The 243,793-nt window shown below is 39.8% G+C and overlaps 6 protein-coding genes, 1 long non-coding RNA gene and 1 other non-coding gene across 36 annotated transcripts in view; 5 read left to right on the forward strand and 3 right to left on the reverse strand.

The window, feature by feature from the left end:
- MECOM (MDS1 and EVI1 complex locus) overlaps positions 1-90,813 on the reverse strand; it is a 587,526-nt gene extending 496,713 nt beyond the window's left edge. For 4 of the 8 annotated variants that reach the window (XM_072960649.1, XM_072960595.1, XM_072960579.1 and 1 more), the window contains exon 1: positions 30,670-30,955. In XM_072960649.1, the coding sequence (XP_072816750.1) occupies positions 30,670-30,706 (37 nt within the window). In that variant the 5' untranslated portion in view covers positions 30,707-30,955. Of the gene's footprint in view, positions 1-30,669; positions 31,038-89,514; positions 89,668-90,255 lie in introns of those variants that run through there. The other 4 variants (XM_072960650.1, XM_072960604.1, XM_072960586.1 and 1 more) reach the window with 2 other exon arrangements.
- Positions 90,814-91,453: 640 nt separating this feature from the next.
- ACTRT3 (actin related protein T3) lies at positions 91,454-95,846 on the reverse strand. 2 transcript variants are annotated; one of them, XM_072960688.1, is made up of 3 exons: positions 95,406-95,846; positions 93,921-94,853; positions 91,454-91,576 (listed from the first exon to the last, which is right to left on the reverse strand). In XM_072960688.1, exons 1-2 carry the CDS (start codon positions 95,603-95,605, stop codon positions 93,935-93,937), a joined length of 1,119 nt encoding a protein of 372 aa, XP_072816789.1. In that variant the 5' UTR covers positions 95,606-95,846; the 3' UTR covers positions 91,454-91,576; positions 93,921-93,934. The 2 variants fall into 2 exon arrangements, with proteins under 2 accessions (XP_072816789.1, XP_006200891.1); XM_006200829.3 differs by lacking the exon at positions 91,454-91,576 and having other exon boundaries at positions 93,832-94,853; positions 95,406-95,845.
- Positions 95,847-96,984: 1,138 nt separating this feature from the next.
- On the forward strand, positions 96,985-97,057 carry TRNAV-AAC (transfer RNA valine (anticodon AAC)). The gene has a single exon. It is a non-coding gene; the product is annotated as a tRNA-Val (tRNA).
- Positions 97,058-98,499: 1,442 nt separating this feature from the next.
- MYNN (myoneurin) lies at positions 98,500-111,633 on the forward strand. 3 transcript variants are annotated; one of them, XM_006200827.4, is made up of 8 exons: positions 98,501-98,720; positions 99,567-99,863; positions 103,579-104,369; positions 105,188-105,347; positions 107,216-107,394; positions 108,289-108,372; positions 109,412-109,498; positions 111,273-111,633. In XM_006200827.4, the coding sequence occupies exons 1-8, from the start codon at positions 98,524-98,526 to the stop codon at positions 111,533-111,535; spliced, it is 2,058 nt and encodes a 685-aa protein (XP_006200889.2). In that variant the 5' UTR covers positions 98,501-98,523; the 3' UTR covers positions 111,536-111,633. The 3 variants fall into 3 exon arrangements, with proteins under 3 accessions (XP_015091936.1, XP_006200889.2, XP_072816753.1); XM_072960652.1 differs by lacking the exon at positions 98,501-98,720 and adding an exon at positions 99,370-99,471; XM_015236450.3 differs by lacking the exon at positions 108,289-108,372 and having other exon boundaries at positions 98,500-98,720.
- An 8,271-nt stretch (positions 111,634-119,904) lies between these two features.
- On the reverse strand, positions 119,905-137,848 carry LRRC34 (leucine rich repeat containing 34). 12 transcript variants are annotated; one of them, XM_072960685.1, is made up of 12 exons: positions 137,672-137,761; positions 134,750-134,798; positions 133,986-134,100; positions 133,380-133,501; positions 133,217-133,281; positions 132,200-132,283; positions 128,502-128,630; positions 126,045-126,140; positions 122,900-123,054; positions 122,321-122,476; positions 121,569-121,695; positions 119,905-120,255 (listed from the first exon to the last, which is right to left on the reverse strand). In XM_072960685.1, exons 3-12 carry the CDS (start codon positions 134,057-134,059, stop codon positions 120,052-120,054), a joined length of 1,212 nt encoding a protein of 403 aa, XP_072816786.1. In that variant the 5' UTR covers positions 134,060-134,100; positions 134,750-134,798; positions 137,672-137,761; the 3' UTR covers positions 119,905-120,051. The 12 variants fall into 12 exon arrangements, with proteins under 12 accessions (XP_072816786.1, XP_072816783.1, XP_072816757.1 ...); XM_072960682.1 differs by having other exon boundaries at positions 133,986-134,106; XM_072960656.1 differs by lacking the exon at positions 137,672-137,761 and adding an exon at positions 137,350-137,369 and having other exon boundaries at positions 133,434-133,498; positions 133,986-134,106.
- A 357-nt stretch (positions 137,849-138,205) lies between these two features.
- Positions 138,206-155,921, forward strand: LRRIQ4 (leucine rich repeats and IQ motif containing 4). Of its 2 annotated transcripts, none has more exons than XM_072961524.1 (6): positions 138,206-139,118; positions 144,008-145,061; positions 148,864-149,037; positions 150,268-150,406; positions 151,437-151,633; positions 155,746-155,921. In XM_072961524.1, exons 2-6 carry the CDS (start codon positions 144,039-144,041, stop codon positions 155,896-155,898), a joined length of 1,686 nt encoding a protein of 561 aa, XP_072817625.1. In that variant the 5' UTR covers positions 138,206-139,118; positions 144,008-144,038; the 3' UTR covers positions 155,899-155,921. The 2 variants fall into 2 exon arrangements, with proteins under 2 accessions (XP_072817625.1, XP_006200887.1); XM_006200825.2 differs by having other exon boundaries at positions 138,206-138,363.
- A 5,955-nt stretch (positions 155,922-161,876) lies between these two features.
- LOC140696462 (uncharacterized) lies at positions 161,877-173,058 on the forward strand. The gene is made up of 3 exons (XR_012072860.1): positions 161,877-162,155; positions 162,861-162,992; positions 172,111-173,058. It is a non-coding gene; the product is annotated as an uncharacterized lncRNA (long non-coding RNA).
- A 10,622-nt stretch (positions 173,059-183,680) lies between these two features.
- Positions 183,681-238,411, forward strand: SAMD7 (sterile alpha motif domain containing 7). 7 transcript variants are annotated; one of them, XM_072960690.1, is made up of 13 exons: positions 183,681-183,845; positions 198,314-198,438; positions 202,833-202,930; positions 206,237-206,333; positions 207,259-207,384; positions 211,137-211,242; positions 213,275-213,401; positions 214,645-214,769; positions 217,402-217,480; positions 218,558-219,186; positions 220,174-220,295; positions 225,668-225,778; positions 237,653-238,411. In XM_072960690.1, the coding sequence occupies exons 5-13, from the start codon at positions 207,373-207,375 to the stop codon at positions 238,058-238,060; spliced, it is 1,719 nt and encodes a 572-aa protein (XP_072816791.1). In that variant the 5' UTR covers positions 183,681-183,845; positions 198,314-198,438; positions 202,833-202,930; positions 206,237-206,333; positions 207,259-207,372; the 3' UTR covers positions 238,061-238,411. The 7 variants fall into 7 exon arrangements, 6 of the variants coding, with proteins under 6 accessions (XP_072816791.1, XP_072816796.1, XP_006200886.3 ...); XM_072960695.1 differs by lacking the exon at positions 198,314-198,438; XR_012072437.1 differs by lacking the exons at positions 198,314-198,438; positions 202,833-202,930; positions 206,237-206,333; positions 207,259-207,384; positions 237,653-238,411 and adding exons at positions 228,077-228,158; positions 228,774-228,856.
- Positions 238,412-243,793: the final 5,382 nt, after the last annotated feature.

Raw genomic sequence — 243,793 nt, forward strand, 5'->3', positions numbered from 1 at the left:
TGACAGTCATTCAGTCATTTAGTTCAATGACACTATCCTCCATGTAAAATGGTCCATTCTCTCACCAGCCAGCCAGCATCCACACTCAGGCAATACTTCTGAGAACAAATATATGTATAACTCCATTTCACAGATTTCCCTCCAAGTCCAAAGAGGGAAAGGCAGTTGGCCAAGATCACATGCAAGGGGTGACAGATTTAAAACTCCAAACCCTCCAAGCTTAAGCTTTTGAGTCAGACAGTGGAGTTGGCTAGTCACAGCTCTCATATGCAAACACCAGAAAAGCTGTTGTATATGCCAATATCACCATTAAATTTGATGTCCCTCAAATGCTGTCTGGAATTCATGGCAACCTATCTCAGCTCAACTCAAAGCTCTTTATTTTTGTTTGGTTTGGTTTTCTGAGGCCCTATTTGAACAAAGGCTGTAAATCAGAAGAAAAAAGCTCATATGTGCTTTCTGAACATTTTGTAGGATGCTTGTCTGTCCGATGTTCTGTATTTCTTGGCCCTAGAGTCTTGAACACTAGGTTCATTGTATTACACAAGGGTGTCAACAAATGCTATGCACTAAAGGAGAAAAGCGATGGACCTATATCATCTGCTTTCTCTCCCATGTAGCCTCCTAATCAATCTTTCCCTGTGATAACCTAGGGCTGAGAATACATTTAAAGCAATACAGAATTCTGTGAACATTACCCATTCTGCAAAGGCATTTTTTTTTAAATCACAAAACAGGAAGTTCCAAGCCATTGAAACTCACCAGTATATTTGCTTGAAAGTCTTCTGGAACAACAAAACAGTACATGCCTATCCAGGCAAGCAGACTATTATAAAAGCAGATGTTTTGCTCACTTCCACCTCCGAGAAACACATTGTCAATTTAGTTAACATCCTCTGGTCGTTTGAACAGCCTTCTCAGGAAGTCAGCAATGATATAACTCAAGCACAATATGATCCTTATGTTCCCATTTATCTCGTACTTGTACATCTGAGCAGAAGATAGATGTGCGTGTGTGTTAAATGAATTAGAAAGAAGAAAAATGCCAGGAGTTGGGCTACTCACACTCTCACAAAAATGTCAACCCACAGGAGTGGGATTCAAGGAACAAAAGGTGCTTAGAGAATGGGGGCATCAGCATACATGGATTACATTCTTTACCAAGGGTTCGGCACTGCCTGCTCCCAACAGCAAGCACAGAATAAATCACCTACACACTCACCCTGTGTAGATCAACCACTGGAAAGACAGCCCCAAAGTATCTCAACAGCCCGTGTCGGAGGCCTTCATCTGCGTTTTCCAGTGATCTGGTCTCACTTTATCTGGGCCAAGTGCCCATGGTTCAGGTCAGCAGACTCAGGAAGAGAGGTTAAGATTGGTGGTCAAGATGGAGGGACAAAAGGAAAATGAAGAGACAGAGTAAGCCAAGAGGAGGGTAAACAGAGAGGAAATACGGTAAGATGGGAAAAAGAAAAGAAAGGAAGGTGGTAAACAGTTGTGACTCGGCAAAAACAAGTTGAGAAAAGATGTGGCCAGGTGCCCACACAGCAGTCCTGCAGCTAGTTGGAGAACCCGCACACAGGATGGGATCATTTAGCCTGCCCGCCAGCACCGCCAGCCACAAGGACAGGGACAGAAGGTGTAAGATGGCAGAGACACTTGGCATTCCTGCAGAAGAGGAATCAGCCCTGCATGAGCTAGCTTTGGCCCTCCCAAAACAAACAGGCTTCAGTCATTAAGCCAAATATTCCCAAGTCTCCACAACATACACACACAGACACACAAACAGACAGACAGACACACACACACACACACATACCTTTGCTGTCAACAAGATAAAACAAGTTTATTAGTCAGGGTTAATAGGTCAGGTTTAATTGCTTCTTTACAGAGTTTTTGAAGCCATTCTCCACTATGCTTTTTCAAGCTAATATATTCATAAAAGAGCATAGCAAATAAGTTTATCAAAGTCACTACTAAGCCCCCACTTCCAGTTTTACTAACCTGGACTTTTGTTTAAATAGCTAAACTCTCCAACTTGAGGATGTTAACCAAGCCTGGCTGGTAGGGGTAAAGGAGGGCAAACAGTGGAGGGTAGAAGGGACCTGGTCCAGGACACCTTCTCTCTCCAAGATATCAATGCCACCCAAGTAGCACCAGATCTACAAGGCAGCCAAGCAGCCGTGGGGTTTCAACAAAGGGCCAAAGGGTCTCCCTTTTAAAATGTCTGCTTGGGGCCTTGCAAACCCAGAATTTAACCTTATGCTACTGGGGTAATATTCATTTGGGAGTACTTAAGCTTAAATTACTCTTAAATCACTCCTCTGCGTTAGACACACCCAACTCTTGGCAGTGAACCAGAGTCAGGATGCACCGCCCAGGACCCACTGTTCGAACCTGAAACTTGAAAGGCCTCAAAATCCAAAAAGCAAACACAGCTTCCTAATCACTTTTTTAACTCATCTGCTTCCTCTATCTCCAGCACATTGTTTTCCTGTTGAGTGGTTCCAAATAGAAGTTAGAAGTGAACTGCTAGTCCAGGATGGGCTGAATGGAGGACCACAGTGTTCTCTGGGCTACAGCAGGCACTGAGGGGGACACAGAAGGAGCAGAGCCAGGAGATCAGCCCATGAGGGCTCAGAGGACATTGCCCCAGGGGTGGGTAGGAGCATCACACTGGAGCTGGGCTCTGCCTTTTATGAATGGGGTGACTTTGGGAAAGTCACTTAATCACTGTGCCTGTTTTCACTTCTATAAAATGAGGATAATAGCCATACCTAACTAATAGGGCTACTGTGAGAATTAAATGAGTCAATATATGTGAGAACTTAGAAGAGTGCCTATTAGCTGACAGTGTTATTTTTACTATTTTTATTATTTTCTTTTTGCCATAATTAGTCCCAGTTTATAAACCATGGATTACTCCCTCTTGCATACGAGAGTAAATACACACCTCCTGATGTGGCAGCCAATGTTTGAACCATCTGCCCCCAACTTCCTTTTACAGCCTCATCTTCCTCTGCTACCTGCCGTGCACCATATGTTTAAAACCAAAAAGGTGCTTTATCATCGCCTGTACACAGCTCACAAATCCTTGACTCAGCTCGTATAGTTTTCTCTTCATCATCCCCCTCCACATTTCTAACTATCCAAAGTCATCATTCAAGACCATTCTCAAATGCTACACATTTTTTTGTGACAATGAGTGTGTATATGTCCATGAATGACTGAAAAATTGTGCTGAACACTGGAATTTGACACAACACTGTAAAATGATTATGAATCAATAAAAAATGTTAAAAAAAATGCTACACATTTTTTTAGCTTTAATGTCCAGATATTCACTGACTATGTAAAACTCTATTATCTCTGTTAGTTCTGTAGATATGACGTGACCGCCATGCCCTTTATAATCTGTTTCACCCTCTTCTTCATATACTTCACTTGTCAATGGCCTCCTTCAAAAGTAGCAACCAACACTGTGTGCAATTCTCTGATACACTGTGACTAATCTAGATCATTATCATAATTAATTTATTCCTTTATTGCACCCTAATATAATACCAGCTTCTTAGAAGCCAGTTGATATTCCCTGATATACAGCTTCTGTTCAACTAAATATTCTTCACTTGAATCTGCTACCAAGTCTTCCCATAATTATGCCATTCATTTTTTTAACCTAAATGAACAATTGTACATTTGTGTCTACTGAGTGGCACCTTGTAGGCTGTAGGGCAGAGTTCCATTTTGACAAAATAATTTTGAACACACTTTGTTTATCGTTTGCATTGGCTATACCTCCCAGTGAAGTCATCTGAAAAGCATTCTCTCTGTGTCATGGATACAAACATGAAATAATATAGGAACAAGGACAGATTATTGCAGCCATCAACTAAAGAGTCTCCCCAGCTTGACAGATCCACAGACCTTGAGATATGATTATTTTATCAGCTGTCTAACTCACCCAGCCCACTTTCATGACCTTATTCTCAACAACAATGAAACTTTATAAAGTGTTTTTTTGAAACCAGCCAATGTCTATCTCAATTCCCTAGCAAGAACCTTTTTTTAAGAGTTAGGGGTTATTCTGTTGTGACAAATATCTGTTGACTCCCAGAAATTACTACTCTTTTCTAATGCTCCAAAACAATACCTGGATATATTTTTCATGGACTATAAAAATAAAATAGGAGGCCAATAGGAAAGGCTTACAATTCAGCGATAGGAAGAAGCAGCCCAGAAACCCCAACCAGTCTAGGATATTTATTCCACTGAATCTAAGCATCAGATGAACTTCTGAATACAACGCACCACTCCTTAGCAGTTTATAACTGCCAAGTGGGAGAGTACACCTCCTAGAACCTTTAGACTTTCAAAGGTTCTTAATCCTACCTCTAGCTGGCCTCTCAGATTGTATCAGGTAAGCCATGCTGCAGACTTGGAAGAGTCAAGATCTCCTGGGCTCAATCTCTTGATATTTTAGAGACTCTTTGGTCACAATAATTCCAGATTCCTCCCTTAAGACTTCTATCCACTGAGAAAGGCATTTCCTCATTCCTACCAAGATCTGTAGCAAACCTGGAGAATCTCTGAATAGAGCAAACTGTTTTGTATGACCAGACCTGGCCTAACACTCCAGGCTGTGATCTGTTCATTTCCAAATAGACTTTGGTAACTAGTCTCCCAAAATGCTCTCCGACAAACCATGAGGCCTAGTATTCATGCCCTTGTTTAGTCTCCTCCCCTTGAATCTGGGCTAGCCTTGTGACATGTATTGACCAAGAGGAACAGCAGGCATGACTTGAATGCTAGGTCATAAAAAGCCTTATGTCTTGGGATGCTCCTCCAACAGTTCAGCCACTGTGCTGTGAGAAGGCCAAGCCACATGGAGAAACCATATGCAAACACTCCACACAAGAGCCACAACTAAGCATTGACAGCAAGGAGCAGCAGCCATTTAACTGAGACATCTTTAATGTACAGTTCAGTAGCCTTCTAACAACTGCAGCCCCAGCCAACATCTGACCACAACCACAAAAGACACCAAATGAGAACCACCTAGCTGAACTAAATCAATACCCAGAACTTCAAAAAATAATAATTAACTTGCTTTAAGACACTAAATTTGGGGCTGATTTGTTACACAGCAATAGAATCAGGGCCAACATGGAGTCTGTGGATGCCAGAATCTATTCAAGGTCTGGAAATGCCAAAGATGACCTTGGGTCCCAAGGACTCACAACCAAGTTGCCTTGGACCTTAGATACTGGAGAGCTATGACTGACTCCAAACTCTGAAAAAAAGATCAACTAGAAGACTTGAACTCTCTGACATTGTGTCCTAGAGACTATTGGAGATTATCACACAACAGCAAAATCTTACTTAACTTCAAATAAACTTGACTTGAATTTCAATAAATCACAAGTTCATTATATATGATCTTCAAATTTTACAAGTTTGAAATAAATTCTTTCTTTAACTTTTAGGATCTTAATTGGATTGGAAAAGCTACTCTTCAAATTAAAAAAAATCTATAGATGTTTACAATCATGGCCTCATAAAATACTTAAAATGCCATTCATTCAAAATGATTCTAAACACAGTGCAAGGTACTGGGTATGCAATTGGGGTCAAAGGAGACAGCCTTTGCTCCCATGGCACATGCCATCCAGTATGAAAGACAGACTCTAAACAAGTAAATGAATGGTTACAATTTCCCCGTGGAGTACAGTAGTAAAGAAACAATGGCAGGGTAGAGGAAATTCTGATCAAGGAAGTTCTCTCTGGAGAAGAAATATTTACCCTGACACCTGAAGGATAAGAAAAGAACTATATTGAAGGATAGTTAAAACTCTTATATAACAGATAATTACAGTGAGCTGTATTTCTTTCCTTGTCTGCCTACACATCCAGAGCACTTAAAAGTCTTCTGCAGGCACTTGGACTCATCTCTGGAATGTCTTAAAGCCTCCTGCCATCTGAGCACTCACCATCTCTAACTCTTCTGCTTTGTCTTAATCCGCAAGACTCCCCTCGTGTGGACTTCATAGTTTAGTTCTCACTTCACACAAAGCCTCTTTCTGTGACTCTCGTGCACACATTCTCTTTGCTTCATCCCCAGCAGGCCTCCTGCCCATAACTGACAGTGTCCATCCCCTGAAATCATGTACCATAACCCCAAGAAAAAGCACCATGCCTCAAACCCCACCTGAGCCTTGGCCCTCACCTGCTCCTCAAGAGGAAGGAACCTGACATCTTACAGTAATTCATTTATTTACTAGTTTAAAATACTCTCTGAAGTTATTTTTAAGTGATATGTGGTCTTTTGATCACATCAGTTAGTTCAGTAGGCAGTGGAGGGCTTACACATCTGCTTCAGCACAAATCAGTGCCTCACTGACATCAATACCAGATTCCCTGCTGTGGCTGACATGGTTAGTTGCTTCCCCAACACTCACTCCATTCCTCTCCCTTTGTGCCACATGGGTGGGATTAACATCTGTGGCAGAGTTAGCTGGCTGACCACCAAAGACTCATGCTCCCTTCCACACTGTGGAGTGCATGCTAGGAAGCAGAGGCCAGGCCAAGGACCACCTTTCACACCAATCTTGACCTATGAGGAGCCATGTGACTAGTTCTCCCCAATGGAATGTGAGCAAAAGTGATGTGTGTCACTTCTGGGACAAAGTAGTTAAGAAGCAGCAACTCTAGGAACTCTGCACTCAGGATGGAAGAACACTAAGATACCAAGATCTCTGAATAACTTCTTGGAGGTGAACCAGTCATTTAGGATTAAGAACATTCACACTGGTCTATAACATGACTGAGGAATAAATGTTCATTGTACGAAGCCAGAGAGAATCTGGAATGTGTCTGCTCTAGCAGCTAGCTTTTCTATATTAACATAACATCCTTCCAAGCTCCAGGGATGGGCTCTGATTTGGTTCAGGGATGGGCATGCATCCCAGCTCTGAGTCAATCAGTGCATAGTGTTCCTCCAGCCCAAGAAGTTTCTTCAGAGGCTGACAATATTGCCTAAGTCAGTCCAATTAAAGAAAAGGTTATGATTTTTTTCAAAGTTTTAGAGAAAAGAAGCCTTTTCTCTCCTCCTGAATATGGATAAGAAAGCAGGTAGTAAAGGATTTTGCAACAGTCTACAGATGAAACCAGCATACAGAGGCAAGAAGAACAAATTGAAAAAAGTGGAGCCAGATAGCTAATCAAACGATGCTGGAAGCATAATCTACATACAGATTTTAAAGCTTCACAAACGAATAAATTCTTTTCATTTTTAAACCATTTTAAATTTGTTTTTCTTTATTAACAATTAGTATATTTCAGGCATAGTTGATTATACATAAAACTCCTATAGTCAACATAGGAAAAAGAAATAAATGAAAACCAATTACATTATTAAATATAATTCAGAGTTCACCAAAATACATAAAGGATATATACATATAGTACATATAGGATATGTAATTGGTACTCCAATAAAATATTAATCAAAATTCACAAGTATTTATACCTGCATCAGTCAAAATAGCTTAGTTATGCTGCTGTAAGAAATAACCCCCCAAATCTCAATGGTTTACAACAAAATTTATTTCTTGTTAATGTTATGCTTTGTGCTTTATTCTGGGTCAACTATGCCTCAGCTCCACCTTTCCTCCAGGCTCAAATCTGCTAAAATAGACTCTGCATACAATATTCCTGCTGTCATAATAGACGGAAAAGAAAAAACATAGTAAGCTAAGTGCTGAATCTTAAAAACTTCTATCTGTTCACATGTATTGGTCAGAGCAAGCCTGGGGGTCAGTAGAAGTATAATTCTACCCCAGAAAGAGGCAGTGAATATTTAGTTTGAATAATATTCAAATATTTTATTCAAATATTTTTAATTCAAAAACTTATTGAAATATTTTATTTGAACAATAGAAGTCTGCCACTGTACCTAAAGTTGATAAACCATACATTTACCCATTAAAGGAAAAAAGACCCTAAAGAATGGTAATTCATTGGCGCACAGGTCAGAATCTGTCAAAAAGTTCATCTAAGATTGAAAGAAACTGGGCTATCAATAAATAATTATTGAAAAGTCTTCAAAACATTGTCTTTTACTACTCTAAAATTTTAAAGATTGCTACTGAGGACAGAACAAAAAAATAATAATCAATGCCTTAATAGAATTTGAGGAGAAACCTATCTATAAGAGTGTGTCCATTTCTCTGCACTATTCTAATATTTGATTTTATTCTTGGGGCCTCTCATCTGTACAGGTTGGTCATGATAGTAGAGGCCTTACAGAGGGCGTAGGACTGAAGAGGAGGATTCCACTGAAGATTTCAAAGTGCCAGGAGAGTACAAACACGGTCTCATGAGACAACACAACACCCCTATGAGGCAGGTAGTCTCATCTCTGTCTTAGAGAAGTGAAGTCATTGTCCAAGGCTGCAGGGCTACTATAAAACCCCCCAAACCTACATTTCTCTTAAGTCAAGGTTTGCTAAAGCAGAGACAAGATCTAACCTCACCAAAATTATAAGAAGGGGGTTCCAAGCTTACATCATTCTTCCTGGACTAAAGCAAGCCCTCAGGAAGTGATCAGACAACTCTGGGGGAAGAAAACTCAAGCATTCACCTACAGATGCCATGAAGCTTTTGACTCAACACCTGAAGACCTAGCCGTGACATTCCAGGTCCCACCAGGAGGGAGAAGCTACACTGGGCAAGCAGAAGTCTTCCCATGTAGGAGCCTTGCCCCCAGCAATGCTAAAGGCCACCCTAAGATGGGAGTTGAGAAAGAGGGAAGAGGGGAAGAAAATGGGAAGAAACTTATTCAGTGATCAAGAAAGCCCCACTTGGTATAAACTCCAGACCAGAGCAAGCTTAAGGAGTCAAGAGGCCAGTTGCTGAAGTCTAAGGAGGTAGGCTGGAGTCACAGTAATGACAAGAAGCAGGAAAGCACTTAGAGTTATCTCAGTGCATGGCCGGCTGAGAGAAAATTAATCAGTGTACTGACTGCTCTCTATTTGCATAGGGCACAGATCTGGGTGAGTCAGCACTTCTGTGTGACTTTAACCCCATGAAGCCAACTCCTCACTGATAAGGCTGTACCTTCTGTGCTCCTGGGCAGTGGGGAGACTTGCCACTGTTCACCGAAGGTTTCACTGCCTGTCTGTGGCCAGCCTTTCATTTCCCCTGCAAGTTATTTTATGTGATATATCTGTAGCCTGCAATTATGGGGCATTATCATAAGCATTGATTCAGAGGAACCTGAGGACCATATTGGCTAATTCAATACCAATGTGTACGCCATTTTTTTAGCTAACATAGTACTTTCCAATGTATTATCTCATTTGAAACTCCTGCCGATTATGCAAAATAGGTGAGAAAACTAAGATTGGGAGGCTGTTAACAATTTGTCCAAAGTCTCAAAGCAAGTGACAGAGACAGAATTTGAATTTGAATCTTCTGACAGTATGACATGGCACTGAGGTAAGAAATTCAGAAATAAGAGAGGATAGTTGTGGGAACTGGAAAGGGGAATGCACTGAAATGAAGAAGGTCCACATGACAGCTGTAAAACTATTTCAAGGGGAAATGAAGATAGATTAGAATTAAGCTCTCTTTTAATTATACATTTACCAGTGATCCGTCATTGGGAAAGAACTAATACATAGAGTATCAATTTTCAGTAAATATAAATGGCAAATAAGGCATTTAATGAATTGCAAATGACAGTGTTTCTAAGAGTAGTTATCAATCACGAGTAAGGGCCTTCCCATTTATTAATCATATATTTCATTTCAGCAAAGAATCTAACAGAGGATGGCTTAAAAGAGAGTCCAGGGATGGTGCAGATGGTGACTGAGAAGGCAGGCACGAAAAATAAAACTTGTGCTTTATCCATTTCAAATGTGAAGGAAGGACAAGGAAGGTGGGAAATATTCACGAGTGGGATTTAAAAATTGTCAGGTAACTGACAAAATGTTGAGTAAACTGCAAATTCATCAATTGGAAGGTGTGTTCTTGGGACAACTAAGAGCAAAGAAAGTGAAAAGGAAAGACTTGGCTGGAGGTAAGTAGCAGTTCAGAGAAGACAAAGAGAAAAGGATGGAGGAGTGCAAGGGTCACCATGGTTGTGGAGAGGACCAGCGCCTCCACATTGACAAACTGCCCCAGAGAGGGAGCCCATCAGTTCACGCAGTCTCAGTTGTTTTCCCCACCAGAGTTGTGTCCAAAACAAAGGACGAAAGAAAAAGTACTCTCACACTCCCTTCCTCTACCTCATCCTGCCGACATATCCCAAAAGTCAGCAAGTGTCTTCGGTCAACTGACTGATTTTAACATCATTATAAAGTCTTACTTTTTATTATATTATTTAATTATTTTATTTTGGTGAGGGGGGAGGTAGTTAGGTTTATTTACTTTTAGAGGAGGTACTGGGGATTGAACCTAGGACCTCGGGCATGCTACGTATGTGCTCTACCACTTAAGTTATACCCTTCGCCCATAAGGCCTTAATAGTTTGCTCTGGGAGTGCTGGTAAACCACCATGCAAAGGATTTAGGGCAGTGTGAAATTATCAGGGAGCCACAAACCTAATAGCATCTCTCAAAGCTATTCCAGAAGGCGTGGTGCAGGAAACTGGAAAAGAGAGTCAAAGCTGGAAGGGAGAGTCAGGAATAGCTACAAATGGTTACTGTAATTGGCCAATCAAATTTTGCCTTTCTTCTAATTGTTAAATCACCCCATTATTTTACCCACTTACATCCCAGGGTGGAAATATCTGCAACCAGCTCTGAAACAAACCAAATTGCCACTTTTCTCAGGAAATCGAAATATTCAAATTCTCATTCAAATCACATTGCATATTTATGAAGCCAGGGTCTAATTAAATTACCTCAGTCATCAATCTGCTTTTACTAAACTTTCTTTTCACAGAACTACTCACAGAGACGTGTGAATCCCCAAATATGAATGTTTAAATACTGAACTCTTAGCACAGTGTTTTCTAAACAAATCCTCTTAGGAGCACATCCGGTTTGCTCTGCCTTGCACATCCTCTCCCTCCTACACCCCTCTGTTTTTCTTCCACATCCTTGCTGCTGCCATCCGGTCTCCCACCTCACGACTCCCATAATCCGAATGGCAGAAAAGTGTGAATGAGCAAAAACCAATTTTGTTATTACTACCATTTCCTTCTGCTTACTCTCAAAACAGAAGCTGCCAAAGGGAGAAATAGGTCACATATAAAATTATTAAAAGAATCCTTCATACGAAATCATTCCCCAAATGGAAGCTTCCTTCCACCACGACAGCCCCGGCCTGGCGCTGCGCCTTCATCTCCAGGGGGATCTCCTATTTTATCTCCTATGGCATTTAAGTAGATCTACAGCAGAAGCAATATTTACTAGGGTGAGAATGAAATGAGTAATTTCTGCATAATGAAAAAGACGGTCCTTCACTAAAGATGCTCCACTCCCATAAAATAAGTCACAAAGCTTCCTCTGATAGCAATGGGTCTGTGCAGTCTGGTAGCTGAGCAATCGCTTCCCTGTTCCACCCTTCTCATATGGGTGGCCTGGAAAAAGTTACCCTCATCTTCCTTATTTCAAGCCTCAGCTGCAGAAAAGAATCATTCTATTTTCTCTCATTGACCATATATTTTTCTGCAAAACCCCCTTTTGCACTGCAGCTTATAATGCTCTTAAAATACACAGATTATCTCAAATATGTGTGCTTCTATAGCCCCACTCCTGAGGCTAGAAAATTATACTCTCAGGTTCCCGGCATTTTATATTTTATATTCATCTTACACTGGCATTATAATCAAAATAAACATTCAAAAGCTCTTATGAAAATATGGCTTTATTCTCTTTTTCAAATGACTGAACCACCTTATCCCTTTACACCTGGTTCGAAGAAAATTCTGAAAATCAGAAAATGTGAGGGCTCGTTTTGAAAGAAAAAACAAAGGGGGCAATTAGATTCATCATCATCAAAATAAGCGGCAGAATCCAAATGAAATTCCTCAGAGGATTTGGGAAACATGGTTAATAAGTTTGAAATACACAACTTAAACTAAAACTGAAAGAGGGTCCCTCAAGTATCCAAAGATCTACACAAAAACACATCTTATAAATACACACTTATGCCTTGTTGCTGGCTTAATCCTGTTTTTCAGTAAAGCCATTCTCCTTCTACAAGTGCACACAAACATCTATGTTTCTTAACATGGTCTGTTTTGGTGTCCATCCCACTGAGCTCAGCGAAACCTCCAAAACCATTGGACACATTGAGCCAATGTGCACTCAGGTGCAACTGAACATACCTGGACCATCCAACAACATCCACACGTTTATTTAATATATCTTCCTGTATATGGAAGTGAGTGACTGATAGCATTGATTAAAACCAGCCAGGCATCCAGTCATCTGTCGATGGACATTTAGGTTGTTTCCATGAATTCTACTCAGCCATAAAAAATAATAAAATAATGCCATTTGCAGCAACATGGATGGACTAGAGATCATCATTCTAAGTGAAGTAAGCCAGTAAGAGAAAAATACCATATGATATCACTTATATGTGGAATCTAAAAAAAAAAAAAGACAAACAAACATATTTAGAAAACAGAAACAGACTCACAGACATAGAAAACAAATTTATGGTTACCAGTGGGGGGAATGGGGTGAGACAGGATAAATTGGAAGTTTGAGATTTGTAGATACTAACTCATATACATAAAATAGATAAACAACAAGTTCATACTGTAAAGCACAGGAAACTATGTTCAGTATCTTGTAGTAAGGTATGGTGAAGAAGAATATGAAAATAAATATATGTATGCTCATGTATGACTGAAGCATTATGCTGTACACCATAAATTGACACAACATTGTAAACTGATTATACTCCAATAAAAAAATTTTTTTTAAATCAGCCAGGCATAAGGGTCACTGGCCTTCAACATCCAAATTCTTAAAATATAGCGCAATACCTACCTGAAAGCATACTCTGCTTTTTTAACATTTCTGAGTAGAGACATCTATTTTTTCACAATTCTTGTTTCTGTTTTCCCTCCCAGCCTACTCTGGAAATGGATTCCAGCACTCTCTTTGCATGGGAAGGTTGGTAGAAGCATTTGTGTCTGAGATTCTAGAAAACCAAAAGACCAAAGAGACTAGCAATCTGGAAATGCTCTCTCACAAAGCAGCTGCTGATTCTGTCTCTGTTCAGGTTGTTTCTTTCTGTTGTTGTTTTTTAAACTGAAAAACATTATTGTCTCCTCAGAAATGGCTACCAGATCAAAATGGTCAAAAAGATATCAGTGCTCCTGGACTCTCAAAAGATCATCCATTCTGTGAGGAAGTCTCGCTAACAATGGCCATTCACAACTAGAAAGCTCTCATGTGTTACTGCTACAAAGGCCAGAAACTACAGGCAGAAAGCAAGTTCATGGAGCTAAATGCTAAGAGAATATTCCCAGATTTCAATTCTGTACCTGTGAAAACTGAAAGGAAGCCATATATTAAGATGTACGCAGACCTGGCATCACCCCCAAAGGTAGCATTTGGAGCCACCCTACTATCGCTGCTATCTCCCTAATTCTTTAATCAAAATGACCTCCTTCTTCCCAGTTTCTTATATCCAGGACTCACTGCTCCCCACTGCCTAAGCCCCACCCCCAGAGATTCTGATGTAATTGGTTTGGGGTGGATCCCAGACACTGGTATATTTAAGCTCTCCAAGTAATTCTATGTGGCCATATTTGAATCATTGTATCATTTCTTAACTCGTCCACTGCCCTCTCCCCCAACATAGAAAGCAAACCAAAAAAAAAAAAAAATAGGGCTAGAACTGAGATCTTATTAGCCTTCTTTTTATTTAAATCCCACAGATTATTCAATGATGCAACTAGCCAAATACCTCATTGCAAGGTCCAAGTGATCTGGATATTAAAACAAAGCTGAGGATGGGTGAATAGGACTTAGTTTCAGATGCTGTACACAAAGGAAAAACTCATAAAGTTGTGGCTTGCTTTTCTTGCCTTAAAAATATGCTGCTGACCTTGGGCAAATTTACAGCAACAGTGCATTGTTCAGAAAATGGGAACCTGAATCCAGCACCATCACTGGTAAGTTGTGACGTGTAATTAGCTTGTGATTTCAGGCAATGAAGTAATGAAATCTCTCCTGATTCATCCATTCAACAAAGATTTGTAGAGTTCTCTAAAGAAAACTAAAAACAGAAAGTGATGTAAAACCATACTGCAGACAACTCTGGGAAGAAAGTATAAGACAAAGAGACAACCAGCCCTTGTCACAGAGAAGATTACTCATATAAACTGTGGCAAAATTTCTGTTTACTAGGAGTTGTATGAAATCACTTCTTTAAATTAAGGTGTCCTCTATCCAAAATCTTATTACTGTTTATGAGCTCTGGAATGCTCAAGCACTGTAATGTTCCACTTTTATTTCCGGATGAAAAAAATTAGGCAGTGGAGTCTTCAGATTAAGTTCTCAGGCTTTGGTATAAAGCAAATCCAGGCTGGACCTAGCTCTGCACTTGAGAGGACTAGGGTGAATAACTCACATGTCCCCAGTGCCCTCATCTCAGAACCAAGAGAACAGTAACCTCTACCTCACAGAGGTGTGAGAATTAACCTCACAACCCATGAATGCTCAATAATCTTCACTAGTATTATTACTAATTGTTGTCGTAAATTATATCTATTTTACAGATGAAGAAACTGAGGCACAGAGAGGCTAAATAGTTTGTCCATGGCCACACAGCTTGGTAACAGTAGAGCCAAAATGTCAGCCTAAATAATGTGGCTCCAGAGTCTACCTTAAGATAATCCCTCCCTAGCATTTTTAATGTTCTATAATTTTTAGAATTTTTAATAGCACATTAAATTTACACAGCTTATTACAGCTTATAAAAGTTTACCCATATGTCAACTTATTTAAACATTACTTGTCTGGAGGAAGCCAAAGCAGAGGAAGTTATTGTTCCTATCTAATACTTGAGGACATTGAGCCCTGACCAAGGACACTGGGTTGATGAGTAGCAAAGTTGGGATTCAAACTATGTCCTGACTCCCTGGCCAGCATCACTCACCAGAAATGACCATGGTACCCAAAATATTCGGAACTATCCAGATGATCACACCTAAAAAGAAAATAAGAACTTATCTTCGAAGTAGATAGAGCTTAAAATGATGCAGAAAGCATTTTTCTCTTAGGAAGATTATTCCTAATGTCAAGTCTACATAATGAGATGTTATGATATCATCCAGGCAAATCACACAGAAGACATAGAAGGAAATAAATGGTCATGTTCCACACACCCTGGAAGCAGTCTACAAGTCCTGGCCAATGCCACAGATTCACTTGGAAAGTTTCCTAAGGTGCAGCTCATTGTATTAGGTATCAGAATATTTTCTTTTCTTGAGAGTAAAACCTTGGTGACTAAGAGATTACTATCACTCAAGGACAGGAGAAGAGATCCAATACACAGATCATGAGCTCTTTGAAAGCCCTGGATGCATAATGCTTTTTACCTTGACATTTCCCATCCTCTTCAGATTCACCCACCCAGTATTTTTAGGTTAAAGAAACAAAGATATGATGCTTCTTCACGAGTCAAACATCTATGCTGGTGTTTTAATGTCACAGCACTATCAACAGGATGCTGAAATCACTAGCATCTTACGCATTCAGGCAAATGGGAAGTTTGCTCAGGATTTCAAACTGTGTCCAGCACTAAGGATGTTGGATGCACTGACTTCCCTGCCAAGCCTAGCGGCTAGAACATTAGCTAGGACACATACACACAGCACAGCAAGCTATTTAGCAAAGAGAATTGGAAAAGAGAATCGTACTTTTTATTCTTATTTCTGTTTTACAAACAAGAAAATCACACGCCAACCTGAGAGATGAGCCAGTTCTCTGTGCTCCTGTCAGTCTTTCTGTAGCACTATCTTCTACTGGATTAAAAACTGAGCCTAAAAGCAAGATGCACAGTTTGAAACCATGCAGACTTCAATCTGGGCATCAGATCTTCACTCTCAGACAGAGCTACAAGTGGAAAGGATTTGGAAGAAACTCTTGGAGAGCCTCCAAAAAGAACTTCGTCTTGAACTGTGATTGGAAGGGTCGCTCTAGCTGCACAAGGGATGAAATACACTAAAACCAGTGAGTGTGGGAACTGTATTTTGAGCAGGTGCAGACACAAGACTGTGGAACATATACCTCAGTCACACTCTGTATCTTACCCCATTACTGAAATCAGTGTTTCCCTAACCACAGACACGTGATGGGTGGACCTTTCGGGAAACATTTAATTGCCCGTCCAGTATACAAATGTCCTCCATGCTAAGCATTTGAAGGCTCTGAAGATAAATTTAGAAGTATGTCTTAAAATGCATTATACACATGCAAAATTTTAACCCTCAAATTTGAAACATGTATTTTTTTTTTCTGAGCTTAGAGGAATATTGGTTAAAGAATTTTTTTCCAGGACAGATGTGAAACAGGGCATGCCATCAGTCATACTGTCCAGATCATCATGACTCAACAAAAGTAAGGCTTTTCCCCCTGAGATTGCACTTAGCCCACGATACTGAAAACATGTGTTCATGGGTCCCGCTGCTCCCAATAGTCTGTAATTCCTCAGGGGCAGGAAACTGATTTTATTTCTCCTTGTATGTGCCCAACACAGTGCTAGGCTCAGGCTGTTAAATAGGTATTCAATAAATATTTATTTAACTGGACTGAATTATGTGTCCAGAAACCTAATTTGCTCTCTGATGCTTCTACTAACCTAGTGTTCAGAAATCAAACTCAAAATTCCCACTTCCTCCATCTATAAAGGAAGATACACAAAAACCTGTGTGCTGGCCCCAAGGCTGTGGAACAGGCACACGTGGTATCTGTAAGTGCATTAGACAAGATGAAATCCATTACAGCACTTTTACACCTGGTCTGCTTCTGCTCTAGAGAACAAGGCAGGTCGAATATGCCTGTCATTCTCTAAGGGACAATGTGCTGCACCTCAAACACTTAATAAACATCTCCTCACATTGCCCTCTGTCAGAGTTAGCTCCTCAGGGAGGTCTTCTCTGACTACCCTTCTAAAATAAGTCCATTGGGTGCTCTCTAGTAAGTTACCCTACTTTGTCTTCTTCATACCAAAGTCAACATCTGGAAGTATATGACCATACACATCTATTTCCCTCAGAATGGGAGCTCCCCGTGGGCAGGGGCCTAGCCTCTGTGTGTGTGTGTGTGTGTGTGTGCGTGTGTGTGTGTGTGTACTGCCACCTTCCCTTCACCTAGAATTACAGGTGCTTGATAAACTGTTGTTGACTGGATGGGTAAGTGATAGCCACCAACAGCAAGTATTTATAAGGACCTGGTTTTGTTTTCAAGTATCTTGAACAAAAACCGTAGCATTAATGCGTAACTAATTCAGTGAGGCAAGCAATGACCCCTGCATCTGACAGGTATGAAGAGAAATGAAATATGCTATTATTTTCAGGTGGAAGGCCCCCAAGTGCTAGGAATGGCACTGCAGCTTATTGGCTGTGTGGCTTCACAATGTTAACAAAATATGTGGAGAAGAGTCAGGTATAGGATTCAGTATTCCAGGCTCATGAAACCACACTGTAGTCACTGATAACCAGCAACAGGCATACAGTGATCTTTGTCTCGGTTAATAAACCACTGTCAGGGGTATATGTATGTCTATCAAATGCTGACGTCCAACGTTTTCTAGAAAGTGAATGTTTCCAGGATTTTGTTCATCATGCCTTATATATACTAGGCACTCAATAACAATTTATTAACTCGATTTGATTGAGCTCATTTAAAATATGCTTTGAAAACGTTAACAAGAGTAACGTCCCATGGAACCACTTTTATGCATCCATGAAAAAAAATTTGAATTTGGAACAAATACTTTAAGGCATCAAAATTGCAAAGTAAATTATTTCTTAAAAAGATTTAGATGACTAAATTTTGATTCCTTTAATGGTGTCTTTTCAAATCCAATCTAAAATATCTAGTGTGTTTTTAATCTAATACAGTCCAATAAGTTTTAATAAGCAAAGTTGTTTCCGCTAGAACCCAAACCCAGCTATTCCATTTGTGTAACCTTCTGTGTAAAGGAATGGGCTGAAATAATTTTTTCTGAATTTTTTATATTTAATCAACAACATCATTGCCAAAGAAAACCACTTTTCAGAAGTCTCTCTATCCTGGTTTATAACTTATAATCAAAAACTGGAATTTTGCATCTGATGGGCTTTCGTGTGTAACATTATACTGTCATATTTTTGATGCTATAGTTAAAAGTAAGAGATAGTTTCCATTATAAAAGTTTTCCCATAGCCTGGTTACCCAGTGAAAAACATTTTCCTATAAAAATGGTCTTTCCAATTCATAGGTTAGAAATTATTGTGGGTAATTTTTTTAAAGAACATCAAAAACTTCTGATTGGCTGCATTTATTTAGTCACATCAGTTAGCTTAAGCTGTAGATACAGTATACGAGCGTGTGATAACATATGCGCAAACAAAGAAATCACAATTTAAAGACAAAAACAAAAACTGGAGATTTGAAACCCTGACAACTTAACTTATCCTTATCCAGTTAGGGGTATATGGATTCATTTCAGCTACAGCCTGTTCTGAGCTGCTGGAGAAAATGGAAATAGGGCATAAATATGAGTTCCAGAATAATCCAGGAGGCTTGAAATATCACTGATATATCACAGAAGATCTTACAAAGATGGACCTTAGCTCTGGGCTTCGACCCTTGGACCTCCAGGGGGTAAAGATGCTTGGAAATTTGATCTGTCCTGACAGGGTTAGCCAGCCCTCCATGACCTTCCCAAAGCCCCACTGTGTCCACGGCTCCAAAGCTAGCATACTTCACCCTGAACTGTGAGCTTCCTTTAATTGTACATTTCACTTTCATTTTCCCTTAGAGTCCTGGTTTGGGGAACTTCTCTGTCCTGTTCTGAAAACTGGAAACTACCCAAATGTCATCCATAGGGTACTGGTTCAGTAAAAATGTGTCTCATCCAAACGATGGGAGCTCTGCTGCCTTCAAAAGAATGGGTTACATTGATACATACTGATGGGGGAAGGGTCTGAGGCATATTATTAAGTTTTAAAAAAGGAAAAAGCAAGTTGCTGTAAAAAGTTATAAATTTATACGTGTGTGTGTGTGTGTGCTAATAGATGCATGGAGGGAAAAACTGCAGGACTTTACACTGAACAACGAATAGTAGTCATCTGTAGGCAGTGTGTGACGAAAGAGGGTGGACTATAAAAAAACTTTCATTTTCTATATGATAATTCTTGCAGTTTTTAAATTATTAGAAAAAGTATGAATTTTGCAGTCAGAAAAAATACTTCTAAGATAGTGAAAAAATATTTATAAAGACTTTAAGACATTATATGACAGACACACTAGGCTGCAGCAAGTCTGGTTGACATGAGTGAACCTTGGCTGGAATTTAGAAGTCCATGAACCACTGAAATCATATGAAAACTTGTATGCATATTTGCGTTTTCTGGAGAGAGATTTCATACCTTTTATCAGATTCTTGCAGGTGTCTGAGACCCAAAACAAGGTCACAAACTGTGACCTTACCAGGAACCACGATAGTTGCTCCATCCCTCCATTTTTATAATCATTTTATCATGAAACATTTTATTACTACTTAATTTCCTAGTTCCTGCCCAAGGTGAAGTCTATAATCAGCACCAAAGTATAAAACTGTGGTTCTTAGTCTCTGCCCTCATTTAAAGGCACTCCCAATGCCTCAAAAGCAGTTTCTAAGAGCAGGGGAAAAAGTCATACCAGGCTGGTCTTGGGAGAAGAAAACTTCTAACAGGAATTGAAACCCTGCAATCATTCAAGGCTTAAGGACAGTTGTCCAAGGCACAAATATCCCTGATTTCTCCACAGAAATGAGAGATTTGTGGGATGGTGGGTGAGGGAGTAGGGTGTGGGGATTCACGAGGAGAAAGAAGACATGGTTGTATTTGAATTAAGATAGCCCCATTGGGTAGGTGGGATTAAGTGGATCAGTTAAACAAGATTTAACGTACATCATCATTTTGTCAGCCTTAAATTGAAAGAGACTTCAATTATAATTATACATTAAAATATATAGCAAAATTCTTGTTTCTATGCTCTATATTACTACTGTCTAAATTGGGGTTTGAATTTATGTAAAAAATTGGCTTCTGATGACCTTTGTGAAGCTGACTACCCCCCAAATCCCTAGGATTTACATGATTCCACAAACTGTTTCACAATCTCTACCCTGAGTCCACTGACAGTCTCTGGAATCACGTCCAGTACCGAGTTTCCATAAACCTTAAGATCAAGTGTAGATCAATAACAATGTGCAATTTAAGTGAGAAGCCATGGGTTATACCTGCACTGGCAAAATGAGGAGCATTATTGGTGAAAATTAGGAATAATACTCTACTTTTCAAATGTGCTTTCCAGGTGGTTTATCACTGTCAAAATAGGCCAATTGTGGATTTAGTATGCAATTAAAGTGTCAGATATTCCAGAGTTCTAGCGCTGACATTACCTGACTGCACAGGTTTTACAGGCAAAGAAATTGAAGGGGTTCACATAACCCACCAAAGCCCATCGCTAACCACCATCACCTAATTGTACTGATATCTGCCACATGCAAAGCACAGAAGAACCACACACTGTACAAAACAGAAATGGACTGTTCAGGAGTTTTACAGTTTAGCTAGAAAAATAAGATATACTTAGTAAAAACAAGGAATTTATCATAAAATACCCAAATGATGGTAGGTAAAAATAATTCCATACTATCAGAATGAAAAGACATAGATAAATCATTTCTCCCTCCAGAAGTGATAAGGATGAACCTCACAAAAAGGGCAGGGTTTAAACTAAATCTTAAAGAATGAGTTAGATGTTGATGGTCAAAGTATGGGTAGGTTTATAGACTGCAGCAACATCATGGCCAAAGGTGGGAAGATGGAAACACAAGGCTAGGCTGACAAGAGAGTAAGGGAAGCAGACTGATTAAACTAGTCAGGTCTAATGGACTAACTAGGACAGAGAGACAAATTAGCCTGAAAATTGTATAAACTAACAATGAGCATGGGTTGAGCTCTTACTGTATTTAAGGTGCTTTAAATGCATTAATTCATCAAATCCTCACATGAGCTAAGTATCTTTAGTCTATAATTAAGGAAACTGTGGCACAGAGAGATTACACAGCTTGCCTTCATTTCACCCAGCTAGTAAATAGTGGAGTCAGGTTTCAAACCCAGGCCAATCTAACTCAGAACCTGGGCTCAGAATCACCATCTGACTCAAGAGTGGGAGGCCCTCAAAGGCCAGGCCAAAGAATCTGGGCTTCAGTGTCAGGTGTAAAAACTGAGAGCGAGGTATCTCCATAACCCACAGATAATGCTTATAAGCACAATTTATCTGATGATTTTTCCAACAATGTTAACTGAAAGTAACAAGTATTTATTGACCAGTCCCTGGACTCTAGTACTGATTTAGATATTATAAAGTTCTTAGCTCAGACTTTATTGGGAGAATCTGTTATATCAGTATTCCATCACCATACTTTGCCCTTTTAGTCTCCAGGACTTAATTTTATGTGTTATTCACCTACCACTTCTGCTAGAAATACAAATCATGACAATAAACAGAATAATGTATGTTTATTTTCAAGTGTTTCCTGAACATAAATAACCTTCCTGCAAGGACAGCCCCATGTTGTCAAATAATACATCCATCCCTTAAAAACTAATTTCTTCATCTTAGATTCATGTCTTAAAAATCAGTTGGGTTCTTCAGTTACAGAACATGACATCTGGACCCTCCTAGGGAGCAGAGGTGAACTTTTTCTCTGTTATACCCACAGAAGCCAAATGACTTCTTCTCCTACTGTGGAAAACTACAGAAGACTGTCTCTCAATGTTTTACTGCCCAACCCCCAGCCCACAAATCAAAGAATTGGGCTGAGTGAGAAATAAGGAAGAATGGTGGCCAGTGGCCATGAGATGGGGAGTGAGTGTTTCAGTTTATTTTCTTAAGCCAATTAATGATGAAGCAGCATGGAGGGAAAGAAAGACACAACAGGGCCGTGAAAGACTTTTTTCCAGATAAATGGCCAGATATCAGATTCTGTAATAAGTACTTCCACCTATCAAAACACACACACACACACACACACACACACATTAACTTTGGGGGGGAGAAGGAAGATATAGATCTTAAAAATACAAGGTAATATTCAGGAAGCCTTGTGGATATCATAAAATGTTGGAACTTTGAAAGACTTTTGGAAATCATTTAGTCCAGACATTGCAGAACCTTGGTCCGTGAACTATACAGGACAGACAGAGGTGTTTGCTTGGGCCTGCAGAATGTTGTTTGTTGTTGTTTAAACTGAGTCAACATTTTCAAGTAGAGAAAATTCACAGAACAATCCAGATATGCAGCTTCTCTGAAAAACTGGAAGACCTAGCAGCCCTGGGCCCCCTTTCCCAAATAGCAGCAGTTAGCTTTAGAAAAGGCTTCAATTCCTGGCTTGTCACAGTCCCAACTGCTGCCTCCTGTTCTGGAGCACAAAGGCTGGGTGTCAAAATTTTAAATAAAAATAAGAGTGCTTAGTGCTTATACCACCTTGCCTCACGCATTTGTTGTATTGTACCTGCCAATTCCTCTAGGCATTTGAGTTTACAAGCACTGCTCTAGTCCAATCCCCACCTTCAGAGAAGAGCAACTCAGCTAGAGTAGTAAAGTGACTTACAAAACTCATTCCCTTAAAAGCAAACTTTTCACACATGAGGGATCATGACCATCAGAGCACCTGCACAACTAAATTTAGGCTGTGTGCATACAGTGCCAACACCTGTGTAGCAATGCTGACATCTCAATCACTTTATTCACACCGTGCCCCTCCCCTCCCCCAAAAAGGGCAAAGGAAGATTCTCGAGTTTCCAAAATAAACGTACTGCCTAGTTTGGTTTGGTGTAGACAGTTTTGATGTGCCCCAATTTTAGATATGACTTCCATATATCCTGAGGGCATGATTTATGAGGAGACATACAAAATGCTTACTACAAACATTCAAATACTTCAAAAAATCAGACTGGATAAAAACAGAACAGGGAAGAGGAGATGATATATAAAAAATTCCTCTTCAGAAAATGTAAGTGATTTATCAGAAGCCAGATTCAAACTCTGATGAGTACATTTGTAATTATCATGAGCAGAAAACATGGCTTGTTCCTGCTCACCAATATTTGTTTCATAAGCATGCACGTCACCAAAGCCCATCAAGTGCTATGTATGAAGACTTTCCTAAGTGTCATAATTTGAACAGCCTTAACATACAAAATTAATTCCTTTAAGCAGGTTCTTGAACAAGGTTAAGAAAGCTTTGGTCCTTCCTGTTATATAGTCAGCAACCCCTAGGCAGGTGTTACTACAGGAATTAATAAAAATCTCTTCTCTAAATAAAATTTCTCCTTTAGAATTGTTTCAAAAGTTAGTAGTCAGGGATCTGGCTAAATATACAAGCCAAAAGCAACATGTTTGCTGATGAATAAGAATAATAACTACAATCAAAATAAGAAGTAATTCAAGAATGAGAGCTTTTGAAGAGTCGGGAATCTAATTAAAAATTCAGTTGCTTTTTTTTTCTATAATGAAACAGTCTTTTAACCACAAAACAGCTTTTATAATAATGCAGAAGAGTATGGTTCCAAGTAAAACATTCCCCCAGTTTTAATCATGGCTATTATTTTTGAAAATGAAAATGGCTGAGGTCATTGTAATCTATTTTAGGGTTTGCATGGGTTGGTGGTATTTTTTTCTTGGCTTTGAGGTCTCCATGTTACCAGCTAAATGTTATAGGTTTTGCTATGGGCCCTTTCAAATACCATTCTTTTTAATAATGTTGTCCTTTATATACATAAATTAGGGTGAATTCCACTTTCTTTCCTAACAAGTCCAGATGGGGGGCCACACTTTCAAAAGAGCCAGAATTTGCCTTTTTTTAAATTAAGTGCGTGCTTCTTAGAAGAAGTATGTTCATATCTGCATAAAAATATTGTGTATGTCCAAATGTTGAGAGATTGGTAAAAATGTAGGATTCATGTGCTCCATTTCAAACCACACTGAAATATGAGGATATGAAGATGACATCTTCCAACTTACAAAGACAGACACAGATAAAGAAAAAAATGCCCAGAAACAAAACTCCATCTGGGCAGAGTCCCATACCTACCCTGACTTATGGACTGGGGAATTCTACGGCTATCCATTTAGGATACATCAGTGAAGCTCTGTCCGATAGGACCCAGAAGGCAAAATGATCAAATATCTAAAGACAGTACAGTTACAGTCAGGGCTTGCTTTAGATGTGATTAATATTGCACTAACTTTCTGAACTTAGCTTGGTTTTTTATCATAATTCACTACCACATCACACAGAACAGCCCAAGATTCCTCTAAATAGCACCTACCCAGCCACACGTGAGAGAAGGCCTTTGCAAAACATACATATTGTGAAGGTCTACCTATTAAAATGCCGTAAGCTCTGTTTGCTTGTTTATTTTTTTTAAATCAACTTGCAAGGCCAATGTAACAAGATGCTGTAGCTTTTATGAAAGAGGTGAAATAATTTTAAACACAGACACACAATGAGTTTATTTATTTAGAAACTTGTTAAATAGAGTCTGGGAATTCAAATATTCAATGTTGACATTGTACAGAACTGGCCAGGAGCCAGAACCCAGTCTCCAGAGGGAACCATTGGACAAGGAATTCAGGCCTTTCTCTCCTCCCACTTGAGCTAAATAGGTAGAGGCCATTAGTTATACCCACAGCAATATCTGAACCGCACTCAAACAAGCGGCCCTCGCCAGGGCACTTCAAAGGAGGGTAAGTGTGTTTAGCTTTTTAGTGCTGAACTAGAGCAATATGTCACACTTTTGAAAGAGTTTTGTAAACAGTTTCTTCCTTATGTAGAAACATCTCTGAAGTTTCTTGTATGGCGTGTAAGCAAAGGTAATTAACAAGGATTACACTTTTTTCATTTACTGGGTGAAAAAAATAATACCCATCTGTGTGCAAACTGGGGATCTAGAAGAAGAAACACATTGCCCCTCTCTTCCTTTCTACCCTCTCTTGTTTTGTTCCATTTGTTTGTCTCCCTTTTTAGCCTCTTCCTCACACTTGTTCTCACTACCCAGCCAATTTCCTTGAGAATTCCCTGGCAAACTCAGAAGGCCAAATGAGTGGGAAGGGGAAAATCTAATTTTAGAAAGAGGACCCTGGCAAATAGATGAAGAGGGAACTAATGATTCATATGGGGCCAACTGGTGGAAAAGAAAAGCAGACCCTACAGATCTTTTTAGAAAGTGCCTTGAGCCACAGCTTCCAGCCCAGGAAGGGTTAACCACCTCTCCAGAAAAAAGTGCCTGACACACTTACAATGTGACTGTCTCCTTTCACCCCACCTCCCCATATCCCCTCTCTCCCCTGCCTCATGGGGCTAGGAAGGGGCTTGGCCTGCCAGGGAGAGTGAATGAGTGAGTGTGTCTGCCCTCTGCACTTGAGTGTCCCTGAACCCCTGACGTATGAGTGAGTGTGAGGGTGTGTGTGTGTGTCTGCATGTGCTGTACACAATCAAAGAAAACCTGGCTCTGAGAGAAGCAGCACGCCAGGCACACAGCACCTCTGAGGTTGAAGAGGGAAGAAGCTTTCTGGGCTAAGCTCCGGAGCCAGGAGCCAAGCAGCTGGAGAGGGGAGGTTTGGGGTCGCTCTGAGTAAGCACTGCCTCCTTCCTCTATAGGGCTTCCCCAGCGCCACCTTCACGCCCCATCAAGGCGGGTTTTGAGATGAAGGGTGGAAGGGTGTACCCAGCTCTTGGGAACAGGGCTTGACCAGGCATTGAGTACCTTGGGAACAGGGTAAGAGCCAGTGGCCAGAAGATGACAAGTCAAGTTTCTCCATTTCAGGGCCCACTTCCAGCAGAGGCAAAACGGAGGTGGTTTGGGGAGAGAAGGGATGGTGCCAGGCGTGTCTAGGACAACAAGTCGGTGCTCTCTTACCCTCCTTTGCCCTCCTTGCCCAGGGAGGATGGAGTTAGAAGTCCCCAGCTGTGGCCTTTCTGCCCCAGGCCACGTCTGCAGCCTCAGATACCCTGGCCCCAACTTGCAGAAATGAAATAAAATAAACTCCCCAACTACAAGACGTTTAAAGAAAAACTGCTTGCAGAGTTACTACCTTCAACTTAAAAAGAAGAAGAAGAAAGCAAAAATAACTTAGAATGACACGGTAATCTCTATTCAATAAGTGTCCTACGTGTTGAATGTCTGCGGAGGAGGCCGCGCCCCGGGTAGTAAGGAGAGGCCCGGCTCAAAAAGTCTGAAAGCCCGGCTACCCCCCACAAAAGACACACTCACGCACGCTTATGCACATGCTGCCAAGCTCACCGTCACCCAAACCTGCAGCTTCTTAGCCCTTACAAATAAAAACCTAAAAATGGATTCTTTTTCTCCAGACGTCCTGCCTCTGCAGCTAATGAACCGTCCCCTTCCACAGCGCTGAAGATGAGTGTGAGGGGCGAATGAAAAGCGTTATTAACCTTCCCCTAAACACAGTTTTTTTTTTCCTTTTTGGCGAAACACATCGAAATGCTGCAGGAAGACTGCGCTCCAAGTGCCAAACGCAATAAAGAAGCCCTAAGCCAGGGTAATGGTCAGGTAATGGCAAATAAACCGCCTTCCTAGAAGGGGCCTCTGCCTCCGTCGGGCAAGCGGGTTTTTTTTCCCCCCTCCTCAAAAGCAGTCTGAAATAAACAAATAAAATGTATGTTTTAAACAAAGCTCTGTGTTTTAACCTGGGTTTTTTTTTAAGGATGAAGGAAAATGCAAGTAGATGGGCATCCGGGGAGTGGAGGCCGGAATCTGAGCTTGCGGTTCCTTTATTATCTTACAGGTTGCGCGGGAGGAAGGGTCCTCATCTACCTTACCTACTTCAGAGACTCTTTTTAAACAGAGATCAAGTGTACAACTAACAAGTGCCCCACTGCCGGGGTCTTGCTAATCGCATCGCCTTCTGGGTCTTTACGAGACTTCTGCGGGGCCGGTAGCTAAGGGGGTTAGTCGCTGCAACTCGTTCACTGCTGTGATTGAAACCCCGCCGGTGTCACTTTAAAGCAGGGGGGGCGGGTGAGGGGGGTTCCTTCGGTGTTTCGGATCCTAGACATGCTGGACAGACCCAACTTCTCTTCTTTCTCATCACCAGGGAAAAATAGTTGCAACTGGCATTTCAGGCATGGCCCAGGTGCTATCCTAGCCGCCTAAGAAAAAGGCTGGGAAGCCTCAAGGCGCTGCCAGAGTCAGCTTGGCTTTTAGTTTTCTTTTCTTAAAAATGGGAATAAAAGCCAAGGGCTTTAGACAGTACAAATGTCAATCTTCTTGCTTTTCCCTTCTTTATTTTTTTAATGAAATGGTTTATTCCTCCCAAATGATTTGCAACGAATTTATCGGTTTTAACTATTGTGTGAAAAAAAACAGGCTCTACAAGTTGGGAAGGAGGTTGTGCATCCATTCTGAGTTTAACTTCAGCGGGTACTTTCAGGGTCTGTAGTCCCTGATCTGAGTTCATGTAATCCTGTACGGCAGCCAAGACCGCGACTGGACTTGGCCATTGAAATTTGCAAAATACAAAAAGAATAACAAGCAATCGAGAAAACAACTGTTTCTAAGTGATTTGATTCCACTGCAATGTTTATTTTTGCAACGAGAAAGGTAGGTTTTATGTTTTGTTTTGTTTTGTTTTGTTTTGTTTTAAGTATGCTGGCCACACTGCCTTTTCCTAACCCAGAAAAAGAAAGAAACCGGTGCAGACACAGCCTCGAAGTTTTCCTTGGATTGCACAGCAGGGGTCACCGACTATCACAGCCTTGCGCTAGGAAACTCACACACTACACGGGGGTAGGAAATAGCGCTTTAAAATACAAAAATCCTTAGTTTTAATATGATTTGCTTTATTACCTCTGTTGTAACTGAAGAACTGCATAAAGCAGCGCTTCTGTCTGAGAAAGGCAGCCGCGATGGCAACAGCTGGAGTAGCGCAAGCGGGAGCCTGAGGCTTAGCAAGAAAAGTTCCTAAGAGTTCGTATCTAGATATCTGAAAGCCGTAGCGGCATTCTTAGAGGCACTAGAAACAAAATAAATGAGTCTCCCAATGGATGAATGACAAGTATCGTCAGATCAGAAACCAAGCTCGGTTTCCGGATGTTGAGTGGGCTGTGCGTGCGGAAATATTTTAATAAGGCAGCGTACAATTTGGCAATTAAAATAGTTGAAAAAGTTGCTCAAGAAAATTCAAAGGGTTTTGTGTTCTGCTTTCACTTCGGCGGATACCAGGCAAAGAGGCGCGCGAAGCGTTCAGCTTTCATTTCACAACTTAGGTAGAGTTGAAATCGGCTCTTCAACCCCCGCTCCATGCCCCCAACCACACACACACACACACACACACACACACACACACACACACGCCTAACCTTCAGTCGAAATTCGAGCCCCCAGGCCTCCAAGCATATGTACATTTATTCCTCCACAAATGAAAATAAAGACATCGGCCTCATTTAAAAAGCAAACAGAAAAAACAGGAGTTCCACTGACGCGCTTTGACACTGTCGCAGCAAAGTGAAATGAACAATATCCGAAAGAGAAAAAGATGGACTGATGAACCAAAGAGCCCTGTATATAGATTGATCCCTGAGATCCGAGCGAAATGAAACATATTTGGAAGTGAAGGAGTGCTTGGGTGAGGACTGGATGAAGCACTGGAAAGGCGCCTACGATGACAGCATCTCGCCGGGCTAGACCGCAGACTCTCATCGCCAAAGAAACGGAGCCCGCCGAGGTGCCGCTGCCTTCCGCGTGGCTGCGGCGGAGACGCCGGAGGCTGGAAGGCATGGGGCGTACTTGGTTTTAAAATGCAGGGGTGGAGGAGACTGGGAATTTCACTGGGGAAAAACATCCCACCCACCCACCCCCCATCTACCCCCCCCATCTCTCCTTTCTCTGGTCCACCAAGCAAAACAATTAGAGTTCAGTTCTTAGCCGAGGGGAGGGCAAACGGCGGCCTGTCCTTTTCCAAGGCTGCTCGAGCCCATGTGCGGACACCTTGCGGAGAAGCACTTTGTAGTGCTCCAGATTGCTCCAGGTCTCGGCACCGCTGGGTCCCTAACTTAGACTCGAGGTAGAAGCTTTTGAACAAACCCAGTCCTGTCGCCTACAGTCCCAGCTGAGGCTCAAGCATTCTCCAACTGTGTAGGCTCGGCGGGCAATGCCCAACGAAGTCGCCCAACATTTCTGAGAAGAGTGGGGGATGGGAGTCCCGCCGCCCCCGCCCGGAACTCAAGCGCCCTTGTCCCGCGTGACCAAGGCGGCTCCACACCGGGCAGGCAGGGGGCGCCGGGGAGGGTTAGTGACCCGAGACCCCGGCTGCGTCCAGAAGCAGCGCGGAAGGCTCCGCCGTACCCTCTGCGCGGCCCAGTGTCCCGACAGCCCGCCCCCTGGGGGTCACTCGGCGCCCAGCCAGCCTGGAGCTCGCGGGCCGGAGCGCGCCCTTTCGGCCCCCTTCTCCTCGGCGGCTGTCGCTGCTGGCTGCGCGCCCTCTACACCCCGTTCTCCAGTCGCTCGAGGGGCCTCTTCTCTCCCCACCTGCCCACGGCTCTGCGGAGCCGATAGCTCGGCTCTACCCGTGTCCCCCCAACACACACACACACACACACACACACACACACACACACACACGCATACACACACACACACTCGAGACTATAGCCTCCACCCTGGTCTCCCCTAGTCCCCACCCCAGTCCTCCCGCCGCGCCGCGCCGCGCCGCGCACACTGGAGAGTACGGCCGAGCACACAGCGCCCACTACCGCAACCGCCGCTCGGCGCAGCCCGCCAGCCCGCGCAACTTCCAGCGGCCGCCTCGCAACTTTTCCCAACTCCACCACTGCTACCCGCCGCTGCCGCCGCCACTGGGCCGCCACTGTGGCTCCCTCCGAGCCTGCCACCCACCCCAAACCCCAGAAACAAACCGTGGCGCGAAAAGGCTCCCTTCCCCAGGCCGCCCCCCATCCCCCGCTCCCCCTCCCACACCCAGGACTAGCTGGTTGGCCAGAGGCAACTCTCCTCCGCCTGGGGGGAAGGGGAGGGGAGGGGGAGACTCTCGCATCTCCTCTCCCCCACCCCCACCCCACCCCACCCCTTCCCGCTCGCTCTCGCGCTCTCTCCTCCCTCCCACCCCGGTCTTTGCTGCCCCCACCCCCACCCCCACCCCGGGGTTGCCACAGCTGGTCCGTGCACCGGGCTTGAGGGCTGCCCCGGCTCCTCTGACGCCCAAACCAGAAGCGAGAGCGCGGGCGGCGGGGCGCGGAGGCTGGGACCGGCAGGTTGCTGGGGCTGCGCTGTGCCTGCCCGCCACCCGGGGCCCTGGCGCGAGAGGCAGCCCCGCGCTCCCTCCCGGAGCGCAGGAGACAGATATGCAAGATGGCAGAGGAGGGGGAAAGCCAATAGAAAAGGGATATTGCACCTACTTGTGGCCAGTTTCCTTGCCCTGCCTTTGGATCTCATGCTGTGCCCAGTCCTGCAGCCGCTGGTGTGTGGTTGGGGTTTTTTTTTCTTGGATCTTTTCCTTCTTTTGCTCTCCCTCTCCCTCCCTCTCCGCTTCTCTCTCTCTCTCTCTCTCTCTCTCTCTCTCTCTCTCTCTCTCTCTCTCTCTCTCACACACACACACACACACACACACACACACACACTTACACACACTCACTCTCTGTCTTTTCCTCTTTCACTCTCTCCCTCCCTCTCTCCCTTTCTCTCAATCCACACTCGCTATCTCTCCAGCATTGTCAGTTTGGACACCTTCGCACATGCGCGCTAGACGCCCCTCCAACATCTCAGCGCCGCCAAAAAAAGTTTGGAGCGATTTATCACTTTGATTTGGAGATCTTGTCAGATGGCAATCGCCGAGGAGGCGGAGAAAGGGAGCCACGGGGAGGGCGGCGGGGGGCGGGGAGCGAGCGCAGGGAGTCTGAGGGGAGCAGACACCTCGCCCAAAAAAAAAAAAAAGGAATGAAAAGACTCGGGCAGAGGATTGATTTCGTCTTGGAATCACCAATAAGCCTGTATCCCTGCTATTACCGTTTTGCCCACCATAAACTGCAGGACATTTTCTATACTGTCCTTGGAGAAAAGCACGAAGTGGGGGGAGGGGAAGACTTTTAAAATCTTTCCCACACTAAAAATCTAGAAGGACTGGACTCTCGGCGAACGATCCAGGAGAAAGTGAGAATCATCCTGAACTTCGGGAAATCTACTGCTGCCGCTGCTACTGCTACTGAAGCTATTGCGGCTTCTGCTTTCAGAGCTGAAAGCAGAATAAATGTTTCTTTTTTTATTTTAGTTATAATGCCAATACTTTCTGCCAACCTTGGAACATATCAGTTGGTCTATTCCCATCAAGTAGTAATGATCATCCTTGATTCCCAGGTCCGGGAAGTCTCAGGCATTTGACATCCACGACCTCCTGTCTTCCCTGAGGTCGGCTGTCACCTTCCGGCCTCCCCCAACCACTGCCCCCATCGCCTCCTGCTGCAGCTTAGCCTGCCTGCCATTTCATTCATTCGCTTAAACCCACGACCTCCCGGGTCATAAGAAGGAGGAGGCGAAGGAGGGATTCCCTCCACACGCACACACACCTCTTAAAAAATACATTGTTGAAATTTCCTTTAATTACAGGATTTACCAATGAAGTGGGCACGCAGAAATGGGGACCTCTTAAAGGAGCTAGCTGTGTTCAAGGTATGAATCAATCCTAGCTATGTATGGATTTTCTCTTGGTACAACCTCCTTGCATTAAACAGTTTTGTCCAATACCTTCTATGAGCTATTTATGTCCCCATTAATATCTGTTGCAAATTCTGCCAGACACCATAAAAGAAAATTACAACCTTTTTGTCTCTGTGCTGCAACAATACATCCTTGATGTTCAACTTAAAGGAAAGAGAAAATAATAGCAGGTCTTGGGCATAAGTTTGGCAAAAAGCAGGGGAGAGGAAGATAATTGAGAATGCCCAGCTGTACCTGTTGTCAAAACTAGGACTGGGGGTGTGAGTGAGCAAATAGCAAGGTTTAACCCCAAAGGGTATTATGTATCAATGGCTCACAAATATCTTTATTCCAGAAAATTGAAATTTGAAAGATTTACCCAGGCAAGAATGCCCATCACTTCTGTTTCTCCAGAGCTGTGTAATTCCAGGGGTATTTGGCTATTAAGATACAAATCCCTGGAGAACCAAGCTACAGGTCCCAAGGGAAACAGATGTGTAATGTTGAAATGTTAGGAAGGGAAGTGGGGAGATGGCAGAGAGCAAAGGAAGGAGTTACACAGAACAAGAGTAAAACAACTTCCAAAAGAGAAAATTCTGGTGCCCACACACATAGAGAATTCTATCATCCCTCTGGACTAAAGAGGCAAATTGGCGGGTGGAGGGTCCAGTCCTTCTACAATTTCTATTGCCCTGTGCATACAGGTAGTGTGCTTATACATTCAGTAGATGCAAAAGCGCCAGGCACTTCAACTTACTGAATGTAGGTTCCCAGGGTCTGTGACTGTGAGTTCCCTGGCTTCTCTCACTTTAAATGAAGGTGTGCCTTCTCTCTGCCCAGTAAAGAATCTCAGAGGAAAAAGAGAAATGGAGGTTGAGAGCTTTCACCAAAGGGAGTAAAATCTCTAGGGAGAGAAACACACTAGACTGACTGGCAAGAAGTTCATGGAAGCTGCTTGTGATCAGTTTAAGGGACTTTCTGGGGACCCTCTCTGAGGACAGAGGACTGAGGGGCAGCACCTAGGATCAAGCCTCTCCTAGCTATCAGAATCTAAATGTTCTTGGCCCCCAGGAGGAGAGGTGGAATCCCCTAAGGACCGAAGAACGCCCTGGACAGGAGGCTCTGTCCAGGATGTTTCATTTCACCTTCTCACTGCCGGGAGGTTAAAAAATAAATAAAAGGAGTTACCATCTTCCCCTCCACTTTTCTACTTAATTCCTTTCATCTCATCCCCAGGGGGTCTATATCCGGATCCCATTGCTGGGAGGAGGTTAAGAGGAGTGCCCGGGAATTTTCTAGGAAGTGAGGGTACCATGGAATCAAAACCAAGATTAAATACAGGACCTGTACGTGAAGCTGCGGTGGTTGTTTCTGCTGAGAAATTATAAACCACGTGGCGGGTCAGTGGTGGGGTGGGGGCTGTGAGGGGAACTGGATGGGATACGGTAGACTAAAGAAAATCAAAGCTGATGTCCCAACTTTAAAGATTTTAGTTGTTTAAGCTTTTCTAGAGGGCATGGGTGAGAACAGTGAGGCGCGGTTGGAGTAGCCTCCCCTTCTGGTTTTTAAAACCCCTGGGGTCGCGGTTGCCTCAGCGAACGGGTCTTTTGCTTGGTCTTTCCAAGAGTTTCGGGACAAGAGCGAATTCACCTATTCTAAGTGAAATAATAAACAAACTCCTCTGTGCCCTCGAGCCAAGGTATTGTGAAAAGAGAAGGCATCCATTCTTTTTGTTGTTGTTTAATAAAAGTATTCAGGAAATCATCACTTTTATTTTCAAACCTGAAAGCTGGGTTTCTTTCCTCTCTCTCTCTCTCTTTCTCTCTCTCTCTCTCTTTTAATCACTTGCTTTCTGCCCTAAGTGAGTGTTAATAAAAGAGCTAACTTGCTAGTTCAAGTGTGTTTAACCTAATGGAGCAAACGCCCAGCAGCAGCGGACCGTGCTCACCGCCTGCAGCGCAGCGGCCCCTGAACGCCAATCCCGCGGGTCCCCACTCCCAAGTGCCTGGACCCCGTCAGTTCCACCTGTCCCAAGTCTCAGCCGTGGGACCCAAGCAGGTGACTTTCTGTTCAGCGGCCCCCGGGGTTCCCGACACCCTGTGACGTCCCGTCTAAGCTGTCGCTGGCCCAAGAGAAAAGAGGCCTCCAACAAGTTGGCTGAGCTGCCCTCGCTACCCGCCCCCGCACTGCCCGCCTTTCGGTCTTCTCCTGAAATTCGTTTCTTTGAGGGGCAGTAGCATGGGTCCCAACGTTTTCTTGCGTTTCCTCCCACAGAGGCGGGCATCCTGGAAGCAATGCCTCCTTAGAAAGTCGATGAGTTTATGGGCTGTTTGGATTTGCTCGTTTTATTACAGTCTCTTTTTTTTTCTTTCGGGTTTTTCCTTTTCTTTTTTTTTTTTTTTTTTAAGCAAAAGCAGAGAGCTCGGGATGGGAGTTGGAAGAAAGATGGGTCATTGACAAGGAGGACAGGACAAGCATACCCCTTCTCCAACTATGTTTAATTAATGCCAGAAACGGCAAGGAACCGATTTTCAATACATCGCATACAACAGGAAATTTTCCTTTCCTCGCATTATAATTGAACCAGCCTCACAGTATCTTTGGAAGAAAGTTTGAATTCTTTAAGGAGGTATTGCTTGGCCTATTGTCTTTGTGCAGTGAACTTTTACATCTTGCTATTCAATCGCAACCTATATTCTCCTGGCTACCAGCAAGATTAATTTAATCATTGTAATGCAATTATTAATACTGTTTACCCAACGCTGGGTTTCAGGTTGGCTGTTAAGAAATTAAACTCTCGCTGGGTGACCAGAGCTAGGCAGGGGTTTCTTCATGTTGAAATGAAACAGTCCTCTTTATTTAGTCTCAGAGCTCTAGCTTTCGGCCACCGGCTCAATTAGCCAAAATGGAAACAATTTTCATTCATTGCAATAACTCACTGTTCTAGAGATCGCTTTCAAAATATACACTTTATTATTATACGCTGACCTCGGTGGCGTGGAGTGGCAATAAAAGAAAGAGGCAGGGAGATCTATCTAGCCCCCTTGGGCTATAATTATTAGAAATTAATTGGGTTCAGGACCCTGGGTAGTCTAGCTAAATTAATAGCTTGTCTAGTGGTTTAAATCCGAATTTTTAGTCCACGGGAGAGAAAGAGAGAGAGTCACAGACGTGAAATGCAGACCCAAGGGACGCCTGAGTTTACTTGCAAGACACTCATCTATTAAACACTGTCCAGAATACATCTGAGTTGGGGAAAGGGGGCCGGAGTAGGAGGGGGAGGGAACCAGAAAAAAGAAAGAAGCGAGATGGGGAGGGCGGCTGCAAGTGAGCTAAAAGGTCTCAAGTTGATTTCATTCGATTTTTCTTGTGTGCATTGTTTTCGGGAGGGGTTGCATTTAGGGGTTAAAATAAAAAATAAAGATTCCGTGTACTCGGAGCTGTCGTGCCGGAGTAAAAGTGAAAAGAGAGCCTTAGGCAAAAGGAAATTACGGCGAGCCCGCGTGACCTTTCAGGGAGGTAATCAATCAAGTGATCAACAGGGATATTTATCATCGCTATATAGGACTACTTCGCCCTGCAAGGGCGGGGGTGGGGAGGAGAGAGGAGGGTGGCGACGCGCGCGCGCGCACGAACAGACATACACACACACAAAAGTTTGAACGAATCCGATAAGTCTGTAGACAGAGCATGTAGGCTTTAAAAAATGTGAAGACTGTCCGGTTAATCTGATATTCTAAGAGAAACACACACTCATATAACCACGCAGAGGGAAACGCGAACATCCCTGTGGCAGTGGCTGCGGGAAGGTGTTAACTTGAAACAGTCCCCTGCGCTTTGCGCTGAAAGGGAAGCTCTCGGTGAAATGCACGCTTCAAGCGCCGGGGAGGAGAGAGAGCGCGGGATTGCGCCGGGCGGGCGAGGCGCGGGGCTAGCTCTGCTTCCACGACCTGCCGGGGAAGGAGCCCCGCCGGCCGTAGGGGGCGCGGGGCGGCGGGGTGCACCTTTCCGCGGCGCGCGGACGCCGGGTCAAGCATCAAGGCAGCCTCCTCTTCCTGCGAAATCGTCTCGCTGCCCCAGCGGCGTGGCGGGCAAGAGGCGCGCTCGGGGCCAGCCGGCTCGGGCGAGCACCCGCTGCGGGGCTTCGGCGGCCACGCATTTTCTGCCCAGTTACGTTCTCTAACCTGTAAAACTCGCCGATTTGTAAATTGCGTTTTCGGTCCCGGATTTCTTAGCAAATCGTTAGATTTTACAATCCTACTCCTATCCTCTGGTCGTTCAGCACCCCCTCACCACCTTCAGAAGTGTATATAAGGGAAGAGGGGGACGAGAGAGGTGGCTTTCAATAATAATGATAATGATATTAAATAGTCGACTTAAAATCTAGGCCCTCGAGGCCCTCGCCCAGCTTAGGGGTTATTTATAATCAACAGTTCTTTCAAGTGAAGGTTTCGCTGATTACTGGCCCTCGAGGCTGGGAACTATTTCCCTATGGGTTTATGAAACACAGGTTGGGGTGATGCGCGCCGCCTCCCAGGTAGCGAGCCGCCGCTCCCGTGGTGTGGGAATGTGGGACCGCTCCAGGGCCGCGCTGGTTGGCACCAGATGCGGAGCTCGCGCTCCCCCGCTGGTCGCTCCCGCCGCCCTCTCCGGGCTGGGAACGGCCTTGTCCCGCACAGCCTTAGTCTGCGGCGCCCCCGCCTGGCTTCCCCGGCTGCGGCAGCTCCCGGTGCGTCCGCTGCGTAGGGCTCCAGCTGTGCACAGTAGCCGCCAGGGCGTAGGGGTGGGAAACAGCTGGAGCGCCCCGGGGAAGCATGAGTTGGGGTGGAAAGAAACCCAACAAGGAGGATTATGAGGCGATCAACTCCTGGAGTTGCTACTGGTTTAGAATCAGGAGGAGTAGCTTCACGGGGCACAAATCTCTGCCCGTGGGAACAGGAGCTCCCTAGAGAAACCAGAGTGCTGGTGTGCGATGCTCGGAGAAGTTTGTACTTTCTTAGGTCCCTTCTACTGAACAAAGAATAATCCAGAAAAGTGCTTCTCAAAGGTAAATGTGCATGTGAGCCCTCTGGGAATCTTGTTGAAAAGCGGATTCTGATTCAGTACGTCTGGAGTGAGACCCAGTCAGTCTGCATTCCTAACACATTCACAGGTGAAGCGGATGGTCCTCCAAGTGTGCCCTGAGAACCAGCAACATCAAGCATTACCTGGACTTTATTAGAAATTCAGACCCTCAGGTCCCAACCTAGATTTACTAAATCAAAATCAGTATTTTAAGAGGTGATTTGCTTGAACACTGAAGCTGGAGACGCTCTGCTCTAGAATGTGCCTGGCCAGGTTTTCTTTCTCCTGTCTTGGATCATGGCACTTCCATGATTGAATCTATTTCAAATCCTGCTTTCTGCCTTAGTCACGGGGGAGGATGTAGTGGTTGAACCTATCCCGTTAAAAGCTACACCTCCTCTGGCCCCCATCTGCACCAGTGAGGCCTTCCTGTATCCGGATCTGATTGACACTCCCCTCCACTTCTCTTCACCCCCTATATTTTGTTGTCAAGTATATGACATGAAATTCTCCCTTTTTAGATTAGAGTTCTTCATTTACAGGTCTTCCCCTTCCTCTCAGCTGTAGGCCTCTTGAAGGAGACCATGCCTGTCTTCTCTAAGCTTTGTTTTCTCACTGCAGCATAGAGTCATTTCTTCCCCCATGGGATTAGTGCATAAAAAATGTTTTTTGGACTGTAAAGCTGAAGCAACTGTTACCCCTTTTTCTCACCTCTCAACCCCCGGTCCCATAGGCTAGCACAATGCATTACATCACTAGGCACTTAGTACATTGCGGTCTCTCTCTGGAAGCTTCTTGAACTCACGCACCTGATATCCTGAACCAAGAACAGAGCCAAATTTAAAGCTCTTTATATAAACTTTTGAGTCCTAGTCTTCTCTTCTATAAATTCTCTAGAGAAAGAGTTCTTAATCTGGGGTAGAAAGAATTCAGGGGATTGTGTGATATCTGCATACTCTCATTTTGTGACTCAGAGAGTTGGTCCTGAAGCCTGGAAATTGTCAGAATTCTAAGCAGTCAATAGCTGATGGTTGAGACCTTCAGGAGTTAAAAGCTATTTTATAGCTTTTTTTATATAATTTTATAGCTTTATTTTATAATTTTATAAAATAAAATTGTAAGCCCTTTTCAGGGTCTGCAAAAAAGACAACCACCACCAAAGATCCTAGAACTCTTTTGGAAGTCATAGCTGCCAGTGTTTGGAAAAGATAGCATATTCAGATTTCACAGCCATTAGTAAATTAGATAAACTCTGGGAGAGCAAGATAGAGTTCAAACACCTTGAGAGTCAAACCTTTGGAAATTCAAATCCCAGTTCTACCTTTTATCAGCTCTGTAACCTTAAGCAAATTACTGAATGTCTCTGGGTTCCCATTTTCTCCTCTGTCTGATTAGAATAATTATGTATATCTTGCAAAATTACTGCAAAGCTTAAAGGTAATGTACACAAAGTGCTTAGTATTTAGTGTTTGCTACATACTAGAAATTTAACAAATGGAGCTATTTCGAGCTCCAAGCTCTAACATTCTGTAATTTGGCGTAATGATAAGGCTTGTATTGTGTGTGTGTGCATGTGTTAGTCAGGGGTCTTGGGCACTGCCCTTCCCACCCATCTGTAATGAGATTTTTTGTTTCCTTTGGTCAGCAGACTGTCCCCTCAAATAGCTGAAGTTCGAGTCCTTTGTTGTCTATAAAACTGGCTGGTGCAACTAGATCTTAACATTGCAGTTTGAATTCCCCCCAATGTGTGTGTGGTTGGATGTTTAGTTATATATTTCTAAGGGATTCTTGTGTACTTATGTGTGGTCTCAATATGAATCAGGGTTATACCCAGCTCATGCCATACAAACAGAATCTTGACCATCTCCCAGACAGCCTAAGGCAACAGGACCTGGACCACATCACGAGGGCTCACTGACAGAAACACTGCTCCTCTCCTGGCCATCTGATTGTCTTCCTGGACAATACATACAAACCCCTTATTTGAAGATGTCTAATCTGTCTTATGTTACTGTATTCTCTCCCTGCGAGATGGAAGCCATACAGACAATTCAAATAGAGTGGTTTTTAATGGGATCAGAAAGTGCTTCCTCTTTTAAAAAATATTTCTGTTTACTTGATCTGTTGTTCACTGTTTTAAAATTTTTATTTTAAATCTAGTGGTTACCCTTACTTTCAATGCATGAAACTATTGATTGAGTCTAGATCCCTGCCAGGAAATAAAAGATCTGTGAAATTTACACACGCAGTACTTTAAAGTTCTTTACTCAAACACATGATTATGGTTGACATGAAAAAATATAGACATCATCAAAGCACATTAATTTACTTAATGTACTTTTAAACTTATAGATATAGCAGATTTTCCACATCTTTTTAAAGCACAAACTATAGGACCCATGCTGAGACAGTTTATAAAGGAGACGGCCTTGTAACAAGATCCTCGGTACTCAGTAACTTAATTCCCTTGACTTGGGTCCAAGGCAGTCCTGGCTACCCTCAAACTCAGCTATAGAGTGAACTCCCATAGCCATGACAGTGTGATACAGGTGTGCCCTGCTTTATGAAAAGCCACATCACAATGTGATTATTCGCTCCATGCTATTTTATTAAATAATGAGTTCCCGTGGGGCATTTAAAATATGATTTGACTTACAAAAATTTGATTTATACTCACTTTTCCCAGAAACATACCTATGGAGGTAAAGCTCTATTTTTTTAAATGATGATGCATGTCCCTTAGCAAATGTTTTATAAGTAGTCCATTTTCAAAGGTTAAGAAAGGAAGCATATCACAGTTCTAAAGCTGGGGAAAAAAAACAATTTCTATATAGAAAATCAGCTATACACAGAAGAAACTGTAAGAACTGATCTGTTGAACTATCTACTTTGAGGGTCCATGTAGATGTACTAGAAGTCTGACATATGATACAATTTGGAATTCAAATTTTTCAAAAAATGCAATGTTCTTGTACTGGGTTTTAATAGAAAAACTTCTAAATCAACTCTATAAACACTCTTGAAAAATAGTTATCAAAACTGGGGAAGAACTTTCTATTGCATAGAGAAACTGAAGAATAATTCTAAAATTGGTCTGGGTAATAAGACTATTACTTCCCATTTGGAAGTAATAGTCTATGGGTAAAAATATTACCATCCATCTCATACGTAGGGTTTCACCTAGCTAATTGGCATTGAACTGGAATTCTGAAATTGGATACATTGAACACACCAGGACATTTGGCACTGTTAAGGACTCTGGGAGACAGCTCTACTTCTGACTGCCATGAAAGCAACAATGCAGAGAAGCCAAGATGGTGAATACTATTTTGATGCCATCTGTTTCTGATGTGTTAATGCTATGTTGTATATTTTCACAACTTTAATGTCCAAAATTTCTACAGACTCAACAATAATTTTGGTTTCTTCATTAGACTAAATGGGCAATCTGGTGCCTTTTGTGCCCACTGGGGGCACATAATGTAGTCATAAAGTGTGGGCTCTTTAGATCCAGGAACCTCCTTTCCTAATCCATCCTACATACTCTGCCTCACTAATCTTCCTAAAGCACAGTTCTGAAAATATCATTCTCCTACTCAGAATCTTCAAGATCCCTTTGTTGTTTTCAAGATAAAGCCCAAATTTTTTGCTTTTCATTCAAAGATATTATAGATAGGGGAAACAGCAAGAGAGATGGGAAAGCATGGGGTATGCACCTGAAGTATTAAGAATCTTATTCTGCCTGAGTTATGGGATTCAAGAAAAGATCTTATAGGTTTGGAAAGATAGGTTGGGCATATGCCATGCAGGGCTTTTAATGAAAGACAAAAGTTAAGGGCTTTGTCTTGAAAATAACTGAAGATCTTGAAGATTCTGATTAAAGGGGTGAGATTATCAAAACTATGCCTTAGGAAAATTAGGCAGGCAATGGTGTAGGAGGGATTACACTTCCTCCTCACATGTTCAGTTTACCTATCTTTTGAGATCCAAGGCAAACATCACCTTCTCCAGTAAACTGTTGCTATGGCTCTGCAAACTCGAAGAAATCTCTTCCCATGACCAACTTCCCATGGCATCTTTTCCCGACATGTTTGTTTTGTCTGTACCTCTATGATCTCTTTTTGATTGTAAATTCCTTGAGAGTATTTGTATTCAAACTTTCTTGTCCTCCAGTGTTAAACACATCTGGCTAAGAACTAGCAGCCCTTTCTAAATGTAAGGATTTTTTTTTAACAATTTTAGAAAATGCTTAGCAATTATTTTTTTTAATACTGCCTCTCCTTCAACCTCTAGGTTGTTCTTTCTTGCTTTCTGATTAGATACTTTTGTACTATCTTCCATATTTCTTTGCCTGTCTGTCATAAATTCTCTTTATCTCTCTGCTTATTTCTGAATAATTTCCTCAAATCTATATTCAAGTTCTTTAATTCTCTCTTTATGTGTGTCTAATCAGCTATTTTACCGGTCATTAATTTTTTCCATCTCAATTATTTTTAAAATTTATGTAATTTATATTGGTTCTCTCAAAAATATGCCCATTGTCTTTTCATACTGCCTTGTTGTCTTCTCATTTTTGATCTCAAGGTTAAGTTTTTAAACACTTTAAGTATATTTCTTTTATCTGACAGTTCTATTATCTGAAGTTTCCAGAGACCTAATCCTGCTGTTTGTTGTATCTACTAACCATTGCTTAGATAAACTGTTTTCCTATATTTTAGAATTTTAGATTCTTAGTTCACCTTCAGCAAGATTCCATCTGTGGGAATCATGTTTAAAATTACTTGACGTCTTACCCTTCCAGAGTATTTTCATATTTGATTATCGAATATCCCAGGGATATCATCCGTCTTAAATTTATTTACCAGCCTGGGGTTTTCCAAAACATGTAGAAAGTGTAATTAGAACCACAGACATAAGTGATAGTGGGCCCATTGGGAAAAATTGTCAGGGGAGACTTTTTTCTTTTTAACCCAGAGGCCAGATGATACAGAATCTTCCTTGTTACGTCTTTGTCTGGTGAGCTGATGATTTTCTAAACCAGCCTTTCACTGGTGGTATTACTCTGTGAGATCCAGCTTCATGCAAGGGTATCAGTTCTAACTCTTCAACTCATATTGGACAGAACTTTATGTCCTGATTCCATGAAGGTTTTGAAACTTAAACCCTGAGTTCTTAAAGCTATTAGCTCCCCATTCCCCAACTACAGACTGCCAGGATTTTTATTCACTCTTATGTTTAGCCTCAAGGATTTCCCTTTCTTTCTTTCAAGAACATTTATTAGTTATTAAGCCAAATACTTCGGTGATTTAGGAAGGGAGGGATTGCAGATTATTTAGTCCATAAAAATACTAGGATGTCTAGACTTGAAAATACTTGCGGTGGTTTGCTGTTAGTGAATTTCAATTTCAATATTTTTCTTGAATTTTTCTATTCAAAAGAAATTTCTAGGTCCCAAAACAAATGCAGAACCAAACATCACTTATAAGTAGAATCCCCAAGGCAGCCTTTTCACATGTTTTTGATCAGTCTAAAATCTCTCATACCAATTCTTTTATTTGGCCATCAAAATCATGTTCAGCCTTCGAATGTCATCTCAGATTCAGCCTTCTCTCTAAAGCTTTTCATAATGATAGTATTAATAATTACAAAACAGTAACAAACATTTCTTAATTGATTACTTTGTGTTAAGCACTACACTGAGTCTTTGCATATGTTACCTTATTTTTCTAAATAACCCTAGGACATTTTAACCTCATTGTACAGGTGAAGAAACTGATGTTCCTAAAATTTAAGTGACTTGTTCAAGGTGACCTAGCTAGTATTAAGCTGAACCATATGAAATTGCTGATACTCAACTCTTTTTTACCCACCAAAAAAAAGCATTTTCACATGGTTCAATCTAAGAAAGGGTAATGGTAGGATTCAAATTCAGGTCTGATTAATGTCTAATCTCATCTGATTCTCACTGGAAAGCACAGCTTCTCTACTATATTAATTACTCATTCCTCTAAGCTACTGCAGCTCTCATACCATCTGTCTTGATTCATTTTCCTCACTTTACCTTCAGTTACAATAACATACGTTCATCTGTCTTCTCCAGTGGATTGTAAACCCCTTAATGGGCTTACTGGGGCAGACTTCTATCCCCAGTAGTTAGCATAGTACTTGTTATATTACAAATCTTCAACACTTTTTATTTAAATAAACTAAACTGGGCTATTCAAGCATTGATCCATATTAATGTGAGTTGATATGCTTCTCAGGTTTTCCTTTTCTTTCATTTCTCTTAGAGGAAATTTTAAAATATGGTCTCAAAATTTTTGACACTCTCCCCAACAAGTGATGGTGTCTATGTCTCCTTTCCATGAATCTAGGCAGGCCTATGACTGCTTCAGCCAATAGAGGAGAGCAGAAGTGATGTTATGTGAGTTCCAAGGCTGTGCCATAACAGCCCATGCAGCATCTGCCTACGTGTCTTGGAACATTTACTCTCCAAATCCTCCCAACTGTGTGCTCTACCACAGGATTCAGTAACCACACTGTGAGAACAATGTTGGTTCGTGGCCAACAGTCCCAGCTGAGACAAGCCTTTGAGTTATCCCAGCCCAGTTGCCAGGAAAGTGAGTGAAGAAGTCCCTGGATGACTCTAGTGCCCAGTTGTTTGGGTCATCTCCAGCCATTTGGGTCTTACCAGCTGAGGTCCCAGATATTGTGAAGCAAAGACAAGCCATCCCTCTCTGTCCTGTCTGAATTCCTAACCCACACACTCTGTGAATAATAATTCAGTTCTAAGCCCTCCGGCAGTTGGGCTGTTTGTTATAAGGGAATTCCTTTCCCCCAATAATAAGTGTCCGGTGGGGTATGGCTGCTTCCACATCTAGGATCAAAAGTGTACTTCAGGGTGGGAGGGTATAGCTCAAGTGGTAGGGCACATGCTTAGCATATACAAGGTCCTGGGTTCAATCCCCACTACCCCCTCTAAAAAAATAAATAAGTAAACCTAATTACTTCCTCCCCCCAAAAAGTAAATTTAAAAAAAAATTTTTTTGAAGTGTACTTCAAGTGTATTTTGGCTTCTGGACATGTTTTGAGCATTTGGCTCTCACCCTGTGTCTTGAGTCTGTCTTAATGACCTTCTGTCCTAGCCCAGGCCTGAACCACACCTGGTTGGCTGAGAACAGTGACCTTTCAACCCATTATTGCCAATCCTCTTTCGAGGGGTTGGACCTTGCCTCTGCCATCCCTCATATTGACTGACAGGTCAATCTAACCTATGGCAGCCAAGCTACTCACCAGAAGCTGAGCCCTGCTCCTGCTTGGAAGCCCTGGTGCCCAGTTTACCCTCTAGTTCAGGACCATTCAAGGACCCATTCCAGTCTAGGCTATCAGCCAAGCTCTGCCTTCATGGACTCAGTAATTTAGACCCTGGCCCCTCCTTAGAAGGGTAGAGCTCTTTCTTCACCCCCAGCCATTTTACCCAATATGTCCCTTCTCCTTACCAGGAGTTCTTAGGGAACAGCAATGGCTAGACCCACCCCGTTAACTGCAATTAATATCACTTAGATCATTTACAGGGACACACATACAGAGACAAGGAGACAGAGTGAACAATGCAAGGCAGTGATCTCTAGGAGGCAATTGGATTTCCAGGCAAGCCCAGAGGCAGAGGCATCCAGAACTCCTGGGGAAGCTGTGCTGGAGTTTCTGGCATCCAGTCCCAAGCATGTTGAGAAGATAGTAGGGATGCCACATGCTTTGCTAGGTTAGTACTGTGCTATGGGAGGGCATTTCTTCTAGTTGTTATGTAAAACATCCAAGCCTTCTTCCCTGGTCCTCCCAGAGATCTATAAACTGTCTTTTCTTTTCTTTTTTTAATTGAAGTGTAATTGACTTATATTAGTTTCAAGTATCCAACATGGTAATTCGATATTTTTATAGAATATACTCTATATACAGTTACTATAAAATACTAACTATATTCCCTGTGCTGTACATTACATCCTTGTAACTTATTTTTTACCTAGTAGTTTGCACCTCTTAACCCCCTTTCCCTATCTTGCCCCTCCTCCACCCTTCCCCTCTGGTAACCAGTAGTTTGTTCTCAGTATCTGTGAGCCTCTTTCTGTTTTGTTATATTTGTTCATTTGTATTATATTTGCTCATTTGTTCATAATTATTATTTGTATTATTTTTCTGTTAATTTTTAGATTCTACATATAAATGAAAACATATGGTATTTGTCTTTCTCTCTGACTTATTTCAGTTAGCATAATACTCTTTAGGTCCATCCATGTAGTTGCAAATGGCAAATTTTCATTCTTTATTATGGCTGAGTAATATCTACAACTTCTTTATCCATTCATCTTTTGATGGACACTAATGTTGTGATTAAAATTCAGAAATCTATTGCATTTCTACACACAATAATGAGCTATCAGAAAGAGAAATCAAGAAAACAATCCCATTTACAATCAAATCAAAAAGAATAAAATACCTAGGAATAAATTTAGCCAAGGAAGTGAAAGCCCTGTACTCTGAAAACTATAAGACATTGATGAAGGAAATTGAAGATGATACAAATAAATGGAAAGATACCCCATGTTCATGGATTGGAAGAATTAATATTGTTAAATTGTTCATACTACCCAAACCAATCTATAGATTTAATTAAGTGTTTCTGCATAAACTAGCCAGAGTGAATTTTTTTTATCTGGAATTAAGAACATTGAATTTACTATCTTTCAACTTTTTGTGATCTTTGAATCATTCAGAAAATCCTAAAGCTGCAGATTGTTTAATTTTTGACAGAAAGTACTATTAATATTGAAGATCTACCAGAAGCCCTACTATTGTATTAGAAAATCAGCAAGAACCATGCAGTAATGTTAAAAACAATGACCAACAAATCAGAAATGATGTATTCATATTTACTCTCACTAAGAGCTTTAACATTAATATTAATAATGTAAAATAATAAAAGTATCATTATTGATGATGAAAGGCTTTAACTGTCAAAACACAAATTTATGATTGACTTTAAAAGTTTCATCTTCATCTCTTCTGACATTTCCATTTGGGGGGAAATGTGTTATAAGGGATATATTTTACAGTAATACACATATGTAATTTTTGAATATTTATTTTGGAAATACATGGCAAAATCTTTTTACTGATTAGTATGCATGACAAAAAAATTTGGAAACCACCGCTGTGAATTCAAAGTATTAATTCTCAAAGAGACCTTAAAAACATCTAATCTAGCAGTTTGTGAAATGTTTTGATGGTAGAAATCTTTCAGCAGAGAAAGCTCCAATACCTAAAAAAGTATTCTTTGTAGGGCCCCCCATCTACTCCTTTCCTGAAGGGTCCAGAAAAGCACTATTTGCAAACCATTGATATGCTAGACCTCTCTCTTTTCACAGATTAGGAAACCAAGGCCCTGAAAGGAAATGTCTTAACCGAGATGACTTTTCTATTTGTTGGCTGAACCTACTTTTCCTGAATCTCTTTTTGCCCAAAGGTCTTTCTACCATGTTATATTACTTCACTGAAATGCTAGATTTGAGGGAGCCTCGTGATTCTTTCTGCTTTGTGTCTTTAATGGTTCTGAGATGTTGAGAGATGCTTGCCAACCTGAGTTGTGAGAGTATCCCAGAAGCTGGAGGGAAGTGTTGGAGAGCCCCTACCCACCACATCGCCCTCACTAGCACTCCCTTGCAAGGCTTATCATATAAAAAACATTTTTAATGAGTTCACTGTGCCTTTTGTTTCTGCTTCTTTTTGCCTGTTGGCTTTAGTCAAAAGAATCTGGACTGGAAGCCCAGCCAAACATTTTTCAAAGGATCCAATCACAGTCATGCTGTCATCAGATAGAAACACAGCATCACCCGAACCTCTGTGTCTCTTGTTCACACATGTGGATTCTAACCAGCAAAGGAATAAGCTATAGTGACTACAAGCAAATATCTCTGAACTTCACTGAGATTGATAACAATGGTAATAAAAATAGTCTTTCCCATGACGAACACTACCAGTAAGTCAACAGTTAAAAAGGGATAGTTTTAAGAGTAACCAACGCATTAGCTCTTGTCAATGAGATTCCTTTTGGCATTAATATATTCTGAGGATTAAGTTAAACCAAATGTTTGTAACAAAGGAAATGTAGTCATGTTAACAGTTAGGATTATCATCCCAGTGAATATTTACTGTAGTTATATTCAAATTTACCCTTTAGTTTACCCCTCTGGAGACTGATCATTTTCATTTCTTTTTGATAAATTCTATTTTAGATTAAAACCAACAGAAAGCATCCTTTAACATTTTAAAAGCCTCACAGTTTATTTTCTTGTAAAATGTTTATACTTTTTTTTTTCATCGAGCTGCTGCTCACCCTACTGCCTTCACAGTTATGGGGGTGAGCAGTGAAAGCCCTTCTTAAGAAAGTTCTGTGAGTTCTTTGGCTACATTTGACTTTACTTGGTGCTCCTAACTTTCAGGCTCACCCATAGCTGAACACTTCATGGCATCTTTCCTGAGTTCTCTTTGATTTCACATCTGTTTTCTGCCACTTGGTTATTTCACGGCCACACAGGTAAGAGGCTCAGTGTTGAGTCTGTAACCTAGGCGGTTACCTCTCTGGTTCCTGTACCTAGAAGGATCCAGTGCAGAAGGGCCCATCCATATGTGGCCTTACATGAAACTAGCCTTCTGCTAGCTCTTGGGGTGACCCTGGCCAACTCCTGGGTGCAAAGTTCAACAAGACAAGGAACCAGGGTTGTGTATCACAAAAACACTTTGCTATTTATAGGACCGTTTCTGAAACTCTTCCGTCATGATATTTTTGTTTAGTATTTTAAAAATTCTTTTAATCTTATTAAGCCGTAAGTGACACCTTGTCATGTTTTTAATCTGTAAATTGGGTAGAAGAGGGTGATTGGGAATTTGCACTTTGGGTGGCTTTGCTATTGTTTTCTTTTATCACTTTTGACCATACACACACAAGGGTGATATTTATTCCTCCACATTGAAAGAGAGAAGAGGCCTCATGAACCATCTCAGAGCACCTGTGACTAGGATGCTTTGAGAGGGTCCTCACAGGGCTGGGCCATGCTGGTAGGATGGTCCTTCACTCTCTCAGGCTGTCTCACCACTGCAAGCTTAGAGAGCCCTGGGGCCCATGTTTGCAACAATGGAAACGTACTCACATTAACAGCTGGGATTATCATCTCAGTTGATATCTACCGTAGTTACATTCAGATTTTCCCTCTTGGACACCAATCAGGGGAGGAGGAAACCCTTGTGCATTCCCAGATCGCTCCCAGGCCACACACAACCAACAGTAGGTCTGTGGCCCCCCTCTACCTGCTAACCACTCAGTCCTCAAGCATGAACTGCTGGTCCATCTTCCTGTAACACGGTGGTTCTTAATCAGAGTTGCACCTAAATCACCTACAAAGCTCTTTTAAAACCCTCATGCTGAAGTTCCAATCCCAAACAATGAAATGAGAACCTTTAGAAGTGGGGCATGAACAACCCTATGTGTTAATAGCTTCCCAGATGACGCCCACTTACTTACACAAGTACCCTCTTCACAATAAGTTTTTGCCCTCATAGAGATATTTGCTCGGTCAATCCAACTGCTTTTTTACCATTCATCACCATGTCCTGGTATCCAGATTCCCATGGTCCATATTATAATCATGGGCCAACACTCGGTCTTCCCCACCCCACCCCCATCATGTTCGCCTGGTGAAGTCCCCTAACACCAGTACACTCACTGCTACAACTACTCCATGTCTGGATTAGACCTCCAGAAGATTCCTAGGGAAAAACTTGTAACCAACCATGTTGGTTGTTTTAACTGTAAGTCCATGATCACAAATCTGAGTTGGGCACACAGCACAGTTCAGAACTATTATGTTTTCAGATTTTCAGTTCCCCCTCGACATCTTCTATTCTCTCCTCCAAATCTCCTATATTCCCTTCCCCTCCCCACCATTCTTGGCTGGTGACATTGCATCATAATTCATTGGGAAAATGCAGGTATCATAGGGAATTCCTCATTTTCCAACCTCCAAATCTACAAAATCACCCACACCCATAGTCACACTCTTTCTACCCTCCCTCTCTTGTCTGTGGATGAAGTGATCGTGCATCCCTCAAAGTTCAACCCTCCAGTTTTGCTCTTGAGCTCTTCTTCTCTTGCCTTTTGAGGTACTTCATTCTTCCCTTTGTAGGAATGCATTGCCAACTTCTTCCCACAGTTTACAAATATGCTGCAGTATCTTCCATCTTAAAACAGAACAAACCTTCCTGAACTCCACATTCATCTTGGCTATCACATCATATCACTGCTTCTCTTCAATTTAAAACTTTAAAAAGGTTGTCTTTGGTGTCTCTCCCCACTTCCTCAATAATCCAGTAAAAACATTATTAACAAATTCAGCTTCACTTTCCAAACAACTTTTCTGAGCTATCTAAGAGGAACCTTAAACTTAATATGTCCACAACTTTTTTCCTAACTCCACAAAATAATCTGGTCCTTCTCCAATCTGCCCATTTCACTAAATGACAACATCCTCCACTCAGTTCAAGCCTTGATTCTTCCCTTTCCCACATACCCTATGTGAAATTCATCAGTGTTTTGTTGGCTGTTCTTCCAAAATATATCCTGAATCCACTCACCTCTCTCCATTTCCTATCACTCCAGTCTAATTGTCATCATTCTTCAATGAGACTTAACCCAACACCCTCCTGACAGTCCTACATCTCCACTCTTACCTAAGAGCATCCAATTTCTACACAACAATGTATTTGTCTTTTAAAAATATAGATGAGATCAGGTCATGATCCATCAGCTTTCCACTTAGAATATATTCTAATTCTTTCCTAAGGCCTGTCTGATCTGACCCTTGCCTACTCATCAAACCTCATTTCAGATCAGCCCCGCTCAGCCACTCCCACTTTGTTCCAGCATAGGGGGCTCCTGTACATTCCCTAGTCACTCTGTACTCCAGAAAAATCTTGAAGTCTTCATGTCTCTGTCTGCCTAAAACATTTACCTCCTAGAACTTCTGTTTTCCAGCTCCTTCTTAGCTTAGCTCAAAAGTCACTTCCTCTCCCTGACCATTCATTCTATAGCAGCCACCATCCAACCCATCACTTTTTACTATGTTACTTAGTTTTCTTTTCTTCATGGCACTTGTTCAACAAATGAAGTGATTTTAGTTGACATCTCAAGGATAGGTAGAGCAATTGTAAAAGATCATCTCTAGGGATTAGTTCAATAAGGAAAAGCCTTTGGGTGAGATAAATTCTGAAGAAGTCTAAAAACAATACCTCATCTTTAAGGGTAGTGCCTGGATTGCACAGGTAAGTATTACTGGCTTTTTCAAATGTCCTTTGAAGAGGTTTGAAATTTGGTGAGTATAGTCACTAATTTAGCTCTAGCTCTAACATCTAGGGCTCTTTGACTAAGTCACATGGCCCAAAGAAATTTGAATTGTATATTCCATGTTCTTCCAGCTCAACAAGAATCCACCAACTCATGGGACTTCTTTCTTCTTTTTTGTGAATGTTTAACCCCTCATCATCTATGACTTGGAGTGATTTTAGTGATGATCTAAGTGTTCTGGTCCTTACTTCTCATAGTGTAAAAGCTCTTCTATGGTTAATTTAAGAAGTGACTATTTTTCCACTGAACTTCCTTTTAATAAAAGGACATTAATTTTGCCTCCTTCTGAGTGATAACACCACTTATGCTTTCAGAAACTAATTGGGAGATGCCCATTTTGAATTCTTTGAAGCTGTTGATGAATGAGAAATGCATGTGTATAATCCTTTACTGTTAATGGGAGTTAAACAACAAATGTCTTATGGAATCAAGTTCTCTTCCCTACTGTAATAAGAGTTGGATATGTTTTTCTTTCTTTTTGACTTCAGAAATTCTGGAATCAGTGTTCAGCCAACAGTAATCACTGCTCATTACAATAATCATCACCAACAGCCTGATCGGTCCCCCGGGGCACAAGTCAGGGTCTAAGGAAATGCATTTTTATCTAGGAGGATGATGAATTTTACCTGAGGCCCAGGGCAGCCTCTCAAGGAGCCAAATTTGATGACTAACACCGGCAGCTGTTAATACATTAAATTTCTAAGTCAAAATTATTGTTTTAAGTGTTTTCTGAGTGAAACCACATTCAAAGGAATCTAAAATTTCAGTCTCATGTTGAAAAGTCTTAAAAGGTCCCATGTACGAAATGGAAACAAGAACAAATGTGGATAAATGGCTAGAAGTTTATTAAGCAAGGAAGGTAAATTCAGCACTAACCCATATTACTGAGAAGTGGAGACCAACCTCTGCTTCTCAGTTTGGGGGTTCCTTTAAAATGGCATGCAATAGAATGGCTCAGGAGGAGGGTATAGGCTGGAGTGAGAGCAAACACCATAAGTGGTTAACAGAATAAAACCATAAAATCTCAGAGTTGAAACAGATTTAAGAGGTTTTTATTGGGGGGTGGTGCTAGTAATTAGGTTTATTTATTTATTTAATAGGGGTACCAGGGATTGAACTCAGGACTCATGCACACTAAGCACATACTCTACCACTGAATACCATTTTTAGCATTAGAGGAAATATTTACTATGTACCAAACATTAGGTATAGTCAGGGTTCAGAAATAAGGGCCTAGGCTCTACCTTTGAGGAGATCGTAGTCTGAGCAGGACTATCAGTTAAGATGCAGGCATATCAGAATGGCATTTAGCTACATCCAAATAAAAAATCCACTTACAGTGGCTTAACTAAACAGTGTAAGATTCTTCCCCAAATTAGAGCCAGAGATTGGCAATTCAGAGTCATCCAGGCTCTAGCTCCAAATATCTTCACCATCACTAACATAGGGCTTGTCTCTCCAGGCTGCCAGGGAGCAGCTTCACCTCGAGCCTTATGCCTCCTGCCAGGAGGAAGGAAGAAGAAGAATGAAGAGGAGGGAAAGAAAGTTTGCCTAAATCAGGAAAACAAAGCCTTTCCCAGAAATCTCAGGTAGACATGTGTTTCTGTCTCCTGGCCAGAATTATGCAGCAAGGCTGCCCTACATTCTGGAAAGATAAGTATTTAAGCTAGGCATATTACCACTCCAAACAGGGATTCTATTGTAAGAAAAAAAGAGAATGAGGGTTAGTGATAAGTAGTGTCTGCCATAGACTAACAAGTATATTGACAATTACACTATCGTGTGATTTGTACAGAACAGGACTTTCTACCCTCTCATAGGGGAGATATGGAGGGCTTCTCTGAGGAACATTTGCACTGAGTCTCAAAGAAAAAAAATGGAATCATTAGAGTAGACAAAAGCAAGACTATTTCAAGAGAGGGACTAAGAGGGTTAAGTGGGCATGGAAAAATGGTTGTTTATCAAAACATTTTCAGTTGCCACTGATGTGAAGGCAACTTGAACCAAAAAATGAAAAGGCAAGGTTTCAGGTACAGCTGGCTCTAGTAGCTCAAATGATGTCATCAAGACTCAATATCTCTCTTTTTCTTCTCTTTGATTCTGCCACAGCCAATAAGCAGCTCCAGGCTTATGTCCTATCCTATCAGCAGCCCCAGAAGTTCCAATAAAGTTGTGTATATGCATTTCACTGGAAGAACATGGGACATGTGTCCATTGCTCTGACCTATCACTGTGGACAGGAAAACAGGACATGCAGATTGGGCAAGGCTGGGTTTCATGTCCACCTCTGGAGCCCTACCCAAACCACTTGAACTAAGAGTGGGAAAGAAGCTTCTCCAAAGAAAAACTGGGAGTAAATAAACCAGGCCAAAGTAGCAAAGGTCTCTTCCAGAGAGAAAATTACTTTACATCATCTTCCAGTGATGTTTAGAAGACATAAGGCACAAGACATAAGAGAACATTTGGCTGATTTTGGTGAGGGGAAGGGAAGATTCTGAAATGACACTGCAATTTAGGCTTGGGTGTCTGGGTATGATGTTGGCACTAAGCAAGCTGGTGACTATACCTGGCAGACCAGGTTGGAGATGTGAGGGGGACTGAGAAGATTACAGGTAATCATCATCATCATAATCATAATAAGTAACTATACTTCCTGGCAAGCCAAGGGAAAGGAAATATCAAGGAGTGGGAAATACAGGTCGAACATTTAGAACAGACCACTGGACTGCAGATACTGATTTTTTAAATCTTCAGGCCCATTTTTGTTTACATGGGCATTTAAAAATATGTTTACTTCAATGGACAAAGGACTCCGGTTTTGAAACTTTCCCAACCATATCCTACCTCAGCTGTTTCTATTACACTTTTAATTCTACAGTGTTCTCTTTCCTCTTCCTCTGAGATAATTAATGTCTTTAAAACACCAAAACAAAGGGTTAAATTAGCCACAGTTTGAAATGAGTAGACATGAGAGCCTGCAGCTATAATGAAAAATAGCATTTAAATTTTTGAACCTACATGAAGCCAATAAGCTGTCTGTAAGTCAAATTTAATTAATGTGCAGCATTTGTCTACTCAAAAAATGTATGAATAAATCTTCAAGGCCAAATTAGCATTTTAAAATATGAGTTGGCCAATACAATATGAGTTAGCATACAAGCAGAACTATTTCCATTTTAAATCAACATAAAGATTTACAAACTTTAAACAACATTTCTCGTATACAAATTTGGTCTTTCAGCTGCAACCATTATAAGAGAGATTTAGTGACCTGGTTTCAAAAGAACAGGAAAGGTTTTTAAAAATATCTTTTAAACCTATGTTAGTATTAATCCCTTAAACTGGAAGTAACCTAATTTTGAATATATAGCTGTGGCTGTATATGTGGTTATCAATAGTTTAATAATATCACCATTACATATTGATAGCAATATTACTCAAAATGGATAAGAAATCCAATTTCGAAGTATGTTAAAAACAGATTTTTCTGAAAGAAGACATAGCAAACATAACCTGTAATAGACATTGTGAGATGTCTAGCCAACAACCATTCTTCCCTTTTCCCATTCTTATAGAACCTGGGTTGCTTATAGGTATGTGCTTTCCTTCCTTAGCCTTTTGCATCAGGGAGGTTGGTCCTACCTAAACCCTAGAAGATGAGTTCTGATTGGTCTAAGACCATGATGATGGTCCAATTCCCCTCACAATGACTGATCTAGGCATGTGCTTGTGATACTCGAAGTGGAGAGATGGAGACAGCCTCAGTCTGAGACACTGTTGAGCCACTGACTAAATCAAGCCTGAAGTCACCATACTGTTCCTTTTTTGTCCTTAATAACTGGGAGCTGGGTTTTTTGTTACTTCCTGCCAAATGATCCTGTTATATAATTTTATTGCTTTTTTAACTATTAAAATATTGAGAGATTAAGAAAATTAATAGCAAAAATTATGTAATTTTTAAAAAGCCAAATACATTTCACATCTAGTAACTTATCTTCAGATACACTCATATCCCATGCAGAAAGACATATTAAAATTCAGGGTTGCTCACTGAAGGATTGTCTGTACTAGCAAAAGAATGAAAATATAAATGTCCTTAAATAAGAAAGTGACTAAATAAAGAAGAATGAAATAATACCATTTGCAGCAACATGTATGGACCCAGAGATTATCATTTTAAGTGAAGTAAATGAGACAAAGACAAATATATGATATCACTTATACATGGAGTCTTAAAAACTTATTTAAGAAACAGAAATAGACTCACAGACATAGAAAACAAACTTATGGTTACAAAGGGGAAAGGGGGTAGGGATAAACTGGGAGCTTGGGATTAACAGATGCACACTACTACACATAAAATAGATAGACAACAAGGACCTACTGTATAGCATGGGGAACTATATTCAATATCTTTTAATAACCTATAATAGAAAAGAATCTGAAGAAGAATAGATATATGTATAACTGAATCACCTTGCTGTACACATGAAACTAACACAACATTGTAAATTAACTATTCTTCAATTTAAAAAAGACAGTATTTCTAAATAAATAAATAAATAAATAAATAAGAAAGTGGCTATTATTTAAAATATATCATACTGTTGCCTCCTTGTGCCACTCCACTACCCCTCAGTGGGCCCATCCTCCTGGAAGTACAGATGGCTATCCAAGCAGTAGCTGCCCCAAATGCCACAATCCCAGGCCAATTTACATAGATCACCAGGAGAGTCATCATTTTCTAGCCCAAGGTCCATCCTTGACAGCAAAGTCCATCATGATGACCAGGGGGACATGGCACGGTGTGGCTTATTATCTTCAGTGACTTTGGCCAAAGTCTATTGTTAAACAAACCCTCAGTATTCCTACCAATATCACAAACATGCCGGCTCAAATTAACCTTTTTATACATTCTTCAACTTCTTTCCTGTTTCACTCCATCTTTTGTCTCAGCACAACCACTACCACACCACTCTACTCTAGACATTTTCTCCAGGTAAATCTAGCTAGAACAAGAGCACGCTAGACCTCTAATGTCTATTTACTTCATTTTTGTGTGATTGTTCGCAAATTATAATATGAGATGGGCACCAGCGTAACCAGGAATGATGCATGTACTGTTTGCATTTACCAAAAATTTAATTCTTTTTGGTCAAACTCCCACTTTTGTAAACATGTTGAAGTTCCCCTCTCCTTGCTTTTTTATTTCATCTCAGAGTCCTGGTGACTTCTTACGTCCCTCTGATATCATTAACTTCACACATTATATTTCTCATAACATATCAGTTAGGGTAGACTAACTGGCATGACAAAAAGCAAGTAATGGCTCCAACAATAGAATATTTATTTTTACTTCTAAAACAGTCCCAGTAGGGAATTTAAGCCAGTGCCTTGGGTCTCCTCCACATGGTAATTCAGGGACCCAAGCTTCTTCCAGACTGTGGCTATGCCATTCTTTAGGGCATCATTATCTGCATCCAGCCCGAGGAAAAGGGAAGAGAAAGAGGACCATGAGTGGGAGGGTTTTATCTGCTCAAGGGTATCTCTTCTGAAAGGTGGCTACACTCCATATATCAAATTCTGGATCAAGTTCTTGTTTGGTAAACCAAGATATAGAACATCAAGTTAGTTGTTGCAAATCAAATGTTTTCTGTTCCACATCTAATCAGGAGAGATGATCTTTCTTGAATTACCTCCTAAGCTGAGTTTAGTATGGACTTATTTAATATGTTTAAGAGCACAATCTTCTCAGGATAGACATTTAGAGCTAATAATATAACTGACTTAAAATGTGGACGGGTGACATTTTATTTAGACATTCTTCAGCTTGCACAAAATGAGTGAATAGAACCATATATTACTAACCTAAAACAATTATTCTTCTAATTTTTTGACACTTACTAGTTTAACATCCCTATGGAACTACTTAATTATAGAAAATTAATCTTCCCCTGCAACATTCTTTACTACATGAGGTTTTTTGGAAAAATAGAATCCTTTTAGTCTTAAACCTAGGATTCAATCATTTTGTCTAGGCTGACTCGTTGGATAAGGCCACAGAGTCAGTCTGTGTGAATCACCCAGCTTGCATATTGTCCGAGATAAATTCTTTTCAGCAGTGCAGCCTATCCAATCAGCAGCCTCAAAAATACATAGGTCAAAGAGAAAATTGAATGAGAAGATGTTCATGGCTTAGTTCCACATATAACCACTAACAGAAAAGTAAGGCAAAAAGTCCTTCTGACACCTACTGGCAACATTTTTGGACACCAAAGGTGGTATGTTTAAAGCATGGCTTTGTAAATCAATAAATCAACAACAATTAGGTGGGCCTGAATCATTATACACTAAAAAGAAGAATAATAGCAGGTGTTGCCATAAGAAAACCAGCTGGCTGGTTACCTAACTAACATGTGGGCATTGCCTTGGTGACATCACAGTCCTCAAAGGTGTGTATGGTCCTTGGCTTTACAGATTCAAAAATTTCATCTCCACAGTGCACCAGAGTTAACAGGCTCAATGAGACTACTTCATGATAACCAAATACACAGGGGACTGACATGTAAATCATAATGCAATTTTATTCATTTAAATAAAAAATATGACTACGACACACAAAAGAATGCTCATCTTGGTATGGCCCGCACTTTCCCTGCAGGCAGTTAATATTTAAATCATATTATAACCAGAAGGTTGCTTGATGAGCAGTGAGGAATTTGAACTAAGAGAGTTATTTGTATGATCCAAATATTTGATGGCACTGGTTTTGATAGTCTAATTCAGTCATTTTCCATTTCTATTTTTATTTTATTAGCAGCAGGAAACATTTTCAGGATAAAGTCTTACAAGGAACACACATATATGTATGTAGGTATATGGATACTTCTGCTCCCCTCTGTCTCTGCTCTGATTAAAACTCTGGTAGTCTACCCAGAGCCCCACGTGCTCAGCTGCTCCATAGTCTGGAAGGAGACTGGCAGAGGAGCCGGGAGGAGCATTCCAAGGAGGGAACCAGCACTTGTAGAGGTACAGAACCATGAAAGACTGTGGCACGTTCTAACGAAGTGCAAGTGGTTCATTAAGAATGGAACAGTATCTGTGAGAGGATAGGAAGAGGAGGTAGTAACATCAGACTGAAGAGGTAAGTAAGAGACAAATGATGAAGAAAAGAGCTTGCATGCTTTGCTAAATTATTTGAATCTTATACAGAAAGCTTTGAAAAGCCTTAAAAGGATTTTCAATGGAGCCATGCCATGATCAGATTGCAATTTTAGAAATATCACTCTGGCTGAAAAATTGATAATTGGGTAAGTGGGAAGGGTACAATATAGGACAGTTAAAGGCCTGTATCACATGCCACCAGGGCCTAACCCTAGAAATTTGGTGCATACCATCAGTCCGCCAACTGCCAGCACTTGCATTTCCACACCTGAGAGCTTTCTCTCGCTGCTGCAGCTAACTTTGTTGCCACACCTCCAAGTGTCAGAGAATTCATGCTCCAGCCACACCCTCAACCAGAGACTGAGAAGGGCTGGCACCAACGGGATTAAGCTCCAGATGCCCACATTGGCAGCCAGCTTGATAAAAGACCTTTTGGCTGCTTTCTCTTCCTTGTCTCACATCCCCATTCCCCTAGCCTGTGTACTTCACCTCTGAAATAAATTACTTGTACTCAAATCTTTATTTCAGTATCTGCTTCTGGAGAAACCCAGACTAAGACAAAGCCACTGTGGTAAAGGATGCTGAGGATCTGAACCAGGCAGGGAACATAGAGACAAAGGAAGTGGGCTGGAGATACGTTCAAAAGATGTTAAAACTAAATATGGAAGATATCAGGGAATTCCCAGATAACCTCTGGGTTTCCGATGTGGGGAACTGGGGAGTGGCAATGCCACTCACCAAGTAAAAGAAAGGAGGTGAAGAAGAAGGAGTTGAGGAAAGATGACAGGCTCAGAGTTAAATATGCTGAGTCTGAGACACCTGGGGAACAGCGAAATGGAGGTGAGAAGTTGGATGTTGGATGTACCAACTGGAGCTCAGAAGACTGGCCTGACAGAGATCTATGCTTGATACAATGGACTTTTACCTTTTTGTGCTCAGTATCTAAATCTCCTTCCCACTGGGGGAAAATATAAAAGGAATGAAGGCAGGGCCCCCTCCTACCATCAGAGTCATCAGCAAGGAAGCCGATTTCCATTCCCAGCCAGGGCACAGTCATGTGATCTAGCCTTGGCCAATCAGATGCTCTAACCCAGGATTTTTATACCTCAAGGGGATGATGCACAGAGGCAAGGATAGTCTGACTATTCAGTGTGGATGTGGCAGAACTGAGAGTCCAGTGTTTCTGCGGGTGATGGGAGCAGCAATGATGTACTCACTTCTCTAGCTTATGTGAGGTGACTTTAGGGGAGGGAGCCAAGAATAGGTGCTAGTTTACTATCATCATAGGATCTGCAAGTCAAATTCCATCTTTGTTTTTTGAAAAAAAAAATTAATGTTCTTTTTCTTAAGATTGGAGGTAAGTATATGAATGCTTGTTTTATTTTTTGTTTGTTTTATTTTAAGCATTCCTATGCATTTAAAACACTTTTATATCTACATTTCACAATAAATTTTTCAAACAAACAAGGAAACATGATTTTTGAATGGAAGTAGCAATGTAAAAAATACATTAAAGAATGAAAAGGATATAATATCTGGGATTTGCTTTGAAATAAGGGGTAAAAAGGAAGATTTACAAAACGTTGATAATTGTTGAAGCTGCAAAATGGGTATGGTCGTCTTTTGGAACATTTTCTTTATATTTTTACATACTTGAAAATCTGCCTAAGTATGAAGTAGAAGTATTTTGGACAGTATGATGGGGTATGGAGGACAAATGAGAGAATGGGAGAGACTGGTGGCAGAAGGGTCTCCAGGGCTCACAGAAGCACTAACAGAGGAGGGCTCTCAGAAATAATCCAGAGGAAACCCAATGCTTCACACGTGAAATATGACCAAAACTCATATGTTGACTGACCTCTATCTAGAAATTCAGCCACTGATTGAAAATAGGATTAAACCCTATTGAATCAGGAAAGTAATTCTTTGGAATATCTGAAGACTTGAGTCACCAACCACCCAGTTCATTTTCAAGAAATTCAGACTCCTCAAATCTCATATTCCTCACTCATACTTGTGCCATCAGTGGCTCACAATTTTCTTTGGTAAACTCTGGCTATTTTCCCCTTCTTGGTAGCTATTATCACTCTGGCTATTATTAATTCTACTTTTCTTCCCCTAACCCTGAGAAAAGCTTCTTCCCCAGATGTATTTTTTTTTTTTTTGAGTAAAGGTAGATTTATTCAGGGAGATACATTGAAAGGCAAGAGAAAGGCCACAAGGTGTGGGGGTTGAGTGCTCAGATTAAAAGTAGGTACACACTCCATAGACAGAGTGTGGACCATCTCTGAAGAGGGAGAGAGAGGGGGCAGTGGTTCACCAGATGTATTTCTGATCTTATTTGCCAATCTTGGACAGCCAGGACTTTAAGATGGCATTTTATTTCCTTGCTCTTTCGGCTTTATAGAATCATCTCCACCTCCACCCCCACCCCCACCTTTATCACTATGAGAAGAAACTTGACAAATATTTGGCTGAAGCTGGCTGGAGGGTATTTGAGTGACACCATCCTGGGCCACTGAAAAGAACCAGCTCCCAGGGGCGGAATGAAATCTCTGTGTTTCCAGGATTCCTTGCCTCCTGAGTGTCAAACATCTGGGACACACTGCATTATCCTGCTTTATTCACCATTTTATCCCAGAGTCCTACAGGGAATTTGATCACAAGAGAATCCTAGCATATAAACCAGCCACACCTGTGAATTTTATTACAAGTATGTTGTTTGTTTGCTTGATTCAGATGGGGGAAGAATGGTGGAAAATCAAGAGCTATGGGAAGACAGTCCTCAGCTCAGCTCCTCAACTGCGGGCTTCTTTCCAGTTGGTGCAACAGGAGATCTGGGGCCTGTGTTTGCTTTTCTTGGCATTCACAGAGGTGGTGTCTGTAGCTGAAGACACTGGGGCTGTTGCCAGAAGCCCTGCTGGAGCCACGACTGTGTGATTCCAGGTTCCAAGATCTCATCTGCTTGCAGCGATGGGGAACATTTTGATCTTGGCAAACGCTCTCATGCCGGCACTCCATGTCCACCAGACTCTTCTCCCTACTTCTCTGACCCCAAGCAGAGCAGCGGAATGACCTCTGGACACACACAGCTTGGCAGCACCACTGTCTCTGGAATTCCCATATCTCCCTGGGGGACTCACCACAGTGGACACAAACACAATTACAAACTGCGAGTGACCTGGCAGCGCATTAACCACGGGTCCGAGAGGAGAAAGGAGCATGAGCTTTCCTTCCCTGGGAGCTGGCCCCACAGCCCGGCAAGCTCCCGGGGTAGATGCTACTTCAGACACTGAATGTCTCTGCCTTGCAAATTAGCATAGCCTGAACAAAGTCAGAAAAACAAAATACATTCACTTTAAATGGGAGATGTGTTCCCCTTCTGTAGGCTATCCCTGGTCACTAACATTAGGGTGGGTGTTTTCCACCAGTGCCTGAGCCAAGGCCCCCACTATCATTCTGATCTCCTTGGAACTCGGGATGTGGTCAGTCTATAAAGTCCTCCAACACTCAGGCTCCCTGTTAATCACCCTGGCCTCTGCCTCCCATCTGCATGATCCTCCAGCCCACTTCCTGAACTGTTACCCAATTCCCCCATTCCACAGCAGCCCCCTACCATGCTCTCACACTCCTGCACCTCCGTTCTACCCTCAGCAATAAACAAAGGCAGAGGCCCGCTCCTCCTCCATCTCCAGAGGCTCTAACCTGGTGTTTCTTGACTTCTAATCCATAGACAGGAGAGGCAAAATCAAACTCCATAAATTCACTCTTTCCCCATTCTCACTACCACAAGAAGAGCATTTACAGCTCTTCTATCCCAATCCCTTAGCTTTTTTCCTGGATACAAAACAGTCTAGAGTTTGGGGTCAACAGAGTGATTTTTGTTGAGAAACAGTCTCCATTCATCTGATATCATCTTTTAAAGCAATAATTATTGAGCTTAATATGTACTAAGTACCTGATAAATAATTATGCTATTCTGTCCTTACAACTTCCCTTTAAGAGATGAGGAAATTGTGGTCCAGAGAAATGAAGTTGCCAAAGGTGATACAATGATCAAATGGTAGAGCTCTGGCTCTGGCTTCCAACTTTGGTTAGAACTTAAGCATTCTGAGCCCAGAGTTCATACTTTTAATAACTCTGTATATTGTTTCTCAGCCCCAAGCAGCACTCCTCTTTCAAAATTTCTTGCTCTCTCTTTACAGTTCCCCCTGTCCAGATCACCACTGTCTACCAACTTCAAGGAAAGTTTGCCACCCTACTCCATGATGTTAACCAAAAGCGAACCATTCACTTTTTCCTTTACCATCACTCTGGGGCTCCTCCCAGCTTAACTGCTCTGATAACTCCTCTAATACCCTAGTGTCAGTCAGGACACTTGGCTGCAAGAATCTAAGCCCCCAACTCAGGCTGGCTTAACTGATTAGGGTATTTATTTTATATAATAGGAATTAAGGCTGGACCAGAATTTAGGGCTGCATGATTGAGCAGCTCAACAATGCCATGCAGGATCCAAGGACCAAGGTTCTTCCCATCTCCCCACTCTGTAAACTCAGTCCAAAGTCTGGCTTCCTCAACAGTTTAGAGTGGCTGCCAGCAGCAACTGGCACCACATGTTCTCTTGCTATTGTCCCAGTGCAGGTGAGGGGCAGAGGTGGGAACTCTCCTCCAATCATGTCTGATTGGACCAATTTAGGTCATATTCCCACCCCTGGACCAGAAACAGGGAACATACAAAGCAATTGGTTTAAACCTGAATTCCTGAGCCAATCCCTGGCAAAGAGGATGGGATTACCATTATTGGTTAAGATCATTCAAGACCCAGGAGGAGCTCACTTTCCCCTGCTTGGGGACAAAGAGGACATCTTCTGGGTTCTGCTGAGAAGGAAAGTGGGGGTAGCTGCTACAATCATCAGTTTCAGTCTGTCCATCAGGGTCACTGAATTTAGCCTTGCAGATTGCACACCGTCCAAAGCACCCATATGAAGGAGTGAACGGGGGCTGCTCTTCTCACCAAGCTGTGCTCCTTGGTACAGAAATGTGTGTGCCCCAAGGCAGGGGTGCCACCCCTCGCCTCCAAATATGGCCAGAGTCTCCTTATGTTCACCAAGCCATGTACCCCCAGGGTCGTGGACTCCCAGAGGAGGTGCATTTTTCTAATTTGCACAAAGATACCTGGGTAGGAACACTCAGATTCCCCTTCAAGCGAGGACTAGTTACCAGCTGTGAAGAGTGCAATTAGCCGATAGCCTTCCGCTGTTAGCCCCTGCAGTTAGCCTCAGCTCTCTGGGGAGTTCACATTCTTTTCCATATGGACCAAAGCCAAGGACTAAGCAAGATGGTGGCTCCAGGGCCTAGCCATTCCCACTCAACAGAGGACTGCTGTAATGGGCATTCTGGAGCTCCTGGTCTGGAAGACAAAGGGTTTATCAGGTCTGTGTCATGGTCTGATGGCTCCGCCTGGCCAATCCTACTCTTTCCTTTCTTCATTCACTGGTTTTCACTCCTCATTAAGCCCTTTGCACTCCTCCATTTCAGACCCTGCTCCCCAAGAACCCAACCTGCAACCAGTACCCTGAGAGCTAGGGCTCTCTGTGCTCTGTCTCTGTGCGACCTACATATCTTGCAACTCCAGAACACATGTCCTTCATCATCTACACTCCACTGCTCCTGCTAAAACTGCTTTCTATCTGCCTTATGACCTTCAGTCCTTTGACACCCCCCCCAATTCTTCATCCACCAGCCACCAGCTAGTTTCCCTTCTGTCGCACCTCAGCTTGGACCCCATCTTAACCATGACTTTGCTAGCACCTGATTTCTCCCCACCCTTAGGCCAATCTCTAGTCCTGGGAAAGCTACAGTAAAATGTCCTTTCTTCCCTCCTGCTATGAGTCTATGGAAAATCAAGTTTAATGACTTAATGACAAATCCACACTATCTAACTTTAATTGGGCCCTCAGGGCTGCTCAATGATTATTTTACTAATCTCTGTAGACTCCCACTGCATTGACGCCAAATGTTTTCCTCTCCCTTTACTTCCTAATGTCTCTTCCTCCTAAGTTTTCCTTGCACCCTGTAGATGAATTGTTAACCCTCTTCTTTTCATGTTGATCAAGTTCATAGTCCCCAAACTTCCCCCCTTACAGTGGGTATCTGTTGCTTTTACCTTCCCAGATTCAGTACACTCAAATTTTCCTTGGAGGACCAGCTCCTCTCCCACCCTGACTCCATGTAGCTCCAGTGGGCTGGCCTCCATCTCCTCCAAAGCTGAGTATGTGACTCAGGCCTGGCTGTCCAGGCACAGTAAACAATCAGGGATGAGCACGTGAGCTGAGCCAGACCAATAAAACCCTTGTCAGAATTATAATGCAGAAAATAACTTTCTTTTGCTTTGGGGATTGCTAATCTGTAAATAAACAAACCTGGTGCTGTAAGCCTTCATCTTGCCCCACAAGGGAAGAGCCTGCCTAACAAAAAGCCAGAGGAAAGAAGTTCTGGTCCTGATGGCATCCTAGAGGCCCTAAATCTGCCTATTGTGAAGTTGTCATACCACAGGACATTGTAATTATATGAGCCAATAAATTATCTTTTTTACTTAAGCCAGTTTTAATCACATTTCTGTACTTGCAACCAAGGGTCTTGACCTTAGCATCCTCTCAATTTTCAGATTTGTTTCTATCTTTACCTGTTCTGATTTTTATCTCTGACAAAGGTGCCATTCTTGCTTGTATAGTTTTCCTGTTATGCCTTATTTTACTTTGGGATCTTGTTTTATCTATTTCCCTTTCTCCATTAGCTTCTCCCCCATTGTCCATATTTATAACTGATACCGGCTGAATGAATATTATCAAACTATTTCAAAAGTATAGTCTTTGATGAGAACAGACAGAAGGTATTTCTGGAAGTGTAAGAACATGGCTCTTTGAGAGTGACCTGTTTTATAGTAGGAAGGGAAGGGTCATTTCAAAGGATGTAAGGAGACATTTCCTCAATGGCAGAATCTCTATGCTTTGATGTCCTCTTCTGCATGTTCCTCAAGGATGCTAAGACTTCACCTCCACACTCAACCTTTCTCTGGCTGTTGGTACATCCTGTTCACCCTGAGGAACTGTTCTGTGGCACACAAAGGTGAGCAGTATGTGAGTTATATCATCCTGTGTATTAGATTCTGCAGAGTTCAGAGGACTTAAGAAGAGGGAGCAGAACTGTGTACATTAGCAGCCCTGAACTGTGCTCAGAAACTCTTCAGTGCTCAGCTGTTGGGTTATTTTTCTGTTTGGTTTCTTTTTTATTTAATTTTAGCATAGATAAATATATTTCTATGATTTAAAATTCAAAACTAAATAAAGACAAATACAAATATAAAAGTTTCATTCTCCACCCCTCTCCCTTTACTACCAAGTTTTCTGAAGCTTTTGGTTTATGCTTCTGTTTGTTTTCTATCGTTGCCTAACAAATTGCCACAAACTTAGTAACTTAAAACACAGTACATGTATTATCACATAATTTCTATGGGCTAGAAGCCTGAGCAGGGTGTAACAGAGTTTTCTGTTCAGGGCCTCACAAAGCTGAAATCAAGATCTCAGCCAGGACTGCAGTCATCTAGAGCTCAAGGTCATCTTCCAAGTTCATTCAATTCTTTATGGTTATAGGACTGAGGTCCTTGTTCCTTGCAGGCTGTTGGCCTGGGTTCACTCTCAGCTACTAGAGACCTCCCTCAGGTCCTAGCAACATGGCTTCTTCCATATGCATTCCACAACATGGCTATTTTCTTTCTTCCAGGCCAGTAGGAGAGCATCATATTGACCAATCCCACCCACACTCAAGAGGAAGAGATGATACAAGGTGTATATACTAGGAAGCCAGAATATTGAGAGCCATCCTAGAATTCTTCCTACCACAGCTTCTAATGTTGTTGGGTTTTTTTAATATGCATGTTTATAAGCAAAGCAAAAGGGTGTGTGCACACACACATATATCTCCTTAGATAAGCAGTGGCATGTAATATATATACTTTTATCCACCTTGTTTTTTGCACTTAATAGTATATCTGGAGCCCATTTCATAACAGTACATAGAGATAGTCCTCATTCCTTTTTTCAGCAGCTTAGTACTTCGTTTTGTGTATATAGCATATTTTATTTAACCATTCTCTAACTGATGGCCATTTGGGTTGTTTCCAGTATTTCTTTTGCTATTACAAATGGTGCTGCAATGAATACCTTTGTGTAGTCCTTTTTTTTCTTGGTCAAAGAAATTTTGCTAGATATTGCCAAATTCCTCTGTGTAGAGATGAAACCTTTTGTTTCCCTTCCTTTAAGTCCAGTACTAGAGATTTAATTGTGTTTTTCTTTTGATGAGTGAGGTTAAGCAATTTGACATAAGTTGAAGGGAAATTTACATTTCTTTTTCTGCAAACTGTCTCTTCTTGTTCTTTACCTATTTTTCTATTGAGTTGTTGGACTTCTTCAATTTATGGAAGTTCTCAGGAATTTAGCCCTCTTTCTGTGTTATAAGCAGCAAATACTTTCACTGTCTTTTGACCTCTTGTGCTGTTCTTCCTACAGTTTTTATATATGTAGTTGAATTTGTCAAAATCTTTTCTTTCATGGCCTCTGAATTTTGAATCATAAAAAGGCTTTCCCCATTCAATGTTTATAAAGGAACTCATCATGTTTTTCCTTGTACTAGCATACTTTTTTACACTGAAGTCTTTGATCCACTTAGCGTTTACCCTATTTTATGGTTTAAGTTATTAATTCAGCATTATCTTTTTCAAGTGTCTTCCCAAACAATAATTTTTCAATCCTCAGGAAAACTGAGGAATAAAGGTCACTAGAAACCAAAGTCAAAAAGAAAAACATCATAAAATGCTTCATTGCAGACCTTCTTGAGGCTATGATAATGGGAGGCTATAATAACACTACTTAGTTATCCAGCCAGGTGTGCAAGGCCAACTGCCAGATGCTTTTATTGAGCTGAACTTGAAGAACATTGAAACCATGTAGACTGTGGTGAGAATATGAGGATAAATCATTGATTTCAGAGTAAGAACTTGTATACGTCTCATGCTTGAGTTAATGAAACTTCTGCTTCTCAACAAATGCTACAAAACTTCAAAATCTTAATCTCCTCTTATCTTTTTTCCTTTCAAATTCAATGATTTATAAAAGTCCTTAAAGTACCCTGGGTTTCAAATTCACAGACAGTAAAATTCACTGTTTGGGGTATACAGCCTATAGAGGGTACAATATGCCTGCCTAACCTATAATCATCCATTTAGAGTTAATATTAGCACTTTAAGTAAAATGTAAAAGCAGCCTTACAATTACTTGTCTCTTTAGCCTTCCCCCTTTTTACGTTGTGATTGCCATTTATGACATCTACATACATTGAAATCCCTACTAATCTTACATTTTTGCTGTCAATAGTCATAAAAATTTTAAAGAATTTATGCGGGAAAAATACGCTATTACATTTACCCAAACATGAGTTTGTTCTTCCTTCATTTTTAACATCTTAATTTTCTGTCTTGAATCATTTCCCTTTAGCTTGAAGAACCTCCTTTATCGTTTCTTTCAGAGCGGGTCTGCTGGCAATGAATTTTCTTAGTTTTCTCCCTCTGAGAATATCTTTATTTCCCCATTATTCCTGAAGGATATTTTCACTAGATGTAGAATTCTCGGTTAACAATTCTTTTCTTTAAGCACTTTAAAGATGTTATTCCACTGTCTTCTAGGCTCTGTGTAATGTGTTATTTTTTCTGGCTGCTTTTAAGATTTTTTTTGCTTTACGTTTGGTCTTCAACAGTTTGATTATAATGTGTCTGGTGTGGTTTTCTTTGAGTTTATTTTGTAACCTTATGTGTTTCACCAAATTGGAAAGTTTTCAACCACTATTTCTCAAATATTTTTTCTGCATCAATCTCCTCTCTTCTCTTTCTGGGATCACAATAACGTACATGTTATATCTTAAAATACTGTCCCATAAGTACTGATGGTCTGCTTTAAAAAAAAAAAAAAAGTCTTTTCTCTCTCAGTTCTTTACTATGGATGATTTCTATTGATCAGTCTTCAAATTCTGACTCCTTCTTCCATCATCTCAATTCTGCCATTGAACCCATCCAGTGAATTTTTTTTTTATTTCACTCACTGTATTTTTCAACTATGAAATCTCAGTTTGGCTCTTCTGTTTATAATTTCTATTTCTCTCTTCAAATTTTCTACTTTTCATTCATTTCAAATGTGTTCAGTTTCACTTCATGGAGGATGATTATAATTGCTGCTTTAAAGTCTAGTAATTCCACAATCTGGGTCATCTGAGGGTTGGCATTTGTTGATTGTATTTTCACTTGTGAATTGGTCACATTTTCCTGTTCCTCATATGTATTCTGGATATTTTGAATATATATTACATTATGAAATTTGAGGTCCTATCAAAACCCTCTGTAGAATGCTGACTTTAAAATTTTGACAGTCAAATAAAATGGTTAGATTCAGACTATAAGTTCTGTCTCTTCTTCAGTCAATTAGTTTCAATGTCAGCTTTATTCTGAACTCTTTTGCTATGCTGTTTTGTTCTATACCACACATACGCTTCTCAGGGGTTAGTCTCTGAATTGTTTAGTAATTTACGTCATAGATCACTTTTCAATTCTGTTGTTATGTAGCTTTGGACCTTTTTGTGCATACAAAGCTTAGGCTTGAGATATAAGATTCCAAAGTGGTATTTCCTTTCATCAAGTCTAATAATTATATAAAGTATTTTTTTCCCATTACTGTCCTTTATGCCATTTGTTGTTACACTCCTACCAGGTCAGCTTAATAGTGATTTATAATGAATCACAAAACTACTAAAATTAATCTTCTTCTTACTGTTGTTAAAATAATTTGGCTTTAAATTTTTGTTTGTTTTTTTTACCAAAAGCCAATACAGATGAAGGGCATTCTTCCCCACTTTAGTCTGATTTCAATCCAATTTTCCCTCTTAGTCTCAACTTATCTCAATTTTGCAAAGAGCCTTCTTGCCTTTCCATCTCCTCTGAGGAAAACAAATGGATTTATGTTTAATTCTTTCATTCACCAAGCATTTATCAAGTGCTGATCATGTGCTAGATACTGTTCTGGATACTGTTTAATTTTTTAAAAACTACTCACACTGGACTGCATAGGTCACCAGAGAAACTGGAGAATTATTTCTCTGAAGTTTTTAAGATAATTTTCTATTCAAGATTATTAACTGGAGGATGGTTTAAGGTGGGGAATGGGCAGTGTTTTCTCAGTGCTCTGAGTTCAGTGAACTCTCAAGACTAAAATAAGAGGGAGATACCATCAAACAAATCCAAAGTAACTCTAAGAGAAACCGAAGCTATTATCTCTCAAATTTTAGACTTTACATGCCATTGCAATTATACATGTTCCTACTTCTCATGCTTCTCCCCAGGGCCCCACAAGTTTTGAAGGGAGAATAAAAGCTGTGAACTCAGAAGTACTGTAAGCTAGTGGCCACAATCCAAATAATCCACCTTGTTGTCTTTGGGGGAAATGCTTCATATTCACATTGTTTTCATCTTTTCCACACTGGTAAGAGCAATGAGAAAATATATATAGTGAGCTAACTGGGTAGGAAAAGAATTTTATTGCTCTCAGGACAAATCCCTATTAAGTGTGATTAGCAAAAACATTTTTCACATCAAATAGAATGAGGTTTCACTAATGACATGAGTATAATACACATCTGATGTAATACCAACGGCTTTTTAAAAATACATAATAAAACTGATGTAAAAAGGGAATATAATCAACTTGCATGATTCAGCCTGGGTTTATTCCCATTTACTGTCTGTGTGATTTTGGGTAAATTATTTAACCTCTCTAAGTCCCTTTTTTCTCAACTATAAAATTCAGAGAACAATAGCTGTTACAGTTTGTTAGAATTCAATTCCTAACATAGTAGATAATTAACATTAGGTGAATATGAATCCAAAGTCAGTAAAACTAGAAGAGAGTATATGCATTTCTCTGAAAAGTGTCCTTGGGAGAATTTATCCCAGCCACTTATATATCTTATAAATTGAATGAAGTAGAAGAATTTCTTAAAACAGTGTCATCTAGGGCAGAAAAACAAGTCCTCCCTTTTAATAAATGTATCCTTACTTCAATATCCAATTCAATTAGATTAGCCTAGATGTTTTTGGACGGACCTCACTATAATAGTGCGTAAAAGTTTGTCTAATAGCTGCCCACGAGCTTTTGCTGACACTTAATGAAATCTGTTTAATTACTCTAGCAGCTCCTATGTTGGCTGCTGTGCTGGGGTCATTGGAGAACTCAACCCTATGGTACTTGGGATACAAGAACATCTTCTGCTGATTGAAGCCTGTACCCTGTGGAAATGTTTTAATGTGATCCTTGAAGCATGTCCTAAGAAATGCTGTCAACACATATTCTTCTTTGTCAGGCCTTTATTTGGTCAGGAACACTCAGGAGCTGTCTTTCTGGCTGCAGTTTACCACATTGTCTCCCATTTGCTTTGAAATCTGGTTTAGTTGTGTTCAATGAAGCAGAGGTAGCTGAATTAGAGAGACATCATCAACACTGCTCCTCCAGAGAAAATTTCCCATCAGATAAATCACTAAACCAGCTACCATGTTTTGATGCACAGAAGCCACATCCTTGCACTCTGGTCATTCACTTGCAGAAAAACACATTCTCAACATAGTGAGCACAAGGGCATACCCAATGGACCATGAGGAAAGCTAGGGTTGATCACAAATCCCCTGTGCAAAGAATTTCAAAAGAAGAAGGAAAAGGCAACAATAAAAGGACACCTTATCTATCACAGGTAATTTTTTAAATAACAAATAAAAATTTCTCGGCAACTACTATTTAATATAAACTAAAAGGTGTGGCATAAACCTTAGAAATCTATAGCTGCTTATAGAAACATAATATATATTATGAATTAATAAATTAGGCCGAATAGGTACTGACAAGCATAAGAATTTGCCATATCCAAAAGTGTATTGTTGTCTTTATTTTTTTGTTTTGTTTTGCTTTGTTTTGGTGGGGAGGTAATTTGGTTTGTTTGTTTGTTTGTTTGTTTTAAATGAAAGTACTGGTAATTGAACTCAGGAGCTCATGCATTCTGAGCACGCACTCTACCACTGAGCTATACCCTCCCCTCTTTACTTGTTTTTTAATACATAAGCATTCCCAGGGAATAAGAAATTGCTTTAACTGTGATCATCTGACCAATTAAAAATCATAATGTCATGGGTTTTGTTTTTTTTTTTCACTAGTTCTGAGAGTGGAGAATGTCCTAGTGCATAGCACTAACTTGGTATAGGTTTTTACTGATCAAAACATGTTATTTAGAGTAAAAGTAAGGCTTACATTTCTTTTAAAAAGGGATAGATTTCTTAGAAATGTAATCATTGGAGATGATCTTGATTTTATTAAAATAATTCTATTTTTAAAACCTATTAATCCAAGGAAAAACTTTAAAATCACTATCTTAACCCATTTTAACTCTTAACCCATTTTAATACATTTAACCCATTTTAATACATTTAACCCATTTGAAGTAAACTGGAATGTCTGTACTGCATTTTCATCTTAGGTATTGATTAGTCCTTTCATATTAAGGAATGATACTTTTAAAGTTGGAACCTTTCCTTCCAAATCACAGAATGTTACAAGGGAATGAAACTCCTCAACTTGACAGAAATAAATAAGAGCCATGCTGGCTTTTCCCTTTTATTCTTCTTCAGCCACTCATGGCTATGTGGGGCTGAATATTCCCTCCCTCCAAAAATTCAGAACAATTACAGAGTTATAGATTGACATACCAGAACACTAGGACATGGAACTAGACAGAGATGATAGGATATTTCTGGACCAAAAAGAAAATAGTCACAATAAAAATCCATAAAATATCTAGAACTAAGTATAATGAGAAATGTTCAAGACCACTGTAAACACAATAATAAAACTAACAAACAAAAATAATAAATGAGGTCTAAAAAACCCAAGACAGACCTCATTCCTAGGTAGGAAAAAGCAATTTGGAAAAATTTTAAATGATACCAAACTAATCTATATGTTTATTCCAAACTCAAATTATTAATAGTGGTTACCTCCAAGGAGTGGGGCTGGGGAAAGTATCATGTATGTCAGACAAATCTCCTGAATAGTAACTGATAAGAAAATAATAATAATAATAATAATAACTCCATAGAAAATTATGGACAAAGTACGTGACAGGTCACAGAGGAGGAAATATAAGTTGGTCTTAAATATATGAAAAGAAGCTTAGCTCATTCATAATTGGAAAATGTAAAATAATACATATCTAAGATGCCATTTTTCACTTACCAAACTGGCAAAAAACAAAGTTTTTTTGTTTGTTTGTTTTTTTATTGAAGTATAGTCAATTTACAATGTTGTGTTAATTTCTGGTGTATAGCATAGTGATTCATCTATACATACACATATATATTCCTTTTCATATTCTTTTTTCATTATAGGCCATTACAAGGTATTCAGTATAGTTCCCTGTGCTATATAGTAGGGCCTTGTTATTTACCTATTTTATTTATAGTAGTTAGTATGTACAAATCCTGAGCTCTGAATTTAACCCTCCCCACTCTCTAAAACCAAAGTTTGATAGTACCTTATTGGCATGACTGTAGGTAAATAGGAACTCTTGTACCTATATTGCTTATATTATAAATTAGTTGCATTTCTATGGAGGGCAATTGAATAATATCTATTGAAATTATAACTGCATATATTCTTTAATCCAACAATTCCACTTTCTACAGATGTACTCACATAAATGCAAAATGACAAAAAGCTAATCACTGAAACAGTTTAAAAGGGTAAAAGATTGAAAACAGCCAAATAGTCTTTGATTGGGGACTGAGTACATCTATACAACTGAATATTATTCATCTGAAAAGAAAAGGAAAAATATCTTTATGTACAGACATGGGAAAAGTTTCAAGACACATTATTAAGTAAAGAAAGCAACATACATGAGAGTATTTAAATGTGCAAAAGCAACATACATGAGAGTATTTAAATGTGCAAATATTTATGTATGAGAGGGAGAAATATGAATATACATTTAAATGCATAAAAATAGAACAATGATTGCTTGAAAAAGAAGGGATGCGTTGCAAGAAATACAAGGGAAGATCAGAGGTGGGAAGGAGAATTTTCACTACATACCTTTTCATAACTTTGGATTTTTTAACCTACTGGAAAATGCATCACCTACTGGAAAATTTTAAATTAAACTTTAATTGAACAATGCTTCTCTATGAATTATTTGGTTATAAACCTTTTATACCATGAAATGACTTTGTAAATGTATTTGTAACAATTCCTATTTTTAGGAGAGCCATGATAAAGGCAATTATATTTAAATTAGAAATAGTAATTGTTTTCTCATATTTAATTTTAACATAAAGTTCATCACATTACTCTAATTTAGCAAGTAAAACATTTCCAAATATCTTGAATATACCAATCCCTCTTGATACTGAGGCAGGTACAGGAAGATTAAAAAGGAAAATAGATTTTATATAATATCATGTACACATACACAATACATATTTATCAAGGACTGGAGGTTAATTTTTAGATAATATTACACTATCTCAATCCCTTATCATTGGTTTAAACTTGTCACATGACCAACATATCCCACAACAAATGGATTCTTGTTCACACATAAAGAAATAGTGTGTGTTAACATAATGCTATATTTACTGGCTAGGGGGAAAAATGGCACATTAAAGTCAATGGACTTCTGTCCTTGAAGAAATGTAATAAACTTATGTATGGAGAAAAGTTCCATGGTGCCTAGTGGTGAAGGGCACAGGATTGTGGAGTAACACCCATCTAGATTGAATCCACTGCCTATGTGACCTTGGGTGAGTTACTTCAAAGGGGACTGTTTCCTGTCACAGAATAGATTTTTCATAGGGTTTTTATTAAATAAAATAATGCTTATAAATAGTTTAGCACAGACATCTACTTAAAATCTACCTTCATTATGAACTCTCTGTCCTTTGAATGTTTCCACATTCCTATAGATACATATGCTTGCAGAGGGAAAAATAAGAACACAAGACAGGTAGAAAAATGGAGAAATCGGTGGCCTTTATGATACAATTTGTGGGGTTAAAAAGTTTCTCCTGATCAACGATACCTCAATAAAAAATAAATAAATAAAAATATATTAAAAAAATAAAAATAAACAGGTTCTCCTAGTCAGATGCATCTCACCAAAGGGGCCCACAAGTAGTCTATTTGAGAAGTCAGCCAATTCCTCAAATTTATCCCCTGTAAACATGAAAATATCTCTAGAAGAGGATTAAACCATTAACTAGGCAGGAATAAGACCAGAGAAGCAAAATTACTGTGTATAAGAACAGACAAGGATTTGTGAGGTTTGGGAACACATATCAGTCAGAGAAAAAGAGCAAACTTTGAAGTAGGGAGAAAGGGAGCCCCGGGTCCTCCTTCCAGTCGAGAACACTGCAACTGCCCACAGGCAGCATGGCCAGAGGCTTTTAAGAAAAGAAGTATCTGAAATTTAGTTGTAAGTGCTTTGCATGGCTTCATGGCCAAACCTTCTATAAGATCTCACACATAGCCCTGAGCTGTCAGGACTTTGGTCAGGGAAGGGATCTGAGTGATGTTCAGAAAGAAGACACATACAAAAGCAGACAGGAAATACAGAGAGTAGAACAAATGCGCAGTGAAGATTTCTAGAAGCAGAAAGGCCTTGATCAGAGCATAAGCTCCCCCAAGAATCCTCAGACATGGCATGGATTGAGGTGGGGTCAAGGGATACCTCCTTTCCCACTACATATGGGGTGAGGGGTTGAGCCCATTTAATTAAGTCTCAAAGGATGGAGTGACCTGGCTGCATGTTGGCTGCACTAGCTCTCTTTCGTTCCAGCTCTCTAACAGCTCGAGAAAAGCTAAAGGCAGAATCCAGAGGGCCTAGAACCCAAGGCAGACAGAAGGGTAACAATTTGAGGTTAGAGGAGAAAGCTTGGGAAGGATGATATGTAAGAAGTATCAAATGGGGACACCTTAACAGGAGATAGTTGCTCTGAATAGAGAGGGTGCTTGTGGCTTGCATAAGCTCTGCACAGATTACAAATTAACATTTCAAATATTATTCACCTGAAGTTAAATTTGGTATATGCTACATGGGTAAGCGATCAAATACCAGATTACTGTGATAAATTACCAAGGGGTAGTATTAAATCTATAACATGACAAATACAATGGGAGAAAACCTGGAATAAAAAAAAACAAATAAATGTGAAAATGGTTCTTTTTCTTCCCGGCTGTCTATTTAAAAGAGTTAAATTAAGACATGAAATGATCATATCAGCTTTAATTCTTTTCTGCTATTAATTGAACACCTTCTTGGAAACATGCAGATAAAAATCCCACCTTGGAGAATTTGAGATAAGAATGAATGGAAAGGAAGTGAAATTAACAGGCTTTACCAGTTCATACTCATAACCATCACGCTCTGTTTGTTCAAAGCTGCCTACAGATGCATAATATTAAATTGAACCTTTAATGTATTCTGATGTGGGGGAGCTTACAATCATAAGGCCTGTTCCTAGGGTCACACTTTTCTTTGTGCCATAGTAGAGGCCGTAAAACCAGGTGAAAAAGAGAGATGAGAGTTTCATGCATTATAAAGAAATTCAAGCTGCTTCCTGTGATGAAAAATACATAGATATACATATACACTGTAGACATTCCTCAGCTACGTATAGTAGATCCTATAATGCATTAGTTCACAGGCACTTTAACATGATAAAAGAAATCATGAAATTTAGTTCTTTGCCTGAAGGAAGATTTATCATAAATAGCAAAACTGGCCAGATGTCCAGTGATCCTAAAAATAGATAAGCTTCTACTGTGAAACCCATCACTTCACAGGAAATAAAGAGAGAAGCATAGCCACACTCTATGGGAAAGATCCACCAAGAAATAGCCAAGATAATTTCCTTCATTTGACCATAAACCCATCAAAACTTCATGGAATGTGGTTACTTTATTTATGCAGTTACTGTATTCAGCTAACCACATATTCCATAACCTTCTTAAATAATGAGAGAGACAGACAGACTACCATGGGGCCTGTCCTCTAATAGGAATTCAAGTATTGCTGTACATCTCCAGAATCCTAAGGAATTTTCTACTGAAATCAACAGTCACCAACACAGACTGACCTAGAAAGAGATTATATCGTATTTCTCCTTGGCTCCTCAAAACATTTATTTCATTTATTTATCCAGCTACTTAAAGTGAACCACTTTAAAAAAAGAATCCAAAAGGACTATAATCAGATATATTGATTCTGAGAGGCTGATTGTCAATCACAAAAACAAGGAAACAGTCATTTTTTTAATGAAAATTGGCCCAATATTAATATGGGCCATTAAAACATCTGAAGTCTTGATCACTATGATGTCATGGAAGCTAAACCTATTTGATACCAAGCGTGAGCCACTTTTTCTTTTCCTTTGTATTCTGTCTATGGCTTAATGTTTGTGGGTAGAGTAGTAGACTCTTGCCATGCTTCCCAGCAGTCCTATCTGAAAACAGCTGTTTTCCCAGCCACAGTAATCCAAAGAGCAAACTATCAATGGAACTATTTTGGCAAAAGGACAACTTATTATAAAATACAAAACAGAAAGTTATAGCCAATAAGCAATCAAATTAGTACTAAATGTTAATTTTTTTAAAGGTAGATTTTAATGAAGATAACACTCATTATGGAAATTCCTAGAGTAAAAGATAAAGAATACTTCAATATGTTTCCCACTTCAGAGTGCACAATACTATACATTAAAATTTCCAAAGGCACAGATGATATTTGATGTTAAGGAGGCTACAATTACATGTTACCCCTGTCTTTAAGAAAGCTTGTTTATTGCTTTATCACAGAAGTAAAGCTGTAGAAGCTGTAAAGCAGCTATTCTGTTAGGCCATCAGTTGCAATTTAAAAAATTTTTGAAGCTGTGGAGCCATTTCCTCAAATGTTAGAAATCCATTTTATAAGAAATGTGACTGCTCTGGTTGAGAGGATCAGAAGGAAGGTTAGATCTAAAGGAAACCTCTCCCAAATACTGGTTTTGACCCCCTACCTCCTTACTTCCTTGAGAAGGGAAGTGTAAACATGGGCCTTGGGTACAAAACTGGCAGTGTTTTATTTCTGCATTTTTTATTTTCTTTCTCAAAAATAAAAATGTATGAAGTTTTAAAAATTTCTAGGCAAAACCACATTTTGAAATTGAACAAACAAACAAAAAAAGCAAAAAGCCTTTATGAGTATGTAACAGGATCTGAGCATAAATTTTAACAGAACTAGCTCCAATTTGTTAGCTTAACCTCTCTCGTTCTTGCCACAGACTGTCTACCTCTCCATTCTTTGTTCACTGAATCCTGCCGCCTTTTCTGGACCTGCCAGCCTCTCTACCCTGGAGTGAAAGAAGGCATAGTTCTCATCTACTCATACACTTTTGTACCCCTTCAACCAAAATTTTAAAAGTAAGATTATAGTGGCATGCAAATTGTTTCTGTCTTCAATGTTACGATTTTAAATAGACTGATTTTACTCCACAGTGGGGTAGGAAAAAAAATCTAAGTCTACAGTCATTACTGTGATTGAGGTTTTTGCTACAGGTGAACAGATATTGCCATCTACTGTCGAGAAAAAATAAAATGACTAAGCCAAAAGTTTTCGGCCTTAAGGTTTTGACAGATTATAAAATTACAACAGAAAAAAAATGGTTTTATGAAAGTAGGATTTAGTATTCATAAAGTTGCTTGAAAACTACAGAGAATAGAAAGTATAACAAAACCAGAAAACTTTCTTCCTTAAAATCAGAAAAACTGCTACATGCAATTATTCTTACGTTTGATTAAAAGTTGAAAGTAAATCATTGTTTTCTCGGTTTCTATTTGGCTCACAATTTTACATACTACAGTGAAGAAGAACTAACAATAAATTATCCCTTTTTAATTATCTTCATTTCAAAGTTTAACTTAAGATATAGATTAATTTACTTTCTTGGTTTTCTCATAAAGCCACTAGAAGTGCTTAAGGTAAAGTCAGTTTTTGACATTAGATTTAGCTACAAATAAATTTTCTTTCGAAAAGTAGGGTAGTTAACACTTAGCCTTCTTTGAGGCCTCTAATAGTATATACTTCAGCAGAAAGCCCCTTTAGGGCAAAAAGCTACTACAAAAGCAGTGCATCGCAGCCAGAAAACCCAGGAACAGTAAAACTCTCTTACTAGTAAGGAGAGACAGAGCTCTGAGCCTCCAGATCCATCAATGTGAAGAATGACCTGTCATTTTTCTGGTGGCTGGTGATGAGCTGGGGGAAATGATTTGGTGGCTGAATTCAGTTGTTTTTGCACATAGAAGAGTATTTCTCCCTTTAAAGAGTATTTATTTAACTCTGTCAACAGTCAAGCACCACATGACGTCCTGTGTCAGCTATCTCACGCTGGAGAGAAGCAGATGTGAAGCGTGATGTGTGGATGGTGCCGAGCAAGCCCCCAACATGAATGTCAATGAAAAGAAAGAGACCTTTAATCCTTGCAGTGTGTTAATTCAAACATGAAAGCTGATTACACACCACGCAGCATGTATGGTGTGTATGTGTGTGTGTGTGTCTGTAGAGAAGTTAATGTTTTTAAAAATTGGTAATTGATTTTGCTATATCAACAATTCTGGTCCCAACCATTATGGCTTATTTTGCTAGATTCCCTATATCTCCATCATAACTAACATTAGTAGAGCGTTTACTATTTTTAAGGTGCTCTCACACAGGTCACCATTTACTTGCTCTTTTAACAAATGTGTACTAAACACCAGCCATGTGGAAGGCTCTCACAAGCATCAGAATTACAAAGCGAAAAGACACACCAGCCCATCCTTCAAAGAACCTCAAAGCCTAGGTGAGATGAAAAGGAAGTAATCTCACAGCTGGGTTTACAAAACAATGTAAGAAGTTCCCTGACAGACAAACAAAGAAGCGCTACATAAAATGAAAAATAACAGATCTGTTTCTACTTGGGCAACACGGCAGGAATTGGAAGTTGCAGGGGATAAAAAACTGAATAGTATGTGAACCAGCAGAGGATACACTTTCTGAGAACTAGCGATCACTGTTGGATACCACATGCTCAGCAAGCATCAGCAGGTGAGTCTAGGGAAGAAATGTCATGCAGAGGAGTCCCAGGCATATATGCCCAGTATAGGGAAGATGTGAAACAAACATTACAGGGGAACAGTTTATGAGACGAGAAGTGGTGGAGTGTCTGTAATCCCTTAAACTCTCATTATTCCACAGGTTAGGCTCTGAGTAGATGGCCCACCTGCCCCACAGCTAGCATCCCAGTAGAAAAAGGCTCTGCCCCATAATGGTCTAGGGAACAGGGAACATGTCTGCACCATAATACTCCCTGGACAGAGACGTGGCCTTGACAGGAAGGTAGGTATCAGCCTGTTCTTCTGGTGTGCTAACTCTGACTTGCCAAGCCATCTACGAATCTACCAAAAATGGGGAGAAGACAAGCCTCCAGTACATGCAGATTTATAGCTCCTAAGAGGAGCAGAGGACAGGAACTGAAGGCTCTTGTTTGCCATGCTGAGCTGATTTGAAACTGCGGGAATCAGGGAGCCACCAACTGTTCTTGGGCAGAGAAGTAACAGGATCTGATTTATAATTTAATGAAGTCACCAGCATTGTAAAAGATAGGTAGGGGACAGGAGGCCAGGACTAGAGTGATTGCAAAAGGTCAGAATAGAGGGTCTGACACAGAGCAGAAACAGAGTGGGTGGAAAAACAGCAAGACTGGAGAGATGCACACTCAAGGGTGGAATGAATAGAATATCAACACAGGTTAGATCTGAGTGGAGGGAAATAACAGTCTAGCATTAGCTGGTCTCTGGCTGAGTGACTAGCTGAATTGGAGAAGAGGGAGTAGGGAGGAAGATGAAAGACAATAAGGCCTTTTTTAGCTTTTTATTTTGAAATAATTATAGATTCACAAGAAGTTGCACACATAGTACAGAGAGGTCCCATATACCCCTCACTGTTTTCTCTAATAGGACCATCTTATGTAGCTATAGCACAATATCAACATCAGGAAAATGACACTGGTACAATGTGTATGGTTCTTTGTCATTTTATCAAATGTGACTTGTGTAGCCGCCAATGCAACCAAGACATGAAACTATTTCACAAAGGTATCCCTCATGCTACCCCTTCACAGATACATCCATCCTACTTCCCTCCATCATCCCTATTTCTGGCAACCACGAATCTCCATCTCTATAATTTTGTCATTTTCAGAATGCCATGTAAGTAGAATTATATAGTATATGACCTTGTGTGACTGGCTTATTTCACTCATCATAATGCCTGAGATGTATCTAAGCTGTTGCAAGTATCAGTGGTTCCTTTTTACTGCTGAGTAATATTCCATGGTATGGATGTACCACAGTTTGTTTAACCATGCACCCAGTAAAGGACAGTTTAGTTTCTTGCAGCTTTTTTGGCTATTAAAAATAAAGCTCCAATAAACACTTATGTACAGGTTTTTATAAAAACCTAAGTTTTTAATTCTCTGGTATAAATATCCAGGAGTGTGACTGTGGGATCCTATGGTAAGTGTATGTTTAGTTTTTAAGACCTATTTTTCAAGCTAAGTATGATTTTATTACCATTTTAAAAGTAAGAAATGAAAAGCATGGTGATTAGCAGATCAGACTTTGGAACAAATACGGTTGAATCTCGCACTACTATCTTCAACTGTGAAACCTGGTAAATTAACTCTTCTATATGTATAGATTTCTGTAGTCTTTTAATGACTTCAGGGTAGCATCAGAATAATAATTTCCTGCTTCACTTGAATACAGGACAGGTAGGATTCCTAGGTATGAAATGAATAATTATGCCAGTTATCAAGTAAGGAAAAGAGAAGCTGGGCTGAATAGAACTGAGAATCTAGAGAAGATGAGGCTGTTTATACTTAGATTAAGATGGGCAGGGAGTGTATCGGAGACAGACAGTATAAGAGAATGAGGAGCTGGCCAAGGTTTACAACTGGGCAACCTAAGGAGAATCTAGAATAAGCCAGTCTCAAGACTCACACAAGAGGGGGAAAAAAAATGGGATGTGTGATTTAATGAAGGACTCCCAGTCCCGCAGGGTTCTGTTGCTGGTAGTTTTCTAAGCTACAGGTATTGTGAGGAATTCAGAGGTGGAAGCAGAGGGAAAGATAAAACATTTGTATGATCAATTCAGCAAAAATTATGACTCATGCTCCTCATACGGTTTAAGGCTAAGCTCAAAAATAAGGGTGCATCATGTTGGGGTAGGGATGGCATTAGGACAGAATCGTTTAAGAGAGGCCAGCTCTAGGTAGGAGTCTAGACAAACAGGAAAAGTCAAATAGAAGCAGAGGTCACATTGACAATATATAGTCAAGTTCAAGGAGGCCAACAGAGAAAACAAAATGCATAAATATATCCAAGTTTGGGCAAACAGAACTGATTATTAGAAGTTCAGCAGAATAGATAAAGTAAGTGGGGTAGGTGAATTTCTGATTTTAGAACACAGACTTTTGCTTTTTATTTGTTTTCTGCTGTGTGCTGCTTCTGTGAAGCCCTGTGCCTTTGGGCACTAGTTCTAGACAGAAAAAGTGCAGAGATCTGCTGTAAAAGCCTATTTTTGATGAGAATAAAGGACTGAGATTACCTCATTCATGTAAGATTAGTAGAAGTCAAAGTATGGATGCTTTTGGCTGCAAGTAACAGTTAAACCCAACTGAAAGAGCCTCAAACAATAAAGAAATGTATAATCTCATATAACAAAGTCCAGTAGTAGAAGATTTCTAAAGCAAGTCAAAATAGTAGTACAACAATACCATCAAGGACTCCATCCATTCCATATTTCCCTCTGCCATCATGCTCACATTTACCACTTGGGGCCACAAAACACACATTTGTGGATACCATATTCATCTCAGGATAAATGCAAGAAATTTATTTTAGGGAGTCAGAATCAGAAAATTTAAAAATTAATCTTCATTAATTAAAGGCTTTTGTTAATTGAATTTAACTGAATGAAAGTCTTCTTTAGATCATTCTTTATATTTCATAACTTGCCCAAGATTCCTCTCTAATATCAGGATCAGGCCATCCTCACGGATTTAGATGAATTTTCTTTATTCTCATTCTCAGGACATGAAGAGATGGCTCAAAATATTTCTTTCAAGGAAGGAAGTTGTATAACTTAGATTTGCATAACAATGTACTTTCACATGCTTCGCCTAACCTAAACTTTACAAATCTTTGTGAGTTAGAGCAGGTATCAATAACTTCATTTTAGAGATGAGAAAACAGAGGCTTAAGTTTAAGTGAATTGCTCAAGGTCACTAAGAAACTATGTGACAAAATATAGATTTAAACCCAGATATTTTATCGCTCAATTTAACCGCTCTTTCTACTTTAGGGGACAATAACTGATTTCTCTAGGCCAGTCCAGATTTTACATATGAAGTTATAGCCTCCCCTTTACTAAATTCTTATTGGTGGGGGGAGTAATTAGTTTTATTCATTTCTTTATCTTTAATGGAGGTACTGAGGATTGAACTCAGGACCTTGTGCATGCTGTGCACGCAGTCTACCACTGGGCCATACCCTCCCCCCACTACATTCACATTTATCGGAACGTAAGAGTTGGTTTTTAAATTAAGAACACACAAGCACTGTAATCAAAACAGTGGAGGGCTCCCAAAGGAGAAATCAGGTCAGACACTCAGGCTAATACTCCAAACTTCAGTGCAGTGAAAGGATGGCTATCTTCATCCCCTTGTACCCCGCCCATTAAAGAGTGGAAAGGAGAAAAGTTAAATAAGTAACATGTGGCATAGGGAAATTGGAAGTACAGAGGCAGCATTACTTAAGAGAAGGGATCACAGACTTTGCTCACCTTCAAGTTTATCCTATCTACAATACAGATAATAGTACCTACAATGCAGTGTTTTTTTTACTAATAAAATAATTATTTTGAAGTATTCAACAAAGGGTTATTTGAGTATTAGAAGAATGAAGGAATCCCCTGCACATGACCAATAGGCTCTAACTTCACGTGGAGGAGTCAGGGGAAGGTGAGGGATCTGAAAGTTTCAACCCCCTAATCACCTGGTTGATTACTCTAACAACCAGCCCCCAGTTTTAAGCTGCTTTTCCAAATGCCACCTTATTAACATAAACTCAGGTGTGGCTAAAAGGAGTTTGTTATGAATATCAAGACATCTTTATTACTCTCAGCACTTAGAAAATTCCAAGGGTTTTAAGAGCTCTGTGCCAGAAATGGGGAAGACCAAATATACATTTCTTAATATAAATCACAATATCACACCTCAGTAAGCCATTGTCCTCTGTCCTAACAGCACTCGTTCATTTATTCAACGAATAATTATTGAGTACCTATTATGTAATAGGCAGTAGGGATATATCAATGAGGTAAATGACTTGATCTCTGCTGCTATTTTTATGACCCAGTAAGAAGACAGATAATAAGCAAATAAATTATTATAAGTCAGAAAAACAAGGTATGAAGGTAACCAACATAATGTCATACTAGGAAGGGAGAGATGCTTTAAAAGGGGGTTAGAGAGGCTTCCAAGGAGGTGGTATCTAAATTGAGGTGAAGAAGAGAAGGTGCCAAAAACTGCAAGTGTCGGGACAGAGCAATTTAAGAAGAGGACCTTAGGTAATAAAGAGCTTAGTAAATCCTGGAAACTGAAAGGAGGAGGCCCGGGTGGCTAAGCACTGTACAAAAGAAGAGGGGTTAAAATGAGGTTGGCGAGGGAAGGAGGGACCAGATCATGCAAAACCTTGATAAGAATTTTGGATTTTATTCCAAGTGCAATGTGAAACCATTGAAGGGTTATACAGAGAAGAAACGGTTCTGTTTGCATTCTAATAAGTTCACTCTGGCTGCACTTGTGAAGAACGATTTGGTGGTGAGTAGGGGACAAGATAAGAAGCAGACTAGTCAGAAAGTCTTTGCAGGAGACTATGGTGAACTGGATTATGGTGGTGGCAATGGAATGAATTAGACTTAAAAACTTCAGGGTATGTTTACAAGACAGACTAGAGGATATGGTGGGGTGAGGGGAGAATGAATCAAGGATGATGCCTGGATTATTGGTTTAAGCAGTGGGTGTAAGGCAGTGGCACGTACAGAGATGGGAAAATCGAGAAAGAATTTGGGGAATAAAATGAAGAATTTAGTTAAATTTCCATAATGTTGAACTGCAATATATAATCTGCTTATATAATCTTACTCTCCAGGAAATCCTCTAAGGATGGGGAATGTGTTTTTCACCTTTGAAGTCGCAACATCCCAAACAATGTAACACGTTACAGACTAGGCATGTAGGAAGCATTTGTTGAATGAGTGTCCCAGCTTTACAAATATTTCATATATTCCAGTGTAGTAAGATTCTACCTATTGTGAAAAGTCTGATTTTAGTTTTCCTTTCCAAGGTAAATAAGAAAAAACCGATTGACCATTAATTATTCTTTAACTTAAAAAGAAAAAGAAGCATGAGATGCTTATTTTTTTTAATTCTTTGTTTGTTTAGTTTTCTGTAGTTAAACTAAAATGAGAGTTAAAAGCTTTGATGTGTGTGTTTAAATTCTTGGGCCTGCTACTGACCTTCTTCAAGTGATTTTTACCTCCCAGTGCTTTAGTTTCTCCATTTGCAAAACGTAGATAATAGTAGTTGCCTTATCTCACAAGGATGTCATGAAAATAAGTCAGATAAATTGCTTTGCCCTCCTTAGAGACAGGCTCTAGAAAGTAAGCATTATTAGATATGATGATGAATACCCATGACTTCAAAGATATTTTTAAATTGCCCCCCAAGTCTTTGAACATGTTAAGCCTATGAATAGCACCGTGTTAGGTGTTTATACATTTCTGGCAAGCTTTCACCTCTTGTAAAGCAGTAAATGGTCTTTGAACAAATGTATTTCTCTTTGATAACTATGCTTCCTTGTTTGTACACTTGAAAGATGATTATCATCTGGTATATGAGGTCAAGTTGAACTCCTTGGTGCCATTACAGTTCAATTGTAGCTTTAATTGAGTTTTTCTTCCAAGGTTGAAAATAAGTCACTTGGTTCACTTTAGTAAGCTACTTACATTCTAAACAATTGTGAGATGAATACAACTATTTCCTGCAAATGATATGTATAAATAATGCTTTTCATTTTAGCTATAATATCAATTCAAAAATTGACATAAAAAATTCAGTACCTTTATTTCTTCATTGCTGTATTTTTTTCTGATGGATTTTCCTAAAATTGCTTTTAATAGCTATAATTATACATTTTAACATTTCTAACATAGACAGCCATGGTATACACATAAATATCACCAAAGTAACCTACAGCCCTCAAGACAAAATATAGGATAGTGAACATCTAGAACAACGTATCTTATTACAGATGTGCATCAAGTTCGTAATTAGTGTTACATTAAAAAAACTGACCAGCATCTCCACCCTTACTCACACATCCCTGACCCATATATACCCAACACAAATCAAAACCACTTTCTGCTGGAGTAGCCACAATGCTCCCATCAGAGTGCTATAAAATCATTCCCTGCAAACTATGAGAATAAGACCTACCTCTCCTCTTTAATAAAACCATTTAAGGTAAGTCTTAGTATATCCATTTGACAAATACAGAATCTGAAGTTGGGCAACTTATACTAGATTCCCTTGGCCAGGTCAGAGCATGGGCCAAAAATGTTTGACCATTTGTTTCTGTTTCCTTTTCTCTCAAGGAAGAAATGAGAGTCTGAGCAACATAAATGAAGATACTGCACACTTTGATGACTTCCTAAGATGGGAGATCTAAATCAGAGTGGAGGAAGGTTATGGGAGAAATGGCCTTAACCCCCCCCAACTGATGGTATAAGTCTCCTCACAGCCCCATCAGGATCTGGCAGAATGGACACTGAAGGACAGGTCTTTCCCTCAGGCAGATCCACAGGAACAAATGTCCTAGGTGTCCTAGGTCCTCTATGTGGGGAAGGAGATCCAGTCCTATTTTCAGAATATTATTAAAGTTATATTCTGCAATTTCTGTCTTTAGTGATATTCCCAGGGGCCTATAAAAGATGCTAAGAGCATAGCCTTCTCTCAAATACAATTATATTACACAGGCCTTTAACTGGTGGGATGGCACAAACTCCCATACTTCTGTGAAAATCATTCCTGACTTCAGGTATCACTGAATTTGCCTAGGGCAAAGGTCACAGATTAGTAGCCTATAATGGGCCAGATTTTTCCTCAAAAGGTTTTTTGAGTGGCCTGGGGTAATGACTTCTGACACCAACACCCAAGTTAGGCCCAACTTCGCAGGTTAAGGGCACAGTTCTCAAGACTGCCCTTACATCAGACACCAGCTTAAAGTTTGGGGATCCCCAAGCCATCCTCACCTCTGACCAGCTGGCTATGATTCAGCTAGCTACACACTCAGGTAAGATAATTGACTAGAATGACTCACAAAACTCAGAAAAGTCCTATACTTAAGATTACAGTTTCATTACAGCAAAAGGATTCAAATCCAAACCAGCCAAAGGGAGAGATGCATAGGGTGAGGTCTGGGAGGGTCCCAAAAGTAAAGCTTTCCTTGTTCTCTCCTGTGTCCTCAGGACCACACTGTCCTCCCAATACATTACCACATGACAATACAGAGTACTGCCAACCAGGAAAGTGCCTCCCAACTTCAAAGTGTCAGAGTTTTTATTGGGACTTCACTACATCAGCACGCTTGATTGCATCATTGGTCACAAAACTCAGTCTCTAGCCGCTCTCCTCTCCTGGAGGTCCTGCTGGTGTGACCAGCCCCTATCCTAGGTCATCCTATAAGCTATTAGGTGTGGCCTGAAGAGCACACCATGAATAAGAAACACACCTCTATGACTCAGGAAATTCCAAGGGTACACAAGCTACTTCATGGGACTCAGGAATAAAAGCCAGCCAAATTCTTTATTATACACCTCCACAATATTTAAATTTTATTTTAAATTAACTATCAACATTTTTAAATAAGTGTTCACATAAAAATCTAAACTTTTTGTCTCCCCCTGAAATATGTGCAATTTTAGGCCTCCAATCCCACAAGGCTGCTGCTCCTTTAAAAGGGATGTTCCTCCCACCATCTCCGTAGTCTGTTTTCTTATTCTTGGTGTGATTCCCCGCTGCAGACATTTAAATTTGCAAATCTCAGCCTAAACCTTGGGTATTTTTGCTGCTTTTTACTTCCATCACACATTATTACCTTAAAAGAATAATAAATGGGGAAGAAATGACAATCACCTTCTGTCATTTCATTCTCACCTTAATTTAACTTAAAACCACTCTTCCTCTATACATTGTGTGAGTGTGGGTGCATCCACCATCTATTTGTCTCTTATGTATCGAGCCTGGCTAATATGGAATTTTTGACTGCAGAACCAGAAGAACCAGGACAAGCTATATTAAAACTCACATCACCCTCAGAGTCAAAAACTATAGCCAGCCCAGGACCTTAGAAGCCTTTCATTCTAAAGACAGAACAAAACCCATGTTTCTCAGTATTTTTAAAGCTATAGCTTCCTTCATGAGCTTGAATTCTCATTCTCCTTTATTATTTGAAATTCAACATAAGTAACTGAAAATAAATACATGAGACAAACAGTGTTACTTTCAAACTTCACTTACCCCTTCCCCCATTAAAACTCTTTGCAAATTACTTGTTTAAATAATCAAAAAGGCATGAAATAAGCCTCAAGTACTTCAGGGGCCATGTGGACACCTGCAGTCTCTCTCAGGTACAGGTGTCACACAGACCTTGAAGTATAGTCAACCTTCAATATTTGCAGATTCCATATTTGTAAATTCACCTACTAAAATTTATTTGTAACCCCAAAATCAATATCTACAGCTTTTTACAGTCATTCATAGACACATGCAGAGCAGTGAAAAATTTGAGTCACTTGACACAGACGTTCCCAGCTGAGGTCGAACAAGGTGACACTCTGCCTACTTGTTCCAAAAAGAACACTGTAAACACATACCCTTTTTGTTATCTATTTAGTAGCACTTTTTTTTTTCATTTTTGTGCTTCTTGTTGGTGATTTTGCTGTTTAAAATGACCCCAAAGCATAGTGCTGAAGTGCTGTCTGGTATTCCTAAGTGCAAGAAGGCTGTGACATGACTTACAGAGAAAATACATGTGTAGGTAAGCTTATGTACAGGCAAGAGCTATAGTGCTATTGGATATGAGTTCAACGTTAAATCAATAAATAATGCATATTAAATAAGGTGTCTTTAAACAGAAATACACATAAAACAAGACTATAGCATTGATCAGTAGAAGAAAACGTTGTGACTAGAGGCTCTCAGGAACCTAATCCTGTACTTACCCTAGGAGAAATGGTTCCATATTCACTAATTCAGTGTTTATAGTGACTTTACAGAACATAACTACCACAAATACAAGTATACTTGTAAAATAGTGAAACACACACTGGACTTTCCAGCACAGAATCATATCGAAGAAGGTCATGGAGGGAGGGGAGCGGGAAATGGAAACTGAGCTCACAGGCAAGTAACCATTGAGGATGTTTAATTTTAAACCAGAAAACGATCGTGGAGTTAACGCTCATCATCTTTCCCAGGGAAGCCAACGCAGCATTAAGGTGCCACATAGTAAACAGAAAACGAGACTTGGCAATTCAGAGGCCTAGCTGCTGGTGTCAACTCTGTAAAAAATTAACTTAGGCAATGCAGTTTCTTCATCTGCTAGGACTTAAATCTTGTAGCAATAAAAAGTCACGTTTGCCATAATGATTTACTATCTACAGAAGGCTCTCATGTAAATTATCTCACTGGAGGACCTCTGTGGCCCCTTCTTGCTGCAAAATTATGGAGGACCTCTGTGGTCCCTTCTTACTGCAAAATTATATAATTTAAGGAAGAGAATCATTCTGCCAAAACAGAAAGAATACCTCAAGTGTTCATAATTCTGGAAAGAACTTTTTCCTTTGGAATATTTACATGACATTTTGTCAAGTATAAGAATTAGAAAACAGCTGTGGTCTTTCTTTAAACTGCGTTTACTAAATCACTATTTTCCTTTTAAAGAAGAGAAAAATAAGAACCCCCAGTAGGTGGCCATCCTTGCCTCAGGTCCAGTTCCACCAAATTTTGTAAATGTGGAGAAGCAGAAATACCACTAGGTGGAGCAGGAACAAAAGACATCTATTTATTTCTAGTTCAAAGAACCCTGACCAGCTTCAAGAGATCTTAAAAGATCACTTTCTTCGTAAATGGAAGTTTAGTGAAGCTAGCTGAGTAACTTCAAGAATCTAGAAAAGTCTTCAGCAAAATCAGAACTAGAACCTCGCTGCTGGGAATCTTTTTTTTCCTTCTTATTTAGAGAAAATTACCAGAAACAGTGCATTACAATTTTTTTCACATTTCTTTTTTTTGGAGGGAGGGGGTAAGCGTTTTGTTTTTTGTTTTTAATGGAGGCACTGGGGATTGAACCTGAGACCTTGTGCATGCTAAGCATGTGCTCTACCACCGATCTATACCCCCACTTCTCACGTTTCTTAACTGAGAGCTAAGAATTGTATTTGTTAGACGATACTGAGGAACCTACTTCAGATAACAAGCTAAGATGCTGTAGACCTACACGTTCATACATTTACTGACCTGGTCCTCCTGACTTACCCCTTCCATTGTCGGGTCAAGAGCCCAGCAGGGTATCACACTGATCATTTCTCTTTATAATTCAGGCTGCTGGCTACTATCCCAGCAACTGCCGCCAGAATAGCTGTCTTAAGGAAGTGAAGGCACTGACTTCGGATGAATCCTCACATCAACCTGGAAGTTAGGTTTTGTGGATGAGTGGGCAGAATGGCCTATTGATTGTTTCCTTTAATCTAATGTGCCTTTAGCTTCCCCCCACCTTTTGGAAAAGAAATCTGGCCCAATTATTTGGAAAATGGGGTATATGTATTTCTTCATAAACTTCTTTTCTCTCACCACTTAATACTTCGCATCCAAAGACGGAGGCAAAGGTGAAAAGCAACAACCCCTAAGGAACATAATTTCCATTGTGTTGAGAACACAAGCCTAGCTAACAAATACTTATGAAATGTTTAATTATCTCTCTCTCTCTCACACACACACACACACACACACACACTCTCTCTCTCTCTCTCTCTCTCACTGCTCTTCCACACCCAATTGAGAGGACAGGTCGGGATCTACTCCGGGGAAGGAAAAAACATTAAGAAAATCCGCAGAGCAGAAACTACGCTGCAATACAAAGATAAAGGGCAATGAAACCAGAGGAAGGGGATTAAGACAAAAACAGGAGTGGCTAGCTGGCTACTCTGCTCACTGCCCATTCATTTGGACAAATTTCGGGGGTGCCGCCACGTGTCCTGACAATTTATTTGCACGCACCCTGGTACAATCTGCAAGTCTGGAGGTCCACAGGCGAGGGAAGACGGACGCGCACAAAAGGAGCCCTCCTTCCAGTGAGAAAGCAGACTGGAGGCCTCCCAGCAGCTCCTCAGGCTGCAAGTGTCTGAGCCGAGTCCCGAGTGCACGTCCCACAGCTCAGAGATGCGCACCGCGCGCGGGTACCCGCTCCATTCCTTTCCCTGCGATCAGAGCCTCGCCTTGGCCCACGAGACACCCGCGGCTGACAGAGACCAACTCTTCGCGGCGGCAATGGGCGCCTCCGGAGAAGCCCCGGGCAAACCGCGGCCTTAGGCGGGCGCGGGGGCTGGGCGGGCGAGCCACCGCAGGTTCCCGGGAGTAGTGAGCGAGCCAGCGGCTGACATTTTTTGTTTACTTCAGACTGAATCGTGGATGGCGGTAGGCCGAGGCTTTTCCGCCCGCTGAAAGTCAGCGAGAAAAACAGCGCGCGGGGAGCAAAAGCGCCGCGCCTACGCCCGTCTCAGTTAGGGTTAGATACAAAATGGCCGCCACCGCCCCCGGGCCCACCCTCCGCAACCCGCCGCGCAGCCGGCTGCGTCTCCTTATAAAGGAAGAGGCTGCCGCCTGCGCCGATTGGCTGAGGCCCTCCCGCCGCGGCTCTCGCGAGAGCCGGGCTTCACAGAAAATTTTTTTCAAAAATTGTTTCGGGGCGTGAGGGCAATCGCCGCCGCTCCTCCCTCACGTTCGTTAGCGGAAGATTTGAATCTTTTCTTTCGACGTGTTGACTTGTAACCTGATTGCTTCTGAGTGCTGTTTAGAGCAGGCGCAATACACGTTACTATCTTAAAAAAAAAAAAAAGGAGCTCGTAGAAAAATTTAAGGACCAGGGACGCAAAACAGTGATTCTTTTTTGATAACATTTTTGTTAGAGATATTTACGAAAATTGATTCCCAACCAGCACCAACTAAACCAAAATCTTGACTCAGCTCGTTGGGCTGCCTGCCTCCGAGTTTCTTATCTGCTCGCTTCTCATTAGAAAGCCTTCTCTTCAACTGCTTGAGCAGAGGATGTCTTTTATTACACGTGAGGAACTATTTCATTCCTAATTTTAACTTGAGGACTGAATCTCCCTTTTATTAGGAAATAAAGGCTTTTCAATCATTGACTGCGTTAATGTAGCATTGTGATTACGTTTTTAAAAAAAAAGAGCAGTGCACATAAATCGTAGCGTTTTTATATTGGCCGGTACAATGCTGTTTTTCATGTTACCGGCTGATTGTAGAAGTTGAACCTGTTAAATTGGGTGGACTTCCTTGGAGCTGTTGCTGTTGTTGCCTCGACCTGAGAGAAAAGTAAAATGTCATGAAGGTTGGTCTGATACGACTTAGGATAAGGGAAAATATGACTAAACGGAATTTTCGCTTTTTTTTTCCTTTCCCTAGATTACCATCTGAAAAGGATCTGTTATGACCCTGAAGAAGAGGCTAGAGTCCATACAGAATATTCTAGGCTAGTTGTTGGGTTAACTCCCTAAGAAACCACAGTTAAGGATTGTTTTGCCCGCCTAATCTAGCAAGCTACTTTGTAGATCACCTTAAATCTCTTAACCTCTTTAAATCTCAATTTCTTTATTTGTAAAATGGGAATACTACTTGTCTTGCCCATCTCTCTGGGCTGTTGAAGTTTAAGTTAGATATATGGTTAAATTAAATGTATTGTTAGCCATGACCATACATTTTAGGAAAAAAAGCAATTTAAGCATTCTAAAGTGAGAGGGTTGGGATCATTCTCTCTACAGTGCTTGTGGATCTAGTGAGTGCAGCATCAACTGTTTAAACTGCTCTTAGATAACCATTTTCTACACCTTATCCAGTCTAGCTTACAATCACTAAAATGGGGAGGAAATGCACCTCTTCACAAACTCAGGCCAAACTGAATTACTTCCAGCTTCTTGTACATGCTCATTTTTATACCTTAGAGCCCTTGCCCTAGTGTTGCCTCTGCCAGTAGTGTGCTTCTCTCCAATTCTATACATCTGCATACATACTGAGATTATACTATAGAAGTCATCATGAAAGGGGGTTAGAGATGAAAAGAGAAAGCCCACAATCCCTGTCTTCTAAGAACATATCTAATAAGGGGAAAAGACAAGCAAACCAAAAGATAAGGCTACATCAAGTGGTCAAGAGAAATACAGGTAATATAATGTGCTGAAGGACACAAGTAATAGATTCTGACTCCTCGGAGGAAGTAGCATGAGCTGGGCATATAAATTCTCTAATTCTATAAGCAAAAAATAACATTGTAAACGTGCCTGTAGAGAGACATTGTCTCATTTGAATTTCATGATGACCCCGTGAGACAGACAGGGATTAGGATTAGCAACCCCATTTATCGATAAAGAAATTGATCTTCAGAATGTTTAAACAATTTGTTTCAATCATGCAGCTGGCAGGTGGTACTGCTTGAATCTGAACCCATATGTGCTGTCCCTAAATTCAGAAGGAAGAACACTCTATTAGGTTTAGATTCCATCTGTCCTTCAAGCCCAGCCCCAAAGCCAAATCTATCAGAAAGTCTTCCCTGAGCCCTCAAGATATATTCCCTCTTATGAATATTTTCCCACTGTATACTTCTCTTAGGATACTAAATCACTTTTTATCCTGTATTATTATAATTAAAATATGAATGTCACCTCTTATACTAGACTGCTGGCTGCTCAAGGACACAATCTGACTCCTGATTTAGCACTCAATGCACTTAGCACAGTGCTTTGCATAGAGCAGACACTAAATACGTTGAGTTATATCAACACTGCCATCATTCTCTCAGCTACTCAGGTCATTGCAGATCCTTCTCTCCTCTTCATAATTAATAGGCACCAAGACTTGTCAGTTTTTCCTAATTTCTTATTTTTAATTCCTATTGCTTATAATTTTAAGTATAAGACTTGACTGCTTTATATCTAGACTAATAACTTTTCAAACTGATCACTGAATCTGCAGGGTCTTCCTAGTCCAATTTATCCTCCAAACTATCACCACATTCACCTTAATTTCCCTATGTCTCCTGCTTTTAAGCCTTTAATGATTTCCCTTTTGGCTGTAGGACATTTAACACAAAGCCTTTCAGTCACTGGCCTTAATTTACCTTCCTAGTCATTGCTTTTAGTCTGCTTCATATGGGCTCTTCATTTTAACAAAACTAATGTATTAAACATGCCTTGAATATGCTTTGTGCATCTTCATATCTAGCTTCTTACTCATTTCCATTATGCTTTTCTGAATATCTGCCTTTTGTTTTACCCCCCACACCCATCCTAATGCCACCTGATGGCATACCTCTGCTATGAAATCTTCCCTCTTAGCAACCTTCTTTCCATAAATTTCAACAAACTTAAATCTTTGTCACTCATTTGGCACATATCATATTGTACCACAAATTGTTCTCTCTCCAAGGGAAATGAAAGATCCCCAGGGTCAAGAATAATGTCTCCTCTAGCATTTAATTTGGTTCTACTCAATAAATGTTATTTGACTGCTTCACCATTATTCCCCCCGCCCCCCCATTACAAAAATACAACAGAGACCTGGACATTCCAATAATTGAAATATTTTCTGTTCTCCCAGGAACATATAATATCCAAAGATTTCTGTCACATATACTCAAAACATTTTCTTCTAACCATGTCATCTGTATTCAGAAGCATCTTTGGTGTACTATGTTGGGTCCAACTTCTTTAAATTCTGCTGCAGTGATCCACATGTCCTGGAAGGCAGACAGGGATGCAAGAATAGAGCCTCCCATCCACACTGATATTTTCCTTTCTGGGGGCGCTATAACCTGCACAGGGGTGTTGGCAGGCACCACCTTTGCTATATCCTTAACCAGCCTCTTATCTAAACCAGGGAAAGAGGTCGATCCCCCAGCAAGGATAATATTGGAGAAAAAGGAATTCCTCAGATCTGTATCACATTTCATTATGCTGCTGAAGCACATCTTATCAATGCCAGGGGTTTCCAGGTGCATGAGACTTGGAGAGAAGAGGGCCTCTGGACAATGAAAGAGCTGGTCATGGAGTCTGAGCACCTTCCCATCGGGTAGTTGGTAAACCTTCTCTATACAGTCAGCTTTCTTGGCTTTTTCCTCCTCAAAGTTTATTGCCACATAACAAGAGGTTTCCTTAATGTCTGCGACAATCTTCCTGTCAGAAGAACTAAGCAGCATGATGCCATGGTCCTTCAACAGCATCATGAGGTAGTTGGTGAGGTCAAGGCCTGCCAGATCTAGCTGCTGGACACCATGAGGGAGACAGTAACCCTCAAAGATGGGCACACACTGGGTGACCCCAGCACCTGAATTCAGCACAAAGCCAGTAGTGAAGCCAGCGGCAAAGAGAGCTAGCACCCCCTGGATGGACATATAGAAGGCAGGAACCTCCAGATGCTCAAAAAACACTTCAGTGACACGTTGCCGGTTGGCCAGTGGATTCAGTGCTGACTCTGTAATCAAAACTGGGCCATCACTGGGCTTTAGCTTCAGGTTATAGTCATAGATGTGTTTCCACATGATCTCCATGTCCCCCCAGGAAGTAATGAGACCACGCTCCACTGGGTATCTGCAGGAAGAGCAATAAGATAGATGGCAGCCTTTAATGTTTCCAGTTTCTATTCTCTTCAAGCCTGTGTTAATCCTCATATTTATTACGAGTAAACCCTTTATGGGCAATGACAGCCAAAGCCTCTCAGAGAAAGGTAACTGCCAGCAAAAGTTAGCACAGCTGCCTTCCTCGGCAATTTTGGTTGCTTTCTGTTCTCCCTCCCCCTTTACCCTTTTTGACTTAAAAAGGAGGGGGGGAATATAAGTTAATTGGGGGAAAAAACCCAAATGACAAAGGTACCATGATTAAGTAATATTCTTAAATGAACTTGTATTTTACGAACCATGACTGTATTCATTTGAATACATTTGTATAGACACAGAGAGCAATAATGTTCACCCTGTAGATGTTTGGTACACTCAGATTTGTGGCTCCAGCGTTTGCAGTAACGGCGGCTGGCTGAAACTTCCCATCCTCGCTTCTTTATCCTTGCTCTCACCCTTGCTTCCCTCTCTGGGCTCTCCCTCCTTCCCTTCCACGCGGTTCCTGCCCGCCGGGAGAGGGCGGTACCTGATGGAAAGCGAGTTCCTCCGCTCCTGCGCTTGGTCCCCCACGAATACTTCTTGCGCGCGCTCGGCTGCACAGGTGTGGCCTTTGGTGCGGCCAGCGATGTTTGGGTAGACAAACAGAGGCTCCCGGGAACCAGCCAGGCCTGCCTTGATCATTCCTGAGCCGTTGTCTATCACCACCGGTAACTGGTAGTAGCTCATGCCGCCGCCGCCGCCGTCGCCGCCTCCGCCCCCTGCCGCCTGGCTGCCCTGACTGCGGGCTGAGCCGGGAGAGCGGAAAGTGAAGCGCGGGGGCCGGCAGCCTGGAACGCCGCGTCACAGAAGCCACGACGCGGCCCCGCGGGGCCTGAGCCCGGCAGGTGCGGGCCAGGGAACAGGAGAGCCCCAGGCCAGTAAACTCTGTGGATGCCCGTGCGTTCTAAAGTGCCACCCACGATTGCGTCTCACCTAGGCTGGACCACTCCCCACCTCCTGGAATCCGAGAATATCAGGAAAAAAGTTTCATTTCTCAAAGCCATTAAATTCTGATTAATAAGTGTCTGTCCAGGGGCCTGCGAGAAGCTCTGAAACGCACCCTTGAAACTGGAAAAAGGCAGAGAGATGGCAGGGGAAAGTTGCAGAACGCGAAGCACCATCCGGATTTCTGAAACCCTCATCAACTTCTAAAAAGAAAAAAGTGTTAGGATTTCAAATGAGTTTTAAATAATTTTATTATTTCTATATATACTGGACAAATACTTTGTTGTGTTTCTTTCCCGTGGTTTCTAAGCAAAATGTACTCAAAACCAAAATGGTAGAATCTCACTTTTAAATTTTTTTAGCAATTACATGTGGTTATCCACCCCACCCCCACCTCAGTGTAATATGGAAGCTCATTCTCATTCCCTAAAAATTTTTTATTTTTAGGCATAAGAACGTGTCTGCCTCTTTGCAGGAAAAAAATGGTATTTCTTAGGTCATATGGAGTTCAGGCTTAGAAAAATGTGTGCACACTGCGTGCCAAAAAGTGCATCTTGGTGTTTGATTTTTTTTTTTTTAGCCTCTCAATTTTGCACACCTTGTAGAAGATTTTTAAACAAATACTGTCTAAAGCAAGTACAAAAGCACAGGAGGAAATTGAAAAGCTACCCTTCGCTCCACCAGAGGCTGAAAGGGTCGCTTTCTCACTAGCTAAATAACAGCTGTGGAGTTTGGGGCTGCGCGCCGCTGCGGGAGCGGGACTCCGGGACCCAAGGGCGGCGGGCCCCTTTGTAGCCGGCTAAAGCCCGGAAATTCTCCTTGAACTCTCAGCAGAGCAACGCGGAGAAAATAAACTAGTATATAACACTTCTTTTCCATAGGAGAAAGTATACTCAAAAGCAGGGCAACTGATGGGTTCCCTGAAGGGCTTTGGAAAAAGTGTACGCAAATTCCAACTTTTGAAATAGTTAGCACTGTTCAATTGGACATATGGTTATTTTCCCTTTTTAAAAAATCTCTTTATTCCGTTAAAAGTTACATTAACATTACTTTTAAATTTTTGCGAACTAGATGTTGAAACAGTGATATGAATGAGTTTCTGAGCACCTTAACGCAGCAAGGTTTCCGTAGTGTAGTGGTTATCACGTTCGCCTAACACGCGAAAGGTCCCCGGTTCGAAACCGGGCGGAAACAGCGGTGTCTTTTTCTTCTTTACCCGTTATATTCCTTTAAAAGACATAATCTTGTTAGAAATTTGCAGTACCTTGAGAACTTGAATTTCAGCAGGGGTGTTGTTTTGTTTCATCACCAAATAATTTTATTGCCGGCTTGCACGTGAAAGTGCTTCACGCTTTTGAAAAAAGTTTTTGTAATCAACTAACAACCTGATACTAAACTGAAAAAGTAATGTAATGTGCAGTCTAGTAATCAAGGGTAATCAAATACCGTGCAACAACTGGTAAGCCCTGTCGCCCCTTGAACATTCTTTGCATTACAAGTCATTTGGTTTCCACTAATTTTCCCCTTAAGATTGCAGATTTCGCTAAACTTCAGAGGCGATGTTTTATGCTTTTTCTATATACGTGGTTTCCAACATCTGCAGAGACTTTAAAATATTTCTGAATTAATAAATTACCTAAAACGGTTCTGACAAAAATAAAAGTGGAATCAGAAATAAAATTTTACTCATTAAGATGTAATCAATAGAGAACCAGCGTCAAATTTTTTCCTTTTAATTCTAAAGGCTATAGTTTCATTCACAAATATAAGTCTTACCGCCAAGAAAGAAGTTACAAGGAGAGCAAACAGAATCTGGTTAGAAAAGAAAATCTCAAGGGAGACAAGAATAAATTCAACTTTAGACTGTCCGTTAAAATAAAGTTGCGAGTAAGTTTCCTATTGTCTTGACACAACTTTTAACGAGAAAAACATGTTTAAGTTTTAGTTTTCTTAGATTTATGATGTTCACAGGTAGTAGGAAAGAATCCACCCTAACATTTCAGCATGACTTACCTCACTGTTTCTGTGTCTTTTTATATTAGGCAGATAACTGGTACCCCTTTCCCTCATTGTACAAAATCTAAATTCGATGTCAATAATTGTACTAAAATTTTTCTAGTCCAGACGCAGGAAAACCTTTTCCGGTGTAAAGCCCACCTTTCTCCATGCGCATGCCCAGTGTGCCCTACTGCTTTGCTCCGCTGTCGGGCATCTCAGACTTCTAGCGCCAGGTAAGGGTATTCCGGAAACTGGGCTCCAGGTGGCTAACGCAAACAAAACCCAGGGGGTCCCAAGAGCTTTGGAGTACGTAAACTAAAAATGGGTGATCACTCTCAGCTCAAAAATCCCCATGGCGGAAAGCCCGAGTACACAAAGCAGCTGTTCCCACTCGTAAAGCCTCAAGGAAGGGGAGGATGATGGAGGAAGACGAGCAACTAACTACAAGCCCCAGCATGCAATGCGCAGTTTCTCCTCCAGGAAAGAGGCCCGCCGCGCAGCGCGGCCCAGACTCGGTCCCGGAGGGCAAAGAGCGAGATGCTGACTGCCAACCGAAATGCTCAGAATGAAGACAGGAGGAACGCTGTGAGCGAGCCCTTAGGTCTCGTATCCAAGAAGCTCCCTGTTTCCGGGGACCCTTGGCATGGTAGGGAGCGGGATCTATGTCGCCAGCTCTTTCCCCTAGGCAGGTGTCGGACCTCCACGGTCCTAGAGCCTGTGGTGTTGCCACTGAACACCTGGAGCCGGATGTGACGTCGACGTGGAGGAAGCAGGGAGAGGCGGAGCGTGGCGAGGTGACGTCCTTCCAAGATGGCGGAGAGAGAGTGAAGAAACCGTGTCTCTCTTTGGGTTGCTATAGGTGAGTTCTGGCTTCGCCCCCAGTATGCCATCCCGACTCTCACCAGACCCTAGGACATTGGAGGGCAGGCTCCTTGGAGTTCCAGCTCAGGTCGGAGCGAAGGTGTTAATGCGGAAAGCTTGGGCGAGGCAGCCCCGGTGTTGGCCTTGGCCACAACCTCTGCTGTGGGAATTCGCGGGAGTGGGAGCTGGGCGAAAGTCAGGGAAGCAGAAGCCAGCAGAGGCCGGCTCTCGTTGTCACTTTCCGATTCCATCCCGGGTGGGGAGGGTAGAAGGAAGGGGGTGTGGCCTTCTCGGGGCGAGTGGCCAAACCTTTGACAACTGCTGGCCCTGCTTATTCTCCGCCCCCTCGGCACCCGCCTTGGGTTTTGAAGCAACTGTGAGCACCGCGGAAGCTAATAGGTTCCAAAGATTTAAGGGCAGTTTAAAAGAACGCGTACCGTGTTCTTTTTCCTGTTTGTCCCAAGGAATCACTTCTTAGTGGTTTATTGAATTTTCTTCCTGTTACGTGTGTGCCTAGTGAACTTGAAAGTCTAATGCAAAAGCGTGGAATTTTGTGTTGCTTTTTTTTTTCACCTAGTGGAATGTTTTCACTGGATCGCTGTTTATTGACGTATTCAAAGGATTGTGTTAGTTGACCACGGTGAAATAAAAGCTAGAAAGGAATTTATTACTTCAGCATTTTAACCATATCTGTATGATAAAAATTTTATGGGGGCATAAAGTGAGAACAGACTTTCTTCTTCTTGGTGGTAGGTCTCATGTCCCTTCTCCACTCACCAACTGCTTGGGTGAAGAGTGATGAAAATTTAGGGTTACTTATTTACTATTCCTTTTTGTTTTCTAGAACAAGGGTAAAATTCGATTCTGATCTCAAAATGCAGTATTCGCACCACTGTGAGCACCTTTTAGAGAGACTGAACAAACAACGGGAAGCAGGTTTTCTTTGTGACTGCACCATAGTGATCGGGGAATTCCAGTTTAAGGCTCATAGGAATGTGCTTGCCTCGTTTAGTGAGTATTTTGGTGCGATCTACAGAAGCACTTCTGAGAACAATGTCTTTCTTGATCAGAGTCAGGTGAAGGCCGATGGATTTCAAAAACTGTTGGAGTTTATATACACAGGAACTTTAAATCTTGACAGGTAAAGTACACATTTTATTTCTACTTATAAAAGCTGGTCAGTGGTCTTCAGAGCTAAAGCAGATTTGAATTTTTTTTTTATTCAGTCCTTGAAGTCTTGAGACTTCAAATATTGTGCACAATGTTGTTGTTTCTAATAAAGAAGTTGGTATCACTGATTTGGGATAAACAGACTAAATTTCATAAGCACAAAAAAAGTATAGATGTTAATACAACTAGAGCATTGTTTTTGACACGTTTGATTTATCTACTGAAACAAACTCTGACTTCAGTTATGTAAACTTAAAGGTCAAAATACAATGGATTTTAAGTGAATTTCAGTTTACCTTTGCTTTTTGGTCTTTATATTCCTCTGGTCTTCTCTCTCCCAAACTCTGTGCTTGGAGTGGGGAGGTGGAGGTGGAGAAAGAAGGAAGAACCTCTAAGTTCATTTAATAGTGCTCCCATTACCAGCCATAAATAGCAATATGCAGGACCTCTTCCTGATCTTGTTTCAGAAAAGTAACTTCATTGGAGTATTAATGGCAGTGACTCTTGTTAGCTCTGTAAAAGCTATCAATACTAATGCTTAAGTTGGGTCCAAGATGCTAAAATGCTTCTCTAAGATGCTCAATGCTACCACTGCACTGACAAGAAGAATCTGATACGCAGGCACTGTTTGTCTCTCAGACATGATAAACTATATAATTAGATTAATACCAATATATTTACTGATTGTCGGGGGAAAGGTGGTGGGGATAAAAGGAAAGAGAAACCAATTAAATTACTCCTGTCTTCTTTTCTCCATCTTTTATGAAAGTGTAAACATGAACAGATCATCACCTGACCTAGAAAGATTATGGGCTTTAGAATTAGATCTTGCCTATCAGTCAGTATGTCTCTTTGAGCAAGATACAGCTTCTCTAAGCCTCCTTTTCTTTATCTGTAAAAATAAGATGATAATAACTACATTAGTTGTTACTGTGAAGATTAAAGATGTACTTGAAGGCTTGCCTCTCAGTGAACATTAGTTTCTTTCCTTCATTTCCTCTTCTCTATCCTACTCTCCAAGCCCTTTAATTCCACATTTCTTAGAGATGAGGAAAACAAAAAACAAAAGAAAAACCCAAAATTCTGCCACCCACTCTTAACACTTTGTGGATATATGCATGTACATGTTTACATTGCAGCTTAGCATGGAAATATACTTCTTTTAAAAGCTGGAATAGAGATATTCCTTAATCCTTTTGAAAAGGAAATACTCATGTTAAAGTATTTCTAAATTTTGGTATAATGAAATCTTTGAGTCAGCTCTGTATAGGGGTTGATTAAAGGAACAAAGCAGTGTCATATATTTATGTTACAGGACAAATTAAATTGAATATTTGTCTATACAAGTGCCTTTGATCTAAAAATTTAGAATTTATAACGTAAAATAATCAAAACCAGTGAATTTCGGTTGATTGTCAATTTAGTGTTTTCCCTTTCTCAGTTAACTTTGCCAGAAAAATCTTGAATTGATTTGAACATGCTGAAAAGCACCTTACTTTGATCCTTCAAGCAAAGAACTGATGTGAAGAAGAGCCAGATGTTTTGCTCAATCTTTTTTAATACATATCTTTCTTGGGGAGCTGGGGAGTTAATTGAGCCCAGTGGCAAATGTAAGAGAAGACGTATACCAAAAATAGAAAGTCTGTACAACTTATGTTTAAGAAAACAGAATAATAATTAACTGGACTCAGGAACCAGAGTACCTTGGTCAAATCTTAGTTCTAACACTGTAATCTTGGGCAAGTTACTTAGTTTCTTTGGACTCCGATCCTTCATTTGTATTTCATTAGTGTGTAAAATGGAGATTATAATAGATTTCATAGGCATGTCCTAAGGATTAAATGAACTACTCATATAAAGGACTTGGCCATATACTTGACAATATGTAATTAAAATGACTTTCAGTGACTTCAGAGGGTGAAAGCAAGTTTGTAAGCATTATAACTTTATGCTTGTAAGCAAAAGCAGATAAGTTGCTGACATAAACAAATGGTGATTGATTCTCTTAACTGAGATTATGGGCTATCTATGAAATAGGTAAATTGTATGAATAGCTGTCACTACTGAACAATTAGTGCATGACTCAGTATTAGTTTGTATTGTTTGGTCTTAAAGCTACCTCATCTTATTGGTAGTTCCTTTTATGGAGCACTAAGCACAATTATAATTTGAGACCTAAATATAGTAAGTGATAGAGTAAGTGTGGTTACATTCTATTACTATTTCTCATTTATTGTAATTTAATAGATTATGTAACAAAATTAATAAAAATGCTTAAGAAGAAACAATGTTTTTAGAGAGTGACAGTGCTATATACATGCAAAAAACATTTTGTATGAAAGATAAATAAGGTTGTTTTTATGTTTGGGGCATTCGTGCAATACCTTTGCAAATAGAGTTAACTTGATTACAAAATCATGCGTTATTTGCTCCAAAATTAAAGCCAGAGGCCATAAGAAAAGAGTATTTTAAGTAATGTTTTCTTAGCTAAGGGAGTCTATTTGCAAACAGAATGTTTTCCAAAAGTTTATTTGTAGTATGTTTAGGAACTTAGGATGTATTTTCCCAGAGAATAAAATGTTCCCCAAAACTGGTGATTAGGTTTCCAAACTAGCTTACAAAATCTACTTAATTTTCCTAAAGAATTAAATAATATTTGGGGAAGATGGCAAATAGGAAGGTATGTGTTTGTGTATGTGCGTGTGTTATATCCATCTTCAAATAATTAAAAGGGCATATTTTTAATGTTAATACCAACTCAGCTCTCTGACTTTATAGCTAAGAAAACTGAAAGGTGGAAGATGCTGATTTACCCTAGTTAATCCCGATAGTAATCCAGAGCCAGTGCTAGAATAATTGAACAACCTTTCAGTACATTGTAAACTTATAGAGGGCAGAGACTATTTGATATTTCTTAGTATTCCTTTCAGGACCACATATGGTAGTTGTTCAGTAAATATTGACTGCAATGTTGAACAGAGTGATCAGAATTTTTCTGAATGACTCTAAAATGACAGACTTTCTAGCTAATGTGGTTTGAGTATCACACCACACAGAAAAGTTGGGAGTGTTTCTAGAGAGCTTAGTGCATTCTAAAACCTTGTTTCTCCGAGTGTGATCGATGGACCAGCAGCATTGGCATCACTGAGAATTGTGTTAGAAATGCAGATGCACAGGCCCCAGTACAGACATATTGAATCTGAATCTACATTTAATAAGATCCCTGGGTGATTCACATCCACAGGTAAGTTTGAGAAGCACAGTTAAAGTCCCTCACAGGGGAGCAAGGAAGATAATAGTTTTTTTAGACTCTTCCTGTTGCTAGTCCAGAAAAGTCTGCTATCTGAAGAGGCCTCAGGATAAATGGGAAGAGGCAGTAAGTTGCCAACAGCTGCTTTTGTGTTCCAGGTGTTTTTTAAAACAGGCAGAAATTTTAACACTGTATATTTTCATGGTTATACTTATGAATAGTCATTACTTTGTATCTTTTCAAGTTCTGTAAAACTGGAGACTTACGCCAAACAGTCTGAGTGAATGAATAAATTTTATAAATTTGTTCTCTTAGGCCTTTTTCATCATTCTGCTTCATTAGACCTTTAAAAAACATTGAAATATTTCTGTAGCTCTGTTTCAGAAACGTTTTTTCTTTGATCAGAATGTTGTCATTTAGCCTTGTTTCCTTACAGTTGGAATGTTAAAGAAATCCATCAGGCTGCTGACTATCTCAAAGTGGAAGAGGTGGTCACTAAATGTAAAATAAAGATGGAAGATTTTGCTTTTATTGCTAATCCCTCTTCTACAGAGATATCTAGTATTACTGGAAACATTGAACTGAATCAACAGACTTGCCTCCTTACTCTGCGAGATTATAACAGTCGGGAGAAATCAGAAGTGTCTACAGATTTAGTTCAGGCAAATCCTAAACAAGGGGCATTAGCAAAGAAGTCGTCTCAAACTAAAAAGAAGAAGAAGGGCTTCAACTCTCAGAAAACAGGGCAAAACAAAACAGTGCAATATCCCAATGACATTTTAGAGAATGCATCTGTTGAATTATTTCTAGATGCAAATAAATTCTCCACCCCTGTAATAGAACAAGTTGCACAAAGAAATAATTCAGAACTCGAGTTGACATCAGTTGTGGAAAATACTTTTCCAGCACAAGACATTGTGCAAACTGTTACAGTGAAACGGAAACGTGGAAAATCACAGCCAAACTGTGCTCTGAAAGAACACTCTATGTCTAATATAGCCAGTGTCAAGAACTCTTATGAGCTGGAGAGCTCTGGGGAAGAGCTGGATCAGAGGTATTCTAAGGCCAAGCCAATGTGTAACACATGTGGGAAAGTGTTTTCAGAAGCCAGCAGCTTGCGAAGGCATATGAGAATACACAAAGGAGTCAAACCTTATGTCTGCCACTTGTGTGGAAAGGCATTTACCCAATGTAACCAGCTGAAAACGCATGTAAGAACTCATACAGGTAAGACTGGATTGTGGTAGGTGTGATTGTTTTTATGTTGTGACTGAAATATTTTTATAGACATAGTAATATACATTGTTGACTATTTGTGACCAAAATTTGGAATACACTTGTGTTCATAAAATCATTGAGCAGGTTAGACTTGAAAATGTGTCCAATTGTGACCACATATTTAATGGTTTTTTGTTTGGTTGTTACTGGGGTACTGGGACTGAACCCAGGACCTCGTGCATGCTAAGCATGCGCTGTCCCACTGAGCTATACCCTCCCTTCCAGTAGCTGTTTGTCTCATTGTAACTGATACTCTGAAGTCCCAGTGCATGAGTTCTTTAAGAATCATTTTCTCTCATAGTTAAAATAAGCATAAACTTAGTTTTAGCTTGTTAAGTATTTAACAAATATATTAAAATCGATAAAGAGAAATGTAATTACAACCCAGTCTGATTCTCAGATTTTGCCAGCTCATCTCACCACCTGCTTCCTAGACTTTGTTGACTTCTGAACGTTAATTATATATACATTCCTTCCTCAGCCTCTAGATTTACCTTTATTGGTACACTTAGATTTGTACCTTGTAAGATGCATATGTATTTCTCATTGATCACCTTTTATGAACTGAGAAACACTAATTTCTTTTTAATTCTACTGCTGTTTTCAGTAGTCAGTATGGAAGAAGATCCTATTTGCTTTTTTACTTCTAGCAGTTAACATTTTATGAATACTGAAACTAGTATTGTTGATGGACTCTTGAAAGCGTATATGGCTTAAGCAACTAAGACAGTATTTCCTTCTAAATATAAATTTTACTTTTCTTTTAGGTGAGAAGCCATACAAATGTGAACTGTGTGATAAAGGATTTGCTCAGAAATGCCAGCTAGTCTTCCATAGTCGCATGCATCATGGTGAGGAAAAACCCTATAAATGTGATGTATGCAATTTACAATTTGCAACTTCTAGCAATCTCAAGATTCATGCAAGGTAAAAATTTAAAACAAAAAAAATAAATGTTTGATCTTTGAGTCTGTTATTCACTATAGTCCTAAAGTAGACTATTGTATTAGAATTCAGGACAGTTCTAATTTTGTACCATCACACAGTATTCTTAGCACAGTCAGGGAGCCACAAGGGAGCCATGGTGGCTGGAGGGGAATAAGTGAGGGAGGGAAATAAGATCAGAATATTGTTAGGGTGTCCAGATGGTGAAGGTTTTATAGGCCTTTATAAAGCTTTTACTCTTGAGAATAAGAAATAAGTGATATGGTCTTGCTTGCATTTTTAAAAGGATCACTCTGGCTGTATATTAGGAAAAGATTATAGGATTGCAAGAGTGGAAACACAGTTATCAGTTAGGAAGCTGTAGATAAAACCCAAGTGAGAGTGATAATGGTTCAGGTCTGAGAGAGCAGTGGAAGAGATAAGTACTAGTCAGATTCTGGACATATTGTAAAGTTTCAACAAATAGAATTTGCTGCATGCTGGATGTGGGATATGAAAGAAAAAAGGAAGGGTAGAATTAAAAATGATTGAGGTTTTTGAGCCTGAGCATCTGAAAAGATGGAATTACCGTTAACTGAAATGAAGATTTGTGAATAGAGCAGTGTAAGTGGGAGTATAGGAGTTTAGAGTAGAGTTCTGATCATGTTAAATTTGAGATGACTATTAGACATCTGAGTGGAAACATGTAATAGACAGTTGGAAGTCAGGGGTCTGCTTTGAGCTGAAGATACAAATCTGGGAGTCGTCAGCATATAGATAGTATTTAAAGGCATAAGTTGGATAAGGTCACCAAGAGAATGAAGGTGAGTAGAAAAGAGATCAAAGGATGGAGTCATGAGGTGCACTAACTTTAAGAGTTCTAGGAAATGGGCAAGAACCAGCAGAAGCGACGAGGAAGGAGCAGGCAATATAGGGACAAACTAGGAGATTGGGCTGCCTTGAAATCAGGTGGAGGAAATGATTTCAGAAAGGGGTGATCAGCTATGTCAAATTCTGATGATAGGGAGATTAAGACTGAGAATCAGCTACTGGATTTGGCAATGTGAGAGGTCAGCGGTGCTCTTAACAAAAGTAGTGTTAGCAGAGGCTAGTAGAGAAGAGATGAGCAGAGAAGAAATTAAAGTAGAACCGTTGGAGACTCAGGATGTTACTAAAGGGGAGCAGAAAAATAGAGGAGCAAGTAAGATTCAGGGGTCTTTTTTTTTCCTTTAAGGTGGGACATCAGTATATTTGTATACTGTGATCCAAAGGGGTGGGGAAAGTGGATGATGTAGGATGGAGGGAAAAAATGCAAGAGCAATATCATCGAGTAGGCAAGGGGAATAGTATCTTACATATACAAATGGGAGTAGTTGGATTCAGATTTCATTCTCATACTAGAGTTAAGAAAAGTAAATGTGAAGATACAGCCGCCTATAAGTGGAGATTTGTGGTGGTAGAAATTTTATTCTGATTGCTTCAATTTTCTCAGTGAAACAGGAAGCAAGGACATCAGCTGAGAGTGAGGATGGGTGAGGAGGTGCTGGAGGTTTGAGGAAAGAGTTTTGAAGAGTGAGTGAATGGACAAGCAAAAATGATTGCCTACAGAATTATAGGTGCACTTGACTACCATATAAAGATGATGACAAACTTTGAAGTAATCTCAGAACTAATATTTTGATAACAACCAAAACATTTAGTCTTGGCAGTACACATTAAACTCTTGATTTTAAATACATATTCTTGATATCTTAAGATGAAATGAAATATGAAATAAAATACTACATGAAAAATTGTATGAAAAATGTTTGCTATATAGAGTGATCCCCAGATTGCTTTACTTGCCAACATATAATTTTATTTACTGATAGGAAGCATAGTGGAGAGAAGCCATATGTCTGTGATAGGTGTGGACAGAGATTTGCCCAAGCCAGCACACTGACCTATCATGTTCGAAGGCATACGGGAGAAAAGCCTTACGTGTGCGATACCTGTGGAAAGGCATTTGCTGTCTCTAGTTCTCTTATCACTCATTCTCGAAAACATACAGGTAAGAATTTGATACAGAGACTGCTTAAAATAAGGAAAGTTATAAATACAAATAAAAGAAAAAGGGAAATTGAGCCTTTACAAAAAAATAGATTGGTTACAAGCTTTCTAGTTATATGTTTGTTGTTTGTCCTTCTTGAGGCTTTTTATGTTTGTGATTTTCACATAAATATTAGATATAAAAGCAGACGTTTTTCTAGAATAATACACAGTGGGTGAAATTATTTATCTTGTAACTTTGTACATTAAAATCAGATAATTTTGACAGTATATAAACTTGAGACATTTTTTATGACCTTAGAGAAACTCCTTAGGCTCTTATATCTTCATTTCCCTTGGATAAAACGGTAAAGTTAAGGGGTTGGGGTGGTTTTGGGTAGACCATTGATTTAATAACTTCTTAGGACTTTTTCTACACAGACATTCTAAGATTTGCAAATTAAACAGATACTTCAAACCCGAAGTATCAATTTTGAAGCAAAATCTGTTGTTCAAATATTTTCATTTTCTGTAGGGTAATTTTTTAATAGATCTTTCCTAAATGATTTTATTCCACTTTAATAATCTTGTAGATAGCACGAATTGAAATACAGATTGTTTAATTTTCATGTTTTTAATTATATAAAAATCAGACTTCTTGCCCAGCTCTAGTCTACTAGAAGGATACTTACAGAAGTAAAGTTTTAATATATGAAAAGCATCAGGTTACATGAGCAGTGTAAAATAATTACTAATGTTCCTTTAAGTTGGATCACACTGAAAATACCTCTGAAGTACAATATAAAGAGGTTTGAATTTAAATAATATTCTACAACAGCTTACTTTAGATTATTGTACTTGATAAATATTATATTGGTATAGTACACCACTTCGCTATCTTTTATTTTCCATCTAGGTGAAAAACCATACATATGTGGTATTTGTGGGAAAAGTTTTATTTCCTCAGGAGAGCTCAACAAACACTTTCGATCCCATACAGGTCTGTGTTTAGGGAGAACGTATTATTTTTTGTTCTCTCTAATTTCTTTTTCTGTAAACCTTGACTTTAAACCATTATGGACTATATGGTATCTAGTCATATTCTAGCGATAGCAATATTTTAATGTATAAATATCAACTTTTTATTTTGTTTTTTAGTTGTTGGGAGTGTGAATTAAATTTGATCAAGAATTGTGTAGATTTTCTAAGAAATGTGCCTGATAATGAGTAGTTTTTAAATGACTTGGATTAAATTGCACAGATATACCAAAAAATGAAAAGGAATAGATAATACCAAGATAGTATCAGATTTCCTTATTAAACCGTGTTCACTGTGCAAGTTTTAGGAATACATTTTAATATCGACATGTTTGTTATAAAAGGTAGTATGTAAGTAGTATGAAGAAAATATTAAATGTACAAAAGTGTTTAAAACAAAGGAAAATGCCACTTTGAAAATATACTGTTTTCTTTCTAAAAATTATACTTTATAATTCCTATCTGGTGTAGTGTGAACACCTAGTAGACAGTTAATAAATTTATTGGCAACTTCTATATTCTCATACTCCTCAGTCTTCATTGTAAAGCGTTGAACAGTTCTTATTTCAAAAGAATTATAATTTTGTAGTATTTTTATTCTGTATTTTTAAAGGATTTTCTAATTTGTAAGTTGCCTGAGAGCAGAAACCATAATCATGCATTTTTTTCCCCCAGCTACATCTCTTAGCCAGAGTCTGGCATATAACTGGCACTCAATAAATGTCTGATAGAAATAAAAGAGTAAGTTATGTCTTCAGTTTGAAATTTCTGTTAATGAAAATGTGTGATTTTTTTCCTGAAATAGGGATGCTTTGTATGAAGGAGTGCCTATGTGTATACAAGTTTTCATTTCACTGTCTTAGAACCAAGAGATTAAGATAGTAATTTGAACTAAATTTAAACAGTATAATAACGTTTGTATTGTGTTCATCAACATTGGTATTTTTGTCTTAGCAGCTTCTGAAATACTGAGATTTTAAATTTTTTAACTTGTTTTTCAGGAGAAAGACCATTTATCTGTGAATTATGTGGAAATTCTTACACAGATATTAAAAATTTAAAGAAGCACAAGACTAAAGTCCATTCTGGTAAATGCTTGTGTGTTTTTAAAATTTGATGCTCTTATATTTGTGCTATTCCTTAAAATGTTAAGATGTACAACAGTTTAAATTTAAATTTCACATTAATTTTAATTGGAAAAATTTTGAAGTCCATTTTAGCCCAAGAGACCCAAATACTTTTCACAGATAGAAAAATATAAAAATTAGATATATATTTTTAAAAATTAGGTCCACACATATGAGGAAGGTAGCTTTATAATTTGCAGATGAATTCATTCTGAATTTCTTTCTGTATTGACCTTGTAATAAATGATGCTTGAAATAGTCCCTCCTTTAAAAACCTAATGTATGAACAGTTTCAAGAATGAAAGAATATGTAAACAAACTATATATTACTCTTCCTCATACTAGAGTCTGGGTTACTTGGGGTTTACTGTAGTAGGTGCATCATGAACAGTGGTCGAGAAATATATTAGCGGAAATAGGGAAACAGGTAGCCCCAAATTGTTACAATGTATGAAAATGGAAAGAATTTTTACACTGTTGGCTATAGAATTTTCAGACTGTTGCTTAAAATGAATCCTTGAGAAAGTTTCACTATGCTTAAGCATTCTGTTATGATTAGAAACAAAACACTAGTCTTCAGTTTATAGAGATGATAGTCTTTGATGGTAAACATAAACACCATGAGGTTTAAGGTAAGTAACATCTGAAAACTTCCTTGAGACATTAATTCAACAAGCATTTATTAAATACCTCTAAAGCACACATGACTGCAGAGTGTATGAAGGTAAACAAAGCGTAGTCCTAGTCCTCAAAGAGTTTACAATCTGGTGTGGGAGGCCAGAAATCTAAATAACTATGATTACAAGACAAAATGTAGGTTATAACAGAGATGCAAGAGTGCTGAAGAAGAGATTAAATGAGGTGAATACTGGAAAAGCTTAATTCTAGGGAACCTGAAAGGTGGAGAAGAGTTCAAAGGATGGAGATGGGAAAGGGAAGTTTCATCCCAGGCAGAGAGAACACTGAATAGAGTCACTGGGATGAGACAGCACAGGCTGTATTCTTGGCTGGTTGAACTGAAGAATAGTCTGGCAAAAACAAGATAAACTTTATAAAAGCAAATATACAATTTTGTCTAACAGAGATAGACTGAAATCATGTCAGTACTTTGGAGTGATAAGAAGGTGGTAAAGCTCGTGGAAAATTTGAAGAAAAAACTGTATCTTTAGTCAGTGGCATAATAACTCCCTTGAGTAGGGCAGAATTTCTTCTGAAAATGAGAGTGCCATATCTCTGAACTTGAACTCATTGAATAATATGAATATGAACTACTCATTAATACATTCAGTGAACAAACAGAATACTTATTATGTGTATAGCACTTTTAAGTACTTTGAAGGAATTAGAGAAGTATAACTTGACATTTGCTCTGAAGGAATTTACAGTCTGTTAAGCATTCAAGGCATACCTATGGAGAATGTTAAATAGCAATATGATAGATGTCACAGGGTGGTATATGAAAAACTGACAAACAAGTGATAAAATAGGTAAGAAACAGCTTACCCTGCTCCAGAACAGTTAGGTCCATTTTTATAATGATGTTGGTGCTTGACCCTAATCTTCAAACCCACAATGGATTTATATAGATAAGAAGGGCAAATCAGCAAGAGAGAAACAGTATGGCTAAAGGTGTGAGGTTGGAATGCAAGTTCTGGGGATGGTATATAGATTGAGTCTTCCTCAGGGTTTTTGTTTGGTTCTTAAAGAGAGTTAATTTTTTTCTCTTCCATTTCAGGTGCAGATAAAATTCTAGATTCTAGTATAGAGGATCATCCCTTGAGTGAACAAGATTCTATACAAAAAAGTCCTTTATCAGAAACTTTAGATGTGAAACCTTCTGATATGACTTTACCACTAACTCTTCCGCTTGGAACTGAGGACCACCACATGCTTCTGCCTGTCACAGATAATCAGTCTCCTACATCAGATACATTGTTGAGGTCAACTGTGAATGGGTATTCAGAACCACAGTTGATTTTTTTACAACAGTTATACTGACTTTGTGAGAAATATGGAATTGCTAAGACACCTTGGTAGTAAACATAAACATCTCTGGTAAGGTGCATATATTCATATTAAATTAACCATTCATTTGAGTTGTGGCCATTATTTTTCATTCACTGAGGTAAAAGCACCTAATGCTGCATTGTAACTGGGCAGTGCTTGTTTGATATTTGGTTTTTATGTCTAAGTCATATACACAGCTTTTTAAGGAATGAGTAATTATACTACATTAGCACTCTTTTGGGTGGGTAAGTTTTACTTTCTTTTAGAGCTGCCTTAATTCCATTTTTATTTTGCATTTTAGATTGCCTTTCATTTACTCAAGTAGAATCTATCAGTTTATGATTTTTGACCTGTGGAATTTATTTTCTTCCCCTCAAAATTTAAAAGAAATCCATGATAGTATCAGCCCAAGAGAGGTGCTGATGGATCAATACATAAACCATAGACCAATACAAACTATGGGGGGAAAATAAAATTCATATTTCTGCCTAACAATGTACCTGAGAAAATTTCAGTACTGAATAAGAATTGTGCTGTTTCTCTATTAATACAGTCCATTGGAGGTAACTTTTCTAATGAAACAAAAAGTGTTTCTCTTAAAAGCTAGAAAACTATGTAAATTTTGTTCATTTAGAACTCAGTATTCTAGAGAAAACCAGTGGTCAGTACTTCTGATTTATCTGAGACTACATTTTCAAAATGAATTTTAAGTAGCTATTTGGTGTTTTTATCTTATTAAAGACAGTTTTGAAACTTGATCCAGATTGTTTTAATAGGCTTCTAGATTACTGGAGATGAGGAAAATATACTGAGTTTTGAAAATTTTTGATAAGCCTCTTATACCTCTTATGCACTTTTAAAAATATAAAATCCTAAAAAGAATTTTCTAAATAGAAACTTAATGCATAGTATAAAATACTTGGCTTCTGAATTTGATACATTATATTCATAAATAGTTAAGAAATTAACTTCAATTAAATAGTGAACATTTGTTATCAGAAAGTCAGTTTATTAAACATTTTATACTTGAGTTTTCTATAAGTTCTGAGTTTTTAAATTTTATAGATTAAACCATGACAGTTGTTGGTGGTTATAGTTTCACAGTAGTCTTTTTCCTTCCTAATGAACTTAGAAAATTCAGATTTATTTTGATATTTACTACTCTTCCCCATCCCATTTTTCCCAAATATTGATTTATTTCACTGTCTAATCTTTGGACATTAAATTATCAGTTCCTATACTGCTGATCAAACACCATGGTGACATTATTTCTTATTTCTGCCATGCATTAGTTGTGGCTTATTTGTTTTCTGCTTTGAAACTACACCTGTAATAAAATTAATGTGTTTTCTATTGGTATTGATTTCTTTAATTGTTATTTTCTTTGGGGTCCTACTCATAGGAACCAACCAGAAAACTTAATGAAACTACTAAATTCTTGTTAACTGTACATATCATCAACATTTCACAGCATACTCAGCATTTTCACACTAAATTGCCACCAGTGGGATTGGCTTAATTGAATAGAGTTTGAAATACTGCCTTTATATAATGTACCTCAAACTTTGTATTTAATGTATCTAAGAAATATAATTATGCATATGTGTTAATTTAATATACTGAGTTTAAGTACAATTTATAAAGTTATAAAATGTTCAACTGATCTATTCTGGCTTAAATTCAATAGGAACTGGAATGTGAAGAAATTAAAGGAAATTAGGACTCAGCCTTTTTAAGATGTCTACTGAAATGGACAGGTTATATTTAATTCACATCCTCATTAATCTCAGTATCTAATGAACAAAATTTCTCTTTAAAAACTGCCACAGTGATGTTATAATTCTGTGAGGGTAGTAGTTACCAAATTTCCTCTAATATGATGGTAATTAGCATTCTGTCTTTACATAGATTAGCCTTCAAATTTATTATTTTTTAGAATTACTGGATTGGAGTAGCTAAAGTTGATTTATTGTGCTTTTCTTCATCACATTATCTGCTTCTTAGCTAAAATAATTTTATTTTAAAGTGACATGGCTTGATGCTCTTCCAGAATGACGTGCAAAGAAAGCTTGAATACTTCAGTATCCTGTCTTGTCATTCTCATAATGCTGTATTATTCTTTATCATAATATGCATATATTTTAGTTGTATCTGGCATCATTCTAACACTCATAATTATATTAGTTAAGTTCATTTTTAAATATATTTGTACAATGCAGTGTTTTGGGAAAGGTCTGTTCTTAAAGTATTACTAAGTTTTTTGAAAGTCTTTTTAAGATGCTGAAAATCTTACTGAAAAAACATTTTCTAAGTTAATTTTGTTTTATATTTGTATTAGATTATTCCTAATGTATTGTTAGATTTTAGGCTTTTTAAAAAGAAACCATAGATTATATATAAATGATTTTGCTGTTTTTAAATGGTATTTGTTTTATGTTTAATTTCATAGGATGATTTTGATAGACAAATTTTAGAAAGTTTTATTTTTTTTAAGAAAAGGTTTTGTCTGTTCTGTTGCAACAGTAGTTTATCACTTCTGTATGTTTCATTTCTACAGAAATTGTGCAAATGAGAGTAGTTAAATTATGCTTATATAAAAACAGTGTACATGTACTCGTTTTTTAAAATATCCTAGAATAATAGCTCTAATATTTGATGCACATCAGAAACATATTTTTTAAATAATGGTGTCTAAGCCCCACCCCACCTTAGGCCCTCTGATTTAGATGATCTCTAGAACATGCTGGAAGAGCTCTGTAGGTGATCTTAATGCATACTGAACATTGAGAACTATTGTCCTAAACATTTCTTGGCATTCTTCCTTTGGGCTCTTGATATATGATATTTGGGTTCTTGATACATGAAGCTCTTGGTAGAACTTTCCTCAGAGATTTTGAGACTTTAGAACTTGGCTAGAAATACCACCAAATAAAAAGTAATTGTATTTTAATGTAATTTCTGTAAATTCTACATTTTTACTCATTATTTATGAAAAATATTGAGATTTAGTTATTGGTGCATTTGAGACAATGATATGGTCTACTCTTCTGTGCTCTGCAACACTGCACCCCCTTCATGCAAGAAACATTTGGTGTATTTGCTTAAGGGATTTAGATAATAATTATCATGTAAACATAGTCATCATCCAGAAGTAGAGTAATTTCAAGAAGAATATACTAAAATTAAACACCACAGATGTGAATCAGATACTTGGATTAAAATATCTGACCATTATTTCGAATGCTAGAAAACTGTTGAAATCAGAATGCATAAAGCTACAAAGATGAGTAAGATATCCTCCATTTTTTAAGTATACAGTCAGATGGGAAAGATAAGCCTGAATATAACTGGCAATAATACAAGCCAGAATGCCAAGTGTTACAGTGCCGGGGAGGCAAGAAAGGAAATGCTGAGCAGTTAACGGAAGATGAATGGACAGAGAAAGGGCCATTGCTCCCCTGGGCAGGTAAACAAGAGGAGATGGCTAATGGGAGGAATTTGTTCACAGCTGACTGAGGTAGGCAGAATGGAAAGAAAGTGTGAAAGGTAGGGATCAAACGTACGTCTAGCACTACACCTATACCATCTTGAAATAGTGCTCTACCTTTAGCCTGTGCCGAAGGAATGGGATTAGATAGCCAAGTTTATAATCCAGGATCTCACACTCAATCACAATTGACTGCTGAAGGGCAGGGATTAGACAGCCACATTTGTAACACGTGATGCCATACTTGTGACTGCAGCTCAATGAACACCTTAGCAGGGAGAAATAATTCTTAGGCCAACTGAGCTTTTTTCTCAAGAATTATGAAATTCAGACACTTACTAGGTATTGGTATACATGTAAATGAAAAAAATAATTTAGAACTGGCCCAGAGTCAGTGAAGCAAGCCAAAGTCTAAAGGAAATAGTGAAGAAGCAGAGAAAGCTGATCTATAGCGCAAAGCAAAGGGATAAGGCAAGTTTGCAGAACCAAGTGACTGAGGCCCTGAAGAGATGGAAGTGGCTTGGTTTCTGGCTTTGCAATCCCATTCTTGAGGTGGCACAACTATTCTTCATTTCCTTGTTCCTGGTTGCCACTTATTTTTGCCTATTTAAGTTCGTACAGTATATCTCCTTTTTCTTAAGCAGGCTTTAGTCAGTTTCTGTTCCTTGTAGTTAGGCAGCCCTGACTTAGACACATTAAGTTTTAAATCCTTAGTGATTGAGTAAATGGTGATGCCATTAACTGTGATAGGGAAGATAAAGTGGAGGTTTATGGAAGAGAAAACTATTTTTTATGTGCTGAATTTGATTGGTAGTGAGATACCTATGTGAAAATGTCTAGCAGTAGTTGGAAATGAGGACTGAAACCCAGCAGAGGTTAAAGCTAGAGATACAGATCTTGCAGCATAAGGCTGTAAGTATTGTGATATAAATGATTTAGGCAACCTTAGGAGATGTTACAGAAGAATAAAGATGAGGACAAAATCTTGGGGGAAATGCATTTAAAGAATGAGCAAAAGACAGAAAAGGAGATAGAAAGAGGTAACAGAAAATAGTAGCGCACGTTTCATGCAGACAATAGTGGCTTTGTACTGATCATGCGGTACAGAGAAATTAAATAGGATGAAAATCAAGACAGCATTGGGTTGGGTAACTGGAGCATGATGATCCTTTAAGAAAGACAGCTGCATTAGTAACAGTGGGCGTAGAAGCCAGGTGGATATGGTTTGAGTAGTAGATAAGACATAATACTACTATTTAGTTTGAAAAGCAGAGAGTACAGCAATCAGATCATTTTATCAAGTATCTAAAAAGTATGAACCACTTTCTTGCTTTTTTGCTTTCACACTTGAAACACTGTAAAATGATGAGCATAATAGAGTATCTACAATACTAATAGGAGGCTGTGAGCTGGATCTTAAAGGATGATTGCTAAGAGGAAAATGGAAGGAAACATGTAACACATACATGGTTGCAGATTTACTTATTACAATTCAGGTGTGCAGAGGAAGTGGGAGTTTTCTTACAGGACTTACATATTCTTCCTCTTGAGCTCCCACCCAGTAGGAAGTTTGCAGAAGAAATTAACTTTTAGTCCTAGCACCTTTAAAACCTAGTCTGATACAAAGGAGATAGAATTTATAATATCTTAAGGTAATGCTTAAACATTTCAAACATTGCTGTCTTATTTCTGCCCTTTGTCTTCTCTCTAAAATGGTGTCCATATAAATGGGGGAGGAGGCTTACATGACATAATGGCATCAGGGAAGATGCTGTCTTCATTCTTCCATTCTATGGGCATCCTACTGGCTTCTGATACAGTAGGCAACAGCTTGTAAAATAACGTGATCAGATTTTTCTTAGCCTGGTCAGAGCCCAGTAGTTTTTGGCTGACCTGGCTTCACCTTAGTTCTCTTGGGTGTGGAGAAGAAAGCTCTGAGACCTGCAAAAATGTCTCAAGAAGTCCAGTGTGAGTTAGTTTGCAGGTTTAGCACATGCCACTCCACTGCAGGCTTCAGGTAAGCCTACTTACTTCCAATTCACCTCTTTGCTTCCCACTCAAACTTCTGAGTCTCCCCCAGGGAGAATATAAGAACTTGTGGGCTCCCCTCCATAGCACATAGGAACAGAGAGTGCCTGGGAGAGCAAACTGCATCACTAAGGTTTACTTTGATTTGGCTGTGTCCCAGCCTGAGAGTTATCTCTTTCAGAATCCTGCGGACTAGTACTCAGCATATTATGAAATACTTCAAAACAATAGAAGGAGAATGGACTACTGTTGCATTAAACAAGAATGAACTACACTAATGTTATGCAAAAGAAGTCTGATACAAAGAGCATATAGACTGTATGATTCCATTTATATAAAATTCCAAAACATGCAAAACTACTCTGGGGTGTTAGATGTCATGATGGTGGTTGTTTATTGGAAGATGGTTGGAGGAGCTTCTGGGAAGCTTGTGGCATTTACTATCTTTATCCGGATCATGGTTAACACAGATGGGTTAACTCTGTGATAATTTATCTAGCTATTCATTTACTTCCATTTAAAAGAAGTATATATTTAAAAAAAAACAACTGAAGAATGAGAAAACCAGAGCATTGGTTTTTAAACTTTAGTGAGATTAAAGGTGACCTGGATTGTAAAAATGCAGATTCCCCAGACTATCCTCAAAAATTCTGATTCAGTAAGTCTAACTAAGAATCTGTATTTTTAACACTTGCCCCAGGTGATTCTGATGCTCCACACTTTTAAAAATGCTAATTCAGTGTCTTCAATTTAAACTATCTGTATGTCTGGACAGATGTTCAAGTGTAAGAAGTCTGTCATACTGTTATTTAGGTTTCAGTTTATTGGCTCTCTGATTGCTAGGAGTAGCATTTCTTCACCAGCTTAATGGTTTCCAAATATAATGACAGTTAAAAATGTTCATATTTTTTTCCCATAGCATTCAACTCTGCAGTTTTTCAAATCTGATCAAAAGACAAATTTTTTTCATTTACTACTGCATTTTTAACAATACAAAGACATGACTTTCCTCAGACAGTACAACTTTTTTTAGATACAAGTAATTAGTTCTAGCTATATTCATCATGTAATAATATAAAAGAACTTTGTAAAAAAAAACTAGTCCTTATATCTACAGAGGAGAGATCTTAAAATGGAAACAAAATAAGATCTGAAACATGTAGAGAACATTGTAAACTAAGGCTTGGTAAAAGCTAATAACTAAGAGTAAAATCAATAATTAATAAAAAGTCATTGTGTCGGGATACATAAAATCACTTGTAGAATTCTGTAGTCTATGCAGTTTTGCCAGTTCCATTGTAAACATTTGTTGACAGCAGATCTTCAGATGTTTTTTGCAACAGTGGAAGGTCATTATTTCTAAAATTCCGTTATCAGACTGTAGTAGTTTTAATATAACATATAAACAATACTTCTCAAAAAAAAAAAGGCCCTGAAATCGATTTCACACATTTTGTTATTATTAACATGAACTAATGAGTACTATTTTTCAAACAATTCCAGATGTTTTAAGACTGCTTTTCAGCACAGACTCAACCTGATAGCAAACCATCTGTCCTGAATGATTCAAATTCATCTCTCTGAAAGCATGAGAATGGATGTGGTAAGGCATTTAGGTCTTTTTCTTGCTCAATAATCTAGAACATTAAGTGAAAATAATGGCTTATATAATTTATTCAGATGTTCTTCCCATTTCATCACCATCACCACCATCTGTGCCCACCTCCCTGCCTAACCCCCTACCCCAACCTCCCCAGGGAGTATGGAAAGGTGGTATTAGGTGTTGAACAAAAGGAAAGACCTGTTAAACTTGATAATCGTTAAACAGTGAGTAGGAGATATTTATCTTAATTGCTTAATCTACCAGAGGAATGGACAATGACATGTCATTTTTTTGTAATGTTAAATTTTTGGAATAAATACAGCTATGATTTGAGGAATTCACAATACTTTTAAGTGAAGGCCAATACTTTGACAACTGTAAATCTGACCCCCACCTTTATTCCACCTCCTCTTCAACATTTAGAGATGGGTTTTTTTTCTTCTTTTAGACTGCAGAACTTATAAAGTGACCTTTTAAAACTGTCTACATTTCTTTTAATTAATTAATTTTTTAATTTATTTTTCAGGAGGGAGGTAACTTGGTTTTCTTTTTTATTTTTAGAGAGGGTACTGAGGACTGAACCCAGGACCCTGTGAATGCTAAGCATGCACTCTGTCACTGGAGCTATACCCTCCCTTTACATTTTTTTTCTCATACTTTGCCTGGCTTGAGCACTAATAAATCATTCAGATTAAGCAGTTAAGTGGTATGTATGAATTAACAAATTTGTGAACATAGGTCTGTAATCAAAAGATCATCGTGTATTAAGATTTCTCTGAAGAGAAACAAGATTGGCCACAGACTATGAATTATATGCCATCAAATTCTTAAAATATTACATCCTCCAAAAAGAGAACTATCTTTAAAAGTTCACAGGCAGCATTGACTTGTTTGGAAAGTATATATTTATATGTATTGGTATATGTGTATGTTTATATATATTTGCCTGTATTTGTGAAAGTGTATCAACACCCATCTGTAAGATACCTAAAATACTTTTTCAGCCTGTAAACCCCTTGAAGGCCCCTGGGATCTGTCACCTGAAACCTTTTTTTACCACTCGATGACAGCTTTCAGTTAGGAGACCTACAATGACCTTGTATGCTATTCTACTATTTGGTAATACTTTCTTTATAAAAAGAAATTAGTTCCTTGATGATTTCTTTCTCCAAGGGTTCAAATTTTAGTCCCTATTTTGTAAAATTTCTTTGAAAAAATTACACTACTCAGTTTTTCACAATGGAGTGTTATTAAAAGTTTAATATCTCTTTTACCCATCTGATGAAAGTAACGTTCTAATTTATGAAAGAAAATCTTAATAGGCAATAAAATATTATCTCTGTGAAAGTAGTAAGACAAATATTTGAATATTATTTTAGAGCTTATTTTTCACAGATGTTGACCTACTGGTACAAGAGTAAAACCTGCATTAGATGATTGGCTGCAAGCTGCTCCATAACCTGGTATCCAGTAATAATGCCTTTTAAGGCCATTGGAGACTTCTGCAAGGTACACATGTCCATCCACCACAAATGGCTCCACATCCGTATTGTCTGGTTTTAGACGACCCATGTGAATTAAATCTGAATATGCCTAGGATTTTTAAGAAAAGCTGTATCATAAAGAAAATAGTTTATTCATTTTACAGTGCTTAAATAAATTTCAATATTCAAATTAGCTGATAATTTACAGTTTAAAATAACATTGCTGAATTTTAATATTTTCCAGGTGTTGTAGCTTTTTATTCATTTTATTCCACACAAAATGTAATTATAATCATACAAAACATTTCTAAATTTTAATGTTATTAGGCATATTTTGTTGTTATAGATTCGTAGAGATAACAATTCTATGAATTACCAGTTTTGTGAACCAAAGGTCTCATGGTAAGAATTTTCAAGTCCCAAGGTGACTCATAAATGAGTAGGGAGGGCTGTTGTATATGCTTACGAAGATCTGATGGTAGCCAGGGATCCACTTTCCAGAAAAGTAAACAATCACAGATTTTGGCATACAACTGTGTGGAGTTCATGGACCTCCTGAAGGTAATCTACAGATTTGGGCTGAGAGAGACAGCTCCCATAGTATTAGATGCTGGCCTGGCTGGCCGCCTAACTATTTCTTCATTGTAGAATTTTCTTTTTATATCTTCTATGGATCACTGATACCTACATAAGGGTGTCATACAAACACCCTTTGTCAATAAGGTGATTCTGGAGAAAGGCAGAATAGACAGCATCCTTAGACAGTACAAGAAGATTCAATAGTCTAGTTGCTTTCTGCGTTAGCTGGTCATTATTAGTTCCAAACTCAACTCAGCTCCTAATGTATAGAATATGGATATGAGGTTTTTCTGAAATCAAGGATTTTTTTTAATAATGTACAGTTTTATTAGTCTTTTTAGTGGTGAAATTCTGGTTAGTCTTTTGGCAATTTTTGAGAATTTTAACATTTTTCTCTCTTCTTTCCAAATGAGAATTATTTGTCACTATCCTTTTTGTGTGTCTTGAAGGTAGTATCTAGGGTTCTCTGTATTTACATAAGCAACATACCAAATATTTCAACAGCTTGTACTCCAAATTGTCTTGGTTTAATTACTGGGTAGCAGATTGGAGACTGTGCCACATCAAATTTAAATCAACAAATGTGATTTTTAAAAACTGAATTTTGGAGGAACAGGGACTGGGTAATTCAGTGATCTTTATACTAATGTGTAATATTTGATTATCTTTGCTGTTTCAACCACGAAACTTTCCAGTAGCTAATTTTTAGTTAGGACTTATGTTAAAATTTATCAAAACTGTAGTGTCTCACTATACTTTGTAATCATGTCTAAGGCACTGGTAAATAACGTCTGATAATATAGGGAAGACCCTGGGAAAAGCTTCAGTGAAGAAAAAACTTACCACACATGTAGCTTCATCAAATTTGTTTCCCCAGATGTAAATATTAGAGAGTGTGGGATTTGTTTTCATTGATTGGGAAAGTGCAACAAGTCCTTCTCCCTCTATGTTGTTGCTTACCACTGACAACCTGTGGAAAAGCAAAAAGTAATCAGCAACACTGGAAACCAACAGTTCCACAAAGAGAACGCCTAAGCTAGCAACAGAGTTTATTACACACATTTCATTGTGTTAAGTCTTACCATTAAATATGTTCAATGTGGTAGTCAAAATATTGACCTTAATAATTCACAAAATCCAAGAAATTTAGTTTTCTAATTGGATGCTTCATGTACCTACATTTTGGAAATAAACAGTCTGTTGTTTTCTATTTATTATTCAGTAAAGGTTTGCGGATGGATTACAGATACATTTTTCAGGATAAAGTCATCCAAATAATATTTTCTTCTTTGATTCATTCTTATTTTAAAGTCTTACTCATACTGAATGATTAAGATTTTTCTGTTAGAATTAAGAATAAATAATAAAAGCAACTAAAAATTTTCTCATTAATCTTAAGCAGTCATCTAATTTTTATAGGACATTACTTTTAAAAAATAGAAGAAATTAAAATGTTTCCTGTAACTTAGTATGTCAATTTAGAAACTAAGCTTTCATATTTCATCATGAATCTTAAGAGTTAAGAGGTCTGAGGTCAGATTCTAAAAAATTTAAGTCTTTTCTGTTACTTTGATTAAATATAAAACCATACTAACGCTTTAAGAGTCCTGTTGTGTGAAGCAAGAGTGTCACTGAGATACTTTGCACCTGCATTTTCCATTCTGTTAAAAGAAAGATCTATTACTTCTAGGGTAGTATTGCTTCTCAGTACATCGGCCAAACACACCATTCCATCCTGAGTTACTTTATTGCTGGGAAAGGAAAATTATGTAATTATATTTGAAAATATGAGGTATTGTTCTTTTATTCATAGAGATAACATGCTTGAGAACATAGACTAATAAGCAGTACTTTCTGTTTTAGTAAAAATTTATTTTAATCAGTTTCCAAAAAAGTTAATGAAAATTTGCCATAAAATGTTACTTCTATTCAGGCTTACATATTTAAATTCACTTAACTCACTCAAGTTATTAGGAGCTATTAAATCAGTATAAACTAAATAAATATTAAGGCACATGATAAACAGTTGACAAATGGTTGCATTTTCTAATCTTTGGAATTAGTATTAGTTGGAATTAGTATCTAACAAAGAATCCTATGTAGTATTAATATTTACATAGATTATTCCCATGATTTAACTCCTGAATTAACTTAATATATAAATTGTCACTTACCAGCTGACATCAAGGTAGCGTAAGCTTCTGTTCAGATACAGTGCATCACATAACTGTTTCATACCACAGTTTTTTATATCATGCTTACACATGCGTAGTTCAACAAGCCACTGATTTTCTTTCAACATGTGGCCTAGATGAACTGTGGACTCTTCCTAAAAATAGATAAGATCTTTTTTAAAAATATTATTTTGGAGCAGTACATGTTTATTCCAAACGTGCTAAATTACCTTTTTAAAATGATTTTATCAGTTAAGACTCCTAGTCAACGATTTGTATTTGTTTGGCATGGCTTTTTTAAAAAATCATTTTGCCACAAGTGATATCTTTTACTGGCTTAGAAACAGGCAGCAGGCACTTGTAAAATGCAGTGACTAAGTGACATAAAAGAGGCTGGTTAAAAAAAATCATAATAATTATTTAAAAAGCAACACTCATTCTAGAAGGGGAAAAAAAAATCAGAACATTTGGCCCCATGACGTATTGAGCATGCAGGCTCCCTTACTGCTGTCCTCTCAAGACAGGGTGCTCTTACACCTTCCCTGTGTTCCTAAACTTTGCTCTTGATCTCCTTTCTCTGTAGTTTTTAGATAAAATACAAAGGCACTGCCCAATCATGATTCTGTTCTTCTGTTCTTAAAATACACTCCTTAATCCTGTGATATATCCAATTCCTCCCTTTTATAGTCATCCCAAATTTCTAAATATGTTTTACTCTTGTTTTCTGGTCACTGGAGGATTTTTTTTTTTTTTAATTCCAGAACCTAGCTGCTTTCAGACAAAAGGTATGTAACCTCAGTGAGGGTCTGAATACCAAGCACTTTAAATTTTTAAAAGAATCAAAGCATGTCTTAAAATGAATGAGCCAAAGTATTTTATGGTAAGAAGACCTGTTGCATGATTGCCGTTTTTGTAGTAAGTTTTATAGTCACTGGAAATGCTGATCATGAATAGCTATATATGCTCTAATTATGTAAAAGTACCTTAAGAAAAAATAAAAGTTAAACCACATAACAACAGAAAATAGTATATGAGCTTTATAATAACTCCAAATGCGAGCTTTACCTTGTATGAGCTAAATCACTTTGGGCGAATTATTTCAGCTAGCTAAGTCTCAGTTTCTTTTTCTATATAAAGTAGACATTTCACTTCCCTCACAGAATTAAATAAATTAACAAAAGTACCTGGCACAAAATAAGTGTTCTGTAGAAAACTACAAAGCATTTGTTACTGTTCAATATTTTGTAACACTGTTATCTTAGTAAGTTACAGCCTTGACACTGAAAGTGTATGTCCAGAGAGAAGCTGTAGCCTGGGATCTCAGATGCAAAGTGACCACTTAGGAGGTCCAGTATTGCTTTGCATGGTGTCTGGATTGGTGGTGTATGCCTTGATTGCATTTATAGGTCAAGAAGTTTGAAAGATGGACCACCCTTATTAAGGGAGGGAACGAGTATCAGAAATAGTGAAAGGTTGTTTTTTTGTTGTTACTCTTTTTTTTAAGCTTCATTCACTGAGTTTATGGCTTAGTTTGCTTATGGCAGCATCTGGCATTGGTATTTTTCCAAGCTCCCAGATAATGAACAGTGAAATCCTTAAATGAAATAGGTTTGCACACTTGTATTTGGGAGCAGAGTATGAAGAAGCACAAAAGAATTCTTCTCCACAACCGTTTAAGAGAATAGTACTCTCAGAGATACAGAGGGTCGTGGCTGCCTTGGAGAGAAATAGAAAGCAGACGAGAGTTCAGCTGACTGCCCAGAAGCACCAGGCTGAGAGCAAGGCCCTGGCCTGAGAAAGAGCCCCGAGCTTTTACCTACTCTCAGGTGGATTTGGGAATAATGACACCACATGTTTAAAAGAGGAACTGTGTGTCTAACATAGTTTAATATAGTTTAACATACTCATCTTTTCATATAATTTAACATACTAATCCAGAAATTTTTGAGTTAGCTATCTAATCTCTTAACATGTCCTCAACCTGGGAAGCTTCCCTGCCACCTCTCATCCCCCTGCACTGATTTCAGTGTCTTTCCTTCTGCTCCCAAGGCACCCTGAGCATGTCACTCTCCAGACCTCTCGGTCTCCCTCCACGTGGACTGAAAAAAAGCTCCTTGAAAACGAGGGCTATGTGCCTTGATTTATTATCTCTGGCACCCAGCATTGTGTCTCATTTCAGGTTGCATTCAAATATTTATTGAGTGAAGAATCAGGAATGAGCAATTTACTGAATGCTTACTTTGAGCCAGGTGTTTTTAGGGTTTTTAAAGTAGGTTCTTCTATTTGAGGATTGGGTGTCTTGTTGAGCATATTACATTTAAATACATGAAGCAATTAACATGATAAAATTCCAAAAATTTTGGCATAGAAGAGTACAAGGATAACCCAAAGGGAGAGAGACATGTAGACAAAGAATGCAAAATACATTTATGAATATGAAAAATACTTTAAAAATATGATTAATTCTCAATTACTCATACTTATGGGGAACAGCGAGGTAGACAATTTCAAGACTATATAAAGTCCTTGAACATTGTCTTTTAGATCTATTCTGTTTTTGTTTAGATCAATGGTAGAATGAGTTATTATTCCCGTTTTGCTCGTAAGACAGGAAAGCTATCTAAAAGAATGTTAAAGAGCAAGGAAAAGCCTTGAAAGTAGGAATCATGTTTTTATCATCTTTCTGTCTCCAGCTTGCAGCTTACCTACAGAATCAAGTCCAGACTTCGCAGATTGCTATTCATATGCAATTTGCCATTACTCATGATTCCAAAGGTGATGGTTCATCACATCAATATAACAAAAACAAATAACAGAACAGTTCACACTGGGCTCTTATAATCCACCAGCCTTTAAAACTTTAATCATTTTTGCTTTCATCTTAAGCACTCTGCCCCTCACAGGCTTACCACACTGAGAATGAGTTTATGAGAAAAAAGACATGATTACTGTTTAAGTAAGTAATTTAAAACCAAATTTATAAAACTCTTATCAAGAATTAACATTTTTCAAGTTTTTCTTTGTCAACAGTAGTTTACAATTCCAAAAGTACAATGCATTCATGAATCTTGACATAACCTTCAGTAAGTAGTACCTTTGTTTCATTCACATACAGCACAATTAACTGCTCGCTTTGAATACATACCTGTTCGCCGTACAATATAGGTCGGTTTAGGTTTAATCCCTTAATTGTGTGGTTTTGAGTTAGTACTGTAGCAAATGCTATCACACTTTGCATTCCCTAAAAACAGGTAAATTCATTAAGGAAACTGACAAAGTATATAAATTAACCTCCCTAAATAAATATTTCAAGATCAGTAATCTGGATTCTGATAACTCAAAATTGTGTTTTTAAAAAGTTTTATTTCCTACTCCTTGAATTGTAGGTTGATCAAATTCAGAAGTTAGTTGTTAACTGTGTTATTTTCTCCTTGCCCTAAAATCTCTAACATGCATGGGGAGTTTTTTTTAAAAGTTTCAGTATCCATTTCCTAGGGCGTTTACCTCTAGGTTTGCTTCTAAGTCTTTAAGGTTCTCTATGATACAGACTTCAGATACACAGACACAAGTGAATCCCCGCTAGGGCTCTTTATAACTTAGAATGCATATCCTTGTGCAGGCATTCTTTTACTTCATACTAGTACTTCATGTGTGTGTGTGTGTGTGTCTCTGTGTGTGTGTCTCTGTGTGTGTGTGTGTCAGGAAGAGGTTATTAATCACATTTTTCACAGCTCCCATAGGCCTCCCTCTCTCCCTTAATGAAACGGACTAATCTTCCCCCGTCTCTGTGATGGGCACACACCTAGTTGTTATGCCTGAAAACCTGGGCTTCCTCCCGCTCCACCAGTCCTGTTATCCTCCCATCAGCTGATAACCAAATTTTACAGTTTCTGCCTCCAAAAGACGTCTCAGATTAGTCCATCTCTGTAGCTACCACCCCACCCCCAGTCCTTATCACCCACCTGAACTACTGGAGAAACTTACTAAGTGGTCAGTGGGCTTCCTCTTGCCACCTTCTAAATCCCCACAGAGAAACCAGAGTGATCTTTCACAGGTACCAGTCATGTCACCCTTCAACTTAAAGCCTTTCCATGATTTGCATTTATAACACAATCACTTCTTCCCCTGGCCTATGACCCAGACCCTGCTGCACCTGGTCCCTGTAAACCTCTTGCACCTTCACTCTAAGGCACTCTTAATTCCCTTTGTCCAGGCACTCTAGCTTTTCAGTTCTTGAAACCTAACAAACTCAGTATTTCATCATTCATGCAACCTCCCCTAACAATTTTTACTGTACCTAAGCATCAGTTTTACTATTTACCTAATACTTTTCCATTAAATCAACTCACCTTTTCACTTATAAACTGTATCACTACTGTAAGTGGAAAACCATAATCCCTTGAGATAAATAGAAAGGATTTGGAAAAATAAATACATGAGTATTAAAATTACCTCTGTCTATGTCATTAATGCTCCTCAAACCAGACTTGGGGAAGCACTATCTTAAAAAGAGTCTGTGTGTGCTGGACCCCCTGCCTGGAATGTCCTGCCATGGACTCTCCAAGGCAGCTTTTTCTCATCCTTCATGACTCCTAAATATTACCTCTTGGGTCTTAGGGTAACCATCCTATTACCCAGATTACCTCCTCCCCATTATCAGAGTACTTTGCCATCTTTGTAGCACTTTTTTCTATTTACTGTTAATTTCCCAACTAAAATATAACCTTTATAAGGGCAGAGACCATATCCAATACATTCCCCCCCACAATGCATTCTTACATCCTTAGAATCTAGGACTGTGACTGGTATGTATAAATAATACAGTTGACCCTTAAAGGGTCATGCATAACCTTTGTATTCATGGAGTCAAACAACCTGGAATCATGTAGCAATTATAGTATTTACTATTGAAAAAAATCCAAATATAAGTGGACCTGAACAGTTCAAGCCCGTGTTCTCAAGAGTCAACTGTGTACTGAATTAATGCTTTCCCAAAACCATACTGGCTACATTTACCCTCTTCTTAAGCTTTAGAACCTATTACCCCAAAGAGCCTCCTGGCCCATCTTATTGTTTTCCTGTCCCAGTAGGTTTGCATTAACCTATTAACAGGTTCCCAAAAGCAGGCCTGTAGGTTTGAGGGCATGTTTGAGAAAAGAACGTCTGGAATTTGAAGACATGCAAAACGTACTTCTCATTATCAGGCCAGATGAAGTCTCAGAACAGCTTTTAGCATCATCTTAGGTTTTTATGCTATAACATAACTACTCACTGCAAAGTGTTTCTGTAAATAAAAGTTTATAATATATGAATGAAGTCATATTTGTTTAATCAAAACAAACACAATCTTCTTTAGAAAAACATACAAGTTAAGGCTAATAGATGGAAGTTTAGGAAAGTTTTTATTTATTACACTGGATATTCTTCCATATTATTTATCATTATTGTTTTTTTTTTAAAGATTTTTTTCTGATACGAGACCTCAGACAAGTTTAATCATTCATAAGACTGTCATTTAGCTGGTCACTAACAATTCTCTGTGCTAGTTTCCAGGGAAAGTGATCCAATATCTGCGTGAATATCTCATAACCAATTTACTTACTAGATCACAGTCACCCAGATCTAATTTCTCCAAGGATGAATTAATTTGTAGCATTGCAGCAAAATACATTCCACCTTTATTTTCAATCTTGTTTCCAGTCATTCTTAGGTGTTTCAGAGTTGTATCCTTCTGAAAAAGAAAAAAGGGAAACCTGATTAAAATTTTAACCCAAAGACTTCTCTTTAGAATACATGAGTTAGGAGGCTCTATTACTATTTGCAGACTTATTAGTTTTTCATGGAGATGGAACAGCACATATTCCCTAAAGGTAACATTCAATTTCGCATAATAGATAAAAATCTAATTCAACAGTTTAGTAGATATATATAAAAAAGCTTTTTTAAAAGTTTCTTCAGTATAGCACAGGGAACTATGTTCAATATCTTGCAGTAACCCTTAATGAAAAATATGAAAATGAATATATGTATTTATATGCATGTAGGTATCTGCTGTACACCAGAAACTGACACACTGTAATCTACTGTACTTCAGTTAAAAAAAAAAAAAAAAAACTAAGGTTTAGGAAAAAAAAAATTTTTGGAGAAATTTTTATTTGACTCTTGCCCATTTTTAAATTAGACTGTCTTTATTACTGAATTGTTAGAGTTACTTATTATTTTTAACTGAAGTACAGATGATTTACAATCATATTTTAGTTTCAGGTGTACAGCATAATAATTCAGTATTTTTACAGATTATATTCCATTAAAGTCATTATAAAATAATTGCTGTAATTCTCTGTGCTATACGATACATCAATGTTGCTTATTTTTTAATAAAATAAAATAGTTTAGTAGAAAGACTGCCCAGGAAATAGATACCAAAACAATGAGCAGTAAATGAAACAGATTTTTAATAACTTTCCTTTCATTGGAAAATCTATAAATTTATTGCCTAAGAAAATTATACCACTTTTTAAAATTGAGGTGAAATTCACATAACCAAAATATAACCATTTTAAAATGTACAATTCACTGGCTTTTTACTACATTCCAGTGTTCAGCAGCCTTCACCTCTAGCTAATTCCAAAACATTTTCATTATCCTCAAAGGAGACCCTGTACCCACCCAGTAAGTAGTCACTCCACATTCCCTCTGTGTAGTTTGTAAAGTGATATAATTTCTCAAACATATGCAAAGTTTAATTCCTTCTCTTATTTCATTCTTTTGATAACTCACAAAAAATTATATATATTTAATTGTCCTAATTAATAAATATTAGGACATAGGGATAAATGCAAATAATTATTTTTAAAATTAATTCAAACTCCCCTAAGAGTGGGAAGAAGGCAAGGATGTTCGATCTCACCACTTCATTTAACCTTGTACACTAGAGATTCTAGACAGGGCAGTTAGGCAAGAAAAAGAAACAAAAAAGGCATTCAGGTTGGAAAAGAAGTAAAGCTCTCTGTTTGCATGACATGATCTTATATGTAAAAAATCCTAAGGAATCCACCAAAAAAAAAAAAAAACTTAGAACTTAACAAATTTGAGTTCAGCAAGGCAATATCAATATATAAAAATCATTTATGTTTCTACACACTAGCAGTGAACAATTCAAAAATGAAATTAAGAATTACATTCATAGTAGAATCAAAAAGAATAAAACATTAGGAATAAATTTAACAGAAGGGCAGGACTTGCACACTGGAAACTACAAAGCATCAAAACCTGGTTGAAAGAAGTTAAAGAAGACCTAAACAAATGGAAACATATCCCATGTTCTGGATTGGAAGACAATAGTCAATATTCCCCAAATTGGTCTAAAGATTTAAAGCCATTCCTCTCAAAATCTCAGCTACTTTTCTTGCAGAAATTGATAAACTGATCTTAAAATTCATATGGAAATGCAAAGTACTGAGAAGAGCCAACATAATCTTAAGAACAAAGAGGACTCATATTTCTTGACTTCAAAACTTAGTACAAAACTACAGTAGTCAAGATAGTTTGGGAATGACCTAAGGTAGATATATAGATTAAAAGAGTAGAACAGAGAGTACAGAAATAAACCCTCACATTTATAATCCACTGACTTTCAACAAGGATGTCAAGAAGATTCAATGGGGAAAGAACAGTCTTAACAAAAGGCTTTGGGACAGCTGGATATCCACATGGAAAAGAATGAAATTAGACTCCTACCTCGTATCATATATAAAAATTAACTTGAAATGGATCAAAGAACTACATGAAAGAGCTAAAACAAAAAAACTGTTAGAAGAAAAACATTAGTGTAAGTCTTCATGAATTTGGATTAGGCAAAGCCTTCTTAGATATAACACCAAAAACACAAACAACAAAAGAAAAAATAGATAAATTGTACTTTATCAAAATTAAACATTTTTGTATTTCAAAAGACACCACTAAGGAAATGAAAAGGCAATGTACAGAATACGAGAAAATGTTTGCAAATCATACATCTGTTAAGGGACTTGTATCCAGAGTATTGAAAGAACTCTTACAACTCAAAAAGACAAATAATCTAATTTTAAAATGGGCAGACGATCTGAAGAGATATTTCTCCAGAGAAGATATACAAATGACTAACAAGCATAGGAAAATATGTTCAACATCATTATCCACTAGGGAAATGCAAATCAAAACCACAAAACTTCATAATCACTAGGATGGCTCAAATCAAAAAGACAGTAACAAGTGCTGATGAGGATACGGAGAAATGAGAACACCTGTATATTGGTGGAATTGTAAAAAGGGACAGACACTTTGGCAAACAGTTTGGCAATCACTCAAAATGTTAAATGAAGTTTCTAAATGATCCAGCAATTCCACTCCTAGGTATATACCCAAGAAAACTGAAAACGTGTGCACAAAAATCTGTGCAAATATTCATAGTAGCGTTATTCATTATAGACAAAAAATGGAAAACCAAATGTCCATTAACTAATGGACGAACAAAATGTGAGACTTCCAAACAATGCAATGTTATTTGGCTTTAAAATAGAATGAAGTATGTTACAACATGGATGAAACCTGAAAGCATTAAGCCGGTCACTAAAGGCCACACATTGTATGATTCTATTTATATGAAATGACCAGAGTAGACGACATATAGGTGGAAAGCCGATGTGACTACCTGGTGCTGTAAAGTGGGGGAGAGAAGCAGAGAAAGGAACTGCTAATGGGTACAGGGCTTCTTCGGGCGGGGGGGGGGGGGTATGTTCTAAAAACAGTGATAGTTGTGATGGCTATATAACTGAATATAGTTGACCCCTGGACAACGTCGGGGTTAGGGGCACTGACCCTCCACGCAGTTGAAAATGAGTTTAACTTTATAGTCAGCCCTCTGTATCCAAGGTTCCACATCCTCAGATTCAACCAACCATGGATCGTGTGGTACTGCAGCATTTATTTAGTAAAAAGAATCCACATATGAGTGGACCCATGCATGCGGTTTAAGCCTGTGATATTCAAGAATCCATTGTAGGCTAAAAACCCACTGAATCGAACACTTACAAAGGGTAAATTTTATGTATGTGAATTATATCTTAATAAAGCTGTTTATTTTTAAAAATGAGTTTAAAAGGGCTCATATAATGTCCACATTTTAATGAAGTGCCATAAAAATATACATTTGCACAATATTTAAATAAGTTCACATCAATATTTGTTTCTGTTGGTTCCAAGCTACCAGAAGTTAAAATTCCCAAATAAAATGTTAGTTTGAGGTATGTAAATGCTTACATGTAGTGCTTTAGCAATCACTTCTCCACCTTCAGGACCAATGTCATTAAACATAAGGTTTAAGTAAGTGAGATTATGTTGTTTCTACGATAAGGAGAGAAAAGAAGCAATTACACATATATTATTCAATAATATATAAGAGCTTCATTTCAAGTAAAAGTGTTTACCTCCAAGGAAAACCTTTATAACCAGGAAATTTCAAGATCTAGCAAAAGAAACTACCATTAAGAAAAAAAATCAACATAAATATAATTGTAGTATGAAGAAAAAGACTATTAATTTTTGATCAATGATTCAAAGTATGAATGTGCTTTATGTATTTAACCATAGTGTACAAGTTTACAAAAGCTGACTCAGGAGGCTCTAGGTACCAACTCTACTGAAACCAAATACAAAAATGGCTTTTTAGTGTATTTCAAGTGTTGTAACACAGAGTCAGGACCCTTGACATTTTACAAAATTAGGTGTTTGTGTTGTGTCATTAGACTAGGTGGTTTCACCATAAATAGAACTAAGAACATTTTGATGATGATGATTTTTGCAGCATTTTTATTTGTGGTTGCTGAAAATAACTTGGTTCCTTCATTTTTTAAAATCTTCACTCCATCCTTATGTTGTGCACCATTTTATGGATATGAGAATTTTAAGCTCATTAAAAGCACTTGCAGCAGATGAGAATGGGACAACAGCTAGGAAATTAAAAAGCCAATTTAAAGGAGGAATAAAAAATGACATATGATGCTTTAAACAATTTAACTGAAAATACAGACATACACATGTATGTGCCAATCTTCTGAGGCTGAAACAAAGCCTTTTCTTTAAGGACACCTACTCTGATTAGTGGACCACACTGTCTTAAATAAAATGCAACCATAAAACAGCATTTTAGCTTGGGTGTCTCTAGGGTAAAGTCTGCAATAGAGGGTTAACTTCGCAGGCACATTCCAAAGAAAGGACTGGATCTTAACCGAGTCCTGGGAGAAAAAGAACTAAGAACATTTTGTAGTAAAATAATACCTGAAGCAGTTTTGCAGCATAGCATGCGCCAATATCACTTAGGAGGTTATACCTAACATCCAAACCTGAAAAACACAGATGAATAGAAACTGATATTCCTTCTAACGAACACTTAAACTCAGGAAAATGAAAGCAGGAAGGAATGATTCTTAAGGAGACATACCATTAATATATGGATTATTCTTTAAAAGTCTACAAAGAATCCCAAAATCTTCACCTGTTACTCTTTCTATTGCCATTAAGCGACTGTTACCAGCAACGTTTAATGTGATTCCTTCCAATCTGCTAAAATATAAAAAAAGAAACCCAGAAAAGAAATAGAAGTATTTTTCCTTCATGTTAAGTAGTAACATCATGAATAGCATTTACTGGGACCACAATGTAGATTTATACCAAGTAACTTAAAACTACTGAATATTCTACGGCTTTTGCAAAGCACTTTAATGTATGTAATTTAATTTCTGAAACACAAGAAAACCAAAGTATTCCCACTTGGTAGATAATGACATTGAAGACTTCAATGATTTGCATAAATAAACCCAGCTCACAGGAGTTAAGGATAAATCTGGAGCCCACACTTGGAGATTGCTGGTCTAGTGCTTTTTTCCAGTAAATTCCACTAGCTCCAAGACCTAACTGTGTCCATCATCTACTCTGAATCAAAAATATGTCCATTTTATCAAGCATTTGCAAATGGCTTTCCAATCACTCAGTATTCCAGGATTATCAGTGAATGTTACTGATGTAACCAAGTATTTGTCTTCCTTACCCCTTTTCAATTTCTTCATCCACTTCTTGAAGTATATGCAATATAAAAGGTTTAATTTCCTGGGACTTTTCCATACATAGGTCATAATAATGTTCCTGGAGACCGTCAATAGGTTCTGCAGCTTTTGAAAAATAAGTGCATTACTCTTCATCACATATAAATCATCCCGGGAACTTTGTTTTCAAAAAAAAAAAATTCTTTCAAAGATACAAATGTGTGTGTGTATGTGTGTATAGAGTCGGGGGCAGGGAGAAGACAAGGAGATAATTTTAAGAATAGAGAAAAAGAAGAAGAAAAATAGAAGGAATGAGAAAGAAAAAAAAGTGCTATTTGGAGAACTAGAGCCATAGAAGTACCCACTGAGGGTGGGCAGACACTAACTTGGAAGTGACACAAAGAGAGAACGAACCTCTGTTATGTAACAGTCCTGGTAGCTAAGGATAATGATGTCCAAAGAAATTAGATATTTTGTCAAAATTATGTGGCTAATAATGGCACAGAGTACAAAATCAAACTGACTTCCAAAGCCTCTTTCCACACTGCCACAGTGGGTTAGGGTGACTCAAGGTTGCTTATAATGAATTCAAATAAAGACTACTTTATCAGAGACTCTAAACTCAAAAAGCGTCTGAAAAATCACCAAGTCCAACAGGCTTCTTGGAGACCCTCTACCCCATGCAAGTTGATGGCATCTTTGAATATAGCTCTGTCTGTTCTTCCCAACACCACGCTGAGGCCTGGCTCATAGAAGCACTACACCTCACCTGGGCTTCCATTTCCTCTTTCTAAAGGTGATTTTTCCCCTGTCCAGTCCTTAATAAGAAAGACAGAAACAAAACAGGAGTTGAGATCTTCTTCCTCTGTTATATCAGCAGCTTTCCTTAATGGTCTTACTGTTTTCGATATTACTTTAAAAAAATCTTTTTTGAGGCCCATGCTTTCTGGGGTGAGAGGTACACTGACACTTCTCTTAGAAGCACATTAACACTGTCTTTGTTTTCTGTCCTGCCTTTTTTTGTATGTATGTCTCTTTAAGTGTCTGTGCTCAGAGATCTCAGTACTCGACCAGCCTGAGGTCTTCAGGATCCGGCTTGTCTAAGTCTCTGAATCTCAGAGATGTTCTCTGCTGAGTGGATTTCTGCACTGTATGAACTAAAGAGTTTGCTAAACAAAGTGCAAAACAAGATTATATTAGGAACATTATATTAAAAGTGAAAGCAAAGAAACTTTTCTTACAGTTTTTAAAAATAAGCTTTTTAAAAATAAACAACCCACATTTATTCCAGACAACTTGAAAATTTCAATATCAAAAAGAAAATAAACATTCACCAACAATCCCACTAGCAAAGAACCACCACAGTTGACTTCTAGGAGTATTCAGTCTCTGTTGTTTTTCTTTTATATCTACATATAAGCATCTTTAAGCAAAATTAGAACGTATCAGTACAGTCTGGCATCTCTTTTTTTTCAGTTAACATTGTGGATACTCTTCCTATGTCACTGGATACTCTCTGAAATTGTTTAACGTCAGCATACTTTCTGTCTTGTGGATGATGTACATAATAATCACTTATTTTAGGAAATTTTCATGTATTTTAGCATACTATTTCTCAAACTGTGTTCTGTGGGATACTAATCTACGTGATGACCAAAGGTGTTCTAAAAAGAATGGGTTTTATCGTCAAGTAAGTCTGAGAAATGCTGAATTAAACAAAGCTAAACAGACTCCTAACTACAACACTTCTCAGGACATTTAGAACTCTCAGGTGCACAAAGACTCTTCAAATTGTTGAGCCTGGAGGGGAGAAGGGAGGATAAAAGTGCACCCTCTTCCAGACTTAGGACTTAGATGACCATTGTTCACATGGAATGCAATCCAAAACATGACACTTTAGCATCCTAGGCAGGAAACAAAGCAAAGAGATCTCAAACGGATTTACTTGTGGGAGCTGGGCTCTCACTGGGTTTCTTCTCTCCCTTCTGGCTACTTACTACCTTTTTTGATATTAAAATTGTTAACCCAAACTTTAGAAATGGAGGCCTGATTGAAATAAAGAGGTATTTATTTGGGGTTTGTTAGGACAGGGAGACACAGATTTAAGAAGCACTTGAATTGTGTTCCACGTTCTACAAAATAGGTGAGGCTTGTAAATGCAAAAAACCACCAAGTTATATAAATTGTCAAGAATTAGGATTGGAGCTGGCAAGAAGTAAGGATGCTTGGTAAACAAGGGTTGGTTGGGGATCCAAACTGATTACACAGTTGCAAAGGTCAAGGAAAATTTGAAACTACAAGGTTGTGGCTAGCAAGGGTAGCAGATACTGTTTTGAAAACAGCTGGTAGTGTCCTTGAGTTTCCATACAGTTCAGAGAAAATGTAAGTTCTCAGTGACAAAGGAATGTGTCTGAAACCATATCCACAATGAACACCCAGCTCCATTTTGGATGCCTGAACCACAGTTACTCCATTTTGATTTTTAAATAATCTTAAATATGTAATCAAAGAGAAGAGAGGACTGCCTTGAGAATCTCTCTGAGGTTCATTGCCTGCTCTCAGCTGGACATGCAGGACATACAGACAAGTGTCAGACTTACAACTCATATTTCTGTGCAGGCATGAAGGACTTTGAGACTACAAGTAAAATACAGCTAAAGAAATTTACAAGAAGAATAGACTACTTAATTACCTGGCTTCAACTATATTTTTCTGCTACTCTTTTATTTAAAATTCACCTAATTATTGTATGTCAGGATTCTATGGCACCAATAATTTATTTACTATACTGTGTTTATATTAGGTGAAAATAATAAACCAGACTTCAAATCCTAAAACAAATACTAGTAATAACCATTACACCAAAAAATAAGTCAAGATCCTAGATTTCATTTTTAACCCACGCCTCAGTCCTGAATTCTAAATAGTATTTACCTAGCAGCACATTTTAAAATTTCTAGAGAAGGGCTCATTTTGGAGGTAATTCCCAATGCCCTTCTATACTGGAATAGCCTGCCAAGTACTGGGAAATCCAAGGGTGAGGGTGAATTAGACTTAGGTGCCTATTCAGAATGACTGTGTGACGTTGAATAAGTTACTTAAATTCTTCGATCTTAAATTTCCTCTTAGGCTAAAGGCACAGCATAATAATGCCCATCTCACGGATGCAGTGAGGTATACCTAAAGCTTCTGGCACAGTTCCATTTCTAGGAGCACACACTGTAAAACAAGCATCCAAAATGGAAATGGTGGAGGGAGAGGAGCGTGCACGCTATGCTTCATTTGCTACAAGATAATTCATAGGTGAGGAACTACTTAAAACAGGTGGGGTAAAGGTGCACAGAACGGTTTCCAGAGCCTCTTGCTCACCTGGGCCCCGTTTCTGAAGACTTCACAAAAAGGGGTCTGAGAAGAGCATCCAGACAACACTCCCGGAGATAGGAGCAAAGCGATACTTTTCTTCAGGACAAACTACCGCTCAAAGGGCGCGCCCACCGCGGGAACTTGGGGATCCCCTCCAGCCCGCGTTTAGGGGACCCGAAGTTCCAGCCACCGCTGCGCTTCCCAGGGGCACCCTCCCACCCCTCCGCCTCCGGCCCGCAGGCCTGTCGGAGAAATCGGCCCGCCCCGCCACGCCCCTCGCGCGCTTCCTCGGGGCCTGGCCGCCGCCGAAGTGCATCCTGCTTCTTACCGCCACCGTCGGCCACAGCCCCGGCCGAAGTAGGGGCAGTAGTCGGGGTGGGAAGTGGGCTCTGGGACTCCAGGATGGCCTCCCGCCTGCCCCTCATGCTGCCGGGATCCCGCGGGCCAAGGCGGCGGCGGCGTTGGCATGACGACCGCGCGCGTGCGCCTACCCCGCCCGGGGCAGCCTTCGGGCTGCGCGGAGCCGGCCCACGGAAAGGCCAGAGCGCCGGAATCAGCCGGCTGCGCGATCCGCTGCCATCACCCGCTTAGTCACTGAGGCCCGACTGGGCAGGCAGTGTCCGCCCGTTTCATGGAGGCTCCTTAGTAACCCCGTCTAGGTCCCGGTCACCTGCCTGGTTAAAGACACACAGAGAGAGGGCAGCCTGGCTCCTTTGCGGGGAGAAGTCCTCGAGGTCTAGGGGGAAATGGCTGATGGACTAGGGGCCGGGGATACAAAGACGATTATGACACAGTCCTCTCCCCAAAGTGTGCACGTACCAGCGGAGGCAAGTGCAGAAGCTGAGAGTGGCACTAGCACGGATAGGACACGGAGCTAAGGGAGGATAAAGGAGCTTGTGGGTCAGTCTTGTAGAGGGGAAATGGCATCAGGGAGGGCTTCTTGGAGGAGGTAATATCCTGATTGGCCCAAGTGAACCTGTCAGAGGGCCGGACTGTTTGGTGCATTCTGGAGACATGCAGGTACTTAGGGCTGCCCAGATGAGCACAGACTGCTAGGGCCCGGGTGGGAGGGAGTGGCAAACGGGGGCCAGATCCACGTGGAGCCCTGTGCATCGTCTGAGAAATACAGCAGTTAAGGGGCAGGATGCTGGGAGCTCTCAGATTGGAAACAGCTGATGGAGGATGGATTTGACACGACCTAGAAGGGTTAAGGTCTGCACCAACCCAGGAGACATCATAAGGCTTCACCTAAGGCTGGATTTCGGGGAATTAGAAGGGGACAGCACCCAGCAATACTTTCAGGGTAACGTGGTCAGGATTTGGTACTTGGAACTGCGAGAGAGAAGAGGAAGGAGGGGCGGAAAGGCCTTCTGTTTGGGGTTGCTGTAGATCAACGAGAGGGAAGTAGAAGGGCCGTGCCAGGGATCTGGAGCCGCCAGAGACTCCTTGCCTGAGGAAAGGTGGAAGGAAGATTCTCAAGGTGATATCAGACCATCTAGGAGAACAGTTCAAAGGCGAAAAATGAAACATCCGAGTCCTGCCTCCCTCCTGCTACCCCACCAGGCAAATCCAGACCATCGCTCCACTACCAAGAAACTGCTGGGCAAGGCAGAGGTCTCTTGAAACGCTGTGTATCCCACAGATTTTAAGCATCACTTGAAGTGTTTCTTCAGGTTAAACATGATACAGAAAACACAATTGTGTTTCTGTTCACCCCATGTGTGCTACCAACAAAGTTTTGAGAGATAGCTTGAAATACGAAAGTGTGAGTGCAGGTACAGTTCAGCTTCTGCCTTTCCCTAGCCCCCCCCCCCTTTAAGTATTTTGAGTCAATAAAATAGAGGAAAGTAAAGAGAAGCTGAGGATTAATTGTTACTCCAGGGGGAGAAAGGGATAATCTTCCAAGGGAGCAAGAAAGGCAGAGTCAGACTTTTGCTTGAGGGAGTGACTAACAAACAGGGTCAGAACAGAATAAACAGGTAAGAGCTGCTTTAACTAGACAAACAGAACCTACAGCACTGTTCTCCCTATCTGCCGTAGCAAAACAAAACCAAAATCAGTATTTACACAGAACTACAGCCTGCAGTGTCCAAGTGTATAGCAAATAGGACAGTCACAAAGACACTACCATGTGCACAACTCATTTCCATTAGTACATTTCTTGTTACCCGCAGTGATTTCCAGTTGGAGGAGGGATGCTGTTCAGGAAAAAAACCCTCCCCTTGAGAATCACTGATTGGGCAGGTAGAGGAGGAGGGGAGAGGGACACCCCTCTGAGCTGGCTTTCAGGAAAGCTAAGTGGATTCACTGAGTGCTTATGTGTCAAGAACTCAGAGTGGAGGTCAAACTCGAATCTGAGCTTTCTAGAAATCAGAACCAAAGAGAATATGTGAAGATACTGTCATTCCTCGTTGTCACTAGATATCTTTGGGGATTGGTTCTAATACCTACTCAGATACAAAAATCTAAGGATACTCAAGTCTTATATGAAATGGCATAATATTTGCATATAATCTATGCACATTCTCCTGTATCCTTTAAATCACCTCTAGATAACTTTAATGCCTAATACAATGTAAATGCTGTGTAAGTAGTTGTAAATATAATGTAAATGCTGTGTAAGTTGTTGCACATAGCAAATTAAATTCCTGGTTGAATTTTGCAATGAATATCTGAAAAGCTGCCTTCATGTGTGGCATGCATGTTTGGGTACTGAATATGCAGATGACAGAATTAGTGTTCTATTATTAACAATGATCTGGCCCATGGATAAAAGAAGAGTGAGTTGTGTGAAGTTTACATTTTTACTTTCTGAAGAGATGAGAAAGTAAATCAGTGATTAGGAATGATATCGTGCCCAAAACCTTCTTGCTCACTCATAATGAAAGACAGTTTGAAAAACCAAATTTTAAAAAAGAAAAAGAAGAGGCTTCATTTATGAAATACTAGGTCTACAGTTTGGTGGTACAGGTGGGAGTGAAGAATAGTAACATTTTTGAAAATGGATAAAATGCCATTTTGAGTTTATTTAAAGGAAACAAGTCTTGAGAAGCTATATCAGATCGATAATTTGGCAACAGTGGGGCTGGGGGTCTGTGGCTCAGCACGAGTTAACAGTTCTGCCAAAAGAATGTTCCACTAAGGTCTTTTTCATCTTTAGGTGACTGGCCAGAGGTTTTCAAAAGGACAGGATTGCTGGATCCCAGCTTGGTGACACTCCTCACTCTACAAATTTTTCAGGGATAATTACCCAATTATAGATTTTCCCCTCTTCTATCATTTCTCCATTTCTCCTAAGAAGACAACCAATCAAGAATATCAATATCCCAATACTTCCGTCAGTTCCTACTCATGGAACACTTCTAATACCAATTCTGTGGGGTTTGCACAACAAACAATCTTCCAGTTCTCTCCAGATACTAACTAGGTGTTCTATAATTTACCTCTGACGCTAACTACCCAGAGTTAGCACAGACTCCACAGGCTTAGGGCTTATTCCCAGCAAGGCTGCTTCCTACTTCTGGTACCAGTCAAAAGTCCCAGGTTGTCATCTGTACTTCTACCAATGGGTTGTACATCAGGGGTTCCAACACCTCCCTCCTCAGATTCAGTAATTTGCTTTGATGGTTCACAGAACTCAGGAAACACTTTACTTACTGACAGGGAGGAAGAAATTTTCATCCATCCGTCTATGTTCTTCTGGCTAGTCTAAGAATTAAATTGACCTGAGACAGATTAACAGAAGAAAATTTAATAACACATATACATGGGAAACACTGAGGAAACTGAGTAACTCACCAAAGTGGCCGAAATCCTCACCTTACATACCATCTTCAACTAAAGACAAAAGAGGATGTTGGGGGGGTCTGAGACTTCAAAGGGAGGGAGAGTAACTTACATCGGGAAGGAAAAGCAAATGTTTGGTAAGCAAATGTTTTGATGGGCCACCCAGAGATAATGGGATACAGAGTGGACTCTGATCTTTAAGCACTGCCTGGAGTTTCCACCAACGCGCCTGGCCCATGTTCTATGCAGATATCTCTGGTGATAGCTCTATTCTGGGAACACACCCTCTATCTAAATTCTTTTAGGCAGTTAAAGAGAAGGTTAAAGTTTCTTCCTGAGCCATTTGTGCCTTGATTATATTCACCCTGAAATAATCTGCACACCAAAGAGACATTTTGGGGTGGCAAGTGTTGCTTCCCTACATTACTATTACCAGTTTATTATAAAGGGTACAACTCAGGAATAACCAAATGGAAGAGATGCATAGGGCCGGTGTGGGGAAGGCATGTAGAGCTTCCATGCCCTTTCAGGGCACAACACCCTCCCAGCACTCCATATGTTCATCAACTCAAAAGCTCTCCATGCAAAAATAAAGGTTTTTATGGAGGTTCCATTGCATAGGCACGATTGATTAAATCATTGGCCATAGGTGATTTAACTCAATCTCCAGCCCCTCTCCCCTTCCCTGAGGCTGGGGGCTAGGGCCGTAAGGTCCACACCTCTAATGGGTTGTTTCCTCTGGCAACCAGCCTCCATCCTGAAGCTTTCTGGGGGCCCAACAAGAGTCACGCATTAGTATAAACTCAGGTGTAGTTGAAAGGGGCTTATTTTGAATAACAAAAGATGTTCCACTCCTCTCCTTTCCTATTACTCAGAAAATTCTGAGGATTTTAGAAACTCTTGTGTCAGGAACTTGGGAACAAAGAGCAATACCATATATTTCTTATTATATCACAATATCTCACCTGGAGAATCCACCTTTATCATTAGCTGTGCCTGAGGATTCAATCACCACCAACCAATCAAAGAATTGTGCCCAGGCAATCACATACCCTGGGATGACCCTCCCTCAGCTGGCCTTTAAAAATGTTCAGCTGAAACCCTTCAGGGAGTTTGTGGGGCACAAGCCACCCGTTCTCCTTGCTCTGCCCTGCAACAAACCTTTTTCTGCTCCAAACCCCGATGTTTCAGTTTGCTTGGCCTCACGGTGCATTGGGCACACAATCTTATGTTCAGTAACAATTTTAGAATCAGACTGTGAGCTTCTACCAAAAAGAAACTTTGCTGAGATTTTGATTGGGATTGCACTGAAACAATAGATCAATTTGGGATGACTGACATCTTAACACTGAGAGTTCTCATCCATGGACATGACCTATCTCTCCTTTCAATTTCTTTCTGGTTTGCAACTTTAGTTCATTTCGATTCACTGCAATTTCAAATCCCACCAGGTGTAGGAATCTAAGACCATGAGACAACAGGATCTCTCTCTACTTTTTAGTCCTGCCTACAATTTTCTCTAGGGACACTGAGTCAGCTCCAGTCAAATAGGGGAGAACTAGCTGGTGGGAAGAACTGACTCTGTATTTGGGCTCCAGGCGTTATTAAATCAGGTTTGTTTGCCTGACACACAGCAAGCCAAACACTGAGATACAGAGATTTGCAGCAGAGAAAGGGTTTATTCACAAGGTAGCCAAGCAAGAACACAAGAGAACAAATCAAATCCACCTCCTCAAAGATGAGGAGCCCAGGATATTTATGAGATAAAGAAGGGTGGCCTGAGGCGTGAGGAGTGTGAGGAAAGGTAGTTGGAGATAAGAAAAAGGTAAGGTAATTGTCATTCTTCACGGGTACAACTAAGCTACATGCTTCTTCACAGGATGCATGTTCGGAATATGGTGGCATTAGCATGCTCTGAGGGTGGAGTTTTTGACCCTCTGACACCAACTGGTCACCAGTCAAACCCTCACTCATGCCCAGTTGCAGGGTCAGCAGTCCCAACCAGTCTTAACTGGCTGGAGCACCGATTGGACAACAGCTGACTTCAAGTACCTGAAAACTAATTGGGCAAACATCTTACGACTCCTACATCAGACATACTATCTATAGGGGTGGGGAGGGGGTCTTGTATCTTACCGTTTAGGCTGCCTGATACTTGGAGGATACACATGTATTTGTAAAAACAATTAATGTGTGCTTGATGGGTGAAGGCAGGTTAATAAAGCGAGTTATAGTTTAATGGATCTAACTGATGACTACCCTCGGTTTCACAGATTCTAATCCACCATGCCAGCTCACACATGGCTGTTAAAAGTTTGGCTCATTTCTCCTTATTCCAGGAATTCTTTTACCTATACCTATGGAGCCTTATTTCTCCACCTGCCAGTCCCCAGACTTGAAAATGCCACCAGGCATGAAAGTGCCCACTAGTCTCTCCTTATTTAGGAAGGACTAGTCCATCTCTAGAATTTAATTCTTTCAGCCTTTTTTTGTATCCACAACTTTCTGGTGGCTTTATGGAAAAAAAGCCATATTTTAAAATACTAATCTTTCCTAGTGTTTTCCTCAGTGTTCATGGTAAGAGCAATGATCTTTTGCAAACTTCTACATCCAACCTGAAAATAGAATCAAAATAAGCATTTCTAAAAACTGAAATTAGACACTTTTTTTTAATATATATGAGTCAACCTATTAGGACAAAGAAGAGTCTACACTTTATTCTTCTCCCAACATGAAACACAAAATCCTTTTATGTTGTGTCATAGTGTCAAGCACTAGATTTAATCAACATTTAACGTTTATTTCTCTTAAGGGTACCAAGTCTGGTGGCAGGTAAACAATAAACCGAGTTTTTCCCCTTCTTTTCACAATATTTCAGATTTTGACTATTTGAACTTTCCATCAGAATAATGTCAAGTGATACCGTAAAATCAGTAGAACGTTCATCTAGAAGTCATCAGAAAAATGATCTACAACAGGTTTCTGATAGAACATTTTTCATCGATGCTTCTAATCAGAACTTGGCTACCATTCCAGCGGAGATCTTAGAATTAAAAGAATTAGAGGAGGTGCATCTGGAAAACAACCAGATTGCAGAAATCCCCGAGGATATTCAGCATTTAAGGAATGTCAGAATCCTCTACCTGAACAAGAACAAGGTGAGGAACCTGTGCCCCGAGCTGGCGAAGCTGAGCAACCTGGAGGGCCTGGACCTGAGCGACAACCCGCTCCTAGCCTCGGCCCTTCCTGTGCTCAGCGGCATCCGCAAGCTGCGAGAGCTCCGCCTCTACCACACGGACCTGCAGGAGATCCCCATCATCATCTGTAAACTCCTCCACCACCTCGAGCTGCTCGGACTGGCCGGAAACCACCTGAAATCTCTGCCCAAGGAAATAGTGAACCAGACCAAACTGAGGGAGATCCACCTGAAACAGAACCAGTTTGAAGCCTTCCCTCTGGAGCTGTGCGTTCTCGACAACCTGGAGATCATTGACCTGGATGAGAACAAGCTGACTGTCATCCCAGAAGAGATTGGGAACCTGACGAAGCTGAAGAAGTTCTACGTGGCTTACAACAGCCTGCCTGTGCTCCCCGAGTCGCTGTGCCAGTGTACCAAGCTGTCGGTGCTGGATTTATCCTACAACCGCCTGCACGCCGTGCCGCACACCCTGGCCGAGCTCTCGCAGATGACGGAGGTCGGGCTGAGCGGGAACCCCCTGGAGAAGGTGCCGCACCTCGTCTGCAGGTGGACGTCGCTGCACCTGCTGTACCTGCGCAACACGAGCCTGCGGGTGCTGCGGCGCTGCTGCCGGCGCCTGGTCGGCCTGCGCTTCCTGGATCTCAGCCAGAACCACCTGGAACGCTGTCCACTGCAGATCTCTGCGCTGAAGAACCTGGAAATCCTGGCGCTGGACGATAATAAAATAAGCCAGGTACTGATTCCCTTCCTGGCTGCCACTGTGCTCTCATCAGGGGCCCTTCCGTCTCGAAATTGGTATGGTTCTGGGTCTAAACAGGAGAAAATTAGAACTGGGTTTATGGGTGAAAATCTGGACTTAACAAATATCTCCAACAAGGTCATCGTTTATGTTACTTTAACCCCCCTGAATAGCAGTAGTAATGTGATGTTTATTTACAATGGGTAGGTGCCAGGCACTGAGCTAAATGTTTTCTATATATTAGCTCATTTAATACTCACAAGAACTTTTCGATGTCGGTGATAATATCCTCAATCATATATGAGGAAAATGAGGTGTGGCGAGCTTAACTTGTCAGGGCCACACACTGGCACGTGATAGAGCCAGCATTCTAACCCACAGCTGCTGGGCTGCAGGGCCCATCTCCTTAACAAAGACCCCCTCCGAAAAAGGCTTCCTGAAACAGCAGAGTTTTCTGACACATACAGCCTTAGGCCTTAATGTTCCATTGGTGGGAAACTACAAAACCAGATATGTCTGTAGAGAAACTCCCCTACATGTGCAGGGCGGTAAGTTCAAAAGCCTTCATCATAGCATTGTCGATAATCATGAGTATGGGAGATAATCTAAATGCCAGCTGGTAGACAGAGTCACATGTAACTTGTGGTATACTCATAAAATGGAATACTGTACAATAATGTAAGTGAACTGAAGCTTTATGTGCCAACGTGGATAGATCTCAAAATTGTGGTATTTATTAAAAAAGTCAAGCACCTACTTGCAGAACCTTGTATCATATATAAATCTTTAATCACACAAAACTACATATACACAGCACATATTTTATGGATTTTTTATATGTAATAAAAGTGTAAAAATAAATGGTGGAAAAAAGCTCACTAAATTCCTGATAATGGCTACCTCTGGGGAGAGGGGGGAAGTCAGGGAAATGAGGAGGGGATGGGGGATGGTAGGAGAAGTCAACTTTCATTGCAGTGTTTCATTTGGTTTATTAGTGAAAAGTTTGGGCAGTGGGTTCAGCTGCCTGTTTCCTTATTATATTTTAATATCTGAAAATTTCAAAGAACAGAGTTCTGTTAAAAGCAAGAGACAACTGTAGAGAGAGAGAAACAGAGATATGGTGATCAGCAACTCTAATCAAATAATAGGTCTGTTTTTCCTGACAAAGAACACCACACTCATGTGTACCTCATACATTATAAAAGTCCTAGCCTTAAAGTTGGCTTTTTTTTTTTAATCTTTTTGCTCAGTTTTCAATTTCTAGAGCTTTGTTGAGGGGAGAGGTTTGGTTTTTCTCACTGCTATGGAGTTTTAAAACTGACTTTCAGGAGGTAAACATTTTGAGGATTACTTTTAAGATTTAGGAAGAGAAACTAGGACTCAATCTCTAATTGGGAAATAACCCACCTTGGAGGATTTTCGAGGTTGTATAAGAACCCTCTGCTCATCCTCCCCATACCCCACTATTCTGCCACTGATATAAGAAGGTCCTTTTATAGCGAACGAAGTCTGTCATTCCACAGTGGGAGTAAAATTCTCAAAATATAAAGTGCCCTTGGGATGTATAACACGATTCATTTAAATCCTATTGAGTCATGAATGCTACCTAATCCTTCCCTGTGAGACATTTTAAGAGTCCAGGATGGAGGAGGGAATCACACACAGATGGCTCCTTACCAAAGTTAAGTCTCATCCAATACCAAGTTTTACTGCAAGTCAAACTGTACCGAAATGTGGACATGATCAATGTTAGGATGTTGAACCTGAAAATCTCTATGTACCACTGCTTATCGTTCTTCAGTTCTTATGATGGTATTTCTGTGTTGTCTTCTTTTCTCAACTTCCTATTATGCCAGCCCCTCCAGAAACCTCCCCATGCATTTCTCTCCGTAATGACACATGACCTCTAAGTCAGCTCCTTCTCTCTCCCACCCCAAAGATTTACCTCCTGGGTTCCTGGAGCCTGAAGCCTAGCCAGTAGCTTTTGCTTGCCTAGGGGGAGGCAAAAATAGTTGACTTTCAGTGTGAATCTAGATGGATTTTATTTGTATGGTAAATTTCTATTAAAGGAGAAAGCTCAGCCTCAAAATAGCTACCATTCAGTTATAATGTCAGCAATAATTGTTCTTATTTGACGCAGTGCAGGTTTTCTGTACACCCAAATTTATTTCCGCTATACTTTAATATGACTATGATGGGATTAATTATTGGATCTTGAATATCCTGACAAAAAAATCATTAAACATTCAATGGGCTCCTGAAAAAGAAAAGCTAAACCTATGAGCTAAGTAAACAACAGTAAGAGTGAATGACTAGGTTACAATGAAGTGGTTGGATTGAAGACTCGCTCCCCATTATTTTGGACTGCATTGAATGCAGATGCTTTGCATGGAAGGGATCTAAGGGCCTGAAGAATTTTGAAATAGCCGAGAAGGGAAGCTTCAACATAAATTTCTTTGGAGGTGGGCTTGTTCTGAGGTTTTTTAAAATGTAAATAAATAAATAAACTTGTATATATAGCATACTTACAGAATTTTAAACAAAATTTTTTATTTTTATGGCATTTTTAAGAAAATGAGCCCTAACCCTACACAATAAAGAGAAAAATGTCTTATGGCAGTTTCCAGGTGTGTGAAACATTTGGCTGGTAGATCAGAAGAAAGCCCACTATGGGGATAACTGTTCCCTAATTATTTATCCATTCATCCACTGTAGAGAGGTGAGCTGAGCTGAACTCTTCTAACCATTCTCATGAAAGGTAGAGTGGTAGATGAGGGAATGGATGGAAGGAAAGTCCAAGAACTAAAGCAAGGACCCGTGAGGACTCCCACTGAGGAATAAAGCCACATAAGGGAACTGTGTTTCAAACAAGTTAAGAAGCTATTAAGATACAGACCTGGGCCTTTTTTTCTACAAGAAAATAAGCATCTCTAACACAATCAAAAGAATGATCGTGTCACATATTTTAAGAATGAGATTTTTCCATGTGGTTCCAGAGGGCCAGAAAGAGGCCCATTGGTGGATGTAAATAGTGATGCAGATTTTGGCTTGACAGGAGAAAGAAATATGATAAGTAGTGGTATTTATCCAGTGAGCTTTTCATCCCAGCAGGTGGTGTTTAAACAAGAGCTGGATGGCTAGCTGCCATATTAGAGGGTTACAACAGGGACCTTTTTAAGACCTTCCAAATCTGAAAGTCTGGGAGTCTGTGAAATGCCTGCCTGATACCAGGACAGACAACCTTGGGATTCACTGGAGAGCAGAAGATATAATCATAATAGTCTTCATTGTTTGCTTCCAATTGAGATTTCAACTAAAGCTTCAAAACCGCTGCTCTAAAGCCTTTTAGGGTGAGAGGTCATGTCACTAAATTGATCAGTTCTAATAACTGATCAAGTTGATTAGTTCTAATATCTGATTAGTTATTAGTTATTAATATAAGACCTTCTTATATTATAGTTGCAATGTTACACTAATAAGCTGAGTACTTTTTCTTTCAATAGTGTCAAGCATTGCTACACTACAATTTAAAAATTTGCAATAAATTAGGTTAAAAATTGTTCCAATTTAAAATAGTAAAGAGCAAAGAGGCTGGGGAAAAGGTAGAACTCCAGGTTTTAGGTCTACAAGTATAAATACTATAAATGCAAACATATGTGCCAACTTTTCATCAGTAGATTTTAAATTGCTCTACTTTTTTTTTTTTTTTTAACAATCTGCCCCTAGACTAAAAGCCTAATTTATTTCCTTACTGTCAAAAATAATCTTGACACTTATCGTTTCGGAATACTTCCAGTTACCTTCAGACTTTGGTTCACTTTCAAAACTGAAGATTCTTGGACTAAGCGGGAATCAGTTCTCTTCATTTCCAGAAGAAATTCTTTCTTTGGAGTCTTTAGAGAAATTATACATTGGCCAAGATCAGGGAGCCAAGCTTACCCATCTACCAGAATGCATTAGGAAACTACAGGTAAGCCTCCCAAAACGAGCAGGCAAGGAAGTACACGCCCACTGTTCCCTTCAACTGGCTGACACTGAGAAAACATGGTGGGGTTCTCATGCTTGTGGACTTATCCATACTAGATTTCCAGCTCCCAGCAAGCAGTCATTATTACACTTTGAAGCTCCCACTGTCTTCCTTAACAACCCACACTCAAAGAACATTTTATTGTGACTGCTCTTGGATATGTCATGCCATACTCATTTCTTCTGTGGGGTTTGACATGTTTTATTTGCAGAAATTGAGCCATGCCACTTTCCAATTAATTTCTACTTTTTGTAAGTATTCCCTGAAAATTGTATTATTTTGAAGCTAAAATATCATACAGATGACATGGCTGGGATTCTGCAGTTTAGATTGGGTGGTCTGATTTCCCTCCCAGCATGGTGGACAGCGAATCATGGTTTATTTAACTATTGCACCAGGTTCATGCTAAAGATGGGTCCACAGCACTGTGCTCAGTCCTAGCAGAGCAACAAGATAGCATCATTCAAAGTAGCCATACTGTTGTGTCTTTATGTATGCAGACTTAAAAGAATTATTTTTTCATGTTCCTGGTGCTACACTCTTAATACTGATAAAGTAGGTTTAAGCCACTGCATAACTCCCAGTCATGAAACTGAGCAATGGCATATATAGCACAGGTACTTCTCACCTCTTCCTAATTCTCCATCCCTTTGCCCTGTGTTCGCAGAACTCCTTTCATCAACTTGCTCCTTGTCCATGTCATGCAACACTCTCCAGAGTCTTAGAGTGAAATGCAGATGTTAAATTTTTATCCAGTGAATTTGAATATAGTTAGCCTGTTCTCTGTACATTTTGGCTATTTCCACTTGGGCAATGCTGGATTGATATTTGAGACAATTACAGTACTATAGCAACTGCCACCGATATTTGGCTACTGAACAGGAGCAAAATGACATTTGTAGTTAAATGATCCAAATTGTTTTTTCCACAAAATTCTCCTGAAACAAATAAACACCAGATTCCTGTGTTCTCTTTTCCCTACATACATGGGAACCACATCTAATGGCTTAACACAAAAATAATTGTAATTTTTGATGATGGGTCTTTAAATGTTTTTCCCTTTATCCCAAAGCATAATATCCTCATTGAAAGAACATGGGAACTCAGAGGTGATTCTGGTCATTATAATTCCTTTATCAATGTAAGGATTATTATATGCTCATGTTATTTCAGAGTCTTAAAGAGCTGTATGTAGAGAACAATCATCTTGAGGAACTTCCTGTATCCTTGGGATCAATGCCTAACCTGGAAATTCTTGATTGCTGCCACAATCTGATTAAGCAACTTCCAGATGCCATTTGCCAAGCGCAAGGTGAGGAATCTTTGTAGATTCGCAGCCCAGTAGAGTTTGAGGTCAGGATTTCCCATGACTGAAGGCTTCCTTGCACTGCTGAAGACCAACCTCAGTGTTGAGAGCTGAGACCTACCACATTACCTCCTTGCAGGGCTTCCTAGTGATGTGGGGAAGACCAGGTGCCTGATTAATATGCTAACAGCCTCACAAAGGCGGTTAGATTGTTCATTGGGAACTGAAAAGTAAATAGCAACTGCTAAGAAAATTAGCATTCATCCGTACCCGTACAGTCATTATACCACGAACAAGAATTTACTGACTACCTACTATCTGCCAGAATTTGGAATTGGGGACTCTGTAGTAAATTTGCATTAGGTCACTAAGTCACCTGAATAAAAGGAAAAGTATGACCCAGAGTGATGAAATTAGCAAGGAGGGACTTTTGGAGCTATATGATTGACATGAAAAAGTCATAGATTCATATTTAGACACACAAACATTTTTCCACTAGGCTAAACCATTTTTTATTTGTAAACCCACCCATCTACTCTACAGGCTTCGGCTGAGCTCCTAGTGGAACCAGATTAAAAAGTGGGATTTTTTGCCATAGTGTGCTGCATCTTTGTGTTTACAGATATGTTTCCAAACTACGATGATTTTTTTAATGAAAGGAGGATGAAGGAATATGAATGGAAGCTGTTGCCGACCCACAGGACACTCAAAGATTAGAAGCAGGGGATGGGTATACAGTTCTCCTGAGTCAAGCTCCTGACCATGCATTTTTATCCTGTCCTTGGTCCCTGGAGGAGTGGAAATATTCTCAACATTTTTTGGTGTTAACTGTTTTCCTGTCTCTAATACCTAATAACACTGGCTCCAATAACTTTGGGTTGTTATAAAAAAGAGAACTTGGTTTGCCTCATTAAATGTGATGTCTTTTGCTACATGGCCCAGCAGGAAACAAATATTTCAAAGTGATTGGACTAAAGAACACATGTTTTAATTTTGCTTATTTTTAAGACAAATCTATTTTTTTAAATTGTTTCAGCTTTGAAAAAATTACTACTCGAGGACAACTTGATCACCCATCTTCCGGAGAATTTGGATAGTCTGGAGAATCTAAAGGTTCTGACACTGACGGACAATCCCATGGAAGAACCCCCAATGGAAGTGTGCACCCAAGGCAGTGAGGCTGTGCGGGAATATCTTAAAAATACAAGAATTATGAAAATAATGGCAACAAAGGTAAAACCAGCAAAAATTCTGGATCATATATTCAGAGATGCTTGGAGTGGGTTAATGCTACACTTTACAGGTTACCCTGTGGGGCTGCTCTTTGTGCGTCTGTACCTTGTCCTCCTTGAGAATAGGGATTCTTGTTTACTTTCATATCCCCAGGGCTAAGCAAGAGATTTTTGAACATCACCCTAGCATTTTTTGTCTTCTCTGTTCCTTTTCTGTTTGTCAGGTAAGAAGCCAACAAATAGGCAAAAGAAACCCAAATTTCAAATCCCCAAATGATCTAAAACTGTTGGACTACTCACTAGAATGAAAAGCTTATATTAACGAAGCCAGTAAGATAAGGCTGAAAAATCAGAAATGAAAGCATTTATGGAGCAGAGGTCTAGAGACCAGAGTTCCACTCTGCCACTAGCTAGGGTCAAAGGGCTAAGAGCCGAGTCCCTCTCCTTGCCCACCAAGCCCCTGGAGACATAGGGATACCCCGGGTAGACCAGGAATGTGTCGACTTCAGTCAGTATTCAGTAGTCTTCATTCAGTGGGTCCCAGCCCCAATCATCTCACACCCAGATGACAGCATTAGTCCTCAACTAGTGTCCCTACTTCCTCGCCTGCTCCCCCTAGGATACATCTGCCACTCAGCAGTCAGACTGGTGCTGTTAAAACACAGGCCAGGTCTTGCCACGCCTCTGCTGAAATCGACGATGTTCCATTGCACCTGGAATAAGAGTTAGTCTTTGGTCTGGAAGACCCTCTGACAAGGGCCCTCAACTGTATCACACCTAACAACCTCCTTTTCCTAATAATTATTGTGTGTGTGTCTTCCTTTACTCTTCTGAAATTAAACTCATAGATAACATAAACTACCCAAAACATGTAATTTTAATAAATCAAAATAATGCCCAAGCTGCAACATAAAGGAAAAAGAAAATTTTATATTAAGATATTAATTTTAGTTTGTGTATACTCAGTATGACTACACTGGAAGAATGAAGATAATACTTTTGGGATACTTCTGAAAAGCATTCTGAAAAACCCCGCACCATCTTGCACATTTTAAAATTGATATTTAACATGTTTTGCTACTAAGTCTAAATCAGTGAAACAATTTACTTTCCAGTGTACTTTACACAGTGACATCTTAAAACAGAGTTATCTAAATGTAGCCAATGGAATCTAAATACCATTATGATCTAATATGTCAGTAAACATCAATTTACAAAATATTTTAAAGAGCTCCTATTTTACATGCAAAAATGTTGTCATATCTTTTTCTTATTGAACATATATTTCCATTCCACTTTCCCCTCAGAATTCATCTTAATATTTATATATATGTGTGTGTGTGTATAGTGTTTATATATGTATATAATTTTAAAGTCATTTATAGATCACCTTTCATACTTCTGGGCTACAAAAATATTCAAATAAATTCAATTTTGAAATTAAAAAATGTTTCCCTGTGATCATAGGGTTTTAATGTTCTGGATTGAGTCTTACTACAATTATTAGTAGTATAAAATTAACCAAACAATAAATCTATTATAAATTTTGGTATTTAATTATTTGACTTACAGGATTTGGGGAAAATACATATGCAAGTGGGAAAGATTTTCTTTACATAGTTTATACATCCTTGCATGAATATTACTTATTGCTAGGATGACACAGGGTTTGGCATCATTTCTATTCCTAGTTTTCATTTTACAGGTAAAACACTAAGAAACCTTGTTCAATTCACAAGTTGACAAAAATAGCAGCTTTTTTTTTGCACATATTATTTTCTTTTAAATGGCAATGCCTCACACATCTCTGAACTTCTTCCAGATATACCCCAGAAAGTAGGCAGCAGGCTCTTAGCTGGCAAATCAACTTCAGTTTTCTTGAAGGCAAAACCACCAGGACTGGTTGCCCAGTCCTTAGAGCCAACATCAATACTGCTCTCTCTCTCTCTCTCTTTTTTTTTTTTTTTTATTGAAGGGGTAGAGGTAATTAAGTTTACTTACTTATTTTTAGAGGAAGTACTGGGGATTGAACCCAGGACCTCCTGCATGCTAAGCATAAGCTCTACCACTCGAGCTATCCCCTGCCCCCCAAAACTGCTGTTTTGAATTGTCCCTTTTTTTGGCGTCCCAGAGGTTTTTGGAGTTCAGGGCAATACCCCCTAGTCAGACTCAGGTGGATGCCCAGAGGGGCGGTTGTGAAGGGGGAGGTGGGACTAGAGAATCAGCAGTTGTGTTCATAGGCAGGTACATTCTAGGGAGGGGCACGTATGGAAGTTGAAGCTCTGAAAATGAGTTGCTCCCACCGGTCCAAGCCCGCACACCCTTGGAAAGTCCATGGACAAGGATGCATGTCACGCAATTGATTACTGTTAAATCTTAACACAACAAAAAGCCCAGTAAATTTCCAGAATGCCTCTCCCAGGCAATACTGTCTCTGGGAAAACCCCCACCCTAACTGATCTGCTGCTGTCCCTCCCCACCTCGCCCTTCCCGTTTTCACTTTACTTCAGTCACAAATGTGATCCTTTGTATTTTCCCAAGGGCCAGGCTTGCTCCTGCCTCAGCCCAGAGGTGCTTTGCCCAGATGTGGACAAAACTCTGGCCCTCACGCAGCTCATTCTCTGCTCAAATATCCTCATACCTGCCCTTGATCCACCTTATATAAAACAGCATACCTCCAGCTACCTCATCCATTTATTCATTCATTTAACAAATACTTATTGAGCTTCTGCTACATACCAGGCACTGTTCTATGCACTGGAAAAAGCAGCAAACAAAATGGACAAATATTTCTATCCTCATATTGCTTAAAGCCTAGTGTGATGGGAATAAGAACATGGAATATAAAACATAAATTTGTATACTATGCTAGAAAGCAATTAAGTGGTATTGGGAAAAAGTTCAAACTAAGGGGAACTGAGGTTGCCAGAAGTAGTGTGTGTGTGTGTATTATTGGGATTTCATTTTAAATGAGATGGTCAGGGTAGGCCTCATTGGAAAAATGATTGTCTTAGCTCAGGTGACTGTAACAATATACCATAAGCTGGGCAGCTTGACCAATAGAAATGTATCTTCTCGTAGTCCTGGGAGCTGGAAGTCCAGGATCATGGTGCTAGCATGTTTGGTTTCTGGTGAGCGCTCCCTTTCTGCTGTGCAGCTGGCTGCCTTCTCACTATGTCCTCATAAGACAGACAGAGAGAGAGAGAGAGAGCAAGCTTTCTGATGTCTCTTCTCATAAACGCACCATTCCATCGTAAGAGCCCCACCCTCATGATCTTACCTAAACCTAATTACTTCCCAAGGCACCATCCCCAAATACCACGACACTGGGTTTAGCGCTTTAACACATAAATTGTGGGGAGGGGAGGACATAATTCAGTCCATAGCAATGACATTTGAACAAATTGTTGAGGAAGTGGAGGGGTCAGCCCTCTGAACACTGGGAAGAGTGTTCCAGGCAAAGGCCCTGAGCTGGGTGGTGCCTGGATGTGCCTGAGCGAGTGAGCATGGGGAGAGTTAGGAAGTCAGGAGGGAGAGCACAGGTCAGACAAGGCCTTGTAAGCCATCGCAAGGACTTGAGTTTTTAATTCTGAACGGGGAGCCACTGGAAGCTTTGAAGAGTCTCCTAGAGAAGGGAAGTTCTTGAGTAGGTGCGAGGGAATAGGATCGCAAGAGCCAGTGAGGGCCGGCTGTCGGTAGGAGCACTCACGGTCCAGGAACGAGAGGGAAGGCGGGGACCGGCCTCCCGATTCCCCGTGCTGTGCAGCCACTTCCGGGGCACTTACCACCATCTGTCAAGTACACAGTCACGTGTTTATTGTTTACTGTCTTTTCCCCTCACTGGACTACGAGGCTTACAAAGTCGGGGACGTTGGTATTTAACTGCTGTTTCCTAAATGTCTAGAACAGTGCCTGGCACATAAAAGCATTAAATACTTTTAGAATTGTTTGCCTGGATGGCTGGCCAATTGAGAAAGAGAGAAAATAAGGTTTAGAGGTCTAGTCACATTCCATTCTCCTCATCTTAAAAACCACAGTCTGGAACAAAGAGATGTAACCATCCCCGTCCACCGTGATACGAGCTGACGCTGTTCTGGTTTGTCTTGTTTTCAGATTCAGGCGTGGTGGCGTGGAATCATGGTCTGGAGAGGACTGGGGAGATTTGAAGAACTGCTAAAATTGCAAAAGAAGGGAAAGAATTCTCCAAAAGATAAGAAAGGAAAGAAGGTTGCAAAAGGAAAACCTGTAAAGGGAAATAAGAAATAACTCAATAAATGTATGAAATGAGATAATGAATCCTGATGGATTAAGAAGGAAAATCTCTAGGAATTAGATGCCAACCACACGAAACTGATTTGTAGACTTACGGTTACATAGAAAAATAAAGATTTTTTTACTGAAATGTTTATGGATAAAAATGAAATGATGCCTGGGATCGTATTGCTTCAGAACAGTATCAGGGAGACAGGTAAGTGTGGAGGATCCAAATGAAACAAGATTGGCCAGAGTTGGTAATTGTAGAAGCATGTGATAGGTACACGGAGGTTCATTGTACTATCATGTCTACTTTAAAAACTTTTTATTATGAAATAATTCACAGGAAGTTCAAAAGAAATGTACAGGGATGTCCATGCACCTTCACCCGCCCTCACTGTTGACACCTTACGTAACTATAGTACAGTAACAAAACCAGACAGTGGACGAAAGTACTATTCAGAGCTTATTCAGATTCCATCAGTTATGCATGCACGTGTGTGTGTGTGTGTGTGTGTGTGTGTGTGTGTGTGTTTAATCCAATGCAGTTTTGTTACCTGTAGCTTTTGCACAGCCACCACCCCAATCAAGCTACAGAACTGTTCCATCACTGCCAGTCTCCCTTGTGCTGTTTAGTGACACCTGCCACCTACCCCTCTCCCAATCCCTAACCTGTTCTCTCTCTCTATAATTTTGTTCTCCATCTCTAAATTTGAGAAGATCATGTAAATGGAATCATATAGGATGTAACTTTGGGGACTGGCCTTTTTACTCTGCAGAATTCACTGGCAGTTCATGCGAGTGGTGCATGGATCAGCAGTTCTCTCCTTTCTGGTTGCTGAGTAATACTGCATAGTTTGTTTCACCATTCTCCCACTGAAGGATGTTGTTCTGTTTCCAGTTTTTGACTATTATGAATAAAGCTGCCATGAACATCTGCTCATAGGTTTTTTTGTACCCGCACAGGTGTTCACGGAGTTCATGGGGATGCCCAAGGAATTGAAGAATCATTACCTAAAACATCCCCATTTACCACTCAAGACCCCCTCATCCTGATGACTTCTTTTGGAGTAGTATTGATTTCAAATTCTGCATGTCTTTCAGGCAATGACTGCAATTAGTGTAGCAAAAAGAAAGCAAAACATAATTTGATTAGAGCATATGAGAATAGAAACGTGTGAGCAGACACCTCTGCCAACCCTGAGGAGTCTTCAGGCCCTCTGCCCAGCACCTTGTCTAGTTTTCTCAGCTCACACAAGTGTCTAAAACAGCATCGACAAAGAGGGTCAAAATCCCTTTCTGACGTATTACAAGGTGGTAGGCAGGAGAGGGGCGGACAGGGGGTAGGTTCTTTTTTTCAGGATCAATTCCTTCCTGCTACTAAGCAGAAAATAATACTGGCATTTTCAAAAGTTAAGAGGAAAATGGAGAGCTTTAGTAGCACAGAAACTTTTATTTTGCCCTGTATCTCTCTCAAACCTAAAATATCCTGGCCTTTTCAGAGCCAGTTGTTTTTAGAAGGTTATTTTTGTAATCATGAAGGTATATGCGCACTGTAAAAGACATAGAAAATAAATAAAATGTGAAGAAGATGTAAATCACCCATAATCTTATTCCTCAACATAACCACTGTTCATATTTTGTTGTATTTGCCAACAGCTTAAAAAATTAAATAGAAAATAAAATTATGTATAAACGTCAGCCATCGCTAACTCACTCAGTAGTGTGGCACTCTTTTGTGATAATCCACATGAATGTAATTTCAAGACTTTCAAGTTTGAGGTACTTTTTAATCCCTGAGCAGTACTATTGAAACTGCCACCGATGTTTCCGTTAGTAGAAAGATCAAGTACTTCAAGGTTTTGCAGCATAGGCAGCAACTGACCTGGAAGGAAGGAAATCCAAAGAACAACTCAGTAAAGAAAAGATGCTGGGTGTGAAAGTTAGGGCAGCAGGAGGGGGAGTACAGCTTCGTGTGACCTGGGATGGAGGGAGCCACTCTTTCAATTCAGGGTAAGAGAAGACACAGCCATCTTTGACTCCCAAGCTCTCCATTCATGGGCGTCATCACATTATTTCCTGAGAAGGACTCCTCTTGTAACCAAGCAGGACCCTGTGGGGCCTTCCAGGGTCAGATCTCTCCCCCATACCCTCTGCTGTAGCTCCTTTCTGAAGTACCCATAATAGTATCTCATGTATGTTTCCTGAGTTTTTCAGGTGCTTACAACCACCACCAAAAGGAAGAAGTTAACTACTTGATGATTGAGATTATGTAGCCCCCAGACCTTCTGGCTACTGGAGGTTGATAGTGTTGGCTGCCCTGTTACCTCAACATCAACCAATCAGTGAATTGTGCACGAGCTGATCACGTACCCTGAGACCCCCACCCCCCTTATCTGGCCTTTAAATATGCTTTGCTGAAACCCTTCGAGGAGTTTGGGATTTTCTTGGGCACAGGCTGCCTCATCCTCCTTGCTCAACCCTGCAGTAAACCTTTCTTTGCTCCAAACCTCAATGTTTCCGTTTGTTTGGCCTCATAGTGGAGCAGGTACATGAACTTGCCTCCGGTAACATTCCGAATTCCGCTCACCCACAAATGCCCCATCATCTGATGTGAGGACACAGTCCACGAGTTCCAGCGCATGTATCCTTCTCCCTTCTCACAATGCCTGGAGGATCAGAGGCAAGTTTCCTCCCACTACTGTTCCAGGACAAGTTCAACTCTTCAAGTTCAGGCAGTGCTCTAAGTGTCTCTCCTGTTACAATACAGCCCAAAGATCAGGTTGATCACTAGTCTGCAAAGCAGGGGATTCATTTCACAATCACCATAACCATTATTTATAGAACATCAAAGCTGGGCCAGGTACTGCTTAGATGAACACAGAGAAGAAGAGGATCCAGTTCCTGCCCAGTCCCAGCAAAGCGAGCCTCTGTATACACAGGCACAGCAATTCCAGTTCCTCCAGAGTTCTGAAGCCGTGATGGTAAGCAAAAATTGTAAAACAAAACAAAGCAAAACAAAACAAAACAAAACAAAAACACCTGTCAGTAAGGTGGTGTTTATGAGCTATTTTTGTGGTTGTAAATATTTGTACCAGTCCGTCTATTTTCCCTCATCCACCCTCTCCAGGGATCAGCATTGCTGAGAAGCTTGGCCAAAGGTAGAAGTGAGGCAAAGCAAGGCACCGGCCACCACAGAGGAAACGCTCACTCTGACATCAGGAATATCACATACAACAAACCAACCACTGCAGGGAGGAACTCACGAGAGAGCATCAGGCACTGGCAGCTCATAACAGTGACGCAGCCTTGGGGATGGAGCAGGGAGCAATGGGGCGGGGTTGGGGGGGGACTTGACATTTCGGATGCTATTTCACACCAGAAAGCATCTGAGGGCTGCAGAGTGGAAGCTGGGAGAGAACAGGGGAAGTGATGGGGAGATCATACCCTAGGGATGATTTGCACTGCCTTGGGGTGGAATAGGGTGATGAGCTGCACACATGGAAGATGTACATTCTCAGTGTGTGGAGTCAATTTAACCTGAGTTAAGAGTGTTGGAAAGTCCCCTGTGTCCAGAAGCCTCTCTTCCATAGTCGACTGCTGGGCTCGAACTTCTGCGGCGAGTTATCTATTCCATGGTTAAGGTTTTTGGTATCCAGGCGCCCCAGGTAAAAATGTGTATTCTCCAAGAGTTATCAAATCACAAGCCAGGGATAAACAGGTGTCATTTTGTATGCTACTTATGGTCAATTGAGTGTGGCTTTAAGTAGCCCCGAGGCATCCCCAGGATCAGCGAGAAAGCATGCATGGTTGTCCGTAGTGCATACGGTACTGGAAGGGAATGCACTTGCCATCCTGCACCAAGCAATTGTAACAGGTGTAATGATGTTGAAATGTCTCCTGATTTATGTTTTCTTATCAGTAAACCATTTATTCTCCTTGTACCCCAGCTGCCAATGCACAGGTCCTGGGCTCCTAACCAGGCAGGTGAGGAAGCGGGAGCTTCGCAGTCACAACCGATGAGCTTCAGGGCGACAGGGCGCGAGGGAAGTATTCGCTGCTCATTTCCGAGACCCTGCACTTGACAAATCCGGAGAGAGGAGTGCCTGTGAGAGCTTTTTCTCAACTCCTGCCGGAGAATACACTTAGAAAGCCTCATTTGTCCTTGTTATTAGGGACTTCTTATGTGGCACCCCCATCGGGTTCCTCTGTAGTAACACCCTACCTACTAACATGATAGAATTAAAATTTAAAAACTTTCAAATAAATAAAAATAAAAAGCTATGATTTTATTGAGTTCCTTTTTTTGTGCCAGTGCCTTACCCAACATTTAAGACAGGTTTAAAATACATCATATTTTTGTAAGGAAAAATGAATAGGCGTGTACTGACAGTGACTTTAAAGAAGTTTTACAAGTGAAAACGTACAAATTAAAACATATCCAAAGAGTATACTGCAATCCGATAGGAAAGCGTTAAGTTCTGAATGTGCGGTAACATTCTGCTAATCTTGACAGAAAAGTGTAAAACTACATAGCGAAAAAGAAATATATTGGCACCACTGAAAATGAAAAGTAGTGGCATTACAATAGTAGTAAATTTAGACTAAAATATTAGCGGGACAATGAAAACTCCACCTCTCCTCCACAGTGTCTGGTGGCTTGCTATTTTTAAGAAAGCCACCTACAGGGTGTACATGTTGCTAAGATGGATGATGTTACCACATTTCACCAGTAGGAGGCAGCATCATCCACCCACTGTTTACCTCTTCATTCTGGCCTTCAAGTTTTATTATGGTACATTGGATACAAGGTATTTTATTTTGAGTAGGATTACCAGATTTAGGAGAAATAAAAATAGCACGTCCAATTAAACTGAAACTTCAAGTGAACAAGTAATCATTGTTTAGTAAAAGTATGTCCCAAATATTGCAGGTATTGTTTTCTGGCAACCCTCATTTTGGGTGGTACAGAGTAGAGTTGTGGATGGGATGGACTGCCTCTTAGATGCCAGTGGGTACAGGGCGTTTTTGTGTAAACTTAATGCAAGAGGGTCACAATTTTATAGATTTGAAAACTGAAACTCAGAGAGACTGTTAATGAGTAAGCAGTAAGAGTCAGAATTTGAAACCAGCACTTTCTCCAAAGCCCATTATGTGTGTGTGCTTTTTAAAATTGTGCTTAAAAAAATTTCTCTGCATTGTATCTTATTGCTCGCTCTCTCTTTTTTTCAACATTTTTCATTGAGTTATAGTCATTTTACAATGTTGTGTCAATTTCCAGCATAGAACACAATTTTTCAGTTATACATGAACATACATATATTCATTGTCATCTTTTTTTTTTTGCTGTAAGCTACCACAAGCTTGTATCTATTTCCCTGTGCTATACAGTATAATCTTGTTTATCTACTCTACATATGCCTGACAGTATCTACAAATCTTTAACTCCCAGTCTGTCCCTTCCCACCCCCCTTTCCCTTGGCAGCCACAAGTTTGTATTCTATGTCTATGAGTCTCTTTTGTTTTTAAGCCTTTTTATCTCCATAGTCTCTATCTACAATCATGCTCAAGTTCCAGTCTCACCAAACCTTCATTGTTTTCTCCTCAAGCCACAGTTCTGTCAATCATTTCCTTTACTGTCAAATGTTTGGAAAGAATGGTTTGTGCTCGCTGGTGCCACTTCTTCATCACATTCACCAATTAACCCTCTACAACCTGGTTGCCACGTTCACCTAGCCAAATAAATTGTTTCTCAAAGGTCACCACCAATGACCTATGCATGGTCAGGTCACTCAAGATGACTGTCTTCTGGCTCTCTGTGCATCCCCTGCTCAACCAGTCTTAGCTACACTCACATGAGAATCCAATCCTCTTAATTATAGGGCTTAATTAGTGCCTGATGAGCCCACCTCACCTCAATTCTCCCTATAAATAGTAGCGTCCTTGTCTCCCAAGAAGCGAAGACTGCTGCTTCTGCTGGCTGGCTGCTGCACACGGTGGGATGTCACTCCAGGACCTTTGTGTAAGGTCCCCTAACCAATGAACCACTGATGTCTCTCTCACTGTCTCCGGGCTCTTTGTTCGGTCTTAAGGCCAGGCAGCTACAAGGCTTGCAGGCCGGCGGGGTGCAGCCCAACAACCCACAACCTGACAGATTCAGAAGTCTCTTCTCAGACCACACACTGCTTGGGTGCTCTATAATATTTGATATGATTGGCAAGTCCAAGCAGCACAGTTGAAAGACCTGTTTCAAACTGTGGGCTCATCAGGTAAGCAAGTCACTTAGCTTCTCTGAGCCTTGATTTACTCATCTATAAAATGGAAACTATAATTCCTGCCTGGTTCATTTCTTAGGAGCATAGTGTCTTAAACTTACCGAGGCCTGTCATGAAGATGGAACTCTGCAGTGCCTTTTACATGAAGGATACTTTGTAAATATTGGGTGAATGAACAAATAACTGACTGAGTGACTGAATATTAATTTTACAGTTCCTCAATTACCAAAATAAATCAGTGTGATAAATCTTTATTAAAACACCTAAGTATAAATATAAGTACCAATTTATGAAGCCCCTGGACCTCTCCTTACAGACCATATATTTCTTCTTTTTTTTAATCTATGAAACCCTTTCTTCAAAGGATATTTATGTCACAGCTCAAAATATCAAACAGATGAGTCAGAGCTGCTACAGGCTGGCTGAGGTGGGAGGGCTGGTTCTCTGTGGGGGGTGCGAAGTGACCACACATGAGCAGTTTTGTGGAGCGACTGGGGGCCTTTTCTGGCTGCATTACCACTGAAGCAAGCTCTTGCTTCTCCAGGTGACCCTGTGAGCTAAGTAGTATCTTCTCATCGGGCTCTTCTGCAAGCTAAACCTGTAGGCGTTGGATTCTGTTGTTCACAACCAAAAGTCCCAACGCTCTCATAACACGCTATTACATGTTTGTTGCATGGGTGGTGCTGTCCGGGAACCAAGATAACAAGTTCCTGTTGTCAAGGAGCTATCTGTCCAGTGGAGGAGACCGACAAGAGAGTGATGGTCACAGCACAGAGGGAAGTACAATGGTGGAGCCATGCAGCGGGTGCAGCGTGACCGCTGGTAGTGACAGTGAGTACCTCAGGTCTGGTGGGTGGCTCTCGGCAAGCTTCCAAGTGAAAGTGGTGGATAAATTGCACCTTAAAGGATGAGTGGGAGTCAGTGAGGTGGGTGGACATAAGGGAGAGATGAACGGGGAAGGAGAGCAGAGGGAGTGTGGCAACACAAGGAAAGGTGTTTCTAGGCACAGGGAACCACTTTGGCAGAACGTGACCAGTTCAAGAAATGGCAAGTATCAGAATGTCAGGACAGAGGATGAATGTGAGGTTAGGGAAAGGCAGAGGTCATGAAGAGATGTTCAACCTATCACAAATGCCTTGACGACCATGCTTAAGGGTACAGACTTTCTCTTCAAGGCAAGAAAGACTCGCTGAAGGATTTTAAGCAAATGAGAGACATCATGGTGTCTGTGGTTTAGAAAGAGGACCCGGAGGCAGTGTGGAGGACAGGTTGGAAAGAGAGCAAGACTACAAGCAGAGAAACCAGTTGGGAAGTGGTGGCAGTGGTCCAGGCAAGAGACAAGGAAAGCCAGGATAGCCATGGAGAGGCAGAACAAGGTCCCAGAGCCAACTGTGGGACAGGATTAACGTGACTCCAGGAGCCACTGAATTTGAGAAGAAATGGAAATAGAGAAGCAACGCATGGCTTAAGCGGCCGGTGTCACCCAGCTGGGATAACCAGCTGGCCGGTCGTGCACTGTTAATTTAATCATGGTTATAGGTATTCATTAACCATGTTCTCGAAGCTCGAAGACGTACTTTAGAACAAATACCAACAACTTTCTGGTAGACTGTCTCCTTTAAAGGCAGACTTCTTAGCTTTCTATTTCCAAAAATATATTCAATCTGCTTAATGGTGAAATGATATTATTTTGAGTATTTGGTGCAAATACCAAGCGAAATGAGGGTGGGTGTAAATGAAACAAGATTGATTGATAATCGTTAGAGAGAAGTGATCATGGGAGTCCTTATATGGTTCTCTCTTTTGTATGTTTGCATAAAAGTTTAAAATGTTTGGGGGGAAGGTATAGCTCAAGTGGTAGAGTACATGCTTAGTAGGCATGAGGTCCTTGGTTCAATTTCCAGTACCTCCACCAAAAATAAATAAATAAACCCAATTACCTCCCTCCACCAAAAAGAAAAAAGCTCCAAGTGTTTAAAAAATATGTTTAATCTAATTGATAACATATTGCTGGCATTGCATATGACATATAACTTTAGAGAGAGAATTGGTAATATTTATTTTCATAACCCTTGAAATTATAATCTCTGCTCTGGGAATTTATACTAAAAATACCTGAAATGCAGTGAAGAAGATAATAGGGGAGAGGGAAAGCCAAAGATATTCACTAAAGGGCAAAAAAGGAACTTACATAATGATAGCATATGCATGTAATGGAATATTATGCCACTGTTAAAATTAGGCGTCTGAACATCACGTGGCACTGTGAGAGATGAGCAGTAATGTGTCCCAGAAATGGGATTACGTCTCCGTGTAAGCTCAGGAGGGCTTTATAAGCTATTATAACAGTGCAAATGACTTCCCGTCTGGCTTCAGCTACCTCTCTGATAGTCTCAGTAGGAGACTCTCGTCCATCTCTCATCCTGCTTCAGCATCCCTGATATCCTGGCTCACTCTCAAGCACCCTAGGCTCACTCCCACCTTGGGCCTTTGCATTTACAGATCCTTTGCCTGGAAAGCTGCTCCCACAAATACCTATGTGGCTGGCTTCACTCATCCATTCTACATGGCTGACTTGATTCAGATCTCTGCTCAAATGCCAACAAATCAGAGACCCCTTCCTTCCAACCTCATCTAAAATAGCACCCCCAACTCATCCATCACTGTCTCCTTAGTCTGCTTTATTTTTCTTTGTATGACTTATCACACTGAAATTATGCCTGCCTTTGGTTCTTCGTGTACACAGGGTCCTGTTTTTCTTGGCTATATTTCTAACAACAGTGGCCGGCACAGAGTAGGTGCTCAGTGTTAGTTGACTGGTTGATTGGCCACAAATGCAGGCATATGAATAAAAGACTGAAAAGAAGCTTGAAGAAATGACCATTTGTGTTAGAATGAAAGGAAGTAAGTTATCTTCTCTAAACCTTTTTGTAATATTATATTACTTTTGATAATTAAAAAGTAAAATGAGCAAATTATTTAAATAATTTAAGAAACAAAATAAATGTTTAGAACAGAGACTCAAAGCATTAGGTTTAATTTAACCCATGTGATCTCTTTAGGGGAGAACATTGTTTTAAAAAATAAAGAAATACCTGCAGTCAGAAGTTGACCAGGGTCTAAGGAGGCTGCCTTCAGTGTCTCCTCACTGATTTGAAAATCACTTGTTTTAAGGTCATTCATTGCTCTCTTTTCCACTTTCAGCTTTGGGGGACTTGAGTTTTGAGCCCCTGAGGAATTTGTCGACAAATGAAGTCTGGACTTTTGTTTCTTTTCTCCCTCTGAGGAACTTTTTTTCCCTGTTTCACTCATAATAAGTTGAAGGGAGTCTTTCTCAAATAAGACAACTTCCTGTGGTTTTCTGTTTTCTAGGATTTCTGAGAAGAAAATAAGGCTGTCAAGCCTGTGTGAAATCCTAACTTTCCTACACGCGTTTTTGTTTCCCCTTTTCTTCCTGTTTTTATTGCTGGTAATGTTTAACGTAAAAATAAGAATTATGTAACCCAGGATCCGGGAACCAACAGATGGTAGCAGATACAAATCCAAAGCAAATTTGAGTTTTAAACTTTGCCCTATTTTATTATGTGAGATACAGCTCATTAAACATCACTTTGGCGATTGCATTAAATGTGTTAATACATTTTAAATTTCAGCAGTCAATGAGAGCTACCTTTTTTAATCAATTAATTTTGATTTATTATTAGTTTTAAACAGTATGGACAATGTATTATATAAATATGTAAAGGTTTCCTCGTGATTACTAAAGGTAAAAAGGTTTTGATTTGGTTTTTGTTTTAATGAACATTTGGAGCATACAGTTAATGCAATGGTTATAATAACTTTTAGAAAATATATAGAAAGACAAGTCCTGTCCCATTTTTTTTCCCTGGAATTGGTCACATAGGGCCAGTAAGTGGAAGATATCATCACCGAAGGGCAGGATGCCATCTGGGCGTACAAATAAGGAGCTTGTCACAGCAATCAGGATTTTGAATACCTTTGTTGCTCACACACAAGGAACTTCAGTGCTATTAAGAGCTGAGATTTTATATATATATATATTTACTAATGCCACACAGCAGAAATTATCCAAGTAAACCAGATTTTTAAGCATAATTTTAGTTTGTGTCTCTTCAGAAAGCTACAATATTTTATATGTTTTAAAGTTTTTCACGTGGTTTAGGAACAAAACACACACCAAAAAAAAAAAAAAAAAAATCAAACAAACCCAGAAAAAATACTGGAGCTTAGCTCTGTCAGAGCCATTCGAGAGCCAGTATTTTTATTAATAGCTTCTTTTGAGCTTTCGATGGCAGTCGATACATTTATCTTTTTTCTCTGTGTAATTTCGGTAATTTGCAATGCTTAACATGATAATGTTTTATCTAGTTGTCAGTATTAAATAATAAGTTGGATCATTTGCTACTGGGAGAACACTGTCACCACTAAATATTGCTTTATTTCGTATTCAGCTGTTAATTTTATACATTTAGTGAATATTTTTAAGAGCTGTAGAACTGCTTTCTGTATCTGGAAATGTCTGATGTAATGTAAACACACCTAAATTAAAATGAAAAAGAGAAGCCTGTTATATGATTTGCAAAACAACACTTAGAACTCTGAACTTTAGATAAATGCTGTGTTTATCAACTAGAGTGACCTTCTAAGAGAGAGAGAATAAGAGGACTTGGCCTGCCTCTAAGCTGTCTGGCGTTTTGCAAAACTGTCCTCTAGAGGAGTTTGCCTCCAGTGACCCCAGCCTCCTCTCTTTACTTTCTTCTCTTGGCATATTTACCTTCTCTACTCCAGCTCTGCACCCCTACTCCATTAAAAACACATTGACAGTAAAGAATTAGTTCACTCCACAAACAGAAATTACCATGGGCCAGATATTCTTACCAAATCAGGAGATTCAGTAGAGAACAAGACCCAGTTCATGTCATTGATGAAGTCTTAAGCTGGTGGAAAGATGCCAGTGATTACAAGGGCCATCAGGAAGGAGAGATCCACGTAGTCAGGGAACCCCTAGTTGGATTAAGTCTGGCTTGGAGCACAGCCTTTGAACAGAGAGTGACATTGCCTGGATTTTGAAGAACTGAGAGAGCCAAAAAGAGAAAAGGGAGGGAAGCGACCCAGGCAGGAAAAACAGGCTCAAAAGCTTTCAGGCATGAAGGCCTTTAGGAGCCTGGGGCTGGCTCTAGGAGTGAATTCCAGTTTGCCTGGAGCGAAGGATGTAGGTCATGGAGGTTAGGGGCAGGCCTGGCGTGATTTGAGGCTCCAGATTCATAAGGGTCACTCTATTATCCTTCCGGGGATTTGCTTACATTATAAGGGAGGGTTAAAAAGTTAAACTAAAGGGATAAAACTATAAATAGAATTTTAGATTCTGTTAATAAAATTTAGATTCTGTCCTTAGTCCAGGGCCTAATAGGTTGGGTTTTTTTCAATTGAAGTATAGTCAGTTACAATGTGTCAGTCTCTGGTGTACAGCATAACCTCCCAGTCATGCATATACTTGCATACATTCATTTTCGTATTCTTTTTCATTAAAGGTTATTATAAGATACCGAATATAGTTCCCTGTGCTATACAGAAGAAATGTAGGGTTTTTTTTAATTTTACATTTATTACTTAATATTTGCAAATCTCCCAAATGTATCCCTTCCTACCCCAGTAACCATAAGATTGTTTACTATGTCTGCGAGCATGTTTCTGTTTTGTAGATGAGTTCATTAGTGTCTTCTTTTTATTTTTTTAGATTCCATATTTTTTAGATAAGTGATATCATGTGGTATTTCTCCCTTTCTAGCCTAATAGATATTCTTGAAATTATAATATTCATGGCTTCCTCCCTATAAAATAGGTCTTTCTGTGATACTATATTCTAGAATGGTTCAAGAAACAGTTTGCACACAGGGGACTTTCAAAATAACTTTGCAGAGCCCACCTTGATGCCTGGGGGTGGAATGTCCCATGCACCCAGAGTACTTTTTTGGAAGTCACAATTGGGTATCCTTTTCTTTTTCTTTCCTTTTCTTTTTTCAAATTAGATAGATCCAGCTCTAATTTACCCAGGAATACACAGCAGTGGAACTAGACAGTTGTCCCAGCCACTGCCCCACAGCTGACCCAGCCTCAGTAGGTTAGGTGGGAAAGAGAGCTCGTGAATCCAGCCACAACCAGCAGCCCTGGCTGCCCATCCTGATGCCACCATCACCCCAGGTGCCCTTTTCTTTTAGATGGTCCTCTGGCCCCGACCCTAGACTTACCTCCGTAGTCATTTCCACTCAATTTCACCTTTTGGAGATTTATACACAGCCATTCTCTGGTGAGCTAGCCAGCGTAAATGGTTTCACCTTTTCTCCCTGCTTAAATGCTGTGACTTCAGCTCCCAAGTTTTAAGAAAACACTGCAGGATGGTGTTCCAGGATATGGTGGTTTACCCAAGAGAAACCCCCCCCCCAGCTGTGACACCCCGCTGGACTCTCTGTGCACTATGGAGCAGACAGGAAGGGCTGGGGAGCCAGGGAAGGCCAGCAACTATGCAGGACTCAAGGGAACAGAAGAGGAAACAAAATACGGAAGGCAGAAAGGAGAGGAAAGCAAGGGAGGGAAGCAACTGAGAGGCTACTAGAGAATCAGAAAAAGAGCAAGCGTGAAGAAGGCAGACTTGCGAGTGTCGGGGGAATGCATCTGCCTGTTTCTTAATACTCGGTGGGCTGAGCAGTAGGTGACCATGCTCATGCTTCAGAAAATTTTTTTCACAATGTATCTGGAGAGGGGAGGATATAGCTCAGTGGTAGAGCATGTGCTTAGCATGCACAAGGGCCTGGATTCAATCCCCAGTACCTCCATTAAAAGTAAAATAAAAATACATAGATAAATAAATAAAATCTAATTATCCCCGCTTCCAATGTATTTGGGAAGCTCCTCTTTACAAACAAACTTTAACAGGTTCTTAGGCTTCCCAAACCAATTCAAGCTTTAAGACTAGCTTCCACAAATCTTGTTTCTGCACTGCATTTTACTTTGTGAGGGCAAACCCTGGAAACTGAACTTGGGCAAATGTTCTGATCACATGACAGCCAGCCCACAGCAGCTAAAAACTGGGACTTTGCCTCTTCTCCTAGGGGAGGAGGCATTCTCTTACGAGCCCTTTGGGAAAACTAATGCTGGCATATGAGTAGTCACTGTTGATACTTACAGTATTACCAGCAGGTGGGATTATTTGCCATGAAACCCCCAGGATAATAAATATTCGACATGTTATGTCTCTTGCACTTAAGTGATTTTAATTTGTTTGCAGAATTGAAAGATATCTTTTTTTTTCTTTGCCCTCCTAAGTTTGGGCTTAATATGTATTTAAATTTTTTGAGGAATGCTTTCAAAGGCCTTCAAATTTTTGATCCACTGTTTCAGAGTGACTCACATTTTCAGTGTTGCTTGTTAAAGGGAAATGCATTTTTCTTTCTCTTCGAAACTGACTTCATTAAAATATTTGTCCACAGAACTTACTTTATTAAAATTTCTTTTCTTTCTCCACAAAACTTTCTTCATTAAAAGGCATGACACGTGCTGCAACATAAATGAAACTTGTGGACACAAGAGAAAAAAAGCCATCACAAAAAGACAAATACTCTGATTCCACTTACTTAAGGTATATAAAGTAGTCAAATTCACAGAAACAGATAGTAGAACCGTGGTTGCCAGAGGCTGTGGTGGGGAGGAAATGGGGAGTTGCTGTCTAATGGGTACAGAGTTTTAGTTGAGGTTTTTTGGGGGGGCAAGATTAGAGGTGATTAAGTTTATTGATTTAATTATTATTATTTTTTTAAAGGAGTACTGGGGATCGAACCCAGGGCCTCATGCATGTGGGGCATGCATTCCACCCCTTGAGCTATACCCTCCCCTCGGAGTTTTCGTTTTGTAAGATGAAAAAATTCTGGAAATCTATTGCCCAACAATGTGACTATATTTCACACTACTGAACTGCATACTTAAAAATGGTTAAGATGGTAAAATTTATGGTATGTGGGGTTTTTTTCTTACCACAATTAAAAAAATATATATATATATTTAAAATGTGATTCAGAAGGCAAGGACTCTAAATGTAAAGATTTTTAGGAATACCTTAACCAAGTTCTGCTTTTATTTTTCTTCTTATGTATGTACATGTACACATGATTTTTGAAACTCCATGCCTAAACAGGTTTTAATAAGAATAAATAAAAATTTTAGGTAATTTTAGAAAACCTACTTCAATCACTGAGTTGTAAAACATTCTGGTGGCATGCAGTCTTGTTACATGTCTGATGGGTTTACTTCAGGCCTATTCAGAACTCTTGTCTTGAAAACATTAAAGTAGGTATATTTCTAGCATTTTAGTTAACATTACTATTCTCAGTTTATTTATCAAAGGATTTATCAAAAGGATGACAAAACTTCTGTTAAAAAGATGGCAAAGGTAAAACAAACGTGTTTATCTCCATGCCTTTTGAACCCCATTCAAACAATTAAAGAATTGAAGGAAGAAACCACATCGTAAATCTGTAAGGATAAAGAGAACTGGATAGATGCCAACAAAATTTTGGAATCTATCAAGCATGAGGATGTATTTATCTGACTTTATATTCAAGTGCCTGCAAAGGTTGGGGGAACAACCTTTTCAAATTTCAGAATCCCCAGAATTTAGTAAGTGAACCAGTAATTGTACCAGGTAACTCTGAAGGAAGAGGTGGATATGGGTGGGTAGGGCTGAAGACAAGATGATTAGTTTAAAAGTGTAAGAAGATAAACTATTAAATTCCATTTCTCACCCCCGGGCAGACAGGAGACTTCCCTCGTCCCCACCCTAGAAAAAACAGAAAGTTTATTTTCAGGACAGATTGAAACACAGAGGATTTGGATTCAGAGACACTGGTCATGTTTGGGTGCCTTATTGGATAGGGAGGCTGAGTGAAATCTGTGTATCAAACCATGAGATCCCTCCCTAGCCCCTCTTCAGTTCCTCTGAGAACTTACTGGCAACCAAGCTTAATCACCCTCTTCCCCCACCTAATAGAGTCTTGTTGGAGGACACCTATCTGGGAAGCTGACCAACCCAAGAGAAAAAACCAACAGATATTGATTGTGTGGAGTCCCTCAGCTAGATGAATCTGTTGCTGCCCAAGCAGTTACAGAGAAGCCCACTGATTGACAGGTCCTATGTATATACACAGAGCTCCCAACGTAACGTCTAGTTCTGTATATGCTTAGAGGGCCAAAGATCTCAAGATAGCTGGAGAAAGACTCAGACATGAAAATGAGATGCACAAACGGTAAGAAAAAAGGGAACTTGGAGAAAATAAGGACAATGTAAGGAGAAGAAAAGAATTTTTAAAATCACTAGTATACTTAGGGAGTTAAAAGATGATGTATGGTGCGTGAACCAAGAATCAGAAGATGTAAGGAAACGGGAAATCCAGAGAACAAAGGAACTTCTGGAAATTAAAAATGTGACAATTCCTGTACAAGATTAAAGTGGCAGTCGTGCAGTTTTGAATCTACCTAATCCTCCAACAGTAACCAGCACCACAACAAATGCACAACAATTATCTACTATGAAAGTAGTAAGGTAACCTGTGAACTCCGAAATACAAGGGAAGGGCTGACTGACAGCAACAAGACCCATGTGGCATCAGCAAGTGGGCAGGAGGAAGTAGGAAGCAGGCAAAGGGTCTTCCGGCGGCACTGAACAGCAGCAAACTCAAAATCGAGCTCGCAAAGGTACTTAGCCTAAGATCTAAACATACTAAACTCAGTCTAGAAAGCTAATTGAGTGAGTTTTCTGGGAAACAGTGCCAGAGCTGGAAAGGGCTTCTAAGAGTGAGGACAAAGGAAAGATTAAATGGTGTGGGGCAGTCTGGGCCCTACTAAATCTCAGAACTAACCAGCTGGTTCTCCTTTCCAGGACGAAGTCCCTCATGGAGAGGAACTTGCTGGCGGTAGGACCTAAATGGAGCTGCGCAGAGACACTAAGAGCAAATAAAGTGGGGGGAGGGGCAGAAAAGATAGTTTCAAAAAGCTCTTTATAATAACAATAGCAAGGCCACTGAACCAGGAAGACAGTCTCCTGTACCCTCCTCCCCTGAGGTGGACCACGTGGGCCTCCTCATAGCGCTGCCTGATGTATTCTCGCAAAGTGGCTACTGACTTGCCAGAGTACACGATTCAGAGCGAGAGCAAGGAGAGAGCTGTGGTGCCTGTGATGATCTCGTCACACAGCATCCCTTCCACCATATTCTAGTAGTTGGAAGTGAGTCACTCAGTCCAGCACGTACACAAGGTGAGGGAAATCCCAGCCCATATGCCAGGTGAGGAAAGAGTTCCGCTCTTTGAAAGAAGAGCATCAAAAAATGTGTGGACATTTAAAAACTGCTCCATGATATGAAAAGAATTAGAGAGAAAATGAGAGATATGAAGATAGGCAAAGACAAGCTGATAAGTATTTGTCAACTATTTGTCAACAGTTTTGAGGGACTGCCAGACTGCCAAAAGGTAAATACAATCCAAATGTCCTTCAATTGATGGATGGATCAACAAAATGTGATTTCGTACAATGGAATATTATTTGGTCCTAAAAAAGTACTTGACATATGCTAGAACATTGATGAACCTTGAAAATATTATGCCAAGTGAAGGAAGCCAGACACCAAAGACCATGTATAAATTTCCATTTATATTAAATATCCCAAATAGGCAAATATATATAGAAAGGAGACTAATGATTGCTTAAGGCTAAGAGGGGCAAGGAAAAGCGGGGGTGTGGAAGGTGATAGTTAAAGGGTAAGAGGTTTCTTTCTGATGTGATTAAAAGATCCTAAAATTGTTTGTAGTGAAGGTGGCACAACTTTGTGAATCTACTGAAAACCAATGAATTGTACACAACAAATGAGTGAATTATAGTTTATGTGAATTTTGTCTCAATAAAGCTGTTATTAAAAATGAAGCTATTATTAACTACAGAAAAAAATGTATAGACATTTTTGGCATACTTTATGGTGAAGCTGTGAACAGTTTTTACATAGCCATAACAATAACACAGTAAATGTCATATTAAACAAAACTCTGGAATAGCCATATTAAAGGGCTGTGGAAAGGGGAAATTTGTAGAGATTTATAGAAATAAATTCTCATCTGCCCTACCAAAAAGACAATAGCTAATATCTAAAATTGAAAAACCAGTATAAGTGTATTATTCAGAAATGCAGAGGTTAATAGTAGACAAAAGAATAAGAGTTGTTGCCTGAGCAACAACTTACTTACTGTATTTAGGTTTCTCTCAGCTACTTCTTTGTCACATGATCTGTAACATCTGTAACCTGTAAGTCTCAGTCTCTTCTTCTGTAAAATAGAAGTAATAATAATAATATATAATGCAGAGTATTTTGGGACGATTAGGTGAGATAATGCTTATTATAGAGCCCATCACATATCAAGAACTCAATAAATGTTAGATTCTGGTGTCATCATGATCATCATCACCACCAGGACTACTGGGTAGCTGATATTTACTCCAACATTTTCAACCGTTAGGGCTAATTGGATGCTCATGGGAAGATCTAGCACTAGACAAGGAGAGTGGCACTTTAGATAAGGATAGGGTTCTGTTAGTGGATAGAGAGACCCCCAAATTGGAAAGCCCACCAAATGGGTGGGCAAGCACCCCCACCAAGATGTGTGGATCCTTGTCTTCCAACTGAGAAAGAATTCTCAATAGAGACAGAGGGACAGAGTGGAAAAGAAGGCTGCTTTATTACTCAGAGAGAGAAGCGGGGTGGGGAAGCACAACAAGAAAACACTCGAGCAGGGAGATATCGGCCAGGTAGCTGGCCGAGACAGCTCTAGCCCCTAGTCAGTCTGCTGGGTCTTCTACTGGGGGGCTCTGCCATTGTTAATCTTCATTCTGGTGGTGCCAGTCACCTTCTATTACTGGCTCTTTCCTCGCATGGAGTCCAGCCCTAAAACAGAAACTTCGGCAGAGAAAACAGAGAACAAAGGACGAGATACTGAGGTCTGTCCTTGGGATTGATGCGCAGTTGTGGAACACAAAACATCCTGTTGTACAGCTGTGTCTTGGAACCAAGGAGCCAGCTGCAGAGTAAGAGAAACAACCTGTTTTTAATAGCCCGGCACTTTCTTTCCCTTGTTATTAATCAGCCAGGGTTAGGATGCCTGCCTAATCACCTCTTTCAGTTTCAAAGAGCTGAAGTGAGAATTGGAAGACTTTTGAAAGCAGACAACTCACTTGGATTCTTTTGATATGTGGTGTGATGAACATCATGAATTATATGCTCAATATCTCTTTCAATCCCCTTGCAGCAGGTTTTCCCTACAGCAGAGACTACAGACTTCAAACACTTTTTCCCAGCCGCCCCTGAAGCTAGGTTCTGGATGTGATTTAAGTTCTGCTGATCCATTCTGTCTGTGCAAGCCTTGAATTTGCAACCGAGGTACGTGGGGAAAGAGGCAGGTCACGTGACATCCAATTTCCTGATTTGTGTTGTTTTGAGTCAGCAGTTGCAGCATCTGCTTCCAGTTTCAACAGGCAGAGGCCTCATTGTGACAGGGCAGCAGATTTCTTGGTGGCTCAGCAATATGGGGTGGCTTTGGGGTCTTCCTGGTAACCCAGCACAGAATCCATTTCTCCATGTTTCCATAAGAGACTCATGGAGTCTCTATACCTATAACAAATCCTTTTCTTCCGATCTAGCCAGAGCAGATCCTGGTCTCTTCTGAAGAACCTCGCCCAATACTGTGGGGTGGCAGAAGGTAGTGGTAACCTCTGGAGGCATGGGAGACACTACTCACAGACCTCATGGCAGGGTTACCTGCTCAGTCTCTCAACGTGCTTAAATCCGTCTCAGCAAGAAAGAACTCTTGCCACTTCACGAGGGTTGCTGGAGCAAGGAAAAATATGGTAGGAGGATCATACACGACCCCTTAATTGTTTCAAGAATACCCAAATAAGTTTTAGAGTGAGAGACTGAAATGTTTAACAAAGCCCACAAGGCCCATACAGTGTGGTTTCTACGTGTTTCATGAGCCTGGTGGACTCTGCCCTCACTTTCTCTTGTCTAATCAAGCTGGCCTTCTCTTCTTCAGATTCACAACTCCCTTCTCTCCCTCAGGACCCCAGTTGGGAATATTCTTTAACTGGTAACTCCTGCTTGTTGGTAATCAACCCTCCCTTTAGACCTCAGGATGTCCATGTAATGTGCTCTCCTGGCATGTTCTATCTCCCTTTGTAATATGAGTCACAGCCAGAGTTAAATCTGATTTATATAAATCAAAAATAAATGCCTGCTTTGTAGACAGGAAAATCCAGAGAGCAGAGACTGCCGTGTGCGCTGGCATATTCCCAGTGTCTAACAGTGCTTTGCACATGCATGGTGCTCAGTAAGTGTGGCTTCAGTGAATGCACTCCATCTTCCTGTTCCAGCTATGCTGCATCTCTATCTGAATACCTGATCCTATGATTGTTGCAGCAAAGGAAGACAGCTTAGAGACTTGGCTACCGGTTCTTAAACACTTCTGCTGGAGAATGACATGCATCACTTCCATGAATATTTCATTGACCAAAGCAAGTCACACGGCCACCTACATTCACAGGGGTGATCGAGGAAGGGGAGGAGGCTGCAAATACTGGTCTGCTGCCACCCTCTACCCAAGAAGTGGATCTGAACATTAAGGTTAGGATGGAGAAAGTATTGGTTGTTCTATAACTCATGACTTGAGTTTTACTTCATAAAGCAAGTACATTGTATTCTTTGTTCTAAGGCATATTTCCCCCATTTCAGTTTTATTGTCATGTTCTCTACTGGCTAGTCTTATCTTGGCAGTCCTAAGCTTAGGGCTTTACCAGAAATCTCCCTACAAAAATGAACTTTAGGTCAATAGCGGAATTTGCTTACTCAAGCTGGCTCATCATCTATTCACTGCCTTAATGAGGACAAGCAGATTTAGTCCCTTTGTTACACGTGAACCCTGGATGTTCTGTTGTTCTCATTCATTTGCCTTGAAACTAGCTGCTCTTGGAGCTTTGCAGAATGGGGCTGCATCAACAATCAACCACAGATTTATTGAATATCTGTTACCCATAATTCCTCTACCTGGTATTGATAGGTTCAAAGAAACACAATTCATGACTTGTCCTCAAAGAACTAACTCTCCAGCTGAAGATACAAGATGTAAAAGATATAACCTCCCAAACTATTACCTAAATTCATAGCTGTGTATGTTTAAATACAGAATCGGTAGTCGGGCAATGGAAGAATTTCAGAGACCAGAGACTTCCACTTAAGTGGTGTGGCAGTCAGGGTCTCTGGAGGGTGTGGAAGGTGAGCTGGGCTTGGGAGATGGGGTGTGGGTCTTCCTCCTAGGCCTGGGCTTCTCTAGGGAGAGTCTGGGAGAGGAAAAGGAGGAACAAGATCCGCAACAGCTGTGGAGGAGAGCGCACCCACCGTCAGTGGATGTGAGGAGATGCTGCCGGAGTGGCGGGGAGAAATACTGAAAGCAGGGCACTGAGCCCAACGGTGACCTCCCCTTGATCCAGTCATCTTAGGTATGACTTTGAGTCTTTCCAGGTCACAATTGCACCTGGGATTCCAGAAATTCTACATCTTCTAGGAAGTCCAGCATTTGGATTAATTCCAGAATCCTACTCCATGTCAGAGATCTTTGTGTCCTGGCATCCTCTAAGCCCACAGTTTGCTCCAGGCATAGCTGTGAGAGCCAGGCATGTGCAGCCCTAACTTGACAGAGAAGCCCTGCTTCTCTGCCCTGCCACCACCTGGAGGGATGCTGGAGGGAGCTGCTCAGACACTCTACTGTGGCCACAAGCCTGGAAGTGCCAGGGAGTTCACACCCGTGGACAAACTCTGGCCAGCCAAGGGGAACTTGGGAGTGTGCAGCAGATACATGCTCCCCTCTCCTATCCCTTGGGCTGACAATTGGGAAGGTGTTTTACATTTTCTCAGGGGGTCCTCAGAGGGGCGTGAACCACCATGGACCGTGGGAGTAGCTTCCTCTTTAACACACTCCGGACTGGCTTTTCTTCCTTTTCTGTTTCACAATTCCGGGTCCCCAGATAAGCAAGTCCGCATGCCCAAGTTAGCACACATCCCCAACCAAAGAAAACTGTTTAAACTTCTTTACTTCTTCATTAAACATTTACTCCTTTGCTTTAGGGTTACTAATAAAAAAAGAAAAATTTAAAAATGCTAACCCTCCTACACTGCTGGTGGGAATGTAGTTTGGCACACCCATTATGGAAAATAGTATGGAGATTCCTCAAAAAACTAAAAATAGACTTACCATATGACCCAGCAATCCCACTCCTGGGCATATATCTGGAGGGAACTCTAATTGGAAAAAATACATAGTTCATAGCAGCACTATTTACAATAGCCAAGACATGGAAACAACCAAAATGTCCATTGACAGATGACTAGATAAAGAAGTTGTAGTATATTTGTACAGTGGAATACTACTCATCTATAAAAAAGAATAAAATATTGCCATTTGCAGCAACATGGATGGACCTGGAGATAGTCATTCTAAGAGAAGTAAGCCAGAAAGGGAAAGAAAAATACCATATGATACCACTCATATGTGAAATCTAAAAAATAAAGACAAATGAAGTTGTAATTACAAAACAGAAACAGACTCACAGACAGAAAATAAACTTACGGTTACTGGAGGGAAATGGTGTAGGGAGGGATAAACTGGGAGTTCTAGATTTGCAGATACTAACTAGATAAATAAGTTTCTACTGTACAGCACGGGGAACTATATTCAATATCTTATAGTAACCTATAATGAAAAAGAATATGAAAACAAATATATATATGTATATGTATGACTGAAACATGTTGCACACCAGAAATTGACATAATATTGTAAACTGACCATACTTCAATTTAAAAAAAGCTAATTCTTTGTATTTTGCTCTTATAATTTAATAAACTATTTTGGAGATCTTTTCATGTTAGGATGTAAATATCTATCCAATCTTTAAAATAACATTGACTCTATGCAATATCATAGTTTATGTAGTCAGTCCTCTATTCACTCTTCAGGTAAATGTTTGGATGGACATCTTTGTCTGTGTATGTGTCCTCTTTTCCCAAACTGCGCTAATCTTCCTTTCGATGTGATTTCTCCTGACCAAAATATTGGTAGGAATATTCTACCTGCATTTTATGAGGTTAGGCCAGGGCTGATAGACTTCAGGCAGTAAAGCTGAGCTGGTGGGGACTTTTGCAAGCCATACACACGTGCCTTTCTACCTGTGAGAGTTTAGCCGTCTGAAAAGTTAGAAGAAGCAGAACACACAAGAGACTGCCTCCTTTCTGACATCAGTTGCAAGTTCAGAGGTTCAGACCATACTTAGGTTTGATAATTTGCCGGGAGAACTCACAGAACTGACTGAAAGCTGTTATGATTATGCTTTAATACAGCTAAAGGATACAGATTAGATTCAGGCAGAGAACGAAATATACAGGGCAGAGTTCAAGAGAGTACGGAAGGCAGAATTTCTGTTTCCTCTCCCCATGGAGTCATGACACTGTCACTTTCTTGGCACTGATATGTGACAAAATGCATTGAGTGTCCCCAACCAAGGAAGCCAAGCCTAGGTAGGTATTTGCCCAAGCCTAGGGGCCCAGTCTTTATCCAATGGTTAAAGGTTCCAGCCCTTCAGGAGGTCCACTGATACAGCCTCAAACCCCCCACCCTACATCATTGGTGACTATCTGCTGGCCCAGGACCCCCAGGCTAACAAAAACTCTCCTACCAGGAAGCTGAGGACAAGGCCAAGCCTCTTTTTGCAGTAAAAGTTAGACTCTTTACTACACAACACCAAACGGAATTGATTCCTTTAGACTTTTCTAGAGAAACATCTAATTAACAATGTCTAATATTTTCCCCAAAGGAAGTTATTTAATCAAACTAAATGGAATGACCATAAATTTGCTCAATAGCAAAAAGTGTTCTTGACAGCAGTCAGCTCAACATGTGGGAAAGAGAAGACCGTGCCAGGACCCTGATCAAATGGTCTCCCCAACCTCACTCCTAGCCTTAACATGCTTCCTGCGGCAAACAGCAAACTGCACCAGACACATACCTTCTCCTCGGGCTGGAGACTCTGAAGGGAAATAAAATCCTTATGTTTATGAATCGTTTACACTTTAACTCATTAAAAAAATTTCACAGTGGAAATTCTTTGGTTCTCTCCTTTACATCTTGGGGGCTGGTAGGGGATAGTATACAGAAGTTTATACTACTAGGTATTTAAGACATTTAACATAAGCACAAACCTAGTTTTGGGCCAGGAAATTGTCAATAATAATTTTGGCTTTAATAATACTCCATGGACCATACTCTTTCAGACCTTGAGTATTCAGGTCACACCAGATCCACAAAGCTGCCTGGGGCAACCCCTGACTGGAGGTTTGGGCTGCTCTAACAGAATACTATTGCCTGGGTGTCTTATAAACACAGAAATTCATTTGTCAGTTCTACAGGCTGGGGAGTCCAAAATCAAGGTACCAGCAGATTCAATGTCTGGTGAGGGCCTGCTCCCGGGTTCGGAGACAGCCATCTGGATCTCACTATGTCCTCAAATGGCAGAAGAGGTGAGGGAGCTCTTGGGGGGTCTCTTTTCAAAGGGCACTAATCCCATTCATGAGGGCTCCACCCTCAGAACCTAATCACCTCCCAAATGCCCCACCTCCAAATACTATCACACTGGGAATTCAGTTTCAACCTATGAATTCTGGGGTGACACAAACATTCAGCCTAGAGCAGAAGGGATCTCTGAGGCTTTTGAATGTTTTGCCACACTTCTGCTCTGATCTAATATGATAATAATAATGCAATATAATAATAATAATAATAATAATAATAATAATAATAATAATAATAATAATAATAATAATAATAAATACTGTATCTGCTGCATCTCTGTTCTGATCTAATATTATCTTGTGTGCTTATCCCTGCAACTAGAGTGTAAAACTCCAGCACAGAAAGGCACCTCATACCTTGGTATATAGTGCACATTGCCCAGCACAGCGCACTTTGATGATAACTGCTGATGGAACACATAGTGGGTCTTCAATAAACATTTGTTGATAATAAAACAACTTATATTTTTGTAGGTTCTTTTGCAGTATTTATTTATTTGATCCCCACAGGGCATATTGTTACTTTGCTCTAAATTTAGACAACAAGCTCCTTGACTCTCCTCTCCCCCTTCTTGGGTACCACTAGTTCCAGTAAAGCCCTCAGGAAGAGCATTCCATACCTATGAATCACATATCTTCTGCACTACACTGACAGGGTGACAGTACACATGATTAAACGGAAACAGAAACAACGTGAAAGAACTCCTGGAGTGTGGGAAAGGAAGGATTTTACCATTGGGATTTAGCTCTGGTTTTTAATGTATTTTCTTCTCTCACTGAGAAAGTATGTAATTAACCTCAAGAACCAATGCACAACCAAAACCTACTGACTTTTTCATTCCTTAAATAGGCTTTATGTATTCTATTAAATGAAGCTAGACCTTTTCTGGAGCTGCAATTACCACCAGTTCCCAAACTCTGTGGTGAGAAACAGTATCGTTTACACACAATACCGGGTTTCTGCACATAATTACATGAAATTAACGCACTGTTTTGGGCATGACTGAATGAAGACCGTGTTCTGCCCTAAACGAACCCTTAATGGTTAGCTGCTGTTGTCTAGGAAAACAGTGGAAACTTCGTTGTTAATTCAAGAAAAATGTGGTCAGGGGACTATTCCCTTGATTGCTAATGTGACACCTAGTGTTTTGGGGTCAATTTTCAGAGTAATTTGTCCTTAATAAAGGTTTTTTAAAATCCAGTTTTAAATATATTCTTAAGGCTTTGGGGACAAATGTTAACTAGATATATAAACATTCCTTGTAATCTTTGGCCTCATATCCTTTTTCCCCAGCATTACTGAAGCTCCAGTTGTTTTATCGGGTAAATAGTCTGTAAAACAGGGAAGGTTGTTGACTCTCTTTCAATGGTACTCTTGTAAAACAGGATAGTGTGTCAGGTGCATGCTGCGACTTGAGTCTGGTCCTACTGACATGGGCTGAAGGTCTCTCCCAGAGAAGAGATTTGGGGCAGATAAAAACCCTCTCTCACTAAGATCCTTGAAGTACAAACAGTTCTCACTCTAACAATGCTAAGATGTTATTTGCCTTGTTTACTCCTGTACTCTCATGACTGTACTTGACATGTGGAGTTTTCCAGAGGCTACAGGACATGTGATGTCACAAGAGATTAAATGAAGAAGCAGGAGAATCCAGCTGTCTTTTTCCAAGCCAGACATTACAGAGATTGATAAAAATGCAAAACAATGCCATTCTTCTCACTAAATGTTTTTGAAAATGAATTTTTTTTAATAAAAATATGTTACTTCTATTAACATGCAATGGGTTTATTATTTTTTAAATGAATTTATAAATACTTCTGAAATTCTGTTTTAATTTCTAACACAATAAATATTGACATACATTCCCATTAGAACAGTGTTTTTTTACGGTACCCAATATATTTTAAGAGCAAAATGGATCCTGACGCCAGAAAAGTTTGAGAATCACTGGTGTAAGGGAAACAACTTTGAACTGAGATATCCCTGCTACTTACTAGCCACATTTCCACGTGTCCCACCTCGAAGAGTGTGCCCCCGCGCGCGCGCACGTACACACCAATCAAGCTCTTTCTCATCTCCCCTTAAGGAAAAAAAAACCCAGTTTAATTCAATAAGTAAATATGAAGTGACTCAAGAAAGCAATTAAAGGAAATAATTCCCCTAATGTATAACTAAGGGAGAGGAAACCAGAATGTGTGACCCCCAAACATGCTTCTTTGCCAAAATTATTTTGAGCTGAAGGCAATTAAGAAGAAGCAAACAGAAGAAAAGCTATCTCTCCTGTCCACCTTTTCTGCCTAAAGGTAGGATACAAATTCTTGTTTACTGGAGATGATTCTCAACTCTTACTAGCCCAGGGACAGCACCTGAGGAATCTGCAAGAAGACCTTAGCTCCATTAGTTTCTTCCCATGTAGTTTGCCGCCCTTGGAAGCCTAAAACTGCTTTCTTTGTCTTGTCCTTTTCTACAGATTTATTGGTTTTTTGTTGAAGATGCTATATAAGCAGGAGTTCTAAGCCACCTTTTTTAGTTGTTCTTTCTCTTTCCCCAAGTTTCTCCCATGCATTTACAAGATTTACGTGTTAACAAATTTCTGTTTGTTCTTCCCTTACTAATCTGTCTTTGTTGCAGGAGCCCCAGCTGAGAACACAGAAGGGTAGAAGGAAAGATTTTTCTTCCCCTACAAACATACTTAGTTTGGATATGGAAGCAAGGAAGGGAAAGTGCAAAATAAAAACTAAATGCAAATAATTTTCGCCTTATTTGGTATCATGCTGTATTTGCATGCATATTCAACTGTATTTGGAGATTCAAAAATTTCAGTTTTTCTATTAGCTTATTATGGGTGCTTTAACCCCTTTGTTTTGAATATATACAATTGTATTTTCTTTTTCCTTCCCCAGTTATACTAAGGTATATTTTCATTCTTTTTTGTGGAGGGGGGGAATAGGTAATTAGGTATATTTATTTATTTATTTACTTTAATGGAGGTACTGGGGATCAAATCCAGGACCTGGTGTATCCTAAGCATGCACTCTACCACTGGGCTGTACCTGCCCACGCTAAGGTATATTTTATCACAATAAACTGCACATATTTAGAGCACATAATCTGATGAATTTTGACCCATGGACATACCCGTGAAAGCATCACAAGATAATAAACATATTCATTATCTCCCTGAAGTTCCCTCGTGCCTTTTTGTAATTAATTCACCCCGACTCCTCCACTCCTCAAATACTAATCTGTTTTCTGTTCACTATAGATTAGTTTGCATTTTCTAGAGTTTCACAAAAATGAAATCATACAGTATGTACTCTTTCACATTATTTTGAGATTTACCTATGTTGCACTTATCGTTGGTTTGCCCATTTTTATTGCTGAGAAGTATTCTATTGTATAGAATCAGTAAAACCTGTTTATTCACTCACTCATGGATGGCCACCGGGTTGTTTCCAGGTTTTGACTATGTACATTTGTGAATAAGTCTTTGTGTGAATATGTTACTGATCCTTTCAAGTAGGGCCCCAGCAAGGGTCCTCCTGACTGAGCCAATAGAATGAGACCGAGTTAGGTTCAAAAGCAAAGGAAAGCTTTATTCTTTGAGGAGAGAATGAACAAGTGTGAGCTTGACCCTACAGCCCACGTTCCGCCCATAGGCAAGGCTGCTTTAGGGCGATCTCATCAGCAGGGAGAAGGTGGAGTTCTCGCGGGGCGGAGAGTTCTCGCGGGGCGGAGAGTTCTCGCGGGGCAGAGAGTTCTCGCGGGGCAGGCCTAGCTGGGCCACTCACAGCCCCAGATCATCACGCCAGGCTCAGCATCTCTGTACAAGGCCTACCAAGCTGAGGTGTCAGATGCAGCCTTTTCACAGGAGGAACGCTGAACTACAAGGTGCAAGCCCTCTGCGGCCAGTACCCTATGAAGAAACTACAGGAAGCACAAAGGAAAAGAAAAAAGGTTAGACTTTATTTTATTACCCAGATTCTGTTTTTCTTTCCCTGGAATCATTAACAAGCGGATTTTGCCGGTGACAACTCCTCCTCTGTCTTTTGCTCCTCATTTTGAGAGGCACTCGTTTTGTAACCGCTGCCTGCTGATTTCTGGCATCATCTTAACCCTAAGTAGAGGAGCAGAGCTTCTCCCCAGCTGCTTTTAAATGTGTCTGATTGTCACCAAGCCTTAGCCCTAACTGTTCGTATCCCTAAAGTGATTGCCATTTGAAGTTTTACAGATTCTGTTACCTACCTGTGTCCTTGGGCTGTTTAATCAATAGAAATTGATAAGAGGTCAGATGAGAAATTCAGGCAAGGCTTTATTGGAACTAGTGCTACAGCAGGAGGGAGTGAAAACAAGAAACAGGTGCCCTTGCTTACTCCCCAAGGGAAGGGCAAGCTGGTTCCTGAAGTGGGTAAGAACAGGGGTGGGTCCATGGGTGGGGCAGGAGGCATAACTTAGGTGGTCTGCCCACCCCCTTGGTGGTGCTGTGTGTAGAGATTATGCGCAGATCCCTCCTATTGGTCCTGGCACCTCAGAAGTGGCAGTTGGTTTGTGGCCTTTTTGTGTTTTATTGTTCTTAATTGCCCCAACTGTGCATGGGTGAAGTTATTTTTAGTTCCTTATAGTTTCTTTGTATTCTGTTGCTCAAGGAGACATTTGTCCAGGTGCAAACACCATGGTAAAGGGTTGCAGGTCCCAGGTCCCAGCCTGTCTTATAAACTTATGACAAAGGACGCCAGACAATTTAAGATACACAGCCCAAATATCAGCAAGAGGACAACGGTGATTAAGTGGCCCCAGAAATGTAGAAACCAAGTGGTAGTGGGAAGGACCTGTTTTACCCAGCTCTATATTTGTTAGGTCAGATTAGGCTGGCTGGCTTCTGGTAGCCAAGCTGCTTTTTTCCAGTGGCCTGTCTGCACTTTCTTCAATCAGGCCACTTGAATTGATGTAAAATCAACATGACTAACTGGCCAGTGCACAGGCCCCTCTCTTGTCAGCCAGCAGATTAATCTAGGGCCAATTCAGGCATTTAGGACCATACTGACCAGTGAGCCAACAGATTTTTATTTGGTGTTTAAAGATTTGGGCTGCTTCACAGGTAGTTTGCATTTAGGGGCTTACCCAAGAACATGTATCCTCTTTCTAAGCACACTGGCCCTATGCCATTGGCTTGAATCCTCAAAGAGTCAGTGCTCTGTTGTTTTTTTTTAACCCATGTAAGTATAGCTGGGGTCCTCCTGGGGCACCCAGGTGCCAAACGACTGCGCTTGCCCTCATCAGACTGCCAGATTAACACATTGTTGATGCTGTTGGTCCATGAGTGTCACAACTGAGACTAGTTTCGACTTCAACTTATTTACAGTTTTTGCCTGCTGAGAGGAGGAAGGTATTTAGTGCTTCTCAGTTATTGGGGTTCCTTTTAAATGTGTGTGATTGTCCTTTCCTATTTCAGGTTGGACGTGACAAATGTAACAATTAGGGAAGTCCATTCTTCCTGAATATCTCTGGTCACATTACAGAAGAAATTTGTTTGCCATGAGGTGACAGCAAATTCCTATTGAAGCCGCATGTTCTGGCTTTGTCTATTTTTTCCTTTGCATAGATTGGGGAATAATTGAATAGATCTGGCCTTCAAGGTATGAGGGATAGTTGTCAAATTGCTGGTTCTAGGGCCGCCCTTTTGGCAGTTGCATCTACCTTATTTCCTTTATGACCTCTGCGTTCCCTTTTAGTGACCCCTACAGTGAATCACTGCCACCTTTTTGGGAAGCTGTACTGCTTCTAAGAGTTTTGGTATGCTTCACCTGTTTATTCTCTGCAGGAAGCATACCTCTTTCCTTCCAAATAACCCTGTATGCATGGCATATGCATACTATGCTGGGAATCTGTGTAAACACTGAAGAGCTCTGTCCTGAGCTTTAAGGCTCAGGTGAGGGCTGTCAGCTCCACCTTTTAGGCAGGGGTCCCTGGGGATAGGCTTCTTGTTTCTATTACCTGGATCTGGGAGGTTACTGCATATCCTGCCAGCCTTTTTCCCTCCCTCATAAAACTACTCCTGTCTGTGAACCATTCCTCTTCAGAGTTCTGGGAGTCTCGCTTCCTAGGCCAGGACAACTGGAATAGATTGTCTACTGTTTCTATACAATCTTGTTCCAAGGGCATCCAGTAATGCGGGAAGGCTAGCCACAGGCAGTGGGCAGACATGCATGAATTTTAGTCTCCAATCCCTAGTGATGCCGCAGTATGCTCCCCTCAAGTGGGCACAGACCAAATGATTCTGGGGGCTACACTCTGTGCACACTGCACCTGGGTTTCTGGGCAGAGTTGCTCTGAATTTGGCCAAAGACTGCTGCCATTCTTCCCCTTCAGAGTATACTCAAAGACTAGAGTTGATCATCCTCACGGAAACCTCCCAAAGCTTCTGTCATTTCCCGCTGGAGCCAGGGTGAGCCTGGAGCCTGGTGGATACATGCAGGCAAAAAGGCCACGGTCCATCATCCCATCAGGGTTGCCAGAATTTGTTACCTATGCTTTTGAGTTGGGTGCCAACAAGGGTCCTTCTGCCTGGTGTCACTCGTACCAATAAAATGAGACCGAGTTTGGTTCAGAAGCAAAGGAAAGCTTTATTCTTTGATCAAAGAATGGAGAGGTGTGACCTCATGCTCTAAAGTACTTGCTCTCTCCAAAAGGCCCTTGGCAGGGTTGCTTCATAGAGTTTTCATCTGCGGAGGGAAGGGATGGAGTTCTTGCAGCCCAGCACTATCGTGTTGCACCCTACACTTCAGATTGAAATGCCAGGTGCAGCATCTCTGCACATGGTATACAGTCACCTTGAATTGAGGGGTTGAGAGCAGCACTTCTGCACATGGCCTGCCAAGTTGGGGTGTCGGGAGCACAATTCTTCGCCGGGAGCTCTAATCCAAAGTGTTAGGTGCAAGGCCTCTTTACACGGCCACCTGTAGGCAAGTGAAACTAGATTAAGCACAAAAGAAGAGGTTAGACCTTATCACCTAGATTTCATCATATTTTTCCCAGAGACCTCAGTGGGCTTTGCTAGTGACAAATATATGTTTTTCTTTCTCTCAAGTGAATACTTAGCAGTACAATGGTTAACTCATGAGACAGATGTGTGTTTAAGTTCGTAAGAAGTTGCCAAACTGCCACTGCTTTCCATAATGGTCACACCATTTTACATACTCATCAGCAGTGTGTGAGAGAGTTCCAGTTGTTCCACATCCTTGCCAACACTGTATGGTCAGTCTTAAATTTTAGCCAGTTGGAGGTGCATAGTGATAGTATGTTACTTTTGCTCTACCTCCTGAGGCAGCATGACAGCACTGTTTTCCTAATTTTCTAAATATTACTCATCATTTAAGGCCAAGCACAATATAGCATGTCCTTCAATGAAATATTAAGCAATTGCAAGTGAATCAATAAGTCCTCTGTTTATGCTGATATGGAACAATCTCCAAGATGTATTAAGTGAAAATAGTGATATTTAACATATTACAATGCTTTCTACATGCTAGGCACTGTTCTAAGTATTTAATATGCATTAGCTTGTTTAATCCTTGACAACCTTAAGAGACAGGTACTCATACTTTCCTCCATTTTACGGACTGGAAAACAGTCTCAGTAACTTTTGCCCAAGGTCACACTGGTAAAAAAAAAAAAAAATGACAGAGCCAAGATTGGAATGTTGCAGCAAAGTGTGTTACGGCTCAGTGTTACAGCTAGGTTGTGACAGCAACCTGGATCCTGGCAAGAGACCAAGTAGCACTTGGAAGGTTGGAGAACTTGGGTTTATTACACCAGCGGGTCCAGAGGAGTTAACACTCCAAGCTCTGGACCCAGTCTGTAGGTTTACACAGGCTTTTATAGGCTGCCAGTCTACACTTTGCAGCATCATATGCAAATAAGGTGTAACAAAGTTGACTAATTAGGAATGAGCTTTGTAGAAATGGACTGATCAGGAGTGACAGAAATGGACTAACCAGGAGTGAGCTCCATGCAAATAAGGTGCTACAAATGGACCAATCAGGAGTTAGCATAGGGAACCAATAGAATCTTAGTGGTAAGTTCTGCTTTTCTAGAAGCAAGCCGTTTCAAAGGCAAAAAGCAAGGTAATGCTGCAGGACCAGGGAACTGGATGGTGCTGGCAGGAGAGTAGTGGCCCTGCTTGGAGGTCCTGCCGTCTTTTTCATGGGGCTTCCCACCTCAAGAACACAGGCTTCAGAATCTTAGCTTTGTTTTTCTTCCAGTTTTATTGAGATACAGTTAACATACAGCACTTAATAAGTTTAAGGTGTACAGCAATGATGATTTGACTTACATGATGGAATGATTATCATATAAGTTTAGTGAATATCCATCATCTCACATAGATACAAAAGGAAAGAAAAAGAAAAATTTTTTTTTTGCTTATGATGAGAACTCTTAGGATTTGCTCTCTTAACTTTCATATGCAACATACAGCAGTGTTAATTATATTAATCATGTATATTATATCCCTAGGACTTACTTATAACTGGAAGGTTATACCTTCTGACCATCTTCCTCCAATTCCTTCTCCCTGCCTACCTCCTGCCTCTGGCAGCCACAAATCTGATCTTTCTCTATGAGTTTGGTTTTTTTCTTGACATATACTTGACCTACAATACTGTCTTAGTTCCTGGTGCACAACATAGTAATTCAGTATTTCTGTACACTATACAAAATGATCACCATGATAAGTCTAGTTACCATCTGTCATCATGCAAAGGTATTACATTATTACTGACTGTATTTCCCTCTGTGTACATTTCATCCCCATGACTCATTTATCGTGCTCCTGGAGTTTGTACCTCTTCATCTCCCTCATCTATTTCCCTCAGCCCACTACCCAAAGCCTCGGCTTTTAGTAGTTATACCATACTACCACTCTGTGTTTCAAGGCACAGAGTAGCTACATTTGTAGTTCTAAAGGGGAAGAATATACCTACTCACATTTACATATGCACAAAACATCTCTGAAAAAAAGATACAAAAAGACAGTAATATCGATTGCCTTTGAGGAGGGAAGTTGGAGTTGAAGTATAGGGGAGGAAGGAAGGTCTTTGGAATTTTTAACTTTTGGAACTTTGAACCTTTTTACTCCAAATGTAAAATAAAATTTAAGTAGTACAAAACAACCCACAAGTCCAACTTCTTTCCAAAGTGCCTCTCAAACACTCAGTTCCAGACCCATGTTGCCTAACGACTAACGTTTGGTTGTTTCCTTGTTTTTCATGTAACTTGTCTTTCTTAACCAGATTATAAACGCTCTGAATGATATACCACCTTCATACTTACAAGTCTTAGAGTTCCCTGCAGTGCTCAGCACAGTACTGGACATCAGCAAATGCTTAATAAAACTTGTTTATTAACTGATAAGCCTGTTCCCAAGAAACTGACACGCATCCAACTTTATGTAGCAAGTTATCTTTTGTGACAAGAACATGTGGACTGAGTCAGCCAAGGGGAAGAGGATCAGGCACACACTGATCACCAAGAGAAAAGCACCAAAACACCTCTTTTTAAGAAAAATTTGATATTTTATGTTTGAAAAAAAATTGAAGCAGTCTTCATGAGAAATAGAAATCCTTTGCTGGATTCCCTACAAGTATTTTATAGTTTGGAGTTGTTTTCACTTGTTTACATGATAGAGAGAGCACAGTTGTCTTGTCAACGTCTGCCTGCCCGCCGGGGCCCCCAAGAACTTCATCCAGTTGGGAAATCACATGGAATGGAAGATTTTTCCATGATGATGTAATCTGTCTGTCTCCTTTTTGGATAAATTGGTGAAGCTGAGCATTAGTAGAAAAATCATTTAGAATCCCAAGGTATTTTACAACTGATCAGTAAGGGTAATGAGTTACTACCACATAATTGAAGAGATAGCCAGCCCTTCTGAAGGTGAAGGTGATTATGACCAAATAAAAAGCTCAGGACCTTTGTTTCCAATTTTGAGAACTAAACTTTTGGGATAAATCTCTAGTATAGATCTTAAAATTGGTCCAATTTTATTTTTCAGTAAGAGTAGTTGGTATTACAAAAACAGAACTTAAATGTTTGTATAGAACAAAATCAATAGGTAGAAACATTTCCCATCATTTGAAGAGATTATCACACAAAATTTGCAAAATATCTCTGCCTGGGTCCCTCCAATCAGAAAAACTGACTGATTCACGCAAAATGCTAGCAACAAATATCCTGCTTTCTAGGCATATTTCCATTCCTCTAGGATTAGCAACCCTTAACTTATAGGAATGAATAACTTAGAGTAAAATTTCAGATAATGAACAACTTAGAAGTTTCTGTTTCCTCTTAAAGATGATCTTACTCTCTGAGGTCCTTCCAGCTCTTAACTTTCTTTGTGACAGATGTAAATTATGAGTAAAATTCCATGTTTAAATTTAGAAATTGCCAGAGGAGAAATTTTTATTTTATCCAAATTTGCATTTAAACTTTTACAAAATGGTGGCAGGGAATGTGGCCACCGTTTCGAAAGCCAGATGCTGTTCTGACTTTTCTTTTTATTGTTTTGGAGAACAAAAGATTGTTCTTCTATTGGGAAAATCAGAGCTGATTTTATGTTCAGATATACTGAAGAGATAATAACAGCTTCCTTGCATAAACCACCATTACTTCCAACACCAGCCTTCCTTTCCTTCCTAATGTTTCACAATTTCCACATGTTTCCAAGTTATTGACAAGCATGAAGGTTTGCAATTTAGATGGATATCAAAACAATTTGGCAGTAGGAGTGTCCTCATAAACTGAATATCATAAAAGCACAACCGAGGAAATCTGATACTTGTGATGGAGCTAAATCTTTACTTGAGTCTTTGAGAATTTGTCTCAACCAGATTACTTAAACAAGTCCTCTGTGTAGCAGTCTGAGTCGTAAATATTTGTTTATCCTCTGGCTTTGTTTATCGGAATAGGAAGGCAATGAAAACGTTCTTTTACAGTAATTTGCTTTACCAGTCCTTTTTCATCAGAGCTGCTCCCCTTCTCAAAGGGAGTCACACTTCTTAACTTCACATTTTTCCTTCTCAGAGGGATGAATAGGATTCTGTTTCCACATCTCTGAAGCCAGCCTGTGTGTCTCCTCTTCTGGACATTTATCCAACTCAGGCCTGCTCACCAGATTGTTGGACATTGAAAGAGCCTGATGGGGTGCCAGGATACTTTAGGAATCTCAGCCGTGCTCATGGCCAAACTCTTGGCAGGAAACTGGGCTGAGCTTTCCAGGCACCAGGATTGGAGGCCAACAGCCTGGTGTCTTTTATGATGCCTGGCTTCTCACCAGGCAAAGGTGGAGCTCTCTGCCATAGCCAAGATTCTCCCTACCCAGCTCTGTTGTGTTGGCTAAGAGGGCTATATCCAGTAACCTCCCAGGTGGCCATCATTTTTTAAATATTGTGTATTTCAAATTTATCTCATCACTTAAAATTTCTATTTAGGGTATCTTATTATGCACATAATATGTTTTTTTTGCACATAATATGTTTAATAGCACATGTGTATAATTTATAAATAAACATATAGTGGTAATTTTCACATGAAAATATTTTCTAATGGGAGTTCAGAATAAAAAAGTTTGGATACCACTGCTCTATGAGTGAAAGCTCTGGAAAGGGTCCTTATGCCATTTTCCCAAAAGCAGTAAACATCTCATGTGCAGGATTCAAGCACCAACTTGAAACAACACCAAGTAGTCAAAGATGGGACAGTTGGAGCATTGATGCCAACAATGGATTAGAATATATTAAATAAATTAAAAAGTCATGAGTTCATAATGATATGTCAAAAATAATCTCATTGGTCAACTTTGAAAGATGTTAGTGAAACAACTAATTATTCTGAAAAGAATCAAGCACTGAACCTGCCTTTCCTTTGTGAGATGTACCATCACACACTAGGAATAGTAGACTCAGAATATTGTCATTTGGCAAATCTCAAATGAAATAAGATGTAGGCTATGACTATCAATAGCCATTAACATCACAAGAAGAGAGAGAACTGAACAGGATGTGCTTCCTGCTGGGAGGTCCAACACCATCTTTGTGTAAAGTGGTCCTGCCAAAATATCAAACCTCAATCAGATTAAGCCCTAGATCTTATAACAAGGTTTTAGGAAATAGTGGCTGTGGAACATATTAACACCACCACAGGAATTCAATAAGCAAAATCAAACTGGGAGACTCGACAGGAAAGATAACCTGTTTTCTTAAACAAATGTATTTTGAGGAAAAAGAAGGGGGGGGGGGAAGGACATATGATTTAAAAGAAACCCAAGGCCCAGAAACCAAATGCAACATGTGGGCATTTTTAAAGTTCTCACTCAAACAAACCAACTTTTCCAAAAACCACAAGACAGGGAAACTTGAACACTGACTGGACAATAGATATTACTTAAAATTGTTAATGTTTTAGGTGTGGTGATGGGTTCATGATAATTTTTTGAAGGTCTTTCTCTTTTGGAGAAACATTGGTGGATGAAATGATATCATAGCTGGCATTTGCTTCAGTACAACCCAGGGTGGGGAAGGAGAAGCAGACGGCATAACTGAAACAAGAGTAAGTATGAGTTTGTAACTGTTGTAGCTACACGGTTAGTGCACTCAGGGTCATTTTTCTAGTCTGTTTCCTTCAGTATATATTTGAAATTATCCACAATAAAAAGATTTTTTAAAGGCTTATATCCAACCACCATCTTTCATCCAATCACCATCTTTCTTTGTATTCCTAAATCGCACACCAGAGATAATGTTCCTCAGAAACAAGAATTTCAAAGGCTCTAGTGGAATCCAACAAAATTAGATGAAATAGACCAATAAATCTCTGCTCTAATTTCACCTCTAAGGAAAAGCCAAGAAAAAGAGGCCATGATTATCTTGGTCATTTTTCCATACAGGATTTCTGCTCTAGAAGGGGCAATCCTATAGCATTTAGTGCAATTAAATATTTCATACAGGAACCATAAAGTGTTGTTGAAGCAGATGACCCTTGCTGTACGCCCCAATGTGCTAACTCACTGTTCCTCTCCACCCTCACCTGACCTCTGGAGGACTGGCAGGGTGGCAACACTGTAGACAGGCTTCAATGGATCCATTCATCAAAATACTTTGAAAAGGGGACAACTGGGTGTTTAACCCAATTTTGTTTGTCATGTTTTAAAAATCTTAATGGTTGCTGGGCATATAATAGTTGCCTATTCATTGTTCAAGCGTGGACCGAATGGTTATTTGTGCATGTAGGATTTTATAGGATTTGCACTCGTGCTTCAGCAGAGAGGACATCCTAGTCATTCACCAGAACATGGCCTAGATGGAGAGAGAACGTGATTTAAGGGGCATAAGCTCATTGTGATAGCAGGAGCTGCCATCCCTTTGGTTTCCTGATATTATAACTAAAATGTTCCGGTACCTGGTGCTCTGAGGACTGAACTGGGTGTATTAGTTGCCTACAGCTGCCATAACAAAGATGCACAAACTGGGTGGCGTAAAAAACAGAAATTTATCATCTCACAGTTCTGAAGGCTGGAAGGTCAAGGTGAGGGCAGGCTTCGTTCCTTCTGAGAGAGCTGTGAGGAAGAACTGGTTCCACACCTCTCCCCTAGTTTGTGGTGGAGTACTGACAATAGTTACTGTACCTTGGCTCATTGAAACATCACTCTGATTTCTGCCTTCATGTTCACATGGTGTTCTCCCTGTATGCATGTCAGCGTCTCAGATTCCCTTTTTATTAGGACACCAGTCTGGATTAGGGCCCATCCTACTGACCCTATTTTAACTTGATTACTAGGCCCTATCTCCAGTAAGGTCACATTCTGAGGTACTGAGGGTTAGGACTTCAACACATAAATTTTGGAGGGACATAATTCGACCCATAACATGGGGTGACCTTTATGTCGCCAGGCTCCCTGGCCTTGAGGACGATTGCACTACGTTGGACGCTGAGTTTTCCAAGGAAGTCAGTGGGCTTCAAGGCCCCAAGATCTCCTCCTTTTTCTGTTGGCTCAAAGGCAGACCTCCCAGTCTTGCTCCTGAAGCTTTCTCAACACATGAAGCTGTGGCTCAGATTGCCTGTTCTGCTTCTTGGTGGCCTGAGTTTGTGGCTGCTACTTCCCTATCACTGGAATATGATTCTCAGCTCTCTCCTTTCACTGCAATAATCCTTAAAGCTGTAGAAGAGATTATCCCCTGCCAACAAACACAGCTTTTTGGGCCTAACTTCCAGTGGCCTGGACTTACACTGGCTGTTACATTCTTTGAGCCACAAGGTAGTCTGCTCCTTTGAGGGACTTGGGATATATTTCCCGGATCTAGAGAAATGTGGGCAGGTATTGGAGTACTTCTCCCATTGCCCTTGAACTCTTCTCCAGGGATCCACTTTCCTTCTTTCATTCAAGACATGGTACGTTCTCTGCTTTTTAGTGTAAACCAGTTCCCCTAAATCAAGGGCAGCCTTCATCATGTCTTTGTTTGAGAGTCTTCATCTTGATGCTCTAGGAATTGGTAACTTCCCAAAATTCCCTACCTCATTTTCCAAGACTTTGAGGTCTCATGCACATGGAAGTCCTAGCAACCTGCCAGGATACTCAAGATTTCCCATGGCCAGTGTGCACACCAGGTATCCATCTAGTTTTCAATATATGAGAAATATCTTTGCATAAGCATCATTCCTGCTGTTTGGAATCTGTGTCCAGAGCAAGCAAACAAAGGAAAGCCTTACCCTTTTGAATATGTAAAGTAGGCTTCCAGCTAGATTTGCTACATTCTTAATCATAGTGCTTCCAAAATTAGAACCGGAAAGATGGCAGCTATGGACTCAAGTTCCCTTAGCCAAAGAGTGCCCAGCATCGTTACATAGAGCCTCAAGAGGCTTATGCTCACCCTACATTTTCTAAGAGTAGACAGTTATACTCCAGCACCACACAATAGTAATCACTGCATGATGAGACCTCAATTTCAAGAGAAAATGAGTAACCTGGGGAGACAGGACCAGGAGCAGAACATAGAAAAGGCTCAGAAATTCCAGTGGCTGAGACCTGGGGGTGGGAGTGAGGAGTGGAAGAGGGTAAGTTCTGCTCCAATCCACTCAACTCCCACCTAAGGCTGTGTGTGAGGGTGAGAAGCTTGTGAAGCCAGACAGACTTGGGTTCAAATCCCAGTTCTGTCTCTTACCAGCAGTACCAGTCTAACTGTGTCTTTGCCTCAGCCTCCTCATCTGTAAGATGAAAGCTATAATAGTACCTGCCTCACAGGTCTGTTGTGATGACTACGTGAGATAGTATGTAAGAAGTACATGCACAGGGCTTGATCCATTGGGAGCACTCAGTAAGTGTTAGCCATCATCATCTTCATCATCACTGTGAATTCTCAGTCCCAGGTGCCCTTGTGTCCTAAGCTCTGTTCTGCTGAAAGAACAAAGATCAGTCCTTTGGCCTTAGCTGCTTGTATTTATGGACAGAGAATTCCCTCTCTCTAAACTCAAATTAGCACCTTGAGGTGGTGTTATCTTAAGAAAAACATGCTGGCATGTTTCTCCCAAAGGCCAGGGCAGAAATGCCAAATTTCTTTGGCGTTTTATAAGATGGAGGTACATTCTCCAATGTTCCATTTCATCGTTACCCTCTCTTCACACCTTCAACAGTTTCAATGAAATATGGCTAGCTAGTCGAGCTCACCAAATAAAACTAAACATCCACAAAATTGGAATTGTGTTCTAAAATGCATGGCTGGAAGGCCTCGAATCCAGAGGAGCTTCCTCTAATTGAGAACAGAGATCTAGGCAGCCTTTCCCTCCTGAGTGACAAGGGGGACACTCTAGCTGCAGCTGCCCAGGCAGAAAGGCTGTTACCATGGTTTCTTAGGCAGGAGTCGGGGCAGAAATACCAGTTTGCACTAATAGGTGGAAAAGATAAGATCTCACCCTTTTTTCTCATAATGTGTTTTTAGAAGGGCAACAGCAGGTGGATAGAAAGTAGGAAAAACTGGTGACAAGAAAAACTGATGCATCAACCCCAGGGACAAAAGAGCAAAATCACTGATTTTTTCTGTTATACCTAAAGAATTCCTAAGTCATCCCAGAAAATCACCTGATATGCTGGCAGTTGCTTGTATTTGCAGCTGACCTTTCCTCTTCTTGACTGACTGGTTTTGGCTCTCTGGCTGGTCCTTGATTGCCCCAGAGCCTCCTCTGGGCTCTCCCTACGTGGGTGAGCTGGAGGATATTAGCTCTGTGGTTGATTCGCACGGCGACCAGCTGCAACTTGTTTTCCCTCTGAAGCATGTTTCTTCTTCCAGTCGAGAGCACCTGGCATTATGCCCCCAAGGTGTGGCGCACAGCACTTACCTTTGATCGGGATTTGTCCCTGTTATGTCAAGGGGGATTTGGTTTAGTTAAAAGTTGGGGACATTTGATTATTAATTTTTTTGTGAATGTCTGCTGCATTTTTGACTAGACCCGAGAGGGGGACACTACAGAACAGCACCTGTGCGAAATGGTGATTAATGTGTTTAAGTGTGTGTGTGTGTGTGTGTGTGTTAGCAGTGGGATTGGGGGTTGAGGGGCAGCCACCGTGGTGTGCGTTGGCTGAATAACAGGGGCTAGGCCGTTTTTCCCTCAGTATTTCCCAGGCACATTTTCAGGCATTTCATCTTTCATCATTTTCCAAACCTACTCAAAACTGAGAGGTATTTAGAACCTTCCTTTAGGTGATGAATTTTAGAACCTCCTTTCTATTGTAGGAAACATACCTCTGACATGAGGAGGCAAGGACAGGAGGCACTAAAATTCAGCTTGATTCCCCTGGAGTCTGAAATCCAGTTCTTAGAACTATACCCAGCACCAAAGACGTTCTTTCCTTTTGTTGTTATTACCCTTCCAAGATGCTATCCTTAAGATCATCTCTAAAACTACATTGTAGGTGACCGGAAGGCAAGCTCTCGTTTTATCTGCCAACATTTCTGTTGTGCTCTAGTCACCATGACTTCAGCATCCACTTCATCAAGCATGTTACTACTTGACTTCAGTGTGCTAGTGCTCTCAGATTCAAAAGGACACAGACCCTGTCCCAGGGGTGTAAACGCTCTCAAGGAAGGCAGGAAGGCAAGCAAAACCCCACAGCAATGAAACGAGGGTTGTAGCATAGATAAAAACACTCACAGAGATCTCAGGTCAGCATAGTCTTGCAACAACTGTCCTTCACCCTCATACGACTTGAAGCCCCCTTCTCAAAACAAACATCTTGGAACACCCCTTAACATCCTGAAGTGGAATTCCCAGATTATATAGTCTGCTTACACACTTCCAAAAAACCAGTATAATGCTTTGTCATATAAAAGAGAAAAGCAGGGAAACTAACCTAGAAAAAGTCATATATATTTTAATATGCAAATACTCCAGCACAGCTATACTGTACAACATATGAAAAGTCTGCTGCTTGTACCCATTTATATTAAAAATGTTTTATTTCATTTTTATGTATATTTAGTATGATTCTTTATTATATCAATTTAAATTGTGTGTGTTGTTTATATTCAATGTAATTTTGAGTTTTTAAAATTTTTGACCTTTTGAAATCAGAACTAAATTAGTATATTGTACAGATTATTGTGAGTTTTATATAGGTAGATATAGACATGATTAAAAATGCAGATTGATATGATGTGTTGATTTAGTGACTCAAATAACATGAAGGGAATTAGTATTTATGATGTGATTTTTGGCCTTTTTTGTAATTATGGACAACTCAAAAAACTTTGGAACAGAAAAACTCAATTTTCCCTCAACTTATATCCTAGTTGAATATCTGGAAATTTCAGTCTATGCCAAAAACCACATAAGAGAAAGCTTTTCATGTTGAGTTCAGTTCTGTCTTCTGCTAATTATAATTCATCTTAATGAACTCCCAGCAAAACACTTTAAAATTGTGTATGAAGCAATGTAATTATTTGTTGACAGGACAGTCTACACATTGCAGGAAGTCCCTGATCCCTGGAACCACCCCAAAATCCCATAATATTCTCTAAACAACCTTACAACCCCAAACCCTCCACAGGTTCCAAAAAGCCCCTGAGGAGGCACCATTGTCCCCACTGAGAATCCCTGGTCTAAGATCCCTGCTAGCTCTGAAATTCAGTGTTTCTATTTATATACACTCTATCCCCAAACTTACCCTGATTAATTATGTTTAGTGCCTAGTGGGTGCCTTGTCAATGAGATAGGCAAAGCAAAACTTGTATCTTGTTCCTTTACAAAGACGTATACAAATTGATCCCTAATGCCTAGCATAGCTCCTGATGATAGTATATGCTCAATAAATACTTCTGAGTGTGTGACTACATAGAGGGAGGATACTCAAGCCGCATAAAACGTGAGTCTTTTCCTTACAGCCTAACTGAAGATGTCATACATTTCCAGTACATTCTGACTGGGAAATGAAGAACAACATGTGGCAACAATAAAAGATCAGTACAAATTAGTACTTCATAAAGGGATGCATCTTACATTAGAAGCTGTAAGTATAATAAAATGATAAGAGAAATTACTGATGTACCCAGAGAAGGTTTTGTAGAGTCAGTGGAATCGGATCTGGGCCCTGAAGGAGGAGTTGGACTTGGGTGAGAAAAGGGGAAGGACTTCAAGAGAAACTGTGAGGATGCAGGGCCCAGAGTCAAGAAGGTGCAAGGGCTGGGTGAAGAGTGGGGCCGTGAGGCATCTGGCTCCACTGGAAGTGCCGCAAGGTTCACAGTACTGAGTGTAGAAACATTGTGGTTAGGTGTGCAGGGCCCAGATTTAGGAGGACTTTGAATACCAATTAGCTGAGGCTTATGTGAAAGATTTTAAGGAAAGGCCAAAGTTATACACTATTTTAGGAACCCAAGCAAAATGCTCACCTTGTTGGAGGGTAGAAGGACTGTGCATGAAGAGAGCAGAAGGGGTCCATACAGTGATGTGCTGGGACCAGCTTGTACCACCTCACAAGGGTGATCATTAAATTTTTAGGAATTTTGCAAGTTGGTTGTTAAACATAGCCATCATACAAAATCAAGTTATATACACAGGATTGAATCAATTATATTAAAAATAAAGGTAACACACACTCAAAACTAATCCCTTGCTAATTATTTTACTACATTTTACTATTTTCTATACTTTTGCGGTTTTTTTTACATGCACTTATCAGAATGGTAGAAGCAATGTGTAATGCTGCTGTGTGTCTATTTAGGGACGGTGGTGGCTTGAAATCAGTGGTGGTAAGAGCAGGGACACCATGGAAATCAGCAAATGCCATGTATCAGTGCTTGATGTATTATTTTCCTGATTGTTGATTTAAGAAGTGATGGAGAAAATGTTAATAATCCAGATGAAACTTTAAAAGTATGCGATGTCGCTAAGCCGTTACTTAGAGAATAGTGCTAAAAAAGGAGGTAATATTCTTCCAGAATGTATAATTTTTTTCAGTTTTTTTGAGGCACAGTTGGGAAAATTATAAAATATTTAAAGTGTACAACATGATGATTTGATATAGGTATATATTGTGAAAGTATTCCCCTATCAAGTTAATTACGTATCCACTGTCTAACATATTTACCTTAAAAAAAATTTAAGTTCTACTCTCTTAGAAAATCTCAATTACACAACACAGTGTAATCAACTACAGTTACCATGTTTTATATTAACTCCTCAGACTTTATTCATCTTGTACCCTTTTACCAAACTCTCTCTAGTTCCCTACCCTCCAGCCCTTGGCAAAAGTGTTTCTACTCTCTGCCTCTATGAGTTTGACATTTTTTCCCCAGATTTTACATATAAATGATATCATGCCCTACCAGAGAAAATATTTGTAAATCATATATCTGATATGGGATAAATGTCCAGAATATCTAAAGAACTCCTACAACTCAGCCACAAAAAGCAACCAACCCAATTAAAACTGGGCAATGGACTTGTATGGACATTTTTCCAAAGAAGATAAACAAATGGCCAATAAGCACATGAAAAAATGCTCAACATCACTAATCATTAGGGAAATGATTAGTCAAAACCATGATAAGTTACCACCTCATACACAATAAGATCAATATTATCAAAACAAAAACAAAACGAAACAGAAAAAATAAGTGTTGACAAGAATGTGGGGAAATTGTAACCATTTTATGCACTGCTGGTGGGAACCTAAAAGTGCAGCTGCCATAGAAAACAGTATGGAGTTTCCACCAAAAAAAAAAAAAAAGAATTACAATATGTTCCGGAACTTCCACTTTTGAGTATATACCCAAAAGAATTGAAAGCTGGGTCTTGAAGAGGTATTTGCACACACATTTTCATAGCTGCCTAATTGACAAAAGCCAAAAAATAGAAGCAACCCAAATGTCCCTCAACGGATGAATGAATAAACAGGAAGTGGTATACACATACGGGGGAATTTTATTCAGCCTTAAAAAGAAAGGAAATTTTGACACGAGCCTCAACATGGATAAACTTTGAGGACATTATGCTAAGTGAAATGATAAAAAAAACAAGTACTGTATGATTCCACTTATGTAAAGTACCCAGAAGAGTCAAAATCATGGAAACAGGAAGTAGAATAGTGATTGCCAGGGGCTGGGGGGAGGGGGGAATGGAGAGTTGCTGTTTATTGGGTGTAGAGTTTCAGTTTTGCAAGATGAAAAGAGTTCTGGAGATTAGTTGCACAACAATGTGAACAAACTTGCTACTGAACTCTACACTTAAAATGGTTAAGATGGTAGATTTTATGTTATGTGTGTTATACTGCAATTCAAGAAGACGCTATTTCATGCCAGGTGGCACTCATAAAAGTGATTCATTATTTAGGTTTAGAATATTGACATCTGAGATTGCTTTGAAACAGTATACTGCTCACGTCAGGAGTCAGAGCACTGAGCTGGAGGAGTAGGACCCAAGGCCACTTCTAGTTTCATCAATGATCCACCATGTGCCAAATGCAGTTATTGCACCTTTTGAGGATTTGATCAAATGCTATCACTGCCTTCTAAAAAAAAAAAGGTAGATGTTTTAGGTATGAATGGGGTAATGTTTATAAAACTACAGAGGCTCTTTACCAAAAATAAGACTTTAAGGAAAAAAAGTATCATTAGTGTTATGCTAATTCTGTAAGAATTGTTACATTGTTAAAAGGAATCTGTCCATTTAACTGGTCTGTGCTGGATAGGTTCTTTGTCACAGCAAGTAATATTTAATTTCCAGAAACCAATCTTTAAAAGCCTGCTTTGTACAACTGTTGAAGTCTGTCATTATGGGGATTTATTTTTGGCACTGGATCCTGGAGCTTTGGCTAATTGCAGCCAACTGAGGTAATTCTAGCTTAATTTTGCAAGTGTTCTAATGGCAGTAAAAATACATTACCCATGAATCCGCGACACTCAGCAAAAGAGCTCAATATTTTATAGAGCATAAGAGCATGGTAACTGTAGTTCTCGTTTTCCATGGTCATTTTCTGTTGGGAATGCTTTTATTATTTAGAGAAATGCAAATAATTTGGGGGGATCAAATTCCATTACAATTAATACCCACATAACAAAAATGTGTTCAATTCCAGAAGTGTTTGTGGTATGGCCAAGTAGTCTAGATTCAAATTCCCTGGAGGGGTGTTTATCCTGTGATCTTGGTACCAAAGAAAATATCACCATCAACAAACAAGTGTAATTGTTTTAATGATCCTTTTAAATTAATTTTCCTGTTTGAAGATATACTGTCATTCCTTTCTGTTTCTTAGTCTACTTTCTTTTCCATACCTTGTCAATTATTTTTCATGCTTGTTCTTATGCTGTATCAGTACTCATATAGCAGAAATAAGATCTTTTGCAAAAAAATTAATAGATTATAAACTAGAGGCAAGAACCACGTTTTTAGCATATGATTCTCATGGTGCTTAGCATTTTATGGCCATTAAAAAATCACTATTTAAGATCAAGTCATATTTTTTAAAAAGTACTTTGCAGAGCAGGAAATAATTCTTTAGTATTTTTTTATTTTCAGCATTCATGGCTTTCTAAATCTTAGTAAGATTTATGTAATAAAATAATAAATAGTCTTATTTTTGAATGGGAATATTAAGGAAACTGAGGCTTTTTAAAATTAAGGAAATTAAGGAAGATAATTAAAATTAATATCTAAAGAAATGAAAACTTCTGTTGATTCTTATCTTACCATTTCCAAATTATTGTCCACTTGTACAATATATATAAGCAAGAGATGAACCAAAGTCCATTGATTAAATGGAATTGACATTATAAAAATAATATACTTTGTAGATGTGAATATATGCAAATTGATGGAAAGTATATTTGTTATTTCTAGAAGCAAATATTTTCATTTGTTCAAGATTTATACCAAATACAGTCTTCTGTTAATTGTTATAAGATAGCATATAACAATTTCAGAAGAATGTATTTAATGCTATCATATTTTTAACAAATGAATCACCACTTCATTAAGCTAGAGATTCTAATTTTTTACAAATCCAGTAGATTTGAATTTTTCACAATTTCTTTAGATCAGTGATGTTCTGGGCAAAAAAAGGAGAAGATACCGATGAGGAAGGAATATTTCCTATTGTTTTCTTTGGAAATCTGTTGTTTACATGGGAAAAGTGTCCTTGGAATAAATCCTATTATATTCCATTTCTATTCTTACATGCTTATCTTACAGAAAAAGAGCTCTCAACACTATAGGAAAAATAAATTTCAAGTGCATGGTGGATCAGAAGTGTGTCAGTATCAAAATAAATGAGGGTAAAAATAGTTCTAAAGCAATCTTTATTTTCGGTATATCATCTTCATACTCAAGAGAGGTCACTAATAGTAAGTCAGTAAGAACTTTAGTAATAAACAAAACTTGAAAGCTGACTTTATATTTTTTAAATAGATGAAGAGGATACAAAGATGTGAAGATATAAAACCAGCAGCCACTTAAGAAGCCTCAGAGGAAGAGTCATGAGGTTCATTACCATAGGAACGGAGCGGGTGAGAACTCCAATCATGGAAAAGGCTGGGGGGTCTGGCTTTCATCCCACATTTCCTTTTTTCAGCTACTTAGTTGAGACATTTGTCCCTGAAACTGGACTTTGTGGGAAAAGAATGGAAAACTTAATTCCAGATCATCCCCTTTGGTTAGCATCTTAAAAGCCAGGCCTGGAGGACCTGCTCCCAGTTGTACAACAGGAAAGTCCCAGCAAGTCAGGAAGAAGGCGGCCTATGCTTTGATTCCAGGAGCATGCAGAGTATTCTAGAGTCCAGGAGAGGAGAACTGTCTTAGACGAGTAGAGGGGAAACTAAGCGCAGAAGCACTCTTGCTGCACATCTCGTGTGGTTTCCTGGAAGACTTCCCAGTAAGGTGCCCTGGAACAACCTAGGACTGCCAAGAGGCCAGGTGGAGAGAGAGCCAAGTTAGCTTTCCTGAGTAACCCAGAGTGGGCTGGAAGGAGGTGCCTGCATCCCCTTGGGCAACATAAAAGTAGCAGGGACTCTGTCTAGGAAGCTTGCTAGGGTGGGTCACCAATACCAGGGCAAAAATAAGTCTGTGGTCAAGGGCTTTAGGGAAGACCACTTAAACCAGGGGGTGAACAGCCAAATCTCAGAGGCTCTGCTGGGTCATTTGCTGAGTCAGCAGTCAGGGCTCTGGGTGAACAGACCATACGACGGTGTTCATGTGGGAAGCCAGCAGAGCCTCCAGCCTGAGGTGGCACCAGGGGACCGGAAGGGCAGTATGTGGTCCCTCAGCACTCTCCAAGATCCCTTCCCCACCTCCTTCACCACAAGGACACTGCAAGCTGTCCATCCCCCAACTCCCATGCCATCTCAGAGAAGAAAAGAATAAAAAATCAAAAGGAGTCCGTTTGAACTTGGAAGAGACTAAGCCACCTGAGAAAGACTGTTTCTACATTATTGGAAAGGTTTGAATTTACCAGATTGGATTAAATGTAGTTTTCTCTCCTTTTATCTTTTGAAGTTGTACTTTTGAAGGAGACCAGATCAGCTGCAGGAAAATAAAGAGGCTTTTCTGTGTCCTGAGTGCAGGGGGCAAATTTACAATATTCCTAGTGAGTAACAGATAATCCCTGGGGCCATGGTGGCCTCTTATCCTCACTTGTTCCTCTCTTCCTGTGGAGCTTCCCACATATCCAGGGCTAGCCCTCCAGTCCCCTCTCCTTTGGCAGTCATCGCCCCCAGCACTGTCATCTTCATCTCTCACTCGCTGGCATCCCCTGACCAGTCCAGATGGGCGCCAGCTGAGGGGCTGCAGCAGGGACCCTCAGACCCCTTGCTTTATTAGGAGCTATGTCTTCAGATGCTGTACTGTGGGGCAGGGGTGTCTCAGAGGAGATTCTAGAGCAACTGGATCAGCGGAGCGCATGGGGGCTCAGGGCAGTAGCTATTTTCCAACCAGAATAGGAGAATTTCACTATTTTAACAATCAGCACAGTCGGACTGGTGCGTACTGACTGGATACCAGAAGCATCTACCTCTTCTCTCCCACTTCCACTCAGAGCCCCAGACTCTTGGAAGCTACTGTTTCTCCCACTTCCCCCATTCCACCTGTCAGGGGTCCAGGCCTGCCTGCCTTCCTTAACATAGCCTCAGCACCCCTCATAGCAGGAGCCAGTACAGACGAGTAAGAGGAATACAATTGCAAGTGGGGATCTGGGGAATTTATGCAGGGCTGGGTCAGGAGAAATTGTGTCATTCGTGAACCCCGTTGGTACTGTGATCACATTTCCCAGAAAAAAGAATTGTAAATGACATCTCCACGTTGAGATGAGCACCACTGTTGCACTGTTGGCTGAGTGCTTATGCCTTGGCTGGGAGCCTAATATCCCTTTAGGATGTTTCAGGGATGGAACCAATGTTCCTGTTGAGCAATGTTATGGACAAGCCTTTCAGACACAAGCTCTTCTAATTTGAAGACTACCAGAGTGAAGAAAATATACATATATTATTTGTTAGCAGAAACTTCAATATACATATAATACAATAAGATAGTTTAGTAAAGAAATCAAGTCAAAAGGAAAATAATGGGAAAAACAAGATGAAGCCATAGATAATTTCTAGTTTTAAAATGTGTGCTTAAAAGCAGGCCATAAATTTGGCCCTGAGCTTCCTAGCAGCCAATCCAAAATAAAGAGTCATTATTACATGATTCCTGAGATTTTGTTTTGGCCTGATTTCTCAGGGAAAGGCCTAATTATTCCGAGTACTGTGGGCTGAGAAAAATTTCTTCCATGAATCCTCAACAGAGGACTCCATGTAATGTAGTTACCTAACACAATGGCTAACACTTAGTGGGAACCATCCAGGTACTTTGTGTATTTTGTTACCGTCACATCTCAGAAAAACTCTACGAGGCTTTTCTGAGATAAGGAAACTGAAGCTCAGAGATGCTGAATAGCTTGGCCAGGTTATATAGTTTATACATGGGGGTCAGTCATTTTAAGTCCCTGCTGTTGATCACTGCTTTATGAACAGTCATCCTAGAGTGAAATCAATACGTCCCATATGGTGTTTTTTCATAATAACCTCAAAAGCCAATGATAAAAATGTGTCAACAAAGCAGTAAGTTATCTTCACACTAGAAGCCTAAAGCATTACTTGTATCACAACTTTAATTTTTTCATACTGAATTATCATTTTGTACTTTCCACTAGTAAAATTATTAGGAATAGAAAAACAGGGATGTTCTTTTTCATCCACAAATGTTTCTGTAGTAAATAGAACACGTCACATTTTCAAAATTCCCTGATTTCTCTTTTATATACACAGCTCTCGCAGTGAATGACAGGTTTTTTCACTGTCTATAGGAATTAAAGTGCAGTTGTCAACTCTAGAAGCTCCCTCCTTAAATAGACTACCGTCTTTTGTTTAAGTTTGTAGCTCAATGGAAAATAAACTTTTTCCCCCTACTTGCAAAAGGAACTTTTGCACTTAAAACCTATTGAAAAATATGAAATCATTCTATTTCCATCAAAGAAAAGCTTATTATTTATTCTCATAGTATTTTACTTTTGTGTCACATTGAAGAGTGGCATTAACTGAATGCCCACAAAGCATCTTAAAGGCTAAGGAAGGATTAAAGTAAAGGCTAAACGCTGAGACAGGTTTATGTACACTGCCATGCACTTTCCTGGGGCTTAACGTCTTTCCGCCTATCTGTAGAGGATATAGAGGGCAGCGTTTCTGTCATGAAATAGGACTAATCAACTTAGCTGAGTTCGTATTTAAGGCAAGGTGAATTCATTAAGGCAGTCTGAAACAGGTGCCAGATGTGCTTTTCAGCCTGCAGTTAGAGAAGCTTCAGCAACTGGAAGACAGAAAGTCTTCGGATGTTTCTTCCACGAGCAATGTCAAAAACCACAAAGTCTTCACAGTGGATGTAAGTACACAAATCTACACTAGTCTCCGAATCGAGACTAGTTTCTTTCATAAAAATATTTGCACATAAAAACTGAGGGACAGTTTTGTCTCAAAAGGAATATGGTTCTATATGGGCCTAATGACCAAGGGAGACGTAAGGAAATGTTCTTTCATGAGTACCCTCAACAGCAGCCCTCCCAAGACCATTGGGCACACTATAACAATAAGACACAGGATGCTTGGGAAAAACTAAATTGTATAAAGAAATACTTAGAGTTATCTATAAATGTTACTAGTTTCATTACTAACAGAATGTTAGCTAATAAATTCTTATTTGGCTAAAGTTACTGAAGAGTAAAGATGCCATACTGCTCCTGCCAAATAAATAAATAAATACTGCCTTGCTTTAGTTTTTTTGTTTTTAAGTAAAAGTAAAAGGAAGTTTATTTAAGATAAAGTCATCTGAAAGTTGTATATAAATTTTTAAGTGTTTATCATCTTCAGAAGTACCTGCCTCTGTGTGTTACTGCTATAGTTTACTCTCCATTCTCATTTTAATGGCCTCCCATTACTGCAGATAACTATATGCAAAAAAACTGTCATCACGTATGAACCATCAAATGTCAAGAGTACAACGTTTTGGAAAAAAACATTGAGGAACAATCAATGATAATCATAAAAGAATATCTTATGTTAATATTTCTTAACTCTCTAAAATATTCTAAAATTCAGTTGAATTAGATGAGTTACTGCTAGAATTTCACTTTAGTCTGTGTACAAATTTATATATAAATGATTTTGCTTCACAATCTTTCGAAGAAAATGAAGTATACAAACTGTCATAACACTTAAATTATGTTGATTTCAAGAAGAAAGGAAATTATGTAATTTCTACTTGCTTAATGATGACAAAGTTTTATCCCTTTTTATTATATTTGCAATAGACCTAGAACTTTACATATCAAGAAAATGAAAATGATGAACTGATGACATTGAGCTTCCAGAGGGAAAAGAAATAGGAGGTGAGGGAAGCATGCATATTCCATCTGTCTTCAACAATGCTTTCCAGGGTACGTGCTGTGATATGATGCATTGAGAAAAGTGCTGAAGTATATATGCCTTCAGTGAAAGTGAAATATGTGTTGGGGCTGCTGCCAAGCGCTCCGGTATTAACTGTCTTTGTTGTCAGTACTGCTTACTACTACAGTGATAACTCATTTTCATTTATACTGTGCTGGTGTAGCAGAGAAAGTGCTTATTGTTATTTAAACCCAAAACTAAGTCTAGCTGCCTCCTAAAGTGAGATGTTGGTGGCGTAGTTCAAACCAGTAGAAAAGAAATCTCTCAAATTCTCCCCACCCTTGGCAAAGGTGAGTAGGGAAGGAAGAGACAAAGAGACCCAGAGTCAAAGGCCCATTGAGGAAAAGCTCAGAGCAGAGTCAGGGAGAGGGGCTAGAGAGGCCTCTGCAAAATAAAGTGAGAGGAATTGCTTTGGAGTAATTGGGGTAGCAGCTGAGAGAAGGTTAAAAACAAAACAAAACAAAACAAGAAGCCAGCGCTTGCATTGTCAAAATTACCCAAAGGAATGTTTTACAATGGAAAAGTCTAATGTTCAATTTTAAGTTATTTTTGACACGCCCCCTCCAATTGGCCAAGTCAGATGTGTTACCTTGTGTGAGTGATTTTATGTGGCTGTTGAGAGCAGGGGACTGCATTCTGAGTCAGCATAGAGCAGAAGGGGGAAACAGCTCAGGGAGGTGAGCTATGAGGTAGACTGGGAGCCTTACAGGAGCATAAACTCAGAGCCCAAACGGCCACGAAGATGAAATCCCCAGGATTGAGCAGGGCCGTGCAGAACATGTGGGATGGGGGCCGAAGGTGACATTAGCTGTTCAGATTTTAAGGAGCAATGTCATTTGTCCTGTTATAAATGACCATGATGCACATTTGGGTTGAAGATATTTTAAATGTGACTATTTCTTCCACTTGAGATAAGTGCTTGGATAATTTTAGAATTCCTGTGTGATCATCTCTGAAAATGTGTGTGTCTACAATTAGAAACAATCAAATATTTTATGCCAATTTATTCATCTATCTTACTTTAAATTTCATTTCAATTGTAGGGGGAGGGTATAGCTCAGTGGTAAAGTGTGTGCTTAGTATGCTTGAGGTCCTGGGTTCAATCCCCAGTCCCTCCATTAAAAATAAATAAATAAACCTAATTACCTCCTCTGCCCCCTAAAAATTAAAAAAAAAATTTAAATTTATTTCAGTTAACAAGTGTATTTTAAATATCAATACAATTATTTTTATTTTATACAATTAAACAACATTTTATATAATTTTTTTAACTCTCTTTTCTCAGCTAATTTTTCCGCTGAAAGTATTTGATAATGAAATACTTTGGGACAGCTCTCTCAGCCTTCCTAATTAAGAAAAAATTTCCTGTTTATTATTCTAAGGCTGAAAATATACTCAAAAAAATGTGAATTACATTTTAGCATTAATATGCTCTTCAGAAGTCTCATTAATATAAGACACCTAGAATAGTAAAAATGTGAAGCTAATAAGAATTGATTTATACCTTAAACAAAAGACTTCTAAGACTATCTCCCTCTAGTTTTAAGAATATATATTTTTCTCAGAATTATAGAAACATTTAATTCTAATGATCTACCTTTCAAACGTAAAAACCATACCAAATACAGCAGCTATTTTAAAATTTTAATTTATCTTAATGAATATAATCTGAGAATTCATGCATCATACATACAGCAAGTATTCTGTATATAATTGCTAAAGTTCATCGCTGGCCAAAGTTAAATTGTATGACTTTAATGAATGGTCACAGTAAAGCCATGAAAGAAGTATAATGGAATTGGCACCCGGCTGCTGTGCACAAGGCAGGCAAGCATTCTCAGTAGCAGCAGTACTCAGCAAATATCTGCTGATTTGGCAAGGGCTTTAGTTCACGAAGTTCATGTCTTACTACTATGGCCCTAATCAGTTGAGACAGAATTAGCACTAGCTAAATCGTCTGTGTGCTGGCTGGAGGGGTTTGTTGAGGGTAAGAGTCTGAAGACAGAGATTAAGGAACCTTCATCCTCCTAAAGTGCTGGGCATCCAGGATTAAAGCTCTAGGTCAGAGAAATCCAGCCCGAATGCAAACCTAAGCACCAGTGCATTCCCACGTTTGGGATTACCTACCAGACACGTTCTGCATTTAGGATGGATATCCCAGTCTATACTTTGATTCAAGAGCATTTCATCTGCTACAGCAAAATCACATTGGTTCATAAATTGTCTGCATGTTTCTAAAATAGAAGAAGATACCCAGAAAATGTGAAAGTAAATGTTTAAACCTCATGGGTTGATACTATGACTCAGGAACTCCAAAATGGTGAGTTTGTAGAAACATAGATTTGGAGCTTCAAGTATTTATCTAACTGACTGATAAAGAAGTGAAAGATCTAGTCAACCCAGAATGTTTTCCTGGAAGTGTCTTATTATATTTGCTTTAAAATATAATTTGGTTTAGGGCAGTAAAACTGTTCTGTATTAGATTATAACAGTGGGTACAAGTCATTATACATTTGTCAAAACCCAAAGAATGTAGAACATTTAAGTGAACCAATCCTAAGGAAAACCTGGACTTGAGGTAATAGTGATGTGTCCATGTAGGTTCATCATTGTAACAAATGTACAAATGTAACAAATCCGGTGCAGGATTTTGATAGTGGAGGAGCTGTGCATGTGTCTGGGAGAGGTATACGTGAGTTCTCTGAACTGTCTACTCAATTTTTCTGTGAACCTAAAACTGCTCTAATAATAAAGTTTGCTAAATATATATATATACACACACATACACACACACACATATGTATATATATATATAAAACTATAAAATATATCTATAAAATTTGGGACATACAAAAGATAACAAGCATATCATTAAAAAGTGTCTTAGTCCATTCAGGCTGCTGTAACAGAATACGTAGTCTGGGTGGCTTATAAACAAAGGCATTTGTTTCTCACAATTCTGCAGGCAGGGAAATCCAAGATAAAGGCCCTGGCAGATTTGGTGTCTGGTGAGGACCTGCTTCCTGATTCATAGACGGCCTTCTCTCTGTGTCTTAACGTGGCAGAAGAGATGACAGAGCTCTCTAGGGTCTCTTTTTTAAGGGTACTAACCCCATTCATGGGGGATCCATCCTCATGACCTAAATCACTTCCCAAAGGCCCCGTCTCCAGATATCGTCACATTGGGGATTAGGTTTCAACATATGAATTTTGGGGGGATACATTCAGTCTACAGCACCAGAAATGATTTTTTAAAGGAAAATTGGGGCCTCAATAGTTATGAGAGTGATAAATAAATAAACACTTGCTCACAAGTGTAAAGATGAAAAGAAACTAAGGAAGCCAAATGGAGGCAAGAACCATAACAGTCAGGTGTGGTAGATGCCAGAGACTCGTCGTCCTTCCTAGGGACCTTCATGACATAGGAACATTTCCCTCGATTTGGGAATAGTTTACAATTTAGGTAAAAATTTGGTACATTGATTCAAGATAATAAACTGCCATATTGGAAGTATAACAAAAATTTATAGATTATATTAAATTCCACTGGCATAGCAAAAAGAAAGAACACCGGATCCAAGCACCGCAGAATCCACAACAGGTATGGTACCAAGGAGGGTAAATTAGATGAGACTTCTCTCTGATGCCTCATTTCTTCAACTCCATTAGCCTTGAGTCCCCCACTCATTTCACAGAATGCATGACTAACAGTAAAAAAAAAAATCCTGCTGTGTCGTTGCAGACAATGGATCCTACAGAGCCTCGCAGAACTATGCCTATACCTGGTGAACCTGGTAGTCCAGAAGAAAGGCATGTGTGTCGATTATCTAGTGGAATGACATTAGAAGGTAACCACATGGCCGCAACAGCACCAAACGCTGTTGCTGCCTTATCCTATATTCCCTTCCTAAATTCACCTACAACCTCAGAGGTCATTTCCCATCTCAAGCACCTGCATCTCTCTGCTTCTCAGTCTGAAGACTTTCTCTCACACCATAGGCGCTTGTTGGATCTAGTTCAGGCATAACCCAGATGCAAGGGATAACTGTGCCCTTCACCAATGGCTGACAGAAACCAATAGGCAAATGGCCAACTCCTTGTCTTTCACTGGGACAATTATAAGGTACTACGGGGTTTCTTAGCGGGTCCCCAGCAGGGTCGCCGGCAGTGGTAACTCACACGTTAACTCACTCCTTATTGACTTCCCTTCCTGGTCTCATTTGCCCACTCCTTCATGTAGGCTTCTGGGGATCAGCTCCCAGATGCATTCATGTCCTTGTCCAGGCCTGCTTTGGGGGAATCCCATCAACTTTTGGTGACTAACATCCATGACATTTCTCTGTGATGACGTGTGTGGCATGGGGGGTGGTCAGCCTCTAACGCTGTCTGCCCCAGAGGGATTCTGCACTGCCCGCTTTCTTCCCTCTCCTTCCTCCAGATTTGTCTCAGGCATCACATTAAATGCAAGATGAGCACTATATGTTATAGCTTCAGAGATTCTCTCCCATTCATAGGTAAGTTCAAACTCCTACCAGAGACTTTCAATTCATGACGCAAATCAAAGTTCAGTCATGTTTCAAAAGGAAACACCAAGCTGTGTTCCACATTATTCTGTTGCGTAATGGACCAGGAGAAAGGAGGTGGCTGTCACCAAGTCTCAGATGTGCAGGACCTGAGATTTCAAGCTGTGGAGCAGTGTTCTCTCCAGAGTTGCAAGCCCACGGCTGACATACCCCTGGCCTGAGTTCTTCGTTGGCATTCTCACCATGGTTGGTAGGCAACAGGCAGATATTTTCATCCTTATCCTGATTTGTCCTACTCTGAGGCCACTATCAAAGAGGAAATTATATTGACCTCACAGAAATACAGTGAAAATAAATCCACATAAAGAACTTTTAAAATACACTTATGAATGGTGAAAGCTAGTGTTAGGTGTCCCATGGGCTTGAATTTCCAATTTGATCTCAAGTTGAGGTCTGAAAAAGAAGCTAAAGAAGTGATTGCTTATTGAAATATTATATTTTTAGTTTTTGAACCATATGAATGTATTAACTATTTTAAATTTTAAATCAAATATACACACAAGAAAGGAAAGAGAAAGAAAGACTACTATTTTGAAAAGCAGAACATTTTCTTCCTAATTTCCTTTTTTTCCCCAGTTGTAGGTATCTTAATTTTTTTAAGTAATAATTGAGAATAAAGAAGTTAAACTGACCTGTTTGACTAGCTCTCACTTAATATATAAAATTATTCAAAGGACATTAATAATTAACAAGAAAACATAAGTCAAAATTTTGTCCCTTTTACAATGGTCCCTTTTTCTGATCTCTAGGTTTTAGATAAAATTATGAATGCTTGTGTTCCTGTATGTTTGGATAGAACTTGGTTGCTTACATCTAGATAGTCCCATGCAGTCAGCCTGTATGCACTTTAGTGAGATATATTTTTAGCATTAAGAAGATTTCCCCCCTCTTTTATGTTTTAATCCTATCAACTAAATAGGAATATTTTCTCCAAAGATTGAACATATGAGGGCATACATTCATTTGTACCTCTGGAAATATAAAAATCAAAGTAAGTTGTAAGAAAGAAGGATGGTATTTCTATAATCTTGTAAAGTTGGTTTAATTTTATCATTGCTTGTAGTGTGATGTGGAATTACCTGTGGACTCTCCGACAAATTCCAAAGGTACACTGAGTTCTCCAGTTGTATCTGGGTACCTGCAGTGGAGGGATTTTTGTGTAACTAAAAGCCTGGTGTAGCAAGTCCTCCCAAGTGTTGGGAAAATGCAAAACATGTTCATTATGTTCAAGAAGAATTCAAACAGTTTACAAAAAGTAAAGTTATCTGCTGACACATCTATCTGATTTTTTTTTTAGAACTTCATCAGTGGCGAGAGATACTGATGATAAATCCAATGATGGCTGTGAACCCTTTATTGACAGCATCAGGGCAGCAGAGGATCCCACTGGTTCCTTCACCATTTGAACCTCCAAGTGTGGATAGGTATTTCTCTCCAGTATGAAATTCCAGTCATAGGAGAAGATGGATATCATTACATTTTTGAAGGCTATTAACCCCAGTGCTGTTTTATTGTCTAACATTACTTCAGGGAACCATGGCACAGGATATCTGCTGGCCACATCTTCAACAAACTTCCCATCACTTCCCCTTTGAGGCCTGCTTGACATCCTCACTCAGCAAATAGCTAATGAGCACTATGCGACAGGCATTGTATAAGTGCAAACATTGATATGGCCTGCTCAGGCTGCCATAACAAAGTATCACAGACCAGGTGGCTTAATTTTATTTCTCACAGTTCTGGAGGCAAAAAGTCCTAGATCAAGGTGCTGACAGGTTTGGTTTCTCCTGAGGCTTGTCTTCTTGGCTTGCAGACAGCCACCTTCTTGCTGTGTCTTCTCTTGGCCTTTTTCTCTGTGTGCATACACTTATGGTGTCTCTTCCTCTTCTTATAAGGACACCAGTCCTGTTGGGTTAGGGCCCCACCCTTATGACTTTATTTAACTATAATCACCCCCTTAAAGGCCCTACCTCCAAATATAGTCACATGGTGGGTTAGGACTTCTAACAACAGATTTTAGAAAGGGACACAATAAAGTCCATAACAGTTGAGTATCCTGGATTTCTTGTGATAAAACAATTCTTTTTTTGCAATAAAAGTAAAACTATCAGTATTTTGGTTGCAAACCCTGGCAGTTTTCTATCTTCTCTTTAAAATATTCTGACATTCTGAGAAGAAAGTAAAATTCATTATTTATCTTTGTTCATGGAGTATGAACAATAGAGGTGAACTTCTAGAGACCACTGAAGTTCAGAGAAATAAATTGTCTACCCAGGTAGTCAAAAAGTGATCACAGAGGGCAAAACTCAAGCCAGAGTATGTTCATGAAATGAGAAAAGAATATTGTGGTCAAGAACAGTATATTGGTCATGGAAAATCAGAGATTAGTGTTGATTTGATTAGATCTTTTCTCCCTGACATCCCTAAAACTTTCTTCTCCTGCTTTCTCTGTTCTGTTGTCTTCTGGTTCCCTCCTTCCTTATAGAACCCTTCCTTCTAATCTTTCTCATCATATTTCTGCTCAAACTAAGAGCAACTACAGGACTTTTGTACTCATTTTGAGAAGAGATGATGGAATCCCATATGGCAATAAAAAATCTGCCTATGCTATGGAAATTTAGTACAATTCCACTTTCATTTTATTTATTTTATATCTCTTTTCCCTAGAGATTTATTGCCTCCCACTGTAGCTCCAACTGACCCAAGGCAGTTTTGTATTCCTTCCCAATTTGGATCCTCTGCTCTACCAAATGCAAATGTGCCGAACATGCTGTCCAGTCACGTCTACTCAGGTATGAGCAATAGATGGCTGTCTGTGGAGCCACTGTGAACTGGATTGCTGCATTAAGCTTGCCACCTAATTCACTGTTAATTTTGGAGGTAAAACTGTATGGTGATTAGGCTTGTAGTTTCTACAGTTGCTACCCAGGTTTAAATCATGATTCTACCACTGTGTGACCAAGTGTAAGTTGCTTAATTCCTCTAATCATCAATTTACTGATGAAAAACATGAAAATCTGCAGTTACTATCTGTTTTAGCTTACATGCAAGACACTGATGAGGTCATGAGGAGGTGAGCTCTGAGTTATAGGCCTTGGGGAAGTTTGTATGTGGCCTGATAGATCATAGTGAGGCCTTGCCTTTTATTCTGGGTAAGAGGGAAGACTTTAGAGGAATTTGAGCAAAGGAGTGACATGGTCTGACTTACATTTTACCAGGTTCACTCTGGCTGCTGTGTTGGGGACATACTTGATAGGATTAAAGTTTTGGAGTTAAACTGATGGTCATTAATGGGCTATTAGGATAGTCAAAAGATTATGATGGATTTGCCCTGGGTGGTGACAGTAGGAATAGTGAGAAGTGGTTGGATTCTGCAGTTATTTTTGAAGGTAGAAACAACAGGATTTTCTCACAGACTAGATATGAGATGTGAGAGAGGGAGAAGATAAAGAGGAGCAAGTAAGGGAGAAATAGAGGGAGCAAGCAGTGAGGTGGGGGGAAACCCAGGAGAGTACAGAGGCCTGGCAGCCAAGCGAAGACAGCGTTTTAAGGAGAGAATGAGGAACTGTGTCAAGTAGCTGCTCTCAGGTCAAGTAAGATGAGGACTAAGCACATATGAGTAGATTGAGCTGTGTGGAGGTCCAGAGATCACACTTTGTCTTCTGGACCCTGTTGGTATGCCAGAGGGATCATCCTTTTAACTTCTGTCTACACTCTAGAGATCATCTCATATAGTCTCATGTATCCTGATGACTCCCAAAATTCTACCTCCAGGCTGTCTCCAAAAACTGCCAGTATTTGAACACAAACAGGCAGGCTGACCACCTGTCCCAGAGACATAGGTCAGTCTCCCACCTCAAGGCTGATGTGTAAGAGAGTAAGCAAGGGCAAGGTAGGGCCTTAGTCCTATAGAAACTAAGCTACTAAGTAAGTGAGCAAAACAGGAATTAAAACAGGGATCTATTTCAACAACTAGGGTGTTAGGTAGGGAGTGGATTACTAGAACTGGACTAGCACTAAGTTTGACGTCATCTATTTGGGAAAGAGAAAGAAACATGTAATAGGTTTGATAAGTCCAGACGTCAGAATGTCCTGAGATCCAGGTAATTAGAATTGTGCCCCCCACACTAGTCGTCTCACATGGACATGCTCTGCATCCTTGGGCATTATGCCATGGACTGGCAGTTTCATGCATGCAGGCTGTCTCAAGGAGAGTATATTGAAACCACTGAGCTATATAAAAACATAGGTTTTAGAGTCAGAAGGATTTTTAGAGGTCACCTCATCTAACCTCTGAGTTTTACAAATGAGAAAAAATCTCATAAAAAAGATACAGTATGATTTTTTACTAGGTGGGTCATTATTAATAGGAGTTTAGTGAGTTCTGCTGGCTCGGTACAAAGAAAGTATAAAGAACAACTCTAGCCTTCATGATACTTGCCCTCCTGTTGGCCAGCACAGATTTAGACATGTAAAACTATCACTGAACAAAATTATATATATAATAAGTACAATTTGTGTGTTTATTATTGCTAGAGGGTGATCTGTACTCCTGGGCTGGTCTGAGAAGTGTTTGTACAAATAAAGGCATAAATAGAGGGTAAGGACTTAGAAACTTTTATAGCAGTTTGACAGGGTAATTTTACATCTACTGGTCTAATTATTTTAAAACGTTCTTGTATTATTTGTTGTTTTTATTTCAAGTTTCTAAATGTTATTTTATTGTATTTTTTTTAAAGTATTGGTCTATGATGGCTTAGAAAATTTTTTTAAAAATTAGTCCTTCACCATGGATAGTTTGAGAAGCACCAGTTAAGATTCTAAGTGCATTAGGAGTCCAGAGAAAGAAAAAAATCAATATAAGCATGAAGTTATCAGGCGAGAATAGAGCCTTGAATCCTGTCATTATTCAAGACATTTTGGAAGGTTGACACAAAGAATGTAGTTGGTGTTCAATGCCATTGAAATTGTTTTGAAAAAAGTATTTACCCCAGCTACACCAAAAATTCCACATAGAGTACTTCATACTTTATCCACTTAAATCATTGCATTTATTTCCAGGGATTTCAGAGCATCAGGAAGAACTTAGTTACTTTTTTTTTAAAGGTCAACTAATTCTTCCTGTACCAAAAAAAAAAGAAAGCAAGAGATCCACAGTTAATTTAATCTTTTTCCTTTTGAAGTATGGCAGGGAAACATTGCCGATCATGAGACCATACCGAAGGAAAAGAAAATCTAGCATTGTCATGCCATAACCAAAGTGACTCTAAGATGCCAAACAGCCATGAACTGATATTGTTTCCAACATTGTGCTCAATTGGTGGTTTTTTGCAGATACTGTTTAAAATCATTGTATTTTATTTTATTATTTTCAAATGGATGTTAATTTGCTTATGGGGTGAAATGGTGATTTTCTTGTTTAAGGTTGGGGCATTTTGCCACCAGAATCCATAAAGGCAATGGCTAGAAGGAATGAAATGATTCAAAGGCAGCATACTGCCAGGTAACGTAACAATGTTGTTTTCATTATTTTCTATTCATTCAATTGTTTGTTTATTCATTTGTTATATATATACTTTAATATGTTCATTCATTCATTTGTATTTGTATATATTGTTATAGTTGTGTATATATAGTCACTGATTATGTGTGTATATATATGTATGTATATACCCACACACGGACACATGCACACATGCCCTGATTACTTACAAAAAAGTATTTCAGAAATATTACAAAAAGAAATATATACAAACATCTACATGAGTTGGTTAAGGATAAAAAGCAAGATGACAACACAGTGAAGCTAAGTCTACAGATTGTAATAGTTCGTCAGTGTCTCATAATTAAAATGCTTAGCTGTGATTCCTTGGAAATTCATATCGGCATTTCTGTCTTAAATGACTTCAATTCTGCCCAAAGATAGGGGCTGAGCTTGTCAACCCCACTTCAGACTACACTACAGTATTAGAGCCCAAAAGTGGCCTTGAGCAACGAGGAGAAAGAAACACACAGCAGTAATGACTGGGGTACGGCTGTGGGTGAGAGAAGGCATCAGAGTCAACCTTCTCATCACCAAACACTAAGGGGTCCAGGTGATGATGACCAATAAGCAAAGACACCAAGTCCTCCCTCTCCTCCCTCCCCCGACCCCTACCACTGGCATTAATTTGTAACAGTTGAAACTTACTGTGTTTCTTGAGCCTCATTAAAATTGTACTGAAGTGTTTAAAAGCTTCTTCCCAGAACTTTAGTTTCTTTGAGGATTAGTCTCTGGCAAGAAACTACACTGTGCTGCATTATCCCTAACGCGGCTAGATTTGCCAAATCTATTAGAGATGATGCTCTAAACACTGGCCTTGGACTTCCATCATGAGTTCCAGCCAGACCCTTCACCCTCTGGTCTTAAGCCAAACTCTCCTGCCCAGTAGCTTCGTGGGGGACTTGTGCTCACACCTAACGAACTTCAGATAGGTCCCAGGAAAAGCAGAGGTGCTACCTTAGGGAAGGCAGAGAGCCATTCAAATTCTATTTCTGATGGTTTTCTTGAGTTCTGTAAAATATACTGTTTTGTTTTTAGGATGGAAATGGAAATGCATGCCATTTACCAGCAAAGGAGAATAGAGAAAGTTAATTCCAAGAGACTAGCAGGCCTAGGGATGCCATTCCTCTATGGCCCCAGTACCCCAGCTGGCCCAGCCACCTACCATGGCAGGGGCGTGCTCCCTGCCGGGGACCTGCATTTTCACAGAAGCACCCTGAGAAACCTTCAGGGAAACCCCATGGTAGTGGCAACTAGTCCACGCTTTCTAGAGAACTGGGGGCAGAAATGTCGTCGTCTCAGGAGAGGTACAGGGAGCCAGAAGATTCTAGACAGTGATACCGAGAATTCCAAAAGTCAAGTAGAAGAAAAACCCGTAGGCCAGACTCACACAGTTCCCTATGAAGAGGACGACTATGCAAAAGACCCAGAAACGGACCCTCTCAGCAATCAGAAGTTGGGTGAAGCCGTTGAAAAGCCAGCTACAGCTCTTGCCAACACCTGTGGAGAGCTGGAGCCCGGCCACAGAAAGCACTGGGGAGCTCATGGCGCTCCCCTGGAAGAAAAGGCCTGGGCTGATGGGAAAGAGAAGCCTTCAGAGCAGGTGTTTGCAGCCTGTGTTGAAAAGAATGGGGTTTCCCCTCCAGTTCCTCGACCATCTCTCCCAGGTAGGTGTCCAGGGGCCAGTAGCCAATAGCCGATCCTCATGAACTGCAGGTCATTGAGTCCATGAAGTTATTACATAGCGAACTGCAGCCACTTCTTTTTATCCTTCTTTTTCTTAATCCTGTTTAGAATTGCCACTTCTTGAAGTCACTTTATTGCATTAGGTCCAATCAGCCTTAACAGTGAAGTGCACCTCAGTTTATATATTTCTATATAGAGAATTTTTGGCAAAGACTGGGAAGGTAAATATGAGGAAGGAATTTTTAATTAAAATTTTAATTTTTTAATTTAATGTAATCTCTTTAACATGAAATAGAGGGGCTTCTTGCTTAGAAGTATGAATTCTATCTCCCATTTTAAGTGTGGAAAAAATAGGCAACTAAACCGAAGCACTTTCAGTGCCCATTATTGTTATGATACTTTCTTACCTAAAAGTATTAACATACTATCCCTCCAAAAACATGCTGAATAGTTTTACAGAACTGCTTTAGATAAAAATATTTTAAAACACAGGGATTTGGGGTATATGTTATCTAACCACCATGCCAACTGCTTCTCTGACAAAGTATAAATTTGCCATTTTGACGAAGATGTAGCTAAATTCTTGTGTGGCCTAGAGAACATAGTAAATCATATATCACCATAGAATATGGTAGTATTAATCTGGGGAATAAAAGCCACCGGGTATTTATACTGGAATCTGAGAAAAGCTGGAGGAGTTCTGGACCCTTGGCTTTTATTTACAATAATGCTGTCATTAAAGATCCTTTCAAGGAATAAAAGAAAGGAGGCAGCTAAGCGTTTTTAGCAATCATCTCTCAGTAACTCAGTATCTTTCAAGGGGGTTACATATAGATCTGCGTAAAGGGACGGCTCTTTGGCAATGGGATATGGGGAAGTAATGTAACTACACATAAAACTGTGCTCACAGAGTTCCCCTTTCCCCTGGAGATTTTATACCACAAAATAGTCTCCTTTCCATTTTGAAGGAACACATGTGCTGCTTACAATCAAGGAAGATCTATCTTTGGATGAAGATATTCAGAAATGGACCGTGAATGATGTATACAACTTCATCAGTGGCCTTCCAGGTTGCTCAGACTATGCTCAGGTGACTTTAAGTATTTTCTGAAAGTTAGACATTTTGAAATACATGTTCTTCATAATGAGTTCTGTCAAACTTGATTTTGACCCCAGAGAGGATTCCTAATAATCTTTTCCTTTTTATGTCATTGGCTCCCCTGAAACGGGAGCCTCTGATTGGTCGTGTGCCCACACCCCAGCTGCAGGGGAGGCGGGGAAAGCCAGGGTCTGCCTGTAGTTCCCGCCCCATCAAGACTCCTGAGATATGGGAATTCTCACAAAATTAGGTTCAGAGGCCCAACATCCAAGAAGAATGAGAGAGGTCTGCTGTATTCTCTACTTGTCCATTTAACAAACGTTTTAGGGGCATGCGTTTCTGTGTCAGAAGTTTTGGGGCTACTCATCATACATAACAGAAATACATACTTTTTTCTAAAAAGGACAAGGAAAATACATCTGAAAAGTAGGAAATTAACTCTTTTTAAATTCCATTTTTATGCTGGGGCAGTATATAAAAATGCCTACACACATAATTCAATCTGGTAAAGAAACACTATTTCTAAAATTATAATGAAATGTTAGGATAGTTGGAAAGTAAAACTAGTCTCACTTATATGGGAAAATTAGAGATAAAAATGGTGGGTTGGCAAGTTTTTGAAGCTTATGACAATGCTACATTTTCATGCAAATAGTTTACTTTTTCAAGTGATTTAATAATACAATTCTAAGCAACAATGTGACTACTAAATTTGGTATCATTATCTTTGGTTTACAGATTAAAGGAAAAGCAAGAAAAGGACATTATGATTGAACTACATCATAATTTGCTAATGTTAGAGATAATTTTCTTTTAATCTCATTTTGTGATAGCATTTTCCTTCAGTGTAATGCTGTTAATTTTTTTTTAATCTTTTTTTTTCCCATTCTTTTTATGGAACCAATGGAAAAGTCATATAGAGTAGTAATTTAAAGTATGGCTTATAGGTGCCTGGCTAGTTCAGTCGGTAGAGCATGAGACTTAAAGTATGGCTTACAAAGCCAGAAAATACAAGTTCAAATCCTGGCTTTTCCACTTTCTAGGCATGTGACCTAGGACAAGTTGCCTCTCTCCTCAGTGCCTCAGTGTTTTCATGTGTAAAATGGGGATAATAATATAATATATTCTCAAAGAATTGTTGTAAACGTTAATGAGTGCCTGGCACCTTGTAAGTACTCAATAAATGTTATTTTCATCATTATATCAGAGGCTTCTAGAGAAAGCAGAACCTTAAGTTACTAATGAGGCTAGTTGTATTGTTTAAGTCACTTATTTTATGTTTTTGTATACCTGATAAAATTTTTTTCCTATTTTTTCGTGTTCAATGAGTATAATCTTATTTTTTTTATTAGACATTAACCCTGAGAAAGTCACTTTTTAAATTTATCTATGCCACTTACCATGTACCACATCAGCCACTGGTACAGTGAAGTTACCAAACTCTGATAGCCAGAAACAAGCAACCCTATCCGTAACGAACATTTGATTGCTGACTTCTGATGGACTGAATTTGTTTGAACTCACTATCCTTAGTCAGTGACCCACAGTCAGAAAAATGCAATTTGTAATAACCACTCTTGTAATAAATAACGTTACATGCATTTTATACTTTATAATCCCAAACATCCCCTTGTAGGTACATAGAAACCCATAAACATGAATACTCCAAACTTTGCTGACTCATTATCTCTCACCACCAGGATGTCATTACTTCCTTCCCACCCCAAGAAGTGGTACAGTTATTTCTAGGCGTTTCTCAAATGTGTTTAGGATCAAGTCCTGCCCTGTTTACACACTAATGTCTGTTCCCTCCCAGCGACTGCTGGTGACATCAACAGTAAGAATGCCACTGGTCTGCTGGGCATGACTTGGCTGTGCTCGGTGTTCTGTACAGAGATGGGAAGGACCTCCTTAGATGCAGCCAGGAGCTGTCTGGGTGCAACAGGCTCTGAAGCAGCACTGCTTGTGCACAACTCTCACAGGAACCCTTGTCCACAACATGCCATCTGCTTTTATCCTCAGCCCCTGGGATCACTCAGGGCCACACCCACTGGCCCCTCTCTGTCTTCACCTCTGCCTTAGGTGCAGCAACCTCCAACCACCTGCTTCCTGCAGGTAGAAAAAAGAAATTCAGGAAAAAATAACCGCAACTAAAACCCAAAGCCCCTTGCAAATGAAATCTTTTAAATAGATGGGAAGAGAGGGTAGGTAGTTCAGCTGTTTAGGGACATTCAGGATACCTGGTAACACATTTTGTTTGTTCAAAATCAATGTCTAGTTCAAATAAGTCAGCAGATAAAATATTCTCTCTCTAAAAATAACTGAAATTACTAAAATATTTGCACAATTATATCATGCACTTGGCCCAAACTGCTCTCATGAGCATGCAGTTGGGGACATCATCTGAGAGACAGAGGCATGTTCTGCATCTTTGCCTCAGGCCCAGGGTTCATCCACCGTGTTTGAAAGTTAAGCCCTCATGCACTTCAGCCCTGGCTGCCAACTACCTGTGCTTCTTGGACAGCTCACTTCACCTTTTCTACATTGGTTCTCTCCTTTATAAAAGATCATAATAGTGTCTACTATTAATTGAGAACAGACTATATACCAGGCATTATACTAGGCACATCATTTAGATTATCTTTCAGATTTAATCTATGTCATACTTCTGCAAAGAAGCTATTAACTCCATTTTGCAGCTGAGTAAAACTGAGCTTCAAGGTGTTTAGAAGGGTACTTCAAAAATGTGTGTGTGACTACGAGTCTAGCTCTTACCTTTATAATTACTCTACATTAAAGGTATTTGGCCATATGATTTTCATTCAGGAGTACCTGGGCCCCGTGGAGTTCTCAAAGGTGGTAAGAGGGATGCTTAAGTTGTTCACACTATTTCAAAATAACCTAAGAAATATCATCCATTTCCCCAAATTAAAGCTACACAGACTAACCCAAAATGTCAAATTCTTTGCTTTGGCCCAAATTAAGTTATTCATTTTAGCCATTCTACAATTTGTTTAGTTAAAATTTGAAAAGAAATAATAACTTAATAAATATAGTTTGTAAGTAACTAAACTCTGTTAGAACACAAATCCTGGTACAGAAGTTCCCCAAGAAGATTCTAATTTTCTGCTTGTCCCAATACAACACACCAATACTACATGTTCCAAGGCACGGAACATGCTGTAGAAACAGAACAAATATGGTTCCTCTCATGGAGCTTATGGTCCAGAAGAGGAACACCAGTAAGGGATTCCACTTACGTGTGACCAGGCTATGAGAGGGCAGGTACAGGGCATGGTAGGGACACACAGGAGGGCCTCATGGCTTCCTGGAGGAAGAGGCATCAAACATGAGTCCTGACAGTGAGCAGTTTACCAGCTAAGTAGGGGAACTTAGGTAGGAGGGAGGCAAAGGAGGAATTTCCAGGCAAGGACCAGAAGCCAAATAGAACTTAACATGGATGGGTTTTGAGAGCAGTTCTTAGCAGCCAGAGGGCCAGGGCTAAGGTGGGAGAGGTGAGGATGGCAAGAAAGGGGACTAAAGAGTGAGAAGTGGCCAGATCACAAAGAGCCTTGAAGACCCAGCAAAGGATTGTGACTTTATCCCAGAGACAGTCTAGGTTTTAAGTAGGAGTGGCATGCTTAACTTTTCATTTCAGACAGGTTGCTCAAGTTGCTTTTATGAAAATAGGTTAAGGGAGGCAAGACTGGGGAAGCCTCCTCAGATGAGCAAGTATGGAGTTTGATCCAGGGTAGGAGCAGTGGGGTGGACAGATAAGAATGCTATCTAAGAAGCAGAATTGGCACGATTCAGCTTCTAAGTTTAAAATATACATTCGGGAGCCTTCAGTATAGAAAGACACTCACTACTCACTAAAACCAGGACACAGACTGAGATGAATCAGTAAGGCCAGAGAGGACCTGGGTCAGAAGCCTAAGGGACTCTTAACACATAAAGATGGACAAAGAAACAGGAGCCACAAAGGTGACTCTGAAGGAGACAGCAGAGGGTACCCCGGAGGGAGAAGGGAGAAGTCTCATGAAGGCAAGGGAAGAGCATTTTTCTTGAAGGAGTAGTCAACAATGTCAGATGCAGCCCAGAGCATAAGAAATACGAGGACTCAAAAATATCCATGTGTTTAGTAGCAACAGTCACCAGGGGCCTAGAGGAGAGCAGGTGTAATGGACTGGTGAGAGTGGAAGTGAGACTCCTTGAGACTGAGCAAAGTAAGAACATGGAAGCAGGGAGCATGAGAACTCCTGGGAAACTGGGCTGTAAAGGAAATGAGAGACCTGGGGGAGTATTGAGAGGTGGAATGAGGAAGCGTTGGTGTATTTTCATTATTTTTGCTTGTTTAATGGTGGCAGAGACTTGCTTAAATGCCAATGGGAAAGAGCCAGCCAAAGAGGAGGGACTGAAGATGAGAGAGAGGATAATCTATTGAGTGAAGCCTGCAGGTGGGAAGGGTGAAGACACACGGCCCAGGTGGAGAGATTGTCTTTAAACAGTGTGGGACCATTCCACTGTATTAGGACAGAGCTTTTGGGTTTGTTGGGCAGAATTAGAGCAAGTTCTTATCTACTGATTTTTTTGAATTAAGAAGTTCTATGATTTGCTGAAAATGAGGGAGAATTCTGTAGGGTCTAAAGTTTGAGGAGTGTAAAGAAAGCTTGAAATAGAAAAGAAAGCTCATCGATATATACAGGATTGCCAGGCAGGTTGAAATTGGAGATCATGACCTTATGATACTGCTAATTGTCCCAGTTTTTTCTATCCATCTCCTCATCTGCCTGGAACCTTTGTCCCCCAGCAGCCTCCCTAGTATCTGGAAGAATGGAAGGCATGGTGGCATCCACTGCAAAGTCAGAACAAACAGGCCCCATGGAAGGTCCAGCATGGCAGCTCTTACCTGCGTCTTCCTCTCCTCCCTTTGGTACTCACTTAAGGCAGTGAACAGAGGCACTGCATCTGTAAATGTGAGAGCCTGAAATTTGTCTGCCATGGTTTTTACCCACATCCCTTTATTCAGACTCTTGTCCATTCATTGACTGGTCCAGGAGCACATCTTCTGTTATGTGCCAAACACAGCATTACTGGTACATTGGTGAGTAAGACATGGGCCTGTCCTCAAACGATGATGATGACTCCAGGTTGGAAATGAGTTCTAGATACAGAGAATTACAGTGTACTCCAAGGGTTATTAAAGAGCACAAACAACATGCCACTGGAGCACAGAAGGGAGGGTAACTGAACATAAGATATTTTATGAATTTCTGTCATCCTCAAGAGCAATCTTAATGTTTCCTCCAAAGCTAAAATATCTATACATTTAAACAAAGTTGACATCTTTTGTGTTTAATAAGGTATTTAAAGATCATGCAATTGATGGAGAAACTTTGCCATTACTCACAGAGGAGCACCTTCGAAGTACTATGGGATTAAAGTTAGGGCCAGCACTAAAGATCCAATCACAGGTAAGGTGATTTTTTTTGTAACTAAATATATATTAATGGTATGAAGCTTAAGAGAAATATGTTACTTTTGTCTTGTTGTAATAGTAACAATGCCTATTGAACCTCTTTCTTAAGCTTTTCCCCTCTGTGGGCGGGCACAAGACAGAAGTGAGGGCAACTGAAGACACTGAACAGGGCACTGGTGCACCTTCCTGTGGGAAGTGGGGAAGGCACAAAGCAGAGGTGCTGTGTGCTGGTCAATGTGTAACAACCTGCTCTCTTTAAAAACAAAAATGAACCCTGATTTCCTAGCATTTGTCAATTTCTGTAGTGTAAATACTCCCACCATGGCTGACAAACTCCAAATGCAATGTCCTTGAATACAGATTTGGGGGGACATGCTCTGCAGCACAGCATTTTAGAGTATTTTCACCATGTGGATGGCACAGGTGTGAACAAACCTCAAAGGCAGAGATCATAATTAATCATTGCAGCTGAGTAATTAGGTAAAAACAATTAAGAAGTGGTAAGTTTGGGGCATTTATTACTTTAGTTTTCAATATAATGTATCTAATTGTAATTTTATAAAATTTAACTTTTAATAATAGCATTTTTAACAACTAGCTTGCAAATTTCCTAAAAACGTAACCATTGGCTCTCAAGAGCCAGAACGAGCCAGCTCTAGCGCACACTTCTCATCTCCTGCTCCACTGCTTCCTTCTGGCCTAAGGCACCTTCATCCCTCATCGGATTACTGCATTAGCCTTCTAACTCTTCTCCCTGCTCTGCCCTTGCCCACCCAGAGCCTATTTACACAACAGTAAAGAATGATCCTTCTAATACTTAAGAAGGATCAAGTCACTCTTCTGCTACATTCTGCTTGCATTATTTGCGCTCCTCCCCACCCACCACCACCCTTGCCTTCCTGACCTCATCTTCTGCGTCTCTCCCCCATTTTTGCCCATTCACCTCTGGACCCCACTTAAACATCTAGGCCTGCTCTACTTCAGTGTCATCCCCTCCCTGCGATGCTCTTCCCCCTGACATCCTCATGCTTTGCTCCCTCATCTCCTTCATCTTTGCTCTGCTTTACCATCTCAATGAGGTTTGCCTGATTCACCCTGCTTAAAACTGCAACTGGCGCAGCCCCCACACATACTGCTGCTACCCCTTTTCTGCTCTTCTTTTTCCCCGTAGCACCCATCACCTTCAACTACAATCTGATTTACTCACTTGTTATATTTATGTTTATTGTTGATTTCCCTCTGCCCTCACTAGAATGTAAGCTCCATGAGGGCAGAAATCTTTATCTGTTTTGTTGACTGATGTAACCTTAGAAAATGCAAGACCTATAACAGATGAATAATTACTTGTTGAAGAAATGAGTTTCCTAAAAGTGAAACCAAGAAGCATCAACTAATCCTTCCCAGAATTCATAAGGACTCTACCTGTTCTATACAAGTTTAGACCAGGAGCTAGATTCCAAAATGTCCTTCAAAAACCACTTTTATTTGTGTAAATTTTTAGGATAAAGAAATTCTTTATTTCTAATGCAAATATTTCATTGTGTTTTCTTTTTTTCAACTTACTATTCTGGAATAACTTTAAATACAGAAAAGTTGCAAAGGTAGTACAGAGACCCAGCTTTTCCTAATGTTAACATCTTACATAACATGGCACATTTGTCAAAACTAAGAAATTAACATTGGAACAATATGATATTCACCTTAAAATGATTTATTTTTCTTTAATGAGGATACTATCTCTCTTGGCATGCTTACTTTAACACTGCACGGTTTTTTCTCAAATCAGATTTTCTTTGACTTTAATTTATCACGTTGGTTTCACTTTTTGTTTTTTTGTTTATTTGTTTGTTTTTTGGTTTTTTGTCCTTACGATGTGGGCAACCCCAGGTCATTCTTCATCTTCTCACTTGCTGTTAGCATTGCCCCTCTATATCATTTTCATGAGGCTGTAGTCATTTCTTATGCTCCTATCTGACATGTATATGTGCCTCCATGCAGCCCAGCTGAGCTGTTATATCTCAGGCCCCATCTGCCCGCATAACAGGACAAGGCTTCCACAGAAACTCGGGGGAAAGGGGGAGAATTCCAGCTGATGCCGGCTGTTCAGCCGAACAGAACAGTTGTAGAGTCCTTGGGAATGGGGATTTCCAGGGGTCCAGCTGAAGCAGGAGAACTGAAAGGTTCTGAGTAACATCTGAAAATCCCAGAAGGTGAGCAAGCAGGAGTTCGTCATGGATAAGATCGCAAAGTCTCAGTCTCCAAAATGAGAACCAGGGGCAAAATTCTGTTATAGTGAGAACTGCTGAGAAGAAGGAAAGCCACCCTCCAGAACAGAAACTTAGAAGTGGACCTGGGCTGAGCAGACAAGGAAAGAGGTAGGAGAAGAAAAAGTTACTAGGATGTGAGAACTGAGATACTATTAGAACGCAGGGAGTGGGGCGGTTTGAGCTGTGACGGTGTGAGCAACATAGAAGCGTCCTGGGTCACACTCAGAGTCGGGTTTGTGTGGGAGCCCAGGCAGCACTGAGGCGCCAAGCCCCAGAGCCTTGTTTATGTCTCAGTGCTAAGCCTGCTGGAGGCCAGCTGTGTGCTGAATCTAAAGAAGTCCAGCCTCAGCCTGAGAAGGACAGGCTGAGTGTTGGTCAAGGTGCAGTAGGGTACCTGTGGGGACCTCTTGTGGGACCACTGGAAAAGGGAGCACTGGAGTCGACTCAGAGTGAAATTATTATGTGTGCAGATGACCCACAGCAGAACCAAGAACAGGGACTGGTGAGTTCTGCCACCTTGGTGTCCAGTTTTACAGCATGAGCACTATGATTCTGAGAGAAAGAAAAAGACTACCATGTCCTAGAATTGTGTCCCCTCCACCTGTGCAGATGCTCCTTATCTGAAGTGACCTCAGCCTCCCCAAAATCTGTGGCTAAGCAGAATATGCTGGGTTATTGGAAGAATTCATAGATGTTATTACTGTAATTATTTTGTCTTCAAAGGTATCTCAGCATATGGAAAGTATGTTCTATAAGAAAAGCCTTTCACTTCCTACCCACACAAAAGAGGCATTCAATCAACCGGCAGATACATCCCCACTTTTGGATCTTAATTCCTGGAATGATACACTGGACATTCCTTGTTCCCAGGATATGATTATTCCTAGAGGAACTGAGCAAGATAGTATGAGAAATTAAAACCCCCAAGGAGCAAGGACAGTGTTAATCAGTTTTCCAAAAAGTCTAGGATATTCTGAAGGGTGTGTGAGGGTTTCCTAAGACCAGAGGGAGGCTGAGAGGGAGAGAAAGCCCACCCTCCTGAGCTGTCCTAGAGGCAGCTTTGCCCAGGTTTCCTGAAGTGACCTCAGTGCAAAGTGGCTGGAGACGTATCCTTGGAAGTAAATGCTAAATGAAGAGGAGCATTTGCAAACATCAAGGAAGCTACAGTTGGATGTTTCCATGAGGAAATCTGTGCAGAAGCCAAAAGAGCCAAGACTGGAAAAAAAGAGCTCCTTGCTTCTCCTCACTCTGTTCCCATCTCTCAACCAAGGGAGAAACAAAGGCAACCCAGCGGAGCCGGAAGGAGGCAGAGGAGAAGGTGGAGAAGGACAAAACAGAGAAACAGAGGAGCTGGCCCCAAGGCCCCCACTTTTCTCATTGCAGGCTTCCAGCCTGAAGGAGGCCCGTGCTAGGAGGAGACAGAAGCTTTAAAAACCTTAAAGTTCGCAGTTTGATTGTTACTCAACATTCTCCTTCTGATACGAAACCGTGTTGTGACTAAAAACAACTGGAGGACTTCTTATCTGAAAGGAAGGTGAAAAGGCACAGTAACCTTCCTCTCCCTGGGGCAGGGGCAGAGTATCTCCACAGTCAGGTTTGAACTGGCAGGATGGAGGGGACACGGTGGTGACTGCTTTCTGCTCATACCCTGTTTGAACTTCACATTTAACAGAACGCCTCGGAAAGGATCCACAGGAAACTGATAAGAGTTTGCTCAAGGAGGGGACTGGGTGACAGGGGTGTGAGGGAGACTTCTTCCTATATACCCTCTGGTACATTTTTAACTTTTAACAATGAGAATGTATTTTCTATTTTTAAAATTTACATTTAAAATAAACTGTAGTAAGCAGCCTCTAAGATGGCCACCAGTGACGCCCCTGCTTCCTGGTGTTCATACCCTGTGAAATCTCCCCTTTGGGATGGGCTGGACTGAGGACTCCTTTCTGATGGATGGTATGGAAGACAAGACGGGATGTCACTTCTGTGGTTTCTGTCTTGAGTGCTTGCTCTCTCTGTCTTTGGATTACTCGCTCTGGAGGAAGCCAGTTTCTATGTCTCCAGGCAGCCCTGTGGAGAGGCCCACATGATTGAACTTGGAAATGGATCTACTGAGGCTGCCAAAAGCCACATGAGGGAACTGGAAGGTGGCTCCTCCCCAAGTCAGGCCCTGAGATGACTCTCCAGCTCCTGCTCACAGCTTGATGGCAGCCTCCGCGGGCCACCCTGAGTCCGAGGCCCTCAGCTAAGCCCCTCCTGGATTCCTGACCCACAGAAACTGAGATAATAAGTATGTACTATTTCTAGCCACTAATGGGATAATTTGTCTCTTAGCAATAGATACCTAAAACAAAAAATTGCATGGATAAACATATAGCATGCTTCCCACATTCACTTTTTGATCTGAAAAGTGGACTTTTGAAGTCATTTCCTCACAAGCCATGCTAATTTCATTGATGTTTGCTTTCTTTCATTTTTAATATGAAAACAACAGAGTTTTTCTGACATAAAATTATACTATCAAATGGTCCCTTTGAGGGGAGAGAAGGGAAGAAAGAGAAAGGAAAAGGAGGGACGGAGTAGGAGAGAGAGGCTTGGGGAGAGAAATGATCCCTTCAGATTTCAGAAGTTTAAGAATTGTTTTGTCACATGACCTTTCACCTTCTATAATTCCCAGCGTATAGACGTTTCACAAGGTGCCAAATGTGAGTTACAGATGTTATGCTGGGGGATAAAAAGAAAGCCTAATTGATACTTTTAGTGGCAAAGAGATCATGTGGTTCAATCCATACAAAGGCTTTTGAATTTCTTATCCCTGCTAAAGGAGTCAATTGAATTGGTAACGGATTCACTTGAACAGATGTGTCTCAGTGTGGTTTTAAAGAAAGTGTTCTGATATGCCATCCCGGCATGTACTATCACCAAAAAAAAAAAAAAAGCACTGTGCTTAATTGTAGAACAATGCATTAATTAAACAAAGCAAAACAAAACAAAAATACATAAAGGAGGCTCTCCCCAGCCCTCAGAACTCTTCTTTGGAAGAAAAGGAGATTGAAATTGCTTATCTGTACTAAGATTGTCTTTTCCCAGATTCACAACTCTAGGATACCTTTTAAAAAATGACTCCCTTTTCTAATAAAAATTATCTTCAAAGGTGAAAATTTTGCTCACATTATCATATAGAAATAGTTTTCCACTTTTCTGCAAATGCAACTTTAGTCTTGAGCACACTCTGCATCCTTTGTGAGAGTAAAACAAAGAACAGCAGCAAAGACAAAAAAATTCTTATGTTTGAAAACCAATCACAATAAGAATGTATTTGCTAAATAGGGTTTTCTGATTTATGAGACATTCTGTTTAGACAGACTGAATAAACATTCACATGGTGGAGTACTATGCAGCTGTTCCTCTAGCAAAGTATTTCAGCTATTAAAAAGCAATGATAGAATTCAAACATCACCATTTTGCACCCCTAAAAACTAAAGGATCTAAACAATGATCATAAATGACTGTTAACACCACAAAAAGAGAAACAACCAGACATTCCTCCTTATGGAAGCCCATGAAACAATTAAAAAAATAGCAAAATCCAAACTGTGGGAAACCAGATAGTAGAAATGACCCGATTTTCTCCAACAAATAAATTGCAATGAAAAACAGAGAAAGGGAAAAGGAAAGCCAATAGATTAAAAGATACTAAAGATTCAAATCACCCAGATGTAAAAGCTTTAGAAACAGATGTTGATGGTGGCAAAGCATTGTGAATATAATTAATGCCACTAAATTGCACACTTAAAAATGGTTAAAATCACAAAGTTTATGTTATATATATGTATATACATATTCTCCCACAATAAAAAATTTTAAAGATCCATATCACCCAGTACAATTAATTGGGTGCATATTGAATACACTGTAAAAAAGAATTGGAGAAATTTGAACACAATTGGGGATATTCAGTGCTATTAAAGAATTACTCTCTGTTTTTTAGATGTGATAATAGTGACATTTTTATTAGTGGTAAGAACATTTAACATGAAATCTTTCCTCTTAACAAAATTCTAAGTGCGCAATGTGATATTGTTAAGGTACGATGCTGTGCAGCGGGTCTCTAGAACTTACCTAAGTTTTTTAAAATTTCTTGTCTCTTAGAAATCTATATTGAAATATATACAGACAAAAATAATATATATTGGATCTGGGATTTGATTTTGCCTTACCTACAATCTAATAAATTATCCACTTACTATTTTATGGAGCTTGGGAGAATCTCAAGACTCTTGAGTCAGAGACAAAGGACTTTATTAATCATGATGCAATAATCAGCACAAACATCAGCATTTTGTGTTGGTTCCCTTTGCTTGCCAGTGCCACTGGGGTTACACAGATGGGCCTAGAGGAAGCCAGCACATGCAGTGGGTTGTGTCACAGCTGTGGAACACTGAATATGGGGAACCCCCTATTTTTATAGCAAGCAGTAAGAGCAAAGACCTGCTCTTTGTCCAGGGGTGGGAGTGGAGTGTGGAGGGGTGGGGATGAGATGTTCCCTCATTTCTTAAGGTTACTGGGTACATAATCAACCCTGAGAAATGATAAAAGCACAGTCAGGCCCTTGCCATCCACCCAGCAAGATCTGTAGGAATAAAAGAGGCCCAAAGAAGAGCATCTCTCCCAACAATATCATGACATAAATTTGCTTCAAAACTCCATGGAGAGAAGAGGGTGTAGGTAAGTCAGTGGGAATATAATGAAACAAGTTAGGCCATGAGCTGATACTTGTTGAAGCTGGGTTGTGAGTATGTGAGTGTATGAGGTTCACTCTATGCTTCACTGTTCTTTTGCATATGTTTGAAATTTTCTGCAGTAAAAGTTTAAAATCTATTTACTAAACAGTTATCTTATATAATATGTCAGGATGCCAATATTTTTCATAAAATAGAATATGTAAAAATACATATTTGCTATTTTAAATTTATGGAATATTTTACTCTGGCCATTAATACTAAGAATATACAGCAAGCAAACGTTTTTCCTCATTATGGTAAATATATACTACATATATTGTTATTTTATTACAAATATATGAAAGGTCTGTTTTACAGAGGGTTCTAGTCAATTTACTGTACTTGTCTGGCCTGTACTCTGGAAAATGAATCTCTTTTCACATAAGCCAACACAGGTCTTTGACTTATCTGCTACTAGTCCCAAGATGTCACTGTGCAGCTGTGCGAAGTTAATCTCCCCAGGAAAGGTAATAGTTTACTTGAACATCACTGGGTGCCATTTTGAAAAAAACTGAATGCTTTTAGGCTGTGCACATATTTTTTTAAACTGCATTTCTAATGTATTTCACACACCCCCCATCACCCTGTTGGCTTATTCCCTAATATGTGATTTTATTTTGCTAGCTAGATTGTTCAGCTGAATTAAATTGTTCTTTCATTTTGCAAAGAAGTTATTCTCCTCAAATAAAACATAAAAGCAAGGATCTGAAATACCTTGTTACTGTAAACAAATCTCTTATCACCTTTTGTCTTAGTTCAGGCTGCTATAAAAAATTATAGATTGGATGGCTTATAAACAACAGAAATTTACTTCTCAGAGTTCTGAAAGTTGGAAATCCAAGATCAGGATGCCAGCATGGTCAGGTTCTTGTGAGAGTCCTCTTCCAGGTTGCAGATTGCTGACTTCTCACTGTCCTCCTGTGGCAGAATGCAGAAAGCCAGAGGAAACTCTCCTGTCTCTTCCAAGAAGGGCATTAATTCCCTCATGACCTAATCACCTCCCAAAGGCCCCACCTCCTCAAACCATCACATCAGTGGTTAGAATCTCACCATTAATTTTGGAGGAACATAAATATTCAATCTGTAACGCCTTCATCAGCCCATTTTCTGTCAGCCCTATCTCAGCATTCTAGGGTTCTCTGATGTCTAAAAATTATTCAGCAATATCAGATGTCCTTCTGTGTCTTTTGGGGATGGGGGAAAAAAGGAGATTTCTGAACCTTTTTTTTCACAGTTGCATTCCTACATAGAGAATAGCTGGTTTCACTTTGAAAAGAATGTTTCCCTCCTGAGGTAGGCTGTGCCACCAGTTGCCTTGAATCACAGACTACAAATGCCATTCAACTGCTCTTGGAACACCGCAAAGTTCTGTGCAAGCCAGAAATTTCAGTACTTTCTATATGAGCCAGGCAGATAATTCACTAAACTATCAATTTGGTTTTTTTGACATTTATGAGACTAATCCAACCAGTTCTGTGAAGGAAGCCTAATATTTGCTGGAATTATGTCAAATGCAGTGCTGTGCTTTGCCTTGATAACAGAACTCTGCTGCCGTTTGTTTTGTTTTTAATCTACAAAACAGAAATTACAAGTGTTTACCAAAAGCATTGATATAATTTAATAAGTAATAGTAGAAGACAGTTTCCTGACATTTTCAAAACTTCATGTTCAGAGCTCTACTGTAGCAACTTTTTAGACATACAGTTAGGTCCCTAGACACTGAATAAATAGAAGTAAGTTCATTCAAAACAGCAGAAAGAAATTTTGTCCATGTTAGGTTTTTTTTTTTAATGAATTTGATGATGAGGTGGTTCATTATTTTATGAGACTGGAGTTACTGTAGTTTAATAGTTGGTTTAGAATCCTTTATCATTCAGCTTTTCCTAAATTATCTTGGCTCTCTGTGCTTTGTTTTAACACCAATGGTTTGCTACTAAAACCACTCATTTAATTGAGCAAGAAAATAAATAAAAATTTTCAGCACAAGAATCAGAATGAACTAGCAAACATCTGATTGTGCAGGTTATACATGAGAAAGATATTGGCAGTTCCAAAAGCTAAATCTATAAAAGGCAACATTTTTAGTCCTGGGAGCCCATGAAAAGAAGTCTTTATTCCAGGCCTGATAATTGTTCCCTTGCAAGAGGCATAAAAAATCTTTATTCATCAGCCTTTGTCTACACTCACCAGCTCTTTAGGTAAATGATGCACAGAAGATTCCAAGCACTGCTTCCCTGGTAGAGAACTTTCCAAAGTGAATGGTCTCATTGGGTTACTTCTCATGATTACTATTCCTGAAACATTTGTTAATTCATATATTAGCGCTTTGTTTTAAAATTTAGGATAGAGGTTAACAATAAAATGTAACCATTCTTGTGAAGACACTTTTCACAAACATTAAAACCTTCAATTTTAAAATAGTATTTTGTTTCAGTTATCTTGTTTTAGAGTTATGTATCAGGATGCTCTATGATGCAAATGGCAGAAACCCCAATTCAAACTGGCTTAAACTATATAGAAGAGAGCTTAGTGGATCTTGTAACTAAAAACTCTAGATGTCTCGCTTCAGACAAGGCTCACTCCAGTGGTTCAAATGATGTCACTAGGGATCCGGTTTCTCTTTCTGCTGCCTTCCTTTGACTCCACCTTTAGGTTCTACAGAAGTTGCTTCTGGGCAGCTCCAGGATCTCTTCTCCTGGCAGTAAAATGTGTGTAGCAGTCCAGACAATATTTTCAATTCACAGGGTAGAAAGGTAGAGCACATGTCTCTTCTAATAGATTCAGGTCCTGGGAGTCTGAAACCATCAAGAAACCACAGCATTTGCTAACTCCATCAGAAAACCCCTGCTTAAAAGGAGTGCTTCACAAGTGAAGGAGCCCTTAACTTGGAGCTAGAAGATCTAGGTTTGCATTCCAACTGAGTCATTTTATGTCTCATTTTACTTCTTTAAGCCTCCATCTTCTAATCTGTGAAATGACAGCATTGACCTGTGACATATAACATCCCCAACAGTTAATATTCTGATAGCTATGTCTTTCCATCCATCCCAACATACATACACATATGTGCGTATATTTTTTTTTTAATTTTTGGTGAAGAAAGGAGTCAGAAACTAGGCTTTGAGGTGCTGGTATGACAAAATCTGTTTTGTTTGCTTGTTTCTAAAAACAAAGTCTTATACAAAGTTCAGCCAACATGTTTTTCATGCCCACAAACACTTCCCATGGCTAAGCTGGGAAAATCAAAAGCATGAAAACAAAAAAGAAAAATACAGAATAATGAAAGCATCTCTCTTTATAAGGCTTTTATTAATTCTCAGTCAGATTCTCAGATGATTGTTGTAATTCTGTCCGAGGCTCCTTTTCTTGTTTCATAGCTTTACACTTTGTGTGTCATTTTCCAAAGTACCCCCTCCCCCCATTTCCAAGGTTACAAGCAGATCACCGATCTGTGAGCAATGAGATCTGTTTGGTAAGAGAATTTGACAACTGAAGCAAAAGAAATCCTAATATCAAAATATGATCAGTAACTCAAGTGTCTGGGTAGAAAGGGAATATGAATTACCATTGCCTACTTATTCCTTCCCAGCGAGCTCAGAGCCATTTTAAAACCCCCTACCAATTCCTGAGAGCATTTAAGAAATGAGATGTTTCCATCATGTTTCGGCTGATGCTGAGGGCTCCTTTCTGCATGTGTCTCTTCACCCTGCCTAAGCAGAGGGTATGTTAAGCATAGTGGAGGGGACCAGAGGGCACCATGCTTAGAAAACCCTGCTGCTGGAAGGTTATCCACTCAAGTGCACTAAGGCTTTGGACCTTACCGCCTCCAGAGTGTCTGCTTTTTCCAAATGATCAATCAGAACAGGTTTGTTCATTGCCAGCATGGGTGAAATGCACCCAATTCTTACTCATTTCCTCCAGTTTGGGATATTTTACCCCTAGCCTTGTAGCCCTACTGGGCCAAGCCTGGCTGGAAGTGCTGTCTTCGATTCCTGGGGTCCAGGCCAGTCCTTGCTGACCCAGCTGTCACTGCCTGAGCCCCCAAATGGGATGTGTACTTAACCCCTGGGCCCTCCTGTAGTGGTGGGGAGCCACTGCTGCCTCCACCTTGGCTAATAAATGCTGCTGTTCCTCTTACTTCTTTTGCTTTTTTAAATTTAAATTTTATAGTTATAAAAAGTTCATAGTTTTTTTATAGTTTAAAAAAATCAGTGCATAGGGTCACATGGCTCAAGAGGGTACACCATGAAAAACCTCTGTTCCAATCCTGCCCTCCAGCTACTAATTGCCTTCCTGTTACCAAGCAAAAATGGACATCATTTCATCCTCTTTTTATGCAAATGTTAACGTACTACATTTGAGAGATTTTTCCGTGTAACAAAATATTACACTGTTGCTAGCAATGTGTGAATGCCTGTTGTCCCAGCCCTCAACAACAGTTTTATCAAAACTTTTGATCTTTGCTAGTCTGAAAGGAAAAAATATTAATATAGTTTTTAATCTAGAATACTTCTCATGTAGGAAGTGATAAAATGCCTGTTAAAGTTACCCATTTATTCTTTACCACTGGAAGAGGAGAGAACTGGCCCGAGTGTTTACCTCATCAAGCCAGCTCCATCCACCACAGGCATCCAGCATTGCCTCAGCTCCTGGTCCTTTCTCTCACTGGGCAGGGAGTCCTTGAGCCAGTGGGCACACAGCTCCCCATCCCAGGATTTGGCTGGGAATCTCTCTAACTCTGAGTTACTGCTTGTAACTGCACACCCCAAACAGCTTCTCCTGATATTTTCTTTCTAGAGAGATCTTTGTTTATGTCCTCAGGCTAGTAACAGCTGGAGCCTATGCCTGAAGGGCCAAGGGGAGAGAACAGTTTCCAGAATCCTAGCTGAGGGAGCTGAATGGAGAGGACCACCTACAAGAGCTGTGACCTTCTACCAAGGACACAGCCAGACCACTGCCTCCAGCAGGGAGGTAAGCCAGCAGACTAACCAGCCTGAGCTCTCCTCCCACCTTCCAGTCTCCTGCCAGCACTCTCCATTGGCTGAGCCTAACCAGAGGCCAGAGATGGGGAGGGAGACCATGGATGTAGCCTCCAAATCACAAAGTAATGGAGAAGGGTGGAGGTGGGACCTGAAAGGGCAAACAGAAGACACCCAGCATACCTACAAAATGGCAAAGCCCATGTTCCTTCGGAATTTGTTCCCTCATGTTCTTTGCTTTGCCTCTTGAATTTTCCAAGATCCTGGAAGATAAAGTCTAATGGGTTTATGTTTTCAGTCATGACTGTCCATGCTTCCTCACATGTAAGATTTTTCCAATAGATGGGCACTCAGCTGCATAGTAGCCATAATTGCCTCTGGGTTACTTATAAATTTTTAAAAGTTCATCATCTAGATCATGGATGAGTGCAGTCATATGGGGGGGAAAAGATCTAAATAAAGAAGAGGCAATTCTTACTACTTATTTGCAACAGGAAGATAATGTTTCATGAAGACCTGCCTGTTTTACATGTTGAAAAGAGCTAAAGTGTGTGCTCTGGAGATCAAGTAGGTTAGGGCACATTACTGTTATAATTCTAGAATCTTGGTGTTTCACTATCTTAAGACAACAGGTACAAATAAAGCCCTGCTGGTCTTACTGTATAAGTCTCAGTGGCACCTCACTCCTATGTGCTCAATTTTTAACAGAGTGACCCAATTTTTAACAGAGTCCTTGTTTCTGGAAATTTGCTAGAATTATTAGGTATCTTACATGTGCCCACAAGTCAGTCATGGTCATTATTTGCCATTCTGGTAACTGGACGAGGATTCCACAGCCTCAGGGACTGATTGTTCTGTAGAAGTATCACACAGAGCTGAAACTGCCCTGTGCTTATGACTATCCCCAGAGTACTGGTGGAGCAGGAACTCAGCAATGCCTACAGCTGTATCCAGTGTCACTGAACTAGGACCATGTAGCTGGTCTGGTGGACTTGGAACTGAAATGCTGTCCTTGAGGTTAGAGATCCAAGTATTGATCTCACATAGTGAGAAGGAGAGGACTCCCTCTGCTTACACTCAGCTTGCAACAGTGAAGGATACCACAGCAAGGTTGCTTGACCCAGCATGTTAGAATATTTAGTCTTGCAGTTCTTCTAATTAATACATTAAGCAACTTTTAGCAAGGTTCATGCTTACTGCCAGAGGTCTGTGTTGAGATAAGTTCTAAATCATTGATCTAAAATCTCCTCCCCTCTGAAGTTAGTGCTCTGTTTGGGTCTGACTTACCAGACCAGGAGGAGCTCCCATTGCTCGCATGCCCTACACTGTTTTTTCCAAAACTGTGGCCCCCATGAGGACCACACCAGTCCATCACACATGTTGTGTATACCTTCATAGAGTTCAAAGCCCCTTTCTTGGAAAGATGTTCAGCCCCAGTGTTGATCTGTGGATGCGAGCAAATTCATAGTGAGAGATATTCCCTAGGTCCTCCCTACAAGACCACACAAGTTCTTTTCCAGATCCTCCTCACTCAAAAAAAAAAAATTCAGCTGCACAGATATCACAAAAGGGAGCAGTTCTTGGGAGGTGGGATAGAGAGTGCAGTACCCAAAGATCCCCATATTAACTCTCATTCACAAACCATTCCTAAGGGATGGTCTCTAGAGAGTCAAGCAAAACTTATAACTTAGAAAGTGAATAGATAGGTGACTAAATCAATAAACTCTTCCATGCTACCTCAATTAATAATATTCCATAGTATCCCAATTAATAAATATAGAAGGAATAATGACAATAGAAAATCACCATTTGGCAAACACAAAAGTAATAATTATTTCAGGCAGAGAAAATAGGAGCTAAAATGAGTAGGCAAAAGTATGATGAAAAGCAGAATATTTAAATAGTTTCAAAGTATCCCCTCTTAGATGCTAATTAATTTCAAAGAGAAGAACTGTAACTTTACAGTGGTGAAACTTGGCAGATGCCACTTTCACTCAGTGATCACGTCAACTACATACTGAGCAGGGGATGACGTCACTTCTGTGATATTCTTTCCAAAAATGCACAACCTGAATGTAATCATGAGGAAATAACAGACAAACCTAAATGAGCAACATTTTACAAAATAACTGGCCAGACTCTTCAAAGAGTTAAAGAAAGACAAAGAAAAACTGAGGACCGTACCAAATTAAGGACTAACAAATGAGCCATGAAAATTAAATGCAGCATAAGATGAGGGACTGGATCCTGAGCAGATAAAGTAGCAGGACATGACAAAATTTAAATAAGGTCTGCAGATTACTTAGTAATACTCTGTCAAGTTAATGTCCCGTTTTGAAAATGGTACTGTGGTTATACACGAGGTTAACATTTGTAGAAGTTGGGTGAAGAGTATGTGGGAATTCTTCATACTATTTTTTCAACTTTCTCCTAAGTCTGAAAGTATTTTAAAATGAATAGTTGAAAAAAATTTAAATACATTTTTTAAAAAACATGGTTGAGAAAAATTTACTTATTACAATATTGGTTTATAGACAGAGTAAAAAAACACATTAATTAAAAGAAGTATCATCACTCTTGAATTTAAGACTAAACAACGAAACATTTTCTTTGATTAGTCATGAGTAGGATTATTCAGGCATTTCTTAAAGGCACACTCTAAACTCTCCGCATTTATTTTATTACTAAAAGTTAATGTTAAGAATAGCAATTGTACATAAAAGTACTTAGGTAATCCTTGGCTGTCCTTGTCAAAATATCAATAGACCTCTGCTGGGAACTGCTTTATTATGACAATCAAGCACTAAATTCGCTGACCTTCAGATCAGCAGTTCCTGGGTGGAAGGTGTATAGAAAAGGAAAGTTTTTCCATTTGGCAGATGAAAAATCAAGACCCTCAAATCCCTCTCCTAGGAAGTACAGCTTAGAAAAAGAACCTAATAATTTTTGCTGTTTGCTCTGAAATACAGCACTTCAAATGCAGCAAGTTCATTTCTGGCAAGGGTAGAGGTGACTCTTCATAACTTAGAAGTGACATGTAGGGCAAAAGACACTGGAGTCAGGGGAAGCACAACATTTTACATATCACATAGGAATATAAATTTTATATTTTAGTAGTTTCTTACAAAAATATACAAGAAAAATTCATTGAATAACTATTGGGGGGTAGACCCATAATTACTACAGCCTCTATCTACCAAATTATTTAGATAATTACCTAAAAGTTAAAATATCCACTCCATAAGATTTACTGGCCATCTGTTCCTTTCATTTCAGAGAAATCAGCATTTTTGAACTAGTTCTTGAGCACAAGAGCTTTCTGAAAATTATCTGAGGCCAATATAGTGTTGATGAAAAAATAAATAGTCAATCTAAGAAAGAAATGGAAAATTTTATTTGAGTCAAAGTGAGGATTGTAACCTGGGAGACAGTCTTTCAGAAAGCTCTGAGGACTGTTCTAACTATTAGAGATCAAAACACAGTTATATAAGTTTTTGAAACAAAGGGTTATATGTCAAATGACTATTGATTTTACACTATCCAGGTCTACACATACAAAGCAAGTAGTAGGTCATGCTAACTCTTCACAAGATTAAGAAGGAACATTATCTCCCAAGGAGGTCTGGTTAATACTGATTCACAATACACACTAAAGGGAAGGCAGGAGGCCCAAACAAGCAAAGAAAAAATGTTTATGTTTAAAGTTTTCTTGTCTTGCCATAAAATATGAATTTTATTTCATCAATAAGAAGAAAAAAATGTTAGAATTTTTCTCCCAATCTGCACGCAAGGTCCAGGTCTAGAAGCCCTGGTTTTCTTGGCCCTGCTGACTTCAAGTTCCATGAATTGAGCCTCTGTTCTCACCCTCGCCACCCCTCTCTTCTCTTGCCATCTTCATAGATGTTGGGTTTGGACAGAAAACAAGTTCTAGGTATGCTAATAACCCACGAGGTTTAGCTTTCTTTCCTTGTCCCAGAGGTTTTAATGTGGGAAATTTTTGCTTTGCCAAACCCTGAGTTTTCTCTCAAATTGCTGGGTTGGAGGTAGGTTGAGAGGGTGAATCCTTACATGCCTCTGTTGGATAATTCTACACTTATCGGAAACCAGGCACAAGGACTGATCGCTAGTCTCTCTTCTTGCACAAGGACGTGCTTCCTTCATGAAATCTACAGAAACTTCTTATTAAATTGGTTTCTTCTAAATTCATAGAAGACTATAGAGATAATAAAGGTCAAGGATATAATGAAGACTTCCTAACATAATTTTGTTGCCTTATAAGTATATTTCTCTCATTTACTAAAGCTGCAGAGGATAAGGACCATGTCATTGTCATCATTCATTACTCACTCCATTAACACTCATTCACCCTGGGCTACGTGCTAGACTCGACACTGAGAACAGGAGAATAAGACATAGTTCCTGCCCTTTAAAGGTTCATAGGTTAGTAGAAAGAAAAACAACAAATTATTTGTTATATAAGTTATATATTTTTAAATAAATAATTTATGTATATTTCATATAAATATATAAAAATTACATTAAATCATATATACTATAGCACTGATTGTACAAAATGTTGTGGAAGCCCAGAAAAAGAAACAAGTAAGTCTACTGAAGAAAGAATTCAGGGAAAGTTTCTCTGTGGAGGTGATAGGTTTCCTGACCCTTGAAGGATATGCCCAGTGGAAAGGGGAAGAAGAAAATAGGAAACATGTAGGTATGAAAGGGCATTTGGCAGGAAGGAGGAGTAGGGGGAGAAGTATGAAGCTGGAAAGGAGTGAACCAGGTGATTCGAAGGAAGGAGATAATAGTTGGATATGGTCAACGCACACAGCAGAGGATAGAAAGCTAAAGTCTTTGTTTCCCAGATTCCCTTGCCGCTAAATTCTGTTTTAATACAATGCACTGGTTGGATATCAGAAGGAAAAAAGTGATGAGGAGGCCATCTTTCTGCTGCTGTTGGCTTCCACTCTGCTGGCAAGCAAGGTCATGATGACACAGGGTTTTTCTTCAGCTCCAGGGTCCAGTCTTTATTATGAGAGTTAAGAGGCAGTTGTAGCAGTGCTGGCAACAACTTCTGATCCTGGCCTCCGGACAGATTGATCATAGCTATCTAGTAGTTTTTTGAACTCAGTGTTGCTATTGTGAACACCTCACTCCTCAGAGGTAGAGATCCCCCTAACTAGTCAGTTCTGCAGGGTCTGGTGGACATTCGAGCAGGCCCAGCCTTGATCTTGCTCTTGCAAGCTTTCAATGATTTTTGGAAGTATCAAAGGCCCCTAATTAAGTCCTTATTAAAATACACAGATTAGTTTCTCTTTTTTGCACTGAACCCTAACTAATAAAGCAAAGGTAAGGAAATCATGCATACTCTGTATGTGAATGAGAATGGTACTAATGTTGCTGTTTGAAATGACAAAACAATTACTATTTCAGTTAAAAAGTCAAAGTGACTTTTTAAAATGTTCTTAGTCTAATATTAGCATGCTAAAATTCATGTATTATACTTTTCTGAAACAAAATATCTATTTATTTTTTGATAATACATACTCTATCTTATAGTGTTTCTTGAATGGAAGTCTAAAGAATCAATTCATTTTAAAACATTAAATAAATTTTCAAATAAAATTATTTTCATCATATTTTATTTTATATTAAATTTTTGTTTCTAATAAAAAGCATTGTCACTGACGTTATTAACTAACAATTTTTTAAATGCTTTTACAAAAGCCATGCCCAAAAACGCCCTGGCCATTATTTGCTATACTTCCCTACAATTTTTTTTCTTTTCAACTTATAGTCACACATAGATACTTAACATAGAAAATGGACCCAGAAAAAAGTGTTATTTTAAACAACTAAATGTATCAGTTTTCAGTTTGCATAAATCTGATTAATGGGGGGTATATGTCTATAAACTATTCCCTTACATTTACTGGGATGGTAGGCCTCAGGAAACTGAATTTTTCAAGTCCCTACCTAT

The sequence above is a fragment of the Vicugna pacos genome, chromosome 1, assembly GCF_048564905.1.
Source record: "Vicugna pacos chromosome 1, VicPac4, whole genome shotgun sequence".
NCBI lineage: Eukaryota > Metazoa > Chordata > Mammalia > Artiodactyla > Camelidae > Vicugna > Vicugna pacos.

What these genes read in the sequence shown, in the direction of transcription:
- LRRC34 (XM_072960657.1), bottom strand. Translation starts at nt 137,768, where the DNA reads ATGAGGGGCAGGCGGGAGGCCATCCTGGAGTCCCAGAGCCCACTTCCC. An exon ending in CTATATTGTACGGCGAACAG is followed by an intron (nt 123,055 to 126,044) that starts GTATGTATTCAA and finishes ATCTATTTTTAG; the next exon opens with GAAGAGTCCACAGTTCATCT. An exon ending in TTGATGAAGCTACATGTGTG is followed by an intron (nt 120,256 to 121,568) that starts GTAAGTTTTTTC and finishes TAAAAATCCTAG; the next exon opens with GCATATTCAGATTTAATTCA.
- MYNN (XM_006200827.4), top strand. Translation starts at nt 98,524, where the DNA reads ATGTCGCCAGCTCTTTCCCCTAGGCAGGTGTCGGACCTCCACGGTCCT. An exon ending in CTCTCTTTGGGTTGCTATAG is followed by an intron (nt 98,721 to 99,566) that starts GTGAGTTCTGGC and finishes TTTGTTTTCTAG; the next exon opens with AACAAGGGTAAAATTCGATT. An exon ending in ACACTTTCGATCCCATACAG is followed by an intron (nt 108,373 to 109,411) that starts GTCTGTGTTTAG and finishes CTTGTTTTTCAG; the next exon opens with GAGAAAGACCATTTATCTGT.
- SAMD7 (XM_072960690.1), top strand. An exon ending in GAACCTCCAAGTGTGGATAG is followed by an intron (nt 213,402 to 214,644) that starts GTATTTCTCTCC and finishes TCTTTTCCCTAG; the next exon opens with AGATTTATTGCCTCCCACTG. An exon ending in CAAAGGCAGCATACTGCCAG is followed by an intron (nt 217,481 to 218,557) that starts GTAACGTAACAA and finishes TTTTGTTTTTAG; the next exon opens with GATGGAAATGGAAATGCATG.
- ACTRT3 (XM_072960688.1), bottom strand. Translation starts at nt 95,605, where the DNA reads ATGAGCTACTACCAGTTACCGGTGGTGATAGACAACGGCTCAGGAATG. An exon ending in AGGAACTCGCTTTCCATCAG is followed by an intron (nt 94,854 to 95,405) that starts GTACCGCCCTCT and finishes CTCTTCCTGCAG; the next exon opens with ATACCCAGTGGAGCGTGGTC.
- LRRIQ4 (XM_072961524.1), top strand. Translation starts at nt 144,039, where the DNA reads ATGTCAAGTGATACCGTAAAATCAGTAGAACGTTCATCTAGAAGTCAT. An exon ending in TGCCATTTGCCAAGCGCAAG is followed by an intron (nt 150,407 to 151,436) that starts GTGAGGAATCTT and finishes AAATTGTTTCAG; the next exon opens with CTTTGAAAAAATTACTACTC. An exon ending in TGAAAATAATGGCAACAAAG is followed by an intron (nt 151,634 to 155,745) that starts GTAAAACCAGCA and finishes TCTTGTTTTCAG; the next exon opens with ATTCAGGCGTGGTGGCGTGG.